The following is a 288,358-nucleotide window of genomic DNA, read 5'->3' as shown; positions in this document are numbered from 1 at the left end:
TTTGGATCTAATAAATATTTCTCACTTTCTCAGTTCCTTTCTTTTTACTGACAAAAAAAAAGAAAAAAATATTTGCCAATGCTTTTCTTGTAAGTGCTGTGATTTTAGAGCATGCTTTTGCACTCAGCTTAGGGTCATTTTGCACATTGACCTGTTTGTAACTAACAGCTCTATGGATGGGAGCACAAGTAGGAAGTCTCCAGTTTTCATCTATGCCAAGAACTGGTCCCAGGGTTTTGTATTCCCAGCTTTACGCTGTTTCAAGGGGCCGTAGTGCAGACTCATGCCAGGCACTTGCTCTTTGAATCCTAACTGCTTTGAGTTCAGTGGGAATAGCATCAGGCCTAAAATGTGAGCATAAAAACTTTCTAAAACCTGTGGTACCTGGGTAGAATTATGCCATACTGTATACACGCAGTGTTTTCCTCTCGTTGTCCAGCAGCACCACATCTAACATAGACCTGTTGGAGCAGGTCCGGAGGAGGGCCACTAAAATGACCCAAGGGCTGAAGCACCTCTCCTATGAGGAAAGGCTGGGAGATTTGGGGTTGTTCAGCCTGGAGAGGAGAAGGCTGTGGGGAGACCTTACTGCGGCCTTTCAGTACTTAAAGGGGGACTATAGGAAAGATGGGGGCAATTGCTTCAGCAAGGCCTGTTGTGACAGGACAGGGGTAATGGTTTTACACTAAAGGCAGGTAGATTTAGACTGAATATAAGGAAGAAATTTTTTTGCAATGAGGGTGGTGAAACACTGGCAAATGTTGCCCAGAGAGGCTGTGGATGCCCCATCCCTAGGAACATTCAAGGTCAGGTTGGATGAGGCTCTGAGCAACCTGACCTAGTTGAAGATGTCCCTGCTCACTGCAGGGGGGTTGGACTAGATGACCTCTAAAGGTCCCTTCCAACCCAAACTGTTCTATGTCTCTATGATTCTATGAAAATACAACCAACAAAACTAATTTCCCTTCAGAAAGGTCTTTGTAAAAGAAGTTGCCTTTTCCTTGGCCAGACTCACGGCTTTCTGGTCATTGATTTCTGCACACTTTGCTTTCCCAAATTGTCCTTCCTCTATTCCTACCTCCCCATCTGAAAATTATTTCTTTGCTACACTCACCTGTGGGCAGAGCATAACGGCTAGATACCGAAGCCATCATTTCTAGATAGGGATGCAGGCAGGGAAGAAAGCCAGTGTGGGAACCAGAAGGAAGCAAAAGTAAGTGCCTTGAGTCCCAGTGCTGCGTCTGCAGGCACCACATTTCATGGAGGATGAAAGGAAGCCTGCACCGTTGCTTATGTATTGATATGGTAAGCGTTCTAGCACCTCTCAGATAACAATTTTATATAGTTTAAATTTTTTATAAAATAATTATAATAAATAATTATAATACAATATAAAATATCTCTATAATTTAAAAGACTATTTTATTTTAGTCCCAGTAGGGAACATGGAGACTTTATTGTCAGTTTTATTGAGCTGGGATTCCTGTGTAGTCCAGCGATTGTTCTGGGGTAGGACTTGAGGATCTTCTCTCTGGTTCCCGGTGCTGATTCTGGCTGATTTCCAGGGATGGATATAAACAGTGTTTCAGCATATGGAAAAGATGGAATCTATGTAAGGGGTAACACATTGTACAAAAAGGCTGCAAGTGATCTAGAAAAATAAATAAAGAATGTCTCCTGGTATCAAACATGGATCTTGCTCTGTGCACATGCTCAAAGCGGCTCTCTTAGAAGCTGCCTTTCATGCTGATGATTGGGATGTAGCATAGCATCAAACAAACCTGCAACAATGCTAGTTAAGATAAGCAGCATTTTACTGTGAAATAAACAGCATTTTACAGTGTGCCTGTCCATCTGGAAATCCCAGCTCACTGCCCACTGTATGAAAGGCTCTGTGTATGGTAGGAGATTAATTCATGTCTGTGTAAGGAGGCTGATGTCTTTTGCATGCCTTGGGTTACTGCTTAGGGACCTGCAAGTGCCAGGAGGTGTGTGGTGTACACAGAGTTCTCATGGGCCAAAGTTCCACCTGCTGCTTCTTCTACGAACACCTCTGCTCTTGTTCTGTGTTTTTGCTGACGTTCTTCCACAACTGACAATTTTGTCAACTCTCAAACAGTGGAATTTTGACATGCTCTTCAGGTGGTCCATGGCCAGAATTGAGTCAGTGGATCTATGGCCCTGGCCTTCACTGCTTCAGACCACGCAGCAACCAACAGTGCTGCAAGCTGTGACCTTCTGTGCCAACTAACCGCAGGAAAAGTGTGAAATAGATGTTTCTCTGATATCCTCTGGCACAGGGGATTCAAATCAGGGGAATCCTGCATTTATTTCAGGTTCTGGTGAGAATGTGGTGTAATCGTTCTCCCCATCCTCTTTTTGCCACAGATTCCTCTCATCTGCCTGGTGTTAATAATGCATGTCCTTTCACTCATATATTTACATTCTTTTGTCCTAACATCTCCCTGCTGTTCTCTACATCTCTGCCAAGTGATGCCAGCTCCTCATGTCCCCCACCGGGGGTGTGCTGGCAGGGTAGGCAGACGCTGGGGCACACTGGTGTGTCTGGGCTGTAAAAGGGCACCAGGAAAGCAGACCAGTAGCGTGGTCTCTGGCTCATATTTAAGTGGTTTAGGTTTAGGTGGCCATTGCTGATGGCTTGACTCCAGGATGGATTTGCAAGAGAAATTTCCAATTTCTTCCCACCCAAACATTAGCTATAACACTACAGGAACACTGTATTTTTTGAGTCGAATGAGTCGAGGCTCAGTCTTATCAGGCATGAAATAAATAACTTTCTGCTTAAGCAATAAATAAGTTAATTTGCTTTCAAAGCAGAGACTTCAATAAATCATACATTGATTTGATAAGAAAATGAGTAACTTCAAGAAAAGAGGGGAGTATCTTTTTCTGAACTGGAATTAGTTCCATTACCACTGAAGGCTGGTCTGCTTAGATAAATTGACTTCTAGTGACTTTAGAATCACAGAGAAAATAGGGGCTGATCAATAGTTTAACAAATAGTTGCAAGGAATACAGCCATTGCTGACCTAGCCACAACCAGACAAAGGCCATTGGGAAAATGTCAGTACACACCAGGATGAAATAGTCCAGGTTAAAGATGAATCATCCAGAATGAATGACAGAAATGGCATTTGTTTTTAAGATTACTTAATAGGAAAGCACTGACTTGCGTTTGGTTTGAATTTTGAGTGGTTTGGCTTACCTTTCACTTATTTTGAGCTGAAAATGTGCCTAATTTAGAGTGTTTATCCTGCAGAATCTGTGACACATTATCCATCATACATCATACATGGCCCACACAGGCATAGTAATTACCACAGCATACAATCCATCATAGCCCATATGCATTTTCCTCTGAAATGTATCCCAGGAATCGCACACATAACATGTGCAAAGAGTTATGAAACACTTAGAGGCACGTGCATCTCATATTATGGTTGTGTTTCCAGCTTTGCTTCTCAGCAGCAGCATAGGTGGCAGTGACATACACTACACTTCCCTTTTTTATATGAATTTATATAGGTTAATATATGTATTAGATAATTTGTAATTTATAAAATATATAGTTTATAAATTCATATAATTACAACCCAAACTAGATAAGACGTATTGTTTGCCCTAGCACACACAGGAGAGGAGCCAGATGGGCAGTCATTCAATAGGACAGTTTTGTTTGTTCATTTGGGCAATTGTTGCATCATTTCTGGGAAGAAAAAGAATTGCATTTTCAGATCTCACACGTGTCGCTTAGCCTTGATTAGGATCCTGAGGGCTCTGTGCTATGGGTTGCCTGTCAATGGCACTGCTTAAATACTTACAAACAAGCATGTGCTTAAGTGCTTTGCTGATGGAGGGCCAGAGCACTTGGCAGCTTGCTAGGCTGAGCCCTCTCCCTCTCCTCTCTGCCAGGCACAGCGCTGGGAGAAAAGGAATTCAGCTATGTCCTTCAGCCGTAATTATTTAAAAAAATGTAAGGGAGAGGAGAGAATGAAACCAAACCAGCCAACAGGTAATGGGAACACCTTGAAGGGTGACTTCTATCACCTTTATCCTCCTCCAGCCATCTTTACGACCTAGCAATTATATTGATTTCAATGGAGTAGGCTGCTCTACAGCATATATTTAGCAGACTGTGGCCATGACTAAAAGCAGTGTATACACTCATAGATTATTCATAGGGTAGGTAAAGAGCTACAGTGACAAACTGACAGAAAGTAACTTAAAGATGAGAAAATCCAAAATCCATCTGAACCCTAAAGATCCAGACTACAGGCCTGACAACCAGGCCAGTGGGCATTCCTTTTTCTTCATACCCTGCCTTAAATCTTGTTTAGATGGAAGAAGAGAATTTGACTATTTGGCCATCAGAAGAAATGTCTAGGCCACACAGCAGCTGTGTTTGGCACAGGTTGGGTTCCCTGCACACCATGCATGTATTTCTGGGGTAATGTCCCAGATAAAGAGACAAGAGAGCTACTATGTGCAGACCTCAAAGGTGTTTAATGCAATGTACAGTGTATAGCAATAGCTTGAAATGACAGGGGCATCAAAAACCCTCTGCAGCTGCTTCTGGCTGCTGTGAACACAGAAAAGGACAATATCAGGACTTCTTTCTTTTTTTAACTTCCTAACAGGGGATCAAGCAACAGATCAAAATTTCACCTGCATTAAAGTGAGGGACTAGACCACAAAAGTCTGATTTCTCTGAGCTGACTATGTGAATGGGTTTTGAAACCGGGCCCATAAAGTGCTGTACTGGTACTGTAAGCAGAGAATGGGGTGCACTGGCATTCCTGGAAACGGGGCACAGTTGCCCCTGAAGGGCTGCTGAGGAAGGTGCTGTTGCTGTCAGCACCGTTGGAGCAGGGGGTGATTCATGGGCTTGCAGCAATCTAATAGAGGGGAATAAATTGCCAGAATCAGCATTTAATAAGTTTATTCAGCATCTTTTGAACCCAGCTGCCTTATTGCTGCTTTTTTTTTTTTTTTTCCACAGACCTGGAAATAATAACCTTTATTTAAGTGCTTATATTCAGCCATATCAGCACTGCACGTTCCAACATTAAGGCTTTGAAAGGGATATTTGATGCAAGATGGTTATTTGCTAAGCCATCAGATTCAAAAGTAGATTTTTGGAAATAGGCATGACCAGAGCTGTTTTTTAAAAAGTGACCCGCAAATGGCTTTGTAAAATGCAGAACCTTTGCCTTTTTACCCTACACTGCCTCATACTCATCAGGAACCACTTTCATTTCTGAGCACTGGCGTCCTCAATTCCTGATATTCAGCAAATAAATTGCTTGGAATTTTCAGGTGTCCCACCTGTGGCTTTGCAAAACCCAAGCAAATTTGGGAAATGATAATATCATAAACTATATCATGATGGTTACAGCTGGGTATCCCTTTTGAATCTTGCATATGCTAACAGTCAAGTACTCCAAAATAAACGGAAATATATTTTGTTGCATTTTGATGCTAAACACAAATAACTGTGTAATGAAAGGCATTGTAAGCAGCATTAAATTAGTACTAAATGTAAATAAAATTCATTCTTAAATTCTTCAGCTTGGATTTTTGGTGACTCATCCAGTGCCTTTCTCTCTGTATCCAGATATTTTTGGAACATGGATGAATTCCAAGTATGAAATCTCAATTTAGACAGGAGAAATGGGATAACAGCAGGTTGAGGAAGCAACCAAAATAGAGACAAATTTTATCAGCTGCCTTGATGAAGACGGTTCCTTCTTTTCTCTCTCAGCATCCCGATTCCCTGCTCTCACGAGCTGAGGGTGTAGCAGTCATGTCTGGGTCAGGCGGATTTTTCTCTTGTGTTGTTGAGTGAAGATTTGCAGCTCTCCCTGTGGTGTAGCCTGTACTACCCTACTCAGCGACCACATCATGCAGCAAGACCAAAGCCCTCTGAAAAGCTGCACTGGGATATCTACATCCCCAAATCTCTGTTCCCTGTGCCTTCGTGTAGTTTCTTGGACAGCTGGCATCCATGGTGCAGACCTGCAAGACTGATGATCCTGTGTCTGCTTCTGTATTTAAAAATATATGGCCATTATTTTCACTCACCAGCGACAAATGGTTTATTAATGCTTCTGGGTTTGCAATCCTTAAGGCAATGGTACCTGAGTGAGGGCCCATTGGTATGGCAGAGAGTTATTCTGTGAAGTGCCTTAGGCCTTCACATTCATCCCCCATCTTTCCTTCCTTGCTTCCTTCCCCACAATCCCCAAATGATCAGAAATAATCTGGATTTCTTGAGCTGCAAAGCTTTTGAAGCTTGCTTTTCTGCAGAGCTTTCCAAACAGCCAAGATGTGATCTGTGGGAGCTCGGTGACACTTGGGAGCCACGCGAGGTTGGGGAGCAGGCAGCGGGAGGGCTGCTTTTGCCATCTGGTTTCACTGGTATCACAGGGGCCTGGGGGCAGCTCATTGCTGCAGGGAAGCATGGTTTTAAAGAAATCATAGGGCACCCGAAATCCGTAGAGCCCTCCTTTACAATCCTCCCAGTGAAATAAGTGCAGAGAGGTCACTCTCACACATTTTCTTCTCAGTCTTTTACTTTCTGTGGGCAGGAGCGAGCTGTTCCATGTTGTTATAATTCATCTTGTGTCCATGAGAGATGCAGCCTGCTTGCTCCGCAGGCGGGAGGCCTGCTGCAGCGGCACAGCGCCCAGCCCTGTTTGTCTCCACTCAGCCCAGTGCCAAAGGATTTTTGGCTTGTTAGTGCCATTTGCCAGGGTCTATAGACTCCCAGGACAGGTTTTGTCCACTGAAATGCCTGGTTCCTCAGCTAAATGCCCTTTATTTAAGATCTCTCTTGGTATCAGTCATTGCTGTCACTGGGCACTGAGGCTCCCTGCAAGCCACAGGAATGGCAACTCTTGCTCGTGCACTGGTATGGGGCTGCTCTCCAGAAGGCAGTCCTACCAAGACATGTTTCAATGCCAAATCAACTTCCACCTGGGAAAAACGTGTGCTTCCCTCAGTCCATGAGACTACATCCTGCAAATAAAATCCCAAACGCATTTGTGCCAGATGTTAGCCACTGGGCCAGAGGCTTGCAAAGCGCTTGTGCCCTCCTACACCTACCCCATTTTCTTTTGCCATCCCGCTCACTTTCTTTCTATAGCCTTAATTTTTCTCATCTACCTGCCTCTTCCCTGCCAAGAGCTGCTAGCCATGGGGGTTTGCGTCTCTGTGATCAGGACAGATGACAGAGATCTGAAGATATAGTCATTCCCAAACAGGAATTTCAGACAATTCCTTGAAAATGCAGGGGCAGCACAGCACAGGGTCCCCCACTGTGGTGAGGGTGGTGGGGGAGAAAACCCCAGAGCCAGTGACCCCTGTTGCTTTTTTTCTCTCTTTTGGTACACACAAAAGCAATGCAGTGTGAAGGGTGAAATCCCTGTATATGGGTGTACTTCTGGCACTGGTTGTTCAGCCACAACCAGCTGCTGAGCAGCAGCTCCTGCATTTGGAGAGGTCCAAAGGGGCAAAAGCCACATCCCTGAGGAAGCAGAAGGTTTTTCTGTGCCAATAGCCTTCACATAACGTTCCTCCCCTTGCTCAGCAACTGCATTTTCCTCTCCAGTCACTCAGCTGTTCACTACCAGGATTTTTTAAAGGTCCCTGAGCTGCACAAGAAAGGAATAAAAGCAAATTTGGGTGGTTAGAAATGGAGGCATCTAATGCAACCCGCAAAAGCATTGTTGGACCAGCAATGCTGATAATGTTTAGGTAAGCAATAGAGGTGGTTATACCAACTACTAGAGATTATATCAATTAGGTCACTTACTGGGTAGAGTGAAAAAAATTGTCTTCTAACTCTGAGTATTTTTGGAGAGAACTGTGGGATAACCAATAAAGAAACCACCGTTAGAAGTCTATCAGTGCCACACACACACAAAAAATTATTATGCTTGATTTTAGCACTGCACATGAACTCAAAACCAGTAGCAAGGAGGTCATTACAAACGTGCTAAAGGATGCTCCTCTGAAAATGAGCTTCACGTCTTTTTCAAGCCAGACCTGAATTCTTCCCTCACTCCCATAGCAGGGCAGCAGCTGGGCTTGGCTTGGGGGTGGATGGTTGGACTTCATGGTCTTAAAGGTCTTTTCCAACTTAAACAATTCTATGATTCTATGACGAGTGGTTCATCTCTAAAATTGTGCTTAGATACTTTCAGATAAACTAATGAAGATTTTTATTTTTTTTTCACCTCGAGAGTGCAACCCAACTTAGAACGTTGTCCGATCTTGACAGACAGCTTGTCTAGGGATGAACTCTGACCTTTTGGACATTTTAAAACAAACATTTGTACACCCTTAGATAATGAACACAAGCAAAGCCATGCTAGAATTTTAACTGTCAAAAGATAGCTGAACATCATTTTTGGAGAGCTATTGCAAAGTAGCTGGGTTTTTTATTTCTTTTGACTCCACTAGGAATTTCAACAAGTCCTTCTGAACAATTTAGTTTAGATGCCAAAGTTACTAAACAATTTGCTCAGAGAATGGTATCTGAAAGTAAATGGTGTTGTTCTTAGCATCTATGAATAGTTCTTTACGAGATATTTTAATGACCAGTAATAGTGTTCTAATATGCAAAAAAGAGGCTAGGCTATACCTGAATTTTATTTGGCTAATGTGTAACATAGACTGTGAACAGCAGAAGGGCAATAAAGAAGTGCTTCTGGGCTTATGGAAGTCTCTGACTCCTGCCTGATGATACAGAGGTTGTCCAAAAGCCACCAGCACTGGGATAAAGCAGATAAACCACTACAAAGCTCAGCACTCAGCATCCTCCCACAGAGCAGAGGGAACCTGGATGGGACCAAAATGCCGCTGCTAATCCTCTCCTCTGCAGGCTGCATGTGCAGAACGGGGCTTTGCCTCCTACCTAGCACCACCTGGGTGGCAAGAGGTGGCACCATAGGGTGGGCAACAAGAAGGGGGTCCTCCAGGATCTGGATGTTGGAAGCCCAGCTCCCGGCTTTAACGCTACCGCAGGTTGGACCCCATTGGCATAGGGCTGTGCTGCTGAATTTGTTTTGGCTGGTTGGTTGGCTTTTGGGTTTGCACCTGTAGAGTGAAAATCAGGATCTTGTCATCATTGTGAATGTCACCTACAGGATTAATTTCTCATAGGGATCTTGAAAGATTGGACTTGCTTGTTCTCCACTCTGTGTGTGTGTGCACATGCACACAGTCCACAGGTGTGCGAATGTGTGTGCATGCATATAAATAAAGCCTAATAATATAATAAAATTAATTCCTTTTGTTGCTATGGGAATACACACTTACTATTGCATTAAGTGTGTGCAGCAGAGGTAGGTGGTAAGGCCGACATCTTTGGGCTTATCTTCTAACATGTTTCCTTTTTTGAAGCAGACTGGGGAAAAATCAGACTGGAGTGCCTGAAGCATGGAGGTGCAAATCAGGAATTGGCAATCTTTTTCCAACTTGCAAACAAACCAATCTTCACACCTAATATTAGCAAGCCCCACCTGGCATGCCAGTGTGCACCAGGGGCTGGTTTCCAAGGAGATGAGCGGCAGGCTGGCAGGGTAGCAGGAGGAGGCAACACAAAGCATCTGCCCTTTCAACACCTCTCTCATTCATCAGGGTAGGAGAAAAAAAATCCATCCCCCAAAACGCACCCAAGGAGCAGAGGCTTGCAGGGCAGCTAAGGATCCCAAAGGCACGCTCAGACACACCGGGTGGGGTTTGCTCTTGGACTATCGGTCCTCTCAAATCAGTGTTCACGCGCTGGACAGCAAATGCGCACATAACCATCCCCCACCAATGGGCACCATTTTGGAGGCACGATTGTGGTGAGAAACCCCCTGCCCTGACCACTACCACCACCCCCATGTCGAGCAGCTGGGAGGTCTTACAGCAGCAACCTCAGCTTCCTCCTGCCCCATTTGCAGCACGGAGGGTGGTATTTACCCATAATTTCACTGGCAGGGCCATACAGCTGTCTCCCTGTGAGGCACAGGTTATAGCCCTCCTGCTGAGATGGGCAGGTCACCTCAGGGACATTTTCTTCCTTTCCATGGTCACAGCACGACTACAAGTCCTCTAACAGGAAGAAACTTTTTTCCTTTCTTTTGATTTCTAGTCCAAATCTGAGCACAGTGCAGCTCACGTCCCCTGCCCCAGACAGGCAGCCTGAGCTGCAGCTGGGGACACTGACCCGCTGTGGGGAATCTGTGGGGACAGCTTTGTTTTGAAGGGTTTTCCCTGCTCTGCCTGTCCCCGCAACAGCACATTGAGAAGGTATTATCCAGTGTGCTCAGAAGAGGCTCAGGGGTTTTAGGGAAGCAAATAAAAAATGTCAAAAGTGTCAAGCATCCTTTTAGAGTGCAAGCTGCGTTTGAACAATTCATTATTACTAAACATACACTCACAGCATCAAATCAAGGCAATAGCTAAAAAAGAAAAGCGTAATTGACTTATTGGACCCATCGCAAAGCCTTCTTTATCACTTGCTTTTCAAAATCATGTTTCATCACATTGGGTTTGCTGCTCTCTTTACAGCCTTACCGACCGTACTGTCACAGAGCCTTGCCTTGTAAGCTTTGAGGGGTAACCATCAGTTTAAATGCAGAAGTAACGCGAAGGAAACAATAATGTGGACAGAAAAGCAGCTCTGCCAGGTTTCTGTTTGGCTTATGCTGACGTAGAGTTGCAGGCAGGGTGTGAGCTGACCAAGACCTTACCATAGCGTTCAAAATGAGGGCATGCAGGAGATGGAGGCATTATATTACTTCCAGGCAATCAGATAATTGGCAAACAACTTGTTATCTGTTCATGAACTTCACAAAATGTAGTTAACCCCCGGGTCAGTCTCAGGCCAACAAGGTGTGACACGCTTCAGCTCTGGCTCCTGTCTTGCTTCATTTTACTTTGCTTTTTCTCATTTCCATAGCACTTTGGATGAAGAGGGACCAGCATTCTGAGCTCTTCTGTGCGCTGCACCCCGTGGTCAGCCTGAGGAGCTCAGTCGTCAGCAGAGGTAAGTGGTGGTGGCCTCCACGTGCTCCACACATCCCTCAGTCCCTTGTAACAGCAGGGGATTGACAAAGGAACAAGAACCCAGTATGTGAACCATATCCCTCCTTACAAGCAGATGTGACGCTGTGCCAGCCCAGAGCTGCTGGTCAAAACCACTTTTTAGGGGTGAAGAGGAAGAAAAGGAAAACCTTTGCTGTGTCACCTGAGAGGACACAGTTGGCCAATATCTTAGATACTTGAGAGGAAGGTGATAAAGCAGCTTGAGGGTGGTTATAATAATAACTAAAAAAAAAAAAAGCCAGCTGTGCAGTAAAGAAAACAGTTCCTTAAGATTCTGTTTTGGAGGAAAAAAAACCTGTTGTATCCTTCACAGGCAGGCAGCTGAAGCCTGGAAACATGAGGTCTGAAGAGCATTTGCCTAATGCAGAAATGTAGACCCCTGCAAGAAAGGCCTGAAGCAACTCAAGAGGTGGAAAGACCCTCCGCCCTGATGCAGACACCTACACTCATCAAATTTAATCCTACCTATGCCTCCACACTCCTCAGACCCTGGCTTATCACGTACCTTTATAATTACTACTAATTTCCATTTTAACAAAGCAATTTCTCATCCTAAACTTCGATGAAAGAGTGGTTATCCATGTCAACTGCCAGCTCTTCCTTTGAGTCACAGCTTTCATAGGCAGGGCTCCACCTTCCAGGTGGCTCACGTGGCCTTCCCAAAAGGCTCACATGACCTTCAGTCATAACTGAAATGCATTTTCTCAGGTTGCAATCCTTCAACCAGAGGATCCCACTCTTCCCAGAGTCTTCTTGCTTCTTGCTTCCTACACCACCATTGACCTTTGTGCTGCCTCTGAACTTTACCGATCATGTTTGGGGTTTTTTTTATTTTTTTGTCTTTTTCTAGTTTGTTAGTACTGGATGATTTAGGAAAAAAATAATAATTACTAGGAGACATCAGTGAAGGTAAGAGCCTTTGAGTCTCTCCTCCCCTACTTTGCACTACTTGCTGCGATCTGACAGCAAACCAGGTTTTAACCCTTACACTGTACGCCTTGTTAACACCACATCATGCAAATATTTAACATTGCAATTTCACACAGTACCAAGTTAAACACCTTGGAGAAATCCAAGTGTATTTTTTTTTGCGTGGAAGTGTTTATCCCATCAAAGGAGGAGTCTAATCCCATTACAGAGGAAAAGAAAAGGTTGTGTAACGTGAGCTGCTTTCTGAGAAGCCGTGCTAACCACATTAGTTAGGTTTACAGGATACAATACTTAGCTGATAGTGTTACCCATGCATCTTCTTTTAACCAGGATGGTTTGTCCCCAAGAAAAAATATTGCGGGGGCGGGCGGTGGGGGGATGGGTGGGGTGAGCTTTTACAACATTTCTGGAACTGTATATGCAAGACCCTGCACAGAATGATTGGTATGATGTCCAGGTGACATCAGCATTTCCACCATTAAACTCAAGTTCCCAGCCATTGCATTACACTTTGGAAAACTGGCCATTATAAAGCCCTAAATATATATCTGAGTGATTAGCGTTGCATTCTGTTTGCACAACTTAAATGTCAACAGAGCCTGACCAGGGGTACCTAGGCAACAGCTAATTTTGAGGTCAGTGATTAACTCTTCTTTGTCAGAACATAATTTACCATCAAATTAGCTCTAGCTGAATATAGGACTTTCTGGATCAAAAAAGGCCTTCTTGCCATTTTTAGACACTGAAAGCCATTATTATTGGTGGCAAGTGACATTTGCTGCATTTTCTCCTGGTTGAAATACTTATGTTCATGAGGGGAGCGGTGTCTTAGGGATGCTGCCCCTCTACTCCGGGATTCCTAAGAAAAGGAACAGAAGGCTCAGCTCAGCCATTGCACTCCGTGCCGCTGTGTTTGTGGCCACAGCAGGGAGCAATTGATTTTTATTTTTTATGGCACATGTGCACACTTCCTTGGTTAGATAAAAAGTGGATGTTACCAATTAGCACATATATTAACAGCTTAGTAAAGTATTGATGCTCTACTTGCATTTTGCTCCTTCCTTCACTCCCCAGAGCACTTTGCTCCCCTTAACTCTTCAAACTCCCTCATTTTTCCATGAACTTCTAGCTAGTTACTCAAACCATAATTTTTGGTTTAGAGCTCTCTGTATTCTAGCACTGTGTTTCAGACCCATTCAGCTATCACATCAGATGCCTGCTATTAAACGGTCATTCTAGCAGTCACCTCAGGAAACAGGCCCCTCTGCAAGGATACAGAGATTAAGCAATCATCCTTCTGCCTGGAAAACCACTAATTTGTGATCTACATCAGTATGAGCATTTGTCTGGGGTGGTCCAGAGCTATGGATATCACACCACTGGGCCCTGCCCCTGCACTTGCCACTGCCGAGCTGAGCACGTGCTCCCCTGGGGGGACAGGAGAAGGGGAGCGGGCTCGGTGACCGCAGGAGGGCAATGGACTTTGCTTGCTGCTAGCACCTGAGCATTGCTCTGCCTGTGGATTACTCCCAGCCTTACCTGCTGACCTGGAAGATGTAACCATCCTGGCCCCTATGGTTTGCCCTGTAAGCACCCTGTGATGTGAATAACTTCAACTTGCCACCTTTACCTTCGGTTTACTGTTATTTAAAGCTGATGCTACCAGGAAAAAAAAAAAGTTATCTGAGAATTTACAATTCTCTTTTACTGACACAGCTAAATAATCATCAATTCGTTTATTGCTGGCAGGGACCCAGGCTGTTGAGCAATAACAGGCTTGTTTTGAAGTTGCTTTAATTTGTTCTCTTAGAAATGTCTTGGTTAAGTGTTGCCAAGCTGACATGTAAGGAAATATGAAACTATATTCACAGAATCACAGAATGGCAGGGGTTGGAAGGGACCTCTGGGGATCATCTCATCCAACCCCCCTGCTTGAGCAGGTACACCTAGAGCAGGGGGCACAGGAACGTGTCCAGGTGGGTTTTGAATGTCTCCAGGGAAGGAGACTCCACAACCTCTCTGGGCAGCCTGTGCCACTGCTCTGGCACCCGCACAGGGAAGAAGTTTTTCCTCATATTCAGGTGTTCCAACATATTCCTGTGTTCCAGCTTGTGCCCATTGCCCCTTGTCCTGTGATTGGGCACCTCTGAAAAGAGTCAGTCCCATCCTCCTGACGCCCACCCTTCAGATATTTATAAGCATTGGTAAGATCTCCCCTCAGTCTTCTCTTGTCCAGGCTGAACAAACCCAGGTCTCTCAGCCTTTCCTCATAAGGGAGATGCTCCTGTCCCCTGATCATCTTGGTAGCTCTCTGCTGGACTCTCTCCATTAGTTCTCTGTCCTTCTTAAACTGTGGAGCCCAGAACAGGACAGAGTACTGCAGACGTGGCCTCACTAGGGCAGAGTAGAGGGGGAGGATAACCTCCCTCAACCTGCTGGCCACACTCCCTTTTAATGCATCCCAGGGTACTGTTGGCCTTCTTGGCCACAAGGGCACGTTGCTGGCTCAGGGTCAGCTTGCTGTCCCCCAGCACTCCCAGGTACTTCTCAGCAGAGCTGCTTTCCAGTAGGTTAACCCCCAACATGGGGTTGTTCATATCTGGAAGACTCGAATAGAATATGTAAAGCACTAACCATTATAATAATCAGGGTGTATGTGTGTGTGTGTGTGTGTGTGTATATATATACCCAGCATGTATGTATATACCCAGCATTCCCACTGTCAGGCAGGGAGCTTGCTTTCTTTCTGTGCTGCGCCCCACTACTGAAGGTACAGCCTTCTTCTCTGCAATAGCTCTTCACCCACTTTCTCACCATTAAAAAACCAAGATCCTATCTTTTCTTCTGTATCTTTTTAGCACGAAATCTTCTCTGATATCTCAGATATCCCTCACTACAAGAAAGGCATTGAGGTGCTGCAGCATATCCAAAGAAGGGCAACGAAGCTGGTGAAGGGTCTGGAGCACAAGTCTTATGAGGAGCAGCTGAGGGAGCTGGGGTTGTTTAGCCTGGAGAAAAGGAGGCTCTTTTTGCTCTCTACAGCTACCTGAAAGGAAGCTGTTGCAAGGTTGGTGTCAGGCTCTCCTCCCAAATAACAAGAGATAGGACAAGATGAAATGGCCTCAAGTTGTGCCAGGGGCATTTGGATTGGATATTAGGAAAAATTCCTTCACCAAAAGGATTGTCAAGCATTGGAACAAGCTTCCCAGGGAAGTTGTGGAGTCACCATCCTTTGTTAAAGGAGAAGATTCACTGAGCTAGAAAGTTACTTCTACAACCTGGAGGTATTTTAAAAAAATAGATTTGGCAGTTAGGGACATGATTTAGTGTTGGACTTAGCAGTGTTAGGTTTACAGTTGGACTTGATCTTAAAGGTCTTTTCCAACATAAATGATTCTATGTGTCTATGATTTCTTATAGTTTAGGGAGCCAAGCCTATCCAATGTTTCTTGGCTATCACCTTGTAATTATGGAGGTTACTTGAGCCCTAGAAGAGATTGCCTATGGAGGTGAGACGAACTCCATCACTGGAGTTTTAAGGGCAATTTTAAGGGATTTGTAGGGGCAAATTGGAATCAGGGTCCTGTCTCAAAGGGGATATTTCTATATTACATACAGTGACTGCTTAATGCCATGTAGTTGACCCAAATTTTTCTTAGCACATGTAGTAAATTCATTCCCATGAGAAATGTGGACCAGGGAATCAGACCTCCCCCTCCATTTCCATAGGACTTGTTCAGTAACTAGGTGAGCGCCTAGAGGGCTGTGTCTGGACAAACATTCTCTCCTATACTTAATAAAAAATTAATAACCTCTGCTCAGGTCTCTAAAAGCAAGGACATGGCTACCAATTTTCAGGAGAGAGTTCTAGTGCAGATCCTTCTCAGTCAGAGGTGCAGCTCTGCTTCCTCAGCGTGTCCCTCTGGCCAGCTCCACGTAAGTCAAGGCTGAGCTTATTCCCTTTCCCATTTGGATCCTTTCCTGAGCTCTACCTCCTCAAGGGATCCTCAGCACTGGGAATCCTGGCTTAGAAATAGACTTTTTTCAGATTTTGTGGGAGGTACATGCCTTATGTTCCCCAAGCCCTTTATAGGGGTTGGCCCGCAGAGCCAGTTTTGTGCTGCAGGCAGGGAAATTGTTCATGGGTGATGATGGGACTGTCTTCTTGCAATTTCTGAGAGAGCAATTTCAGAGAGGAAGCTGGGCACAGTGCTTTTTCCACAATAAAATTTATTTTTAGCTTGTGTCCTAGTGTCTGGAAAAAATTGTTCTCAAACTCGCTATTATCCTGAATGAAAAAGATACACTTTCCTTTGTAGTAAGTAATCAGCAACTTGTAGGATCATGTGAAACAACACAAACATTTTAGTGAAATAAATTTGCAGCTTCTTTTTACAGAGCTTCAGAAAGATATTAGTTACGGAAACTCAGGACTTCCTCACTTAGATGTGCAGAAAAGCCCTTGAACAATTTAAAGGCTAGTTTGAAGCCATCTAAAAACTTGAGCAAAAAGGTTTTGGAAAAGTTTAAAAGAACAAAAACAATAAGGGACCTTGTTCCATTACCCTTGATGACACAGCCAATGATGAATGACTTTTGCTGATGATGATTTCTTTCCATCAACAGAACAAGCAGGGCAAGAAAGGAAAAGCTGCAAAATACATGTATTTAGCTTCAGTGTATTCATCACTAATCTCTAGAAATAAACAGAGTGGACCAGAGGCCATCTTTTTTAATAAAAGTAAGCAATGACCATGCCTTTCCTAACAAACTCTATAGAAACCCATGTGCAGCTCTTCCAGCATCCAAGTCTTGCTGGCAAATGGTGTTTCTTTGGAAGCTCAGCCAGGCCCTCTGCCTTAGCCTGGCTGGCTGATGGAAGTAGGCTGACAGATGCGGACATTGCTAAACATGTGTGTAGATCACTGTCATGGTCACTGGGTCCCTACCAAAAGATTATATGAAAGCTCAAGCACTTGAAAAGAAAAACCAAACTTGCCTGGGTGGTGAGCACTAAGAGGCATCTCACGGGAGAGTCCCTGCCTGACTAAGCCTAAGAGGTCAAAGCTGCATCAAAAACTCATCCTGTCTGAAATGGGTGTGGAAGGAGGACAAGGGCTCATAGCCTGGGACAGTGCCACTGTCAGCCACAGGCAGAGCCAGCAGTTGCCAAAACTGCTGGGTTGGGGCAGGAAGAGGGGAGGCTGAGGGCGGGGGGCAGTCCTGCCCCAAGAAGGAAAGCAGGTAGAGGAGGGCTCTCACTTGGTGAGTTAGCAGACGTAGAAAAGAGTGAAGGGACATATTTTCTATTTCAGTGTTTGCCCTTTGTCCAAGATAGAAGAGTGAATATGTGAACTTTCAGCTTGTGTATATCTCAGAAAAAATAATTCATTTGGGAGACAGGTCAGCTTGGGCACTTGCAGGGCTCCAAAAATAGTCCATCCGGAAGAACTCATAAGGAAGAAGTCCATCCTTTCTCCTTTCTGTCAGTGCTACCTAGATCCAAACCCACCATTTCTAACCCTTAGGTCACTCTGTGACAGTGCCTCCAGATGCAGACTATCTTGTGGAAGACTAAATTTAAGAGATTCATGTTTTGTTTTCCTGGAAAATTCAGTGGGAACCTATGATGCTTCCAGGACACTGTTGGTGTCACAGGTTGACTCCTCTTTTTATTTAGCTTTAAACTGTTGCAGAGCCCTTTGAGAGCTGTAAGTGGAAGGTCAAAGTACTGTTAGCTATGCTTCTGTCTAGTTTTCTGTACATATCCACACTTATATTTTCTTCTCACTAAAAAAGAAATGCATGATAGTTAAAAGCCTGTGGGTTTCAACCTAAGGTTCAGTATGAATTCATCCCTGATAATAAGTATTTTTACACTATTTAAAGTGGATTTTCTCCTGCTTATGTGAAGTTTGTCCCTGTACTTTCTGCTAGTGATTCCAAGACCAAATAAGATCTACTGCCACTTTCCAAAGCACCCACAAATTCCACTGGAGAAACGCCGCTTTGTGAATGCAACAGAGTGACCCAGGATTTTCACCCCAAGCACGTGCTAGAAAAAGCGCGGTAGCTGCGTCCATGTGTTTATGCACTCGCATATAGCACTACTGTGCAAGTAAAATAGATTTTACAGGCATGCAGGCTGTCTTCTGGGCTGTATCTGCATGAGGGACAGGGCAGCCGGGCAGCTGAACACTCATCCCACGGGGACTGATGGCACCATGGGTGCTCCATCAAGAAGCACAGTCAAGGACCGCATGGGAAACACGATGTGTGGCAGAGAAACAGGATTGTGTAGGATGCGACTGAAATTCTAAATGGGGCCTGAACCCCTCTGAGGTCTATGTCATCAGCAGGTTTTGCAATACAGCATGTTTGCAAGTGGACACCTGTCTAAATCTGAAGCGTCAGCCAGGGGGTATCGTTAATGAGGACCTAGTCATTGGTGACACCGGGTGATGAGGCTGACTTCACCAAGTCAGGAAAATGATAAACTTGAAGAGGTGCCTAAATGGATCGCTAAGTGTTTAAAACATCTTTTCACACCAGCTGCATAGAAATCTCTTAAATGTCAGCGCTGGTTAGCTCACCATCTGTGTTATCCCGCTCTCTCTTCCCCTCCTCCCCATTTTATTTTAAGGCTTCTTTATGTTGCCAGAAAAAAAATAAAATTACTCTTCAATATTTTCAGTGTGTTATTGGAAAGATAAATTTTGAAGTGCTTTGGTTTTGGTTCCAACTCATGCTACGTAATGCGTACTTAATAATGCTTAACATTTATTCAGCCTACTTATTAATCATTAAAGAATAGCAGCTATCAAAATAATCCATAGTTAACCAAAACTAAGTAGTCACATATTGAAATTACACCGCAATATTGCTCAGCTTTCAGAACAGATGGAGGAGTCAAGCAGAGAGTTTTTAGATAATTTATTTCAGCAACTTCTTAGTTTTATTGCTGCTTCATTTTCAGAAATTCACTAAGATAATTACTGATTTATATCGTACGCTATGCTTAGGTAGGCACTGCTGAAACATAGCTTTTTATTTTTATATTCTTCAGTAAGATCTGCGGATCCAGTCTCAGCTGGGAAGACAAGATGAAAACATCTTGATGGCAGCGCAGGAAGTCTGGCCAGACTTCTCCCTGCTGCTCCTTGTGGTGCTGTGGTGAATGAATGTGGCTGTCAGGTGCCAGCTTTATCTACTCCTTGAATCCTCTTTTTCCCACAACCACTTAAGAGCAATCCAGGTGGCTCACCTTTTGTTGGAATGGCTGATGCAAGGAGCTGAAATAAGAAGATAAAAGGTCTTTAAATGATAGCTCTGGAAATATAAACAGTTCCCAAGGAGGTGTAATCATTTTAATAAGCGTGGAGTTGGTCACTAACCCTGTCTGTTGATACTCAGCAACGTGGTGGAGATGAGGGAGATGCAGAGAGCTGCTTGCTGAGCACAGTTAGAACCTGACATGGACCGTAAGTGCATCCTCCTCTTGAAAGTGTAAAAGTCTGGAGAAATGCAGGGACTAAAGAGCCAGAAAAACTCAGAAAACAGCTGAAAACAAGAAGCAAAGTCAAGCTGCACAAAGGCACCTCCTTTTCAGAGCCACACTACAATGCTTGAGGAATACTTTCACTGAGTGAAGTACGTGACAACAGGTAAGAGCTTTGGGACTGGACCAGCTCATAGGTTAAAAACTCTTCCTACATCTTACTCTGAGACTCTAATGCTCCCACGAGGTTTCACCACACATGAAAGTACTTCTGCCTCAATAGCATGGGCTCTCAATGTTTCCAGTTAAGGAAAAGGTATCTGAGAACACAGAGGTTTAAAATTACATGTATCTAGAATATAAAAAGCATACACTGCCCTACAGTATACATGCTGTTATAGAAAAGACCTGCCACATACTTGTTTCCCAGAACTAATAGGTTGGTCAAAGATGTGACAAATCACCCACAGCCGAGACCTTCCACACCACATTTCATTACTGAAAAGCAGATAAATTACATGTTCCTCTCTATGCTCTATAGATACCGCAAAAATACTGCAGATTGTACAGCTCCATTGTGGAGCCCAGCTGACTCATGGTTGTAAACCTGACTTGCTAGGTTTGAATGGCACCATTTTTAATCTGTTTGGAATAATTTATTCTGTCACAGCCATTTTAATTAATGTTGAAATAAGCCACATCTGTTTGGGAGCTAGATTGGAGGATTTCCACTGGGCAAGTCCAAAATTTCACTTTACCTTGAATTTTACCTTACCTTCTTCTGCCTTGCTCTGTAGCATCTGTTTCTGCACTGGGATTCTTGTGGTCTCAGTCTTAATCTTAATCCAAGCTAACATTGACCATACCCAACCCGTTCTCTACTTGGCAAAGGGAATGAGATGACACTGCATTATCTGAACTATAGTGGGGGTACGTGACCTGGTGCTTGAGTTGAGTAGACTTGCAAACCTTTCTTAAACCTTCTTGCAACTGGTTTTGTTGCAGTTACAAATGCCGTTGTAATGCCTGGGTAGGCATGGGGGAATATACAGGCAGCGGGACACCACGCAGGATGAAGGGCTGTGGGCAAAAGTTGCAGCAAAGGGAAGTCCAACAAGATAAAAGGGAAAAATCTTTAAAGTTGAGGGTGAAGTACAGGCGCATGTTGCCCAGCGAGGCTGTACAGTCTCCTTCCTTCAAGATATTCAGACTTGATTGACCAAGACCCTGAAGGAAACCTTTGCATGGTTAATGATGCCCCTGCTCTGAGTAGGTGGAGGGACCAGAAAGATGCCCCAGACCTGACCTCCCTGGGTTGCTTCCAGATTAAACTATTCTGAGATCCGTGTTTCAGAAATCCTGGGAAGCAATGGCTTCAGTTGTTTACAGAGATACAAAGTGTCCACAGCTTGTCTTGATAATAATGTTTAGCCTGCAGGAGGATGCGGATGGGGATGGATGTAATGAATGCTGACACTCTAATTCCCTTTGACTATGCCTACCTTTTACCGTGGCATGGCCCGCATGCCTTCTTCATTTGGACTGCCCAAGACAGTAAACACATTTTCTTCTAATGACTTTTTCAAAATTGTATCTAAATGGTTTACATGCTGTTCCCATAACCGAGAGGTGATCTTATTTCCATGTTCTTTTGATCAGCAGTTACAGAACAAACACTCTCTCCCAGACTGGGAGGCAGGGACGGACAACTTTTGGCTTGACCCCTCAGTGCTAGGAAAGCAACATTGCTGCAGATGGAAACTACCTGCTGCCCACATTTGTTTGATACCGGGTTTGGCAGTGATTGGCACAAAGCAGTTATCCTTTGGTTCATCAGTTCACACGCTTTGGAGAGGAAATACAGTGGCTGCTGGTTCATTGCGAGACACAAAGGGTGAGAGAAGGAGGGAGCCAGTAATTTTTATGCCCATGCAATTGGGTCTTCTCTGGTTTGACCTTATCGTTTTGGGGGACCTCAGGAACTAGTGCGGTAAACAGTCTGTTAACCCTAAAGCATATATTATTCGGAGAGGGTAAGTGTGAAGCAGGTGTTTTCGCAGCAACTTATAGCACTGCTTGGAAATATTTACATTTGGTGGTGTACCACGCTCAGAGTTCAGAGACGTTGCAGCAAGCGCTGTACGAACACAAAACTTGACATATTCTCCCCAGAAAGGCACTGGGGATGGCATACAAAGTGGGAAAACCTGATGTGATGTGGGGATGGAAAAGCAGTGGTGGGAGGGGAGGGGAGGGGAGGGGAGGGGAGGGGTGGAGAGGAGAGGAGAGGGAGAGGGGAGGAGAGGGAGAGGGGAGGGAGGGGGGAACAAGAGGAGAGGAGAGGAGAGGAGAGGAGAGGAGAGGAGAGGAGAGGAGAGGAGAGGAGAGGAGAGGAGAGGAGAGGAGAGGAGAGGAGAGGAGAGGAGAGGAGAGGAGAGGAGAGGAGAGGAGAGGAGAGGAGAGGAGAGGAGAGGAGAGGAGAGGAGAGGAGAGGAGAGGAGAGGAGAGGAGAGGAGAGGAGAGGAGAGGAGAGGCGAGGAGAGGACCCACCGCCCACCGCCCCCCACACCCCCCTCCCGGGCTCCCCCGCACCGCCCACCGCACCGCCCACCGCCCGGCCCGGGGGGCGGGGCGGGGGGCGGGGCGCGGGGGGCGGCCGCGCCGGCGGGAAACTTCTCCCGCTTCAGCACCACAGACAGGGCGGGCGCGGCGCCGCCGCCCGGCATGCGCGCCCCTCCGCCCCGCCGCTCCGCCGCCCCCGCTCACCGCCTCTGCCCCCGCACGGCCGCGATGGAAGCAGCGGCGGCCCTGAACGAGAGCGGAGCGGCCGCCCTCCGGTTGCCGACCGGCGCCGGCGGCGGCGGCGGCGGCAACGCTTCGCTGGAGCTGTCGTCGCGGCCCCCCGCGCCCGCCGCCCTCAACCCCTGGGACGTGATGCTCTGTGTCTCCGGCACCGCCATCGCCTGCGAGAACGCCCTGGTGGTGGCCATCATCTGCTACTCGCCCGCCCTGCGCACCCCCATGTTCGTGCTGGTGGGCAGCCTGGCCACCGCCGACCTCCTGGCCGGCCTCGGCCTCATCCTCAACTTCGTTTTCCAGTACGTGATCCGCTCCGAGACGGTCAGCCTGCTGACGGTGGGATTCCTCGTCGCCTCCTTCGCTGCCTCCGTGAGTAGCTTGCTGGCCATCACGGTCGACCGCTACCTCTCGCTCTACAACGCCCTCACCTACTACTCGGAGAGGACGGTGCTCTGCATCCACACCATGCTGGCGGGGGCCTGGGGGGTCTCCCTCTGCCTGGGGCTGCTGCCCGTCCTGGGCTGGAACTGCCTCCACGACCACGCTGCCTGCAGCGTCGTCAGACCCTTGACCAAGAGCAACGTGACGCTGCTGTCCGCCTCTTTCTTCCTCATTTTCCTCATCATGCTCCATCTCTACATCGAGATCTGCAAGATTGTTTGCAGACATGCCCACCAGATAGCTCTCCAGCAGCACTTTCTGACTGCTTCGCACTATGTCGCCACCAAAAAAGGAGTCTCTACCCTTGCTATAATCCTCGGGACTTTTGGGGCCAGCTGGCTGCCTTTTGCCATCTACTGCATAGTGGGGGATCCCGACTACCCTTCCGTGTACACGTACGCCACGCTTCTACCCGCGACCTACAACTCCATGATCAACCCCATCATTTACGCCTACCGAAACCAGGAGATCCAGCGGTCCATGTGGGTGCTCTTCTGCGGCTGCTTTCAGGCTAAAGTGTCCTTTCGCTCCCGGTCCCCCAGCGATGTCTGAGTGACTCTTCTCTCTGCCGTATCACACCGAGTGACAATCTACCCAGTGGACTATTACAGTGCCTGTTCTAAACTTCAAACTACGCTGTGAAGTCGTCGGAAACATGCTTAAGTATTAGCACTTTATACACGTTTGTATCTCTGAGAGTGGTTCGGGGTGTGGAGTTTTGGGTTCCGTGAAAATAAAAAAAAAATGTGGTTGTATATGAATTTGCACATCACATTTGTGAAGTGAAGACATTCCGATACCGCTTAATTATAGCACCTTATTTCTAGCTGCTGACCTGCCAAAACAGTGTTGCCTTTCTGAAGGGCAGAGAGAAAGAAAGTTCTGTTTGTGTTGTATTTGTACGTGTGTGTGTTGGGGGTGTGTGGGGGGTGGTGTATGTTTGTGGGTATCTATACTTTGCTGCACAATATTGATAAATTATAACATTTTGTATACAAATAAAAACATGTGAGATGTAATAGAACTTTGTGTGTTTAGATGCTCCTAGAAATAAGAAAGCTGGCAGATTTGCCAGTTGAGCAAAGTCCCTTTGTTTACTTTTGAAAGCTCCCCGTGTAATTCTGCCTAAAGAGATCATCATTCACTATGGAGATGAAACACTGCACCAAGAAAGGCACCTTCCTGCTTCCTTGTTTGTTTGTTCTCTTCTTTAGTCTGGCAAAGAGAGAGTCACCAGGAGCACAAACTTCTCTTTATTCTCCAGCAACCAAGGAAACAAAAAGCCCGGTCAAATAGGCTGCTAATTGCAGTTATTCACCAGGTTTCCAGTAGCTTTCATCTTCAAGTTCTAAGTTAGCTCTTTATGATAATGCTCCATTAAAAAGTTATCCAACTGTGGGGAAAAAAATCAGACTCTAAGCTGGGCTTTTCTTTTTCCTCTTTTAGTCGAACACTGGAGAGGAAAAAAAGGAAAAAAGAAAAGAAGTCACAGTCTTCTTTCCTAAAAGCCTGTAAAATGCCACAATAAATTGACTTTCCTTATCATCCACAGTTCTGAGGGGAACCTGAATTGTTTCTCCCCCTCCCTTTTTTGGACTGCGTGCCGTAGAAAAATCATTTAAGTGCATCTTTGCTGTCTGCCTGTCTCGGAGCAGTATACAGTTTTCTGATAATCCCACGGCTTAGTGGCTTCAAAGAGCCCATCAGAGTTCAATGTTATTCAGACTTTGGAATCGCTTCTTCACTCAGGTTCAGATTCGCCAGCGACTGATCTGTTTAGAGCAATAACACATGTGGCAGATTTCAGAAGCAGCATTGCTGCTTATTTATTTATAGTTATGCTACAGGTACATCCTGGTTATGTTATAATTTATCACTATTTCAGTTTGTATTTAAGGGCTGAAACGGATTACTTTTGTGTGCAGAGTACCATCTAAAAAGTTTGGACTAATATCTTTCCCAGCTTATGACTGGGCAATGCACCAAGCATTTGCCTGCTGGAGCAGCTGGGACCACAAGGATCTAACAAGCCTCAGCGAGGCTGTGAATCAGTAATGCTGTATTTATGTGGGTGCAAGTATTATGAAAACCAGTATCGTTTCACTGATAACACAAAGATATTTCTTTAAAAACAAACAAACAAAAAACCCCAACAAACTAATCCAGACTCTGCTAGCCCCATTATTTTCATCAGTTCTAACAATCACAAATGTGACATTGTCATCAGTTACTACCCTCAGGCACTCAGTTCATCAGGGCACTGTTGCAGTGATGTTACAAACATGATTTAAACCAGATCTTATGATGGGTCAAATCACTGCTTAGATTAAAAACTCTAAAGTTGCTACTGAGAAAGATTAGTCTCCCCGTCTTTTAAACACTCATCTCATACATTACAACTAAGCCAGTAAATAAAAGAGGGCAAGGCCTGCCCTTTACCCCTGAGGCCAGGTGGCACAGAGAGAGCCTAAGATCTTTTCCCCCTGCAAAGCCAAGGACCAAATTTCTGGCTGGAGCATCCTGGCCCTGCTCTAGGAACCTGCACAGACTCAGCCAAAGGTGCTGCATCACCCACAGTAGTAACTGCTGAGAGAAAAGACCAGCGAATGCCTTGGACTGGTGAAATCTGGCAAAACTTTCCAGTAAAATTGGAAAACTTGCCACCTGCTAGGCGCTAACCTCATAAATCTTTGTCATTCCTGTGTGAACTACAGTAAACTGCAGGGCAGGGTTGCCATCAGTTCCCTTAGTGAGTGTTTCCCGCGGGCAGCGCTCCACGCTGGGATGCAGGTCCTCACACCCCAGCACTGAACCTGCATCCAGGAGTAAGATGCTGAGCAGGACCTGAGCAGGCTCCTGGGAGCCCTGTGCAGACTCTGAAGACTGGTATGCATTCTAAAAGCCCCTAGGAGAAATTTTTTATGTGTACTTTTGGACCCTGAAGTTAGAAAGGCAGACTCTGCTAGAGACCACGCCTAATGCCACCTCCCTCCATTAATGCTGTCAGGAACTGGGCACCAGGGATTTTCACCATAAATTCATTAAGCAGTAACAACCTATATAAAAATTAGATATAGAAAACTTAGATGGATAGAATCTTACTTCAGTAATAAACCACTTAATCCAGGAATGAAAAGGACTTAGGTGAGTTACTTTTCCATTTTTAGCCCGATACGTTATTTGCTTTGGTTCATTTTTTTACTATGTGACCACATTTTCAGTTTAGCACTTTCCCCAGTGATTTACTCTATCTACAAAATAAAGCTGGATCCCTCCTGTTAAAAATTTCCCTGAGCATTCTCCCCACCTTGTAGGAAGCAAATTTGGGTTACCGGGATCTTAGCCATTCTTTTTGTCAGGACAATACAAATGTGGGTCTTTTTTGATAAGCCATGCTCAGACAGCTGTCTCTGACTCATAATTTCTAGGAAAGACTACGGCAAAAGAGGAGAGAATATTTGGATGGTTTTTGGTTAGCCCTGAGAGTGGAATTGATGTCAACCCACTTGCAGTAAAATACGGCCTCTTGTTTTCAAAGCGAGCCCTGATCTGCAGGGATACCTGAGCAGAATAACATAAAGCAGGCTACATAATTTCTCATTTTCCCAAATAACATCCCACTTTAGAAAAAGAAGAGCTGCAATTCCTGATGGACAAAGGCCGGGAATTTTGTATAGCATGATGCCTATATTTTCCTTGCTGAGTTTTTTAATGAAACAACAGTCATTTACTTGAGAAAATGGTGATGCGTTTGCAGTATCTGGACCCACAAACTCCTGTTGTCAGGCAATGGCATTTTTACCTTTGTCGTGAAATGATTTGTGGAAGACAAAAATTCCTGGAGCCCCAATTGCCAGTTGCTGGGCAATGCAGCGCCATGACCCCCACGCAGCCCTGATGGGGAGCCAGCTAGGGGGACAACCATGTCCCATATCTGGTCTTGTATTTCCAAAAGTCTATGGGCAACCTTGCCTGCACAGAGACTGCAGAACTGCGATCGAAATTGCTGTTACCGCTGGTGAGCGTGGATCTTTCCTGTCCCTGCGGGCCCATATGCCCAATGGTTTTTATGTTCTCACATCAGTGGTGCAGCCTGTGAGGGGACAAAACACACACTGAGTTAGGTGCAAGGATCAAGCCCAATGTTTGGTAATGATATACTCTATGTAGCCTTTACTGAAAATGGAAATGAGATTTCCTGCTTTACCACCCTTAAAAATTTTTAGGCTTATTCTGAAGTAGATAAAATAATGTCAGTCTTGGTCTACAGAGCTCCCAGCCTGCTCCCACTAAAACCAGTGATGCTTTATTGTACATCGGCCAAGATAATGACAGTATCTCATTAGAAAAAAATTACCATTTTGACGCAGGAAGTCCTCAGCCTCAGCTCCAATTTTCATTAGAAACTAATGGTTTATTACTAACCTTGAAAGTCTTACGGGACTTGTAGTGCCTTGAAAGGCCAGATCCTGGCAATTTGGCTTGTGTGAAGTACCTCTATCTGTGATTAGCTCCCTCATTTCGGCCAGAGCAATTACAGAAAGAAGAGCACAGCTCTGGTGAGGAAGGCCATGCTGAAAGCCCCCACCCCGGCTTGATTTTCTGTGGGGCTTCTGCTGAAATCAGCGGTGTAACGGTGGAAACGAGACTGACTCTGCAGGCTGCTTTGTATGAGTCACTGTATATTAAAAAGCCAGCTGGATTCAAAATCACAGGTCAAACAAAACCTCTTTATTTAGCTAAGCAAACAAAAGGACAAAACACTTTTAAACCTGAAAAGTGAGTCTGTACATATTTGTATCAATGTAATGATCCACAGGTACTAAGTAACACCCGGCAGAGCACTAGAAGCTCTAATCTCCATTCTGCTGTTCTCATTTTAAAAGGATAAATTTTTTAATGAGGTAAAAATAATTTCTGGTAGTACAGCTGCTCCAAAGGTCTTCAGTTAGCTTTTGTGGTAGTCATTTAAAAAGAAAAAAAAAAGACAAAGGGGGGGAACAAAGAAAAAAAAAAATGTTTTCTTCTTCTTGCTTCTTCATGACGGAGACGTGCGACTCAGAGGGCAAGGAGTGACCGAGCAGGTGTGATTCAGCTCTGCACAGAGGATGAGCACATCTGAAGCTCACCTTAACCCCTGCTGGGTTGCTTGTTTTGGGGACACTGAGTTGTGAGGTGTCTCCCCTTTGCCTGGTCCTCATGGAGTGAATTCCTCCCTGGGACCTGCTGCAGCTAAAAGCTCGTGGAACAGCTCTTGAGCCGCTGCGTTTTGCTCAGGAGTGCCACGCAAAACTCCCCTGGGTGGAACACTGACATGCCTTCTACTGCCTTCTCAATGTTTAAACTCTTTCCTCTGAATACAGAAAGCTCTCCCAGGGAAATCATGCCCCCAGAAGCAGTTTCATTTATCAAGGGCAGTAACTTGGCATGGAAATAATCCAACTGCTGCTGGGGCACCTGGAGAGCCATAAGCACTGACTCAGCATTGACAGTAGATGTGGCAACCAGTTCAGCGGAGGCAGGTCTGCTCATGTCAGCTCTGTCTGCTGCAAAGAAGTGACAGAAGGCAGCAGGAGGTGAAGCAATGGTGTGTTACGGGGTCCAGATGTTACAGCAAAGCCTGATAGTGACGGAGGCTTTCCAGCAGATTCCCATCCTTTTTTTTTATCATTCTACTTTGTTGGCATCATAATACAAGTGGTGGGAGAGTAAAAGCAAGAGAAAAGATGAAAGTGTTAATATCTGCATTAGGGGAAGAGCAGAGTGGTTCAAGGTGTGACACACAACATGGAAACAGCTCCTCCAGCAGGAACCTCGGATAAATCATCTGAATCAGGTGTGCCCTTCCAGCAATGAGTTGGTGCTGCACAGAAGACAAAAGACCAAAAACATTTCTTCAGTGCAGCATTGTCTAAGTTATCATCAATCCTAGAACCCCCGAAGCAGACAACTGCAAGCGCAGGCAGATCCCCTGAGCTGCCCAACCTACTGTACAGCCTTCTGAAGGAATAAAACACAGTTCAGATCCATCTTTCACCCTGCTTTTGAACACAGTTAAACTTCTAGCTGCAAGCCCAGACTTAGCAACCACCTATGAGACAACATGCCTCTTCCATCCCGTGCTGCCCTCAGTGCCCCTGACACAAGGTGCTGGGGCAGAGCATATTTGTACCATTCCTCACACATTCCCCTGTGGCTCGGGCTTTCTCTCCACCCAGGCAAGACCAGAGTCTTGCTCTGGTCTGGTTAAGACAAGTGCTGCGCCCACCATCATCCCCTGCACCTGAGCACAGGCAGCCTTGGTTAGTCCATGCTCCTTGCTGTTTTCCTTAAAAAACCAGTTTTCCTTTGTTTTCAAACAAAGGAGCCCGTGTTTCTATCATGCATGTTTGGGTCCAGAGCAGACACATTTAGCATGCATTAAATGCATGAAAAAGACCAAAACCATTTTAAAAAAGAACAAAATTTATAATGTCCCAATGGTACAGAAACCAAGAGGAGTCCTCAATGTCTTTGCTGCACCCTATACCTGTTTGCTGTTTTTTCCTCATCTTTCTGTGTGCTTTGTGTCACCCACACTGATGGACCCCTGTGCTACTGTGTTACCTGATGTGAGCTTTGGTTCATGCCTCCATGTCTCCAGAAAGCTGCACCTTGTTATGGGTCTTTTGGTTACTGAAGCTTCTCCTGAAGGTGCTGTTTCCTACAGTAGTGTGAGATGATGCGAGCTTGATCTTGATCTCACCCACAGCTGGGCATGGCGTCAGAACCTGGCTGATGAAGAAAATACCCGGGAAAATATCTGCCAAGGTTTGACTTCAGTTTGCTTCCCAGCTTTTGCCCATTGCTAGTGCCCACAGGCATTACGGGGGGTTGTTGAGTGGAACCTGCAAATCTGAATAATGGTTAAGGGAACTTTTTTCCAAGCCAACCTGTATCTCACTACTTTATCACTCTGTTAATAGAAGTCACAGTTCTGTAATCAACAAAAAGAAACAATACTGTGTGAATTGAGCTCTTAAGTTTTTCTACCTCTCCAGCTTTACTCAGAAAGGAAAGAGGATTCCTCATTTTCCTTGGTTAGCATGTAAAATCTGTACGACGGCAGATTTTTGAAGATGTGCCAGCACTTAAAAGTGAGAATTTGATGCTTAGGATCAGAATGAGAAAAAGGATTTAAGCCCCTGTATTCCTAAAGGTGGGCCCCTCAGCAATTGCTTACTGACCGGACCTACAAATACCAAATCAATCAGCTGCTTTACGTTTTTATCCTCCGCACCCTCATAACCGGGCAGCAGCATGTGCACAGCGTGCTTTTGCTTTTTACAGCCCAAGCAGCCTGGAAACTACTTCTTCCCCCTAAACTCATTGGGGATTGAGGAGCTCTGCGTCCTTACACCTGTGTTTCCCCCGTGGCTCCGTTTGGTAAGAAAGCATGGGAACACCATGCAGGGTAAGAACGATACAGGTTTTTTTATCTCTGCACTGGCCAATGTTTCGATGGGCTTAAATTTACTCCAGCAGAGGAAGAGGCTGAGCCCAGGATATTGGCAAAGAGGTGGTTTTTTTTTAATGCAATGGAGGTTTATCAGCACTGTCGGAAGCACTTGTTTCTCTAGCACAGGGTGTTTTGGTTCAATGATGCAGGGACGGCACGGGCGGGCTGGCTGCAACGCTTCAGGCACAGGAGCTGGATGAGGTCAGGAGCAGGTGAATTGGCTCTGGGGAGAAAGAAATTGTGAGCTGGGGGAATATTTTAATGCTTTTTTCCCTGCTACTCACTGTCGAGCTCCTGGCTTAAAACAAAGTTGGGTTTCCTGGGAAGGAGTTTCTCCAAGTGGCCTGCTTGTTGTGTGGTTGCTTCAGTCTGTAGCTTAATTGAAAGGCTGAGATTTTGGGGGGAAGGTTTGCAAAAAGGTTTTAAAAATTCTCTTGAACCTTCTGCCTTTTCTGAGATAAGGTGTATTTTGTATGGATCAGTACTCATTTTCTCACCGACAAGATGATGTCATGCAGATTAATAATAACATTTAAAACCAAGGCAGAAGGAGAGGCTCCGGAAACATTCTCCAAGACATAGATTGTTTAAATAAAGGTTGAGTCTCCTATGAAATGTAATTAGATCTATGACACACTTTGAATGACTGAATTTTATTTAAATCATCACCCTCAGTGGCACGTTATCCTTTGCATCACAGTGAAAGAATGTGATTGTTTACCTGCAGGCAGATATAATTTGTCACCTCTTGTTTTTGCTGCTTTTTATAGAAAGAAGTACATCTAGGTAATATTAAGTTGTTGTCAAAAGAAGTCTATTCTGTTGGTAATTGAATATATCAGCAACTATGGGGACCTTGCTGCTTCCCAATATCACTCTCTGACTTTTGATACTGTGCTAATTTTTCTTAATCAGTAGGAAGTTAGGTTTTCCTAAAGCACCTGTCATTTTTCCAAGCAGTGGTGTAGCTTGTTGTAAATGTCGTTGTGCAGTGGCAAATAAGGAAAATGGAAGACAAATAAGTTAAAGGCTCCAGCCTTCCGTACACTTGTTCTATAAATGGCTCAAAGAAAAAGTTGATTGAAATATGCTGTCAAAATAAACACATCAGAAAGCCTTTTGCAGGGAGAGTTTGGGGATGAAGTGTGATCTGTGCGCCAAGCATAAACCCAAGACTTTGTCGGCTCCCCAGCTTGACACAGCTGAAGATGGACTCCTTCCTCCTGCGGATCTGAGCTGCTCCATGGCAGTCAAAGACCATCACGTGGGAGTCAGGCATTTCCAGACCAATCCATTGTATGAGGCCTCACTCATAACACTGGAATAGTGAGCCCTAAGAGCAATCAGATACTGCCTATTCGGAATGAGACCGGCTAATTGCATTATTTTCATTTGAAATGAAATTGGAAAGATTAGCATGCTTTGCTGTAGCTGCTGTGCTGTCAGACAGCATCGGTTCCACAGGCGTTGTATTTGCAGGAAATAAAGGCTCTGTGAAGCACCACAACTCTTCCAGCTGTATTTAGGTTAATATGCCAGCTGCTAGCTTGTCTGCTGAAACCCAGGGCTACGTTAGCAGCACGCGGCACTTATAGTGCCAGCCAGAACATCTCCAATTTGCTTCTTTCATAAGGCATTTTTACAAGTTAGGAAAGGCTTTGGCTTTGCCACCATCGTCATTAAAATGGGGATCTTTTGCCTAACCATAGCATGTCCGTAGTATTGGTCAGATTGATAAAATCTTCTGAATAATACTCTTCCATCCTGCCATGCTTGGCCTGAAATGAGCACTTGTTACTTTATCTAAGCAGGCAGAAACATGCTGAATGTGTCTGATACTTGACTTGGCGATGTCAATCCAGCTTCTCTATCATGCAGGCAGCAGAACTGGTTTTCTGCCCAATCGGTTGTTTATCCTGTTATCCTCTTTGCCTGCCAAGCTACATGGCTGTGTTTCCACCTCTCCAGTGATTCTCTGGTGCCTCAGCCAGTGCTGAGCAGGGCATGAACCCCCCGGCATCCCCACCCCATTTTATCCCTGCCACAAACCAAGGAGTGTGTCGGTGGCACTCGGTGTTCTGGGTGCTCCCTGCTTCTCATGAGTACAGCATACCACTGGGCAGTTCAAAGCATGGAAGGTGGCTTAGCCTGCTCTGTGGAGCATTTCTACATAGTAACAGGTAAGAGCCGGATACCTGCATGAAAACCTGTGCTTTTTAATCCCCTTTTGCAGGGCAGAAAATTATGATATGAGAAAATGAGGTAGCAGTCGAATTTGCGTGGGAGCTACCAAAGAACATCAAAAAAGTAATTTTGCTCCTGGAATGAGGTGTTTGCGTACAAAACACAGATAAGATGCATGTCTTCTGTTCCCATTTTGGGAACATCCATGTGTGTCTGTTATTCCTATTGCTCTCTCTTCTTTCCCTCACACCTCTTTCACCTTCATTTTTGCCCCAGAGGCTGCTTTTCCTTCTCTTTTCCCTGAAAGCACTGTGACTATACTGGGTTTCCTGCTCTTGGCATGAACTGCCTTCCTTCAAACATGTCCCCATTTTACTCTCTTTTCAGATGGTGCTACTGCTTCTTCCAGAGGGGTTTCCCATGTGAGGAGTCAGGTGGATGTCACCTTGGAGGGGACTGCTCTGAGAGGGACAGTGTTACTTTTGTGCCACTTCTGCTCTTGCTACACCTGGGAAAACCACAAATGAGAGAGAGCTGTGGGCCAGTGTGGCAGAGATGCAAACAAAAATGACTGGGTCTATCAGACCTGCAGCTTGCTTTGTCTCCCAGTGCTCCTCAGAAGCATCTGTCTGTGACTGGTGGGGTTTATTCTCTGCTTTTTGAAAGTCACCTACCACCAGAGGTGAAAAGACACAACAGGGGTGGTATTTTTCAGGATACCCCGTATCTTACACTCCTAAAGGCTTTGGAGCGAGCACCAAAGGCTTAGCCCGCCTCACCATTACGTGCTCATTTGTGACCAGGATAATCCTGAAGGGCATGCCATGCTGTTAGGCTACCTGAAGGACATCTTCAAGACCTGCCTTTGGGGTACGATAGGCAGTGCAATACCCTGTGGCTCATTTTTTCCAGGTGCCAGGGTGGGAGCAGAACAGATTAATGTGGGTGTAGTGGTGGGGTCCCACTCACAGAGCCCAGTCAACAGCAGGTGCATTCAGGGTGGTCTAAAGTCATGCCACAAGCTGCTTTTGCATGTACCAGAGAGGTCAGTCAGACCCTTTGGTAGAGGTAAATGCTCTTCCCCTGCAGCAGTGCTTCTGGTGATGGCTCCCTTTTAATAAAGACATGCAAGCCTGGCCACCTGGCTGTGGGCAGGAGGCAGAAGGGGGGGGGGGCAAACTGCGCAAGATGGGGAGGGCATCCCAGCTCAGGGGAGCTGCAGCAGCCAGCTCTGCCAGAAGCCCCTCCACAGCTCCCCCGGGGAGGTGGCTGTCTTGTCGCTCTCACTCGGGTCACACAAACCCTCAGTCTGGGGCAGGTGGTGGTGCTGTGCCGCTCGGGGTCCTCCCTCCCCGCTCTGTCCTGCTGCCTCTCAGAGAGGCTCCAGTCATGGTCTGTAATTTTCTAACTTTCTTAATCAGAAACTGGGACTGAGAAACCCATGTTTATGTCCTTGAATGTGTCACTTACAGGCAATAAAAATCTCTTTTGAACAACCTAAGACAGCTTTTACATCATATTGCCTTTGCTTCATTCCCAAATGCTTTAATAAGATGTTTATGGCTTTGTCTGTCCTGGTATCACCTCTCTTTGCTTCCACATAGAAGAGAAGTTGCTGTTCCTGCTTCTTAAGATTACTCTCAGGTGACCTCCCTTTAAAAGTTATAACCCTATATAAATCCATGGCAACAATTTCTCGGCTGTTCCAGCACTTTGGGCTATCAATCAGCTGCGATGTGCTTGCTGTGCTGTGGTTAACTGGGTCTGTCCCCCTGGTTCATCCCAAGCAAAGGAGAGAGAACTATTGCTTAGCGCAGTTTCCCATCAAGCTGCGTTTCTCAAAAGCCGCTTGCACGCTTCCTCCATCACACAGATATTGTCTGTCTTTCTGCAAGCTCCTTTATGCTGTGACCCAACAGTGGTGGTTTCTTAACTTTTGAAAATGTTCCTTTGTAGAGGGCTACAGTGGAAACCTTTAGGGTTTATATTACTTTTCTGGTTTTAATCGTTAAGGTCTTAGCTGGAGCTGATGTAGGCAGTGTGACCAGTGAACCTGCAGAGCCTGAGAGCCTTTTAATTGCCTGTTTGTGCCTCTTCTCCTGTTGTTGAGTTGATTGTGTTTCTTTGTCTTTCTACAGATATGACAGCTGCTTTATGCAGCTGTCCTTCATAACTACAGTGGAGGAAGAAAGCCTAATTCTTCTGTGTAACCTCTCAAGACCATTGAGCTAGACTCCTAAGCAAGGGAGGAGAGTTTGGTTTGGCTGCAATTTCTCTGTAAAGCCCCCTGTGAGAGCAATCACTGGGGCTGTGCTGCCAGAGCAGGAGGATGTACTGAGTTGTGTTTCACAGGAGTCTGTCTCAGCCAGTGTGATTCAATTTTTTCATAAATGACTTGGGTGGTGGAGCAGGGACAATACTTACTCATTGTGGAGGTGTCAGGTGGCTGGGAGGGCCTGCAGTTATCTTGGAGGACCGACTTGGTGTTCAGCACAATCTTGCTGAGTCTGATAGTCCAGTAAAAAAATAAAAGGAGATAGTCTATTAGGGGCAAGCACAGCAATTCAGCAGGAAAACCAGCAGTGCAAATCCAGGGCAGGGATTGACCAGCCTTGTAGCAAACCCATGGAGGAATATCATGAGCTGAGCATCGCCTCACCATTTGTGAAGTCTCAGGGGAGCTCCTCTAGTATGTGAAAGCTGCTGTAGAAGTGGAAGGATCTCTTGCATCCAACATCCATGATTTGTAGAACAGCGAATGGTGGGCTTAAAGGACAGCAAGGAAGAGTCAGGCTTGACACTGGAAAATTGCCAGAAATAAAGGAATGCTGGAACAATCTATGTAGGGAGGTTATGGGGACCTCCGTCCCTGGAACTGTCTCACAGCAACTTGCATGCATCCACCAGGAACAACACAGGGAGAGCGAGTCTGTCTCCAGACAGAGTAAGAAGTTAAATAAACTTGTGAGGTCTCTTCCAGCACTATTTTAGTATGTCACTGTTACAGTCACATGTACTTCTTTAATTTGCTGTGTGCAAACACTTGAGTAGCAGGTAGTTGGATACTACAGATGGTACAGTTCCCTACTTTCTGTCTAGGACAGACTTTGTGACTAAATTGTTATGTGTTGCTGGCCTCCTAGGGCTAGCAATTCTTCTCCCAGTTCATACAAGGTCTAGACACCAGAATGGAGCCTGTACAAGCAGAATTGTTTCTGAATAACTGCAGTGGACTTTTTCATGTAGAGTATCAGCATCTTCTTAGGCATTGAACTCTGAGTTTGCGTGTGCATATATATGCACACCTTTTTTAATCAAGTTTTCTTTTGTTGGACTTCCTTGCGTGCAAGTCCATTGCTAGGAGGGAGTGCTACAAATCAGCCCTCCTGGTAGGAGGTGCTTTGATACATTTCCTATAACAATTACACCCAGCTGACCTCCAAGTTGTTATAGAGGAACGACTGAAGTCGCCTGAGGACAGTTGTACCTACAGATACAAGCTGAAGAGCTCTTTTCCTTTGTGATGCCATGCAAAAAGATTAGGGAGTAAATCATCTTTCCTCTTTAGCTAAAGCTGGGTTTGGAAACTGGTGACAAATGAATGACAGTCTAGGAAAAATGTCTCAGGTGAAGTGATTTCCATAGAGATGTTCTTTATTCCATGTTATCTACAACCGACGGAAGGGAAGGGTTATTGAATCACTGTGAGCTCCTAATACCAGACTGCCAGCCCCTGTTCACCGCCACTGATCTGAGTCTTTCCCATCAATACGGTGTGAGCGACTGCTTGCCAGGCAGAGTGAAGGGTGTCCAGCGAGCAGGGGCTGGGGCTACCAAAAATAGCAGGGAGTGGAAGAAGATCTCCTTGAGATGCTCAGGTCTGTTGTACGTGCTCTGTAGCAACTGGCATAGCACTATAAAGACTGCAAATTAAATCATAACAATGTGGATGAACAAACGGGGTCAAATTCTAGCCCATGTCATTAGGACACAGCCATTAATTTTAATTAATGGTAATTGTAATGTAATGGTGTCTGACAGCAGAATTAAGCTAGGTGTGCATGTGCATACGTGCACAAGTCAGTGTCTGCACCCTCAGAGGACAGACCTTATGGCTTTGACAAAAAGGTCAGGGTAGGAGGGGTCTTAAGGGATCACCCAGTTCCCTTTCTGCTCAGGGCATTCAGGGAACCTGTGGAAACTAGCAGAAAATAATGCCATCCCTCTGACAGACTTTGGCCAAGCTTTGCTGAGAAAACTGGAGTAAAGCAAAGAGTCTTCATGAAGGTTGGTCCCCAAAATTGCCCAACAACTCCACCAACTTCTACAGCTGGTAAACACAAAGCAAATAAGGGAATCGATACGTAATAATGTAGCAGGTAACAACCTGATGAGTGAGAAGCTGCGTGTGTTCATACAGGATAGATCACATCAGACAAAATCAATAGCCACCTTTGTTAAAGGTATAGGCTTCGTGACAACAGTAGACATTCATCTAAATTGTAGTAACTTTTGACAAAGAACCTTGTAGAAAACCTGGGGGGAGGCAATCTGTTCAGATGCTCATGCCGCTGTGTTTGAATTAGTCAAACTTTGTTAGTTTAAAAAAAAAAGGCAAGAATTCAGCTTTCTGGACTCTCTGACGGATGCTGACAGGATACATTTTGGATAAGGATCAAGGGCCAGACGCTGTCCAACACCCATAAAGCTGCTTGGTACACTGATCACCCCAAGCAGAAACCCTACTCATTCACTACCCTAAATAATTGTTGACTGAAAGCCTTTATATTGCTTAGAAGGTCTGTGTTACAGAGCAAGGTCACTATGACTGGTGTCACTTGGGTGCATCTTTCCAAGGACATGCGAGCCCCAAGACCATCCCATGGACACACTGTGCAAAGAGATGCAAGAACTGAATGAAGGAAGAAAAGGCAGAAGGCTCCTTGGGCAGTGGAAATGGTATGAGGGATGTCTCAGTGACACTTGTTTCTGGGGCAGGCAGGGCAGCGTGCAGCAGCGAGTGCCTGCGCAGACATGGATATTACCCAAAAAAGATCATTTCTGCCATGGGTGTGTCTGGATACAAGATTCACAGCGCTGGGTTTGCCACAGGACTCCAGGTGCTACGTCCTCATCAACGAGTAGGTTGGCCAAGTCCTTTGTACGTGGTCCTGCTCCATGGCCAGGGTTTGGGTTAGGGTTATGGACTTGACTCATTGGTCTTTCATTTTTGGCAGCACGCTTCTGTAACACAGTCTGCGTTATCTCAGCTGCATGTACCCAGTGCTACTGGTAACCAGCCTTAAAATGGTCATAGAAAAGCACGTAGCAAACGTGTGACCAGCTGCCAAATAAAACATGTCACTCATGTTGATATTTTCCCAGAGCATTTACTTTTCTGTGGACATCAGGTTAAAAAAGGTGATTAGCACAACCACGTGATTGCAATAAGAGTTTACATTGTTTTATACCTGCTCTCTGTGTTGTCTTTGCCTCGAGGAGAAGGGGAGAGGAGGCTCTTACAGCATTTTCTTTCCATACTATTAATAAACGTTCATGTTAGAAAGGTATGTGACACAGGAATATGTGCAGGTATCGACAACAGTAAAACTCTAATCCACAGACAACTAGACAAAAGAAAACTAGTAATTTAGCCAACATCATCAGCTTGATTTATTGTAGCCTGTAAAAGGAAAATTTGCAGTTAAGCAAGCTGCCAGAATCGTAGGCACCAATACTTCAATATCTGGTTGCTGATAAAGGTACGGCCACTGCTGTTTGCATGAAAATGTTTATGAGGGAGACATCAGCTATTTCATTTAAAGGGACTCGGGGGGGCTGTTTGGTTTGCCAGACGTTTATTTCTGAGCAGGCTGACCCGTCTCCTGAAGCCACTCTGCCTCACACTGCAGCTCAGCCCTGCTGCATCTTGCACAGGTTCACTGAAAGGGGCAGAACAGGCACAAACCAGGGAGGAACACCACCCCACGCACATGCGGGTGGTCTTGAGGGGCAGCAAGCTCTGAATTTATACATACCCACTGGTTTCCTTTTGTGAAATAGCCTATTCTGCCGGCTCCACGCAGAGGAGCACCTCTGTAAAATGGTCACTGTGGACAAGCCCAGATGGAGGCTGGGCCTTGTCCTGCAAATGTGAGATGCAGAGAGGTCTCAGCATCGTCCCTGCCATTCCCCCTCTCCTTCCCAGGTGTGGAAAGAGCCACTCTGTGCAAACCACTCCCTCCCAGCCCCAGGGGCGCGTTAGGAGACAGGTACAGCAGCAATGAGTAAAAGCCATGGGATTCCTTGGTGTGTTGACCTATAGGATGCTCTTTGTTTTAACCTGAATGATGCTCTCAGGAAATGTCCCTGTGGCAGCCCACCTGTCCTCAAAGACCTGATTAAATAGATATGTTTTCTTGCAATGTCTCATGCCTACAGACGAAACTGATATTCAAAAATTCCTTTGTAGACTGCAGTTTTCTTGAGTACTGCAAATGTTTTCAGCCCAACTATGCTTTCCTGCTTTCCAGCATTTCCACAGAATAACAAAAGCCATTTCCCAGGTTGCTCCTCCAAAATCTCTGGGAGATGCCAGCATTCAGCTTGTCACATCATCAGCTCCTCTATTTATATGCTTAAACCAGGACCTAGGAGCTCAGCTTTGGCCAACTCCAGGCAGGACTATGTTTTTACATGGCCGTGTTCCGCCTAATGCAGTGGGGACCAGGAAAATTCCCCCACACCCGATACAAACACTTACATGATGGTAATGATCCAGCACACCATAAAACAACTCATGTATTGGTGGGACCACGTAAGTGTGCACGGCACATGTACGCTACACGTAACACCCAGCACCTTGCAAAGATGTGCCCTTGAAGGTGAGCTCTGACAGCCGTCAGCCACCTGGGGAGAAGGCTGGCTCTGCGCCAGGGCAGGCATCTGCCCCAGGAGGCAGCCCTGGGGGCTTCGTGTGGGACCACTCATTTTGCCTGACCTGACAAATTGCCAGGAGCAGACAAACTGTTACAGAGGGCGAGATGGCAGAGTCCAGCACCAGATCTCAGGCATTACCTGGTCATGGTACCCATGAGCACTAGCAGTGGCAAGAAGGAACTCCCCAGACCCGCCCCAGCACAGCGACCTGACTCCTCTGGGCAGCCCCACTCACCCCTGTTCCCTGAGGGATGAACCAGGGCCAGGGCATGAAGGCCCTCCTCCAAACGCTTCAGTTTCTTGGTGCATATGGAGACCAAAACCCACAGGTAACCTCCACAAGCTCTTATCTCTACAAGTGGTATGAGCCACTCTGCCACCTTTGTGCAAACAAAAAGGCCAATGATAAAGCATTTTTCACCAGGAGAACAGCGTGTCAGCAGAGCAGCCGTGGCCAGTGGTGCCAGCACCGGTGGTGTGACCCCAAAATGCATTCAAGGGTCATGCAGGGTGGGGAAAGCACAGGGAAACTCATTGGGAAAAAAATGACTTTCTGAGCCCCAGGGACCAGTACTGCCATGTAGCACCTGAGAGCTGGAAGGGTTCACCTTGCCTTGGCGTTGCCTAGCAGTGTCATTGCAGCAAACACACGTGGGATTTGGATGCGGGACACCACTGAGCCTGTGCGGATGCCGGTGTTAGATCAGTTGTTCCATTGGGGTATTTGGTCCCACACCAGGGGGATGTTTAGCCGTGCCAGTTGCATGCATGAAGTTACCAGGGGCTACAACCAGGACTCTGGGTTTGGGGCTTCAAGTGAGAGGAGCAGCCCTGGATGTTTTGCTCGAGGGTGAATCCATCAGATGATGCACTGAGTGGCGGTACCCACTGCCAGAACTGCGCCAGGGAGGCTGCTCGGGGAGCCTCAGCACCAGCCAGGCTTGCCCCACCAACCCGCTGCTAAAATAAGCCTGCAAAAGCAAACAGAAAATGGGAAGGAAAAATGGATGCTTCCCCTCAGCCCCTTCTCCCAGGTCAGCCCGGGGGAGAGGGTTGGGTTTAGAAGGACATGGGTCTGGGAGGGGTGCAGAGGTACAGGACACCCCAGCAGCAAGGCTCTGGCACCCCACAAACACATCTCTGCAGCAGCAAGTCCAACAGGGGCTTCACCACAAACCTGAGGCTGTGGTCAGGATGCGTAAGTAAAGCCCCGTGCAGCCGCGCCACAACATAACGAACTCACAAACATGCGCCTGGCAATTATGTTACTTGCTGGGTGTAAGTGAAACTTAATGAGATGAAAACCCCATTTTTAAGTATTTATAAAAGATGATACCAACCTCTGAGGAACTAAACTCTCCTTAACACCCCTGTGTTTCCTTGACTGTGCTGTGAGGACCACAGCTTTGTGGCAGGTAAGGGCGTCTGCAGAAACACCATTTCAGTGCAGAAGAGCTGTGTATGATTCATGCCCTGCTCAGCCTTAGGGAACAGCTCACTTACCCTACACCATGTGCCTTCTGCAGTTTCTGGCCACTCTAGCTTATTTAGTAATTAGCACTTGCGTAAACTCCCAGTGCCTTGTCCTGCGCCTGAGGGCTGTGCGGCTGCTCTGCTGGGACCAGCATCTCTCCTACCGATTTACGACCAGTTTACATCAAGGTGTGGCCTCTGGCTCTGCTGCTCTCGTGCATTTAAATGCTGGCACCATCCCACCTGCCTTCCAGTACCTGAATCCTAGAGATTAAGGGTGCTGGGCTATGTCTACTAAAAGGGCCTTGGTCACAGTATTTCACAAAGGCCTTTGGAAATGTCCCAGGAGATTCTTGAAATAAGAGATGAAGCTGTTTTCTATTTTCTTTCAGTGCTGCTTGAGGAGAGTGGCTTTGGCCAGTGCCCACCAATGCTGGACCTTGGCTGTGGATTAGCAGCGTGGCTGCTCGTGCCCCTTCCCACGGCAGAGCTGGGTGTTTTTCCACTCAGGAGCTTTCTGCAAACGGGGGGAAATATTCTCGAACCAGCTATGCCCCACAGGCAGAAATGGCACAGGCACTTTTGAAGGACCTCTCGGGCTCCAAAGCGTCGATGCTCCTTTTGGAAAAGAGATCTCAGGTTATCCAAAGTCATCTGGGTGCTTTTTGTAAAGTGTGGGTCCGGCTGCTGTGCTGAGCCCCCCTGCAGGTCCATTCTCGGGGGTCCCCTGAGCTTTGTGCCACCCATGGTATGGGGCTGCTCACAGAGTGCTAGCAGTGCTACCTTCTCTTTCTGAGATGACCAGAGAAGAAGGATTTCTCATTCATTTTGGGGTTTCTTGCAGGACTTCTTCAGGGCTTGTTCCCCCATCCCTGGGCAAGCAGGAAGCTGGAGGGAGCCCCACCACAGCCCCCACTGGGAGCATCCAGACCCATCCCCTCAAGCAGGCAGGGGTCCTGGTCCTGCAGCAAGCATCCCATGGGTGACATGGGTGACCTGTGAGCCCCCTCCTTCAGCGCCCATCCTCGCTGGGGCTGGGGTGACCAGCAATGCTCAGGTGAGACCCTGGGATGCTGCTCCGGCTGCTGCAGGCAGTTTGCTGCCTTTCGGCTACCTCTTTTAACTCCTTTCCCGTCTCTTTAAAAAGAAAAAAAAAAGAAAAGAAAATAAGAAAGGGGAAAGACAAGAAAAGAAGGGGAGAGCTAAAAATAGGAGTAAGTGGTAAATGGAAAGTATGAGATGCCAAAAGCGGGCCTTGAAAGCAAAAGTAACAAAAATTGCTTCTTTTCTCTTGCAAAGAGGGCTTCGGCTGCCCGAGGGGGCTGCCGGGGGGCGGCTGGGCCCGGCCCGGCCCCGCTGCGGGCTCTGCGCGGCGGGGAAATGCTGCCACCTCCCGATGCGCGCCTGCGGCTGGGCGCAGGGTCCGGCCCGCCGCCGCCCCCCGGCCGCGCGCTGCGGGAGCGCTTGAGGGCTGGGGCTTTGCTTGGTGCGTGTGAAACACCGGCACCCAGGCGGTTTTCAGCACGGCCTGAAGTGGTTTATGGTTAGCCCTGGGGGGCAGCCAGCAAAGCGATAAAGGAAAACGGCACACGCCGTCTCCAGGCACCGATGGCACAGAGATTATACCTCATCTGCATTCTGCTAATTTGTGGTGCTTGATCAAACGTTATCTGATGGGGGGTGTGAGTGAAACAACAGGCGTAGACAGGGAAGAAGCAGCCTTTCCGTAGCAAACAGCCAAGAGGAAAGCGGCTCTCCTTTAATTACATTTGTTTCATTATGATTACATTTTAATTATTATTCTTGCACTGAAGGAAAGCAGAGAAGTGAGGTGGTAAATACGGGGATGAATAGCTCTTAATGGTCAGCGCGAAGTAGCGTATAGCATTCTTCTAAAGGCTTATGACCTGAAAAGGGAGAAGGAGAAGTTCAGAAATCCAAAGGGTGGCCGTCCTGCACAGACAGATAAATTCTGCCGGCGGCTCCACCTGCCTGCCTTCTGCTCTCCCTGTGCAGAACAGAAGGGCTAAAACAACCCTGATGACATCATGGCAGGAATCGGGACCACTTCTAAAGACACTGTCCCACGAGCAGGGCTGCTCATTGCAGTGAATGGGGCACAGCATCAGGGTGTTTCACCTGCTGGGGCACTTGGGAGGAGCTGAGCATCCGATTTTGCATCCAGGAAAGGAGATCTCTACTAGCGAGGGCAATAACGTGGACTGAGGGAACAGCATCATCCCATGGTCAGGCTGGAGAAGCCTTTATGACTGATACCAGCCAAGGGGACAGGGTGCTTTTCTGGAGACTCCCATGGGGATGCTGATGGTGCCAACCCTCATTCCCAGAGCCTGGGTCTGGCCCTGCACCGTGCCATGATGGGGACAGTGCTCACACGGGCTGCAAGTGCTGCTCCGGACCATCGCTGATGGGTTTGGTGGGTGTTGCTCGTCCCTGCTCCTCTGCGCTGCCTTCCCTGGGGGTGCGGGCAGGCAGGGCTGGCACAGAGGGCTGTCGTTTGTGCTGGTAATTACAGCGCTTTCCCACTCTCTTCCTTTCATCTATTAGATAAAGCTCTCCGCAGCTGAAAGATCCCAGCCAGCGCACACAGGAGCGGGTGCAGACAAGCACACCGAGCCCCGCAGAGCACTGAGCCACTGGCCACACTTCTGAGCCTGCTCTGACACAGGGCAATATTTTTGGATTCAAACCACAGCAACCCACTTTTCACTTAAGAGTGTGTAGATATGTATTTTAAGAATAAATGCAGCGAGCAGTTGGCGCACTGCTCAGGCACAACGGGGATGGCCGCACTCCCCAGCCACACAGGGCTCTCCATTGTAGAGAGAGCAGGGTCTGAAATTTCCTTCCAGCGTTTATAAGAATAATATATAGGATCAAAAGGCCTGTTTCATCTCTGGGGATTGTGAATCTGCTGCAAATTTGCTGTAGGAAATAGGAGGAGAAGCGCTGTTTTGGAAAAGCTTGAGTGGCTGAGAAACGGCAGCGATGTACCGCTCTATTTTTGGATAGCTTTCTGTCAAAGACAGCCCGTAGTTTGCTAATCAGCTTCTGATGTTTTATAGCATGGTGCTAGTTAAAAGTGAGGTTTGCAAAAGCCTTTTTGTTGCACCTAATTGGAAGAAGTGTTTTTAGGGACATTTTGAGCACAGATGAATTGTTATATTCCCTCACCTCCACCTGATGAATGGGGGTGGAAGCAGAAAATGGACAGACTGGGCGGGCTGCGGGCTGGAGAGGCAAAGACTCACCTTCACATGTCCTCACTTGTGCTTACGGGTGTTTTGTTGGGGTCAGTCCCCACCATGGCCCCAGAAAAAGCAGCCACAAGCGCAGGTGAGGGCTGCAGTTGTGGGGATGTGAATGAACTGGGTGCTGAAGAGCAGCACAGAAGTGGCTGCAGCCAGCAATGGATGCAAGCGTGTCTCGCTGCCAGCTCCTGCCTGCCACCGTCCCATTTGTGTAGAGCTCTGCTTCCTTTCATGTAATCAACAAATTAGGTTCTGTAATTTACCTTACAAACAAGATGCTCGTACGCTCACTCCCTTTTTTTTTTTTTAACAGGTTTAGCAAGCAAACAGTGGGAGACCAAAGAATTAAAGCCATAAAGTAATCTGCATATAATCAGTAATTGCCATGAATCAAACCCTCCTTCAGTTCAGCTGGTTATTATTTCCCTGATAATGTAATTTTCTGTGCTGACAAAACTAGGAAATGCTCATTTTCACCAGAATGGCAAATAGTTTCCTGCTGTGAATATAATACTGTATCAAGCAGTTTAGTGACCACATAAATCCAGCTAATGAAATTTATCAGGAGTATAAGGACTATTAAAATCGGGGGGGGGAAAAAGCAAAAGTAATCGCTCCCATGTGTGTTGGGAGGCTCTTTTGCCAACAGACTTCTCTTAAACACCTCTTTATACGTGTCACTGACTGTGCCAACACTGGGAGTTCGCGTGGATGACAGCAGGGTGCTCTGGCAGGATTTTTGGTTAGCTTGAAGGGGGGGTGACAGCCACATGCGGCTGCAGCCACGCAAACCCCTTCGGTTTGCCCCTGTGGGACCTGCTCAGGCCTTGTGGCAGAGGGCACTGTGGCCACCGCTGCGGCAGGGCCCTGGCCCCGATGCTCCCAAAAATGCCGCCTGGTTGCAGGGAGCATGGAGTCAGCGTTGCTGTGGCTGTGGGAGCCGGGCTGGCTGTACCACACACTTGCAGGGTCCTCTGGAGACCCTCACACCCAGGATTTTACGAGCCCCAGAGAGATGGCAAATCAGTGGAGGGTTTCAAAAACCGAAGAGGGATCCAAGCCTGGCCTAAAAAACCCCTGGATTTAGGGTTGTAACTTTTCTGCAGGACTTTGGCGATTACTATCAGAGAGATCTACAGAGCATGACCTGCAGGAGCTGCCTGGGAAGCCCAGGTATATTCAGTTTCTTCCAGGGCTGTGCTCTCTCCCTGCAGAGGGAACAAGGGCTGAGTTCCTGCTTTCTATCTCTGATTCATCCAAAGATGAACCATCGGCACAGAAACCCCCTGGCAGGCGCTGGGGCACAGCAGCCATGCAGAGAACAAAGTATACAGAAGCAAAGGAGCTATCTTAGAGTTTTCTTCCAATTAATCACCGCTGAATGACTGCCAGGAATCCCACTGGCCAGCAAATGATGCAGGCTCATGAGCAACACCTGTCCCATTTGGGAGCATCAGTAACTTCTTTGCGCTTTTAAAACCCAGAAGACACATCCCTCTCTGGGGTGCAGTGAGGGAGGGCAGCCCTGGACTGGGCTGTTTGATGGCCCAACCCCCCCTGCATCCCTGCATGTGTTGGCCACGTGTCCTGCTGGCGACACTTACAAACTGGTTTTGGCTTTGCCAAAATGCAGCTGGGAAAAATGCAGCCTATGCCATTTGCTTGGCATGAAGGGGCAGTGCTAAAGCTACACTGGCATGCCAACACCCAGGCTGTGCAAAGCTTTCTCATAAGGTTAGAAGTCTTGGGCAGCTGCTAGAGTTATTTCTGGCTAGTAGTGAAGTGCAAAATCAAACTGTGATAGTACGACCACCAAGTGTGGGCGCTTGCTCCACAGGAGTGACTGGGCAGGCCCCAAGGACTCCTGTTCTGAGATTTAAAAATTATGGTGAAGAAAATGCCTCATGGAGGAGTGGAAGCGGCTAAAATGCAGTATAAAATCGTACTGAAGGGAGATAATTTTTGAAGCTTTTCTTGGAGTGGTACTGCCAGGAAACTGTGTTAAAAATGACACAGATTTTGCAATAACAAACGCTGTCATTAAAGGCATTAAAAAGCAGGGGATGGAAAATGGAAACAACCCATCTGTAGGGGTGTGGGCTCAGCTATCTTCTGTCTGAAAGCAAAGCTATTGAACCATCAGAGAAAGAAACATAAGGAGGGGAATATTCAGCCCTGTTTGGTGAGAGATGCTTGATACCTGCTTCGATCATACTCAGATGTTTCCAAATGCTAAAAGGAAGGTAGTTGGAGCAACTGCCCAGAGCTTGCAAATACTCTAAAAATAAGGATTTTGAAGAAATGGGACAGATGTGATTTTCTTCAGAGGCTGCTGCTTCAGGTGCTGCTGGCAGTCGGGGAATGCAAGCGATGACTAAGGCAGAAGAACCCGTTCTCCAGGCAAAGGGTTAGCGGGGAAAGGGGGCAGAAACACATCTGCTCGCAGCGCGGCAGAGATCAAAGGAAAAACACAGACTTTTTATGTTTTTTTCTGTTGCTCCAATGGGAGCAGGATGGAGTGCGCAGCTCCAGCCTCGCAGGGTCTGCTCTGTACCCCAGCACCCGTTTCCCAGGACTTGTCCATGTATCCTTTTCTAGCAGCAGCTGGGATGGGGTTCCCGTCCCCTGCCTGCTCCTCGGCAGCTGCCTGGTGGTGTGCTGCCAGACCTTCATTAAGCCCTCAGAGCTGACAGCCAAGTCGCTCACGGGAGCGCTCCCTGGATGTGTGCTGTCAAAGTGAGCTGGGCTGCCAGGAACCTGCTTTTCAAGTACTTAAACCTACTCCAGCTCATTATGGTTGGATCGGGTGAGGGAGCACTATCCCAAGCAGCTTAAGGGGCAGATGTGGGGGGGAGGGCACTAACATCTACCAAGGGCTGTTGATGTACCTGAGAAGCAGCTGAGATTCAGTAAGGTCCGTCCCAGCTGCAGCCACAAAGGGTGTGTGAAGTCTCCTACGGGCAGGCTACCACCCCTGAGATTCAGTCAAGTGGGAAAAGCAGTTGGGAGTGGAAAGGAGGGGGAAAAAGCAGCTGAGTGGCCCCCAAAAAGTAGACCGCTATTGCTGCCCCTGGCCTCCAGTTGTGAGTCCTCTCCTAGTGTTTAATGTTGCCACAGGCAAAAGAGAATGAGAGTAAAATTCTTTCTAGCCTGTAGCTGAGGAGACAAAGCAGACACTTGATGGAGCTCGAGTCGAATTTCCGTCAGAGCTTTTGCTGATGCAGACTTCGGCTGCAGAGGCTGTGGCAAGGCTTTGCCTCGGCATCTCCTCTTGGAACTGCTCTAGTTTGCAAATGCTGGGTTTCAGGGCTCAGACTGCTGACGTGGTACTGTACTGCTATGGGTACGCTGCTTCGAGCTAGCAACTTTGCAGAGAGCTCTACGTGGCTGCTGGGGTTTCTGCACCATGCTCCGGAGCTGGTGTTGACCCCCCACTCCCCGTGGTGATCATGGGCTGGGGAGACTGAAGTGTGGCAGCCCACTACGGACCCCCCATTTCTATCTGCATCCTCAGAGCAGGCCGAGGGCTCATGGCCACCAGGTAAAGCAAATGGGGATGCACTTCAGGGGCGGCAGCTGCTTCCAAACTGAGATGGTCCCAGCACCGTAGGGAATGCCCATCGGAATGAAACTGGGGCAGTCGGCACCCGTTTGCACGCTCAGGTCCCACAGCACCTTTTGAAGCCAACGGTGCGTTAGTCTGTGCGTTCATCAGACGGGTGACGATGGTATGTCAGCGTCCACCTGAATGCTGAGGAGCGCACCCGTGCCACACACAGGGAAGGATGATGTTATCGACTGTCTTTTTAAAATGACTCCTGCTCATTTAATCCCAATTTAATAGCAGATTACATAATCCCTTAATGACATCTAACATTCAGTGGTTGCTGTTCACAACGCAACACTAAAAAAAGAACCAGAATTATGTGTCTCTGTCAGTTTTGTTTCTTTAGTACTTGTTCTCTGCCATTTAGCGATTTTTTTTGCTCTCTCCATGATAGCTGCAATATCATTACTAGTTTTTCTTCTGATAAAAACCTCAAGTGACCAGTTTTGCACCTAGTCTTCTGCTCCAGTTCTGTTACCGCGTACCTTTTGTTTCTTCTTTCTACGCTTTTTGTTCTTTTTTCCCCCGCTTTGCAGTAGGAGAGGTAGATCATTTTAACTGTCCCAGATTACACTTCAAGAAAGGCATGAAGCTGAACAAAGGTTTCTCTTCACTTACATTGAACATTACTGACACGTTATTTTTGTGGCAGACTTTGAGCCTTTGATTTTAACCAGCTGCTGTAAATGTACAGAAGTAAACAACAGAATCCATAAACAGTTCAATAGAGGAGACTTGATTTAGTACCTTACAAGACAAAGCAATCAATAATCTATTACGCATCTAATCACCAGCACGAGGAGCCCAGCAGCCCTCTGCACAGCGTTCCACCAAATGAGAAGGGCAGTTGGAGACCACAGGAGTAAGGACATAAATCACGAAGACTGCAAACGCCTCGCTTGGAGTAGATCTATAAATGCAAATATTCAAATTCAACAATCACCTCTTGGTACTAGTGAATCACGCTATTGCTATCTGGAGACTAGTTGCTATGGCAGAAAGCTGTAGCGATGGCAGAAGGCCAAGAATCCTGCCTTTGAAATGTTAACTGAATTTAACTCTTGACTTTTCTCAGAAAAGGTTCATTACTTTGTGTGACTGTGTCATATTAAATAAGTACTCTGTCTGCCCTGGTACCAGTTTGGAAGGGATATTATTAATTACCAGAACAGCAAAGCAGGTCAATAACAACTATTTGTCAATAAGGATTTTTTTTATACTTTCAAGTCCAATATGTGATAGCTGCAGTCATGCAAGGGCCTTTTTTCTTTCTTTTTTTCTTTTCTTTTGCTAACTTGCCTCCTTGTTTTAGGCAAGTCATACCCAGCTCACAGCGCCTGGACGCACTCAGAGCACGCCTACAGCGCAGGCACGACACTGCGATGAGGAGATCCTCTGCTTTGAACAGTTACAGCCTGGGCACAGACACGCTGCTGCTCCGCTTAAGTGACAATGTAGGCTGCTGCCTGTAATATCCACCTGGACAATCCGGAGTTTAGAGTCTTCAGCAAGGAACGGGTATAAACATCAGTTGAAAAGCAATTTTGTGAATGGCAGACCCTCCTTCACATGGATTTAGGCATAAGCTCTTCTTTCAGCTGCCTCAGGTGTAGATCTGGCTCCCTGCTTAAAGGCTGGCTGCAGGTATTTATACTGCACTTTTGCGTGAAGAGATTGATCCTTTTCAGCTGTGTAGATGAGGTCTCTCACATGTAGTTATTGGGCCAGATTTGGCAAATTAGGATTACCGAGATCCAAGGAAACACCTAGATTAAATACTACCAACTACTCATGCGGCAATGCTTCCAACATCTTTTCTTTAACACTTACAAGGAGCTCTTAGGAAGGACACGCAGGCTGAAAGCTAACTGAGAACAGCAGAATAAACCAGATGGTGTTACTGTGAAGACAACTCTCAAAGAGAATAGCATAGAGAGAACAACTGCATCCATGGTTATAAAGATGCAGATTCACAAACTGCAACAATGATTTTTCTCCCACAAACACAACAAAGGCGTTGCTGTTGCAGTGGAAAAAGTCTTGAATATAGTAGGCCAGGTACGAAGTTATAGTGGAGGCTGAGATGGTGACAGTAAAGCTGGAAGGGTTGCTGTACAGTATTCCTACTCCAGTCTGTACCTCTGGTGTTTTGCCCAGTCCCAGGAGTAGGTTAATAACCACACGCCTCTCTAAATTGTTCCATAGACTGAGGAACATTTCATGTTCCACCTTCAGAAATCTTGTTCTGACTTTCCACACTTGTTTTCCTCTGTTACACAATTCCATCTTGCAGGAGCAAGTTCACAAGGCAGAGTGCTCTTGTGCTCTCTCACGCTTCCCTTCTCAATAGGCTGTTGACTGTGTGGTTAGACCTGAAGGATTTATTCCAGAGAAGGGAAACACAAAAGCCCTGCGCAACATGCAGTACGCTGCTAGAGAGCACTTTAAAAATGACTTTGCAGGATCACCCAGGTTCTTTGTCATCCTTCATTCACCATGATTTTGACTGCTGCATCTCCTCATCTCTTCTCAAGATACGCTGATGGCAAAGTTTTTTTTTTTAAAAAAAAACAACCCTAAATCACATAAGCCCCAAGCTCCCAATTTTTAAAATAAGTTTTTAAAACTAACGGATTGTAGTAATATTTCAGCTTCTTTTTTTTTTGTAGATATGCATTTAGGGATCATTTGATGACATCTAGATATTTCTTTCTTGTTTAACATAGGTCCTTAGACCAAGTGCAGAATATTTATTGTAACTTTGTAGACCACAGATTAAATCTTTGCAATCCAAGGACCCCTTAGGCATACCAGCGAAAAGCAGGCTTCACTGAAAAAGCAACAGCCAGGACCGTTTAAAATGAACCATTTATTAAACCAAACTGTTATTTTAACAGTTACATAAGTTACACAGCATGTTTAAGTCAAAAAGATTTCACAAGGAAAAAAAATTTTAACTTTTATTATGCAGGCAAAAATAGTACCACACAATATGTACCTGGGAGGGAAGAAGGGAAGGGGAATCTCTAAACATTCAAATAAGGCCATAATTATTTAAAAACAACAATAAAACAATAATAAAACCCCCCAAAGATCCATTTTCCTTTCAGTGTGTTCAGTGCTGCTAACTGTATGTACTTTTAGTGTACAGATGTAATCGAGGCAGTGATATCTTGATAGCTAGCATAATGCTTTAAAACACCCTCAGAAGTGGAATAAGGCTCATTAGTACATACAGCTGCCCTTGGAATGTCGATCTCAGTTGCCTTCATTAACTTAAAATTCACAAAGTGCACAGTTAAGATATGCCAAAAAATTGAAACTGCTACTCTACCAACAGCTGCCCATGCTTAATACTTAGTGGTCTATTGGAACAAAGTATGTTCTTTCAAAAAAGATGTGTAAGAAAAGCCACTGTAAAACATTTAGTTTCAAAGATGCACTAGGAGCTTTTTGTAAACTGAAAAGTAGAAAAACATGGATTAATTATGTAAAGAAAAGTATACAAAAAACACTAGAAATGACCATCAAACGTTCAAAGAACAAGCACCACAATGGACATTAGCATTCGATTTTGCCGTGTACAGCAATGTAACAATTTTACTCTAACCAATCCACTTCATCAAATTCTGAATCATCTTCTGAATCACTGTACTCCACAGCAATGCGACGAGAAAGTATAGTAGCAACATCGTTCTCAATGCGCTCATGCTTAGCTTCTTGTTCACGTTGTTCTTCAACTTTGCGTAGCTGAATGCCTGGAGAACATCAAATCACAAACGTGTTACTCTCCTCCTTTACCATTATATGAAGTATTTAGCTCATGATTCACAAAACGCTTTGCAAGCGAAAACGAAGGCTGAGGGCACCATCACTCCTCAGACAGAAGTTCTCTGTCAAGTTTTTAAAGAGAGGAATGTCAGAATTGCAACGGCAGACCAGATCATCACTCCTCCTACTATGATATCCTGCTTCTGACTTCCCACTAAAAACACACCCACATTTTTAGTACCACTGTAAGTGATTAAACCGTTTTACTATTTGCATTTCCAAACAATTTTTATACTCCCTTTTCATGGTCTCAGTTAAAAGTTATAGCTGTTTGAGTATCCTAAAGAGACAGAATTTCTTGTAACCCAGTTTTCACGATGTAATGATCTGTTTTGGGATAAAGTACTGCTTAAAGATCATATACATAGGAGAAATAGCACATACCGGTAGTATGAGAAAGTTAAATCCAGTAATTTAAGTTACAAACATGACAGAGATTATGTATTTTGGTTTTATACTCATGACACCACAGACTGACACAGTCTAAATACAACCTACACTTTGTATTTAATACCTTCTGTTGTCAATTGACAGGCAACCGAAGCACAGGTCCTTAGTGGAAATTAACCTGTGGGAACTTCAGCTTTTGTTCCTTGTGCAAGACTTGGTCAAAAGCAATCACCCGAATTATGCCAGCAGGCTCTCCTTCATTAAGTTTTTGCTGGCATTCTCTACTAACGGTCATGCACCACTGTTGCACTCAACTGCTGTTGATACTTTTTTGGAGTCAATGATGTTAACAATTCATGTGCATATAGATGCTTTAAAATTATTTTTAATTAGTATTATAGCCTACCTACTCATATTACAGTACCATACAGATTCTGGTACTGTGTTGTAGGTGCAGGAGAAAAACAGAAGAATGTAGTACTCGAAACATTTGAGAAAGATAAACTATTCAGTACCACACATCAAACGGCAGCGCATTCAGTGCAGCGGGGATTTTTCTGGCTGTAGGCACGTCAGCTGACAGGTACAGCTTGTACATACAGCTCCTCGCCAGATCAACAGGAAAACATTGCCCTGCACCTCCGCCGTTCACTTGCGCTCTGCCAGCGGGGCACCTTGCAACGCGAAGACTGCTTCCCTACTGTGCTGAGACGTGTCAAGATCAGATACTGAACAGCTTGAAGTCTTAAGCAACGATTTCTGAACATCATTTATATGTCGTGGCAATACACTGATACATGATCAAAATTCCAATTAATCTGTTCTGCTTTTACCTAACAGTCTGTTAAAGATAATCTTTCTGTCTTCTACACAATCTGTAGGTTATCAGAAATAGCCACATTATCAGGTAAACAGAAACGAAGAGATAATCTCCACAGATCATCTAGAAACACATGTACTTTTCTTTTTTCAAATCTAACTTCCACAGAGAACCAGTTTTGCCATCCAAACTAAACATCTGATAAGTGCAATTATAAAAATAAAAAAAATTGACTTGGCAACGCATACGCTGTAGAGAACAGAAAGCAGAAACAGATTTAAGATGCATTCCCCTAAACTGACTTCTTACACATGTGAAATATTCCATCTCTCAAAGCTAATGTGTACTTAGCAAGTTTCTGAGACCATTCTTTTTGCCCCTTAAGAGCCAAACATTACCTTTCCGTATTGCTTCCAGCAGAACGCTTCTAGCATCACTGATTACAGGAAGAGTTGAAGGATGGCGTTTGGGTTCTGGAGCAGGAATCACTTGGGATGGTGGAGATGGAGGCATTAGGGGGGCGTGAGGGCCAGGGACGATGGTTGTGGGAGGAGGGTGCAGAACAGGAGGAGGGTGAGAAAGGGCTGCAACTGTGACAGGAGAGGAGGGTCGAATGCCAGGAGGAGGCAAGGGAGGCGGTGGGGGTGGTGGAGGAAGTCCCTGTACTTCAGCTTGAGGAGGAACTGGGTGAACGGGTACAGCTTCACACACTTGGGCGGCTCTAGTGACAGGAGGAGAGGGTTGTGCTAGGGGAGGAGCAATAGGAGGTGGAGCTGGATGTAGGACTCCAGGAGCTATCTGGAGAGGAGCTGGTGGAGGTGGGACGGCTGGGGCCTGCAGAGCAGCTGTGGGGGGGGGTGGCGGGGGTGGGACTGGGGGTGGAGGGGTGGAAGTCATTGCAGCTCTTAAAGATGAAGTTGACAAAGCAGACGGAAGAGGAGGTGGTGGTGGAGGAGGAGGAGTGGGGCTCACAAACACTGGTGTTCTGCCTGTTGCTGGTGACTGAGGACGGTTTTCTACCAAGCCAGTAGCAGAACTGAAACATCCAATAACAGGACAAAGTTATTAGAGCTGAAGAGTGGAAAAAATAGTAATAGGTTAATTTCTGCAACTTAAGAATATTGAACGCTGGGCATTAAAGAGCATCATGTACTATGATGATTTCAAGGTATTCATACCTCATATAGAAGAAAATCTAATTCTCAGTATGGAGTGCGCATCAGCCTTCCAACAGACCTTCACTCAAATTCAGCTATTAACTAAGTTTATGCTCTTCTACAAACCTGCATCTTTATCAAAGGTTTCCTATACCAGTATAATTCTGCCCTCCCCTAAATAAACCCAAATTACTTTTCTGAAGTAAGGGAACTAGTGGTTGATTAACTGCTTTGATTCACAGAACTTTAAAAACAAAACAAACCAAAGCAGTACAAGCAATGAGGATGAGTTACATTTGAAATACATATTTAAGGCTTGATGACAAGGTGAGTGAGGCCAAAGTCATCAATTCTGTGTATAGGGAGGTACACTTATACGCTAGGTACTCATTGCAGTACAATGGATAGGTGAATTGAAGAAAACAAAAGGGAACAGTAAAATTATTTTCCTGAAAGACCACTAGAGGATTTCTTTCATCTGTTGTAGAAAATTAGAGAGTTATGCATTTCTGTGTACAATCTCCTGAACAGTAAAAAGACATTCTTTTCAACAGACTAACATCTTGCTGATGTAACTGTCCTGTATTCCAAGTTGTATGTACCTGACCATAAAGTAAGATTTTGGGTATAAAACAACAGGGGAGTGACAACCAGAGCCTCACTCTAGAAACTCCAAGTACGTATCCAGTTCTGGAAATGCACAGAGAAACAAAATAAAAAGACTTGGGGGAATTAAAAATAAAAAAAAGCAGTTGCAATTTAGCAAATGTGATGAATATATAGTTTTGACAGCTGCCTTACTGTGATATATTCATGTAGGCTGAAACACAGCTCAGTTGTACAAATTTCAGATTTTCAAATTTCCAAAATTCCAGAGCTAAATCCTGAGATTCCAACATCTTTCATAGAAACATTTTTCCATACAGTTATTTGTTTTGCCATTTAACTCAGAAAGCGACTTAGTTGCAATATTAATGGCAAGGTGAGGCCTGTCTCCACATGGCATCCTATGGGGTTTAGATACCGACCTTTCTCTCCAACTCCTGTGTGGCCCTGCAGCTGCAGACATGTAAGGGCTGTGGACTGACATAGCCCCTAGGATGCGTGTACTGCCTGGGCTGCATGGAAATTATGCTGATGACTATTAGTGGGGTGCTGTAAAACTAAAACTCCCCAATAAATCTGCATGTGGCTTGTCCATTTTGTACCTAACGCAAGGAGGCACAGGTTTCACATCTGCTCCATGCATTGGAGGTGGCGGTGGTGGTTCATTTGGTCTGACCAACACTCGCTCCTCGGCTCTGTTCAGAAGTTCAGACATCTGGCTATAGGGTAATGCAGAAAGCGAATATGATCCATCCATATGGTCCACATATGCTTGAGATCTGAAGGAAAATAGTGAAACATGATCCAACGTAACCAACAATCCAAAGTAATATTAGTGCCCTCAGCTACTGTTCTATACTTCAGTTTGATTTCTGAATTCAAGTATCTGTCTTTTCCCACCTAACCGATTCTATGAGTCTGAGATTCTCTGCACCAATGTTGCATATTGTACTTCATGGCTTTTTAATAATTTATCCCACTTTCCATGCCATTGCTTCTAGCAGCTCAAGGGTTTAACGGTTTTGACAGGTATATCAGACAAATTCTACAGTATATGTGTGATCTTAGTGTTTATTAGTCAGATTATTCTGAGTTAAGTAAACATAGCAATACAATCAGAAATACGCATATACCAGAGTTTATTATGAAACCAACATTACGCTCAGTGATCATTTCTGCTCCTCAATCCCTATATATATATGCAACCATATTGTTTTATAACATTCATGAAACATCCATGGATGTTAGAATGGTTGAATTTACAACTGAATAATTGAGCTGCACTTCTGTCAGAGGACCTATATTCCAATATACAGAGAACCCACCACTTCAGACCTAATTCTTTGTAGCTATACAATGGATATAAGGAAGAAGGTAAATATCTATTATTGAGTAGTAGCAGTTAATAAAATGATTCAATTTACTTGTTAATGACAACTTTAGACATACCTCAAGGACCTGATCACTTACGAAATTTTAATTAACTACTCAACTGAAGATCTTAAGAACACTTCTCCATTAAATTCAGAGGATATGTGTTTGCAGAACACTTTCCAACAAGTAAAGCAATACTCTGCATTTCCACATACTGCCACCACTGTGGTAGCTACGCCTATTAAATTATTCAGTCGTGAAATTCTTACTCTATTATTCAAAAGCTGTTGTGTATCTGAACAACATACTCTGCACATGTAGTGCTCCGAAGCACTACAGTATTATTCATAACTGGTACTGTGATAATCGAGGTTTAGTCCAGAGTCCTGGATATAAAAGGAGTCCTGCAACAAATGTGTCTAATATGGAATCTGGTGTACAACACAACCGAAGGGACAGCAGGAAAGCAGATGTTTCTGCCAACCACTTGACACAGCAGTTTACAAAGATAAGCACTATAAAGCTGTTGCCAGAAAAATGCTAATCACCATAACTTGAGTTGTACCCTACTGAATGAAATGCACTGAGACAATTTTTACTTTCTGAATTGAGCTAAGGTTTCGACAAGCTGATTTTTTCAATTTTTCAAACAGCAAACACTATCTCCTAGAGTTGTCATAATTATCCATTGTCACTGTTAAGCTTGTTTGAAGGCCTTACAAAGCTAAACAAAATACTCCCTTATGGTGCTTTTGGCCAGCGAAGGATAGCAGAAAAATATAAGAATTTTTTGGAGGACAATGAATACTTTTAAATTAAAAATTGCACCACCCAGAAAACAGACCCAAAACTCCTAATATTACATGTCAGCCCTCTTTCCTATCAGATGTTTCCTGGCCAGTAAAATGGATGTGGTTTTGCACAAACACAAGAAGTGTAAACACAGCAAGTGTTGCCCATATGAAATGCTACTCTTAGCCACCAGCAAATCCACGCTGTGAAATGAGAACCCAACAGGTTGGATTTTGTAATGGACTATAACCAGAAGTGTCAATCAAATCTTGGATTTGCTCAAGAGTAAAGAGAAGCTCAGCATTCTCATCCGAGCTCCAAGCGGACATTTGTTCACATCACACCCACCATATAGTCTTGGCAGCGTCTGCTTAAGAAAAATCAAGAGACTGGAATAATAGGCATTTTGTAGGTCAAGACTGGAATGTAGCGACACACCTGGGTGCAAGCTTGTGACAGTGACACTACACCTTCTTCAAGCTGCAGACAACAACCTATCTGCAAGGATACAATGAATTTCAAGGATACACGCAACTCTTAAAAATAACAAGATAATATCTACTCCTTTAAGGACACACTAAGTATTTTTAAACTGAGTTTTGACTGGGCTAAATCAGTGATTTCCAGTGCAGTCCAAGAATAGCAGTAGCATCTCATAATTTACCTTTTCTCAAGCATGTTTACTACGTAGTAAGAATATCTGTACTTAATAAAGGATAGAAAAAATGAAAAGAAACCTTGATTCAAAATGTGAAGCTGGACCATTAGCAACTTCAATATGCTTATGTAAGAGGTTAGCATCATCTTCTGCGAGCTCCGGGCCTTGGGCTAACTTCTGCCACTCTCTCCGTCTGTCATGAGGTGCCCTGGGCACTTTTTCTGGTTCATGAGGGCGATCCAGATTTTTCTGCTGTAGGAGAGTTGTGCAAACAAAACTGACAACTAAGACAGTGTTTTTTAATTAGTTGCATTTATACATCAGCCACAAAATAACGGAAAACAATCCCAGTTCAAGTGCATGAAAAATTTACTTTCAGTCTAAACATGATACATAAACAAAAAAAACTTACAAGAGGCAGAAGCTTCAGTCTAGTGGATAATTAGCTGAATAATACAGAGAAAAATAACTGTAAGTAGCTTTTTATTCTAAGTCTGAAATGAAATTATCGATGTGACACTTATATTTACTGTCTCTATGTATGAAATATAGAGAAAAATGGTGAAACAAAAAGTAGCGTTACCTTTGCAAAAGTGTTTGTTTAATTTTAAGAAAATATAAACAAAGTGCTCTATTCCTACTAATTTCTTCCTAGTTTACACATATTTATTAGAATGTCATTCAAGCTTTTTCACCTATAAGATTCTCAGAATTTTGTATTATTAAAAAAAGTGGTCCAGTGCAATTCTTTATTCCTGTTGTATTCCTCCTGTTTTTTCTCCTTTTACAGTCATTGCTAGAAGACTTACAAGTGAAAGCTCTAGGCCTTTTTATAAAAATTATTAATATTTATTTATTAAAGTTGATGGAATTGAATGAATACAAATAGTTTTAGTTGAACGAAGATGGCTCTGTAAAGTTTGGGTTGTTAGTAATTGCATAGCCAAAGTAGTACCATACCTGCAAGTAAACCCTTTCCAGGAAAATACAACCAGAAGCTGTATAAAGCTAACATATATACCTTCTGCTTCCTCTTTTCTTTTCTTTTGTCCTCAGTGTCTTGCAGCATTTTTTCCTTCCACAGATCAAAGAAGTATGAAGGATTGGTATAAAACTTCAACCCCTCTTTTCCATCATCCCTAAAATACAATGATGCAAACAGGGCATACTATTTATTTGACAACACATGAATCCAAACATTAAGGCAAAGAAAAGGCATATTAAGGCATACCTAGTATCTCAGACCCTGAAATATTTTACTGAAGAATATTAAAAACATTAACATTGATCTCTGGTGCCATCATTCTTTACTATCTTTCCTTGTAGTCAAGGTCCTGATATTAGAAAAGTAACTTTTACGCAAGCTTTAGATAAAAAATGAGTATCATAAATCAGAAAACTCCCATTCCAATGACTCAAATCTTGCTCTTAAAATAATGAGCAAATTTGTGTGGCTGCTCGTTTTCAACTACTGATTCAAATTGACTTTGAGACAACAAAAACCATTAATTTCCCTGCAAGACATTTCTTTGTACGTACTTACCTGCTTATTTTCTTCACTTCGCATCCAAGAGCATTACACTGTTTAATAAATACAGATGATAAAAATGGCTTTTCATATCGTTATTACACTGGGTTAAAATTTGAGTAGAGTGAAATAAAGTTTTAGGGCTTATAAGGTCTTCTGCTGCCTGGATTCCTCCAGCAGCCTCACAGTTTTCTAGTGTGGCTCCTTAAATATTCAAGTGCTACTCAACATGAGCAAGGTGCCTGGATGTAGCATCTCTATTACATAAAATAAGCTAGAAATTGGTTTTGATTAATTTAATTTTACTAACCTGTAAGGGGTGAGGATGTTAAGTGGAGGAGGCTGTTCACAAATGTCATAAGTTTCTTGCAAAGGAATAGGCAGAGTTTTGCGGTCAAACAGCTGTTGATCTTGAATTGTGGAACTCCGGAAAGCTTTCCTCATTGTAATGTCCTGCAGTGACACTGAAAGGAGATATTGCCATTTAAAAAAAAACCACACCAAAGATAGTATATTTGGATTAATCTGGATTTTCTTAATGCTGGTTAGAATATAAATATCAAGCATTACTACTAGTATCTTATGTATTTTACAGCAAATATAAATTCATCTACCCTCCTGCCACAGCAAGATATTGTCAGATTATGTGACAAATCTGCTTGTAATGTTCTAGAAAACTATCCTCTATTTAGCTTCACAGGAAATTTTTGCTCACCTGGGTAGATATCAGAACTCTATATCTCCAAAGTAGTTCAACAAGCTGCTTACTGTAGCTATTCTGTAGGTCAGAAGTACCTAATAACATTTACCAACTTGATTTCACAATCCTTTTGGTACTAAAAGATATCTCTCAGTCTTGAGGTATAGATTTTACCTTTGTATTACCAGCAAGCCAAACTTTGCATTCCTTGCATGTAGGCAGCAGTTCCACTGAAGGCCCTCTGAGATGCCAAACCAGCAAATCAGTTAAGCTTATGCTACTGATATCAGTGAGTTTTCATGGGAGATGATACCATGTTCCAACACATGAAACTAATAAAATGTTGTTTTTTAATCAGACTGTTTAATCAAGATGAGACTTCTCTGTCAGGTGAGACACCTTGAGTTTTTAAGCACAGTAGTTAGGTATAATCAAGTATCTTTCATGTAAGATTCAAAGGAAAATAACACTAGGTGAACACAATACATTAAACAGTGATTTGAAACATATTGACTTACTGCTGTTACCATCCCATATATCTTTTTCTTTTTTGCAATCATTAAAATTTAGGAAAAGATTAATGGAAAAGCAACCGCAACTGATGAAGCTTGCGCTTTTAATTCTGAAAACAGTGTACCTGTTCAGTCTCGTATTTCTCTCCCTCCCTGATAAGCAGGCACTACCTCTGTGAAGTCCAGGTGTGTCTCAAGACTAACTTTGCAGCTAGCGTTAAGACTTTCACTAGATAAAACAGCAGCTCTTTTCATTGGTTTGGGGTTTTTTTTTTAAATCACAAACAATACTGCAAAGAGTTTTAAGACATAATAGCAAAGAGTATTTTCAGCACATGCATTTTATCTAGAAATAATTATGTCTGTTTTATAAAAACAGGTTGATAGGAGCGCCCCTTTACCCAAGATGAGAGGACACCCCCGTCCCTTATCACTAGGGCCTTTGGCAACAACTGCTTAAGAGTGCATCTGCTTAAGCTGAAAGCTGCATTTCACTCTGGTTCCTGTAACACACACACACATACACACACACAAGTGTACTCACATGTACAGAGCTGAATTTCTATTGTATAATCACAAAAGGGTAAAAGGCAAGTTTTTTCCAGAGGGCTTACAATTCCTGGAATGTTCTATCTTCTTACCTAACCGTATTGGCAGCATCTTTTGTGAGGCTAAAGATGGGATTTATTTGATTATCAGTTTGGCTTTTGAAGTTTATTACAGTTGGCAAGGTTGTGTGGTCCTGGAGGAGCTTCCTCCTTTTTACCCTTAGGTTCCATTTCATTACAGTGTATTTGATCATTTTAATACCATTAATCAGCTGCTCAGAAGGCTTTTTAAGTGTGTGACTGTGTGAAAAGTATTATAATGTATGAATGTCAGCTAGGAATCCAATTTCTGCAGGTATGCTTGCACTCATAAATAACTATATATATTTTGTACCTGTCATGAAGTACAGGTTGTTATTTGCTGGCAAAAGTTCACAATTAGAAGAACTGGGGTTTACCTCATCTAAAAACCTAATCTTAGATTCTTTTATATTTCAGCTGTTCTTCCTCTGGCTTGTTGGTTTTACAAACCTCACTGAACGTGCTTGTTCAAAGATGCTTGGCGATCCTGCTAGTCTTTAAACTGTCTGTCACTTATTGGAGACTATGCCAACAGAAATAAAAGTTAGTATACTTCTCTTTGAACCTGTGTACATTCTGAAGGCAATGAAGCAAATTAATTTAGTCCATTAAATAGACAGTTCTTTGGTTTAATATTAAAATGCTCACAGAGCATGTGATACCATACTATTGAGATGTATATTGTTCTATAAACTCTTTCTTAGCATTCCTTAATCTCTTCAGTGAGCAAATACAGACGGTCTAATTCATAATCTCAATTTTCTTGTTTAAATCTCCACTCTCTGTAAACAGGAACAAGGGGATAACTGAGGATAATCAATCAGTCCCCCAAAATAAGCACAGATTACTTCCTCTCTAAAACTAAGCTACATAGTAAAGGTCTTGACAGAAAATGTACACTGTGGAATTTCAAACAGCTAACAGCATTTCCTGCACTGATATCCAATGACCAGCATTTGCTGAAAAGCATGCCGTTATTCAAAACAACTGACTATATTAGGACAACATTACTAAGGAAATGAAAGGACATGGCACACAAAATACTGAGAATCACGACACTGATACAACTCACCTACAGACAGGGATCAGGAAAATCCCATGTTGCAAGAACAGCGTAATCCTGGGCTGTGCATGGTTTGGCTTACAAAGCCATTTGTTTACCTTGCCAGCTGGCTAAGAAAGAGAAGCCCTGCATGGCTTGCCACCTCAGGGGGGAGAATGTGTGAAAACCTGGCTCATCATCAGGCTACTTAGCTTTGGCTGATTGACAAACTGGCACAGCAAGAGGACAGGTCAAACAAATTGGACGTACGAATTCAGGTGTGAGAAGAGACGAGACACTGAAGGGGTTGGAAACGCTGCAGGCATTTGACTTGATACTGAGAAATTTAAGCTTCCAGTTGCCTAATTCCTAACTAGCACCAGAACCTTCATATAGCCAGAGATCCTAAATTTCATATGGATACATTTTCCTGAAAGTCTATCTGCTACACCACTTCTGTTTACTGTAATGAACAAACAATGAGGTCTTAATTTTCTTGAATGTTGAGATGTTCACAACTTAAGTTAAACATTCATTCAACAATCTGATCAAATGGCAGTTTACTTTTACTGTGCCTGTTGTTTGGGTTGTATGAAAAGACCTATTACATCAGCCAGTCTAACCTTCTGTACACCACAATATTTTCCACATAATTAAAAATTATCTCTGTCAGAAAGCTAAACTACCAATCTTTTGTACATTTGGTTTTGAAGAAGAGATGCCAGTCCATTTTTATTTGTAATCAACAACAAACTGGGAAAAAAAAGGTATTTAAATTGCACTACAATAAGATACAATAACTGGGGATTTTTTGGGCTGAACTACAAACTAAGTAGAAGAACACATCAGTAATATACATCTATAGTAACATTTTACCTCTTGTTAAAAGTCTCATTAAACTCCAATCGCAAATCTGTAGTAAAAGTTAGGTATGGAGCACATCAGTGTACCGACAGAGTAACTACTTTTACGTTTCAAAGGTATTAAATAATACATTTTTTCCTTACCAGAAGAAAAAAATCACTCCAATGTACAATTTATGAAGTCGTTCTAGGCCAAAAAATACCTTTCTTCTAAAGGTGGTAAATAAATAATAATACATATTTCTTTTAGAAGCTTGCTCTCTCAACACTTTCTGCAGAATTTCATCCTGACAACTTTTAAGACCATGAACTCTTGAGTGCCACAGCTATGACTCCTTGCAGAACTGAACCACCAGTGGAAACATTACACAAATCAACGGACTCAGCTGCCCACAATTCCCTCTCTCTGTTCAAAATCTTACCCAGCGATTTGAAAAGAGCAGGGAAGGAAGAATGACAATAACCAATGAACAACTTAGTCATAAGATTCCAATTAAAGGTAATTATTTGGGGGGGGTGTTGAAAATTCTCTTCAGATAAAGATTTGTGTGATTCAGTTCCTAAAGATGCTGCAATCTTGAAGTCTGATTTCTACTTTATGTATTTTATTTTTTTTTATTTTTACCCACTTCAACAATGCCTAGAATTGCACACATATTAGGTATCTCTGCCATCAGAATATTTCTGACTGGTCACCACAGGTTTAATAGTTGCTAAGCAGAAAGACTACTTCTGCAAAACAGAAACTACTCTCCTTTGGGCTTGTCCCCAACACACAAAATTAAAATTTTCTGAAATATTGATTAAAAAAAATCCAAAACAGCTAAAGCACTCTTGGATAGGGAAAGTACATAGCTTAACTACTAGACGTAAACAAGAGAAGACGTAGATGTTAGAGCAATCATTTTAAGAGGACTCAGAAGCTGCTTTAAATGCAGCATGTAGAACCAGGGAGCCTTGAGCGGCCCATTAGGGAAGATGTGAATCACCCAGGTGCATCGAGCAGTGAACCTGCTGGCGAGTCTCAACAAAACCGCCACATTATTTCTCAAATGGCATTTTGTCCAGATCCCTCCTTTCATATACAAAGTACAAATGATGCAATATCATGGCTTTACGACTGAACTTAAGCCTCGGACACGCTAATTTAAAACTTATTTACTTACTAAATAATCCACAAATTGAATTGAGGGCTAAGAGAATTGGAAGAAAAAGCAGATAGCAGTTGGAGCTCACCCTATCTAACCAGATCTTTGAGAGGGAGACGCACTCAAATCCAACATTCACTTAAGTGGAGATGTGGCAGCAGAATGATCTGCTACAGAATTTAATTTAACAGTCTTTTTCTTTTTTTTTGGCTTTGGTGGTAAAAAATCTTATGAATGAATTGAGAATAGCATTATTCTCCACATTAACATTACATGTGGAGGTCATGACCCAGTTTTCATGTGCTCCCTGTTCTTAACTTTGAGTACATTTATACTCCAAGCCACCAAATTCCTCTTCAGAGGCTAGAGATGGTAAGCTGCCCCTTAAAATGGGATTTACGACCCTTTCTTCCAAGTCTCCCAATGGGCTGAGTATCCAGATTTGAAAGTTGAACAAGTTGCCCATTTTCAGAAGTATGCAGACCACAATTAGCTGTCAAGCTTCTTAGGTTTCTCTCCACCTGATGCCACCTTTTTTGCCTAGAGCAAAACCTCAAATCTCTCCTTAGCATTAATCCAGCAAAACTTCTGAACTACTATCCTTTCTATGACAGGGCAGTATTTCTAGTATGTTTAGAAAAAACCAAATGTATTCATTTGGTTCATCATTCATACCAGATGTATTCAAAGCCAGAAAGCTACTGAAATACAATTTACAACACTGATTCTTTTCCTGGAGTATGCCAGGCTACTCACCCATACCACTTCTGTCATTAAGTTTTTTAAGTTGTTTTCTCACAGTTGTAGCAGATGTGCTGTAGAAATCAAGAATCTGATACTCTGCCTTTGACATTGAAATGCCATCCAGTTTGAGATTTAAATAGAATTAGGCAGCTTATATTAAAGAACCACTAAATTAATACCAAAATATGCACACTCGTTTATGAATTCTCCTTCTGCCATGATATAATTTATTTCTGAGTGATATATAACTATTTCCTAATATTCATTACACTGTACATCAGAGCTGTACCACGTATCAGCATTTCAAAAAAGAACATAAAAGCTAAAATGAATATTCTTTTAAAAACTGTCAGATATCTACAAATATGAAAGTGTTTACTTATAGCAGTACTTCAAAGCTTAATGGCACAAATAAATTCAAAAAACTGTGGTAAATGAACAAAAATCTATTATTACACTTCTAAAATTTGCATATATATGGAGAGAGTTAGTAATGTTATTTATAAAGTACATACTGAAATTAAAAATGGTTGCAAAGAAACTATGCTCTTAGGTTTTATTTTTTGACCTGTAAGGATATCTTACATTGCAGGGCTACTGAAACTACCAACCACAGTTCACCTCCATAGCAAGAAAGTTTTCCCAGTCCTAAAAAGACCCCAGATACCGTAACTCTTGAATACATATAGGCTAGTTTCCCATACAATTGAAATAAAGTTCAGGTCACTGAAGGAAAGCAGAGGATTTCTTTTTGTCTGTATGCAAATTTAGTACATCTTCTGAGGGGAAAAAACCCACAAGCATGTAAAAAGAATAAAGTATGTAAAAAACATTAAAATATGAAATTATTAATTCTGTGAAATCAAGAATTTGAAAACAGTGCAATAATTCAAACCAAACCAAGTTGATAGCAATTCTTCTCTGACAGAAAGATTGTGCACCGGGAGTTAGTTCCTTCAGGATACAATCCTAACCTTGGTTTCATTTGATTTTATTCTTTCACAGAGATATTGTAATAATTCAAAATGAGAACACACACAGACTATTCAAAAAAATCAGAGCTTTTTATGACTATGACTCTATCAGAAACATCTTGTCAAGTATCTGCACCTTGTTCAATGAATCTGACTTGGGTTGGTTTTGTTCATGCCACTTAGCTTTAAATGAATCTTAATTTCTTCCTCTTGTGTAATAGCATGGGCCCAAAGGAACATATTAAATCATCTTCTATTACTGCCTGCTGGCAAAGAACTAGCAAATGAGACTCATTTTACAAGCATAGCCCATTTTACACATGCTGTTAGCTGAACAGAAGTACTGAAATTTGCTTAATTCTTGCATAGAGGGTTAAGAAAGTGAAGAAAGGTAAATCCAAATGTTTTCCCTACACCTTCATATGTTAACATCCTCCAGGTATTTTAGCCCAGATCAGGGCTAAAACAAAACTCTTTGTGATTAACTTCTAAATTTCAAGCCCAAAATATGATACTGAAGGAGAAACAGTTTCCTGATGACTAGTTTTTAAGGAAATATAATATCAAATTTCTTCTCATCTCTTTTGTCCTCCTTCTGGGTAGATGCTTGTGAATAAGGAACACTGGGTATGGCTCAAGGACTGGATATTCTTAGGTTAATAAAAATAGTCATTTAATAGTTCCTGACACTGAGGACTGCATGTGTTCTGCCGAAGTACTAGCAGTCACTGCTATTCTGTGGCATGAGAGACGAATCCAGGGTATCAGATTTGAGTCATACTTAGCCACTCTGGACTTCATCAAGTAGACTCTTTTCAACCCTGTTTTCTTTAGTTGTGGTATCTGTCCCTTTCTTTAGCTATACAGTTTAGCAAATGCTACAGTATACACCGTACTGTGAAAAGTTATTGATCTCGTGCATTTGGGACTACATACTATTTAAAAATATCTCTATTTCAATTTCAATTATATTATTATATATATAATGAATATATTTCAATTCTCTAACATCAAATAGTTATGGATACTTAGTACTGAAATCTACAGCCAAAACTGTCAAAGGCCATTTACACAGGCAACTACAACTTTCCATCTTGCTCTTCTGTGGCATCCTTAGATGCTTTAACTCAATGACTTAAAATGGGTTTCTCTTCTCCTGAAATGTGAATGGTTGCCATACTAGATATGCCGTATCAACATATATCCCACTCTGATTTAAACCAAAAACTAGGCTGTCAAGGGTTAATGCACAAATGACATTAGCACTTTGGAGTATTACAGCTCTTACAAGATTACAATTGCTGACAATTTGTTACTGTACACAGAAAGTATTTTTGTTGTTATCCAATCACAGTAAACATGGCATTTTATTGGAAAAAAGGTGTATGTGTATGATTTATGCTCAGTTGCCAAGAGACCTGGAAAATCCCATTAATGTAAGAAATCCCCATGGCAAGTCATGATTTCATGGAAAATCTGCTACTAGCTGTGAACAGCTGTCTTTCAAAACCTGCTCTAAAATTGCCATGCAAAATACAGAATCAAAACTCCCTTAGCTTAATTTTGCTATTAGTCAAATTTCAATATCAGTAACTAAACACAGTCTGAAGACCACGCTCCTGGTTTGACACTTCATTTTTCCTGAATGACGCAAAACACAGTTATGGATATTCAGTACTGAAACCTACAGCCAAAACTGTCAAAGGTCATTTACACAGGAAACTACAACTTTCCATCTTGCTCTTCTGTGGCATCCTTAGATGCTTTAACTCAATGACTTAAAACGGTCTCCCCATTGTCGGTCTCTCCTGAAATGTGAATGGCTGCAATACTAGATATGCCGTATCAACATATATACCTAGACATTCATAACTCGGACAGCTTTCTATACTTTAAAATTGGATCCCACAAGCTATCTGAAGTTATTTTTCATTATAGGATGTTGCTCTTCTATGTGTTTTAGCCACATAGTCTAGAACACCCAAAAACTGTTTGGGGTTACAAGACCTTTCATAGGTAAAAAAGCTTCATGGCATTTACATATTAGGTGATCAACGTTCCTGTAGTCATCACAAAGCCTATGCATCATTTAAATCCCATACAAGTTCTATCTCATAGGCATGAGCCATACCCTATCCACTTTTGGGAGTACTTTTTTTCTCAGTGCTAACCAATACTTATAGTACTTAAAGCTAATTATGAAGAATCCAAGGGCATATATAGTATCAATAAACGGAGTTATACAACTGTAACTTCATACAGAAAGTAAGATAGTAACAAGTTAAATGCAAAAGCCCTACTTGAAAAAAAAAAAATAAATAAAGGCTTATCTCCAAGCATTCACATAATATATAATATTATTAACACTAATATAATACTACTGAAGTGACACATACTCCTGTAGCAGTTTTTAATGTAAATTCATCAGCAACAGTACTGTTCATTAACCATGAAAATGTTGAACTCAGAAAGCTGCCCAAGGCTATAAAAGAAACCTGTAGCAGAAATAGAAATGGACCTCTTTCTCATGATGCTTTGCTCTGTGTTCTTGTAAATATAATTTCAACTATTATTATTTCCATTTCATGTATCAGTGGTGTCTGGGTGACCAAACCAGAAATCTTCAATGCAGGAGTTAACTTACATTCCTCTTCCTTTGGATCAAGTTGTGTAACACTGACAGATAAGCGATCTACACGTTCTTGTAAGGAGTTGACTCTAAATGAGAAACTGTGTGCTTCATTGAAAAGTTCACCAAATATATCTTCAGCATATTTACCTGAAATAAAAAAAAAAAATTTCAAGCATACCACAAGACAGCCAAATGAGTTTGTCTTGAAAAAGATATCTGTTTTGTTTAAGTAAATCTAAGATGCATGAGTATCATTTGTAACAACCTGTACTTACTGAGGTCATTAAGAAAGTTTCAAAAAAGTAAATAAATGTTAAATATTTGTAATTCATTTATCAGAAATGAAATTATTTATTACATTACAGAACAGATATTTAGTTGGTATAAATTGATTTAACTATGCTGATATACAAGGAACTAGACTGATTAGTTTCTTGGATATGCATAAAAGGATGATTTCCAGCATCTGAAGCTGCTTCTCTAAAAGCAATAACAAGTGAAATTTATCTTCACATTTCTCAAAATGAAGCACAGCTTCCACTTCTACTGTACAGAGGACCTTTCATAAACAGATCAGATATTTACGTTAATTATAACCAGCCTATTCAAAAATACACACTAAAATAATAAATCTGAAGGATCAAATTCTAGTAACTGAACAATTTATACGGAAATAAAAGAAGAATCTCCTTTGTTCATTTCAATGGACATCACACAATTAGGCCAAAAGAGCAGGAGATTCAAGTATCACGAGAAAAGGATCAGTAATGAGTTTCTTTTCTACAGAGTATTCCATATAGCACTTCTAATGCCCCCTCTGGACTCAACTTGAGTAGGGTGCCAATGCCACTGAACAAAACCACCAGACTGCCTAGCCAAATCTGTAGCTACATTTCTGAAATACCACATGATAGCTTTTAAAACTTTCTACCATACTGTGTATATGTAATTTGTAATTTGTGTACTGTTTGTGTGTTTATGTTGGTTTTGGAAGTATAGATCTCACAAATTTCAAACTACCTGGTTTGCACACAAGTTCTGGCAGGTCCAATAGGAAAGGATGGTTATAAAAACTTTGCCTTTGGTGAACAACACATCTGGAAGTATATATAAAAATGAGGACATTTTAAAATGAAGACATCAAAAGGACAAAAATTAAATCCCTACAGGTACTGTGGAAACTACTTAAAGATATTATGTAGTAAGCACAAGGCCAGTGTATACCATGTATTAAGACTTAGGTAATGGCAACAGAAAACCAACACAACTATAAAAAATGAAATATAAAAGGGGGTATCAGAAGAAATGTACAGACGAAGAAAATAGGAAGGGTCATAAATTCTGAGATATTAAACATAAGACCCAAAAACTAGCCTGAGGAACAACTAGGAAACTAATAATAAATATTCCTTCAAAGACGTGAGGATCAAGAAAGCCTGCGATAGAATTTGTAGAGCCAACTGGTAATGAAGGTATAAAGGAGTCTTCAGAGAAAACAAGACCCCTGCGGACAAGCTAATTTAACACTTTCCACTGGTGTTCAGTGAAAGGAACTGGAGAGACCCTGATGCCAGAACTCTTGTTTGTGGGAGACTCAAAGAAACTGGAGGGACAATATAAAAATTACAAAACAAAATCAACAAAATTACTAGTAAAGTATTAGAATCATAGAATCATTTAGATTATAAAAGACCTCTAGGATCATCAAGTCCAACCGTAAACACAGCACTACCAAGTCCACCACTAAACCACATCCCTAAGCACCATAACTACACGTCTTTTAAATACCTCCAGGGATGTTGACTCCACCACTTCCATGGGCAGCCCATCCCAATGCTTGACAACCCTTTTGGTGAAGGGATTTTTTTCTTAGTACCCAATCTAAACCTCCCCTGGCACAACACAAGGCCATCTCCTCTTGTCCAATTGCTTGTTACTTGGGCGAAGAGACCAACACTCACCTCACTACAACCTCCTTTCAGGTAGTTGTACAGAGCGATAAGGTCTCCCCTGAGCCTCCTTTTCTCCAGGCTAAACACCACCAGTTCCCTCAGCCACTCCTCGTAAGACCTGTTCTCCAGACCCATCACCAGCTTTATTGGCCTTCTCTGAACACGCTCCAGCACCTCAATGTCTTGTAGTGAGGGGCTCAAAATGAACACAGTAATCAGGGTGTGGCCTCACCAGTGCCGAGTACAGGGGCACGATCACTGCCCTGCTCCTGCAGGCCACACTTCCTGATACAAGCCAGGATGCTGTTGGCCTTCTTGGCTACGTGGGCACACTGCTGGCTCACGTTCAGCCGGCTGTCAACCAGCACCCACAGGTCCTTCTCCTCCACTGGGCAGCTTTCCAGCCACAATTCCCCAGGTCTGTAGTGTTTCATGGGGCTGTTGTGACCCAAGTGCAGGACCTGACACTTGGCCTTGTTGAACCTCATGCAATTGGCTTCAGCCCATCAACCCGGTCTGTGCAGAACCCTCTGCAGAGCCTTCTTCCCTGACGCAGATCAACGCTCCTGCCCAACTTGGCGTCTTCTGCAAACTTAGTGAGGGGGCACTTGATCCCCTCGTCCAGATCACTGATAAAGATATTAAACAAAACTGCCCCAATACCAAGCCCTGGGGAACACCACTTGTGACTGGCCACCATCTGGATTTAACTCCATTTACCACAGCTCTCTGGGCCCAGCCATGCAGCCAATATTCTACCCAGCGAAGAGTAAGCCCGTCCAAGCCATGAGCAGCCACTTTCAGCAGAAGAATGCTGTGGGAAACGGTGTCAAAGGCTTTACTAAAGTCTAGGCGGACAACATCCACAGCCTTTCCCTCATCCATTAAGTGTGTTACCTTGTCACAGAAAGAGATCAGGGTAGTCAAGCCACACCTGCCTTTCATAAACCCATGCTGTGCTGACTTGGCCTGATCACCTGGTTGTGCTGTACGTGCCATGTGATGGCACCCAAGATGATCTGCTCCATAACCTTCCCCAGCACCAAGGTCAGGCTGACAGGCCTGTAGCTCCCTGGATCCTCTGGCCCTTCTTGTAGATGGATGTCACATTTCCTAATCTCCAGTCACCCAGGACCTCCACGGTTAGCCAGGACTGCTCATAAATGATTGAAAGCGGCCCAGTGAGCACTTCTGCCAGCTCCCTCAGTACCCTTGGGTGGATCCCATCCTGCCCATAGACTTGTGTGTGTCTGAGTGGCGTAGCAGATCACTAACCATTTCCCCTTGGATTGTGGGTGCTTCGTTTGGCTCCCTGTCCCTGTCTTCCAGCTCAGGGGGCTGGGTACCCAGAGAACAACTGGTCTTACTATTAAAGACTGAGGCAAAGAAGGCATTAAATACCTCAGCCGTTTCCTCATCCTCATCCTTTGTTACTATGCTTCCCCCCATCCAGTAAAAGATGGAGATTCTCCTTAGCTCTCCTTTTGTTGCTAATGTATTTATAGAAACATTTTCTATTGTCTCTGACAGCAGTAGCCAGATTAAGTTCTAGCTGAGTTTTGGCCCTTCTAATTTTCTCCCTGCATAACCTCACAACATCCTTGCAGTCCTCTGACTTGCCTGCCCCTTCTCCCAAAGGTCATAAACCCTAATTTTTTTCTGAGTTCCAGCCAAAGCACTCTGTTCAGCCAGGCCAGTGCTCTTCCCCACCGGCTCATCTTTCAGCACGTGGGGTCAGCCTACTCCTGCACCTTTAAGATTTCCTTCTTGAAGGATGTCCAGCCTTCCTTTGCCCTTCAGGGCTGCCTCCCAAGGGACTCTGTCAACCAGTCTCCTAAACAGGCCAAAGTCTGCCCTCTGGAAGCCCATGGTGGTAGTTCTGCTGACCCCCCTCCTTACTTCTACAAGATTTGAAAACTCTATCATTTCACGATCACTATGGCCTCCAACCATCGCAGCACCCACAAGACCTTTGTTTGCAAACAACAGGTCCAGCAGGGCGCCTTCCCTAGTTGGCTCCCTCACGAACTGCATCAGGAAGTTATCTTCCACACACTCCAGGAACCTCCTAGACTGTTTTCTCCCTGATATATTGTGTTTCCAAGAGACGTCTGGTAAGTTGAAGTCCACCATGAGAACAAGAGCTAGTGATTGTGAGACTTTTCCCAGCTACTTACAGAATATTTTGTCTGCTTCTTCATCCTGGTTGGGTGGTCTATAACAGACTTCCACCACATCTGCCTTGTTGGCCTTCCCCCCAATTCTTCCCCATAAACACTCAATCCTATTGTCACCATCATTAAGCTCTAGACAGTCAAAACACTCCCTAACACACAGGGCTACCCCCACCATCTCTCCTCCCTTGCCCACCCCTCCTGAAGAGTTTTTAGTCATCTATTGCAGCACTCAAGTTATGTGTGCTACCCCACCATGTTCCTGTGATGGCAACTATATCATACTTTTCCTGCTGCACAATGGCTTCCAGCTCCTCTTGTTTATTGCCCATGCTGCGTGCACTGGTGTAGATGCCATTCAGTTGGGCTATTGATCCCACCACCTTTTTGGGAGGAGAAGCCCTAATTCGTACGTGACCATTCTCACGCATTTCTGTTAAAGAAGAGGTAGTACAGCTTTTGCAAAGTGAAATGTCTGAAGGGTTTATAAGAACATGGATGGAGAGCTATGATCTAGTTAGATTTCCAAGAGAGTTTTGAAAGTCCTTAATCAAAGCTTTTTAAGAAAACTTAACAAACGGGGCATAAAAAAGAAATGACATGGCACAGATAAATAACTCATTAAAAGGTACAAAATAGAGGATAGAAGTAAATTACTGGTCTTCACAGTTGAGAAACGTGAGTTTTCATAGGTCTCTGTACTGGGACCTAAGCTATTCAAGATATCCATAAATTGCCTGAAAAGAATTAGATTAAATTTTGCCAACAACACTAAGTCATGGAAAAGAAACACACTGAGCATTAGCAATTAAACAGAAATCCCAGCTGGTTCAAGTGGCTTCCACGCTGGAAAGAGTTGGAGGCTGGGAGATTAGTAGGAATATTGTACATGCTTGCCTTGCTCTCATTCTTGGAGCATCTGCTATTAGCCACAGTGAGCAGCAGATCAAAGGTGCAGCCACTCTTGGAATCTTTGTCTTTAAGTACCAGTCCACAGTAAAATAGAAAAGTTAGTGAAGTCTACTTTGCTGGCAGCTCACCTAACATAACACTTTCTAATATATGTCTTGAAACTCTGAAAACTCTGTTCTTTAACCTGTATCTGAAGCAAGAGAAATTACTTTAAAATGTGATCTACTAAGAGCAAGATTACAAAACTTTTAATATACATTAACTACAAATATAACGTACTTCAGATAATATATTTGGATTTATTTTTAATTTTAATTAGAAAACTCACGTAATATTCAGAGACATTTAAATTAAAATTAAAATCAAGTGCAAAATCTCATGTATAGAATTCAGGGCATGTATAAATTTCAGGGCTCTCAAATCGAAGAACTTCTCTTTTACAGGTGTATTTTAAGGCTACAGTTTGTTTTATCTGTATAATTTCATCAGGCTTACAATTCATCTACCTCATTAATGAGCTCCAATGGCAAATAATCTGTCTCAAAAATCTTTTCATTATGTTGCATACAGCCATAAACATATTGCAAGGAATAATTTGTCTATGCTTATGAACGCTAATCCTCAAATGGGAAATACATTAAAAACAACCTGTCCCTTTGAAGTGGTATGCCAACCACAACGTGTCTACCTACTTGCCTGTTGGCATTCTCTTTTATTAGTTTTTAGTATATCTAACTAAATGCTTTTGCAAGCAAAGCAAAATGTTTGCTTTTAGTGAAATGTACAACTTCCATTCAAAAGAATACTATGTGTGAATGTATATACATATACACATTTATAATCCAGTATTTATGTTGCCATCTCTATGTGTATTCCATATGAATATATCTTCAATTTTGAATTTATTATGAATGATACAATCACAGGTGATAACACTGAAAAAAGTGTCACAAAGACTCAAACAGATTAAAAAAATCTTACAAGAAAAAAAATACATGAGTAAACAAACCTGATCTCACTCTATTTAATTTATAGGTAATATGTTAGAAGAGGAAAGAATTAAAAATAATTCCATTATATAGAATTAATATTCCAAAGTATTATTAACACTTCAGAAAATTTACATCATCATGGGACTGCTTGATGAAAAACTCTACTCTTGTTTCATGCAGTACAATAAAGAGAATGACAGATAACTATGACAATTAAAATAATAACACCTTTGGGATCTTGGTCACAACTGGATACATAATACCAGATTAGAAAGACTAGTGATCTTGTTTGCCTATTAAATTAAATGACAATACAGACTTCTGTAAATAAATTATTTTAACATTGGCAAAAAAAAATATTTTACTTTATTTGTGAAACTTGCTTAATTGACCAGAAATATACCAAAATTTGTCATTTTTCAAAAGGCAAGTCATATTCCCTCTAATATTACTAGCTGTTCTTCTCAGTCCATCATACTGGCATTTATTTTAATTAACAGACCACAAGATTTTTTCATTTAAATAGAATGATACATTATGGAACAGGCCGTCCAGAGAGATGGTAGAGTGTCCTGGTTTCAGCTGGGACAGAGTTAAATTTCTTCGCAGTAGCTAGTATGGGACTATGGTTTGGAGTTTTGCTGGAAACAGCGGTGATAATGTGGAGATGTTTTAGTTGTTGCTAAGTAGCACTTACACTGGTCAAGGACTTTTTCAGCTCCCCGTGCTCTGCCAGGTGCACAAAAAGCTGGGAGGGGGCACAGCCAGGACAGCTGACCCCAACTGACCAATGGGATATTCCATACCATATGACATCATGCTCAGTATATAAAGCTGGGGGAAGAAGAAGGAAGGGGGGACATTGGGAGTGATGGTGGTTGTCTTCCCAAGTAACCATTACACGTGTTGGAGCCCTGCTTTCCTGGAGATGGCTGAGCACCTTCTTGCCCATGGGAAGGAGTGAATGAATTCCTTTTTTTGCTTTGCTTCCGCATGCAGCTTTTGCTTTACCTATTAAACTGTCTTTATCTCAAACCATGAGTTACCTCACTTTTACTCTTCCGATTCTCTCCCCCGTCCCACCAGTGGGGAGTGAGCAAGTGGCTGCATGGTGCTTGGTTGCTGACTGGGGCTAAACCACGACATAGAGTCACCATCCCTGGAGTTCTTCAAAAAACGTGTAGACATGGCACTTCAGGGCATGGTTTAGGAGACATGGTAGTGTTGGGCTGACTGTTGGACTTGATTCTAGAGAACCTTAATGATTCTGTGATTCTGTGGTTATTATTTATTTTTAATTAAGGAATGTAATAGTCACCTTATTATTCTTTTAACAACTTTTCTTGTGTCAGAGGGCTCTATTTGCAATTAACCCTTCAGTAAGAAAGGGGTACAGGAATGCAGCTCCCTCTGGTGTCAGTCAGCGTCATTTTTTGTGACAGCCAAATAAAAAGTCTTGGAAGTGATGTGTAGTCCTTCCTCCCCCCAAGAATGTGCGTGTGTTTTGATAGTCTTTTTTGAACAATTATTTTCCTGACATTTAGAACAGACCTATAAGCTGAAAATAGAATACTAGCTAGTAGCTGCCAGCTGAAAATAGAATAAAAATAATACTGCTCACCACCTTCCTCATTCTTTTTTTAATTAAGACCACCAAAACATGTATCATCCACTCCTGTTCCTTACCGTGGCAGTAAGTGTACAATGGCTTATAAAATCTGAAAAAGAGATTGATAAGTTTTACAGTTTTTCTCTTTCACCATTTGTTTCTCTTAATTTGTTCTATCTCCTAATTTTCTCCCATGATTTCTTAAACATTTGCCCAGCATTGGCTTCTGTGCACAAATGAATAATTTCTAACTATCCAATACACTAATATGAAGGTGTACTAAAGTAAAAGAAATGTCATTTTTTTCTTGTTCTGGGGACTGGGTATATATCAGATGAACTGAAGTCACCTACAATCACAGATTAAGCTTTCGAACCTTATTTCAGGCTAATTAAACAAAGCACGGCAAGAAGATTCTTGTAAGTCTTATATATTGTGTTGTACAAATTCCTAGAATGACATTAACATGCGGCAGGATCAGGGCATAAATGAGCAGTCCCCTCAAACTCCAGTCCTTAAATTCACCTGAACTACAGCATTGTCTATGCTGTGTCCATTAGCAAACCTTAAGGTAAGGGCTTTTAAACTAATCATTTTACAACACTAGATCAGTTACCACAGGATTTAGTTACAGGCTCTCAGACAAGGAGTGGGACATGAGTCCCAAAGCAGGACTCGTGGAAGAAGCCACTTCTTTGCTATCCTTTTGCATTTTTAAAGAAAAATTGTTCCAAACCCTTTGACTCCATCTAAACCTGAAACAGCATCCGCAGATCAGTTATGGCATCAGCAGCATGCAGGAACCATGGTGTAAATTTTAAGTAGCTATCTGGATAAATAAATCGAGCACTTAAAGTACTCAATGTCATAAAACAACATCATTTTTGGAAATTCAAAAGGATGACTGGTAAATCTCAGCCCAATGCAAGATGCCTCAAGCAGGACAATCAAAATGAGACGATTGTTTATTGATGCCAAAAGTATTAATCTTAATTAATTTAGCCTTAACTAATCTGTCAGAAATCTGGAGCTCAGGTGGCAGGGGGCGGGCAGGTGGGGTGGTATAACCCCGTCTAATCCAACATACTTATAATTGGAATTAAATTATTAAAATATTTAATATATTAAATATGACATTATATCATTAAATGCAATGTATAATGAAGTGTTACTAATAGATTTAATTATTAAATGTTATCTTTATATTAAAATAGTAAACATGTCAAATATTAAAATAGTGAATATGTCGAAATATTATTTCAGTTTAAAAATGTAGGTGACACAAATTGATAAACTATCAGAAAGACTAAGCTAAGAATTGTCTGTCACCCACCTATATGCTATCATTCCTTGATTTCTATTCAATCCCATTCACTCACTAGACAATATTTTTGCCCGCTACATTTTCTAAAAAATAAAAGCATAGAAGAAAAGCAGCCGTAAAACCTGTCTCATGTCCTGCTGCACAATTCCTTCCCAATATACTTAACACTATGCAAAATTACACTATTCACTTCTGAATAGTTCCTTTCTACAAAATATAGTGTTTATATTAGAAAATATTGTTTCAGGATAAGTAGTTACCACATAAGCCGCTAACAATATATAATGAGGGTCCCTTTATAAAGCCAAACAAGAAAGTTAGAATTCTAAGCCTATTAATACATTTTTCCTCCTCCATTAATTCTGACACATAATTTAACATATCCATTGCTTGTTGATTCAGTTTTGGATCTTCACTACATTAATTTTATTTAATTGAATGTTTTAGCAAAAATCAAGGTATATTTGAGTTTCACTTGAAACCCTAGGCTTGTTTCTCCTCGGGATCATTTCAGTCTTCAGCTCAGTGGCTAGGAGATGGACTAAAAGCTACAAGACTGAACTGTCTCCCAAGCTTAGGACCTCGGTAGATCCTTGAGAACTTTAGTGGCTATGGCTGAGCGAGCTCTGAAAAACAATGTACGAAATATAATTCAGTGATGCTAATTAGGAAACTATGATTATTTAGGTGTAAGGGCAGTCCATGATGACTGGATTTAAGGATTGTAACAGGAATATCAGAGTACTGAAGAGACAACTTGGTTCCTTTAGCCAGCAAAATTGAACCAGGCATTTATCAGACAACCTTACCAGGGTATCAAAAGCATCAAATAAACTCTGTTAAATGCCATCTCCAGAGCAGGCCTGATGCTTGTTGTTGACATCCAAGAAGTCAGCCTTTGAAAATCTCCAGTCACGGAGGTCTGAGATATCATTTCTTATCTCCCTCTAAGGACACCACCAAGTAAGCTGGCTGAGATTATCCATCAGGTATTTAGAAATCTTTGAAAGAGACTGCTGAGAGCTGAACATGATGTTGAAGGCACCAGTCCTAAAGATAATTTCACAGGGAAGTCTTGCTCTTTCTTTCCTTTTTTAATATCACCTGAATTAACAGCTCTATGTAGGCAAGGAATTAATAGCAGGTAGGACTTTTTTCTGCTAACACATAATTGTTTTCAATGAGAAATTACTGACCATTTGCTCATCCCCTCATTATCATTCAACGTGGACACAAAATAGCATCATATTGCCAACATTGCCACTGCTGGGGAGACAACATCAAGAAATTAGACAGAAGTCTTTGAGAGGATGGGGGGGGGGGGGGGTGTGTCTCTGAAAAGCTGAGTAAGCATTTAGCTTTCAAGTCCATCAGCTCCCTTACCCCGTGTGCATAAGAACACTTTCTCTGGTGTTCCCTCGCAATCATAGTAATAACTAAGAAAGAGGGGTGACTAATGAAGAAAATTAACAGAGAATACTGACTATGCTTGTGAGCGCAGTGAGAAGGAGGACTCCCAGGGCACGACCTGCTGCAGGGATTCTGCTGGTTCTGGAATGCTGACTGAAGCTCTAGCTGCAGATCTGCAGAGACCTACCTCTGATCATGCAACGTGCGGGGGCCTCACCATATGCTGAAGATGCTGTCCAGTCAGGATGAAGTGAGAGAGGCTGGTCTTTGAGCTGAAGAGGCCTGGTTCTAAAGATTAGTTGCAGTCCAGGCACCTTGCTGGTAAGTATTTCTGGAGATACATTTCCCACTTACTGAATGTTAACACCTTAAGCCATGCTGAACTGAAGGTTTTCCTGAGGTGAGAAAATGTCTCTCACAAGACAAGCAGTGTTTAAAATCCTCTAGGGTATGGCATGGTAAGCAAAAAATAAGGAAGAACAGTTAAAAGCATTTGAGAGGGGAAAAAAGGGGAGAGAAATAATATGCTCCAAAGTCAGGGTTTCACTCCTGAAAACTAACAAATAGGGGTGAGGAAAAGAAATAACTAACTAGGAGAACATGGTAAAAATAGGGAATAGTACAAAGAAAAGACAGAAAAGGGGAAAGGCTACTGAAGGTTCAATGTTAATTGAAAATTGTTTTCACTAACATATAAGGCACTTCAGCTTAGCAAACAGAGTTATGCAGCATTCTCCTTCTCTGTACAGAGGTAGAAGAAAAAAACGGAAATTACATCTTGTTATGATTCAGTAAAACTTCTGGTCTGAATGCCTGCAGTATAAATATTCATTAAAGGAACATACTCAAAAGCAGAAATGTTCTCCCCAGGTGGAGGTGTCAGAGACCAGGGCCAAGAACAAACTCCATCAGTTAGGTTTCTTATGTGGTACTGAGATTCTGTGTACCAGGAACAGCAGAATAAAAGGAAAAACAAGATTGTTCAATAGCTGTGAACAAAATGAGGAGGTTACAAGAGAACATCTTCTAACAATGGCACAGCTGCACAGTGCTATCAGTTGCGTTTCACGTGTGCTGGAATGCTATAGCCCGACATACACCAACATACACCAGCTCAGGCAGTACTGGAGTACTAATGTGTCTGCAATATTGCTGAAAAAAATAGGTAAGCACTTCTCCAAAGCGGATACAGTCAGGAAGCAAGAAATACAGGGAAGAATGGTTAGGAAACTAAAACGGCTGTTACTGTTGTCCACAGAGTTTCTGTTGCCACAGTGCTAAGAAAAGCTGTCAGAAGACAGATCCTTTTATGAAGTTAGCGAAGACTGGCAATAGACAGGGGGAAAAAAATTACTAGCTGGCTATTTTGTATGTTGCATCAGGACAGACTGATGTGTTTTCATACTCCAGGGAGAAAGGCAGGGACTACCACTCAAAGCAGATGTAAGTATTTTGTCCTTTCATCTCTACATCTTTTAAAGGTCAAAAAATTTCTCAAACTGAACAATTAAAAGCAACACATCAAATAAACTATGAAGGAATTGGGAATTTGTATGGAGACACGTAGCAGCTACTGCTGACATATTGATGTAAAGCTCTTTTCATTTTATATAAAAACACAAGAAAACAGAATTCCTGTCATTTAACAGGTATTGTTTCTGCAGGCATGTCCTACTTACACATAGTATCCAAGATTATAGAAACACAGTCCTGTTCAGGTTGAAAAGATCTCCAGAAGTCATCTAGTCCAACACCCTGCTCAAAGCAGATCCAATTAGATCCAGTTGCTTGACTGAGTTACAAATATCTCCAAGAATGGATATCTAACAACATACATGATGAAACTCTACACTTAGCTTGTCTAAATAATGTTTTTCCAGTATCATTTAAAGTACTGGAGGCTTTAATTCCATCACAGCGCTCTTCGTCCATATCATATCAGAAGAAAGGTTAAGAATGGTTGGTCTTGAGAGTCATAATGGCAGAAGATTAATCCTCTATTTGAGGGCCAGTAACTGAAAACCCTTAGAGGCAGAAATGACTGCATTCTAATCGGGTCAAAGACCCTTCATTTAAATTTGCATAAAATTACTGTCAAAAGCAAAAGCAGCTTTAGTTTAAAGGAAATGAAACCCTACCAGAATGCTCAGTTTCTGCTCTCAGAGTGAAGGCTTGTTTCACCTACAACTTAAAGACTGATTCTCAAGTATACACATTATCCACAGAAAACAAGAAAGGAAGGACTGTAGAGAGGCTGGTTGCCAGGGGACTGCTATGAAACCATGCCTGCTGGCTGTGACTCACAGGCAACTACTAAAATTTATCTGCATGTCAGCAGGCCTCGCTGTACACCAGTAATAACGACATGCCAAGTGAAAACTGGTTATTTGTGTTTAAGCACGTGAGAGAAAATTCCTATGCCACAACTCCCAAATCTTTTTGAATTTATATTGCTACTAGAACAGGCAGAAAAGCTAAAAGAATTCTGGAACAAAATACTTTAACAGGTACTCATACCTTTGTTACATGATCTCCATTTTTGTAGAGCAATCCTTAAGGTTGCTGAGAAGAAAGGATTATTTTGCAAAACATGTTCTATTTGGTTGTAGAAAAAAATGGTTTTTTGCTGAAAACATACACAGTGTAACCCAGAAACTTACTTCAGTTGGTATAAACACTGCCTGTAGAAAACCTACAAACACCACAATTTTATTTGGAGGGAAGATCAAAAGATGGAAGTAATAGGTCCTACTTGTCACTGTTTAACTTACTTATAAAAAATTCTGAATGACCTATTCTGAGCTTGCTGCTGCAGAGTAAACTAGTGTAAAACAAAAGTAAACATTTTCCCTCCTCTTTTACCTTCCTGGTCATTTCCAACATTGCGTGCCTTTCTGACCACTTGTGAGTCACAAGTTCATGACAAAAACTCCTCTTCAGTGAAAACAGCTAACTTAGGGCTTATCCCTATGTATGCATGCTTCACACAGAACCACATTCCTTTTATGGAAAAGGAGTTTACATAATTACAGTTACACTCCCTTGAAAGTGTCTCTCTAACTGTGCTATACCTTAAGCAAACCATATAACAAATGTGGGAGCATTCAATGGATACACTTCAATACTTTTTCTTCTCCATTAATTGAGTTCTTCCTGTTCTGGTATTGCTTCATCCTGACCTCTTCCTGAGCAGAGGTCATACACAATGTCAGGCATACGCTCTGTATACCAAGAAAACACAGCAAATGCAGCCAAATCTCAATATGTAAGCGCTGAGACCACGATGTTGAGTTACAAGTTGGTGTTCTTTAAAATTGAAAAACCGTCATTCAGGGGGTTTTTTAAGGTCAAATGAAACTGCCAAGTGACTATCTAAAATGTAAATTTGGTATGCCACCTACGAAAGGAAATTCCCCTAGATGGACTATATACTCAAATAAGGATTTTTAAAACAAGCAAACTAAAATAAATGTACACAATACTAATAAGAGTGATTTGGAAGGGGAGGCTAGTACATGAGTGACTGGTGTGAATAGGGCTCAGGGCAGAATGAAGCAAGACCACAGATGCTGATCATATACCACATCCTAATCTGATATGCTCTTGGTTCACTGAAAAGAATTTAAATAGTTCTTTTCCTTGCTGTTGCAGCAGATATACTAGTAATGTTCATATTTAGGTGCTATAACCATTACTGTCTCGACTGCATAATTCAGCGTCCTCAGTGTCTTCAACATAATAGCACCCCAACATATTTGAAAGGCTGCCAAAACAGAATCACCATACAGTATAGCATCAAACCAATAACCAAATCAATCTAATTAATAAATTAGGCTATATCACCTATGATCCCTAAGATACTAACAGAGCTGAAAGGCTTTTCACATTGTAGATGGATACACATGTATGTTTTAATATTTCCTGTGTTGGTAGTCTTACTAATGTCCTAGTGGTTAAAAAGCACCTGTGGTGTTGGAAATTCAAAATGCTATCATGCTGGTTCATCTGACAACTTTTTAAAGTTGCTGTAACTTAAAGTAAAAACAACCCAGAAACCAGCCTTTTCAGAAAAACTCCTTCAGAGGGAAAAATTGTTGACAGAAGGGAGAAGAAGGAAGACAAATCTTTAGCTGTTTGAAATACTATGTAATAACTACCTTTCTGGGTTTATTATTTTAAAAGGCAACTACTTTTTTTTCCCGAATGACCACAACATAACTGAGGGTTTAAGTTAAGAGAATTAAGTAACCAGTGATATATTCCTCATTATGTCATATTCCCTACTCAAGAATTGCTCTAAGGTTAGCAATTACTGACTTCATTAACAACCAGATATCTTTTTCTGTCACGTTTCACTGGTAACAGAAATATATAGCTGAACAGTTTTAAGACGTGCTGATGGAAAAATTCGTGGCTTTCTTTCACCGAAGTCCATGCTAGTCACTAGCCACAAAAGGAGTACATTCAAGGCTCAGAGAATTTGAAAAGGTGTTCCTACTTCAACCACAGGAGCTATGACTGTAGAATACCTTAGTTCTAAATACAGCTATTAGGACAAAGTACTTACTTAGGCTACTCAGTTGTCTGATTATATTTGCCAAGGAGATATTGGTGACACATTCCAATTCATTCTTGATACCTCGGGGCAGAGCTGTGTGGCACAGGTGCCTGGGGTCTATGTTTCTTTTTACCAGCGGCATTCTGAAATGTATCAGAGGACCAGCAAACCTGTAAAGAAAGGAGACAAAATGTTATAAGTTTAATTATATTTTAAATTCAGATTATATTTAATTGACTAATCCTAACAAGACAAAAATACCTCCATAGCACTGATGGAATACATTGCTCTGTTAGTACATAAATATTTTCTTCTTTGCCCAGTGAAAGACTATTTCATTCTCTCTCTTTAAACCTATACCTGACTCAGATGCCGATGAAGTGATGATTTTTTACAGTTCATGCTTTTTTCTTTCCCCCGATCCCACTCCCCATGCCCCCTGCCCCTCCCCCCCCACCCCCCAGCCCCAAAAGGCAGGAAAATCTTTGCAGCACAAAAACATTAAAGAATTATTTCCTTCCTGATGGACTACTTTCTTATGCAGGCCAGGGAAAGTCCAACAACAAATTCCTTTATTATAAGGGCGAAGTCAAACTAGTTGTCTACTCCACCTGAAAGATAGATATGATCCATTCATTATATAATGTCATGTTACTAGCAGGAGTCACCCTTCTAGTCTAAACAACACTTCTAAAACATACCTAATCGAGGTAAGAAAAGAGAAGATGTTCCCCTTCCACCTACACTGCTATGGGCAATAAATTCAGCTAAGAACGAATCTTCCAAATACAAAGTCTCCTCGGTAAACTTGTAGCGCAAAGTCTTCCATTACTCAGAAATCCTACCCCTCCAGACATTTCCAAATCCACATGTTAAATTAATCAAGAGTCTTTACTAGTTCTGCAGACAGCATAAAAATCATCTCAGGCTGTGAATCCCAGGCTTGTAATTTTCTGCACCCACGGCACTGATTGGAAGGAGTTTCCCAGGGGCAAAGTTATGCCTCTCATCTTATTAGTGCCACTTATTAAGAGCTGCCTGCTAAAACTTCTCTTGATGAAAAATGGATTCCCTAAAATTCTGTAATTTTGCCATCATCTGTCATGTAAAACTCTGAATGACCAATGCAGAAGTCCCATTTGATATGCAGAGAATGGAATGGATACACTTGGTATTAGTATAACTTAGTCTGCCTTCCATTTGCGGAAGAAATTGCACTTTCTCCAGACAGCAAGGCAGAGAAGTTTTCCATAATGCAACCTGCAGTCCTACTCCCTCAACCGGACAGCCTGCCACAGCTTCATCTGTCCTCTGCTTAGAAGCTTTATCCCAAAATGTTCCCAGGATGCAGCTAGGGCTTTGTGTTGTGCCACAGCATACATCTTCCCTACAGCACATACTTAGGCACTGTTATCTTTTCTTGGTCAAAATGGAGAGATTTTTTTGGATAACGTAACACCATCCACGGTGGTAGAGCTGAAATTTTGCTTACATAGAATGACATAGGGAATTTAAAGAGTCAAAGACAACTGTAATGAAGCATTTTCCTCTTGCAGACTTCTTAGATTTCTCCTTGCCACTTTTCCTGGTAGTATATTCTTTCACTGAAGCCAGGGCTCACAGCTGAGGGACCCAGGCAGGATCCTTAAGTCTACCTGAGAAACACCTTTGTGTTTCCAGGATCTGATTAGACTTCATTCATTGCATCTTAACACCATGTCTACTGCCCTTATTTTCTTGAGAGAGCGATAAAAAATATTTTATGCTTTGGAGGGACAAAGCCCAATGAAAATAATTTTTCTAGTCACTGGCTTATGGAAAAGATTATAGAGTTCTTAAAATTTTGTAATTTAGTTTCTCAATATTAACAGTAAAAATTATGGAAGTGTGCACGGGACAGGGGTAAATTATAAGAACAGATTGTTATTTTTATTTTCTAGGAATATCCCAAATCTTTCTAGTCCCTAAATACGTGGTTATGGTTAAAGTGAGACTTCATACCTGCTAGTACAAGACACAGGTATAGCATGAAACAAGGCAGATTAAATGGGCCCCACCAGCAAGGCTTCTGCTGTCTTAGGAGTGCACAACCCCTCTCCCCCTGGGACAAGACCCTGAAGAAATCCTTAACTACAAGTTCATTATCATGGTTCCCCAACAGAAAATAAAGGAACCGTTCTGTCACTGTAAAAGAAACACAACAAATGATACGTGAGCAATGTTCTACAGAAGCAATTAAATATTAATTCCAGAGTTAAGCCCTTTCTTGATTACCGCTTTAATGATACTGTCACATAAACAGCACAGTAGGCAAGTCTTCCTAACAGAGGTCCAAACAAGTATGTAAAGAAATGTTTTCACAGAAAAAGTAAAACCTACATATAAAAGAAACTGAAATAGTCCTTATTTCTATCCATCTAATACAGATCTTGGTTATAAAGGTAAAAAAAAAAATCTGTAAATATCAAGCATAAAAGCAGTGGAAGGCTAGTGCACTTCCTATCTTATATAATAAAAATGTCAGTAAGTGATGATACTGTTCTCCCTCCATGATTTTATATCATTTGTGAAAAAAATTGACCAATTTATAGCATGTATAGATTGTAAAGCTTCCAATGCTCAAGTGACAGATTCTTTTGAAAACTCTCTGTAATAGTAATAAAGAAAAAGAAAATCTTTAAAGTAATTTCAGCCAATTGCTAGCTAGATTTTACATAACAGCATTTGCGTGTGTACTGCCCTTTACGGGTCTCATTTGTCTCTAGGATAGACCACTTCATGAAATAGGTGAAAAGACGCAGTATTGGCCCAAACATTTTCCCCAACAGGCATGAAAAGATCCTGCACAAGCCAAGATTAAGCCTGAATTCACTCAAAATGTACAAATCTGAACATGAATAAGAGTCCTTTTAAGACAATAGAAATTTTCTTGCATTGACCTCTCTAGAATTTGCAGAAAATCTACTCTTTTACATTTTTTTCTTCTCCAAAACCCATAAATACCATTTTCTAACACCTGAATAACACAGTTGTGGCTGTCCTACCCAACAATACAGTGTAAGAAGAAAAGATAGCAGAGGGAACAGTAAGTATGGTAAAAGGTATAGTTTTAAAACAAGAACAAACTTGGAAAGGAAACGAACAACAAAAGATATAACTGACACCTTCCAAATTATGCATCATGTTTGAAAACTATGCAAAGCCTGAACACAGAATATTTCTCTGTTTCCCACAGAAGCAAGGACAAGGAGGCAACAAAGGAAAATATAACTCAAACATGCTTAAAACAAAGGAAAAGGCATTTCATACAATGTTTAATAAATTGTGGAACTCATTGCCACAGGATGCTGTATACAACAAAAATACCTGCTGGTAATTCATCCACCATGGACCACATATTCTTTGCAGTTTGTTGCAACCACTAGAAGATCTTGATGATTCTTCCCCAATTGTATTTAATGATGCTAGCACAGGGAGCTCTCGCTCATGAAACAGATGTGCAACAGTGAACTGAACTTTACTGTACCCAAAGAATTTCTTCGCTCCTATAAAAGATGTCTTTCCTAATACAGTTCTTATCAAGAAAGCTGAAAATTTTTGTAATCACTATACTTACTATTCAGTTTTAGAGCTGTGAAAGAGGAAAAAACAAAAACAGCATTGTTACAATCTGGTATATCCTTTAAGTTAAAAGCAAAAAAAAATACACACACACGCACACTACTCCCAAATCATACATCACCCAAGCCACTTGGGCAGCAAAGGAAAATCTCACTCCTAGATCATGAAATCCTCTTACCATGTTGCTCCCAAGTAAGCCCTGGAAACTGTTCATAACCCCAACCAGGCAGAAGAGAGAAGCAGCTTGTCAGTGAATAAGAGCATCCCCAGGCTGAAAGGTAGGTTACATGACACCCCTTCAGAGGCTTAGTTCTCCTCCTGTCCCATGGGTCTCAGAGTTCTCTCTCCCCTCAGCCCAAAACTCAGTGGAAGGGAAGGCAATCCTCAAACACGGGTATTTCCTCTTCCCTACTGTCCCATACAAATCTTTGAGGCAATTCTTAAGAAGCCACACTGGTTTACACTCGAGTTAACTGGAAGCGCTTTATTCTATAGTGAGCTCAAACTGAAACTCCTCTTTACAAAGAGATGCCAATCTCTTTCCAGAGCCACTATTGAAAACTCTTCTCCCTCACTTCCTATGCATCCTTTGAAGCACTCTGAATCCACTTGAGAAGCCAACTCTAATCTTCTTTATAAACCCCTCTGCTACTTCAGTGGCACAATGGCTGGCACAACCTCACCCCCCACAAATATGCTGCGAGTACTAGTACAGAATATGAACGTGTGTACATCCTGAGTATCTGACGTTTTTACCAATCTCTCATGCTTTGATACATGATTTTTTAGGAATTAGGTAAAATGTTCCAGTTGCTTTTCAATTAATTCCTGTTACTTAAAGAACTGCAGAACAATCTCACTAATGAAAGCTAATTATAATCTTTTTAGAAGAACAGCTTTAACGAGATTTGACGGCACTTCTTTTCAAAAGGCAAGTTGTTTAGTGTGCTGCACAGCCCTCTTCACCTACTAAGGGCCTCACGGGTGACGCTCTTCTATCTCTGCTGAGTACTTCACAAACACTGCTGGCAGCAGCTGAGCAACCTGCTCTCAGGGCACCTGCCCCCGTGCCCACAGCGCAGACCCCCAGGAGCAGCGCGGCTCCCACAGCTCCGACCAGGATGGTTTCGCCCTGCTGCTCGTGCCAAGGGAAGGCCCTGGGTACCTCCAGTGTAGCAAACAGCTATCATTTTCCCTTCATCATGCTCCTTTAGCAATATCTCAGAAGTGCAAAGTGTGGAGAAATGTTTCATTACCAGAAGCTTGTGAAAAATCTGAAATGTCAGTTGTCACAGTAACGATACAGGTTTTCTAGGAAGCACAGTAAGACAAGTAGGAATGAAAGCACAACATTAAGGTGGGGAAAACTAACTAACTAACCTACCCATCAGTTTAACTGGTAATTAAACTGTACTTCAGTTTTCCTTTCAGAAGACTAATAAAATTTCACAGTCATGTGTCTTTTTAAATGAAAATTTACTTCTGATTAGGTTACACTTTGTCTTTACTAAACTTGACATTATTGTCTTAGAATTAATGAAAGACATTAATCTGTAATTGTTATATAATAAACCAATAACGCAGCACTGAATGTCCTTGCTTTCATAGGGTTAAATTTCATTCCAACCACTTCTGTAGCATATCTTTATGCCTTAATATTACCATATACCTCGTAATTTTCCTTTAACAATGTACAACAGCAATGCCTTACATATGCCTCGTTTAATTGATCATGTTCTAGCTGCTGGCAGAACATACCAGTTTGAAACGCAACAATCGATTTAATACTTCACCCACCCACTCTTAGAAACAGAATATACAATAGTTTTTATATTTCCTTATATAATCATGTACTAACTAACCTACACTAAACAGACTTTGAGATAGAATGAAAGTAGCTAATAAAAATCCTCGAATGTATTAATGAACCTGGTAAAATCAGAATTGTATCAGTTAACAAAACAAGCTCATTCTCTTGTCAAATTTTCTTCTCATTATACTACAACACAGCATGTTATGCTAGTTGCAGAAAATCCAAAGATCAAGATTTTATAATACACACCCCTACTATGAAAAGGTTAAGTGTGTGAAGACTTCATGCAGCTTGTTTCTCGGCAGCTCCCACTGCAAGATCAAGGTACGGGTAAAAGCTTTGAAAAAAACAGACACCAACAGTACAGTGTCCTTCAAGAAAGTAGGCCACTACCACCTACCGCTGAGTCAACAGAACAATTTTAAAACTCTAAAGGCAATTAACATCCTTTAGAAGATACTGACAAGATGACAACTGACATCTTACATTGACAATTCATCAGAAATCTGTTAAAATTACAGTTTTGTAATCCCTTCTGTTATGAACCATGTCACAGAACGAAAGATCATCTTCTTGGAACGCTTCCCTCAAATCTCAGTCTTCTGCAACTTAAGCTCAAAAATTTTTCTAACTGCAGATGACCAGGAAAAGATGACCTTATTGTAACTAAAAAGCAGTGTCAAAGAAAATAAATACTAAATATATTAGTAGAAAGTGATGTCGATATCACTGCTGTTTGAGTGTAAAATTAACAGTTTTCATTTTAATACTTCCTATATAGAATGTCTATTCAAAAAAGTTACACATTTGGTCAGCATAAGGAGTAATGACTATACAGGGTATGTAAAGGAAGCTGGTAAATTCTTTTTTTTATTAATCCACAGAGTCATTAAGAAGTATTTCTTATTTGTAGTCACAAATACAAAAAATACTGTTCTTGAAGTAATACCAGTAACAGTCCCTCAAACATTGTCTTAATAATTCTGTTGCTCAACTGAAGATTAGATTATGCAGGGATGGGCTAATATGTCAATGGGCCACTGAAGTCTATCTCAGTAACACTGAATAAGGAAGTATTTGATTTGCAAGGTAATAATGAACAGAATTCTATCACATAAAATTATAAAATGTATTAAAAATGCATTTGTAATTTTTATTCTGTATTTAATATTGACTGACTTCTCTATGGTTTTCTCTGTAACAATTATTATTTTCTTCTTATAGAACAATCTGTAACCATCTCAGTACATCTGTCATGTCAGATAAGCAGAAAACAGAAAACAGTCACAAAAATGGGAAGGAGTTGAGTTCTACTAAATCTCTAAGGCATAATTACAGACAGTGCTAAAATATTGCTTTTCAACTACTACCATCCAGCCAATTTTCTTCCAGATGTGTATCATAAGACTACAGTCTCTCCCCCATGCATGCATGCACACCTGCACACACACAGGGGCACACTCACCTTCAAAGCACAGGGAGAAAACATTTGAAAGTTATGGCTTTGATTACAGATACGAACCACAGCTACACCTACTTCCTTGCTGAAAGGTCTAAGTTTCACCTTTATCTAGCTGAACAAATGAAAAAAGTGGCTGTAATTTTTTACACTGGAAAAAAACAAGTTCATATTTTCAGCTCTATAGTGGTTGTGACTATCAGGAAGCAGTATAATAAAAATGAAGGCAATTTTGGAAATTTATGGGTGAGAAGAAATGGAAGGATTAATTATTTGTATACTGACTTTTAAGAGCTTTATCTATGATAAATTAGTTCTTTCCCAAAAATCTTAGTTACTGTCATGGAGATAACTCCAGTGATGGCAGCAACAACAGAACTCCCAACATAGATAACACTGCAAAGTAAGACCCCCTAGTAACAGCACAGTAGCACTGCTAATGCAGCAAGTACAACTTCATGAATAGAAACAGCAGCAGTATTTCAGGGGAGAAAGCTGACATATCAGGTAATTCATAACTACAGTGGCTACCTCAAGTTTTAGAGGAGGCAACAGCATATTTTCAGTAAGTGAGACACTGCAGTCTGGGTTGAATCAGTGAGCTACGTGCAACAAAACATAGTGTCATAGCATGCAGCAACCACTTTCTACTGAGTGAGTCTGTCACTCAGGGCTTTCATACCACTTCCAGTTTTGCTGGGGAAGATCTTTCAAGCTTGACTCCAGCTCCAACCCGTTGTATGAGTTTGGGCTTACTCGGGGTCCTTACACACTTGTCTGAAATTCCTCCCACCTGTGTTTTGTTTGCGCTGTCACTGGCCCCTCTTGTACCGGTACACAGATGACAGAGGCTGCCACCATCATTTATACAGTCCTCTCCTCCCCTCAAGCCCTAATGAAAGATTTCACTCTGATCACGCGTACAGAGCAAAAACCTAAGGTATGCTGAATGCAAGCAGAGAATATTCAGCTCAATATAGGTTTCTGTTTTCCCAATACAAGTGCAAAATACAATAGCGTTAAATAAACAGCACGTGGATTTTGCAAATCTTGTCCTTTTTCTTAAGCAGAATTCATATTAATGAGGTGGAATGCAAGCACAAACAATTCAGAGCACAGCAGCTTACAAACTGTGGCTTTTTTAGATGGTTTCTTTCCACAAGGCTAAGCTCAGCTTGCTTTCGCATAACTGAAGGTTTTTCGTTTGTTTTCACCTCTCATTTCCTGGAATATAAACAAGTACCTACTGATTTGTCCATTTGTTAAGCATCGATTCTTTTAACCATGTTGCTTCCTTCATTTTTTTCCCCACTACTGTTTCTATCTTACTATGGTAAGTGACTTTTAAATGTAAACTGTTTATATAAAATTTAACAAATCTACAGGAAAAGCAAAAAAAAAAAAAAAAAAATCCAGCCACAATAAGTGCAGTTATTTGATGTGTCCCGCTAATAACTGTAAAAACATTTCTGCTCATCTTAACAAAGAGACTATTTAAAACAAATTGCTCTTGGGGAAAAAAAAAATCGGGGTCAACACTACCTACCCTGAGCAGTAGGACTGCTGGGGGCAAGAAGGCACTATGGCAGTTGCATTGCTGGCTCAGAAGCAAAATTCAAGGAACAAAGTTAGATGTGACCCTGTTTAGCATGTCTACAGCAGGAAACATTTAGACATACAAACTTCCTTTACATTAAATATTTTAAGCAAAGAAGATAGTGAACTTTTTTTTGGTATAACAACTTACCTCCACAATATATATATATATCTAACATAAAAAACACAGAACACAAAAAGAATAAAATTTCTGGTTCAAAAAAAATCCCTAAGTGTGTTTAAAGAAATCCACAACACTAAAGATTTCCAGATGTTAGATTAGAATTTATTGGTGTTTGGGGTTTTTCCCCACCTTACAATTCTACTTCTTAGTATCTTTAAACTAAAATTTTTGTTACAAGTGAATAGTTCACAGGAAAGATGAGAATCATTGCCCCAAACAGGCACAAACTCTAATGATACCTTACTACAAAAAAAAAAAAGATTAATGAAATTCATATGTGTCCATACATTAATGGAGAAATATTTAAGTTATGTGGAACCACACTGTACTTTATTGTTAGGATACTAAACAAGAAAAAGAAATAGTGACTCCTTGCACTTGTATTTCTATTAAGCTTTTTGAAGAAGTTAATTTAAAAAATATAAAACGTATGCACAATGTATTTGCATTATATCCATGCACACACATACTGCTACGTCTAAATAGAAGTCTTTTAATTACATGTAATATTTGAAAAAAGAGCGCAAAATTTCTTATCAGCATTACTAAATATTATTCAGATTACCCTGTACTCATTAGTTTTCTGCTAGGCAGCTCCTGTCAGGTCATTTGATTAAAAACAATTTTGGAAGTATCCTGGGTTCTAATTTAGGTACAGCCAAGAATGCTCAAATTAATTTTTGATTACAAGTTTTCCTCTGCTCCCCAAAGGCTAAAAATGTATTAATGCAAAACATACTATGTGATTTGAAATGGTTTTTTGAGACCTATGTTTTATCTGATGACATTTTTCTCTCAGCATTAATCTAGTCTTCCTGTTAACAGTTTCTACGTATGGTGTATAACACAAAAGCCCTATGATGGATTGCAACAAAAGCTCTTTATTATAGTCCTGACAGAGACAGATAACTAATCCAGTGTTAATTTAAAATCAAAACCTTAGTACCAGAACTAAGGGTACAGCTTCTGTGGTTTTAACATATCTATCATAACATACTACCTTTGAAAATGTTCTACAATTTTTCTTGAAAATACATATTCTATATATTAACAATTACCTTTGCTACATAGTCTTTTACCAGTTCAGGATAGACCTATTAAATGCACATGATAATTTTATAACTTAGTGTTACAAAATTTACCAAACGCATGTAGAATGAATGCCAATGTACTTCTATTGCACGGATACAACAACCTGCTTTTCAATGGACGGTATTTTGTGGCAGTAAATAATAAATATTTAAAGAAAAGGTACCTGAACTTCCCAGCTGCTAAGAAAAGTAACCCGGTGGGTACTGGGAAGATAAGGTGTTCCACCCTCGCTACAGCACCACACTCCTATGCTCCCCATCAGCGGTGCATCACCAATTTCCAGAACTCCCCACGCCGAGGGAGCCCCTGGGTTGCGGCACTATTGATCGCAGCCAACACCTCCTGTGCTGGGCTGCTTCGAAACAGGCTGGCCCTCACACAAGGGAATTAGAATTCAACACACAGTGCCCTGCCTTAACAACAGAGCTGTCCTTACAAAGGAAACACAGAAGCGCTCACCCCCGGTGACCAAAGCCTGCCCTTTTTCTCCAGACACAAGAGGAGAACCCCCTGAAGGCAGAGTGATTAAGAAATAATTATTCCTTTGGTACCAAGCTACAACTGGTAAATATTAAATTATGACATGCCAAAAATGAAAGCAATGAAAGCTGTGCACGGGTGACGAAAGGAGAGAAGGGGAATACAACAGTCTGGGCCTTTCATCATGTTGACCTTACTGCTGATTCTGAGAAGGAAACTGGATGCTAATGAAATAATAAATGTTGGGAATCTACAGTAGTAATGAGACCAACGTACAGAGGGCTGTGACTAAGAAACCTCATACCATGCAGGAGCTACTTATGCAGTTCCCATGTATTAATCCACCAGTGATACGCACTATACTAACTAGTACTCACTTACTAAACTAAATAGCAGGTGTCAACAATGACTATCAGAAGCTTTTCATGCTCAAAACATTACTAGAGAATTGAAGAAGTGCTGCTAGTGCTGCAGGAGTCAGAGATAAGCCATGCATTTAAAAAATGAAATTTACATTGCCGTTTATGCTATGACACCAAATGCCTAAATGCATTCCATGCTCTGATACCAAACCCATGAACGACAGATTGTTGGGTTTTATTTTCTTTTTCACGGTTCTGAAGTAAGAATTAAGATATACCATCAAGCTGGATGTACAGATGTGTAATAATCATCTTATTATTAGTGTCTGAGCTTCTTTGTAGATTAATTTTTCCCTCCTGTGAACAATAAACTTCCTCAGAAGAGGATTTGTTGCAAAAAATGTGAATGTGCATAAACAACATTTTGCCCTGTCTACTGCCATTTATGCTACTTAACATGTTTGAACAGACATGCTGCAGGAAAAATGGATTAACATTCACAGAGAAGTTGTTTACTTTTGAACAGAAATGTTATTAAATATTCAACAGTCCAGAAACACTGATGATTTATATTGTTGAAAGCTAGAAACTGATCATTTCATCTTTCACTCAGGATGTGAAGTGAAAGTCCCCACTGAAGTGAATAAAAGATTTGCTAAGTAAAGACTGTAGGACTCAGATGTGCCTTTTTCCTACCCAGTGCAGTGCTGTTTGGGACAATAATTTTTCCAGTATTTTTCCCATTCAATTTTCATCATTTTAGGTAGGGGGTTTTCAGTAATTTCTTGGGTAAACTCTTACAACCAACTACATCTCATACACAGGAAAATGTGTCAATTCTCCCTCTTTCCCTCTCAATTTTGTTCCCCTGCAATTTCAGATTACACATATTAGTTCTTATTTCTTGTTATTTTTAACCTTCAGCTACTTATAGATGTCATACCCTCTCTTTGCTAGCAATTCTACCAAGTTATACATTTTTGGTTTTATTTAGGAGGAAAAATTTTGAAGTGTCACTAATTCCAGTAACATTTATTACTCTTAATCAAGTACTATCTAATTTATCAGCATTATTCTAGCAATGTGGTATCCAAAAGTGAAAACAGCATTTGGAAATTCTTTACTATGAAAGTGGTGAGACACTGGAGCAGGTTGCCCAGAGAAGGTAAAGATGACCCATCATTGGAAGTGTCCAAGGTCAGGTTGGACAGGGCTCTGAGCAACCTGACCTAGTGGAAGATGTGCCCCATGGCAGGGGACTTGGAGTAGGTGATCTTTAGAGGTCCCTTTGAAACCAAATAATTCTATGTTTCTATGAATTCTTTCAGTTATACCGTTATTTGGTGCTATCACCTACTCTAAATTTGCACCTGCATAAATTCAATTTTGCAAGTTAGGCTTTTTTTTCCCCCTGATTAAGTTTCTAATTTGGATGTCCTTCGAAGGTTGAGGTCTGAGGTCCAGACTCTCAAACTCTTGGTCCTTTAAGTAGCTATTCTGAAGTTAAATGAGATTCTTTGTAGGACCACATTTAGAAGTTGCAATAGGAAGCTTTTTCTATTAGCCTAATTTATATGACTTTCAAAGAATAAATACTCTTTTACAGAAAAATTGAAGAAACTACTCATGCCAATATTTATTAACAAGAAATGTGACTCTACTTGCCCTTCTGTTATAACACTCTGATGAAAAATAAATAAGGCTGCATCCTTTGGCCTACAAAACAATCGGTATTCATTCAGCAAATTTATGTAGCAAGTAGAGATTACCTGCATGAAAGTTTTTAAACCTGTTATATCTTAATAACTTATTTCTAATATTTCATAACTTCTGCAAGCCATAGTTTAAACACCGTAACATATAAGGAAAAACATATTTTCCAGACAATATTAAACTTCCTCGTAATTTCATAAGCAGCATTTAAAGACCTCATATTTCCATATGTACTTTTTCCCTAAATTTAAATACTAAAATTAATTCTAGCCAGCATTTACTGTCACTGTCCATGTCTGAGTTTGAGAAATATTCTTGCCAGGAAAGGAATAAATATTGCAGAGAAAATGAATTATTGTTTTTTTTGTGAACACTGGAACTGATTAAAGCTAGTTCTCTCAAGGCTTTTGTGTCATGGTTGATCATCAGCTTTAACTAAAGCTGTTCCCACAATTGGGGTATCCGTAAGATGCCTTTCCTCTCTGGTTTCCTGTATCTATTTACATGTAAACTAATACCGTCACCTTTCCATTGCCCATAACATCCATAAAGACATAGATATCCACAATATGTGCAGGAGTTTAGCAACCTTTCATATATCAGTTCCCCTATGAAATTTGGCTCAAATCAGACAGTAGTTTAGAAATTATTGAGATGAAATAGGAATCACAGACAGACAGAATGACTGCATTCACTTCCTTTTCTTGACCCCAGGTTTGGAAACTTGATTTCTAAAATAACTTGGCTTTGTGCCATGCTTCAAACAACAAATTATTTAAAGTTACTAGCTTAAATAACTGGAGGCACAAACACAAAATAAGAACATTTTGAAATGCACACATCCTTGTGCTTTCTGATTTGGGCTTGGAAATACAACATCAATGGAAATGAAAACTACAGTCACTGACTGGAGATGCCAACTTAGTTTCAACCGGAGGCAAACTATTCATATTTGGAAGCTTTGCAAGGAAACTTATCTTCACAGGGTCAAAAGATTGTTTTCAGTTGTGCATTCCTCTTACATCAGACTTCTTAATAAAGAGGCAAAAAAAGAGGTAAAGATACACCTACAAGGCTTACGGCATCAACATTATTAAATAGCTATGATGTAAAAACCTGCAAGTACTTATTTATTGGGGAAAATAAGGAGTTTTCAGTCTCCAGGGAACATCCATGGCCCTCAGGAGGGTTACATGCGACAAACATAATAACTTCTGTGATAAGGGAAGCACTGAGTAAACACAGATCTCTGCTGGCTTCTTTGAGGGAGTCGAGGGACTGCAGACATGAAAAGAAAAGAAGGTGAATCTGTTTATTCTCTACAATACAACAAAAAGATTAGCCCAGCCAGCCAAGAGGAAGGGCAGACTTAGTAAGGGCGTTAATGAAGTTGTCTCCTGCTATCTTACAAGTATTTAGCAAAGGGGAGATAATGATTGAAAGAGACAGAGAAATAGATTATCTTTAGCTTTCTCTACAGGGAGCTCTGAAAAGATAGCTTGGAGTTGCCAGACTTAGAACTAGTGCATATCATTATCAAGTAATAAAGATACCTGTTTGCCTCAGAGGTAGGTAACGTAAGAACCAAGGAATTCAATAATTTCAGCAATTCCTTCCGCTTTTAAGCTATGTTAAGTGTAAATATTCTGAGAATTTAGGACACAGTATTGGAATAAAACTGTAAAAAATTCTAATTATCAAATATTGGTGCTGTCATCAAAATGTTAGTTTCAAGGGTGGAAAAAGGGAGGAAATGGGCATGGTTGGGAAGACAACAACATAGTCACTTTAGCAGTCTCTGAGGACAGCAGTGGAAAATCACTGCACCTAGCTAAACATTCGTGTTTCCACAGAATGCATGGAAATCACAGGTAAAGAGCCATCCAGTTAATTTACTTTTTTTTTTTTCCTACCAAGGATGTATGGAAACCTCCATGTACTTCGGATTAATTCTATCTACCCTCTTTGAAGTACAGGCACCAAAGGAAGGATGGTTCTTCCCTCCTGAACAACCGCCTGCTGTTTGGAGAACTCACTTGAGAAATGGAAAGACTGATTAAATGATGGAAGCCAGATTAAGAGAAATTAATTCATGCCTCCCTTATTGTAGTAATCAAAAGCATTAAGCCACAGAACATTTTTTGTGAAAGCACTTGAAACTGAGCAAGCAAACAAGGAAGCCAAAACTTATCCAGAAATGGGGATATTAGCTGCAAGTGGCAGAACTCAATTTCCAGATCTTAATCCCAGAAAATATAAGTATGCATTTAAAAATATATATATATTGTCATTAGATAAAACGGTCTCCAGAATTATTGATTAGAAAATTAGATATGCACCCTTCTAGTTTAATGTTCTTGTTACTTGAAAGGCATTTTTCCCCTACTGCCTAGCCCCTCCTCCCCTAGAAGGTGGAAGACATAGGCTTAAATTACCTAGCTTGAGCGCTGCACCCATATTTCTCAGTGCTCTAATATGGCATAACCAGCTGAATGCTCTATCAGTCAGGGACAGCAATGACCACTCTCACATGAGATTAAATCAGTCATAGAACTAGTACCCAGCTCACTTTTTCAAGCTTCTCCTGGGAATGACAGAGAATTTAGGAGGCTGCCCAGACATCTAGACAAATTAAGCACCTCTAAGCATGCGTGGGTGACTCCAGTTAAATGTCTCAGCTAGGCAGGGAGGAGCCTAATGTATTTATACACATAGAGTTAACCAGTCTTAGAAAAGAAATAGATTTGACTATCTGAGAGGTATATGTTGTGAGTGGCTAAATTGCAATTTGGGTAGGATATGTCATCCTTAAACCACCAATCTAATCCTATGCAATGCAGAGGACAACGCTTTATAATCCTATTCATGAACAAAACTCATCAAGCTCCACCTTAAATCTAGTTAAATCCTTGCCCCGATATTAAATTTAAGAACAATTCATTCCTTAGGTGGCAGGAGACAATATGCCAATTCCATTTATGGAATTTATACCAATTCCATTTATGATTAATATTAGTTTTTTCCCATCCTAAAAGTGTTCTTCATTGCTCATTTTCCTTAGAAAATTCTGCCTCTCCAGCTGTACTTCTGTCCTTCTGACTTCTGCCCTAAAATATATTATAAAATATAATTGAATAAAATATGTATGTATTATATATTATAAATACATAAATATATATTTATATAAATAAAAATATAGATATATTATAATTAAATTTAAGATATTTAAAACTTTCTGATGGAAGGACAAGTTGCATAGTCAAGGAGGTTCAGAATACCTTGATTATCACACAGAATTTAGTTCAAGTCAAGAAGTGTTTTTCAGATATTGATTCAGGAGGGGTTTTTTAACTTACAGATGAGAAGACTGTCCAGGAGACTGTAACTAGTCGTCAATGAAATACTGGTCAGGAATCCACATAATCCGGAGACATGTCTGAAAAGGAGTAGATGTGGAATTTAGCACAGGATTCAGCATAGGGGCAGGGTGCTGTATGGCCCAGAATACCTAAGGAGCTCATCAGTGTATGGGAAGAGGATGTAGGGAAACACTAGGAAAAACCCATTGTACAGATCACACCTTGAAGAAGGTAAGCACAGGTGAACACCAAGTCCAGAATGGTTCTGCTATTCTCCAGGGGTTTGCATATGGGTTAGTAGACACTTTTTATATTTACTAATATCCTAAAGTGATTTGCAGGGAGCCTTTAACTAATAAAGAGAAAACATCTCCTTTTTATACCACTAAAGGGATACTTCATGCGCAAGAACATAACAGCTTCAACGGCACACAACGATAATGGCCAGATCACTACAGAGTGCAAGGTGTGCTGTGCTGGACACAGGTTATAGAAGTAAGTGTCCTGAAAACCAAGAGATGTGGGCCAATATCTCTATTGAAGAGACAGTATCTTCATGTCTTGCAAGTTATCTTGAATCAGCAAAGACAGGCATCCATTCTTCTCTGATCCAAGATCTCTTTCTCTTTGGCATGAGAAAATAATTGCAGTAAATTCTTTTCTTGAGATGGGAAGAATTAATTCCATCTCCCTCTGGTTAGAAAAGTAGCTTCTTGTTATTTCAGTCTTTTGTTTAAAAAAAAAAAAAGGTAACTGAAAAGAGATGGAGATGGTAAGGCTAAGGGCTGCTAGGGAATCAGACTAGATGTAGGGGTTACTGAACAGAATGATGTTGAGTACTTCCTTTCAAGTTGTAACTGCTTCAGATCTGATCTCAAAAAAAAGGTGTCAGGAAGAAGTTAGAACTAAGCGGAAGCATCTCCTAAGCAAAGATACAAGGTGATGTCTGAGGTGCAATGAACGCCAAGCCACAAAAACTATCTGCTGCAGTGGAATTGCTCTCTCCTCCACTGAGGGTTGCAAAGTCTTAATATGCCTTTGAAACTTAGGAGGTTGAAGAAAACATTCAGAAAAATTCCACTTAGAACCAGAGGAAAGACTCCAAAAAGGATGCCAAGGTAGCCACTGAATTCTTAAAAAGAAAGGTAAAGCAGCACCCAACTAAATACCTTCCATACAAAAAAACTGAATGACAAATGACAATGCCAAAAACTTGACGGCAAAATCAAGTGATGTTTATTGTGGGGAGTAGCTCCAGAGTTATGTCTCTAAAAAGTAGACCTTGTGTTAGAGGAAAATTTATTATGCAGCAGACAATTTTTGTGCTTAGTGTTGATCACGCTTTTGGTGACAGAAAAAGTAGGTGAAAGACAGCAAGCAGACAAAAACAGCGTTTGGGAAGGAATCCCCTGACCTCCCAATTCAAGTATTGCTGAGAACTGATTGACTTTGAGTTATATGTGAAGCCAAAGAATTTTACGAAGGGTGAGTCTTCTCTTACAGCAGTTCTCACCCATGCAAGAACAGAACATTGTCATTTGAGCTCACTCACTGGGTGGAATCACTCCTGTGGTGCTGCAGTCTTATGCCGTAGGATTTCCTTCACACCGTGACATCTGCTTAGGCCAAAGATTTCGAGACGGTTGAAAACAAACGTCATTTGAGGAGCAGACTAGGGATTTGGGTAGCTACAGAAGTTCTTCTAGTGTCCTTGCTTTAGTACCACCAGGGAATGACACATACTCTACAGCTCTGATTTACAGACATCTGAGACAACCAACCTGCAGCATTCTTCAGAGTATGCTACAGAAGCTTTGAAGTCTCAGCAGAAAAGCAACTCTCTCAACTCTGGGTAACTACTGAACTGGAAAAAGTATGAGCAACCAAGAAAGTGGCTCTAGGTATGGCAAGTATATTATGGCATCAAGGTCTGTAAAGCACCAAGATGTAATACTAAGAACTTTAGACTAAGTAACAGGGCTACCAGAAGGATGACCTATACCCACTGAGCAAGAGTAACCCAAAGTTTTCCCCCATTTGCCTTGTATATGAGGGTGTCAATCAAAATTTTTAGAAATGAGGAAACTTCCTGCCATGCCTCTCTGCCTCTCTGCAAGTTAACAAGTCTTAGAGCAGTTTTTTAAGGAATGAGGAAAGCAAAGCCATCCTACCTAGTAGAAAATAGCTGAAGTATTAACAGAAACAGCTTGGTTCAGAACTTGTCCCTGAAATGCACAGTGGTATCACAGTCAGAAGCAGTCTTATTTGTCCTTGATGAAAAGTCTGGCTGAAGTGAGAGGACTTTGAACAGTTAGGTCTAGGATCCAAGCCCAAAACAATGGATTTTCTCAGAAGATTACATTAAGAGCATCTCCTTGAACCCTTCACCTGCATCTGGCTCAAAACATCTGCATTTGCCAAAGACATAGTACAGACATGGAAATGAAATGAAATGTAGCAGCCACTCAATGTCCAAACTTTGAAGCTCACAGGCTTAGCTGAAGATTACTCCGCAACAATAAGAATCCAACTTCTTAAAGGAAATGGGTGAACCCTGAAGAAAACCATACCATGAGTAGAAGGTCCATAACCAAACATACAGGGACCAACAAACAAACAATAAAAATTACACCACAGAAGAGAATGCAATTTTAAAAAAGCAAAAAAGTAAGCAGGATCCCCCAAAAGCCTACAAATTATTCTGGCACTGTAGATAAGCATTTGAAGATCTGACCTGGACAGACAGTTGAAAGGAGTGAAGAGGAGCAGAGCAGTCTCTGCATTGTGTGTACACGGGCTGACACTACCCTCAAGCGTGCTACTGAAGATAAACACATCTCCAGTCTTGAGAACTGCAGCATATCCACAGCCTGTTTTTGAAAGGGAAAGGTAAATGCCTATGCAAATATTACTTCATGTATTTTATCAGAGGTGGGAGAATTCCACTAATCAATGCCAGGAGACTATTAAAAACAAAATGAGAAGTTTTCTTCCTCTTTAAAACACAACTCCTACCTAAACTGTCTCTTAAGAGACATAGGCAGATGAGAGTATAAAGGCATCACTGTGACTAGAATCTCCAGAGAAGTTTCAGAAACATTCACATAAATTGGACACATTCATACACAGCTTAATGGGAATATTAATCAGGCAAATTCAGATAAGTGTCTGTCTCTTTGTCAGTAAAAACTAACAAAATGAAATTAATTAAAATAATACTCCTCTACAGTAAATTGTTGATTTCAATAAGATAGCACAGAATAATTTTATACCACTAAAATTCTTAGCAACTGATTTGAAATAATCTAAAAAGAAGCTGAAGATCTATTTCTTGGGGAAAACAGAAATGTAAGAAATACAAGCTGTAAATAAAATCCTTGCCTTACCCTATGTACCACAATGACAGAGGCAATGAAAAAACAACTGCTTGTCTCTTCTGCAAGATCTTCAATCAAAACCTTTATCAAAAGGCTTTATCAAATAACGAAGAAGGAAAGTAAAAAGCTTGTTCAAAAAAACCCCTACCTTTAGTGCAATCCCAAAGAAAATAATGCTACTGACAGCAACAAGTAAAAGCTAAAGCAGCCACCAAATGCCATTTGCTTTACTTCCAGATCAATACCACAAAAGGAAATAGACATGGTTATGCACTTAATAGAGTAGATAAGTTCCTACTAGTAGTCTGGAGATACTTTGCAACAGTAAGCAGGAGAGAATACTACATTGGTGACAAAACTGATACTGCTGTTTATTCACTAAACACACGCATATTTTTATGTTTATTTAGAGAAACAGTGAAAGGTTCCAAAGATGAGATTTAAAAAAGAAAACTTGGTGTGGCATATATGATTTCTGCACATTTCTCAAAAACCATGCCAACTTCATCTGTGTTTTTATAACCTATAACCTCAGTTTAGTAGTGTTGCCAAAGGGCTAGACTCTCATGTGGGGAAAAACACTACCAGCATTCACACCTGAAACAATGACTGGAAAGATTAACGAAATTACCAACTCTGGCTCACTGCAGTGCACAGGTTGTAGAAATGCTCCTAAATTTTTTGCACCAACACCAGAACTTCTGCTTTGAACTACATGCATGCAAAAAGTGGAACAAACAACAGAGCATCTCAAATTATGGAATACATGCACATGCTAATTTTCCGGGAAAAAAAAAAGCCATATGCAAACAGTTATAAATAAACCTCTTGTCATGTCTATATTTTCTTTTCCAGTTTAAGTCCCTGGCTATAAATGAAGACTGGTACCAGCTTAGATAATTAATATTTAACTCACATGGGAACTCCTACGTGCTTGGAGTTATTCTATTAGTACTGAGATGATCCTTGCCATGTACATGTTTAGATGAACTAACGTTTAACTCACATGGCAACTCCTACATGCTTGGAGTTATCCTATTAGTGTTGAGATGATCCATTCCAATGTACGTGAGTCAGGGGGAGGGAGGGGCACAGTAATCCAAGAATTAAAGCAACAAGAAAGGAGATGTTTCAAAATTTATATCCCAATCATACACTGAACCCACTTTCCTCCAGGGAACTAACTAGACAGAAATTAACTAAAAGGAAAACAACAGGAAAAAGAAAACCCTCCTGTTTTGTTATTAAGCTACATCACGAGTCCAAAGCATCTTCTTCCAATACCCAGTTTATATCAGGCATGACTACAGGGAAAAAATTATGCTATTGTAAGAGGAAAGGAAGAAAAAAATATCAAAAAGCAACCTTGTACAAGACTTTACAGTAACACCATTAAATTATCATTGTGTATTTAGACAACCTTATCCATAAATAAAAAGGCTGAAAGTGATTGTCCAGCACCTGTAGTCATAGTCATTCATACTGAAGACTATAAGTTTACCAAGCCCTAATTATTTCCTACAGAGAAATTATTTACTATTGCTTTAACTCAAAAATATTACTACTTAATGAAGAAAGAGAAGCATCTTGTCACATAAGTAGAAAAATAACCACGTGATGATACAACAGTTAAAGCTGTTCAACTGTTAACTTTGAGACCAAGGAAAAGAAGAGGAGGTTCTTGTTCTTTGTAGACCCAGTCAACACAACAGCACAGTAGCAATTAAATTGAAACAAAAAAGCTTTAGGAACTGGCTTTTCTCAGTACAAAAGTAGATTGCTGCACTTTGAAGGTACTTTGCTAAGAATGTTTCATTTAAGTCTAAAATTTCAATCACTGTAATTTTTTAAAGTGATTTCTAATAGCCAATATTGAATAAGCAGAATGTGGAGAAAATAAGTTTCCACAGTTCTCAGAAGTTTGCATGAGACTGATATATTCATGTCTTCAAGAGGCCCCAGTTTCCTGCCTGCCACTTCCAACTTGCCTAAAGATCACCTGTTCTTCTAAACGTAACTGTAGATGAGAACAACAATTTTAAAAATCCCCTTTCAGCTTCCAGTCAGGATTGCTGAAGTAGTACTGAAAATATGATATTGGGCACCCCTGGACGCAAGGTGAGTGCAAAGACCACGAAGCCTGCTAAGATAGATCCACAGAGTGAGTTCCTTGGCAAGAAAGCACTCTTACCCAGAGACTCCATCCCCACTTCAGGAAGGCCTGGCATCTCCTGCAAGATAAAGACACACCACTGCAGAAAGCACGAGAAGCTCTGCCAGGGCTTCCCAAAGGAGGCTCCCCTTGGGACAGCTGGGAGAATTTCCTGCTGCTTTGAGACACTTTGGAGAGCTCCCAACTTGAAGGTTGGGCTCTTTAACCAGCCATGTTCAACAGAGCATCTCTCCTGTCTCCATTTGCTTCCTAGCCCCTGCAGGCTTTCTGAGGGGGAGGGAGGCAGCAAAGGCACCTTCTGCCAAAGTGCTCTTCTTTTCAGCCTGCCACCCTGCAGAGGTCATTCTGGAATAGCTGTCTCTGTGTTGAACCCATCCAGGTGCTCAGGAGACTGAAGGCTGCAGCAATCCACACTGACCAAATACCAAGAGTGCTCCTGTGGGAGTTTTTTAAAAGGCTTTAAGAATCATAAAGCTGCGTACAAGAGCAGGGAAAGTTCCATGTCCTCTACAGTCCGTTCTTCCATTCTAAGGAAGGATCAATTATATGCAAGTTATTGCTAGCAAATGATTGGTTAACCTGTCCTTAAAAACATCCACAGATGTCTCAGAAAGTCTGGCAAACTCCCCAAGTAAGTTTTTGCAATGTTTCACAAAAATCATAAGTCACCTGCATATTTGAGAGCAAGTATCTTTCATTATACCTGGGAATAAATCTTATTTGTCCCAAACAAAAATACTGGGCAAACACAGGAGAAAAGAAGGGGGGGAGAAAGTTCTCACAGCAAAAATAGCTCATCTAGAATAAGATCTAACCCCCAGAAAAATGTACCTTGGTTTTCTGCCTGTCTCAAAGCTTCAATCACATAAGCTCTGGCAAATTTAACTCAAGCTGTCAGTGGTGTCTGCTGATATACTGAGCCGAGAACAGGTAAAAAGCAGACAAATGTCCCACCTTTGCAAAGGGGCATCAGATATGTGGGACAGACAGCAGAGAGCTGCACCTTAAACCTCCTCAACAAACTCCAACAGAATTTGTTTATCAAGAGCCTCAGTCATCTATGTTGGGAGCATAAATGTCAGCTACTCCAGGACTTGTACTGACTCCAGGTAACTGCCAAAATGATAGCAAATCTACAGTCCTTTATCCCTTTCTTAAGTAAGAAATATAGTTTATACCAAAATATTATGTTTTTATTCAACAGCATAAGAAAAAAAATATACGTAAGTCCAAGCTAAATATGACAGAATTTGAGCAGTTCTGCTGTTAACCCAAGCCAAAGTCATTTCTCAGTTAGATCACTGGATGGCTTGTGGAATGGGTAAACGATCCCCAAGTCCTCTACCTCTCAATTGAAATCCAGGTTAGACTGGGACTGGCTGGCAATAACTACTAAGTGATTCTTTTCAGTGACCTGTGCAGAAACAGACAATTAACCAAGTGCATAATGATAAAACTCCATCGCTCCAACAACTTTATCCACAATTGCCAGTATCAGAACAGCTACACAGGGGTGAAAGTGTGCAGTGAAAACAACGGAATTATGTTTTTAGTCACAGACTAAAACTCAGTTATGCTGAGTCTCTTCTATGTCAGTGCAATAACCTCAGGGCAGCGGGGATGACTATTTATAGAGAACATGTTTACCTTCACCTACTACTATACCTCTTAAACACCTCTTACATGGAAATACTAATCTTAGCCTATAAGAGAACACCTGCCTGAAAAGAAAGGCAACCGGATGAATAAACTGAGCCTGTCTTCCTGTGGTGAGGATTTCTGAACTTTGAACAACACAAGCTCTGTTTTTGAGGCTGCTTCCTACATGCAAGGTTCCAAGGTTAGTACCAGTTTCTAGTTGTGCACCACCCTCAATTACCAGCATTCAGACAACAATCAGATGCTCTCTGATTTATCACTTTAAAGGTGAATGTTTTTAAAACAGCACTGTAGAGAGCTGCATATAATCATCATACTCCATACCAAGATGCATTTTATTCACCTCTGTAAACTGAAATGGGGAGAGAAAGAGACTATCGCCAAGCATAATTATGCGCTGCACAGTATCCTGTAAAGTTGGAATGTGCTTACATCTGACTGAACACGCTAACACAGTCTGGCACTGCTGTCCCAGCAGCAAGGTCCTTGGTTCTCCTCCTGACATTGTAATGAACAACCCTATCACCCAGCAGCTCTCCTGCCATTACTGCAACGGCATCTTAAACTGCGGAGTTCGGACGAGTCTGTAATAACCCCTGAAATGCACACAGAGAGAAGAAAGATTCCTAGTAATTTCCAAATAAAGAACCTCATGAGGGAGGGGAGAAAATAAGCAGAAGTGTATTAGTCTGCTAATCCACCTCGAGGCTCTCTCCCCTAGCGAAGGCCCTGATAGTTCTTGTAATTGTAATGAGGCCAATTCAAAGTAATAAGAAATGGTGGTAGAAATATTCCAAGTATTTTTCAGGGATTAATTAAAAAAATTCAAAGCAGAGAAATCAGTACATCAACAGAAAATATTAAATTTTGCATTTACCAAATTATTTTTAAAATAAACATATGCACTACCTGGGCAGGAAATTTCAATAATTACAAATATTGTACACACACAAAAATGTAATTCTTAACTTCAACTGGTAATACTGCTGGATTCTTCACTTATATTTTCCTGCTGAAGAGAAAAGAATGGCAAATTTCACAGGAAAACTAAGAGCAAGTGTTAAAGCTGTATAATTGTTCTGAGAAATTCAAGCTAAAGTGTTACCAGAAACTACATAAACACTATATTCAGTTTCAATATGTTTTAAACTGTCATCTTTGGCTAGGTGCATACTACATTTGCCACATTTCTGTGTTAAAGAGAGCGTTTCACTTTTTTAGTATTAAAATAGACTCAAGACACTATATAAATTAAGCATGAAGTAACTGCTTGTTCCTATGTGCTATGGAAGACTTCCTCATGCATTAATGGAACATGTATATAAAATAAGACAATTAGAAAGTCTTGAAACAGTTTGTTACATATTTTAGCAGCTTATTTTCTGCATTCATACTTCTATTTTTAATTCCTTCTGGCAATACAGAAATATAAAGAAAACGGAAGGACTTCATTTCACAGCTCTGAAGGGTTGCTGAATTTCAAACAATGAATTTCGGAGGCAAAGAGGGGAGCACAGACAGTACTTACTTACGTTACTCACATTATTTAAACTGCAAGCTTCCTGGAGCTTGTTTACTGAAACAAGGATGGTTAATCCTAAGTATTCAGTAAATTCCACAGATCAGCTGAAAAGTCTTCTGAGGCACAGATTAAAAAACTTTCACCAGGCATTCTTAGTTCATGCATGGTTAACTGCTTCAAAATACCATATACGAAATCTGTGCAGGTAGAGAACACTCTCTGCAAATCCTGCTAGGATAATTCTAAATTGTTCAGGGTGTTAAATTTAGATAAAATTAATCCAAAAAAAGGCCAAATGATTTGCATGGGTTCTCGTAGAACACATAGAACAAAGGGTAATGAAGTGATCATGAAAATTGCAAAGGTTTTCTTTTTGTGCTTATTATTATTTTTACTGTGGGATCATGTTGAGACTCAATTTAGTGCTAGATGCTGAATACAGACATTACTCCTGCCCTGAAGATCTTACTTAGCTTTAGAGGTCAAGTCCCAAATAACTGTGGAATCCTGACCTACTGGTACCAGACTCACCTAATACTAGAGATCAGAAGGAGGAAATGCTGATTGTGTGACTTGGTTGGGTTTTTTTTTTTTCTAATTAAGAGCAAATGCCATTTGATTTGTTTTTTTAACAAAACAAGTTATTCTCCCCTTAAAACGAGTGTGTTATACATTTAACACAAAAATGTTCTGTGAATTATATAATTCTAATGTTACTATTCTGGCTGATCTGTTCAGCTATTTGTTCCATTTTATTATTCTGGGCTTCCAACAAAAGAGCTGGAAAAAGTACACATTTGCATATTTCTACATCACCATCATTTCTGCATTAACAGCATGTACTATGCAGCTCACACTTTCAGTGCACAGCACTTGAAACATTTAATTTTTGTTCTTTTCCGTGACATTTCTTCTTTTCTAACTTTCATTTTATACACAATTACATTTTAAACTACATTTTAAATGCTTAATTTTATCAAATTATTAGCGCCTATGTCTCAATATTTATGGAATGCATGAGTAACACAGCATACATTATTTATACTTTAGCATTACGATAGGAACTGAAAATTCAAAGGAATATTTTAGATCAATTTCTTGTCCTAAATAAAAGCATTAATATACCAGGTATATTGGAAACTTTGTGAAGGGAAGCCTAGGGACACAAAATATACAGGTAATGGTAAACCGTGCTAGGCGTACAACAGAACTATGTATTAAAAAGGGAGTTTAAAGTAAAATCTAAGTAACAAACTACCATTTCAGTGACTAGCAGACAAGCTGCATGAATATAAATTTCAGATGGAAATAAAGTTTTGCTGCATACTGCTACCTGCCCAACCATGATAGTGACACCAACCACAACAGAGGCATCACCTGCTAATAGACATCAGAGGTGTAGCAAAAGCAGAACATTAAATTGCATTAGACATTATGTAGATGGAAAAACACCATTACTATGACATTTTTTAGATCCCACTGATTGTTTAGATCAGAGGTTGTTTCATGGTTAGCATCACAAACCAGGAAATAGAACCCATGACATGCCTACACTGAGGAACGCACAGAGCCAGTCCAAGACATCACAGTGAAAGTGCCACTGAAGCAGTAACTATAATGTACTTAAAACTGGTATCACTGCATGAGCAACAAAAGGCAAGCACAATTGCCACAGTTATGCTAATCTTCAGAAAGTGGAAGTATATCAAGATGAGGATGACTGTTAAACAGGCCAGAAGGGGCTCCTAAAACAACTGAATCCTCACAGGCACAAGTAGGGACTACTGAAGGATATTGTATCATATCGTTATCGGAAGTGCAGTGCCAGACTACACAACTTGCTAAAGCAAATGCTGGTACAGGGTACAGTGTAATCAGCTGACTAAACAACTAAGTCATTAAGTCACTAAGCAGAGGTTCAGTTTAAAATGAAAGTAACTATGGAAGAAGCTACAGTGCAAGCAGACAAACTAACATATTGCCTTAGCGCCATGGTATTCACCCAATGGTTCTAATGAAACACAGGATCAAGTAGTCAAGTGACTACAACTTCTGTGGTACCTAAACACTGGGGCGGACAAATGCAATGCCAGAGTTAGGAAACAAAACATTCTGGGGAATGCGTTTTGGTAAGCCTGAGATTTGATAATGCAAAGTACAATAAAGGACAGAATTAGTGGACATCTCGCTGAATACAATCCATCAGTGAAGAGCCAACGAAGCTTCTGTAGAGGCAAGTCCCACCTTACAAACCTGCTGAAGTTCTCTGCACAGGTTACAACCTAGTGCCCAAGGGTGATCCTGCTCACATAGCCTACTCACTTTTTTAGAAAAGCTTTAAACAAAATTCCTCACTAAAGGCTTTTCAGGAAATTAAGCTGCCAAGACATAAAAGCAAAGGTTGTGGTAGGGAAAAATAACTGATTAAAATAGAGGAACCAGAAGACAAGAGTTCAGACTCAGCTCTCACAATGGAGGAAATTGACTTGCACAGGGGGCTGTACTGGGAACTGTCCTGTTTAACACATGCATAAGTAACATGGCAAGAGAGAAGGAGAAAGGGATGGCAGTACGTCTGTGAGGTGAGAAAACGTACTGATGGCACATACTTATTCAAGGTAGTAAGGATGACTGCCTTAGAGAACAGCAAAAACACCTTATCAGTATGAGTGATCAGGTGATAAAATGGCTGGTGAAATTCAATTTAGATTCATGTAAAACGATACATGTATGGAAAACTAATCCTAGCTTCATATATAAAACAAAAGGCTCTCAGTAGACCAGTAACACTAAGGAGCAGAAGAGTGGGGTTATGCTGGATAATTCCATGAAATCATCAGCTCAGTGCTTGCCCATACTAAAAAAAAAAAACAAATCAGAAATTCAAGAAGCACTATGAAAATGAGGAAATATTAGGAAAGGAAAGAGTATAAACCAGGAAAAGGTCATTCTATATAATTCTATAAACTTATGTTTGTTCCATACTTTAAATATTGCATGAAGCTTTTTGCCTGTTCCTCTCAACAGAGGACACAGTAGAAGTAGAAAGGGTTCTGAGAGGGTAAGAACAACCTACAGTATGAACTGCCCCATACAAGGAATGCTCAATAGATTGGCACCCTTCCGTTTGCAAAAAAAACATGAGTTTGGGAGCTGCAGTGACAGGATCTATAAAATCTTGAGTAGCAACACCTTAGAGACTAAGTATACATGGTTTCTTCCAATAAAACAAACATAAAGGTAGGAGGAGCCAGGTTCACAGCGAATATGGCAGGACTTCAGGCAATGAGTGGCAGCCCCCTGGACTCTGTGCTGGGGACACTGAACGCAAGAAGCTCACATGTTGAGGTCAAGGGAAAATCAGACATGCACTTGTGAGGGAGATTCACTGCAAGTACCTAAACCCCCAAAATTTTACAAAACCTTCAAGATGAAAATGCTCAGAAGCTGAAGGAATATTAGGAAGTATCCTAGGGGCTAATGTTGTTCTTATTCTTCTCTAAGCATCTGCTGGTGGCTACTGTTGAAGTGAGAATTATAGTTTGGTGCAGAATTCATTATTTGGTTAGCTATTTGGGTGCAACATTTTCTGCAAACTACTAACAAACAATTCACATTATAAAGACTGAGATAAGAGGGTACAATTGTATCTAATACCTTACATAAACATAAATACTTAAAAGATAAGCACTCAAATTGCATTCCGCTGTCCTTGAACTCATGTTCATGCAGAAGTTCCTGCATTTAGAAGCCCAAACCCCTCTTGCAATTTACTTGCTGAACCTATGAAAGTTAGGTAAGATTACTAGTACAGTAAATAGTTTCTCTATAATCATTTATTTGAAATAACATTTCCTCTGGATTTTAGGTATTTTCCTTTTTTTACTTCCTTTTTAAAAAACATATATTTATTCTCAGCTTTTATCAAGAGAATGATAATTTCTAAATACTCTCTGTATATTACTGTAGCACATTCATTGGTCATCTCATGGCTGTATTTTTCTCTTTATTTTTTCATTGGATTGCTCCATTAGGTACATCGCTACATAAAATTCCTGTTATATGCTATGAAAGTCCAGTCCACTTGAGACAGGTGCCTTGAATGTTCCTGTCATACAATTTTTCTTTAACCAAGTTAATTTGATACCTACTGCAGGGCTATAAAAGATAAAACTTTAATTGAAAGCTATTTCAGAACCACACAACTCTATATGGTTAAACACTCCTTCCAATTTCCAATCTAAGGTATTCATGCCCCACCTTACAGATGTTTGTTCTTTTGCGAGAACCATCACTGATCTTAAGCAACCCTTCCTTTAGCGTTTACCCTCTGATGTTCTTACGGGGGGTGGGGAGGGGAAGGTCACAACTCCTTTAAACTTTAACACTGTATATCAAATAAATCACTCTTCTAGTCCTTAGCTGCATGTATTACAATAATAATATATCATTCCTGAATACAAAATTTTACATTGGGTCTTTCCAGTGCTTTGTAAAATGGCACTATTTTATTTCTATTTCAGGAATACTTCATCTAATACAGCCTAAGATCAAATGTGCCTTTTACAGAATTCACATCTACTGGTAGGTGTAAAAATGCTTTTTTTGACATTTCCCCTTTCTATTACATTTCACCCTAATCAATTCAGTCTTCAGAATTATTCAGTCTTTCCTCTGTAATATCATCTTTCACTATTTAATGATGCTTTTCACTGTCTTGTCTACAGATTTCATCAACATCTTCCCACTTTCTGTGTACTGATGAAGACTAGTATCTCCAAGAGACTTACAACAGGAGACAAGAAAATAAGAGACAGAAGAACATAGACACAAACACTGGGATTAGTATCACCTATGCCTTTTTAGGTAGGTATTTGACAACAAATTATAAGGAGGGTTTTGATGGACTATAATGAAGTGTTTTTACAGAAACTGAATAGTGAATATCATTAACACGAGCATGACAAGCAGCACAGTTCTGTATGACTATGCATGCAAATTGCACCTGGAAAGTTTTCTTTACATGCAGACTGTCCATTTTGTAATATACTGTGCACTGAAAACCTTTTAAATTTTTTTCATTGCTTGTGTTTCTTTTCTATTAAAGATACCCTCATCAGGAATCAAAGATAAGGCTGCTTTCAGAATGTTTAAAATGAAATTTTTTATACAACTGAAAAATGGAATCTTTTATTCTCTGTATACAGAACTATCAAAAACAACAAATGTGATTTCACTGAATTAACTGTACCAGTTTTAACTGCTCTTGTTGAAGTGTATCCAAGGGTCAGAGCCAAAATAAGACTCAGCACTAAAGGCCAGAGCATAAAAAATCAGGCAGCTGGCTCTAAGGATTGAATTCACAGGCTCCATTAAGCACCTTCTTTGTCTATATACTGTATGTACCGCCTTAGGTATAGAAAAATAGTATTTGCAATATTCAGTACCCTGAGTAGAGAAAATACCTACAACCACCAAAACAAAATGTGCAAGAGAAATGTATTTCTGAAATTTTACCTCTTTTATAGATTTAGATACCTAAGCTACACTTGAAGTAAGCACCTCAAATTACATTAAACATTTCCCACATTTAGTTTTCTCAGCCATATTATCTGTATCCAGACAACTGGATTAATTGATGTTATTGCCCATTTCTCACACAACAGCCCAGGAACTAAAGCACTAAGGGGAAACACTGATCCACTAAGCAGAAATTCCCCATCTATTCAGCTCCATCCCTCTCATTTTCTAGGAGAATGTCTTATGCATGGGGATACAGGCATTGGTACCCTTTACGTTTCTGAAATCTGGCAAAGAAAAAAGAGCTGTCGTTTGGGCTTAACGCCCTACTATCTATGTGCATCAAATGTGCTCAGCTTATTCCTCCTGGTTTGCACTACTGGAAGAATACGGTAATAAAAATGTCCACCCATGGTTTCTAAACAGCCTTTGCTGGGACTTAAACACCTAAGTGTGCTGATGGCTGCACCTCCAAACCTGGGCTCAGCACAGTCTTCGAAGTTTTCACACTGGTGATAGTAATATAGATTTTTCAGTTATTCAGATCACTCTCTTGACTTTAGAAATCTGAATCCCACGCAAACTCAAAGCTCAGAAGGTATTGTAGAAGAGAATAGCTGTGTACATGCCTTTCCTGTCCTTATTCTTTGCCAATGCCATAGATAGAGTATAAGATTTGTTTCCTCCATTTTGGCTTGGCTCTGCACAGCTCTTCATCTCTTAAGCAGCACTTCACACATCTCTGTGTTTCTGGAAAGTCATCCTTTGATTCTGTGAATTTAATTAAGTTAGATATTTTATATGTATTTTTCTTAACATTAGGTTTTTTTTTTCCTAACATTACTGTTACTCTACATTAACAACCTCAAAATTAATGCTTTGCCTGGAAAGATGATATTTTTCTAGTTCAGGAAACATTTCAAGTATAAAAGACATATCTCTTTATCACCTCAAAAACTAGCTGTCATTTGCCATGATAATTAAATATATGTGCAATGCAGTGATGATAGGATATGTCAGTAATTTCTTCAGCACCATGCTTTAATACTCTTTTAACATATGATGAGCATACACATTTTTATATACCTGTGCTCAATCAAGCACAGTCTCTTAAGTTCTAAAGCACCATTTATTTTAAAATATTTTCTAATCCCCCCCTGCCATAGTGGATTATCCCACTGTAAGGCATATTTCAATAAAATCATATGCTTTCAAGGATTCTGACAGTTTCTGTGGCTACTTCTATCTTACGTCAAGGTTGTACATGTATTGTATGTACAGCTGCATATAAAAACATTTCTTCCATCCCTCTTCCTCCACATGAAGGGAAATCTATGGTGCTTACTATCAAAAGGCAAAAGCAACTTTACACCATAAAGAAATTTTTAAAGCTTATGAAAATAAATTACTGCAGGTTAATAAAAGCTGTTGCATTACAACTGTAGGGCGTTTTCCAGTTCTGTAACACTGAATACATATAAGCATACAGGTGCAAGGGTACACACACAACACAACCAAAACCAGCTCTAGGATAGGTTTCCTGTTACAACATGGTAATATGCTTGTGAATTGGAGCCCTTAACATACAAGATAGTTTTGCGAGTTGTCTTGGTCAATTTTTTGCCACCTACTCTTACACAAATTTCTAGAGCATTATGTCTACATTTGAATTATTAAAAGAACAAAACCACAAACCCCAAAACAAGCAAACCACAAATTATTCTTCACTTTACTTCCCAAAGTGCAGCTCTGTTAGTGGTTAGAAGGTTTTCTACAGGGGAGTGCAACACTGTTTACTATTAGGAAGTAAAAATGGCCTCTACCATTCACTTTTGTCACTCCATCTATTAAGACCATTTCTTGGAGATAGTAGTAGATTTGAAAAAAAAACCAACCACCAAGTAAGTGTAAATCATCAAGGCATGGAGAGAATATTTTTTATTTGTGACTTCCACAGGTATACCCTGTGAAAGTAAATCTGGCTTAATCCTCTTGCCTGAAAAAAATCTGAAAGTTCTTTTCAAATGCTTTAAAAAATGCAGCTTCTCTTTAATAAGCATTAGCAGTGAAAGCAGCACTATGGAATGAACCTCTCTTAAATATTCATTGCATATCTACTAGATCAATGAAAAAGGAATAAATATTTGCATCTGATAAGCTGTTTGCAAGGATAAAGTTAACATTTGTTTAGGAAGTGATGTTACCCATTCCACAAGCATCCTGGGAGCCTTTTGTGGAGCAACCTTACGAATAGTTCTGGCAAAGAAATGCCAGCTGACTCTAAGGAAGAAATAAAGGGAAAATTATGAAGTTCTACCGCCCTAGAAGAGAGATCCAAGGGATGCAGTCTGCAAAAGACCTGATAGTTAATTTAGCACTACGAAAGCAGCACTTGGTCAGATCTGTGAACAACTGAGAGCACAGCATGACTGAATGGATAACACAAAAAGTGAATTTATCCTTACTTCAGACAAATTCAGAATCCTAAATTAAACCATTCCAACAACCCTGGGTGACATATGTATTTGGACAGAGTTTTACAGAAATTCTGGACTCAGGCATATACCTCTGATTATCAGCTAATACCAAAAACAGAATACATAGTGAACTAGTGATGATAATGGGTTTTTTCAACACAAACAATGTTTCTCACTCTCAGTTTTGCAGGGTGCTCTTCAACCTGCCTCTAGGGGAAGGAGTCTCTTCAAGAACAGGGAGTCCCTGTTAATGGTACATGTAACTCTTACAGTACCTTCAGTTCTTGAGAGCTGTAGGCAGTCCAACACAGAGCTGAAGTTTTAGATCATGGTTTCCATTGCCCATGATGTACTCATAAAAAAAAAAAAAGGCAAACAAACAAAAAACCCCAAAACAACAACAACAAAAAAAACAACCCCCCAAATAACAGCTTGGGAAACAATATCTTAAAATGTGGATTCTGAAAACCAATATATTAAGGTCAGTCACCCTACATTAATTAGTTGTATACAGATGAACTAACAGCAAAAGATCCATGTTTAATTCTTCTTCTTCCATGTAGATCATAACGTATCTAACTATAAAAGGCCATTTCATCCTTTCCTTGGGTGATGTTAACAAGATAAAACACTATTACAAGCCAATCCTAAATAACTGAGTTGTATATAAGTAATCTTGAAAACAAACAAAGATAAGAATTTGTGAAGAAAAGGAAACACTACTCTTTCTAAACCTGGAAATGAAAAGGCTTGGGAAAAGTAATGCTTCCTTCTCTTTGAAAGGTATTCCCATCAGTAGAAGGCACCAGCATCAATGTCGCACCCCACTTACTCTGTTTTGTTACTGATATGCATGCTTAGATAAAATTTTTCTAAGACATCAGTGTTTACTGGCATAACTTGGAGGGTAGCCTCACAGATTGTTTCATAGCCTCGATGCCAATTCTGCTAAACAAAATTTAAAAAGGCATACACACCAGAACTGTAGTCATAAATATGTACATAGAGTCCTTAATGTTATGAGATGACTGTGATCATGCCAAGCAGCCAGATTAAAAGCATGTAAAATGATTACATCATATTTTTCACAAAGCCAAGGAAATGCAGGGGGTTTTTTAAAATGTTTAAAATATCATAGTTAAATTAGCAGATATAAAATTGCTGTTAAAACTACTACTTTAAAAAACTCAATTAGAGTAATAAGCTTACCACAGGACATACCTTGCAAAGAATAAAAGATGTGAAGGCTGTATGTACCTTTTTTGAAGTTGTTATGTAATGCAATTATTCAGTGTTGCAATACAGACCTCAAACTAGTCTACAGCAAGGTTATCAGCTCAATTCTGTTAAGACAAAGTAATGATGAAAATCATCATGAAATAAAAATGTATAATGTACAATTTTTTAAACCCAGTCTATGAAATAAGACACATTTGCCATGTCACATAAAAATATGGGAGATGTATTCCACAGAATAAAAGCTGAATTGGCATTTTGCTCTTGGCACCTTTGTAGATGATTACTTACCTTTTTCTTCCTGCTCTCCTTTAGCAAAGGAGAGCTGAAGACATCAGACAGCTAACTCGGGTATTATTTAAATATAAAAGAAAAAGAATGCATGAGATCCCAACTGTCATATTAAAATAAAACCTCATGCTCTGCTACAATGTCTGAAAGGAAGCCTCTCAATTAGAAATAAGAGATCACACATTCCCTATCCCAAAGCCTGTGGAAATCTCAATCCTACAAACTGATCAAAAAAGAATGCTTTTGTAGTTCTAGTCAGTCAAAATAATTTGTAGGAATAAGACCAAAAGTCAAACGGATATAAATTTATTAAAGACAGAAGGAATTAAAAAAAAAGAATACTGTGGTCAAGATGGACACAGACCTTATTTTGTACATACAAGGCATTAATAACTAAGGGGTTTGTTCTGGTTAACAAAAAAGGGGGAGGGGGGAAAGGAAATTACATTCAGGGGTCCAGAGTTCCTAGGTAGTGCTCATTGTCTCTATTTAATTTTTACCTTCTATCTGCAGGACAAGTAGTTTGCATTTTTGCTGTATTTTATCACAATTATGACAAGCCTCCAGAGGGAGGTTGGTTGGGGGTTTTCAAAATTTTGTGTGGCGGTAGGTTTTTTGTTTGGGTTTTGGTTGGTGGTTGGTTGGTTTGTTTGTTTGTTTGTTTTAAGAAAAAGCTTATACAAGCTTTTTAATACCACTATCTGTTGTGCAGAACATTTCTATCCATTATTTTAAGAAAAACAGTCATAGGCTCTCAAAATACCCAGCTCAGGATCCTGTTTCTGAGAGTGGCTACTTACAAATGTCTAAGAAAGCCCTCTAAGAACAGTGCAAGTAAAAACATACCTCCATTACACAGCTTAGCAACTTTTCACCACCAGCAATTTAGGTATTCCCTAAATCATAAATTGTATCCACATTAGCAATTCCTAACTGGGTATTTACCCAATAATTTTCCTGAGGCTTAGGACAAATCACACTGTCAGCACACACATCCAAAAGCAATTAATGTCAAAACTTAAGCATTATGTGAAAACCTACTCCCTTGTTTTAAAACATCTGCATCATAATTTCATTACACTGTACAATAACCTACTTGAAAAAGCAGCTTCTCATTTGCAGTCTTCAAGATTTGAATTACTTTTTTCCAAACTGAAAAATCCCAGTCCATTTCATCTTTTCTGTAGAAACTAAGGAAAAGGCTGTTCAGTTGTAATACAATTACCTTAGAAAAATCAAAAGTCAAAGACAGAATCCCATAATTGTGAAGTCTATTAATACTGTGACCATTTTAATGATTACTTGAATGCATAGTGATAGGACCTAGTAAAATCATAGAACAGCCAGAACGTGTAATTACATCACATGTTCAGTCTCAAATCTATTGGGGTTTATTTTTTGTGTTTTTTTCTTCTTTGGTTTGGTTTGGGGTTTTTTTTTCCCTCCTCCAATAAAATACTGTATGGTTGGGAGGATGGGATGTGCTTAATGGACCATCCTCACTTCTTTCACAGAATCACAGAACGGCAGGGGTTGGAAGGGACCTCTGGAGATCATCTCATCCAACCCCCCTGCTTGAGCAGGGACACCCAGAGCAAGGGGCACAGGAACGCGTCCAGGTGGGTTTTGAATGTTTCCAGAGAAAGACTCCACAACCTCTCTGGGCAGCCTGTTCCGGTGCCCTGCCACCCTCACAGTAAAGTAGTAAGTTTTTTCTCATATTCAGGTGGAACTTCCTGTGTTCCAATTTGTGCCCATTGCCCCTTGGCCATTATGCCTCAGTGAGTCTGTACAAAAACCATAATTTTATTAAAGCACCAGAAGCAAGATCAAACAGAAGTATGCCATTTTTTCTGCAAGTGGTCCAGACTGAATCATGGGTATTTCTTACAGGGAGCAATGCCATCTTCTGCGTACTATGCATAGCTCCCAGATGCTCATCTCTCCCTTCTTTTTCCAGTCTTTGAGCACAATAAATTGAAAATCAGAACTGATAGAAAAACAAAACCAACCCACAAATAAAACATGCCTCTGTAAATAAAGACAAAATCCATGTATTTCAAATCATTATGCTTCTCTAAGGTTTTTCAATCAACTAAAAATCCAGACATTCACCTAGAATTAAATAGCTAATTCAGACTGAGCACGATGGTCTTTCATTAATTGTTTCTACTGTTTTGTGAGTATAAAAATCAGAAAGACTACTATAACCTTTGGACTACTCAGGAGTTCCGTTTTTTCATAGCAGGTTACGTCCCCTTAAAAACCTTAAACCTTATCAGTACAGGGACATTTAAAAATTCTTGATTTCCATATTTGTCTGTTTTGAAAAACTGATAAAAAGAACATATCTGCATGTAAATTACATACAACCGTTCACATTTTGTTGTGCTGAAGTATGTAAGTCCTACTCTTCCTCTGCCTTCTAATCCTACTATTGCATATAAATGCAACTGAAGTGCTTTGTGCAACTCAAAACAATAGTTTCCTTGTACATGCAATTTTGCCCACTTCAGGTCTTTAGCTATGCAACTAATTTGCTGATTTTCAAAATAACTCAGACAACACTGATTTAAAAGTTAATTTAGTGTCCTGACTCCTCCGTTACTATACTTAATGAAGATGAAAGTGACAGTACTTTTACTAGAGCATAACCTATGTTTTCAAACACATAGGTAAGTTTCCTTTCTTTATGGCCCCAGATGATGTCAAAACAGTATCTAAGTATTTCATTTGATATTATCAAAAGGGAGAGAAAATATTTACAATCTTTTCAAACAACAGTTAGGGATGTTGGGGTTTGTTTTTTCTTTTCATTTTTAAGGGTTATATAACCCATGGTTAGAATGAGAAGTATTGGAGACACCTTTCATGGGGATTGACAATGATGAGAGAAAAGGGGTGTTATTTACTGGTGGTTGGTTTCTTTTGTTTTGTTAATCCAACAGCTTGTGGTTCATCTGTCTTGAGAATGAAATATTTATCTGAGATAAAACTATTTAATTGTCCTTTGTCCATATCCTTATACTAGAGCAGAAGCATTTCTCTCTTCATCTTATTTCCTCATGTATTCCCCCCCCCCCCCTTTTTCTTTTTTTTTTTCAGTTAAGTAACTGTCTCTCCTCTGCATTTCAATTCTGTTTTGGCAGCTTGGATCTCTGACTGTTCCTTCTTCCAGTCACCAAAAAGCTACACGTTGCTGGGTGAAGAGAATGCATTACCTCACCCAGAGTGCCAAAGGAACAGAAAAGAGGCTTAGATCTGTGATCTGTTGTCAGAGCTTCTGCAGCCAACATTAGGTCTAATACAAAAAGTGGAGAAGAGAACGGGATCAATTTTTAAAGACACCTGTTGCTTTCCTACTAGCAACATTTTCTGTGTATATACATAGATCTTAACTTTCTAAACCACTCAATTTTTTTCCATGCCCTGTATCTGTTTAAACTAGCCTGACAACCTTTACAAACATTGTGTACAATGTAAACTGCCTAAAGTTACATTTACTAAAGTACTTTTATTCCATCTTTATTGTACTGAATATACTTTATGATACCTTTTGTTTGCAGAAATAAAAACATGAGTAACTACTAAATTCTTTGCACAGACTTGGGGGGCAGTAAGTCTTGAATTTACATAACCTGTCAGAATTCTACAAAACTACTGATATTTCAAATATATCTGAACAACTGTTACTCCATTGCATAAAATACAGAAAATGGGCAGATAGAATGATTTACTATATTTAGAGGAATACCTGCTAAGACATACAAACCCTGCTTTCCAAGTTTCCAATCAAGCCACTGAGAATAATTGTCTGAAACTAAAGTACACTTAGCTATAATTAACTGTAAATATAAAAAACATTTCTTATGTCTTTTACTTCAAAACCACATATACTGATATGATACACTTATTACAGAAGAGTAAGTAAATTTAGACCTATGTGTAAGCATTTGCACAACTACGCAACTACATCACTCAGTGAAGTAAGCATAATTTCATTTGCTGCACGGTGTTATGTCCAAAACATCTCTCATAGGATACACACAACCTGAAACTGCCTATGCTGCAACACAGTTTGCAGGTTACCTCATTCCTCCTCTCCTCCCCCACCTCCTGCCCATTTCCTAATGGAGGAGAAGGAGAAAATACAGAACAGTGAGGACAGTCTTCCATTTGATACTGAGCATTAAAAACAATCAAAACAAGCCCACAGGCTGTAACTAGCACAAGTATGAAAAGCCATGAAAATTTACCATTATCTATTGGCTATATGCCAATGTCACCCTAGCTAAAGCAAAAGCTAGCTAGCACCTAACATGAAGGGATTTGATTATTCAATACGGTTCATTTACTGTGGAGAGTCATCAAAATGGATCAGCATAGAGGCAAACTATCCTCACCCCAATGACCACCTCTCCATGTTACTGCAGAGGAAATGAGACAGCAGTGGAACTTAGATACTTTTGTTTCGTAAACTTACACTTGTTTCACAAACAGAAAACAGTACTGATCTAGAAGAAAACATAGTTACTTCAGATGTGTTGACCACAGACCTTTCATAGCTGGTTTGCAAGCACCATGATAAACCTGGGCTTCTTTTTAAACAGAAACATTTTAATTTTTTTTGCTGCCCTGTCTCTGTGTTACAACACCTGCAGGCACAACAGATTAAGTTGTTGTTTGTGCATGTGCAGTGTGGCAGGAACCCTCAGTTGCAGAAATTCCGAACAGCAGGGATAGAAGGTAGGTCACTGCATGCCTAATGACAGCCCCTCAAAACACTGCAGCTTCGGGGGTTAAGCTGCTTGGATCGATTCACCATACTGACCCCATTCACACTGATTTGCAAGAATCCTTACTCACTTTCTAAATCAAGTCTGATAAACACGTGGATCTGAAGTTCGTAGGGAGACACAGAAATCACAGAGACATTTGGTTGGAGGGACCTCCAGAGGTCATCTAGGCAACTTCTTGCTCAAATGAGGATTATTGCCAGCACTAAACCAGGTCAGCCTTGGCTTTGATTCATCGTGGTCTAGAAGCCTGAAAGGATGAAGACTCTACAACCTCTCTAAAGCAACCCATTCCAGTGCTGCACTATCCTCCTAGAATGTTTCCAGAAAGTTTAAAAAAAGTCCACGTTTGAAGTCATAAAACTCAGTTCAGTAGAAAAGCAAGTCAGAAGAAATTTGGCCAATAAGTTACAGAACCAATACAATTCAAAAGGGCCTCTGAAGATCGTCTAGATGAATCCCCTTCTCAAAGCAGGGTCAGCTAGAGCAGTTGCTCCAGGCCTTGTCCAGGCATGTTTTGAGTGCCTCCACAGACAGAAAGTCCTCAATGTCTGGACAACCTGTTCCAGTATCTGACCAGACCGACAGAGAAAAACTTTTTTCTTATGTTTAAATGGAATTCCCTGTGTTTCAGTTTGTGCCCAATACCTCTTGTCATGTCACTGGGCACTGCTGAAAAGAGCCTGGCTCCATCTTCTTTACTGCCTTCTGTCAGGCATTTATACACATTGATGAGATTCCCCTGAGCCTTCTTTTCTCTAGGCTAAACAACCCCAGCTCACTGAGACCCTCCCAGTGTTACAGATCCTCCAATCATTTAATCATTTTTGTGGCCTTTCAGTCCAGTATGTCCTTGTCTCTTCTGTACTGGGGAACCCACAACTGGACTCAGCACTCCACATGTGGTCCTGCTATTGCTGAGTAGAGGGGAATGATCACTTCCCTTGACTCACTTGTGACCCTCTGCTTAAGGCAGCTCCAAGACACTGTTGTCCTCCTTTGCTGCAACAGCACCTTGCTGGCTCGTGTTCAGCCAGCGCCCCCAGCTCCTTTTCTGCCAAGCTTTTTTCTAAGCAGTCTGCCCCAGCAGCTACTGGTGCCTGGGGTTGTTCCTCCTCAGGTGCAGGATTTTGCACTTCTTTTTGCGGAACTTCATGAGGTTCCTGTCAGCTTGTCCAGGTCCCTCTGAACAGCAGCACAAACACCTTGTGTATCAGCAACTCCTCTTCGTTTTATATATTTTGTTAAGACAATCAAACATTTTTTCATGATCTTTTGAAGCAGACATATTGAAGTGTGTTTGAATCATGGTGAAGAAACAAAAATAAAATATTAAGAACTAACTCTGAGGAATTTGGCTGAGCTCTAGGATTATGATTTCTTTCCATCCATTAAATAAAATGCAAACAATAACCATCATTAGAAGTCACAGGTACTTTATCATATGCTTGAGTACAGAACAGAAATAGTTTTATATATTGTAATAAACAAATCACATGATCTCTGGATTTTTTTTTCTAGTGTCTGTTCTTTAATGAATTGTTACAGCCTGCTGGACAGATGTGTAAACATGATCAGGTGGTTTCTCTGTTTACATGTACAGTTGGCACTAGACCAAAAGACAGGAACTAACAGAACTGCATCTATTTCTACATAAATTTTATTGTGAGGTGATCATAATATAGCTTTTGTTCTCTCTACAAATCCACCAATTGTTTCCCTGACCCAGTTAAAGACAGTGACTTTAAAGCCTCTAGCACTACTGACTCCAGATACCTCAATGGTCTTGTTAGGTAGTAAAAGGCAAGGTTCTTAAATTAACATTTCTTCAGTTGCAGGGGGCTGAAAGAGCAGAGAGACTTCTGGGGAACTTCTTGGTTTTGGAGTACGGTTTTTATTTCTCTGCAAGTGCTCACTGTCCCTCCCTATTCTCCTCACTGCTCAGGAAAAAAATACAAAAAAACCCAACAGACACATAAAACACACACATATCTTTATTTTATGTATTTTTAGAAAAAATAGAGTCTTATTTTAATGTAATCTTGGAGCTATTTTCTTTCTGAACATAAAACATTCAAGCACCAAGTGCTGTGTTAAATTAATATACACTTGATTCTTATATTCGTATTTGCAAAGCTCAATACGCCTACAATAATGCATATGCCCAGTAGGAATACGGCAACTGGTTGAATGTTATTAAAGAATGCTTTTTAAAAGTTTCATGTTTTTAATATTTTAACATCAGGCAGTATTATTAAATTCAGTGTCTTCTTTGTAACTATACTACAGCACTTTAGTCAGTACAATATATTCAGAGGCTAGTTTATAACTTTTATTAGTTCTCACTGCAAAAAATTAAAAACTCTTATCTACATTTTCTAACGTAAGATTAAAATAAGATCCTTGAGTCAACAAACATACTTAGACTTTCTCCATTTCTTCTCTTGTGTATATCTACCATAAACCTCACTGATTCTTAGAATCATAGAATGGCTTGGGATGGAAGGAACCTTTAAAGATCATCTAGTCCAACCTCCTGCCATGGGCAGGGACATCTTTTTCCGGACTGGGTTGCTCAAATCCCCATCCAGCCTGACTCTGAACACTTCCAGGGATGAAGCAAGCACAACTTCTCTGGGCAACCTGTTCCAGTGTCTCACTACCCTATCTCACCTTACAATGTTACATATCCTTTCATTTTCACCTGGTACTTACAAGTAGCCTACTCCTTGTTCCAAAAACCTTAAAATGTGACAGGAAATGAAGGAGCCCATCTTGGAGCTGGCTGAAACTGTCTGACATGGGGAAGACTCCTGGTGCCTTCTCACAGAAGCCACCCCTGAAGCCCCACCACTACCAAAACCTTGCCACATAAACCCAGTACAATACAAGAAAATCTGATCAATTAATTCAGATATAGATAGATTCACAGAGGTGATACTTCAACATATACACATGCAAAGTTGTAGATGTTGTCTCACTGGAGAGAATAATGATATCTCAAAGAAAAGAATGACATGAGATGATGAAAGAGATGCTGACAACAAGAGCAAGAAAAAAATCTGAGATGACAGGTTAAAAGATCAGGTGAGAAGAAATAGCAGAAGAAGAAGATTATGTAATAGAGTTCTAATATATGACTCAATGGAATTATATTTTTTATAAATTCCAAGATAAAAATTCGGAGCTGGTAAATTCAAATTATATCAGAAGATTCCTGATGTTATGACAGCTCTCCCTTTTTCCCCTGAATACCTTCAGATTGTTAAGGGCATCATGTGACAAGAAAGCATTTGGCTCCCTCATAAGAATTTTTACTGTTGTATCTAGGCCTCCAGGCCTAAGACAACTACTAAAAGTTGCAAATCCTGTTCTTCCAGCGTGGGCCAAACTCTACCTCTTCACATCTAGGGGGTGGAGAAAGGGCAGATTGTACCACGTTACAGAACTGTTTCCATAAACCAATGTATTTGTTTTAATTTTTCATGTTTCTCCTCTTTCAGGAACTGCCCCTTTCTAGTAAGTACCCTTTTCAGTAGGTGTTCTTTATACAGACACCAATAATAAATTCATTAAAATTTAAAAGAACATATAACAATAAAAAACATTAAATGTCTGCTCTGTAAAAAGGAAGGTCAACCATTACTGCCAATTTTTAAGACTTCCATTTAAAGAATAAAGATGTAAAATAAATAGAAAATTATTAACTTAAAGAGCTCAACTTTTTGTTGAAAAGAACTTTCAACAAAGCAATACATTAAGATGCTGGGCTCTTTTTAGGCTTAATTTCTCTCTTTTCATTTATTTAAAAGTTCAACATCTGTATCCATAACTGTATTTATAATGTCCAAACTGCTACTCATGCTTTCTGAATCAATTGTAACACGTATGCATTAGCTTTTTCACAACTGTAACAGAAATATAGCCACAATGCAGAAAGGACAATTTTTTTCTTCCTTCAATTTTAAGACTGCTCAATTAAAGAACATAAATGCATTCAGAAAGTCATCTCCATTTACACATTGAAAATTTGGATGGAAAAACAGATGAAGAATACACAAGATTTTGTGGACAAAGCATTATATTAGATATACAAGGTTAAAGAACAGATTATGGAACCTCATGAAGTTCAACACGGAGAAGTGCAGAGCACCTCACGTATGAGGAAAGGCCAAGAGAGCTGGGTCCTGTCAGCCTGGAGAAGAGAAGACTCGGGGGCAGTCTTACCAATGCATATGGATACCTGAAGGGAAGCTGCAACAAGGATGGAGCCAGGCTCTTCTCAGTGGTGCCCAGTGCGAGGACCAGAGGCAATGAAACACAGGAGGTTCCCTCTGAACATCAGGAAACACTTTTTTTGCTGTGATGGTGACCAAACACTGGCACAGGTTGCCCAGAGAGGTGGTTGAGTTCCCATCCTTGGGAGATCTTCAAAAGCCATCTCCTGGGCAACCGTCTCTAGGTGGCCCTGTTTGAGCAGGGGGTTTCAACCAGATGACTTCCAGAGTTCCCCCTTTCAATCTCAGCTATTCCGTGTATCATATGATCTATCATATCATAATATGGTGGTCTTCCTAATCTAAATGTATACAGCAGTTTCACCCAGCAGAGTACCAAGAATGCTGGAAAAGTGTTCATGATTGAAGACACTAAATGTGACTGTAGTATTCTTATTTATATCCAATTATTAAATAGAATTATTTTAAAAATGAATCTAAATGATTATATAAGAAAAAACAAATCTGCCAAATTTCGAGAAACTTTTATTGACCTGAAAATGAACATCTTAATTTACTACAATGTTCAGAGACTTCTAATGGCATCATAATGCTAACCTAATGCTCATTGAATGACTACTGTTAAAAGTGCATAGGCCAAGCAAGTGTACTGCATTCTTTGTAATTCCAGAGAAAGCCTTCAGTAAATTTTTTACATTCCTGAAAAGCAATTAAAATTAATTTACCCAGAGAAGTGGCAGGAAGGAGATCTATCTTTGGTAATTTCAAGTAAACTTCAGCTATGCGTTAGGGAGAAAAAAAAAATTACCTCAGCTCACAAAACATACAAAACATGCACTTTTTTTTCTATAAGCACAAAAGCTCTCTGCACAAACTACACAATTTCACGTTTGCTACAAGCACAGCTTTTCAGCTCTGACTAATATCAACCACCACGGTATCTTCTGCTTGCTTAGAATTTATTACTCTGAGAATATAAATGTAGGCAGACAGACAAATTTGCTCTATCTGCATCAGGGTTATAGATGCTATTCAAGTTCATAAATGAAGAAACTTAGCAATAAAGATTAACGATCCAATCCTGCAAAATGACGTAATCCTCAAATGCATTTCAATGCAAATCAAGATAAAACAATTCCTCACAAATTTATATCCCAGCTACCAGCACGAGCACACGAAAACCCTACAAATCCCAAGCGTCTGCCCTGACCAGAAGCTCACAGGCTAGTAAACAAGATTCAATGCTGTTATTGCCAAATCATTTTCAACTCAACAAATCTAGTACATGGTTGGTTAGATCCAAACACTGAGAGAAAACCACAACCACCAGAATACTTTCAGCCTCTCTGGAGCACCACTATTTCCTGAATGACATACTTCAAGATACACATGCAACCTGCCTTCCCAATTCAGCTAACATGAAGTCCAGAGTCTTTACTTAGGACCTTTCAAACACATAGTGGGAAGGGGGCTGCAGATGAACCAAACTGATCGGTAGCTGCAGTCTGCTCCTTACTGACACCTGTCTTTCACTTCCTCCCTGTGAGAGATGCACATTCAGTCCTACAACAGAGTAGAGACTCCAGAAGAACAAGAAGACAGAAACAGACTGCAGCTGCCTAACTCATCATCAACATATTTTTGACGGTCCTCAGGAAAGAATTTGGTTGGGAGTGCACTACATAAACTGTTGTAGTGCCATTTCTGGATGCCACTTTTCCAATAGACACAAGCAGGAATCTATGTTGATGCTTTTGCTGTACTGCACATGTGCAATAAGCACTGGTCCTGTCAGAAATATACAGATCACATGTGTCCTAAAAGTAAGCATATGACAAGAAGGTGCCTGTGAGAAATATCCCCTAAATGACTTTAGCTGAAGCTATATGGCTTATATGGAAGACCAGGAGAAAAGCCTGTCTATGGTGAATTTTGAGAAAAACAGGTCCCGTACAGCTAAAGGAATTTGTCTTACAATTCAAACTAAAAACTGTACTACCTCACAGAAAGGGATCACTTCTGACAATCTCATTGCTAATTTGTAGACTACCTCCCTTAAGGCTTCTATCAATAAGCAAACAGTCTGTTAGATGTCAACTGTTAACTGGTAAAATTATCTTGGAATTTCATCAGTGAAACACCAAGTGATGCTCCCTGCATGCTTTTCAGTCTTCCTTGCCATTGAAACTGTAGACTATAATAACAAAACCTGTTTCTGTCTGGAGAAAAACCAAACCAAACCAAGAAAACCCATAAACGCAACATAGTAAGAGCCCCTTCCCTCAATTACAACTAAACTAGGTTGCCGAATTTCAGCTTTAGTATCCAAGTATCTTCTGAGAAATATAACATTTATGTCAGCACTGTTCCGTAACCTGGAATTTCGCAACTGTCTAAAATTAAATTTTGAAATAAAATTCTGAATGCCAAAAAATGAAAAATAATAATTTTGAGATTAATTAAGCCTTGAAGTACATAAATACCTTTAAACAAATGATGCTGCATAAATTCTTGGAAGACCATATGAACTGCAGAAATATTTCATAGTAAAGAAACTAAACATTCAGGTTGCACTATGTTTGGGTTTTGCTTTACAAAATAACTATGATATAAAAGTTGCTAACATTTTCTATATCTTATTTTGAAAAGTATTTCCTTCTCTATGTTAAGATTCTGCTCATTTAAAAAAAAAAACAAAAACCAGAAAACCAAAACTTCCATAAATATCCAGCATCTCTCTGCAGGAGTTGCTTATGCATCAAAAGCTACCCTCAAAATGATGCTGCCCACACATAATGATTAGTCATTTAAACCAGAATGAGAAACTTGAGAAGAAGGGTGAACACTATCTTTATACCAAAAGAAATTTAAAGAAAAAAGCCCAGAGAGTTAGAGGAGGCAAAAGTAAAAAATCACAGTTGTGGTTATAGCCCGAAAACTTCAGCTTCTATTTCCTTACTGTCAATGAAAGAAAACGAACTGTGGCCTGTGTGCTGGGTAACAAGGAGATGAGCATACATCAAGCTTCCAAACAAAAGCATTTTTCTTTCCAAAAGGTTTCAAAGCTTCTATGAAGAACAACTCATGACAGCAACAGCTTCACGATCAACAAAACACTGACTCAAAATTAGTCCATTTCATGCTTTCAGCTTAGGAATTTCCTCTATTCACACATACATGCACACCTCCCATTACATTGCCCAGCTCTCAGGTACTGCAGAGCTGCTTCCTTCATGCTCCAAGACCTCAAATTCAGATGCTGTTAGCTGGCCTGATAAGCCCTACCAGCACTGCCTGCTGCCTGGGATCACAGAGCACAGGAAAGGCCATTAGGCTGCACTGTACCCAAAAGAAAAAAAAAGTATTTCTCAATCTCTGTCCTCCTGCATGAGCTCTGGTGTTTTTTCTATGGCTATAGCAGCCCTTCACGTAATTTTGCATTAGGCACATATGAACATCCTCTGCTCAGCTCAGTCGGCTCCTCACTCAACCTGGAGCAGTTTGGCTCTGTTTGCATACACCTTAATGCCTACCTGTATATTAAAGTTTCTTTTTTTAAAAAAAAAACAACCACGTTTATTCTACGTGTATTTGTATATGTATCTTACTGTTGAATCAATCTGGAGGTACTTTCATCTTTAAATAGATTTTATGTTCCACATCCTCAACCCCCAAACATCAATTCATAGTAATTCCTTTCTGCACAAGATATTGGAGACAGAAAAAACATGGAAAGAATTGTATGTGCTCAAAGCTTTTGTTTGCTGCTGCTGTGGTAATTACTATCCTTTGCATCCAAGTACACACAGTTAAACTAAATTAAGACCAAATTATTAAAATTTCACACATATCATAGCTTCCCCTATGCACAATGTGAAACTGAATCAGCTGTATCTTCAAAATAGCAAAGACTAGTATATTTTCCATACACTTGAACTTACATGGCGAAAAAACTTGTAAATTAGATTGGCATCCAGGGAATTCCCTAAACATCCAATCTGGGGATATATGTTACATTTTATCATCTATGTACCTAATTAAAGTGCTCAACTGGTGAGATTTCAAAAGGCAGAGTAATTTTTCTTTTTTGCCTCTTTTCTTGCCCCCCCCCCCCCCCCTTGTTTTAATACTCACTTTTGCTTTTCTCCTGATGCACTTTCAGGTTTCATCAAAATGGTTTCAGCTAATGACAACATCAATAACTGGGAAAGGACACTTCCCTCTCCCAAACTCTGAACTTTGGTGTCATATGAAATAACAACAAAAATGGACAAACTGATCTGAAATCCCTTTACTATAGCAATATTTGTTCTGTCTCAGAGATTTCCATAATTTGCTTTGGCTGCTAAGCAACAAATTAAATATGGTTTGGTATATTTAAATGCATTATTCCTCCTACTGCTCTTCTGACTGAAAAAATGCAGTTATAATAATGCTCCTGTCACAGAGCAATAGTGTTGAGGAAAGGTCCTGCACCGTAGCAGGTGTACTAATTGTAAGCAGAAGAATACACATTTATTTGCCTTGCAGTAAAAGCGAGGAAATGCACAGAACACAATGTCCTACAACCTATTTCTAGAGTCACTATTATCTGGATTGTCATGATACCTACAGGGACTACAATTTTGCCCAAATTAGCCAGCTCCTGGCAAATTAATAGGTAAGACAAACAAAAGATGGATAAGTAACTCCACCTGGGGCTCTCTGTTTGAAATCTACTAGCATATTGGGAATTCAGCACTCCATTCTGAGACTTCACACTCATGGATGCTACATTTCCAGCTGCGAAAAACAACTGAACAAAACCAACCTTCAGCATCAATCAAAAATGCCCCCTGCCCAGAAATCAGAAGCATGCTACTACTGTACCAAAGCACACAGAGACCTAAAATTGATTGTGGGTTTTAAGTAGAAGCGCAGAGAAATCACAACAGGCCTCCGTCTTCCAATTTACATGCACTACAAATTCAGACAGTTTTTCAGAATGCTGGAGACCACCCATATCTCTGCACTTTCAATTTAAAAAAATAAAATGAAGTGGAAAATAACCTTTGAGTTTGGAGAAGGAAAGGAACACCCAGCTTCCCTCCATATCCTTAAAGTAACTATGTTAAATATAAATTTAAAGCAAGTAATAGCATTTGGTATGTGGGCAGGAGGCTTGCATTGCCACTACCAGTGTTTGTCGTGCGTCTACTGAATATAAGCACTTCAGGTCTTAATCTTGCAGTCTTAATTGGTAAAACAGTAACAAAACCATCAGAATGACAGGGAAGTTATGTCTGTGCACATCTTAGTATCTACCCTTACATTCATCTCAGTCACATTGGCTTTCTGCGCACTCGCTATTCAAATTATTTGCTATTAACTATACTATTAGTAGATGAACATTAGCCTGTAATAACAACTCTGTGAGGAATATTTTCTTTATTTGTCCTCATCATTATGACGGATGCTTTTAATTTCAGCTTCAATATTAAAAAAAAAAACCTACTAGATTAGGTTGTCAGAAAAACTTTCAAGTTTTTTTCTTCTAAAATTTTAATGAACAGATTAACAAAACAGAATTCCTTCACACACAAATATATCAGACCTCGTTCCTCCACTTCCTGTTCAAATTATACCTTCAAAAGAAATATTTAAATATAGAAGTGATAAGAAAGAGTTGAACGCATAATTTATGTAGAAAGAACCCCAATATTAACTATATTAATCAAAACAAAGTATGTCAATAACTGAATTTGAAAGACAAGTTCTGACAGCAGGTTTTACTGCAGGTACTCATGATGTGACTGTACCATTATTTTTGAAATATCTGTCCATTTTTCCTCCTTTGAAAGCTGCTGGCATATACATCCCCAAAAAGGAGGTATTTCTTAATCTATAAAACAGATGAAACACATGTAGTATATGGATGGACGGCCTACTGCGATGACAGCCTTGAAGACCAACACAGACCAATACCATGTTAAAGTGACCGTATAACCACTGCTAGTCTTACTACTAAGAAATTTCAGGCGAGCCACTACACAACTGTCCAGTAGCAGTAACTTCTCATCCCTACAAAGACGAAAATTAAAATAGAAGTGTTCCTTTTCACTTCAATTTACAAGTTTGGAAATTTGGCCTTTTTCTCTAAGATAAATATCTGAAAAAGCCCTTTTTTGGGGACTGGGCCATCAAGATTTTCAGTTCCATTTTTCACTTTGACTTGTCATTGATTCCTGAGTCGTCTTTAGATTACCACAGATTGTAAGCATAGCTGTACAGAATATCTAGCTCTGATCCCATTTTGACATGGTAAAAAACCCAAAGCAAATCAACCCCCACACCCCCCCTTAAATTCATTGCATAACAGTAAAAAGAGGGACATGGAGAAACTTGAGGAGTCATCTGAAACTGTGAAGTTCAGTAAGGGCAAGGAGGTGAAGTTGCTCCACACAGGCTGACAACTAACTGGCCGAGTGGCAGCCGTGCCGAGAAGGGCCTGAGGGTTACAACGGACCCTAAGCTGGAGCCAAGTCAACAATGCTTTTCATCACAAATAAAGCAAACGGCACACTGGGCTATATTAGGAAGAAAAAAAGTCAGAAACAAGAACAAACAGAACAAGAAAAGTTACCAGCCCCCTCTAACTCACCACTAGTAAGGCAATACCTAGAATACTGGTTTTGGGGTTCCCATTTTAAAAAGACTATTAGGAAACTGGAGGGCATCCCCCCATATGGTAAGGGTCTGAGAACTCACAGCCTCCAAGAAGACCAGGTACACTAGACCATTTCAGCCAAAAGGACTCAGGAAGAATTTAATAAATTCAAATGACAACTACTGGACGGGAGTTACAAAGACAGTGGAGTCAAATTCTTATTGGCAGCAGCAGACAGTTGAAAGCGAATGGCCGTAAATTACCACTCAGAAGGCTCACACTGGACTTCTAGAGAAAATTCCTCCACAGGAGGGTGGTGCAGGCCTAGAACTAGTCATAGAGGAGCCTGTGGAAGCTCCATCTTCACAGGTGTTCAAGACTCACCCAGACAAAGGTACTTGGCCTGGATTAGTGCCGGCCACAGTTCTGAGTTGAGCGGGAAGTCTGGACTACTTAAAGTGAGGTCCCTAGTCATCGCATCTATGGGTTTGTTTTATGAACAGACTTTAAAACTGCTAAGGGATTAAAAGAATAAGTGGAGGCAGATATAGAAAAACAAACCTAATTTTCTTAGTGTTATGATAATTGCCTAAGGCTTGTAGGACTATCTCCCCTTAAAGTAGTTGTATTCAATTAAAAAATGGAACACAAAGGAAGTTTGGCATTACCACTAAAATAAAACATGTCCTTTCACCTGAAGCATATAAACATATAAAGAAATGGTCTGAACTAAACCAGCCCTGATGCTATGTTAAAGGATCATTTTGTGAGAAGAATGTAATGCAAAACAAACTTCACACATTCACACACGCATATTACTTTAACTTTTTAATATAAACTATGTATTTCATTCTTCTGGAAAAATAAACTATTACAGAAGTCTGTCTGACATGGCATCAGATTACTGATAACTAACTCATGCATGCAAACTGCTTATTTGATTTTAGAACAATCTCTTTCTACTGCCTTGCGGAACTGACAGCATAAAAATCTCATTTCAACTGTCACCCTTATTGCCTATTTTATTCCAAACTTCCTCATCCCCAAGTTCATTAATAAAGCTTCCCCATCCATAATGTCACACTTACAATTAAGAAGTTAATTTAAGGGATTCACAGAACAGGGCATCTCCAGCTTGGATTAACATATTTGCCAGAACTATTGTCTTCTGAAAACAAGCCTGAGTATAAGAAGAATAAGGACCATTTACAGCTATGATTTTAGAAGGAATGTTATAACTGGGTAGAATACTCATCATAATTATTTCTGACAAAAGTCCAACTGTCCAAAAGTCCAATTCCAAACCTACATAGATGTCTTATTTCCTTACTCTGCTAGTTTAAAACTAAGCATACTGTGATGAAAATGGAAAAGATGACTTATGTCTTGAAAGAGAAACCTCGTTAATTTCCTCCAGTCACCCAGCTTCCCCAGTCTACTTCTTCAGGCTCTTCATGAGCCTGATTCTGTTGAAAGCAGTTGCAAAGCACCCTTGATTTCACAAGTGCACAAACAGATTTGAAGAGAATTCTTGGAAAAGTTTTGCATAAATCTGCAATGAATACTTAGGTAATAATACGATAACCACTTTTTAAGCAGCATAGACAGCAATCCCTGCAGTTTCTTCCCCTACCTTTCTACCCCCACCATGCAGGAAAAACTGCCTGAGAAAACCAGAAAATTAATCCAAGTGAAACATAATCCAGCAAACAAAACCAAAAAGACCTTGGATGAGTACCCAATCCCACTTACTGCAAGACTTTACAACTGCAGGGTGACATGAATGCAAGAACCATCAGCAGGGGCTGCCTAACGAAATCAGTACCATTAGAATTTCTTGACAATCTACATTCTTACAGGCACATTTCTGAAATTCACTGAGCCTACTGAAAATATTACACCCATATAAAATCCATACCTTTTCAAAACAGACACAGAAGAGACACAGAGACAGGGTTCCTGCCTCAAGTTCAATGTCAACAGTGCAAGAATTTTATACAACATGGTATTAGCCTAAGTTAGTAATGAAGTTTCAGATTGTATAATGTTCTTAAAACCAGGCATTGCTGAGGCCTCGTGCAGATTGTTAGCTTGTTCAGCCAAGCACAACATAAGGCACTGAAGCCTCATAGCCACACTTAAAATAACTGGCTCCACAAAATCTTGTGTTGCTTTGAGCAAAGCATCTGCCAGAAGGCAAGATGAAAACCTGATACTCTAAGATTATAGGATGAGTGACAATGGTGAACAAGGCATTAGTCTGTCTAGATGTTCCTCTGAAAAACAATAAATATGGCCTATAAAAAAGCTCTACTAATACCTACACACCTTTCAGATCTGCATAGGGTTTCTAATCTCAAGGTGCAGTTTAACCTAGTTTTGTATCCCATAGTCCTCCTCCTCCCTCATATTTATGTAAGACTGTAAAGTCAGGTGGTTTTCTTTTCTTAAATGAGCCTGATATAAGATGGATATGCACTTTCACTTTGATCCTCTATATTTTTGTTATCTTTCTCTGGTTACTTTTCTCCCTCCACCTTCTGTTTTCAGTCATATTTTCCACCAATTATATTTGTCGACAGGATTTTGTTTCCCAGAAGGTATCTTCCTTTCCCTTACTGGTGCTCTCTATTTCTTCTCAAATGTACATATCAGCATGTTAGAGCTTTCTTCCAAAGCTCCTTCACCTTTTATATTTTCCTAAATTGTTTATCTACACACCAGATTTATCTTCTTTTCTCCTTTTTCCAGCTCCCAGATTCACTTCCTTCTTCCTCCTCCTAGTACGTCTTATATCCTTTAATCCTTCTCCACCCTCATTAACTTCAACTCTTCCCAGTGTATAGTGTGTGCACACGCATATATATAAAGCTCCCTATCAACATTCAATAAAGAAAACCTTGAGAATATTACTACCTATTTCAAAAGGTTCAGGGCTTTAAATAATTTAAGAGAAAAATGGGCAGTTTTTAAAGTGAATTTTCCTAAAGGAGAAAAATCACACAGAAGCCTCCAGTGCCCATCAAACTCAGCAAGTATTTGGAAAAAAAATAAAATCACAAATTCTTCTTTTTTTTCTATTCCATCTAACTCCTCCTTACAGTGTCCTGCTGCACTGCTTTACCCACCTTATCGTGGGGATTAACTTCTGTGCCTTCACAGATAATGCCATTTATTGATCCCACTCATCCATACATCTTGCAGCTCCATCACACCAGGATGTGATCACACACAACTATGATCTCATCCTATGCTGAAAAGAACTAAAAATCTTCCTGTTTTGCACACATGGAAGACTGACCACAACAGGAGTTTCTTGTTTCAAGAATTGTTTTTAATGTTGACAAACTTGAAAACATTGAAAATGTTTTCAAAACTGTTGTCTTCTTGACGTAAATAGGACAAACTAAGTATGAGAGTGGTCATATTCCCCTTCTCATCATTTGTCAGGTTAAGCTCTTCTCTAAGGAGACACAGAAGTTAAATAGATAAAACACTATTTGAAAATAAAACCAAATGTCAAATAAATGGATTTGAAGCATGATTGAACTGACTAGTCTGTGTTCTTTCAGCCTTTTAGGTGAAAGAGAGGGGGGGTTGTTGTTTTTTAGCTACCAGTTTTCACTTGCCTCTTTCTTTGTTTTTTCCTTCTTTTGTAGTCATCCATTTTCTACCCAAAGACATATCATAGCAGGCCTGGGAAAAGAACTTCAAAGTATCCCCATCCCATCCCCACCCACAGCCCTCCTATGCTAGAAAGCTATATGGTTGGGATAGCACAAGAGGCCCTTAAAGCCAATTTTTTCATCTTATGACAAAACTGCTGTATCCATATTCTATAATTGGAAAGAAACAGAATATGGCAAGGTTTAGGGTCTGACTTTCCACTTTGAAATATTCTAATAACTACCAAGGGAAAAAAACAACTACACTGGCAAGCAAGCAAATATTAGGCTGCATTTAGGTATTCTTTGTAAAAAGCACAAGTTTATTCAAAGACAGGCAAGATTTCATTTGAACATGACAACTGACACATAAGGGTAAAACAAATTGTGAGTGAAGAGCTTATTTTGTACACCATCTTAGTAGATTTCAAGAATATATTTTATTTTGATAAAAATTGTTTCCTGAGATGCTCACATAAATTATGTGTTGTAACGGTGATTTAGCAATATCCAGAAATGAGACTATTATTGCAAACAACAACAACGCTCGAGGTTTCCTTTAATTTGGTGGCAGAATTTTTAAGAGTCAGCTGAGAGCCTGAGCAAATTTGTTTCAGAACATAACTGCTGCACATGGTCCTGGAACTGCTCACTGTTCATGCTAGTAATTTCCTCTACTTTTCCACTTCGTCTTTTTCACCTGTTAAACCTCATTTCTAGTTATTGGTTTCTTCCAGTATTGAGACAATAATAGGATGAAATAAAACATTTTTCTTCCTTAGTAACACTGCTGCCCAGGCTTTGAAGAGAACAGAGAAGCTCTAAGAATTTTGTTTGGCTTTCATTATAGCAACTACAAATGCTATGAGCTGTTACATGATAATTTTTATTTATCACAGTTGTGAACAATCACACAGAAATCCTTTAGAATTTCGCACAGACATCAACTATCAACTAAAGATGACTGGTTTCTCTGAACTTGTGCATGTTTCTTTATTTTAATAAAGTGTTACAATAAAAAAAAAATCTCCTCAGGATTATGACTTTATTTTGTTCTCACTAAATAGAGTTCTGCCTAGAATTACAATGAACGCACAAGCAAAAATTTTCAACAGTACCTGCAAAGTTTTGGTTAGAAAGGCATTTTCCCAAGTCCTAGGTATACACAAATGCATCAAGTTAGTTAAAAACTTCTCTCCTGAGCAAGCTTTACATAGCATGATGTAAAAACATCCCCCCAAACCCCCACATGTGTAAGAGTTGTGAGTAATGTAAAACATTGATTTTTTTAATATGTGACATAAGGAATTCAAAATTCTAACAGTAAATTTTTACCTTCTCTTCATATCCCAAGATCTTTAAATTATACCAGTTATTACAAATAAAACAAAATGTTTATAGTCTTTACAGCCCACAGTTTACTGGTCAAAACATTATTCCTTTGCTATCCTCTTAATCTTACTACAAATTTCTAGTTTTCAGTTTAAAATTCAACTGCTGTTAAACAGTTTTTTGCTTAGGCACATAGTAATGAACTCATGCTTATGAAAGTAAGCACAGAATAAACACATCTTATTAGAACTCCTACTTTTAAAATATTTGAAAAAGTCATAACCGTCACAACTAGAATAAGGACGGAAAGAAAACTATGAATTACAATTTATAACAATTAGAAAAAAAATCCAAGCAATATCTTTAATTTACAACTCATTAAGCTGTTAAAATTATTAAGCCTTCCACATACTCACATTAAAGTGACCCACCAATGTAAGTAAGTAGAGCTTGACACCTGCTGTAAGAGTTTGTAATACATTTACTTGCCTAGCCTTGTGTATGTTATCTGCACATTAAAACAAGTCCTGCATGTGATCATCTTGCGTTATCATGCAGAGAAGACTTACCTCTCCACAGGAAGAGAACAAAGCGTTTTAGTTACCAGTTCACTTAGGAAGAAACAGAAAGGCAACAACTGTGAACAGTAACTTATTCCCAAACTGAGCATGTTGTCTCTTGCTCAAACTATATACTACCTCAGCAAGTAAAAGGAGAAGAGAATGATGAGATGAGGGGGAAAAAATCAGAAGACAAATGAAATGCTTATTTGTAATGTTCATGTGACACAAACACCAGACAAGGACAGTGTAATATAGCAACATCATCTACAAAGATGATGTTTAAATCTACAAAGAAGAGTTTAAATTGTTGTTTCCTTATATTTTTAACTTAAAAGCTCAAAAAGCATACATCAATGTTTTGTCAAATGTCTGCTAAAACATGCTGTCAAGTTATGTCAATTTTTATTGTTTAGAGGAGAGTTACCTTTAGAAGAATCTAGAAGAATTATATTTAGGAGTGAGTTAAACCAGCCTGTTCACATCGCACACTACTTCTTAATACTTCTGACAGTAACTGTCATCTTTCTTTTATGGCCACCTTCAAAAAAAGCCCATTAACAAAACTACACTCTTGAGATCACAGAGTAGAGCTTTCGAAGTTGTTTAATGGCCGAGTGAATACAACTACTATCCCAAGCAGTAGCGTGGATTGCAGAGGTCAGCAAAGGCTGAAGTGAAATGTTCACTTCAATTAATTTCTAATACCTGAAGTTCAGAATGTTCTGACAAAGAGTAGCTTATGGATTCCATGAAATATCCATTATATGCACGTCACAACAGAACATTAAAGTGACTAAAGGTTCTGCTGGTCTTAAAAAGCTGCAGTCACACAACACCTGCAGAGATCTCTTTCTCCATGACAGCAGCTGTCAGTCTGAGGGGCTTTTAATGTTGGACGGAAGCATACTGTAAGGGGTGACCCCTTACAGATATGGCTCTCTCTGGGGCCATTTTGGGTAGGTGTGACAGAGCAAGGATGGCAAATCTCTGAGGTGAGGAGAAAGGCTTTAGCTGGCATTCTCTAAGGGAAGCTCACCACTGCCCTTTAGAAAAGCAACAGCTTTTGGTACCTTCCTTTCTCCACTGAAGGAAGACAGTGAACCTATTGCCTCTCTGCATTCCTCATTCTCAGACGTGTTCTGTGGGTATGTACAGAGGTACAACAGAGCAGGGGTAGACAAACCAAGCTGGTGTTTCCCAAACAGCAGTAAAAAGAAGCTCAGCAGCTTCTAGGAAAAAGGTTTGAAAGCTGTTAGCTTAAGAAAAAGTTCTATTTACATTCTTATTAGCTGCCTCACAGCAGTGGAGGTTTGCAGCACACCACCAGATTCAGGGAGAAGAGATAAAGGATATCAGGCACTGAAAATGGTGGAACAATACTGATAGGTGTTGATTTTTCTGCTCGAAGTTTCTCTGTTGTGTATAGAAATAGATCACTTTCATAAATTCATGCTCCATTGCAATAAAAAAGCTGATAGTAAATCAGCACTTATGAGGTGCCATATTTAGAAGATTGAGAGGAAAATGGTGCGACTTTAGACTTCACACGTCCAGGAAAAAAAATTATCTTCCTAAGACTAGAGTTTGGGTGAGGGAGCGGAGAAGATTATAATCACACATGAAACATGATCCCAAATTCTAACAATTCTTTTTTCCCTACCAATTACTGGTCAGCTTCATTTTTATTGTATGTCCCCAAACAGCATTCAAGATTGCTAGTATGCTGTAAAACAAACTTAAATTACCCAAAATGCATCTAAAAACTTTGCTCAATACTGAAATATCAGGAGTAGGGAAGGTATTAAAACAAACCCCAAAAAACAAACAAACAAACAAAAAACCCAAAGCCCCCAAAACAAAAAAAACCCAAACACACCAAACAAAAAAACACATACCAGTGTTTGTTTTCAGGCATTCATTCTTCTAAGAAATGCACTGAGAAAGAGACACTATGACTCCAGTTCCACAGGTACAAGTTTGTCTGCTTTCATTTAAAAGACACATTTTTTCAGTATTGCATAGACAGCTTTATCCTCACATTTGAAAAACCCAACTTGCTTTTATTTACAAGTTGTGTCAATCAACTTTGCATTACATACCAATTGGTAAAATTTGATCATACTATTAAAGCCTAGATCTAATAAAACATTTACGGTACGTCTACCTAGACAGCTATCCCTTAAGGTGTCTGGAAACGGGCCAGTGCTGCCTCAGCCCCATCCTATGCCCATGGCAGTATGGACTGCCTTTCATAGAAGAACCCTCATGTAAACTTCTAGACTACCCACATATGGTATGATGTGGAGAGGGTATAATCTAAAAATCTATGGATGACAGTAAAGACAGGCAAATTTTATATTCCACCCCTTTTCTAGATTTCATGTCAGATTTAAACCTATAGGCAAGCTTCTTTATTCAGTAACAATGAACACAGCTGTGCACATTCAATCCTTCAAAGAATGAAGCAGATGTCCTTATTTTCTCTCACCAAAAGTGGCCAGGAGAGGGGGTGCCCATCTTTGATATTAGGTCTGTCCCCTACAAAGCAGAAACATCTTCCTTGGCTTTCTGGGAGTTCAAAAGCATATCTCCTACTTCCCATGGGTAGAATACATATATTGAAGAGACACTGTAGACAAACAAAAATTAGAAAACTATTCACCTTCCCTTTACAGTCATTCCATTAACCACAAAACAATTCAAGTCTCACAATAGCAGAAAAGAGCAAGCATTATTTTATGACTCAGCAGTAGGACACACAATGCAATCCTCCAGAGAGCCTTTCTGTATTTCATTTAATAACTTTCTAAAATTCTCTGGTTTTACAATTAAAAAAAAAAAAAATGTTACAAACTCAGAACACAGACAACATCCTTAAAAACCAAACAAAAGAAATGTATGTTCTCGGGAAGTTTGACATTGTTATTTTCACTTTGTTTGTTAGAAAAAAAGTAGGTAGATACTAAACCAGACAAAACACCAAGGACTGATGATTTGCCTGACAATTTTTAGCCATAGTCCAAAGCAGCTAGCAGCTGACACCTTTGTTAAACAGAAAGGTCTACCACCAGTAACATTCAGCTGCAGTTCCCAAGCAATCCACCACTTTCTTCTTGAAAAACAAGATTGCTGTAGTTTTTGTTTTCTATCCCAAAGTCTCATACACTGGACACACTGTATCTCAATTAGCACTAAAACAAGGCCAAACCACTGTTTCTCTCCTTTCATGTTCATGCATGTTACACAGAAGAGAGGAGAATGTACCTAAGTCACAACTAAGCTGACAGGCATTCATTTCATTTCGCAACTTTCCAACAAAGATCCAAGCTGCAGCAGAGGGAATGAAACACACTGTGTATTAAACAGGACAAAAATTCTTATTATTTTCTACTAATACATGACAAATTATAGCTATTTAATGGGATGTATGAATTCTAAATTACTGAGCTTTAGGTTGGTTTTCATACTCAATACGGGCAACTTCCTAATTTTTAATGACAAGTAAAGTATCTTCTTAATATTGCTGGTTGTACTAAAGATTCAGTACATTAATTTCCCCAGTGCTAATCAAACTTACCAAAAATTATTTTCCCCATATAATACATACTATTTGCCTGAGATTTTGGAGCACTAGCTTTTGAATCTTTAGGAAAGCCTGAAAGTGGCATCCCAGCAGAAGCAGAACACTAAAATTATTAAGCATGAGTCCTGTACCACGACCTAATTCTGACTTCATCAAAACACAACTTGTCATATAATTGACGCACAAAAATTGAAGAAGAAATAACAGTGTATGTAGGGGGGCGGGGCTTGTTAAAGGCCATGCTTTTCTACATAGGTTTTCATGTTGATATTCTTCAAAATACACTTCCATAATAAGCTCAATACACAAACAAATGCAGGTTCAAGAAAAATTTAAACTCAAGACTTTTCAAGTCTATGACTCAAGTTTGTACTTTTGACACAGAAAGTTTGGAACACAAGTGATTGCTTTACAGAAGAGTTAAACAATGTAATAGAAGAAGCTAATACACATTCAGATCCATTTACTCCTTGCTTATCTGTGGTAGTATTAACACTAGTTCTGATCATAAGTTTTACAATGCGTAAGCACATCCACTGAAAATATTAAATTTTGGCTCATATTGCCCTTGTACCAGAGATAAACTGGATGCCATTCACCCATCTGCCCAATTCATGAACTAGCCAAGTATATTTAATAGACAAATTTCTCTCCCTAGGGTATCCCTTAATTAAAGAATATATGCTTAAAATCCTAACAGCTGCACAATAACAAACAGTATTAGCAATACTTTTACTTTCTAAATATGTAATAATGACAATATATTTCATTTTCACTATAAACTGTCACTAACTTTGAATAACAAGTGATTTTGAAGCACTCGATTATAATTACATCTATAGAACAAAACTCACCATTTGTAACAAAAGAAAAATTATTAAATATCAGTAATAAACATCATTTTATTCGATTAAATCTAGGAATTAAGTTACAATTCTGTAGTTTTTAAATAGATCTGCACGTCACTTATTAAATCTTATCTCCAAAGCTTGCATAATTCTACCCAAAATTAATACATGCACTGCAATGAGACCACCATGTACCAGTTATAAATTCTCCTTAAGAAAGTTAGAAAAACACCCCACCAATTTGAACAACAGGATTATTATAATTATATTCAAATATTTCATTGTCTGTTCTAGGCATCCTAAAATGTCTGCACTTTTTAAAGGGCTATAATTCTGTGCACTAAACATGCATTTTTCTTCTATAATACTCCAGATATTTCATCATTCCTACAGTCTTACAGAAATAAGGTCCTGACACAATATATATTTTTTCTTTAGTATATCTTTTGAATCAAAGTACTGTTCCCAAGTACAGGTGAATCTGGTTTCTCCAGAAGCCTTTCAACAACAATGTCCAAAGGGTTGCTCGTGTTCCAACATGGAATCAAACCATCTATCATTTTGTCTGCAACTCAAGCAGAGACATAGCTGAGTACTCAAAAAATAAGGCTATCAGATGAGTCTTGGGATCTAAATGGACATTAATATCTTGAAAATTAACATAAACTGCTAACCTGCAAAAATGATGTATAGGCAAGTTGCAAGTGAAAAAAAAACCAACACGTGGAAAGCCTTATGTTGCAAGTCAGACTTCTGAGGAAGGTAGGAAACCAAGAGTAAAAACTCTTACAGTGCATGTTTGAAAGTACTGCAATGCGAGCTTATGAATTCCTGAAAAATGAGGCATAAAACAGGTAGAGAAGAATCTGTCCTTCAAAGTCTTTCTCAGCCTTCTAGAAGGTCACCATCAAGCAGAGTCCTTAGCTCTCTCTAGCTAACATGCTTCTGAACAAAAACTAACCAATAACCAGAAGAGATCAACACGTTTTATGACTGCATCATACAGTTCTTACTGTTTTCTTTTCCAGCTGACTCCATTTTAAAATCGTATCCTTATCTCTTTGCTTAATGAAGTTAATCTTTTTTCTAAAAAGATTCTTTCTTCTAATGATACAGAAGGTTTCAAAGGAAAAATTACTAAACTGTGAGTAAAGAAGCTCATTATAATCAAGGATGGACTAGAATATCTCCAACAAGCATATGGTTTGGGATTCTGAAAAACTGAAACATTTGCTTCTTACCACATAAAAAGGATTGGATGCTACATTCATGCTCAAAAATCAGTTTTGGCAGCCAATGCCCCACATGCAAGCACTGAGCTACAGGAAAGTGCTTACATTTCTGAAAACACTCAGGCACAGAAGACGACCCATTTAGACTGTTTCTGTACACAAATGGCTTTGCTTGTCAGCGTATTCCCAGATAGAATTAAGGGACTATTTTATGTGACTGGACAAGAGTCTGAAGCTTTCAAAGTAACAGGGATTTTTCTCTACCAAGAGATTATTCTACATGAAACCTCTTACCAAGTATCACTTTAGGACAACACTAGTCATTAAGTGGCTGTTTCAGTTGCTGTCAGAAGCTCAGAGTAAGAAAAATTTTAGGCCACTAAAGTATATACATCCATCAAGATGTCCCACCATTGGGCCACACTGATCCACCACAAGAAGGTCATTCCAAATATAACATGCTATGCTGTACTAAACAAATCAACAGACACTCAAAGGGATGGTCCTGGGGTTTCAAGAGCAATGAAGCCCCACTCTGAACTTTCCTGCAGATCAGCCAGATGACTGTACAGGAGGAATACAAACCTATACAGACCTCAAAGACATGTACATTTGTCATTCTGGAATGAAGTACGGTGTTTATCAGCAGAGTAGCCACGGGTATGGATTAGAAGTCCAATTCTCCTCCGAACAGAAATAATAGTATAAACAAAAATCTTTCTTCCTGTTAATAAAACTTTGTATTTCCTACACAAGGAAAGAAAATCTTTCTAATAGAAGCAGAAGGGATAAAAGTCTAGCTAGATAGGCTAGTCACAGACAATCCCCAATATCTGACTTCCATTACTGGAAACATCATAGTTGGTAGAAGGTATATACTTTTTGGACTGAATTTTACAGAACCTTTCCCTGTATCATGGAACTTGCTGAAGGTAGATTTGCTTCAAGTTCATTCCCACGGGAAACAAAAACTGTTAACTCCTTTGCAACCCACATATTTTTTTTAATAGACCACTCATGCTAGCTAGAGTCACAGAATACATTTTTGCCTGGGGATGTAGACAGCATTGTTTCAAGTGAGTGGCCACGTCTGAAGTTTCCAGAGTGCACTAGACTATGGAATTACATCAGTTCATTCTGTATATGATATGCATATGTATTCTGCCATATAATGCCATTTTTCAGCTGCAATGTAGATCTCTGCAACCCCAAACGCTGCTCGTATCATTTTTTATGTATTTTCATAAGAGCACAGAATCACAGAATGGCAGGGGTTGGAAGGGACGTCTGGAGATCATCTTGTCCAACCCCCCTGCTTGGGCAGGGGGCACAGGAATGCGTGCAGGTGGGTTTTGAATGTCTCCAGGGAAGGAGGCTCCACAACCACCCTGCACAGCATGTTCCACTGCTCTGGCACCTTGACAGGAAAGAAGTTTTTGCTCATGTTAGCTGGAACTTCTGTGTTCCATCTTGTGCCCGTTGCTACTTGTCCTGTTATTGGGCACTATTGAAAAGTGTCTAGTCCCATTGTCCTGATACCCTCCCTTTAGACAGTTATAAGCATTGATGAGATCCCCCCTCAGTCTTCTCTTCTCCAGGATGAAGAAATTCAGGTCTCTCAGCCTTTCCTCATAAGGGACATGCTCCAGTCCCCTGATCATATTTGTAGCTCTCCTCTGGACTTGCTCAAGCAGTTCCCTGTCCTTAAACTGGGGGGCCCAAAACTAGACAGAGTACTCCAACTGCGGTCTCACTAGGGCAGAGTAGAGGGTGAGGATAACCTCCCCCAATCTGCTGGCCATGCTCCTTTTAGTGCACCCCAGGATATCATTGGCCTTCTTGGCCACAAGGGCACATTGCTGGCTCATGGCCAGCTTGCTGTCCACCAGCACTCCTGGTCCTTCTCAACAGAAATTCAGATCAGACTGCAATGCCAGAAACTTTCATTCTCACCTCTACAGCAGCCTATGCCACCTATAGCTTCTCCTGAATTATTTCTAAGATATTTTTTTTCTCCTGCTATGAAGATCATATAACAGAACATTTAAGGCTGTCCAAAAAAGGATCAACTAGCAAAGGTTGCTCAGAGTATTAAGATGTAATAAATATCACTGTCTTGTATTACCAGCAGAGACTGACATTTGCCACACCAGGTAGCTGGGAGGCACAGAAGTGAGAGTTCTCTCCCACAAATGACACAATTTTTGTAAAGCCCTTGTTCCTGTGGAGAGGCTTCCAAGGAAAGTGTACTTACGACAAACTCAACCTGTATTTTTGGTTGTGTTCTCAAGACTGGTAAGTTTCACAACTGCACATGGAGCCACATTTGGAAAAGTTTGTCAATCACAGCCTTCTCTTTTAATATGAACAAAAAGGCAGAGCCAGCTGAATGTAAAAGACCTCTCTAAGCATTTCTGCATACACATTCAGTGGCTAGTGGCTGAACAAGATTTAACAAGTTAAGCATTTCTTGTTTTTTTTACTGAAAAGCTGACTCTGCACACCATTTTTACACGAGCTGGTTGAACTACTTAAGTTCACACATATTATCAAGTTATAAACAACTTGTTATTTTCCTTTTTTTTTTTTTATTTACTTGAAGGTCTGTGCCAAAAATCACTGTGGACAGTACTGTTTTGTTTTATTATAATGAGAATCTTTTGTGGAAAACTGCTCTGAGCTACCAGCAATGGCTCTTCAATAGTGACCCTGCTTATCTGGTATAGCTGATCCGGCAGACAATCTATCTGAACCCATGTCACCATCCTGAATGTGCCTGAAGGTAAAAGATTCTGGACCCTCAAACCATGAGGAGTATCATGTTGTATAAATATAGCTGGCAGCTTTGATTTTGGCTACTCCATAGCTGTTACTTTAGACACAGCAACTGGGTGCTGCTGGACGAGCTACCGGAATACATTATTTGGCATAAGTACCACCCATAAAGTACCTCAGTGTCAATCACTCTTCCAATTTTCCAAAATGTATGTGTCTATTATACAGTGCTGATACTAAATAAAAGGGTTAATCTGAAAGAAGATTCCACCCCTGAAAAGGACCCTCATGCTCCTTTGCCATATACCTCCACTCTAAGCTTGCTGGATTGGCCTTTGATGGCTTCTCTTCAAACATCAATTTTCATCCACAGTTTGTGTTCAAACTGGCCATCCCCACGCTACAAGCCATTTCCATATTCAACATATTGATGTAAGAGTTTCTCCCATTATCACCCGATTTGGACTGTTTAATTTTGTGTAAAACTATTCATTACATCAAACAGCCAGAAAATTACCCCAAAGCCCAGAAATTACAAAATTATTTTCAGCTATAGAAGACTGAGAATACCTCACTCCAATGAGTATTAATTTATTTGAGCAGTCATCTCTGATGAGAAAGAACAAAGTTCAAATTATTGGTTTGAAGCAAATAAAGCAAGGAATTTAAGCTGGTTCTGTGTATTCAAGAGAAATAATCTAACACTGAATGACGGATGGACACATATATACATAGAGAGAAATACAGGTACATGGGGGGGAAGCAGAGAAAAATTCTCAGTTCCCCTTTCCTTGCAAAAAAAGTATGGCTTCAATAAACTGTCCTTTACTGAATGCAGCTTTTTTGCCTTTTTTTTTTTTTTTTTTTACATCTGCTATAGGAGAGCGTAAATTCACATCTATTTTATCACTTCCCACTCCTCACTTGTTTGATCTGCATTTCATTTCCTTGGGTAAATGATTATAATCTCTTCAGTCCCTTGAAAAGACTCTGCTATAGCCTTCATATTGAACTCTCTACAACACTGTGATTTATCTTTTTTAAACTATTTGACAGTTAATAACACTTTGAATAGCAAGTAAGAATTAAGGAATTTGTATAGACTGACACTTCCTTCTCTATGCTTTTTACCCCACTTCTGATTACAGATACAAATTGGATAACGATACTTCAGCAAACTGCAAAGTTGTATTCTTGTTCTATTCTGTTAATTTAGGAACTTCTAAGACATAAATGGTATCTTATTTTCTGCCTCCAAAACACGCAGTTTCGCATATACCAACAATCAGTTTTACCTGTCATCCTGCTATCCTTTCACACAGCTTGCTTAGACTTCAGATGACCTTTCCACTACTCCTGAATTTGACTGAACAGTTTTGAATCCTCAGTAAACACCGCTACTTTATAAATCAAATTCTACAGACGACTAACTGAAAATACTGAACAGCTCCTGACTTAAGACAAAACATTAAGCCTCCTATAACTTAACATTTATTTCTGTTATTTCCTCTCAGAGATTTGTGTATCCCATTAAAATATTTTACCTCTCACATTGTGGCTTCTTTGTTTAATAGCCTGGTGTGTGGAACCTTCAATTACACCTTTAAAAAGTATATGTAAATTAGAACTATATTAAAGTTTAATCTGCTATGCTATTACTGCAATCAGAAACCCTAGTAGATTAGTGAGGCACCACTGTCTTTGCAGAAGCAGTACTAACTACATTAGTAATACTAGTTAGTACTACTGAGTCTATCATCAGTCTTTGCGACTGTAAGCGATGAGAATTACATGTGTATGTTTTTTCTTTAAGGGCACCCAACAATTTTGAGACCCATTTCCTATGCAAACAGAGTTTATGAGATCATTTGCAGAGTATTTGTTGGAAGTTCTCCTTCAGTAACTTAAAATCTGTTGACCAATTTCTACCAAACTGGACTCCAGTTCTCCAAATCTATGAAAACAAGAGCCAGATAGAGAACAGACACTCTATTAACACTCCCAGTAAACAAATGCAGTTTACCACAGAGCAGGAAAAAAGGGGAAAAAAAACAGTACAAATGCCCTAGCTATAAGAAATGCTTCAACAGAATTTAACGCCTTTTATTAGATGCCAGAAAAACCCACCTGGCTTTAGAATAGATTCATGTTTTCTAATCAGTTTTAAGTGTCAGGCAGTTATGGCATTCATAATAATCTACTTCTGTATGGAGTCTGCTGCCAGAAGACTAAATCTGTGTTGCAACCATAGCATCTAACTAAAAAGTCAATCAACAGCAAGGAATAAACTCATTTGAAACTATCCATTATTTCTGCTCTTCATTAAGTGTTTTTTTTAAATATAACTACCTTTGTTATTCTGTAGTTCTTTGTGTGTATAAGGTAATTTATTACACCAACACACTAGCATAAGTAAGCTAGCATTCAATTTAGCTTCCCACCCCCCAAAAATATATAAGCTCCCATATTGATAAACATTTTAGAATTGTATACACTTTTGATGTCATTTTCTGCCCTTTAACTGATTTAAAAACATTTTTCAGAGAATTAAGAAACCCAATATTAAAGATGAGAATTTCTAATTATGCTAATTAGTTTAGTTTCCTGGAAGTCTATAATCAATGTTTTTCTGCCTCTGACACATTCTTTGTTCAACTTGTGTTACAAGATGCAGGTCACAGCACTATATAAGCACTTGAGTGGTTTGAAGAGGCTACACAGCTTATGACCTCTAGGGAGGAGGTGGGTCTGCAGAAAAAATTATTTTGTTTGCGAAGTCATTTGAAATAAGTATGACAGTCTAAATTGCTCCGGTCTTATCTGATATCTTTTCTTCTCTGAAACCATGTCTTGTAAACATGAAATATATAGCCTGTAATCTGTGTCAGACAACCTCAAGATCCCTCCCAAAAAACTTAAGAGACCGATTCACAGATGTACTGGAACACAGAACTCCTATTGCAATCTGGCGCCTTGATATCTTTGAGAATCTGGGACATAGTCCAAAAAAACAAAAACTGGAAAAGAGGTATTATCATCCTTGCAGCAGTCAGAGGCTCCAAGGTGGTAAAAAAAGGCAGAGCATGAGTTATAAAAGGTGCCTTCTTCTCCAAACAGTTAAATTAAATAGAATACATTAAGACACATCAGACACATAAGCAGAAGGTTATAAAAAGGCCCAATCCAAATGCAGTGACAGTAACCTGATAAGACTTCCATCAGGATACCTTTTCTCAGCAGCCAAAAGCATAGGAACAAAGGAAAAAAAAACCCTCATTTTCTTTCAAACTCTTAATTTACCACAGACAATAGAGCCTCATATTTTAGTTCAATCCTGTCTGACAAGTATCTGGCTTTTTTTTTCTTTCCTTTCCTCCAAACTGCAGACTTACAGATCTTGGTGGATGAGAAGCAAGTGTATATGCAAGTGGGTTGATAGCAGTTTCAGAGTGTTAAAAAAAATACATAGAAAAACAGAACAAGAGGGACTATATGCATCATCTTCTGTGGGGAAGAAAAACCAACAGAAAACACAGGGTATGAGATAAAGCACATCCATCACGGAAAGCAACAAAACAGAACTATGAAAGAGCAAGTAAAGGGAGAAAAAAGTAGGATAAAACAAATTGAAAGCACAGGGAAACATATTTCATTATCTACTATGGGGAAGAAAAGCCCGACGTGAAGGAAAAAATGTGAAATGTTCAGTTAAAACTTAATATATTCTACCCCAGCTTTTTAAGGAAATTAGTCTCATGCAGGAAGTGTTGGGGGGGGGGGGGGGGGGGTAAGGGGGGGACAGAGCATTCCCCCCCTTGGAAACTGGCTGGCTGAATTCAATCACGTTTGACAGAAGGGTAGAGGTCTCAAAGATAATTGCCTAAGAAAATGCTAAGTTCATGAAATCAAGATGCTATCAGTGTCCTGACCAAGGGAAAGGCTGCAGTATGCATTAAGACCTTATTAGACATTAGATGATCCACAAAAGGATGAGGCTGTAAATGTTTCAAACAGGCAGGGGGGCGGAGGATCCTTTAGAGCTTACAATCATCTGTGAGGTTATTTTTTTTTTAATAAAGGGGGAAAAAAGGGTAAGAAGCCAGGCTTCTACTGCTCAAGGAACTACTCTTTCAAAACACTTCTTCCTCCTTCACCTGAGGGAAAAAAGGAAGACCTGGTATTACTTGGTATAGTATTCACCCACCACCGGGAGTACTAACAAACAGATGCCAAAAGGCCCTTTTTATACACAAAAGTGCTGTACAAAGCTAGACATCTTTATCATCCTTCAGAGAAATCAAAGGAAGAGAGACAAAGTGACTGCTAGGAAAAACAGCAGATGAAAAGCTGGATGGAAAGAGCCAAGTAACCCAAATCACCTTCCACCCACTACTCCAGTCTGCCCTCAGAACCAGCAGCATCCAATGCATAACATAATAAGTGTTCTGGAACCTGATTAAAACAGAACATACTTACAGCATATGATAATCAATGAGAAGAGGTTTTTTGAAAGCTGTTTCACTCTCTTGATTTGTTTTATACCAAAACACCCCTTCTTGAATGCACAAATATTCCGTTAATAGCCACTATGTGTTAATATACTATCTTGACACAAATGATGAGTGATGATAAGCAATTCCTCAGCTTTTCCAATAAAACCAGATTTTAGATAACCATGTATATTACCTGCCTACAGTTTTAAAGCGTAGTAAAGTCAGTATTTCATATTCAAAAATGGCATCTGCATGCTCACTAGAAATTAATCTTTGCTACAATTTAAGCAAAGAGAAACTTCAGATGGTGTTTCCCTAAATGCCTTCTTGTGTGCTTGCTTATACACTAGCCTGATAGTACCTGAAAGGCAACTAATTTAAACCAGTAAGTGGTTTTCATAGGTTCTACAATGAAAACATCTAGAATCCCAGATGACTAAATTTTACTGGCAAGCGATCTAGGATGCTTGGGCACAACGTAGCTGAACATACTTCGGTAAACTACCACAGCTTTGTCAATTAAACATTTCAGATTCAAGGAAACAAAGCAGAATTAGTTTAATAATTTTCCACACAATTCTCCAGGTAAAATATTACAGACTGGTTGCACAAATAGATCTTGAAATCTTTCACTTTTCAGGGAGCACACCTTTCAACTTCAGACAACACCCAGCATCTGCATGCCAAGAGAAAAAAGGAATGCAGTCATATGGAATCAGTTAACAATTACAGCCGATAAACAAATTGACTGCAGTGGAAGATCCACTTTTGATATTAGTAAGCAGTGATTCATGTGAAACGTCATATAGCTTTCCTTACTTAAAGACTCATCATCCATATATTCAAGAGAAAAAAAATCAACTCGTTACCATACGAAAAGCTAGTATATCTCAGCAGTTGGAGATGTAAACAAAAGAAAGGTCTCAGTGTTGAAAATGTGGGACTTTTACCTAAAATCCTGTTTCTAGCATACAAAGAGGCATGCCCATGTCTAATAAAACCAATCTAAATGCAGCATCTTGCTCCGCTCCGTGCTGTGAACACTTCCTATTTGCCCTTACGTTTATGCTATCATTTTTTCAAACAGAATCCAAGTTCTATCTCCTGCTAAGGTATTTGATTAAAACCGAGACCACTGAAAAGGGTGGAAAATCCAACTAGAGCATTTAATCAGATTAAATGCCACTGTGCCACAATTAGATGTCACTGTATGTTCACTTTAATGCTGAAAGCACATGCAGCATGAAAGGAAGTCATGGCAATGTACTGCTCCAGGTGCAAGCACGCGCCATGCATGTACCTGGCATTAAAGCTAGCCCTTCAGCGCTCTGTACTTTTTCTATTTATTCTGTCGGCGGGTGAAGCGGGCGCAGAAGAAGGCGTTTTGCTGGCGGGAGAAGTTGGAACATACGTGCTTCTCCCGCTCCCAGCCGGCCTCACAATGGTAGCAGTGTTTCCGCGGGGAGATCCGCCGTCAGTCGGGTCGGATCGAATCCCCCGGCCTGCGAGGGGCAAACCCGCCGCCCGTCCCCACCGCCGCCCTCCCCGAGCCCCAGTCACCCCGACGCCGCGGCGGCGGCGACCGGCTGGGAGGGAGGGAGGGAGGGAGGGAGGGGAGGGGAGGGGAGAGCGCCTCACACCTCACACCCCACCTCACACCTCAGCCCGCCGCTCGCACCTGGCGGCGGCTGACGTCACCCCCACCGCCCCCGCCCCGCTGACCCCAGCCCCACACGGCCCCACCTTCCCCGCCGGGCGATCCCGCCGCCCCCGCCGGCTACGGGCACACGGGGCGAGCGGTCTGGGCGGTGGAGAGAGAGCAGAGCCGCCGCGCTCCGGCACACGCGCGGCCCCCTCCGCTCCTCCGCCTCACAACACGCCCCCCTCCTGCCCCTGCGAGCGGGGACGGCGGAGAGACGGGGGAGAGGGGCTCGGCGGCCGCGACGTGCTTCCCCCCTCTTTCCTTCCCTCCCTCCGCCGCCGCCACCCCCCGCAAGGGCAGGGACAAAGGGGAGGGGGCCGACACCTGGCGGGGGCCGGTCCCTTTGTGGGGCAGGGACCGACGGGGAGCGGGGGCGCGGCGGGGAAGGGAGGGTGCCCGGTCCCGCCCGCCCGCCCCGGGGCCGCGAGGGAAGGGTGCGGGGGCACTTACTCGCCGGCCCGGCTCCCGTTCTCCGCCTCCCCTCGCCTCGCACCTTCACGCCGCTCGCCTCAGCCCCTCCCTCCGCCTCCGCCTCGCGCTGCCCCCGCAGCCGTTGGGGCGCTGGAACTTCAAACGGCGCCGGCCATTCCGCGCGCGCGCCGCCGCCGCCAGCCGACCGGCGGCTCCGGGCCGGGGGGAGGCGGCGGGGGCGCGTGCGGCGGCGCGGAGCTCCCCCGAAGGCTTCACAATAGAGACAGGACAGCGCGTGTGTGTGCGGGAGGAGGGGCCTCTCGGCGCGCCGAGGCGGGCGGGCGGGCGGGAGGCAGGGCTGTTTACCCGGCGGCCAGACCCGGCCCCCCCGCGCCCGATGCTCGGGCTGGTCCATGCGCCGCCGCCGCCCCCCAACCCCGCGACTTGAGGGAGGGGAGGCGAAGGGAACCCACCCCTCCCCACCCCGCGGGCGGCAGGTGGTACGGTCCGGCCCGCCGGCTCCCTCTCCCGGTCACGGGCGGGGCGGGGCCCGCCATTGTGACGTACACAAAGCCGGCTGCTGACGGCCAATCAGCGGGAGGGGGCAGGGCTCCCCAGGGCACTGTCCGCCCCCGGGCCGGGGCGGTGGGAGCTGGGGGTTGAGCGAGCGCCGGCGGAGCGGCGGGACCGGCACAGCCCGGCTCAGCTGCCACCGCCTCCCTGCTGAAGAGGCGGCGAAAACCCCTTGCGTGCGGGGGGTGGCGGGCGCCCGGGAGCTATCGCGCCCAGCCTCTGTTGCGTGTTTTCCCCTGCCGTTACGTGGGGTGCAGGCGAGAGCGGGGGAGATGGCCCAAGCGCCCGTCACAGGCCGTAACGGGCTGGGCGCGGACAGGCAGCCGCTGTCACCGGCCGGCGCGCGTTCCCCGGGACCGGACAGCGGGAAGTTCCCCCTCCCGCTCGTCCCCCCGGCAAGACCGGCGCAATAAAACTCCTCCCACGGCGACAGGCCGGCAGCGGCCGCCCCGCAGAGCCCGTTGCATGCCGGAGCTTGTAGTCCCGCCCGGGAGTCCTGAAAGGTTAAGCACCAAGAACAGCGAAGGGAGATGATTTCCCCCTTCAAACGCTTGTCCGTCCCGCAGCAGACCGCAGCGGATCCCTCAGAGCGTACTTTCCGTTTTAATGAGCTACCTTTCGGAGCGCAGCCCCACCCCGCTCGTTCTGCGGGGGAAGGCAGGCGGCCAGCCCCGCGGAGCTGCCAGGACCTGCCCGTCCCGTCGTCCCCCGCGCCAAGATGTCGGCGGCTATCGCCGCGCTCGCCTCCTACGGCGGCTCCGACTCGGAGCCCGACTCGGAGCCCGAGGCCGAGGCTGGCTCCCAGGGCGCCGCCGTGCTCGCCACCCGCGACGCCGTGCTGCACCTGCGCCCGCCGCCCGCCGCCCCCCCGGCCCTGCCCGTCGACGCGGCCCCGGAAGTAGCCGTGAAGGTAGAGGCGTCCCTCCGCCACCCTCGGGGCCGTGGCCCGCCGCGCCCGCCGCCGCCGCCGCAGGGGACGGCCCATGGGCAGCGCTGGGCCGCGGAAGTGGGGCGAAACGGGGGCGGGCGGGTGCGGGGCCGGCGCGCGAACGTTGCGACCGACCGGCCTTGCCCTGCCCCCCGGTGCGGTGCGGTGCGGTGCGGTGCGGGGGCCCGGGCTGGGGAGGGAGGGCGTCTGTCGGGCAGCTCGGCCGGTGGGTCTCGCTGCGGCGGCTGAGCTTACTGCAGCGTGCTATCTCCGTCTCAAAGCCGTGCCCTGCTTGGAGTTCCTCAGACACTCTTGCCTTGCGCTCCCCCGTGTTTGTTTTTGTGTGTGGCTTGCCCGGGTGGTGGTGGGGCGAAATCGGTACTTGGCAGGTGGAGCGCAGCTGAATCCTGTTCTGAAGAGCAGCCGGAAAGCTGGTCGGTGCTCTTGTTTTCGTTCCAGTCTTGCTTGGGAAACTTAGTTTTCTAAGTTTGGTATCATATTGGTTCACTTTTGTGATTCCAGAAAGAGGGAGAGGAGGATGTTAGTTTGGTTTTGAGATTTTAAATATAAGCAACTAATTTCTAAGGAAAAGGAGGCATCTCACCGTGATGATTGTCACTGTAGCATTGTGTTGCTTCCAATTGTTTTGAAAAGTTTCCTACTTTGTGACAAAGGGGTGGATGGAGTCTTTCACTTTCGTGTCATTAGTTAATCACATGCTATCGCAACTGATCATATTTGCATGTGCATGTTATATTGTATGTACTGACTAGATGTGCATTCTCATCCCTCAGAGTCTTAGAAATATCTAACTTGAACTGCAGCCTCTGGCAGACTGTCACATACAGGCTTTGAAAGGAATGCTAAGTAACATCCGTAATATCTTCTGAGTGTGAATGATGATAAGTGGCAAGTAGCATTGGCTGTGCTCTTCACCACTCTTAAAGCTGTAGCTGTTTTCCCTTTGCCATGCTAGCACAAAGGTTTATACAGTCCCTTGGTGACTGACATCAAGTACCTGATCTGAATTTTTAAAAAAATAATTCTGGTGGAGTTATTTGTCCTTTGATCCGTTCCCTGATCTGCACAAATGCTGTGCCAGCACAGCAGTGCCAGAGTAGAATCAAGCAGCTGGAGGAGAGTTAGGTGTCAGTAGCATGTTCCATTCAAAGCTGTTTGCCAGGCTGTGCCCTGAAAGGGGTATCCAGCGGTACATCTAGGGCTGTCTCTGCAGCAGGCATTCTGTTAACCAAGATAAAAAGGAAGTGAGGTTTCTGAGTATCAAGATGTTTCATTAAAATGTTGTCTGTCATTTTTATTTGCGATCACAGATGAGATGCATATAACTGAAAAGATCAATGACTTCAAGCTGATGCTTTCTGAATACACAGCATACTGGAGCTTCTTTTAGTACCACAACCTTCTTTGAGGAGTAACAGATCATATCCTTGTAGACTGGTATCAGGCTTTCTATTCAGTTTTTTATGGTTCAAGAAAGAAGTGCTGGTGTCAGACAACACACTCTCAACACCTTCCATGTCTAAAAAATGATAGTGTCCCACCAGTCAGTGGTGGAAGCTTCCCAGTCACCCCCTCAGGAATTTACCCTAATTTTTCAGGATTAGAAAGCCCTTACTGAACAAATATAAAAGACATGATGTTTGAGTGTAGGTCACAAGAATTCTTGAAGTACAGAGTTGGAAAACCAGCAAGCTGAGTGAGGAGGAAAGCAGAGTTACAGTTCATTAGTATCACTTCACGTGCGCAAATGTTGTTTTGACATGAGTAAGAATCAAGTACTCCTAAGTGCATGGATATGTATTACACAAGGGACCAGGAATGGATAAGAAAAGGTGGTGGTAAGAAGGGAGGCTAGAAGGGTTAGTCATAAAACAAATATAAATGACAGCTGTACACAAGTGCATTTTTGGCAGTTGAGAATATAAATCTTAACTGGTTGGTGTTCTGCATCCTAGTTCTAATCATTGTCCCTGTTACTGGTTCAGAAGTTTGGCCTGTTAATTTGCACAGATGTTAGACTTACATGTACTTTAAAGAGGAGTAGGTTCCTCACTCTCTTTGATAGAAAAGCATAATTGTTAGCACACTCAGCTATAGCATTTGGGTGTTTTGTTGTTACTTAAATGTTCATATCAAGTATAGCCAGCCCTGTTACTCCAAGATGTATTTCTTCATTCTACAGAAATCTGCTGAGTTCTTGCCTCAAATTACATCATAGGTATATAAAAACATATTTTTCTGAAAATAGTTTTTCTATATCTGAAAACTGTACTAATGACTTGTAACTTTCTTTTAAAAGTTTGAGGGGACGGCTTCTGTTACACACTCCTCTTAAAGTCCACCTGTTAAAATAGGCCTATTAGAATCGTAGAATCGTTAAGGTTGGAAAGGACCCTTAAGATCATTGAGTCCAACCGCTAACCTAACACTGCCAAGTCCACCACTAAACCATATCCTCAAGCACCACGTCTACCCTTCTTTTAAATACCTCCAGGGATGGAGACTCAACCACCTCCCTGGGCAGCCTGTTCCAATGTTTGACAACCCTTCCGGTGAAGAAGCTTTTTCTAATGTCCAACCTAAACTTCCCCTGGTGCAGCTTGAGGCCATTTCCTCTCGTCCTATCGCTTGTTACTAGGGAGAACAGACCGACCCCCGCCTCGCTACAACCTCCTTTCAGGTAGTTGTAGAGAGCGATGAGGTCTCCCCTCAGCCTACTCTTCTCCAGACTAAACAACCCCAGCTCCCTCAGCCGCTCCTCATAAGACTTGTTCCCTAGACCCTTCACCAACTTCGTTGCCCTTCTCTGGACACGCTCCAGCACCTCAATGTCCTTCTTGTAGTCAGGGGCCCAAAACTGAACACAGTACTCGAGGTGTGGCCTCACCAGTGCCGAGTACAGGGGCACTATCACCTCCCTGCTCCTGCTGGCCACACTATTCCTGATACAAGCCAGGATGCCGTTGGCCTTCTTGGCCACCTGAGCACACTGCTGGCTCATGTTCAGCCAGCTGTGAACCAACACCCCCAGGTCCTTTTCCTCCAGGCATCTTTCCAGCCACTCCTCCCCAAGCCTGTAGCATTGCATGGAGTTGTTGTGAGCCAAGTGCAAGTGTTGGCACTTGGCCTTGTTGAATCTCATACCGTTGGCTCTGGCCCAACAATCCAGCCTGTCCGGGTCCCTCTGTAGGGCCTTCCTGCCCTCCAGCAGATCAACGCTTCCACCCAGCTTGGTGTCATCTGCAATCTTACTGAGGGTGCACTCAGTCCCCTCATTCAGATCATCAGTGAGGATATTGAACAGGACCAGTCCCAGCACTGAGCCCTGGGGAACACCACTCGTGACTGGCCACCAACTGGATTTGACTCCATTCACCACCACTCTCTGGGCTTGGCCATCCAGCCAGTTTTTAACCCAGCACAGAGTGCGCTTGTCCAAACCGAGAGCAGCCAGCTTCTCCAGGAGAATGCTGTGGGAGACAGTGTCAAAGGCCTTACTAAAGTCCAAGTAGGCAATGTCCACAGCCTTCGCGTCATCCACTAAGCGGGTCACCTTATCATAGAAGAAGATCAGGTTAGTGAGGCAGGACCTCCCTTTCATAAACCCATGCTGGCTGAGCCCGATCCCCTGATTGTCCCACATGTGCTGTGTAATGGCATTCAAGATGATCTGCTCCATGACCTTTCCTGGCACCGAGGTCATGCTGACAGGTCTGTAGTTCCCTGGATCATCCTTCCGACTCTTCTTGTAGAGGGGCATCTCATTCAGTAGTTTCAAGTCATCTGGGACCTCCCGGGTTGACCAGGACTGCTGATAAATGATGGAGAGTAGCTTGGCGAGCTCCTCTGCTTGGGTGGATCCCAGCTGGCCCCATGGACTTGTGAACATCGAGGTGAAGGAGCAGGTTGGTGACTGCCACCTCTTCAACAACTGGGACTTCATTCTGCATACTAGCTCCATTTCCCAGCACAGGGGCCTGACAACCCCAAGGATGACCAGTCTGACTGTTAAAGACTGAGGCAAAGAAAGCATTAAGTACCTCAGCCTTCTCCTCATCTTTCGTGGCAAGGTTACCTTCCGCATCCAACAAAGGAGGGAGATACTCCCTGGCCCTCTTTTTGTCACTGAAACATTTATAAAAAACATTTTTTGTTGTCTTTAATGGTGGCGGCCAGTTTAAGTTCCAACTGGGCCTTCACCTTTGTAATTTTTTCCCTGCATAACCTCGCAATATCCTTGTAGTCCTCCTGAGTCACCTGCCCCTTCTTCCAAAGGCAGTAAGTTCTCCTTTTTTCTTGAGTTCCAGCCAAAGCTCCCTGTTCAGCCAAGCTGGTCTTCTCCCCCACCTGCTCAGCTTACAGCTTATGGGGACAGCCTGCTCCTGCACCTTTGAGATTTCCTTCTTTAATAACATCCAGCCTTCCTGGACTCCTTTGCCCTTCAGGACTGCCTCCCAAGGGACTCTGTTAATCAGACTCCTTAACAATCCAAAATCTGCCCTTCTAAAGTTCAGGGTATTGCTGATCTTGTTCTTAAATTACTTATTATAAGTAACATTGAGTTATAGTTATTGGTTACTTCAATCCAGTAACACTTCTACTTTAATTTTAAGTTGGAAAGCTGACTAGATGAAAGTGCGTGTTTCCACTACTATTTTCAGCACCACTGAAGTGCCGATAACGTTACAGTACCTGAGAGAAGACTCCAAGGGAAGAAAGTGTGCACTTCTGGTCCCTTCATCCAGAAAAGGATACCTTATAACTGCAAAAAGTTCAGAGAAGGGCAGCAGGGCTGAAGAAGGGTCCTACTTCTGTATGAGGAATCACTGAGGAGGCCAAAACTGAAGACGACTGAGGTGAAAAGTATGACAGAGACCTACCAGATCATTAAACAGCATGGAGAGGGAGTTAAATACTCACTGCCTTTTCCAGTACAGCAGCTATAAGCTAACTTATAGCTTACTATTAGGAGCAGTGGTCATCGCAAGGGGCAGGACATATAGAATAGTTTTGTGGTGTCCTCGGCACTTGCACCGTCAGAGTGCAGGTTCAGTACTTCTACTCATCCATTCCATCGTGAGTGGACTTTCATTCAGAGGAAAGTCAGGTCCTGTGACTTCTGCAAGGATTTGTGGAATCATTGATTTATTGATAGAGATGCAGCTCTTCTCAGCTTCCTGCTGGTGATTGTGTTTTCTGTTTGAGAAAAATAAAGTCCTGTTCTCATTTTTGTCTCTAAGATATAGTAGGTACCTCCAGTCATGGTAGGAGCATATCTTCATGAAGCATAGCTCATCTGTTCCATCTGACTCTAGTAGCTGCACTGGCTAAGCACGTGCCACCCTGGTGCTTTGCTACTGGTTTTCTATGGATTTTTTTTTGCCTTAATCAGCTTCATGGTTATATTTAAGGCAGTTAAAACCAATAGTAGGTATGACCTTTTTGCCTCTGTGGTGTTTTCTATGAGCCACATATGTGGCTTCCAGAGGAAGGGAGGCTCCCATACAGGAACACCCATGCTTTCGGCTCCTAGTCAGGCCTCACACAGGCAGCGGCACTTGTCTGTTGGTCCAGCCTACTTCAAGGAGAACCAGAGCCCACCTGAAGCAAGGCCTTAGGCCTTTCTGCTCTGTAAGAGCATCTTACTGCAGGATGGGTAGCTCCAGGACAGTTGCATTGACTCTGGTTATTCTGAGATAAGAACCTGTTAAGAATTTGAGGCACCAGTTATGAATTGGTCATAGAGATCTCCTCCCCAGGATAGCAGTGCCCATGATACTGGGCTAGGCTGGCTCTTTGTCTCCTAGGCTCTTAAAGCAATTGATTAGTTGACTACGATTGTGAACTGATTAACTGTGGTTAACACAGTGAGAAGAAACCCAGAATATGTTTAAGTAATGGAAGTCTAATGATCCAGAGCTCCTGTGCTGTTAGGTATCCAGAAACTGGCTAAGTAAGGTGTGTTTGTTAGTGGTGGCTTTTATGTGTGGAGTGAATTAGGCTAATTAAGAACATAAACTGAAAAAGTCAAATACAGATGCTCATTTACTTGGTCCTTAACACCAGTGCATTATGAATGTTTGTTCAGTGCTTTAATAATGCTGGCTTTGATTTGAAAGTAGGTGTCAGCATGTGTTTCAAGTCCTATAATACAGCAGTTTCCGGTTTTTTTTTTTCGCTCTAAACCTCTTATTTTAGGATTCTTTCTAAGTTATATTTTGCTAGACATTGCTAAACCAATTATAATTAGTTTTCTTACAGCTTCTACTGATATGAAAAAATCACCCTAAGATTGCTCACTAAGTGTCTGCCTTCACTGTTGAATTCACTGAAAGAAAATCAGGAAATTGCACATTCTGTGAAGAAATCAGTTTGACAGGAAATGTAGCTATAAGCTTTGTTTTTGGTGAGAGCACGTACTGTTTGATCATCAGTTCAGGGTGAGACTTGGATGGGAGCAGATTTTATGATATTTACCTACAGTATCTCGTTCACTGGTTTTGAGGAGAGGTTACTCAACTGGGTTGCAGTCAGCTAGGCTGTCCTGGCCCAGTGCAGGGGCTGGAGGTTTTGTGTTGTCTTTAACGTGGGAAGGGGTTGGAAGTCTCAGGTCTGTTTCTCTGTTGAATCTAGTTTACCTTAGTACTATGCAGGTGTCCAGAAAAATACTACGTCAAGGGAAGAAACAGACTTCAGTCACATTTCTTAATGTTTTTTAAAACCTAATCCCTACCCATCTATGGAGAAAGAGATACAAAGTCAGCGTGTGATCATTCTGTAGCAGTGATGAATATCAGTGATTTGCGAGGTATTATTTGTTAGGAATGTTTTGGCTTCTTTTATATGGTGGGTTTTCCTGATTTTTTTGACACAAAATGCCTTGTAGAGAATAGATATTTAGAACTTGTCACCTTGCAGGATGCTGGGAATCTAACCTAGTTCAACAAAACCATTTACCACATGCTTTTCTTGCTGGTTTATTTTTATTCTATTGAAGTTAGTGGGATGGATATTTACTGTTAAGAGTGTATGAATGAGTAGAATGACTAAGAGCTGATGAGATCAAAATCTTAATGTTGGGACTTCACTGTAAATGCCATTCATCTCTTGGTAGTAAATCTGAAAATCTTTAGAACGAGATAGTACTCAGTATTTGACAGCCCAAGAGGTTTATGCAAGAATTGGTAAGTGACAAATTGCTTAAGCCTCTGTGGCTCATGGGATAGGGTCTTAATTTACCCCATTTTAATTTAATGGATAATTAAAACTACATAAATCATATGCAAAGCAGCCTGCCCTTTTTTAGCTAGTTAGCTAATTAGTAATGAATTCACCTGGGGAGGATAGAACACTGTAGGTTTATTATCTAAAATGTCCAGAAAAAAAACCACATAGACATCACAACTCATTGCCTGCATGATAGGAAACTTTGAAAACTCTGAACTTTGCTTTATTCTAACAAACTTCATGTTTAGACAAACACTTGAGATTTAAGTGTCAATTTCTGCTTCTGAATGGATAAATGGTTCTCATTAAACTTACAGATAGCCACATATTGGCACAGTGGGGATTACAGAATGTGGCTGAAATCTAAAAATATTGTGGATTAAAAGGTTTGTGAGTTGCCTTAACATAAACAACATTATATTTTTTCTAAGGAACAGAATTAGCACTCAGTGTTGCAGTCCGTGCTGCAGCTTGTTTCTTTTATTTAAGGTTTTGCTTTGATGCCTATTAGAGGGATTTGGTCTGTGTTCAATTCAAAAATGTTTTTGTCTTGCATACATATAAAACTTCTAGCAAGCCTTTTTTTGGATTTTTTTTTAAATTATTGAACTATTTTGCATTCTGTAAGTCAAGTACAGTTTTGGTTTATGGCATTCAGGTAGGGGTTTTCCAGTGAAAAACAGGTCTGTGGTATGTTTAAGGAATCCGTAAGAAGGAAAGCTAATCTAATTTACTGTATTTATAGCATAAAATCCCTTCTGTTTCCTGTGCTCTTTCCTGGCCAGAGGGCCTTTATGGTAGGACTAAAGGAGCAAGCCTTGGTACGAGCTAGACATTCTGTGGTCTCTAGGGAGTTATAATGAAGCACCTGCTTGTCTACACTTCGTGCCAAAAGCTTCTTTCTGTCTCAAGGTAGATTCCTTAGGAAATGCTAATATTCCAGAGTACAACCCTGAGTACCATTCTCTGATGATAGTGTGATGCTGTGTTGTAGGATGAAAAAGGCAAAAGGATAGTATCTAAGTGTCAAAGTATTTTTTACCTTATCAAATCATACCTGAACTGTAAATCAACCTGATACGGCAAGTAAGTAGACAGCACATCTAGTTTAAAAATAAACAGACAAAAAACCCCAACCAACACACCAAGTAGTTCTGTGATAAGATATCATCTGCTTTTTTGCCTTGCATCAAGAGTGATACCCGTGTCTGCCTGGACAGAAACTCATTTGACCTGTCTGCCAAACTTCAGTGGATCTATAGACTGAGTAATTTCAGTGCTAGACTGGCCTTATTTCTGCTAAGTCATATAATCTGAATCTCTTTTAGACTGAATTAGGTTGTTCACTTTTTCTATACAGGTCATATTTTCTTAGACCTTTGATCATTCTTGATTTTCTCTTTTGGACCCCTTTCAGTAGCATGAGTCTTACCTGTGGTGCCCAGTATGGCCACTGTATTTTAGTTGGGCTCTTGTTAGCAGTGCTGAGAAAAGCAGAGGTGACATGTAGAGCTGAAGTTTGTAGCTCCATTGTATTCTGTCTTCCAAGAAAGCATATTCAGTAAAACATAACTTTCTAAAACCCTAGTTCTTCTTTTCCACGTTATATGGGGTGTACCACCTTTAATGATATTGCAGCATGCCATAAAGCCCATATTTATATTAATTCTGAGTTGCAGCAAACACAAGCTGCTTCTCTGCCAGTCCTACAGCTGAACTTTTAGCTCTCTGCAGAGGAGCACTACATCTGTTTAAATTGACAGCATCTTGACACCCCACCTTTTTATGATTCCTATGCCTTTCTGAATGGGAAGTGACATAGAGTAATACTTAGCCAACTGTTAAATTCACAGATGCCCTCTTCTTTCAGCCTAGCTACTCATAGTCTTCCATCCTGCAGAGCCACTTGTGTAACATTGCTCACCTTATGCTTTTAGATAAATTAAGGCACATCGTGTGTGACCAAAGGAAAAACTACAGCACAGCAGAGGGATGTGATTCCTTAGATTACCTTATCTCAGTCATGGCTCTACCAGACTGCTTCTCTTGTGATCCCTTCCCTGTTTGCCATAGCTAGGGAAAATGCCTCTAGAATGCACGCAGGTAAGTTCTGTCAGCTGTTACCAGCGTAAGGGGGCAAGAGTTGTAAGACCTGTATGTTTACTTTTTTCGCTTTTTGGGTTTTAGAAAGATGAGTTCTGCTCAGATGGTCTTCTGGTGATGCGTGCAGTTGTACCCAGTGATCTTCACCATGTGCAGAGGTTGCTGACGAGTTCTTTCCTCTCATTAAAGAGAAAAAAAAAAAGAAAAACCACAAAAATAAACCCCAAATCCCAAGCCAAAATGCCCCAATGCAGATAGCTTACCAATTTGTGAAATGATTGATGGGCTAGGTTAATGTTTTTAGTGTTTCTGCGACCTACCAGAGTCTTGTAATACTGTACAAAATGGCATTCATTGGATGTTGACCAGACATTAATTCGTCTGCTGCGAGTCAAACTCTTGCTGTAGACTAACGTTTCAGAATATGTTGTGTCAGTATATATTTTCATATCAAGATTTTGATTCTTTAAAATACTGAGCAGGTAAAGAGGGGAGTTGAGACATGCTCGAATTATTACATAGTTTAAAGTGAAATGGCATAGTGAAAAGATAACCATTATGTGCTTCCGCAGCATATTAACAGATCATCATTTGATGCCCAAATATATGAAAGCATGAATAAGGCTGGAGGTCTTGAGGAGTGTAGCTCCTGTAATATAACATGTGCTTCAATTTCAAGGCTCGGTGGTTTTCACACAGAAAGACTATGCCTGTGGTGGTCTAGGAGTGAACATATTGTGTGGTTTCCAAGTGACTCAGCGCTGTTCCATCAGCAGCAAAGTAGAACCAGAATTGCTATAATCGTCCAGCAGAGGATCGGCTCTCATGGCACAATCTGTTTCTTTTCTCAATTACTGAGCATCATGTAATAGGACTTATCAGGGAGAAAAGAGGAGGAAAAACAGCAGGACTGAAAAATTGTTGGCATTTTTGCAAAACTGGGTTTTTCTCACTTTTTCAGTTTAAAGAGCAGGAAAAAAACCCCTGTGTCTTAACTTCAAGTAAGCTGATCACTGTTAAATGTCACTGACATTTGATCAGAAAATTTTGCCATATTATCAATGATACTAATTTTTATTTTCTCAAATTATAAGGTTGGTGGATAAGATGCGAAGTCTAGCTGGCAGAGCAAGCTGTATGATGTGACTTGAAAAAATTGGCTATGGAAAATGTCCTCAGGCCATGGAGCTATGAAGGGAAATCTAAGTCTGTAGGTAGTACAGGTTAGGAACGGTTTTGATGTGCTCCTGTTCTAGAAGGGGATGGGGCAGGGGTCTGTTGTTGTTGCTCAATGACTGGATTAGGCCTGCTGTGCTGTTCCCAGGCAAGTTCATAGTGTATGAAAGTCAGGGCTGTGAATGTCCCGGTAGCCGTTGTCATCCAAGCCCAGTGAATTGGAAAGGTCGTGTGATGAGAGAAATGAGGTCAGGCTGAGAATTGGCAGCGCTGAGGGCTCAAGCAAGAGCAGTGCAATGGCTGGACCTGCCTGTTAAAATAATTGATACACAGTGAGAGTAAAACTTTCTAGTTGGACTTAACAATTCTGCTAAGACAGTGGTCTTAGTAGAACAATTGAGGGATTGCTGATGTCATTCTCTTTCTTAAAAAAAAAAAATCACGATACTTTTTATTTCTGAGCAGTTTAAACCAAATATAGTCAGGTTACAAGCCAAAGATCTTTAGGTACTGTTTTGCTTTTCTGTGTTCTAGAAAGCCAGGTTTTAAAACCTAAGTCTTGCATGCCTAAGCAAATTTGTTTGTAATTGACCTGCTGTTGAATTGGGGAGGAAAAAAGCTTCTGGGCACAGCACGTCAGAGAATAGCTAACAATATTAAATAAGTAAAGAACAGGCCGTTTTGCTCTTTCAAGATACTATAATACAAATCAAGATTGAGTTTGTTCGAGGTAATTTTCTATTAATGAAGTGACTGCTAAAATTCAATCCTCTATTGTGTCACTTCCTTCTGTGAGTTGCAGATGCTTTTGGATCCTGTGGTAGAAGAGCACTGATTAAACACTGATGCTAAGATAGCTTTTTCAGTGTAATTACTAGGGATATTATCAATATACTAGCTCATTGTAAATCCCTTTCAAATGCATTTATACTAGAATAAAGATGCAGGAAGCAATACCAGTAATAATACCACAAAATAAAGTTCTCCTTCATTAAAGGAGCCCTTGAAGGGTGTGGGGAGGTAGTGTCAATTTAGGATCAATGTAATTGGGCCTTTGTAGAGCTCTCTGAAACCAGATCTTTTTGAGCACTGCCACCTAATCATCCTTTTTCTTTCCTATCTTATCTGTCTTCTACTTCAGCTGCATGTGCCCTTCAGAGTTTTTCCCTTTGAGTTGCTAGAGAAGTTATTCTTTTGGTTAGCCCCTCTTTCTTGTCCCTTCATCTATCAAGTTAAATTTTTGTCACAACAGGCTTGGAAATGTGTTTATATACTGAGGCTGAATTCTGTTTATACCTTTTGGTAAAAACTTGGAGATAGGGGATCGCTGGATTCTCTGAAACTCATTGCTATACATAGGTTTGTGCGGATGTCTAATATGTTTTCCCATCTCTCAAAAGAGTTACTTGTCACTTCTGCCTTCCACCTTTTGTATAACTCTGGTTTTCACACTTTTATATTCAATTGGTGACAATGTTAATTGGCTCTTCTTTACAAGGTCTGGTATTCAAACATCCTCAAAGATTAAAAAAAAAAAGCAGCTCGCCTCCAATCATGCTACTGTTTTTAAAATGTGTGCATGAAGTCTTTAAAAAAAAAAAAGTAGTAGTACACATACAAAATTCCGCATGTATCTTAGACAAATTTCTCAGTGAGGGCCAGATGTTGGGTTTGCAATCAATATTTTTTAAAAATAGAAACTTCTGCCGAGCTACTCTTCTCCTTTCATTGTGCTCACAGTGTCAACTTGAACTACAGCACTAATTTGGTCTGAAATGGGGCAATGTCATGGTTTTAAAAGTCTGTATGTAAAGAATGCGGTATTAATATGTCTGTTTTATTTCAGGAAGATGTGGAAACAGGAGTCCACCTTGATCCTGCTATCAAGGAAGTTCAGTACAATCCCACTTATGATACCATGTTTGCACCTGAGGTAAGAAAAAATATTGATCTCTAGAGCAGAAATGCCTTTGGCTTTAAGGGCAGATGTTCTATAAATCTCGTATGAAATTCATATAAGACATACCTTCTTTGGATGCTTGCTGTGTTTTGGAATCTAGTTTGGGCAAATTGAAAAAACATTCTACACAGGTGTGTTGGTATTTTTAACACCTGAATTTTAATATTCTGCATAAAGCTGTTCTAAGAAGAATCTTAAAGTGTTTATCAGAATTATAGCTACGGAAATTAAAAATCAAGCTAGGAAAATAGCATTATAAAAATGTTGCGTAAAACATGAACTGCATTAAAGTAGTCTGTCATTATTTTCACTTTTTTGCTACTGATTGTACTTAGAACAAAATGAATGGTAGTGAGTCTTGTGGATGTATGGCTTCTAAGAGGAGGATTTATAATTAAAACCAAGTACTTTCAGTATAGCTATTCACATCAGTGTTAAGTATTTTAGTAACTTGAGCTATGCTAAATTTGTAAAGTGAAAAATCATTTTAGGCTGAACTTGGCCTGCCTGGTGCCACTTCCTATTTTATTGTAACTGACAAGCTATCTGAAAGATAAAAATAGCTGTTCAGGCATTTAACTTTTTTCAGTATTTAACTTCTTTGTACAGTTTGTCTTCTGTTAGACCAGGGGTTAGCATTGTAGGTAGACAACAGCTGCATCAATCTGAAATTTTTACATTACTTATGTTTTATGTTTAAAAAACCTTTTGTGGAACCACATAAATTGGCCTTTTCATAGCAAGCTTGCATTTTGCATCATCCCAACGCCATGAAGTGTGTGAGCAAAAATACTGATTTAAACTTACTACAGTGTTAGTTCATATAAGTGTTTTAGTTAGGGAGGCCTAATGTGGGACAGTCTCAGATGTCTGCAAATATGGCTGACAAGCGTAGGGATTACAATTAAATTTAGTTTGATATTAGTCTCACTGTATTGCATGTGTTTGTATTCACTGTTCTTTTTCCTAACCATGGTATGGTCAGGAAGACTGGCATTTGTCATCTTGCAAGAAGAAAAGCAAGGCAGGGTTTCATAAGTGTATTTCCTGGAATAATACATCAAGTCCCCAGCTGCTTTTTAAATGCACAAATGTATTGTTGGCTGTGTAATTTCTGTATTAAGTACACAGGTTTAGTAGGACCTGCTATCTCTTTCTTGATATTTTCCCCTTACAAGGGACAGTATGCTGTTGCTTTGTCTTCTGAATGCTTGTCCTGATCACGTACTGAATGGCACTGTTTTGTGTCAAGTGGTTGATATTGATTTGTCCTCTGTACCAGTAATACAGGCTAGAAGGTTCAATCATGAAATGAGCTGTTCAGAGCAACTGTGTAAGCGATTACTGTGTAAAATAACTACTAAGATAGTACTTAGACTAAGATGATTATTCAGTAGTCATAAAGAAATATAAAGTTGAAGTGATTTTTGCATTACAGTTTTTTTGAAAGGCAAGTCTTTTTTTCCCCCCGCGGTGTTTTTTCCTGAAAAAGTACACACACACAAATAAGAAATTAGTAATTCTCATATACTTTCTTTTAACCTTGTTGATGTAGTTTGGACCAGAAAACCCATTTAGGACTCAACAAATGGCTGCACCTAGAAATATGCTTTCTGGATATGCAGAACCAGCTCACATCAATGATTTCATGTTTGAACAGCAAAGAAGAACATTTGCAACCTATGGTAAGTCCTTAACAGTGGCATTAATCTCCACCTTTGTTATGCACAAGTTGGACAAGTACGTTGTTCTCTATAGAACAGTTAATAGGACTGCATGTTTTGTAAATTGCTTTTTAACAGACATACTAAAATGGGAAAGGGTTTTTGAGAATCTGTATGGCTGGAGAGCGTATTTATTTGGGAAAGCTCATTTTGTAATTCCCTTTGAAACTGTAATCAAGTGTATGACCTCCTACCAAACCCCTCTTAATTAATCCTGCCATTAGTTGCATCTGTGTGGAAAACACAAATCAAAATTTCACACTTTTAGTAAGACAAATAACTGTAGATCTGTTATGCAAATAGATTCTTTCATGTGATTCTAAGCAAAAGTAGCGCTCTCAAAACCAAAAGGAAGCCTTACTGAGTTGTCAGGTTCTTCAGCGGTTGCCTCTAGATACAAGCTGAATGAACAGGATTTGAAGAAAGTGGGAATACATTACTAAAATATTCTTAGTAAAGATAGACCCAAAGAACTCTATACTGGTGCTCTTTATAGTTGCTGCTTTCTTATCTTGGAAGAACGTTTTCACTTGCACATAGTTGCATTTGAAAAATGAAACATTTGAGTTTTGGCGAGGCTTGAGTTTCAAATAGGCTTTTTATGTATTTTTTTTAATAGGGAGGACATGGAAAGACTATGAATTCTAAGCATTCTTTTGGACACATTTGAAAGACCAAAACTGCCATGTATTTATATATCAGTGGTTAATTTTTCTTCTGTGTTTCATTGTGAGCTTTCATTGCTGTTTTAAACTTGACTGCAAGTGCTTATCTTGCAAATATGAATCTTTGTTTTCAGATGAAGTATCACTTTATATCCTTTAAGTTCAGCCTATTAGGCAAGTTCTGATACTGTGTAAACTTAGTGTCACAACATTCAACTTTTTACACAACAGACTTGAATCTTTCTTTATTTGTATTTACATTCAAAATACTACTCCCTGAAAACTGTCATGCCTCAAAATCACCTCCCTACGCACGAGTCCCCTCCAGTTCATTAGGACTTTATGCACACGTGAATTCTGCAGGTAGGAGCCTATTCAGGATCTGAATAGACAGATTAGATTTTGTTCTGTGAAATTAAATGTTGCATTGTGTGGGTTGTGCCTTTTTGTGTGTGTAAAATAGATATTTGAAAAAAAGGGTCTGTAGTCATATAGTTTTTGGGATTTTTGTTTGTGAAGTTTAGTTTGGGGGAAGATGGAACTAGTAAGTCTACTCAAAGCTCCTGCTACTGGTTTATATCATCAGTGTACAGCAACTGCCTTGAAAGCTGTATTGCAAGAGAGTAGAAGAATATGTTTTTAAGACTGATAACATTGGCAACTGTGCAACTCTCATATTCAGCTTTCTAGAAATGTTCGATAGATAATGATCTGGGTACGGTGAAAATGGAGCTATGAAAAGACTGAGATAGGCAATTTAAACTGCAAGAACACAAGCACTGAGAAGCTGAAGTTCAAGCTGGAAAATGCAATAAATGAACAAGATAGCCTGGCTCACTAGAAGGTCTGTTAAAAACAGCACTCCTTTAAGTTGTCAAAAAGTTGTCTATTAAAAAATTCAATATTCTCTTTTCCATTTGGAAGGAGGTAATAAACATCTTCTCAGAAAAGACCAAGTATAAAAACGCAAGCATAATTGCTAGGTGTAAATCTAAGTCACAATGTTTTTAATGACTAAGTTATAATATATTGGAAGAACAGAGAGTAAAACTCTAAATTAAAAGCTGCAGATCTTGACACCTCTGGCCTCTGTTAGGCTGTTTAGCACCATTGTGCTAAGGCAGGAGGTGTCAAAAATCTGCAATGGCTAGCATGTAGGGTAAGCAGTGACTATAAATGAAGGACAAGTGTGGTGCAGGACAGAGAGGGTGGTAAATGAGATCATGTATCCAAAACAGCTCAACTGCTGCAGAGTCTTCCCCCCCCCCCCCCCCCAAAAAAAAAAAAGGCAGCTGTAAATATCATCTTGAAAGTTAATACATATTCAGTGAGAAGCCTATACATTAATCATAAACAAAACCCAAGTATTTTTTGGCAAACAATCTTTGTCATGTACTTCTCTTGCAGTAATTATTTACTGTTGAAAGTACTTTTTCCTTGTGATGCTTGGGTAGCTCAGAACATTCATGCTGTCACTGACAGAGGGTCCTTCCAGCCCTTTATCCTCTTAGGTAGGTGGGCAGCAATGGGTACCTAGTGAGGAGCAGAAGAAAGAAGCAAATGAATTGTGATACACCTGAATACGTCTTTTCAATATGCATTTTCTCAACCAAGGGAATTGTCCCTATATTAATTAATTTTCAGTTAATTTGTTGGTTTTGTCTGGGTTTTGTTTTTAATAAATTTGTCCAGCTGCTTCTTGATCCCATATAATTTTTCTGTGTACATAGTAACCTATTGCAGGAAGTTCTTGAGCTTACCGTGTGAGGAGATACCTCTGTTTTGAACTTGTGAAACTTAACAGCCTTCTATTTTGAATTGATGTCCCCTAGTCTTTTGTGCTGGAAGACACGATGAGCAGTCATTTCTTATTCACCATTTCTGTGTCATTCCTTATTTTATAGATCTTGGCCATACTTCAGTTCAGTCTGCTTTTTTCCCCACCTGAAAAGATCTGGTCAACCTTCTTGTTCCTCTGTTGCAGCCTATCCATGCCTACAGTTCTGCTTGTTTCTCTTCCATGTCTCTGCTAGTTCCACTATATCATTCCCAAGATGAACAGCAAAGCTGTACACAACGTTTAACATGTAATCTCACCATGAATTTGTTCTGTAGCTTAATAAAGTGAGAGGCTTTTTCCCTCCAGTTTCTAAAAATTATTAACATTGCGTTTTTCTCTATGACCTTGAGTAACTTTGTAAAAGCTACTTATGCCCTTTTCCCAGATCGTTTATCAATATGTTGAACAACATGGGCCTGAGCGTGAATCTGCCAGCAACTTTCCTGTGCTGTGGAAACTGACCAGCGTTTAAATAACTTCTAATCAATTGCCTGTGTAAAGACCTGTGGGTTTTTTACAGTGTCTTTGAGGCACCATATAGTCTCAGTTTCATAAAGGTATCCATAATCAACCGAGCTTTGCTGAGTCACATGATTGTCACCTCAGAAATATTCTGGAGGTTTTGTCATTGTAATTTACCTGTACAGAAAGCTGTGTTGCCTGCTATAATGCTCATCCAAGTGCCTACTCGTTGTTTTCTTTACTGTAGTTTCTACTGCTTGAAGCTCCTAACGATACAGATGTCTGTCTGGTTGACCTGTAGTTCTCCAGATCTCTGAAGCATCTTTTGAAAGTCGGCATCATATTTGATAGGTTCCATTTCTATCATATTGAGGCAATATTAGGCAAGAGTTTTTCCACTGTCGTTCGGCTTTAGATCTCTTGGATGACTACCATCTGGTCCCTGGTGTTTTGTAACATTTATTTGACTCTTTAATCCCCTGACATTTGACTTTCAGGTAGATATTTTGTCACACTTCCCATCAAGAAAGATGCTGGCACAGGAGCCTACCCAAGCTGCTCCACAATGAACATGTGTTTAAAAAAACCTCACTGATGCTCTCTTTTCATTCCTTGATCATCTGTTGGCCTACGTGCTGTCTCATATGCTTTCTGCCCCTGCAGATTTTGACAAAGGACAAGTGTTAGTTTTTATACATTATGTGATTTGGTCCTCGTTTTCTTGGGGGGCAGGCTGCCTTACTGTAGTGTTTGTTTTGTCTCCTAGAGTTTGGTTCTTTGTATTTTCCACATTTGGATGCAACTTCGGCTCTTTGAAGAATAGCTCCTTATTTCTAATAGTTTCTCTTTACATACTGTTCAGCTGTGCTCACTTCCTTCTGGTTTCTTTAAAGTCTTCTTTTAATAGCTGGCAGGCATTAGTTCTTTTTCTCTTACATGGTGTCTTTGAAGTGTCCCTGCATTTGGAAAAGGCTTTTACCCTTTGGTGCTCACTTTCTGTTCCTTTTCAAAATCTTCTTTACCTAATATAGCCCTCTTGTTTTGAGATTGAGAACATTATAGTAAAAGTTTTTTATGGCTTTCTTTGCTTCCTCAACAATGTTTACTTTTACTGCATTATGGTCATTGTTAAAATGTGTATCCTTAGAAAAAATGTCTTAAAATAATCTTGCACTGCTCAATTGGCTTTTTTTTCATGTGAGTCTCTAACATGACTGCTTCATGGTACAAGTACATTGTGTAAAAACGCTGTTTTCATCACGTCTTGGTGTAAGATTTGCACAGTCTGCTACAAGGAGGTGACTATAGTATGTCATTATTACTGTACTGCTTTCCTTAGCACCTGTTTGATCTCTGTTACCATTCCATGGTTATTGCATCTTCTGGCTGAAAAGTCAGTAAGGGAGTCCTGGCAACTGTACTCACCACTACTTAAACCTGGAATTTCAATCCACAGGATCCTTTAATGCTTGTTAACACCATTAACTTGTTAATCTGATTTGTCTTTAAGCTTTCTGTAGCAAATAGCATGGCTTTCCCCACTGGTATGGCTATCTTATATCTGTATTCTTCCTATCTAGTAAAGAGTGTATTCTATCCAATTATGTTAGTATTGTCCTACCAATTTCATTAGTTTACTAATTTAAAACAAGATATTCCAATTTCATTGTATATTATTTTTAGCCTCTGCCATTTTGTATGCATGCTTGGGTTTTCTATTTCCCTGCCTTCAGTTTAAATAGGATTCTGTGCTTATTACTATCCCTGTTATCTGAGGTTTCAGATTTCTGTGCTACCTTTTGCTTAAGGATACAGCTTTTTTAAGACTGTATGTCATTCCAAATTCTTTATTTACTTTAACTATTGACTATCCCCAAATCATAGAATCATAGAACCATAGAATCGCTAAGGTTGGAAAGGATCCTTAAGATCATTGAGTCCAACCGCTAACCTAACACTGCCAAGTCCACCACTAAACCATATCCTCAAGCACCACGTCTACCCTTCTTTTAAATACCTCCAGGGATGGAGACTCAACCACCTCCCTGGGCAGCCTGTTCCAATGTTTGACAACCCTTCCAGTGAAGAAGCTGTTTCTAATGTCCAACCTAAACTTCCCCTGGTGCAGCTTGAGGCCATTTCCTCTCGTCCTATCGCTTGTTACTAGGGAGAACAGACCGACCCCCGCCTCGCTACAACCTCCTTTCAGGTAGTTGTAGAGAGCGATGAGGTCTCCCCTCAGCCTACTCTTCTCCAGACTAAACAACCCCAGCTCCCTCAGCCGCTCCTCATAAGACTTGTTCTCTAGACCCTTCACCAACTTCGTTGCCCTTCTCTGGACACGCTCCAGCACCTCAATGTCCTTCTTGTAGTCAGGGGCCCAAAACTGAACACAGTACTCGAGGTGTGGCCTCACCAGTGCCGAGTACAGGGGCACTATCACCTCCCTGCTCCTGCTGGCCACACTATTCCTGATACAAGCCAGGATGCCGTTGGCCTTCTTGGCCACCTGAGCACACTGCTGGCTCATGTTCAGTCAGCTGTGAACCAACACCCCCAGGTCCTTTTCCTCCAGGCATCTTTCCAGCCACTCCTCCCCAAGCCTGTAGCATTGCATGGAGTTGTTGTGAGCCAAGTGCAAGTGTTGGCACTTGGCCTTGTTGAATCTCATACCATTGGCTCTGGCCCAACGATCCAGCCTGTCCGGGTCCCTCTGTAGGGCCTTCCTGCCCTCCAGCAGATCAACGCTTCCACCCAGCTTGGTGTCATCTGCAATCTTACTGAGGGTGCACTCAGTCCCCTCATTCAGATCATCAGTGAGGATATTGAACAGGACCAGTCCCAGCACTGAGCCCTGGGGAACACCACTCGTGACTGGCCACCAACTGGATTTGACTCCATTCACCACCACTCTCTGGGCTTGGCCATCCAGCCAGTTTTTAACCCAGCACAGAGTGCGCTTGTCCAAGCCGTGAGCAGCCAGCTTCTCCAGGAGAATGCTGTGGGAGACAGTGTCAAAGGCCTTACTAAAGTCCAAGTAGGCAATGTCCACAGCCTTCGCGTCATCCACTAAGCGGGTCACCTTATCATAGAAGGAGATCAGGTTAGTGAGGCAGGACCTCCCTTTCATAAACCCATGCTGGCTGAGCCCGATCCCCTGATTGTCCCACATGTGCTGTGTAATGGCATTCAAGATGATCTGCTCCATGACCTTTCCTGGCGCCGAGGTCATCAAAAAGCTCTACTCAGTACCAACAGCCTTTTAAATCTAGATGATACCTACCCATCTCAGTAAGGATCCCTTCACTCCAGGAGTTCTGAGAGGTGAAGTTGATACAGGCACTGGAGATGTTTTCCACAATAGGGTTAAGATCTGCAGCTCTTCTTTGCAGGAAACAACCTCATGAGAACAAGCTGCCCTTCTAGAATGTATTTTATACAAATTCAAAAATACCATAGCTTAATTGAGTCACTTTTGTACTGTCCCTTAGTCCATGGAAAACTGAGGATGAGCATGCCAAATGCAAACCTCTGATCTCTGACAGATAACCAGACCTCAGCTTCTTTATCAAGAATGTCTCTGTGATACCAGCATGCTGAAGTAGTCTGATATCTGCTGCTGTCTTTACTCTTTATGATACAAATCATTGTGGTTCAGACATATAATACACAAAAGGAAAAGCCAAATCTTAGACTGCTCTAGCCATGATCCTTGTGCCGCCCTCCCCGCCCCCCCCCCCCCCCCCCCCCGCACTGGATTCTTAAGCTTTCATTTTGTTCCTGACCCCCAATAGGTTGTGAACCTTTGTTATTGTGAAGGCAAACCTGCTTCTCATGTCCTTCAGGCTCCCCAGAAAGGAGTCAGTGGATATGCAGGTCCTATATCTACAGACAACAGCTTGAAACCAGTGATCTAGTCAGATCTCTTTAGTCAGAATTGCTTTGAGGTCAAGTCTATTTTTGTGCTATTTTGCATGGTTTTAAAATCTACATAAATATTGTAGTTGTAGGGTTTTTTAATGAGCGTAATAGTTGAGATTTTATTGATACCACTCTGAACCTCCTGTGCTGCAAATTTAAACTATTTCTCATATTCCCTTCAGCAGCCCTATCTAGCCGTGGGACATTGTTGTCTCTAATGTTTGACATATTGAAACTACCTTTGGGTTCATCAGTTTTTTGCCTTCTGTCCTTCGTCTCTCTTCAGACTGACAATTATGCTCCTTCGGTCTTTTCTAGGCCCTCCCCCCACCCCCAATGTTTTATCATTCTTGTTACTCTCAATATTTATCTAAATTTTTCTTTAAAATACATCGCTTAAGACTGAACACACCAATCTAGATTAGGCCTTCCCAGTGCTGTTCCATGTTTTAGATAGTTTTAACTTTGCAGCAAATCTCGGATTTCTTTTTTCTTTTTTTTTTTCTCCTCATTAGTATCAGATCGAGTTGCTAAGTGTATCAATGCCACTACCCTTGTTGCAGTCCTTGGAGCATGGCTGAAAAGATTAGGAAGTCCTAAAATACAAGCACTTGTTTATTCTTCTCTATCTGTATCCTCAGCAGAAGCAGTCTCTTTTCTTGAAAATTCCCTTTTGAGCACTGGTTAATAAAAAAAAAAGGCAATATACTTTCCTTAATTATGTGGGCACATATAAATTTTCCATGTGAAGTAGATTTACAGATTATTTTTTACATGCTGCACACAAACTGTTCATGAATATGGTAGAAAAATAATTTTGTAGCTATTTCAGCATCAGTACTCATCCTAGAAGTGGACTGCTTCATTCACGCAGCATTTAGTATTTTAAAATCTCCTTCTCCTTTTTAATAAGAAACAGTCTTCTGTCCATAAACCTCAACGTTCTTATGAGTATTCAGTAACTTGGTTATAACAGGATTACTTAATCAGTAAGAGCTTAAAATGACTCTGACTTGAAAATAACACTTCTGATTTTTTTTATCTACTCTGTTACATGCAACACCTACAGTCACCATTATCCCTTACAATTGTAGGCACTTTATTCTCTGATTACTTTGATTCTGCAGAGAGGCCAGTGCAGTCAGAATGGGTTAGTCCAGCTGTATTTTTCCGCATACCGGAGCTACCTTGGGTCTCTGTATGCTGCATTGCACAGTATGGTGTAAACATACTTTAATTAGCTGTCTTTCTGGAATGCACATCAAAGTCTGATTATTTAACTAACCATTTTCAGGTGCACTGAAATTATGGATGTAGGTGGAGTTGTACCTTTCCTTGCTAAAATGTTGCATTAAATATCTACCTCCTAAAAAAAACCGAAGGAGACGTAGAAGTCAGGGCACATTATATGGCATACCAGCTGAGTAGGATAAAAGCAAGCTGTCTTTTGCAGCTGTGTTTAGCAGTCCCAGCCGGAAAGAAAAGATTCTCTTTCACATATCCATTAGAAAGTAGAAATTGTTCAGAGCTTTTCTGTGAGAATGATGCTGGACCAAATTCAACCCAGCTATAAGAAGCCTCTGCTTCCACGGGAAGCTGTGCTTGGCCCAGGGGCCCTATTCATTAGAATACTGTCCCTCTTTTACAAGCACCAAGCAAATAGAGTCCCAGAGACTTTGTCAATACAGTTGGAGGACAAGTAAACCACTGTATTGATTTTGATGTAAATCCAAAGTAATATCTCTCTGCTGTTAACAGAAACCTTATAGCATGGAAAAGAACTCACTGAAATAGTGGCTTAATAAAAGCAGGCAGTTAAATTAGCAAAAGTCTAACTGCAGTGTCTGCTCAGTTTGGTTATCCATGGAAGTAAATCCTAATAATAGGCTAGAACAATTTTTGTTGTTGTTGTTTGGTTTAGGTATAGTGGGACTTCATATTTCATAAGAGGGCACTGGTATATATTTCTGTCCTTACATTGCACTCGTGGAGCATCTGGGCATATGTTGTTCCACAATTGGGTCTTACCAGGTTTGAAGCCCAAGAGTTGGTGTGCAGGTGGATTGCTCCATTTGTATGGGAACACTTGCTGTGTTCTTGGAATGGTTGTTCTACTAATGTCAAGATTTTTTTTTTTTTTCCTGGCATCTAAAAGGAAATGAGCTGGACCATCTTCTAGGACAGTAGGCTTTCTGAGAAATAGCTGGGTACATGATCTATTGGGATGATGTTGATAGGTTCTCAACTTGTATGCACCCATGTGCTTTTATGGGCCATTGGCCTCTGGGGTGGACTGGATAATCTCCCACTGCTCATGATTGTCTCTGTGAATCAACAAAAATACAAGAATTAGATTGTATGCTCTAGGTTTTCTTTGATTTTGCATGTGTGATTAGTTTTATCAATGGTTTTATATCTTCATTGCTTTATTTATTTTTTTATTTTATTTTATTTTCCTTCCTGATACGGAGAAATTCTCCTTGGGTCTTCAAGGGACATTTTGTCACTTGAATAATATTTAATAAAAATTGGTGATATGTCCACCAGGGTGCAGTCTTTCCCAAAAAAAAAAAAGCCATGGTGGTCAGTAATTGTTCAGTGCACCTGTTCCTTGGAAACTAGATGAATTTATTTGTCTGTCTTATTCTTGTAAGATCATGGTATCCACTTCAGGAGAAACAGAAAAAAACTGTAAGATACACATATTAAAATGAGAACCTCAGTATCAAAAATTGTAAATATCCTGAATATCTATGAAATGCCAGGACATTTCATAAATTATTTATTAGAGTAAATGCAGCAGGTTTGGGGTTTGTTTTTTTAAATGAGACTCAAAAGCTATAATCAGGAAATGAAGATGTAGATACGTAATTCTTTTAAAAATTAAAGGCCATTGCTGCTGCTTCTGATACCATCTACGTTAGTTAAAGCAACTGCTTTCAAGTTGAAGGAACAAGCTTTCCCAACTCTGGCAGGAGGAGCATGAAGTAATTTCTGCTGGAGGAGACAGAATATGCACAAAGTCCTAGAAAAACTTCATTTGCTTTCATTTTTCCCCATCTCTGTCCTCTTCCTTCCAGCTGCTGTCATTCCCAGGACTGCCAGAGATGAGTAGCACTCTAACTGACCCAGCGGAGGTAGTGGGCAGGGGGCTGCTGGGCCACAGTCTGCTGCTGAAGCCAGAAGGCTGTCTGTGCACAGCAGATTGGGCTGGTTTCAGTGTGACTTGCTGGCTTTGCAAGCCAAGGAACAGTGCCCTGAACTAAAGCAGCATCTGTTTAAAATGATGTGTCACTAACATAAGATTTTAAGCTAGTCTTTTCCTTATGCCACGTTACAACAAGAAGAGGTTGCTATGGCATTTCAAAATCTAATTTTTGCATTTCAGCAAACTCATGTGAATTCAGTGCTGACCTCGCTTGGAGCAGAGTGTTAGGCCAGGGGCCCCCTGAGGTCCCTTCCCACCAGAAAGATTCTGTGACTTTGCTTCCTATGACTACTCTCCTTTTGTGTCCTATGTTAACTGTTGCCTATTTATTTGCTTCTCTACCCTGTGCAAAATTAAGCGTTCTGGCAGCAGTGCATACTCATGGTAATAATTCATAGTAATCTTAAGTCAAGTGAAAACTGTGTAGGATTTCAAAGTATCCACCCTTCCTCATCTCTAGCTTCTCGAGAGCCAAGGGGAAAAAAAAAGTCACGGAGTGGGGGTGAGGGGGAGTAATAAAAGTTGTACAAAACTAAAAGGCTTGAAATAACAGTATTTCATTCCTCCTCTTGTTCTAGGTTATGCATTAGATCCCTCTATAGATAGCCCTGAAGTTGCTACCAAATATATTGGTTCTGTAGAGGAAGCTGAAAAAAATCAAGGTAAATAATTCTGAATCTCATATAAATTACTTGCAACTGATGACTTTCTGTTTCTTCTTCACTAAGAAATGCAATAGGTATTGTCAAAGGAAGGAATTATGAAAGACTTACCCATGTCCAAAGACACAAAAAATGAAGATGTTTTGCAATTGTAATTTGAGAGGGAAGAGATACTGAGGGGCTTTGTTTTCCTGAAGTAGCAAATATTTCAGGCTATCATTATGTCAAATTTCAAATTAGGATTTGTAATTGGAACCTAGCATGTGCCATTACATGAGCAGAATTGATCTGTGTATCTGAAACAGAGGGGTTTGGTCCTCTTAAATTCTGTCTTGGCTAGAATTATCATATGTCTGCGTTAGGATACTTTTACGTTGGGCTAATCACCTTAACTGTGCTACTCAGTAGCAAACTGATCACTATGTACGCAACCTCTAGCATTCTGTTGGGAATTGCATGTTATCTCTGCTTAGCAGAGTTAAGCTATTTGGGTTATTTGGAAAAGAAAAACCTTTGGAAGGTTGCTAAATGGTAAAGGCATAGCATGCCACTGGGAGGATTGGCTACCAGAGGCATGGGTTTGTAATTAATGCTTTGAGTGTTAAATATCTTGTATCAAAGTGACATATTTGCATTGGAAAATTGTACCTTTGTAAACTTTACAGTAATGCTTTCCATTGCGTGTCATTTTCCAGCATCTTATTCATCTGTGTATACAAAGGCTCTTTATTTCTGTGTCCTCTTCCATGGAATATATCAAAGGTTATTTCACTCTTTCCTTCCAAAGTAAGATAAAGAAAATAGACTTATTTTGGTATAGCAGCTATAGACATGTGACAGAAATGGCTAAGATTAAATAATTTCAAAAACAAAAAAATAACCTTTTCATTATGGAATTTTAGTAATTTATTTTAAGAAAACTGTCATTAATGTACAATTCCTTCATATGAGCATTACTTCAGTTTTTATGTTCCCTGTTTCCCCTTGCTTCTACAAAACTCTTTTTGGCTCCTTTGTACTAGGTGAGTAATACTCATGTTGTGGGAGAACAATGTTTGAAAATTGAATGTAATTGTATATACAACCTGTTGAAAAACTCCTAAGCCATTACTTCAACATCTTTGAAATTTTTTTGCTATCATACCTATATTGTTTAATGTTTTGACAAATGGAATTCTGAGGGCACAGCATTTGTGAAAAGCTAGCACTACGTCAAAGACCAAGATAGTGGTTGGAGGTAGATGACTGTTGTCAGTGGGGGGACAGACTTTTTAATAGGGCTTGTAGCAATAGTACAAGGGGTAATGGTTTTAAACTAAAAAAGGGTAGATTCAAAATAGATAGAAGGAAGCAATTTGTTACAATGAGGGTGGTGAAAGATTGGAACAGGTTTGCCAGAGAGGTTGTGGGTGCCCCATGCCTGGAAACATTCGAGGTCAGGCTGGATGGGGCTCTGAGCAACCTCACCTAGTTGAAGATGTCCCTGCTCACTGCAGGGGGGTCAGACTGGATGACCTCTAAAGGTCCCTTCCAACCCAAACTATTCTATGAGACTTTTTACTAAATTAAAATACCCGGTGTGGTTGGAGTGTTGGGAGACTTGTTTTATTTTGGTTTGGAGTTTTGGGGTTTTTTTTAAGAAATTGAGAGATGTGAGGGAGATCAGAAGCCAATTGTTAGGACTCTACTCTTTCAAACACTGCACTGATTAAAGTATGAAAATTGATGTATTCATACAGTCTGGAGACTTATTGTTAAAAATGCATGGGTACATGCATGGTTAAATACTGTAACAAACCATAACACACAGTTTAATTGGTTCCTCTGTTACTGTACATAGTTAGCAGTGCCCATAGTTAACAATGTTAGCAATGCTTTGGCCAGTTTTGTTCGAATGCTTTTTGCATTTTGCTGTGTGTATTGGAAGGAGTGGTGGTGGTTTCTTTTCCTTTAAACTGACTACGATGTAATCTATGATGGTGTATTCTGTGTAAGCAGCTAGGCAGTGCATTGTTTCTTTCTGCAGGTTTAACAGTATTTGAAACGGGACAAAGGAAAATTGAAAAAAGGAAGAAATTCAAGGAGAATGATGCATCTAATATTGATGGTTTTCTGGGACCATGGGCAAAGTATATTGATGAAAAAGAAGTAGCCAAACCATCAGAAGTAAGTACTACTTTAACACAACGGATACATACCATTATTACATTGCAGTAGTTTTAACAGAGATCCAGCTGCACTAGTAGTTTTTCCAAGCAGAAGATCCCTGCTATGCTTTAGAGTTACAGAAACATTTCAGGTGATGTATCCAAATAAGGTGTTCCAAATATTTTGCATTCAGTTATTTGCAAGACTGTTTGGACATAAAATTAATGGTATCTGTGTATAGTGTGTAGAGTCTGATAAAAATATGTTTACAAACAGAAGGAGCTTGAAAAGAAAAAGTAAAACTTGTTTAAAACAGAAAAGAAAAACACAAACAGAAAAACAATTACCTCCCTGCCCCAAAAACCACTCTCCAACCAACAAACATCCTTCTTGTTCAGTCAGTGATGCTTAGCTGTAGTCTATGAATATAAAGATAGTATTTAATTCTTTTTAGTGTTACATAGCTTCTTAAATTATTCTGGTTTTGATAAAGGTATTATCTTTACTGATGCTTAGAAATATTTCTAATCTCATTTAGCAAATAAATGTGTTCTTAAAAGTCAGTAAACAGTAGCACAGCTCTGGGTTTTGTTACATGATTCTGAATGCTGAATTTTTAAAAGTCAAGATCTTGTTTTATTTTTCCAGGAAGAACAAAAGGAGTTGGATGAAATAACAGCTAAGAGGCAGAAGAGAGGAAAACTGGAAGATGATAAACCTGGAGAGGAGAAGACTATATTACATGGTAATGGCATCTTCCTCTGTTCTCATTTTCTTGCTCACTGTGTTTTCTTGCCTGCTGTGTTAATTAGTAAGGATGGCAGACAGCCTCAGCAGTTTTGCTGAGGCACCTTGATGTTTTTGTATTGGAGATAATAGCACTCACATGCATAAGCATAAAGGACAGGGAAAGAGATAAACTTGGACTAATTCCACTTCATACTGTGAAGAGCAGCGTGGAAATGTCATCTTTCAGGGTACTGATTTTACTTATTTATTTTTTAATTGTACTGGACGCACATATGCCTTTCTTATTTTCCAGAACAAACATTTTAAAGTTATGAGTTTGGCTTAGTTTCAGCTTCAGAATTACTGCAGTTTTATGTGTCAGTACTTTCATCAGCAGGTAGTGCTTTGAGTTATGGCTTACATACAATTTAGAAAATCACTTGGACTTTATACTTCCTCAGTTCTTAATGTAAATGTTCTTGCTGTCATACTATGAATAATTGTGTATCAAATAATTACCCTATGGAAGCCTATAGCATGTGGTACCTTCAAATAAAATTATTTGGTAGGTAAGTGAGTAAAATTAAGTGAATTTTGGAAACTCTTATTTCAACTCTGCATGCAAAACAGTCCTGCTTTATATTGCTTGGCACAGATAGTTAGGTAAACCAAGTCTCTCTTTGTTTACCACTTTCTACAGCCAGACTCACACGCACAAGCTGGAGCATCCTTTCTTATATGCATTAAAGAAGAGCGGCTAGGAGAGATGCCTTGCTGACATTACTACTTCATTCTGTTCATATGTAGTAGATCATGACAATATTTATTGAATAGTGATGAGCATAACAAACCTGAAATTTTAGCCATTGAACCTCCTATAGAATAATTACTTTGTATCCAGCTTTTCGTGGTCTCTACCTGAAGTTTCGCATTGAAAGACCATACAAGATGACTTTAATCTTCTCAAACACAAACATTACAGAAATATGCCATTTTGTAGACATGTGTAAACATCAATACTGTGCAGCTTGTCACTTGTGCAACCAAAACTGCCATAACAATATCCCAGACACTGAGAAATTAATTTAATCAGTGCACAGCTTCATGTCATGGCTATCCAACATGTGTCTATGCTGAAATACCCATGTCCAAGCACAACGCATCCCTGCATGTCTGACTGTCCAGTCACTTCCTAAATCTAGTTAAAGACCAGCTGCTGGCTACTGCTGACCACTGTTGGTTCACACTGGCCAAATGGATCTTTTTTTCTCTGGTTTGTAATTCTGTTGATGTGACTGACACAGAACAGAGCTGGCTGGAATGTGGATTGAAAGCAAATGCCAGGGTTAGAGTTGCACATTATAATCAGTGTAGAATTAGTATAAGCAAACCCTTGTTGGCCGGAGGAACTTTCTTGCTCTTTGAAGTTGTGTAGGGGGGAGATTGTCTTAATGTTCAGATTATCAGTTTCCAAGCAGACTTTGCTGAAATGACTTAATTTGAGCTTGACTGATGTCAAATAAGATTCCACATCTGTGTCCTATGAAGTGAGTTTTAATCCGACACACACACACACTTCACAGCAGAGCAGCTGTCTTGAGAAAAACCTGAATTGTGTCTGGCTGTTGAGCCTTTCAAAGATTATAACCTCTCAAAATATAGGCTCTTGGATTCTCAGAATTCTGTGTTTACCTTTTCAGTTAAGGAAATGTATGACTATCAGGGGAGATCTTATCTTCATGTCCCTCAAGATGTTGGAGTTAATCTCCGTTCTACAGTGCCACCTGAGAAGTGCTATCTTCCAAAGAAACAAATCCACGTGTGGTCTGGACATACAAAGGTAGGAAGTCATGTTTGTGAGCGTGCATCATAAAAACCCACTTCACTTTGTGTCTGAAGCTAGTAACTTTATAAAACTAAAGTATCAGTAGAAGAAAGGAGTATTTTTGTCTTTACCACATTTTGCATGTAATTGTTGCGTTACATGCTCGCACAAGGTGTTTGCCTGCTCAAATGCACCTGTTTACCTGCATATACTTTTTCATGAATGTAGTGACTTCCTGATCTCCTTTAAAGGGATGAATATTATTGAGTGGCTTCTGTGGGATTTGAAGCTATTTCCTAAACTACCATGTGAATAAGAGTAAGGCTAATTCTAGAGATCCCTGAAAATGCTTTTTTTTTTTTTTACTAGCAAAAGTAATTAAGGGCTATTTCATATCAAACTTATGAAAAGTTACATAGGTTTTGTGATTACGATGCATCAGCATTACAGGATTCCCAAATACAGCTATTACCTTTTGAGACATCTGCCTTCGTAAGAGTTTTCTTTGATGATGCTACTTAATATTTACAGTTTCTTCTTGTGCCAGCACCTGTAACTATATACATAATTTTGGTATTAAAAAAGTGTTTCACTGATAAGATTGTGAAGCCTGTACTCCATTTGCTGCTTCTTTTGTCTCTAATTTTCAGTATTGCTTCAGGGAATATGCTGTGCTGCAATGGACAGCACCTTAATGATATCTGAAAGATGGAAGAAAGGAGGACACAGAGGACATTTTTAGCTTTTACCCTTTTTTAGCTGAGTCACAGCTCTGAATTGTTCTTCAATTATTGCTGCATCAAAGAGCTTGTAGCTGTAACTATCAATGCTTTCCAGAAAAACATCTCCTCCCAAAGCTCCAGTCACTCCTCTGCCTATTACCCTATTAGAACAGACTGATGCATAAAATAGCTTTTTCCTTCAAACGAGAGATGAACAATGATATCAATGAGAGAAGCAAAAGAAAGATGGGCTGACAAATCTAGAAAAGCTGGGGGCTATAAGTAGACAATAATAGGGAGGATGAAGCACCCAACTAACCAGGGGTGGGACGAACTGGATGCAATATGAATAGAGTAATTGACATGAAATGAAAGAAGGGGTATCAAACCAAGAGTACTTGGTGGTTCTTTGGACTTCCTCTGCAAGGAGTACCTGAAATACAGATAGATGGGAAGATGCTGTGCCCAGGGAATCCAAGTTCATTTGGTCGAAGTCACTGGTAGTACAAGTAAGAAATGGAGCTGGCCAGAAATTTTTTTTGTGCAAAACTTCACCTACTGCACCTGAAAATGCTTGTTATACGGAAACAGTCACTCAAACCCACAATTTGTATTTCTTTGCTGTGTTTACCACAGTAATGATGTGAGTGTTGAAGGAGGGTGTATATACAGCTGCTGAGGTGAATCAATTAGTTGCCAGTAACAGTTGTTCAAAATGCATTGCTGTTTCTAAAATGGAATGTTAGTAGGTTATTTCATTTTAAGATTATGAAGATAAGCTTTAGCTTTTTCCTTAGAAAAGAGGGCAAATCAACTGAGGAAATCTAGATGCTCCACTTACTCTTTAATTATGTCCTTATTTACAGGGTGTCAGTGCAGTTAGATTGTTTCCTCTCTCTGGGCATATACTGTTATCTTGCTCTATGGATTGCAAAATTAAGGTGAGTTATTCTTCTGTTTTCATGTGTATATTTTATATCATCATTGAATACAGACAATGAATTTTAGAATACCTAAACATTTGGTAGTTCCACCAAATACCTTTTGGCTGTGTTGTTTTATTTTGCTCACTTGATTTTTAAATTACAAATTAGTTGGAATGAAGATAGACATAATACACAAGACTGTGGGTGTTAGAACAGTGTTAATCATTTAGTAATAGCATTTAGAAAGTCACAAGTTCCTCCGGTTATTGCCTTTATTATTATAATAATTGGTTTTCTGTGAAGCCTAGTTTTACAACTAGCAATAGGTTTCTGATGAAGAGATTTTACAACTAGCAATATGTTTCTGCTGAAGAGTTTTACTGAAGCGTTTGTGGTCTTGAACTAATTTCATTTGAGATTAGTTTGAGATTGTCCAGCAAACATCATATTAGAAAGGTGTTAGTTTTGCTTTTTTTTTTTCTTTTATTAGCAAATCCTCAGGGCTTTAAAGTTGGACTATGGTTTGGGGTTTTTAGTTATTTTTAAGGGGGTTTTGCTAACAAAAAGGTGACAGAGCCTGCTTGTGAATTCCTGGGTACGTAGTTGTGATTAATCAGTAGATGTCATATGTTTGTAATTAATTGCTTAAAAGATGTTGCCATGTATGTTTGCACTTAATTTCAGCATCGTTACTGTTTAACAATTGACATATTTTCTCCCCATCCCTTTTCTGTTTCCAAGCTATGGGAAGTATATGGTGATCGAAGATGTCTACGAACGTTTATTGGTAATAGTCTCTCTTTTATTTTTTTTTAACTGATGTATATTGAAGACACCTTCATGGAAGGATATGATTTAGGTTAGCTTAGTAATTTATCATAGAGAGGATTTGTGGGCATCCAAGGCAAATAGTATTCAGTATGATCTTGGCCATAAGAATTGAAAAAGGTGCAAGTTTTTAGTGAACCTTTGTTGTTATTCCAAACAATTTAATGTTGATGTATAACCTTACGACCCTTGAAACAAAACATTAGTGTACTGCCGCAATCAATAATTTATGCAAGTCTCCTTTCCAAAGGCAAACTTGTGACATTAAATTGCCCTGCCTTCATGTTGAAAACAGCAGCCCTCTGTATTTATGCTCTGAGGGCATCTCATGGTCTGATGATCCATCCCACCTTAAATACGTGGTCTCTTCTGTGCTGAGTTTCTAGTGCAGAAGCATGGGAATTTGGGGGGGGGGGGGGGTTCAGGTGTTGTCTTTGTTCATGTAACAGGTGCTTTTTAAAGCAGATAGCTGAGGGAGACAGAAATACAATCTTCTTAGCAGCCTTGAATGCAGAACAAAGGCAGCTGATTTTCCTTTTGAAATGGGAACATTTCTAGAACGCTGAGTGAAATATGTTGAGTAACAACAAAGAAGTCTTTTTTTCACCTAATATTTCTGGTGACAGCAGTGTGGCAAAGATGACGGCTTAGAAAAGGTTCTCTCTCAATAGGCTGCTCTTTCTGAACAGTTTGACTGTTTTTGTCAAAAGATCCTTATTATCAACCAGATTCTCTTGCTATTTTGCTATATTTAAGTTACTGTGCCAGCATTTTAACTAAAGAGGTCTCCTACCAATCTGATGCAGTGATCAGCTGAAAGTATTGAGGCTTGAGGGGTAGCAAAGTTAACACTAGATGAAAGCATTCTTAATTTTCTGATCTCATATTCCCCATATTTTGTAACTGGTTTCTAATTTTAAATGTTTCTCCTTCAAATGTATCTCCTGTAGTGTTTGTGTCTCATTTTCATTAGATGTTGACTTTTATTATAGTGTTTTAACCTTCTCTTGCAGCTCTTAACTGTGACCAGAACAATCTTTGAAGCCAACAGTACTTAAAGTTCTGCTTGTATATCAATTTATGAAAGATGCACAGTAGGCAGATGCAATGCTATTGTTTCTCTCTCCAGTGCTTTAGAGGTGTGGGGATTTGGGGGTTTTATTCTCGTTGTTCTTTAGGAGCTGATTTTTCATTCACACTTGAATCATTCTTTACTAGTGCTCATGAAGAGCTTCAATAAGTGATTTCCTTGTTCTCTTTGCATTGTTAAAGACTGGAATATTTAACTTGAATAATCTTTTAAAATAAAACATTCTAAGCATGAATGGATGAAAGTTTATTATTGCATTTTTTCTATCTTGTAGGACATAGTAAAGCTGTTCGAGACATCTGTTTTAATAATGCTGGCACTCAGTTTCTTAGTGCTGCATATGACCGCTATCTTAAACTCTGGGACACTGAAACAGGTAGGCTTGTATTTGTAGAAGCTGGGTTTTGGCACTACATCTAATTAATAGTAAATATCAAGATATGTTATCAGTCAGCCAGGTTGTTTCAACTATTCTTAACATCCTCCTGTCGTTCAGTGTTTAGGCTTTCATTACAGGATAAATAGTCTTTTTTTCCTAAATGTTTTGTTGTTATCTGTAATGGTGCAATTGACACTGCCTATATACCTTCTTGCTTGAGAAGTTTGATAGTTATTTGAAATGCTAGAAAAATTTTCAGCAAAAAGACAACATTTTACCAAATCAGTTAATTGCACATTTATGTTTACAGGCATAAAAAAATAAGCAATGAAATCATACTTTAGACCTAAATATGCTTAATTTAGAAGAATGACTTCACTGGATCTTTCAGTTAACCTGAACTTGAAGAGCATTCCAAATAAAAAAGGTGGTGGAAATTGAGCTGCTGGTATAGGGGGGTGGAGGGTAGGTCTGATGCTTTCACAGAACTGCATGGGAGACACTCTATAACATTCTGCTCCAAATAGTTTATTAAGCTAAAAAAGATACAGGATACGTTTTGTCAATATTCTTTTAAACTTTTGTCTGTTCCTAAGACAGGAAATTTCCTTGTTTGAAAAACACACTAGTTTTCTTGGTTAGCAGTGCCACTAGTCTCATACAGGTGACAGCCAGAGAAGTGTAAGTCAAATTCTCCAGACCTATTAATACACCTGAAAAATGTATTGAGCTTTCAGGTTAAAACAGGGTCCTGTAAGTTAAGCATGTAATCAGGGTATTTATGGCTGAGGCTATGAGAAGAGGCCAGTGGCTTGTTTTGCAGTTGAATCGCTGTTATCCTTTCCTAGCCTTAGGATTGAGGAATTGTTGCCTGAGTTAAAGTCTCTTCTCAAGAAGATCTCTGATCTGAAGGAGGTGATGCTATGGAAAGGTAGTGGTCAGCTTGTGATATCCTGACCAGTCCTGATGTCTTTGATATGTCCTGATGATATACAGGGCACTGAGCAGTTATATTGTTTGGAAAGCTGTAGTAAATGTACAGAACAGTTTGTGTGTGTACATGTTTATACAGGTGAGTGCATACAAATGTGAAAGAAAGTATAATCAAAGAGCAGGGTAAATTCTACCCTCTAATCCCATCAAGGGCTTTAAAACAAGTGTTTCTTATCAATATCTGCAAAGAACTAATCAGCCCATAGAACTTCCACTGATGCACTGTGAATGGCTTATCTGTTGCAGGGCAATGCATTTCAAGATTCACAAACAGGAAGGTTCCTTATTGTGTCAAGTTCAATCCTGACGAAGATAAACAAAATCTCTTTGTTGCAGGAATGTCCGATAAGAAAATTGTGCAGGTATGTCTGCTTAATATCTCTTCTTCTAAAAATCGAGATATTTAATAAAAAACAAGGTCTTATTCTGACTTTTTTTATTTGTAGTGGGATATTCGAAGTGGTGAGATTGTGCAGGAGTATGATAGGCATTTGGGAGCTGTCAACACCATTGTGTTTGTGGATGAAAATAGAAGGTTTGTGAGTACATCTGATGACAAGAGTTTAAGAGTCTGGGAATGGTAAGTTTAAAAATTTGAATTTTAACTTGAAGTATATTATGAGCAAACTGAGAAAAGAGTTTATTTTTAAAAGTATACGTAGCACATAGGACGCTGTAGTGTAGTGAGTTCTAGCTAGCTGAGGAAGAGCTGAATTTAAATTCCTAACAATTGTTATGTAATTATATATGCAGTAGCTAAAACATTTCACAAGAAAGTAGAATCAGAACAATCTCAGCTATTATTGCTGCTAATTTCTGAAAAGTGTTGAACTTGTGCAAACTTCAGCTCTGCAAACTCCTGCATATACTGCCACTCAGTCTAGTATGGGTCATAGTACTTAAACATTTTTGTTCACTGAAAGGAAATATCCCTTCCAAAATCTTAGTATAATACTTTCAGTGTCTTTGAAATCATGCTTAATGTCTAAGAGTGAACTACTCTCCCTAGCTTACTGCCCTACTATACTGCAATATCTGAAACTGTTTTTAAAGCTTACAAAACCTAAATCTCTATATGCAAAGTAAAATGTCTTAAGTAGCCTCTGTTTTATTGGTGCAGATTTTATATGGGCATTGGGCCGTATTTATTTTTAGCATTAATTATTAATAATTTATCTTAATATTGTATCTTTTAGAATAATTTCTCTAGAGATTTTAATCTTCAAAAGCAGTTGCTTGCTGTCGCGTTGCTAAATACTAACCAACCCATCCTGCCTTAATGCTCAAGACACTTCACAGATTTCCTTCTCCCCCAGAGAAAGCATAAAACAGCCCTGTCAGCCTGAAGCACACTGCACTCTATTAGTGATCTCTGTTCTCTCTCCTTTCCCCAAGGGTGTATGAGCCCTTACATTAACCTTTTAAAGAATTGTCTGCTCTGTTACGTTAGTATGTGTTGGTTTTGAAAAGCTTTGAACTTGGATGTGCATAGTATTATATAATATTTGGCCCAATTATAAAATAGCTAGATTAGTGTAGCTAAAACATCTCTGGTTTTCTGGTAGTCTGGACTTTTTGGCAATCACTGATACCAACAGTATGAATACAATAGATGACAGAAAAGTGAAAGTCTGTCTAAGAAAAACTCATAAAAACATTTTAAATGGCTTCCAATTTTTAACATATCTGGGCAGAAACCAAATCTTTCCTATCTGAAATGTTTTCCACAAGGTTCTAGGTACTAAGATTTTCAGCTTAGGATGTTTAAGATTTCTCTAGGATTTCAAATTTCTTTTTGAAATAATCTTTAGGTATCCATTTCATTTTGCTGTTCACACATGCAAAGCTGTTGCACAATATGGACACTAGTTCGACAGCTCTGTGACTAATCAGTTCCTCAGTTCCTTCCTAGCCTTTCTGGGTTGTTTTTTTTTGTTGTTGTTGGTTTTTTTTAAACCTAGACAAGAGGCTCCAATCTGTGGTATTTGAACGTTACCCAAGCAGCCAGCAAAACCCTCAGCATGTCTGTGATCGGCTGCTATCACTGCCAGTAGCAGCAGTGGTAATGACCAAAGTCTGGGAACCCAGGCTTAGGCTAGACATGTAATGCTGTCACCATATGTCACTCCAGGAGAGCCTCTGTTCAGTATTTCATAATTAGATCCGTGTATTTACTGAGCTCCTTAAAGAAAAATCTTTACAATATTGTATCTGCTAAGGAGTGTCTTCTCTCTGGCGAGTGGGAGGAGGATCTCACTTGCGCAAATGTGTTATTTCCTTGAGACTGGATTGCCCTTGTTTTGTGAGCTTTGTGTTGATGGCTGAAATAAATAACAAAGTGGGCGGATTTAGTCACTCTGTAGGGAAGAACACGAAAGGCAAAAAGGTTCTGGCATGGGAACATCACAACCTGATTGTTCCAGTAGCAGAATTTTTTTTTTCCTTCTGAAGAAAAATGTACTGAGCTTGCTGAACGCTGAAGAAAGAGCTCTCTTGTTCAGTTAATAGGGAACTCAACTGTAGGCAATATTCTATACTACATTTGTCGGGGATTATTTCTGGTTTTATAAAAAGCAACTGTAGTGCTGTTTTCCTAGGCATGACTCGAAAACCTTTCTTCACAACCTGCCATGATATATGTTAATCAGTCTGTAGGCCTTTTTCTATAATTTCAGGATACAGATTTTTACAATGTATTAAAACTAAGTTAATGTATTCAGTACAGAAGCTTTTGGAGCTTGAAAAGTTCCATGGCAAGTTATTCTGTTCTCCACCTCAAATCCTTTTTTCGTAAGTTCATAACGAAAATTATTTGGAACTTAGGGTGATTTGGTTACTGCACCTTTTGGCATGTTTCTTCATGTGTTCTTCAGCACAATATTTCCTCAGTATCCTACAGAAACAAAGCAGAAGTAATTATGACCTGAGCCATAAAAGCCAGTAATTAAAGCCGGTCTAATTGCTTAGTTTCAATTGTCTAGAAGAATTTTGTAGTATGTTTTGTAAACACTTTGACTTGGCCAGAGCTGGTAATGGGATGCCATGTTAGGCTTCATCACAGTGAGGAAGTTCTCCCTCGAGAATTTAAATCTCCTTTCCCCAGGAGTTCATCCCATGCATAGATTTCACGGTGCTGTACACTGAATCGCAGTTGGTTGGTTGCTCAAAGTTCAGACTGCAAGTAGAGGACAGGCTCTCCCTGATTAAATGGGTTTTTTAGGAGTCTTAATGGGAGTACTCTAAAATTTTGGTCTGCTTTTGCATTTCATGTGAATGTATCATTACAGCAGTGATATTAAAGTTGACATGGGTATCATGTTCTTTCTTCTAGAAATTCAAAATGTTATTTTGTCTTTGCTTCATATGTGCCTGATCCTACTTGAATAAACAGTGAAATGATTTGGGCAATTGACCTTGGAGGCTTTATTTCCTTTTACTTTCAAGTCAGCTAGCAAAGCAAGAACTGCATATTGGTAGCTTAGTTATTATCCTGACAGGGTTAGGAGGCTTGTCATCTCTGTAAAGCCGTACCCCTCAGCAGGCTTTTTCTCTCCATCGTTCCTGGTAGAGATGTATGGTAGTCTCCCAAGAGAGCTCTTCATGATGTGCATATCCCAAAATTGGACTGGGTTAGGTTTGGGGTTTTTTCTTCTTTCTTTAAAAGGATTTTTATCTCCCCTGCCTGGGGCAGAAGCTGTATTAGAACCCCAGAGTATCACGTTTCTAAATCTTGGTTAGCAGATACTACTTTTGATATTTAAAATTTTTCAGCCTCCAAAATGCTATGAAGTGGGGAAAGGACTTCAAGATCTTTAAATTTAAAAATTTGAACAAACAATATCACAGGAGTCCTGAGGTCAGGCGACCATGACAGCATTTTTCTTGGTAATTTTTTGTAAAGATTTTCTTAAGGGAGCAGGCTGATATTACTTATTTAGCAATCTGACTGGAAGCAAATGTGAAACATAAATGTATCTCTTTATTCTGCCTAATAGTTTAATGCAGCATATCCTGCAGCTCCTAAGTGTGTCTGAGAGGTTTCAACGTAAAGCAGAGCTGTCTTGAATAAATTCCAGTAGATGAATGAGCCTGCCTTCATTTGTAAAGGGAGAGAAGGCAGGACAACCTGTGCTGCATTTAGATTTCTCACTGCAGTACAACTCAGCATTGGAAGTGCATCTTTTGTGATGAGAATTGTTTTAATGGGGCTTCCAATGGGATTGCTTTTACCTGGCATTGAGGCTTCCGGATGACCAGTGGGCTGAGGAAGTGCTGGATGTTGGGGGATGACTGGGGTCTGGCCTTACTGCAGTGATGACCTATTGCAGGTCCTGTTGCAGGTTGCGTTTGAAGCTGCTGGGGCAGGATGCCACCTGGGGGGCTGTGCTTCCTGTGCTGTCGTGTTGGTCAGCCCCAGAGATTATGTGGACTTTTTGTTATTCCTTTAGAGATCTACTGTCCAACGGTGGTCTTAGGTCTGCCCATTTGGAAACCAGTTATCCCTGCGTGTGCTCTTATCCACAGAGTGTATTAAGTACGTTGCCCTTCTTATGCGGAGGGGCAAATGATTTTAACATTGAACTCACAGGAGCGTTTGTGTTGCTTCCTGACAACAGAGCAGCTTCTCACTCTGCTGCCCATGTGCATGTTGCTTAACACAAGATGATGGGAAATAACTTACTCCACAATAAAATAGAATTGTAATTACCTTGCCAATGTGAGCTGTATCGCCATCCAGCAAGGCTTGGTCAGCGAGTACAAGGCAGCCACCCACGCTTTCTGCTCCGATAGTGCCCCATCAGCTCTTCTCCTGGGTGAATTAGACAAAGAAGTCATAATCATCTGCTTTGTATTAATTAATGTTGCTACAGAACATTTTGCATGTGTTTTCTGCTGAATACATTAATCAAATCTATTCTCTGCTGGATATTTCTTTTGCTTAATGAGAAAGACATGTATGCCTTCCCTCTTTACCAGCCTTCTAGTGTAGGGTATGAGGAATACTGTGAATATACACAGTCCATTAGTAATTCAATTTATACAGTCAAAACCAAATGACGGTTCTGCAGAGTAAGGATTAGACTGTACTGGTGATTTCCTTAAGTCCACATGCCTTTGTACAGGGCAGTGTGTGGTGTTAACATACACTGACCACAGTCCTGTATGGAATCGAGACCAAGGAGTTCACAGTTCAGTTCAGCTGTAAACATTTGGAATTGGTTGGCATCCCATTTGGGGAGATCAGGAGGACAAGGACATTGTCAGAGAGATGAGAGACAGACACTCCTGTTTTCTTTTCCATTAAAAAAAAAGAAAAAAAGAAACGGTGGAAATATTCTAGTTAAAACAAAATTCAAGTCAGTAAGGCATTCCAGTAAGACACAAGCATATATCAGTCTATTCCTGGTACATATATAAGACTTTTGTAAGAGCTGCAGCTAAACTGGAGAAAATAGAGTAACCTGGTGTTACACTTTTACTCTTAACAATTGGAATTATGATATTATGATTCTGCTTTAGACTCTGGGTCATTTGGGGTAAACTTACTTTACCAGAGGTTATCATGTAGACAGCTCTACAGCTGGAGCTGTCTAGGTGGGCATTCATAATATTTTTGAGCTTTTGCACATTCTTCCTTTGGACACCGCCATACACTCCCCGTGACTCAGTGGCTGAGTAAATGAGCTGACTGGGGGCAGCCCTTTGGAAAATCTCCATGTCTTCATAAAACACATACTTCTTCCTTTTGCAGGGACATTCCTGTAGACTTCAAGTACATAGCTGAGCCAAGTATGCATTCAATGCCAGCCGTGACTTTGTCCCCAAATGGTAGGTTAACGCTTTACTGCCTTCTTGGGCCTAGTTTATGTAAGCATGTCTCGCCGTTTATATCTCTGTAACATTGCCATGTGCCACCGCACACTACACCCCCACCCCACCCCCCGCCAAGTCAGTGTGTGCATTTATTCCAAGATTGGATTGGATCTGGTTTTGATTTAAAAGTCTTAAGAAGAACAAGTATGTCAAAATTGGGGGTTATATCAGGAGGACTGTATCAATTTAAATTTAGACCTTCATCCAGACAGGGCAGAAGGACGACTTCTTTTCATAGATCTACAATGTGCTCTTTGCTGTATTTAAAATATTAAGAGAAACAATGGTGGGAACTGACGATGGCTGCAAAGTACTAAGCAAGTTCAGCAGTCCTTGTGGTGCCACCGTTAAAGCAGAAACTGATGTTGTACATGATCCTGTTAATGTTTTTCCTTTCTGTTCTGAATATAGCCCAAATAATTCTTGCATAAGAGAAATCCCAAAGTATCTCAGTGTTTCTATATGTTAATGTTTTACTGGTGTTTATGTTCTTCAGTTAGAATCAAGTTGAAGGAAGATAAAGGTTTAGTGCTTCTGGTAATCAGTGAAAATCCTTCTAACAGGACAAAATCTCTGTTATCTGTTTTGGCCAAAATTAAACGGCTTTAGTGTCAACATTGAAGTGTTGCCAGATTTACAGTTAACAGTCCCATTATGCCGAGTAGAGGCTGATCATCTTGTTGGGCAGCTAACGCTTTCAGCCAGCTATCAGCATCAAATTGTATTTGCTTTGCAGTGTAAATATTTTATTCTTACAGAAGTGTATTTCTAATATAAAAAGGAAGATTGTAGAGAAAAAGGTAGCTTCATTTAAAAATGTTAGCTTCCCAAGCTGGCCTGTTTCAGCCCGTTTCTGAAATTGCACAATTTGCTGTATTCTGACCCAGTTTTTCAGTTCATCTCATTCTTCCACATTGAAATACTGGGTTTCTCATTCTTTTTCCAGTTCTGGCTGGCCAGCATTTGAGTATTTGAATTCTGAGATGAGATAGTAAATGATGTTAGGGATGAAGTAATCATCTTTTCAGCTCAAGACATCACCTGTCACATTAACTAACATTATCTTGATCTACAGTAGTCCAGTATCACACAAAACAAGTTCCTTCAGAATACAGATAGAGCCAGACATCATGCATCATTTTGGAGTTAAACGAGTCCTTTAACGAAAAGTAAATTGAAGATTTTACAGATGTGAAGCTTTTCTGCTTAGGGGTACTGATTTATGAATCTCATCAATTAAAATCTTCCTCTTGAGCAATGCAGGAAACAGACCTTTTAAAAAGTAGAAGAGAAGGTTAACATGCTTGGGGTACACACTTGATTTGTTTCTTTGGGAGGCTGAAGAAAATCCTCCAATTCCAAGCCAGTAGCTGGAAGCATGGTCAGATTTACAGTCAAGTCAGTGCATTTTATGTTATCATTGTTTGCATAAAACATTGGAAAGGCAGCGACCAAATGCAGAGTTCAGGACAGAAGTGTCTGTTCTGTGGAGTTCTGTAGCACATCATCACTGGATTCTCAGGCAGGAGTTAATGCACTGTGAAGACGCAAAATGAGATAGAGTTAAGATTAACAAAGCCTGGGTTTTTTTCTTTCACTAAAATATCTTTATTAAATTGTACTCCATTAGGACAGAGATACTAAATATTTGCAAAAATTCATAAAGATTTTCAGACTCCTGAGTCTGCCTTAGACCTGTTTTTTCCCGTAAAGAAAACGAAAGGCGACCATCTTAAAGTACCCACAAAACAGGTAATCAAATATATTGCAGCTAGATGGGGGTTTTCACCTCATCTGGATTAACTGATTACGTGCACCAGCAAGCTTACTCAGTAGCTTAAGAATTTATCAGTAAGTCAGTGGGGTTATTGCAGCTCATTGTTATAACAGCCAGAGCTTTTCTGGAGTCCTGAGTGCATTTTGTAGGAATAGGTGTCCTGAAGCCTGTCAAACATAAGGTTTTGCCTCTTGACGGTTGTACCAGACAGAAGCAATATCAGCTACCTAGAACCCTGATAGATAATGAAAATCTGGGTCAGGACAGTGCAAGAAAAGTTACAAAAATCTGTTAAAACTTTCCAGTTAAGTCTGTTTCTTCAGATGCAGTGCTCTGATGCCACCTTTTTTATTGCATTTGTAGGGAAGTGGTTGGCTTGCCAGTCGATGGATAACCAAATTCTGATTTTTGGAGCTCAGAACAGATTCAGATTAAACAAAAAGAAAATTTTCAAAGGTCACATGGTAGCGGGCTACGCTTGTCAAGTGGATTTTTCACCTGACATGAGGTAAGTTTATGTGGGAATGAACTTCATCTTAAAACTTGCTGGCACAGACATTGCATTTCTTTTTGAACCCTCTGCAGCACTCATTGCTGCACAGCCATCTTATTAACTCAGCCCCAGACAGAGTTCTCTAGCCAAGCAGCAGAATGGAAGGTTTGCTCTTGTCACTCGACAGGACAAAGTTATACTCAGCAGCTGCTCTGAGCAACATTTAGAAGACAGTCCATGTAGTCCAGATTCCCTATTCTGCAAAGATGATATACACGGCTGTTAAACCATCTAGAGACTCCCTTTGTTTTCCCTAGCTCTGGTGCAGCACAGGAGGCTTCCACTTCTGACTTGCATCTGGCTCTTGCGCGTGGTCCACAGCACAGGGTTTATTGCCACACTGTGTACTTGTCTGGAATCCCGGGGATTCGGACTTGCCCAGTTTGCAGGCCTGGTGTGGGTATCCTCATTTACTATTCAGAGAACCATCCTTTTCATCCTATTTGCTTAGTAATACGCCGATACATTTACTACTTTATGTACATAAGATATGCATTACTGTAAAAACTGGAGAATAACATCAGCAAAACTGGAGGAAAAAGTGGAGAGAAGTGTCTATAAATTTTAGAAAAAACTTCTGGCACTTTCTCTTTTGCTGATGCATTCTCTTCAGTTCCAGGAACACAGTGTATGGTATAATCCCATTGCTTAGCACATTTACCGCGCAGCTGATGAATCACCTTCTTGCAGGACTTGTGCGCTTTAGAGCACAGCATGAATGCTAATTCTTTGGTAGGTATGTTTGCAGACTGTCAGACAGGTGAAGCTCTTTTCCATTGCTCAGTGTAGAAGTATTGTAATAGAAGCAGTCTTCACACATGATACAGCTTTTATTTTAATCCTGTTCATATAGCTATGTGATATCTGGAGATGCAGATGGAAAACTTAACATCTGGGACTGGAAGACCACAAAACTCTACAGCAGATTAAAAGCACATGATAAAGTCTGTATCGGTGCAGTGTGGCATCCACACGAAACATCTAAAGTCATTACATGCGGCTGGGATGGTCTTATTAAACTATGGGACTAAAGAGGAAGCCACGAAGATCCAAAGGTGTAAGTCCTGCATACATCTGAGATTAGAATGAATTCTGCTGTAAGGATGGGTAGACATTTGTAATACTGCAGTTCTCAGCTAGCTGTACATACGCACTAACAAACGGGAAATCTTCAGAAGACACAACTGAAAGGATGTAGTTCTAAATATGACCTCTGGGTATGAGAGGCTGAGGTCGTCTGAAGCATGCAGAATCAAGTGTTAGTTCGTCACGTCACTGTTTGTGCAAAACACTCTTGTAAAATAAAACAATTTTAAGAAAAACTATTTTTGTGGTTCTGGCTGTCGGAGGTGTGGGGAGTTAAAGGAGAAAACCAGCAATTGTGTAACTCTCTTCCTAAGAAGAAATCTTTGATATCTACTGCGGTAGAGCTGGAAAGGATGCGTTTGTATACCTGGTTTGGGGTGGTATTTGGTTGTTCCCAAAATACTTCTACTTTTATAGAACAAAAAGCCACTTGTGAAGATCTGTTAATTCACAGCAGAAGTGAAGAGCTAATCAGAAGCTAGCAGTCATCAGATCAACTGAATCAACTGAAGGCTGTATTAATAAACTCTGGGTTTCTGTCTTTATTTAACAATAGCATCACGCTGATCAGTGAGTTTCATCTTTGCAAGTACTCCTCAATTTCAATACTTTGCTTGTAACGGCTGTGTTAAGTGTTGTTTTTTTCTCTTCCCATATGATGATGTTAAGTTCCAGTAAGCATGACACATTATTAAAAAAAAGTTAATGTCTCTTATTCAGTTTGGAATACATTGTATTATAAGCCCCATAAACTTTTTGACAATTTAATGTATATACACGTCTCTTTTTTCTCTTTAAAGAACTTATTTTTAATAAATCTTTTTATAAGAAACCTGCTTAGCTTCATTAATTCTTCTGCCGAGCAGTGTCCATTTAAAATATTTCTTACCATTTGCTATTTTAATTTTGCAGTTGTACCAGTGTTCAGATAAACCCGTTCTCTTGCACTGTTCATACAAAACTAGTGCACGCTGAAACCAAGAAAAAAAAAACCTTTCAACTCCCTCTCCACTCTCTTTTTGGAGCACCTAAGGGAAATAAAAATGTGTAAGGAATTTATCCCATTGATCAGTCTTTAATTACAGTTTTGAGTTACACTATATTGCTTACTATAAATCCAATCACTCCTCATCAATTATAAAAAATAGCAAAGGAATAATTGCCTTAATTGACAGCCGGATAGGAGCTGAGGCACTTCTGTAGATGAGATGCAAAGAATCTCAATTTGTGTCGACAGAAGGAAATGGGCTGGTTGTTTTGTGGGGTTTTTGTTGGTTTGGGCTTTTTTTGTTTGATTAACAGGACAGTTCTGCTCTTCCGAAGAGTGCTTGCTGAAGACAGGCCTCTGGGAGTGAACATGGAGGTTAACACAGTTTTAGACCAACTCTGTAAAGCTGAGCTTGAGAGTCTTTCCACTGTCCATTCTTGCTGTCAGGTGACTGCACTGAGGTTAAATGTTTGTGTTTACTTTCCCATCTCGGTAGCCTTGGCGTACCTGAAAAACTCCACACCCTCTTTTCACAAACAGCGTACTGGTGGTGACTGGCTGTTGCCATGCAAGTACTGGGGCAGGAAACGGTGGAGCCTGGAGTGGAGAGGAGAGAGCCCGTGGTCCAGTGTGTCCTGAGGACGGTCCCCTCTGCAGGGAGAGAAGAGGCTGTTGCTGTTTCTCAGCTCGTCAGGGTGCGGGTGGGAGTGAGCTGCCGCCATGTCGCAGCGGGTGAATTTCCGACATGGTTCTTTTCACAGGGAAGACTTGACTTCTGAGCAGGGAGTTGAGCTCTGGTGTGCGCTCTGCCCCGGGTGCCGCTTCAGGAGAAAGTGGGCTGAAATGATTTAGAACAGTTTTTTTCCCTCAAATACATTTCCTAAATGGATATGTGGCAGAGTGCCCTGACTGTTAACAGCTTATAAGTACAGGGAACTAGGGAGGAGAGGAGGAATAGAGCAGATACAGTCCTGTGAGAAGTATTTGTATATGAGCTTCCATATCAGAAACATCTTTCCCAAATGCTTAAAAGCCTTTAAATCATAATACACTGAATGTTTGGCTCTCTAATTGGTACTGCATTTTTCCATGTGTCACCTACCAGGTAGAACTTTATATATATCTATATAGATCTACACACACAAGTGTATATACTAACTACAAAAATAAGTGTATAAACTTTAGTAGTAATATACTGAGTGTTGCCTTTGGGGAACAAAAATAAGTGTTGACTCAATAAATTATGCTGGAGTTGATGAACTGGGATTAAGCGTTTGCAACAAGCCCAGAGTCAAAATTCCCCTAGAAACTTTCAGATAAAATCCTTTGCCCCTCACAGCTGGTCACTGTGTTAATCTTTTGTGGCATTTATCACATCTGCATTGAAGCCTGCAGGGGAAATTTTTATGAGGATAATTCCCTCTCGTCGGCTTGAGAGTTGCAAACTCCAAAGCTCACATTGTCAGCTAGTTTGCTGTGCACGAGGATAGACTGTGTGTTTGTTGTGCGAGTCTAGACTTGTCTTTCCAGAAGCCACCTGGGAAAAGATTTTTTGCTCAGCTAATTAACTCGAATCATGTCCTTCTCTTATCTTCCCAATTTCATGTTTCACCAGAAATTAGTCTGCTACAAGTGTTGGTCAGAACAAGTCTAGACTGAGACCCCTAGGCTGAACTTGGTGTGTGAGCAGACGGAGCCAGGGAAAAGGCAGCACTGGGAGAAAAGGGAAGGGCATGTTTCAAGTTCCCCCAATTTATTCTCCTCTAACATTAGTCAGAGAATGCAACAAAGTGATTCAAGTCAAAAGGAGCTTCTTGGGAGGGCTGGAGGCAAGCGTGTCACGCTGCCGGGAAGGAATACGTGCAAGCTGGAGTTCCAGGTTGCTGTCACAGCATCATAATTTTGTTCCCCTTGATCATGCATCTGTAATTTTCAGAAATGACATGCCAATATGTTACCACTTTTATTAATACCAATTACTTTTACAGTGGTGCTTGTTCAGATAAGTGAACTATCTCCATCATTCTTGGAGTTCTGCCTGGGAAACTTGATAGTTCCTTTGGCCTTGTGCCATCTTTTTCTTGGACTTTTTTCATATGCGGGAGGGGAAAATATCCCACATCCTCATGCAACGCGGTGGTAAGAAGGCTGTCGTTCTTGCAGCAGATGGTCTTGGCATCTGTCTTGCACAGAGTATATAACTGTCCCCAGTAAGATGGAGCTGCTCGGTCTTTGCCCTCATTACGAGGAACAAATATCTAAGTCACTGTACATCCAGAAATGTCCAAGATTGTCTCATAAAAAGCCAGTTTTTAGCAACAGGCAGACGTTCAATATATCATTCAGCACCACGGTCTTTAAAGGCTGATTTAAACAGTGAGCTTTGCGGATCTGGCAGCCCAGTAACACAATGTACCTTCTACCAGCTGGCCATTACAAAATCCTGCTCCCATTTGCTGGGAAGACTCCATATGACAAGCAGCCTGCATGAGGGAGAACATGTGGAGAGCGGAGGAGGGAGGGGAGTTTTGCTTGGAAGACTTTAAACAGCCGAACCTATACACCAGAAAAATCAGTTTCCAGGGAGGTTGTTCCTCTGGAGACTACTTAAGACTTGCTACCGTAGGTTGACTTCGCTAGCATACGCTCAAAAGTTAAGTCTCATATCTTGCAGAAAAATATGTCTTTTCTGTCAGGCTTGCTGATTAAAAAAACCCCAGATACACCACAGCTGTCTTGCAGCGCTCGGAGAAAACTGCTTGTGGCAGGGTTATGTTTACAGGAGCTGCTTGCAGAATTTAAGGCTTTTACAAACAAGTTGCAATGACTTTCAGTGGGGCATGGACCGCTAAACTCACCAGGTACTCTGGAAGTTTGACCTCAGACCTGTTTGTTATCTTGTGGTATGATAGAACATTTAAAATGTGTTAAATGCTGAAGCACTGAGCATTTCGGAGGCTCCTTTTAGCCTGCTGGGGCTTCATGCCACTGGGAGGCTGCTAAAATGAAACATTATTGCAGATGGGTTGGGTTTGTCCTTCAGAAGAAGAGGTTCTCCTTAGGCCTTGGGTATTTTTGGTTAGTCTGAAAGATGTCAAGCCTGACTGAGCCTCCTTCTCTGATTTGGGAAAGGAAGACACGAAAAGAAAGCCTCTAGGGAGTCATTTCAGTAATAGGAACTTTATGGAGCTTCAAGACCACAGGCAGTTACCTGGACATGGTTCTGGGAGCTGCAAATCTTTCCAGTTCTCCCAGCATAATTACCCCACAGCTGGTGTCTTGCTCTAACTCACCAGCTAAACACCTCAATTGCGGCATAAGTGGTTTTTCAGTGGAGTTTAAACTCTTGCAAAGCAACATTGAAAAAGAAAAAAATGCAAAAATGGCCTGTGCTAGAAGACCTGTAACGCTCTAACTTCATACCTTAGCTTGCACCAGGTTAATTTCCCCAGGCAGCTGTGACTTTGGTCGCCCAGGCTAGTTGGTTTTATTTTGCATCCGCATCCATGTACAACCTTGCTCCTTCAGATCCTCCATATATACTCTGTAAAATGTGATCCCTTCCAATATTCCTTGCCCAGGAGATGAGGAGGGCAATCGGCCTCCGAATGAAGTCAGTTGTCAGGCCAGACATCTACGGGGGAGAGAAGTAAGCCCCATTCCCCAGAGTTTTCAAAACCTTGTTGAGTTTGGTCAGAACAGCTTCTCTGCAGCAAGCTCCTCTCTTTCCCTCCCATGGTGCTGATCTCTTAGGATAACCTTGGGGCGGGGGGCGGGGGCAAGTCAGGTTTTCTTTCTTTTTGTCGTAATTCCTCCAATATTAAAAAGGTGGCATAACATTATGGAATAATATGTGTTCAGATGCTGAATTCTCCTATGTCTTGGAGCAGTTTTCCTTAACTTCGCAAAGAAGAAGACAAATTAAGAAGGTGATTGAAGGCCTCTCCTGCCTGGCAAGTCAGTTTGGGAGGTCAGCATGGGGTTTGATGAATTCCCAGCCCCTGCATCGTGGCTGCTCCTGCCTGGTGTCAGCAGAGAGGTGCAGATACTGCCAGGATCCTGCTGCTGCTGCGTTAGAGGTCTGCCAGCAGTCAGGTGCCTGTCCTCACCTCCCTGTGAGGGATGTGGTGCCCAGGGTGGTGGCTCCACTCTAGATATCTGAAGGTGGATGCACAGGTGGGATTCACATCGTTTGGTTTTGAGTCAGAAATGGAATTTCAAATATAGTGGGGGACGTACAGACTGAGGCACAGGAGCATTTTAATTACTTACAGAAGTTTTTGTACACCACTGAACTTTCTTTCAGGAAATTGCTGAAAAATAAGCACATACAGGGTGATAATCCACCAGAAAGTGAAGGGACGTTGCATTGGTATTCACTGAGTCATTGTTTCTAGGCAGTGCAAAGCAGGCTCCCGTTTTTCTCCTTGTGTGAGGCCCTGCCCAACAGGATAAGGGATGTAGCACGGGGCTGTCTCTGCAAAGGTCTCTTTCTGAACCAGCTGAAACACTTTACAACAGGCAGGTCAAACTACACCATGGCCAGGGACTTCTATTTAAGGGAAGTGAGCCATTCGTTATCACTGGTGGTTCCCTTCAAGTGCTGGGCTTGCTCTGCAGATGCTGCCCCTGAAAGCCAGCAGAGGGAGGCAAGTGTGAATGTGTCTCTGAATGTAGGTCAGCTCTGAACTTCCACCGGCACTAAACCAGGTCTCTACTGACTGCAATTAAATGTCACATTGTGTTAACAAGCAGAAAGGAATCAAGAGTCGTTTCCTACTGAATAACCCTGAGGATTTTTTCAAGGGCAAAGGAGCGGCTAATGAAGCTCATGAAATCAAAGTTTTTGAATGAACCAGATGGTCTCAGCTGTTGAATAATTCACCAGAGAGAACAAGTGCTATTTCTTCAGGTGTGCTACTGGATAATATGTCTTCTTGGCATCTGCCAAGAAAGGCCAGACATATGTTCCCTTTGTTTTCTTTGATCTTTCGCAGTTGAGAGGCACCCGTGAAGAACAACCCTTCACAAGTCACCGATGGGCTCAGAGCCTGGGGCCAGACATGCATGCAATAAACATCAGGTTTTGGAGTGGGGTAGGAGATCAGACCTTTCTTTGGTCAAATTTTGGAACTTCCAAGGAAGCCAGCGTGGCATTCAGAAACGGACTGGTTGCCCTGGAGGAGCGTTAGTGTCCTAACACATCCCCTTCTGTGCTGCCGTGGGCTCTCTATGGAAAGTCCATGTTGCAGTATTAACTGTGAGAGTCTGGGGCATTCAAATCTGTCACTGCTCTTCATCTTTACCAGGTCACAGGCAGCACCTGTAAATTCTGATTCACAAATGTGAGTGATTTATAAATCACTGTGGGAGCCTCTGAAAGAGAACCACTGCCACTACACACAGGTCATCTCTGCAAAGATCCACTTTAGCCCCAGCTGTAACATCTCCTGGTGGGGGTGGCAAACTAATGCCATAACAACTCCACTTTGGGAACAAGACCTGGTCATTATGTCTACGTAAGCTGGGGTTGGCACTGTTGCGGCCACCATGAATGACCGGAGGTGTGGGCGGTAAGGAGGCTCCTGGGCTGGGTTTCACCCAGTGCCAGGCTGAAGGCAATGGGCTGGCTGCTCTGGAGAGCTGATGCGGATGCCTGCAGGGAGTGCGGGGAGATGCCCAATGCACCTGGGGACCGAGGGCCAGAAGCCTCGGGGGAGAGCGGAGCTGGCCCAATACCCATAAGAGTGACACTGAGCAGATCCAGGGTGGCAGAAGGTGCCAGGAGCACGTGGTCGATGGCTTAGTATAGATACACAGCTTAGGAAAGGGGACAGGCCACTCTTCTGCAATGAACTCTGGTGCAAGCGCATTGCTGAGCAGGTTGCTGGAAGGTCAGTCCACAGACGCACATTTGCCAGCTGCCACCTGATGACATGGGATGATTTGGCCCCTGTGTGCCCTCCCTGCCCTGATTTGGTCTGGGCACCTTGCTGTGCTGCTCCTGGCAGTAGGAGTTTGAAGGATGAGTCTCACTTTCTTCCTCAGATGCTGTCAAGGGCAGGGCCCCGCAGCAGGTCTCTGGTGAGTCATCTCTCAGACCAACCAGAAGGAAAAAGAAAAGCTTTACTGCATTGTCTGCAGGAGATGCTGGACGCTGTCAGACGCTCACTCAGGAATATTTTAGCAATGCCAGGACAGGTCAGCAGCCCTTTCTTCCTGCATGGCATGGCCATGTAGTTACCAGTCTCCAGGCTGTGGCTATAATGGGAGAATGCCCTGGCCACACTGGTTTTAATGGTGCACTTGAAGAAGGGAGCAGCTACTGCAGTTTCTGTGCAGGGCTGATCTGGAAAGAGATGTGGATACAATGCTGGCACATGGTTACTGTGGGGCTCGCTGCAGGGAGATCCTCTCAGCAAGTTCCTTACCTGCTTCACAGCCTCTCCAACAGCTCCTCCCGGGCTGCTCCTGGGCACTGCAATGCTCCCTGCAAGGAGCCATCCCACAGGAGCAAGGCAGGCTCGGCCACGAGTGCCAGATGTGTGCGGATGTCCCCTGAGTAGCTGGTGTGGTTGAGAGCCAGCACGTAGCAGTAAATCCGGGCCAGGTGGATGGCTGGTGGCTCTTCAGCGCTGAAGCAGCAAGAGCTTGTGGTCACCAGCAGTCCTGGATCCCTGCCCTTCTCTCAGCACTGTCCGTAACAGGCTGGTGATACCGCCTGAGCAGGGTGTATGGCTGGGACCCTGCAGCAGGCAGGGGCCAGTCGTGCCTGGGCATGGCAGTGGGTGGACACACACTTGCCCACCCGGCGTCCCTCAGTGCCAGCCTGGCTGCTGCGGCAGGGTCAGCCAGCGCTGGCTTGTGCCCCTGCGCGCCTACCTGGCAGTCGTTAGGAGATGGGAACTGACTTCATTTGAGTCTCTCCTTTAGGTAAAAGCGATCAATAAAAGAGAAGGGGTAACGGCACGAAAGCAAGACCTCAGAAAGGAAGGCTGTAGCTCTGCTTTAAGAGATGCTAAGTAGAAAGGCACCGAGATTGCATAAAATAAGAGCTGTTCATTTTTCTCCCATAATATCACATAACTGCCTCCAGAATGATAAATGGCTTTTATCTATCCTGTATCTGAGATAAGGTTTCCTTAAAAATTACCATAGTTATTGGAAACCTTTTCTTGCAGAAGATGCATTTGCTACAGCCTGAATTATTCCTGGCAATCCCGAGCAAGATATTAGCTGAGGGTTTACTAAACTCTATAACTTAAGCAAAGAGGAACCAGGATTGACCTCCACTCCTTTTCTATAATTTACATATACATCACCATTTTTTCTTCAGGGCAATAAATGATGGAAGATCTACATCCCCTTGGAATTTAAACATCAGAAAGCAATCCTGCAATTTGTTTTTTAACCGCTATCTGTTGGTTTCTTAAACAAACGATAATAAGCCACTAGGCTACTTACTGTAAGACTAATCAGGAAGAAAAACCTGTGCAGTGCTAGAGCCCATATTTTTATGCTTTTTTAATAAATGAGTACTCACAACTGGGCTTTTGCCACCCCCTTATTTGAAAAACGGGAGCTGAGCCATTCTGCGGTGCAGTAGGCGGGATCATTCCAACAAGCTGGATACTGGTTTAGGAAATCCTGGCACCGTCTGCATTTTCAAGAATCTCCTCATGGCCCTGCATCATCAAACCACCTCGGTATTTAACGTAGGAAGGTTTGCAGCAAGCATGGCTGTCACAGAGAACGCATTTCCCACCCATTTTCAGAGGTCGCGGTTCCCTTGCGTTGTGTATTACCTGGCTCAGGGACGGCAATATGTGGCTCGGCCCTGTGCAAAGTGCCTTGCCTAACATCTTGGACATGGGGAATCCAACACAGCAGCACTATGTCATCTTGATTTTGAGCGCCGCAGAGCTGAGGATGTGGTGGGCCCCACAGCACCCCGCTCTGGGTGACTGCAAATCCTCTTGCCCCCCAGCCCAGGCGGGAGGTGCAGGAGCAGCAACAGAAGCTGTGTTTATACCAGGAAATCAAACGGTGCCAGGAGGTATTCCCCAGCCTCGGGGCAAACTGGCAAGGATAGCCTAGCCTGACCGCGCTCATTTACTAAGCTCTTTCAGCTTCCCAAACAAGGTGGCTGCATCCAAGCCGTCCTTGGCTTGGGCTAAACTCCCTAGCTGTGCCTAGGAATTGTCTCAGAGAGTCCTAGATAGCCTGAGCCAAAATTGTACCAGGGATCTCATTAACCAGATAGCCATTTCCAGCGCCTGTGCGCGCTGCCTGCCACTGCTTAATTTACCAACACAGGCACACCTGGGATCATCACCTGGTCAGCAGTCCTGGTCCTGCTGCACCGTCCACTTTCTTCCCCAAATGGGGTGTTTGATGTGCAGAAACCCATGTGAAGTCCTCTTAAACTGTAACTAAAGAAGTAGATGGGTTTGTTTTTAAAAGGAAAATAAAATGGTGAAGCAGACCCCATACAACGCAAGGCACTGTCAGCGTGACTGAGAGGCAGTAGATTGAAAAACTAGCATGCGCTTGTTAAAAAAGAAAGGGTTTGACATTTAGCCACAAGTTAAAATTTCAGATGTGATTTGGAAGACTGATACAAACCTGAACGCACAAGGGCACAGAGCTGGCTTCCTCAAGAGATTAAATCCTGCCCCCGTTTCCACCAGCCCCTCACCACCCTAGTCCCTCACCACTGAAGCAGGCAGACCTTTTTTTTTCTGCCTCTTCCACAGCAGCCGAGGTCTGTGGCCTCTGTGGCCAACATGGATGTTCAAAGTTGGATTCACTGCCGCGGTTTCAAGCCCCACGAGGGGCCTTGCACGTCCTGGTAGGGAGGTGGGCGCCAGGGTCAGGGCAGGTGACTCCTTGCAGCCCCAGAGCAAGGGCAGTGGGAGGAAGACTGTCACCCCAGCAGGGTCACCCACCTGCCGGCCTCTTCTGGAAGAATGGGAGCTGACCTGAAGGGCTGAAGCAGTTTCTGCTGGGGAGAGCAGTCCCTGCCCACCCTGGGGCAGCAGGAGCCCTCAGAGAGGTAGGAGAGGAGAAAAGCAGATGCTTCCTTGGGGAAGAAGCCTCTGGAAGGTGAGGGGAATGGCTTGATCCACTGGTGAGGCAAAGCAGTGCCTCTCGGAGAAAGCTGACTCGCCTGGCTGGAAGGAAGACCTCCTACTCTTTTTTTTTCCCCTCTGACTGGTTGCTGAGATCCTGTGGGCATGTTGGGTCCGGTGCAGGGCCCTGCTCTGGGAAGGAGGGGGTGAGGGAGCTGAGGCAGCAGAGAGGGTGAAAAAGGAAAGGAGGGTGTGAAAGGAGAGAGGGGAATGCCAGGATTACAAGAGAAGGAACAACATGGGGGCAGAAAGAGACTGGTTAGAAACACAACACTGGGCTGAAGCACACTAAAGGGAGGAACACTGAGCCCTGCAGAAGTCAGAAACCAAATGCAGTTACAAAAGCCATACATGAAAGACATGGAAGTGGTGACATCTTGTATTTTAATGCAAAGTTTAATGTCAAAATTCTTTGAAAGAGAAGAAAAAAACCCAATCTGCTATATATTTTTCAGGTCCTTAGGTCCTCAGGGAACGGCCAAGGCTGGCTGCTGGGAGTGCACTGCAGACACGCCAGCCAGCAGAGCCCCAGCAGACCACGGCACCTGCCTCTGCCACAACATCTGCCAGCATCAGTGCAGACCTGGGGTCTGGCCTGCTCATGCTGGGGAGAGGCAGCCGGGCCAGGGAGGTGCTGAGGCGGTAGCAGGTGTCCAGGCGCAGTGCTGGAGAAGACACACAGCAAAACATTCAACTAAAACCCCAAACAAATGAACAAAAAAGACCAGGTTTCACTTTCAGCTCTTTTAAATAAGTATCTCACTAGATAAAAAAAAACATTTGCTACAGCCATTGCAAGAGTCATTTAAACAAAGCCATTCTTTGAGCAGAGGAACTAGGGAAGCTCTGTCTTCTGTGGCTGAAGCCTCTGGAGGGTGAGGAGGAGGAGTGCTGGCAGCAGCTTTTCCTACAGCTGAGTCCCTCTGTCCCACCGTCACCTGTGTGATAAGCACTGAACTCAATAGAGCCAAAGTCAGAGCACGCAGAAGCTGTTGAATGAAACAGGTTAAGAACTTCATTTGGTGGTGATTTCTGCCTCTGACAAATTTAGCTGAAACTTGCCAGTGGGTTGAAGAACATACTGTTCTTGCCTAAAATTTGTTCCATAGGAAATAAGGCAAAAGTAAAGAAGGTGTAAATCAAAGACAATCGCTTTACAGAGAAGTAACACTTGACCCTTTTGAGAAAGGCACCTCCTCACGAGCACTCTGCTGCCCAGGGGCCGGTGCAGCTCAGCGAGCAGAACATCCTGGGGCAGCCCCAGAGGGATGCCCTCTGTGCTGGCACACTCAGGCACGGGGCAGCCTGGGAAGCTGCGCTGTTAGCCACCCCAGACAAACCTTTACAGAAACCTCTGTTCTCTGAGACAGTGTACCTGCTGGCAAATACATTGCTACACAGATCTGCACCAAGTATCTTCTAGTGCGGTTCTTTTGACAACATATAAAAATAAAAGCCAGTCCATTTTGTTAGCAATCACTGTGTGCATATTTAGCAACTTTAGCCAGTGACGCCAAAGTCCTCTTCAATAACGCTACGGGGCCAGATGGCTCACAGTCACACATCATAAATTCCTTTCTGCTATCTCCACCTTGTATTTACCCAGCTCAGTGTGTAACAGCTACTGGCATTGAAGGCTTCCTTTTTCAGAAACATTTGTGGTTTTGATAAGTCTTTGTAGGTATGGAAAAGCCTGAAGTCCTTCAGCTCCAGTTCTCGGAGCAGACTGTACCAGTACCGGACCACGGTGCTGTCATTGCCACTGACCTCAAACCCAGGCCAGTGGATGTGCACCTCAAAAACCAGCTGTCCTATCTGCTCCACAACATCCTCCAGGATCAGGTTTTCCAAAATTTTCCACTCAGCGCTTTCCACATCTGCTTTGAGGACATCAATCTGCAACAAAAACATGAAAATGAGAGGCTTTGCAATTATTGTAACACCTGAGGCCAGGCTTGTCCATTTTATAATATATGTAATTGCTTTTATGTACAGTTCCTGTAGTGTTTTAAGAAAAAAAAATTAAAATCTCAGAACATCCTAGGGCTAATATGGACAGTAGGTGAAGTTTCGTGCTTGTCTGTTCACAGCCCCTCTCCTGCCTCTGACTCCTGGACTGAAAAGCTTTGTACCCCAAGGTGTCCAATGCAGCTGATCCTACAATCAAAGCATGTTATTGTTCCTTCATAAATCTTGTGGTGGCATCAAAGCTACAGAAAAAAGAAACCCACCTCACTAAACAAAGACACTAAGGCATTACTGTTCCTTATTTCTCCATCACAAAATCCTGTAAGAGAACAAAACAGACTAACAGTGATTACTTGCACCACAGTAGAGCAGGGTCCTTACGTGCCAGCTGCTATATGCCCCACACAAGCGCAAGAGAAGGCCAAAGTGAAATGAATACTATGAGCAGCTCAGGCCACGAGCTAGCCACAGCCAAGCTGCTCTCTGAAGCTTTTGCAGGCATCACTATAGACACTGAGTGAGGAGGACCAGTTCAAAGAAAAATTATGCAAAGACTCTGCAGGGTTTTAAGGGCAGCTCCTCCAAAGAAAAAGGGATAGCAGGAAAGAAGCCATGAAGTTGCTTGAAGGGAAAAATACAACTAACAAACAAGCACCTGTTTTAATTTTAGACCATTATTTAATTTTCTTACCAGATATTCAGCAAACCAACTTCTCGCAGCCCAACACAACTGCTGATTTTACTTGGTTATTAGCTGGAGGAAGGGAGTTGTATACTTTAATTAAAAAAGAGCATTTCATCAAAATTTCACACCTAATAGAAAACGATGACTGCAGTAGTGCTCACTAGCTGCAGAGCTCAAGGGCCCATGTTTCCCAGAGCCGAACAGGGGAAACTCCCCACACATGAAAGTGGGGTTTGCCTGTGCTGGTTCCACCTGAGTTGCTGCTGCTGCCTGTCTGCTCATGCTCAAGATGCATTTGAAGTGAAAACTGAAGACTTTAAATAGAGTCAAGAATAGTACAAAAAAAACCACCAACCAACCAAACAAAAAATAAACAAAAAAAAACCCAAACCAAAACCCCAGGCTCTCTCAGCAGCCTACCCTAATCCTTGAGGCAGTGTCAGAAAAGGCACCTGTGCAGGTACAGGAGAGAAATTTGGGCAGGTGATGTAAAAGCATCGCCAAGGCAACTGCTTCCCTAAGCTGCACCATTCCAGGACGCCTTGCTGGTTTCAGGCCATGCCCTGTCCATGCAGGCTGGGGCCCTGGCTTGTGGACCCCTCTGCCCAGGGGCACAGGGGAGGGGTTGTGCTGGGAGCACCTTGCCTGTACACAGAACTCTGCTTTGCAGGGGCCGTAGCCAGAAACCACAGGGCCATGGCAAGGTTTGGGTGAGGTGAGCTGCCACGACCGTGTGGGGATCTTGCATGGCTGCTTCTTCAACTGTGCCTTGGATAAGGGAGTTGTTGTTGGTTCCTCAGCTTCACCCACAAATGTGCATAAAGACCCTTCACCAATCTAAAGCCTAGAGAGCAGGGACAGGGCTGTAAATAACTTGGGCGTCCACTTTCATAGGTAGGTGCAGTTGAGAGGAGGAAGGATGCCTCATACAGCTGTCTTGCCACACTCTTCCTCATCCCTAACCTGAGGTTAGGGATCAAAACCACAATGTCAAAAGACACTGGACATGAAGTTTTAAGAGTTAATTAATTAATTTCAAATGTTAACCCCATATGTCAAAAATAAATGACAGTAACTGTGTGGGCTTCCTACAGAGGGGCTCTTGCTTCATGGCAAAGGTCTGTTCAGCCTACCTGGACCTGTAGGACCAGCACTGATCACACCTGGATGCCCAAAGCTCTGCAGTCTGTGGCCCCTGGTTGCCTGAGGGTCAGACAGAGGCAGGTAGGGCTGGTAGCAGAGGGAAGAAACATTAAGACAAAAAGCACAGAGGTTGAAGAGGCTGGGACCAGGGACTGATGGAGAAGTTACCTTCAGACTGGAAGTTTGGGTGAAAGACGTTTGGAAAAAGGAGTATGATGGAGAGCTTGGGCAGAGATTTAAGAGGCAGGGCTGAAGGTAGCGGTGGAGGAAATTGTAGTAATGAGGTACACACAGAGCACAGCACCAGCAATAGAGAGTGTTCTCCTTCCTCGGCTTTGAGAAGGGTCTTTGAAAGAGGGCAGAAACCAATGGAAGGTGAAGGGCTCGGTGCTTCCTAACTGCAATTGTATTACCCAGAGAAGGGAGACAAGAGGAGCAACAGGTCCTGGGCTGTTCTTGCTCCGAATGGGATAAAGGCTAGGGGAGTAATGGTTACTTGCACCTGTCTTACTATGACCTGGGCTGGATAATGCTGCTACCAGTGAGAAAACAGAGGTCATTAGAGGCAAACATGGTGAAGCATCAGAAGGGGACCAGCCTGGAGGGTAGAACTGAGATCTGAGGACCCTGTGCAAGGCAGCTTGGCGACATCCTCATTTCCAATGGGGTGGCCACATCTACCTTCCCTTGTTCTCTGACTGGAGGTCTGATCTGCTGAGGTACAAAGTGCTCACAACCACATCAGCCCTCCTCAGGGACTGTGCTCCAGCACTATGGACGGGCATGGGATGGCAAGAACCAGTAGATGTTAAAACGTTTGCTGTTTCTGGTCTCCATCTGCAAAACGAGGGTATTAACCACTGAACTCCCACTGCAGGGTGCAAGGGTTGTGTCTGTGAAGGACTGCGAGACTTTTATGGGAGAAGCTGTAAAACACCACATTTTCAGAGCAGGACTTGGAGAGTGGCACTTGAATGAGGTCCACAGTCACAAACCAAATAATGACAAGCCAAGCCACTGCCTGTCTGCTCATTAAGGCAGCATTGTGCCTCCTCCGCACAGAGGGAGGCAGGGAGCCAGTGGAAAATGACCAAGGGATTATGGAATTAAAGTCCGTATTGTGGCACGTCCGCACGGGGGGTAGAGAGGAAGGTTGCACGGACAACCTTAGCTCTGGTATTTCCTAACTTGACTCTGCAACAAAGAGCCTGTCAGCCTGTCCATACGTGGGTCAGTGAAACAGTTTAGCATAGCGCTCCTTTGGGTTCATGGGGAGGCTGAATGCAAATGCTGCTACTCATGACATTTCAGCTGAGAACTACTTCATGGCTGAGCTCACTTGTTTCCCTTTATACATTTAAATAGGTTACTTATTTTTCAGACAGTGACTTGCAGCTCTACCTGTAATGCAATTTTGTAGGTAGTTTTGATTCCGCATGGGTGCATTTGCCATAGGACTGTGCTGCTGCACTTCAGAAATCACAGATTTTTATCTTTGGGAGACTTTTATAACCTCGAAAGGAGACACATTATTCAAAAGCCTTTTTTTTCTTTTTTTGCAGGGGGAGGGGGGGATGGGGAGGATGGGAATGTTTCTAAGTGTTTGCTTTTGTTTTCCCATGATTTTGCTTTATGGCAACAGTAGGACATCTTTTTCCCATAGTAATGTCTCCAGTCATCATCTAGGCTGGTTTGTTTTTCTCTCACAACACTAACTGCTGCTCTGGCTGCTCAGCAGGTACTCCGCACACTCTGCGCTGTATTTGCAAAAATTATCTGAAAAGTGGCTGCTAACCAACGTTTTGGTAGGATAAAATGAGTTACTGCAATAACTGCTTAAACACATGCTGAAATGACCAGGAAAGAAACACAACACTAGTGGGGGTGTGCTGCATACAGAAACCAGAGGCTCTTTGTTACCTGTAGTGCCCCGTGCTGCTCAGAGACCCAGAGGGAGGAAGGTACCTGTCTCTACCCACCAACTGTTGTGACAGCCTTCCAGGCAAGGGATCCATCTCAGCCCAGAGTCTCCATTTTATGCAACAGATAGGGTAAAATATGAACAGCAAAACAGCTTTCTGTTAGAGTATCCGAGGGAATAACAACTGTCCTGCTAACCCTGAACGCAAGTTTTGTGATGATTAAACCACTCAGGAGATATTTACCCTCAGTGATAAGCTGCACACTACCGGTAAGAAATGCACAACCACCTTCCAAATGCCTTGATTCAAAGTGCCAGTGAACGGATTAGTGGACAAATCTATAAATTCAGAGCTCTGAATCACCTGGGAGCCCAGCTGGAGTGTGCTGCTGAGTAAACCCTGGAGGACAAAGATCTACAGTGCCTGAAGGTAAAGGATGGATGCTGATTGCCCATTGGTTTCGAGCGCTCACAGACCAAGGCTAGCTCTTCTTATCTTCCACAAACCCTCTTATCTTTCACAAACTAACTAGGTTATCACAGAGAAGTAAAAAAACTGCAATTTTAAAAATATTTTCTCAGTGTTTAGCTCCTTTGAAAAAGCACTGCAGCATTGTACCAGTTATACGTGGAGACAAAAAAAGGCCTTTCCTCATGTGCAACCAAGCATATAAACCAGCTGAAAAAGAATGTGGTTTAGTTAGTGCAGGTTAACACATACTGTATGAAGGTTCATTTCTTATTTTTAGGGTAATGACTTGTTACAACAATTGCATAATTTCCTAAAGCAGAGATCAGAGCTGTTTGCCTTGAACTACCAGGGTTAACGGGGATTTCAGGCTCTGCACTGCCCCGTGGGCACCATTTAAAGCTCCCCGTGGAGAAGAGTCAATTGAGAGTGAGTAGCTGGAGGAAGCAATTTAGCTTATTACTTCCAGCACAAACTCAGCATGTGGAAGCTGCAGCCAGGAGAGGCAAAAACAGCGAACACGGTACAGGTCAGGTAAGGAGGATCCCTGCATTTCTGTGGGAACGGCTCTGTAGGAACAGCTCTTACTCTTCTAGTAAGCTGGAAGGAGGGAGAGGAGAGCTGGTTACAGCTTTCAAGCAGAGGAGCAGAGCTCAGAACCAGCCTGTCCTCCTGAACCACAGTGCTGCGCTCAGGATTTCAGGCTGTGAGAAATAACCCTCTGCTCTGGCTCCCTGATACTGGGTTACTATTTTGCCATCAGCTGTACAGCAAGACGAACTCTGCTTGCTTACGCATCAGTTTTTCCCCTCTCCACCCAAGTACAATTTTCTATTTTCAACAGACAAAACTCTAGGAAAAGCCGTTTAATTCAGATTTGGTAGCACATGACTTTGCAGGTAACAAACAGGTTTCTTGAGTGTGCTTTTTTAAAATGTAGCTTCCCTCTTTTCCCATGTGCAACCTTTCAGCATGATACTTCCCTTACTTTCTTTCCTTTCAAAATGCATCCAGCCCCTCCTCACCAGCAGGCGATGGCTTGGATGTTGAGTCCCTTTCATCCCCTTTTGTTCTGAGCTGAGGCTGTAATTGATGGCAGACAGGATGCCACATAGCCTAACAGCAAATCACACTCCCAGCAGCTAGTGACTGCCTCTCCCTATGCTCCCTGCGATCAGTGGGAAGAGGAACCATCCTGGGTCTCTCTGAGCCACCTGGTGAGGAGATTGGGACTGCTGTGGCCACGGTCTGAGAAACATGGATACCAAAATCAGGGGAAAAGTCAATCACTACTGGTCAGTGATGTACAGCTCCAAATACCAGCAATTCTCCTCCAAATTACCTCTCTTCCCTCCTGCTCACATTTACACCTCCCTCTGTGATGGTCTGTACGGCCAGCTTCAAAATTACTCTGGGACAAATGTGTCATTTGAGATTATTTTCTCCCAACGTGACAGATCAGGCACATCTTCAAGTATCTGCTTAAGGCATCAAAGCCACAAAGCCAGATTGGTGCGGCTGGGTGCTTACATGGTCTTTTGTCTTTTTTTACAGTAAAGGGCAACTGCCAGTTGAAGTCACTCATCCAATACACACATCACAGAAACAGAAAACCAGCAGTGGGTGCAGACAAGCTTCATTCCTCTGCTCTCACTGCTGATCCTCTGCAGCCTTGCAAGGGACAGAGAAGCCTTTTTTCTCCCAGTTTCGGTGATGTGCTTCCATGAAAGCGTTACACAGCAGGGGCAGGATATTAAGTCATTTTATATTTACCACTTAAACTGGAGAAAATGTTTCAAAATCATATTAAGAAAACATTAACTTTCTCTGACGGCCAACTGTCAGTATAGCAACAGCTTGCCAGAAGCAGTAATAGCCCCAGAGAGACAAACATACCCATCCAGAAAGCCCACCCTGGTGCATGCAGGAGGCATCAATCTCAGCTGAGTGCTCAGGAACACTACGGCACTTCACCCATACTGCCCCATGCTCCCAGCGAGGACCCACATGGACAAACCACGTGACTCCCTCCCACAGCTGCAGAGCCCAGGCGTGGGGGCGACCTGCCACTTCTATTCCTCACTTCTTCCCTTGGTCTCTGATGCTGAGACATTTCCCTCACACTCTACATCTGGAAGCAATTTCTCTCTGAAGACTCATTACAGAAAGAGCGACATCTGCCCCCCACCCCTGCCCCTCCAGTCCAGCCCAGTTAAGCAATGCCACTTGCTTAACTGCAGAGGCAGAGAAGATGAGGCCTTTTAGGTGACAGGAGGTATTCTTCAATGCCACCTTACCAGAGGACAAAATCTCTGGAGAAACAACCACCACCTGACTTAGGAGATCAGCACGGCCTGAAAGCCTTTCTCCCTGGCCACATTAGGCCAGGAGGCTGCAGGGTTTCACCTGTGGCCTTCTTGTCATCATGAACATCTTTCTTCGCTGTAGGATTAGTTCTTGGCATCTTCCCATCTTAACTCATGCTGGGCACTGGACCAGCCAGAGATGGCAGCTCACTCATTAATTACCTTCTGGTCATAAAATAATACATGTCCCAAAGCCTGAATTGACTTCCAGACAGGTTTGATGGGTTCAGCTAGCATTAGACTATAATGACCTAAAACCTAGAGGTATTGTGCTTAACATCTTGTGTAGCTTGCTACCCAACCAAGACCAAGGTTCCTGTACAGTGACCCTGAGAACAAGATCTACAAGCCCTCAGCGAGCAACAGGCCGGCACTACACATAGGCAATGCTGAGGGAGAGGACCTTCCCCATACAAAAATCCTGGGCATCAAAGATCTTGGTTCCCCATCTCTTTAAACTGACACCAGTCTCCGGAGCAGGCAATGGGAATCTCACCACTAGCAGAGAACTCAAAGTTATGCTTCCTAAGAGGAAACCAGGTGAAGAGCCACCATGAGGACATGAGCCCCCAAACAGTGACCTCCTCATCTGCTCAGAGTGGCAGCAGCTCATAAGCATGCATACCTGCTCAGAAATACTGTGCCCCAGCTCCCATTTGCACTGTATTACCTCTTTCAGTTTGAATGGCTCTTCTGTTGTACAGAAAAAGATAAAAACAGCATCCCCTCGCCATGTCCGTCAATCTGATGGCTAGATAACCCAAGTGGGAAAAATCCCACAAGGGAGCTGCAGAAACTCTGATCTTAAATTATTTATTAGTCTGATCATCAGCAAGAGCTCTGCTCACCAAAGCCCGTGCTGCAAACAGGCATTTTAAATATTGCATTTATTCCACGAGTGGCCAACAGCCCAGGCTGGAAGCGCAGCTGCTCCGCACGCAGCCCTGGCCGAGCGCATGAGTTGCTTTGCAAAGAGCGCATTCAGCCATCTAATCTCACAGGAGATGTCCTGCTGCCTGCTCCCCCCGCAAAGTGGGGGAAAATCCTTTCATTTCTGTTCTTTTGATCTTCTCTGCCAGACGCTGCTGGATGCCTGTGGGAACGGATGTTTACTCAAAAGAATAAAAGCCGTACGTGGGACCCTCAAGTCTCTTCATTAAAGGGGAACAAACATTTGCAGTCTGTTTGTGTTGCCCCAGCACCAAGAAAGGACAGTGGGACCCACTCCGTACTTACATTAAGCTACATTATCCTGGTCTCGCTAAAGGTGAAAGCCAGCAGCAATACAACAAAAGCATCATGAGGGGACGAAGGAGCAGTGGGCGCAGGAGGTTTGCATTAGAGGGCAAATTGTTAAGCCACAATTGATCCCAGAGCCCTGAGGAGCAAGACCTGTGAGCGTGAGCACATGTGCATGGGACAGGGGGCTTAGGCTACTGTAAAATGGTTGTACACAGTAAACAGCATTTTGGCTGCAAGACCTGCTATTGTTTATCAATACAGTGCCCATGGGAATATTCAATATGTAAGTAATTGAAGAAAGGGCTAAGAGTCCCATCTTCAAAAAATGTTCACCACACCTTAAAGAACACCTCTTGCAGGATAAGAATATGCAGCCTTGGTATAACAGAGTAGCTCCAATTAAATCTGGTGGAGGACCTGGTTCCCACCTGCAATAGGCAGTGCAATAACGTCCTTTAAGACTACACCCCTTCATGGGAATCTATTTGTTTCACTCCATTTCTGGTCCAAGGTGCCAACCTGCCTCTCTTCTGCTTCAACTCTGTCTACCCTGCTGATTGCTTGCAGGAAGAAAACTGTGCGTTCACTGCATGTTCCTGAAAACGTGAATAAGGAACACCCTGAACTGCTTGCACAACTACAAGATTCCCTTTGGGATGGGCAGCGAGGTGGGGAAAGAAGAGCTGCTGTGACTTTGACCTCTGAATTTCAAATTTTTGAGAATGGAGGGATACCTTAAACTGCTGTCAGATCAAAAATGAGACCAGAAAGGATCTAGACACTAAGGTGAAAGCATTCAAACAAGAGATAGCTAGTTCCAATGACATGAATTTGTAAACAGTGACAGGAGGAGGGATGAGCTACTAGGGACAAACATGGGGGAAAATTACATTTTTTTCAGAGAGCTCCTAAGCACTCTGGACAGGGCATTTATCTAAAGAGCTTGTTAATGTCAATTACTCCCTGGAAACTGTGAGAAAGATGGGTAGTGGAGAAAGACCAGGTTGCTTATGGAGAGGACGTTGCTCTCAATTCTCGTAAAAACAGTGTCATGTCATGGACCACCACACTGAGCAGACAGATATTCAGCACCTTGGCCAAATTAAAACTGTGCAGATTCAAATTACTGTGCTAAAGCCAGTGTTAATGGCTTAAGCAGGAGCTGGGGAGCACAAATACAGGCCTGAGCTCAGCAGGTGCCCTGCATCTGGTACCACCTTGTGAAGCAGGGCAGGTTCCCCAGGCCAACTCCCGTTTCAGTGGGAGGAGGGAACCAGGAGTGACTGGCTTCTTACAGCAGCAGCATACCAATGACGACTCCACCGTGCCTGGAGCGAGTGCCGTGACTCTCCTGAATGCAACTGTTTGACACTGAAATAGTGGTTATGCTGCTGCTGCTGTCGAAAAGAAGGTAGAATGGCATATTAGTGCATCAAACTGTGCTGAGAATTAAACGCAGCTTGTGCAGCCCTCTAGTAAAGCAGATTTTTAATACCTGACTTTTTTTCTGAAGGGTCTTAACCACAACGAAGGCAACAAAAAAATTAAATAAAACCTTAAAAAAAAAAATCCTCCTTTTCTAATTTTCAGCAGATAATAATATGCTCTGAAAGTGCCTTTTTTTTTTTTTTTTGGAAGATTACCTGCATAAGTTCTGTTTCAACAGTGAAATGTTTTCATTACAATTCAGGCATTGCACTAGCCCTTTTCCTAGGGGAAGAAAAGGCTATGGATCACACCACATTCAGCCAACGGTATCATTAAAAAGATCTACACTCCATGCCTGACAAATGCATACTAAACAGCACCTTCAGATCGCTCCCTAGAAACACCACTATTCTTAACAGTATCTTGAGAACTGCTCCTGGTGGAAGGAATTTAAATGAGGTGAAAGGAGATGTAAGGGACCAGGAGAAAACCCCGTAATGGAATGTGTATGAGGCATTCCTTGCATACGACACAGCGAGTGGGAGAGGTGGTGAGCAGTAAATCACTGTCCAAAGATCTTTGCTTCCAGAAACATGAGGTCGTCAAGCCCATTTCTCCTTGAAGCCAAGCTCTTCAATCTAGTTACATTTAAAATACTTTATGCAGCAGCAGCCTCAGCTGACTAAGCAAATACAGAGCAATTACCAACTTGATTTCATTGTCACTAAAATTAAAAGATATATACAATCCAGGAAAGAAACACTGTCTGTCAGGAGCTTGTAGGTTACTCAGGGGCAACCACTGCAAGGGCAAAAAAGGCAGCATTTCGAACTGCAGTGGGAAACATCTGCACCAGTTTGCCCCTTTTCAACAAATGGAGTAAAATTTGCCAACTCACTGATGCACCCCCAAACAAAAGGTTCACACAGAGCAACGGTTAGTGGTTAAACTGCAGCTCTGCTATAACTTCAAGGAAATCAGTCGTGCTACACAGAGAATGAATTTGACCCAGTATGTACAAACATAACCTCAGAGGGACTGAATGTATGTGTTACGGGCAATACATCTCACAAGAACTCATAAATCAAATTACAGAGCTAAAGGCAGATCCTTATTGCAGAATAACATGTTCTCCAGCACTCTGAGCTTTTGCTTTAATGGGATGACTTAAAAAAAAATTACTTCACGTTTTCTGGCTAGTTTGCCCAACGTTATCATCTCTGGTACTCTCCTTTTCATCACAACCAGCATGGAAATCAGGCATGTGAGGCAGGTTTGCTGAACTTTGAAGTCCTTATCTCAGGACTTGTCAGACAGATGCTGAGCACAGACAGCAACTCAGCAGAAACAGAAAGATGCTGCGCACAGAGCTGAGTTTGTGGGCAAGTCGCTCAAGATGGGATGCACCTCATCCAGCCTTGGACATCTAAACACAAACCAGTTGCCCAGTCTCCCTTTACAGACCACAGAGAAGAACTGTAAGTTCTGACGGGCAATTTGAGATGTACAGGTCACACTATCCAGCCTGTTTTGAACACCTACCCTTGAATGACATGAACCACACCTTAACCTTTTGCCTCGAGTTTATGAGGACCTCAACAGCTATCTCAAATATAGAAATATAAGTTAATGGAGGTGAGCTCCATGCTCCTTCATCCCCTGGCAGGTCATCTATGTAGACTATAAGCTCTTACAGCTATGGTATTACATCTGCCTGGTGCAAAAGGGTCCAGTGCTAACATGGGACTTCACTGTGCAGAGATACTCCTACTACAAATTGGCCAGGACCAGCCGCTTACACTTAAAAAAAAAAAAAAAAAAAAAAAAGAGTGCTCTGGGACAAAACTCTTTCCATTGTGCCATGCAGATATTGATATAACAAGAGACAGTCTGATTTGCCCACATAAACACAAATGAGATGACAAGTGGTAGCACTGCAGACATTTCTAGGGGAGGGAGGGGAATAAGGCAGTCACAGACTGAGCCTTACCAGAGACCTCATTGGGACTTCTGTATAGTACTGATTGCTGATGCTCCAGGTGCAGACGGGACAGCGAAACACTAATATGATGTTATAGGAAATACAAGATCTCTCATGTCGGAGGAGCTGGAGACCAGGAGAGGCTGGTATGATAACGCTACCAAAGCAAAGGCTGTTCTTCACGAATATATCTGGATGGTAAATAACAGCTCCAGGAAAAGGGCCACTTAAGCCTAAAGACCATTGATTGCACAAGAAAACTTGGATGTGAAAATAATGAGGCTAAAAATCAGTTTCTTTCCTTGTAGAATTGAGATTCTGGAAAAGCCCCAAATAAGCATAATAAAGCAAAGAAAGAATTAAGCCTTTTCAAGACAGAACTCCAAACATTAACTTAATGATTTGTATGATGCAGCAATTCAAGAGATCTGGTCTCATTTGGGCTTTCTGACGCTAAGCCAAACGTAGCAGAGTGCAGATCTGAACTTGTGCCTCCCCCTCCAGCAAGGTGAAGGGGGCTGTTACCTGGCTGCAGCAGAATGGTGACAAGGACTCATCTCCCTGCAAGAGCTCCAGGTCTTCTGAGCTCCCGGCTTCTTATCCTGAGCTCAGGCTTCCACATCAGGACATAGACCAGTCTGCAGGCACTCATCAGCCAGTACTGAGGACCTCTGTGAGTTAAGATGGCAGCTGAGTCTATAAACACCAGCAGCATCCACACGTTGAACCTGGGTACAGCAGCCCCTCAGCAAACATAACTCCCACTAACCCCCAGGCTCCCTGTGCAATACCTAAGTCTACCCTTACAAGGGATAATTCAAAGTTAAATGATTTTGTCTAGGCAGCGTCAAGAATTCAAAAGACTACTCTGGCCCCTGCAGTCCTGCATTGTGCATAGTAAATAGTAATGGCATGGATTTGGTTGCTCCAAACCTTGAACATGAACTTTTCCCAACCTGGAGAGTTAACTTTTTGGTTTGTTATTCAAATCTCCATGCACAACTAAGTTGTTATACCGTTTTCCCAGGGCTTTTATTTTATATTTATTTGTGTACCACCACCAGAGTTCATTTTAAATGAAAATGGTAAATCAATTTTCTTTAATCTTTGCTCTTCCACGCCAGTCTTCACAAAGCTGAAAGTGCAGCACAAAATAGACTCTCCAGTATCTGCTTTAGGAGAGGAGCAAGTGATAAATTACTTGCCTAGAAGGAGATGAGGTTATTAATCAAAACGGCTTCAGGGGGTAGTGTTTTTGAAGTTGCGTTGAGTATTAAGCAACAGGTGAAAGGGAGGAGGTTTTTCTTTTTGAAACCCTAAATCTAAGCCTGTTCAATAAAATGAAGCAGACACTTGTTAGTCAGGTTGTCACAGAAAAAACTCTTCATGAAGAGCCAGTGTAAATTAAAGCCTTCAAATCAAAATCAGGACATAATGATTGCTTTGCATTTCTTTTCATAACAATGACACCGTTCGGTCTCTTACACAATTTGTTCAAGATGACTTGAATGGGAGGAGTTGAACCCAACTCTACTTTCCCCTGAAAGTTACACCTATGAGCACTTCCCGATTAAATGAAGGTTTTACTTTGCATTCTCAGATGCTCCTTTCCAGCTTATTTTGTTTTTAAAAAGACCATCTCATCCACTGCTGAGCTATACTGCCAAGGAATGCAAATTCACAGCATTTACTGATGGCATCACACAAGATTTGTCCTACAGAGCTCCAGAAAGAGAAAAACTACTACTTAAGTAAGAGTTTGTGTCTGTAAAAATATACAATTTACTCATGCATGCCCATTCAGGACAGAACAAACTCTTGCTTGCTTCTGCTGCTCAAGGCCTTTCTGTCAAAGGTTTTAAATTTTGCTTTATAGAATAACCTTTGGAATACAGAATACATGTAGTAGCTTGGTTTGAATTTCTGGTTAAGAGTTAGAACTTTTTGTAGAGGGAGTAATGTTGGAGTGGTGGGAGGGAGTTTCATTTCAATATGGTCTTCCCCTTATAGTTTTATTGCATACTAAAATCTGGGCTACATGGAACATAGCAACCTTCTGAGGAGGATGCTGATACCATGGACAATGCTAATCTAGGCTGGGAATAGGTGAATGGTTTATTTAGACAGCTGAATTAGCCCCCTTGTAACTGAAATTCAGATGGATGATCCCCTTGCAAGACCATGGAACCAGTTGTGACTAGTCTAGAAAAGCACTGGGATATATATGTGACACTGTCTCCCACAGTAGCCTTTTATCCAAGTCAGGACATTACAGTCTGGGTGAACAGACAATCACATAATTAAGAAATCAGTTGGATGGTTGGGCTCAAGAGGGCAGAGGTTAACAGGTTGTACTCTACTGGGAGGTCAGTTACAAGAAGAGTTCCACAGCATCTATACCAGGATTCCTCCTGTTTAACATCTTTATCAGTCACCTGATAAAGCAGAGGTACCCTGCATCAGTTACCTGATATAAAGGAGGTGTTAGATGATGCTCTTGCCATGTTTGTGGATGATACCAAATTGGTGGGACCGGTCCATACACACACTCAAGGGCAGAGCTGCCATCCAGAGGGACCCAGTCAGGCTGGAGGGATGGGCTGACAGAAACCTGATGAAATTCAACAGGGACAAATGCCAAGTCCTGCACCTGGGGAGGAAGGACCCCCTGCAATGATACAAGCTGGGGACTGCCTGCCTGGCTGGGGAGCAGCTCTGCAGAAAGGTCCTGGGGGCCATGGTGCAAAGGCGGCCAACAGCATCCCAGGATGCATTAGCAGGAGCATGGCCTGTAGACCAAGGGATGTGATTATCTCCCTGTACTCAGCACTTGTAAGAGTGTACCTACAACCAGTTTTGATCCCCACAACACAAGACAGACAATGACAAACTGAAGTGAGTTCAGCTGGGGGCCACCAAGGTGGTTGGGGACTGGAACACCTGCCCTGCAAGGAGAGGCAGGGGAATGGGGCCTGTTCAACCTAGGCAGGAGATGGCTTTGTGCAGGGGACTAACATCAGCTGTGGAGCCTATGAAGAGGTCATGCAGACAGTGGAGACAGGCTCTTCAGCAGTGCATAGAAGCAGGACAAGAGACAACAGGCATAAACTGAAATTGGGTGCTTTCAGACTGGATATAAGGAGAAACTTTTTCATGATGATAACAGTCAAGCAGGAGAACAGCTGGCTCACAGAATCTGTGCAGTCTCCATTTTGGAGAAAACCCATTGGTTTTCAAAACCAGAGTGGATAAAGCCTTGAACAACCTTGTCTGACTTCACAGCTGGCCTTGCTTTGAGCAGGGGATTGAACTACAGGCTTCTCAAAATCCCTTCTGACTTGAATTACCCAGCAACTCTGTGTGAAGGAAGTTCCCCATCCAGCTATCCCTAACCCATTGGGAACACCAGCACTGTAGAATCCTCACCCCAGTAGGTAGTTAGAGAATAGGAAAGTGAAAGCTTTCACAAAGTTGAACTCCACTGCAATAAGAAAGAAAATCTTGTACATTCATCAGTGGCTTTCTCCCTTTTTTCCACTGCTCGGCAGCAGTGCATAGAGTGTGCATATTCAGCAAAAAGCCTGGGAGTGGGGCAGGGGGGAAGGAAGATAAGCAAGATCAATTTTTACATCTTTATCCTTTCCTGTGGCTGATAAAACACTGCTGCTCTTAGAGGAGACACCAGTAGATTTTCAGTTTATATTTTCATACCAGAAAACAGGACTCTCATTACATCCTTTGGAGATTATTCCAGGGCTTAAAAGATTTCACACTCTAACAGTTCCCCAAAATACTCTGACTATATGTTTCCTTTGTCAGTCTCATCCTAATACAGTACTAAATAAGTCTTCTACCTCCAGGCTATTTACACTCCCCAGAGACCTGAGGACTGTTACGCCACATAGCAAATTAGAAAGATCAAGTTCTTTTAATCCTTCCTCAAATCCACTCTAAAACGAAAAACCTGTTTGTGTTTCTTGCCATAATATCAGGATGGGTTTCCCCTTTCTGTGGGTGAGGTCCCAGTACTGACTGCAGAATAGCAGGTGTGCTCTCATCCGAGCCAGAGTGTAAACAAGCCCATCCAACTTCTTTGATTCCCTTGCACACAAAACCTCCAAACTGCATGTCTTCTTTCCAAGGCTACATCAGCCTTGTGTGCCCTCTCTTCATCAGCCCAATCCAAAGTCTCCGACTTCATCAGTGGAAATAGTCTCAATCACTTGGAGGGTCTTTGATCAGGTCCCAAATCTTAAAGAATAAAAGCAAGGAAAAAGCCAGACATTAACTTCGGATACAGCTGCCTGGAATTCCTGCCTTGAAGTGGGAACAGAAATACTTTGAGGGTAGGCAGAAGGATTTTTAAAATTAAAAAGAATGGAACGAAAAGTGTGTTTTAACTTTCTAATTGAAAAAAAAGTGCTTTGGAAAAATATTCTGTGAAACTGTTTTGTATTAACTTATTTATTCAATCAAGGGAACATTCCACTTACATTCACTGGAAGAATGAAAACCTGAGCGTCATGGTATTTACTTTGATGTCCTCTTCACAAATTGGAGCTTATCCATGTCTTTATGCAATACACAACTTCTCAGGCTGCCTTCCAAATTAAAGGAAAACTAAACAGAACAATGTGAGGAGAGTCAGTCCATTCAGGTGTTTCACAAATAGGAAGTAACAGAAGATTGCAGATTGTGTAACAGCTTTATCCTCATTGCCAGTCAGCTCCTGACTTCACCAATGCCATAGTTTTGCACAGGCAAGCTACCCGAATGCTAATAGAACAAGAGGCTGTATACACTGTTCATGATGCACCAATACACTTAACCAAATCCTATGCTATGTGTACACAGCTAGAGGAAAGCCTGACTGCATGTGTTACATGTTCATTATGTTCCTTGGCTGCCCGCCAGCCAGCTGCTTTCATGTCAGATAACTTCTGCCCAGAAAGTTATATACTCAGAATTCATAGCTATACCCTTCCCATTCACAGAAGGTCTTACAATCACTCTGTATTACCACGATAACCTGAGAACTGACTGTTCTCAGCAGGTCTGGTATATCACAAGACTCACACACCACTTCTGGAACAGGTCATTAATCATTTGCTCTGAGACTTAATTCTTCTAAAATCAAACCAATCAATGCAAGGCACACATCAAAGGAAAGCCATCTCTCTTTCCCCCAGATGTTTTACTAATGCACAGCCTAGTATAGTTACAGTATGACAAAAAAGTAGGAAAAAGCTTCTTTTTTCTGCTCTTATCTTCAAAATGGTCCAATCAGTAGAGCTGAACTGAAAGAAAATACTAAGAAAACCAAGAAGTGAACTGAAAAGGACATCTTGCATTTTGTAACAAACTGAACAAACATTACACTACTTGCTTTGTAAATCTTACAGAAAAGCTCCTCCTTAGCTCAGGCTGCCTACTTCTTAAAAAACAAAGACAAACAGAACTAGCTGCAGGCAATGAAGAATATTAGCATTTCAATTCATGCTTGTATATCCTCTGAGGGAAAACTCTCTTAAAAGCAACCTAAAGAACTTCCTCAAATGTATTCTGGCAAGTTATTTGAGACTTGAAGATTTCTGATGTCTTCACAGCTCCTTAAAAACAAACTGGGAAACGTTAGGAAAAAAAAAAAAACCACCACCAAAGATTGCTGCCAATTTCAGAACAGGATGTTTTTGTTGTTGATGACTGTAATTAGGACCAGTGACCTTGAAAATGTAAACAACCCATCCACTACCTCTTCTAAATATTGTTGCAAATATTTTCTTCTCTTTATAAACTTGGCTGTATGAGTAGTTTAGCACTCATACTCAGGCGAAGACCAGAAATTCCACAGGACTGAAAATACACCCAATGTCACCAGCTAGTTGAAGGAAAAAGGAGGAGGAAAGTATTTAGTATACGGCTAGTTATCAGCACACAGAAAAAGCAAGACAGAAAAGGCAGACCTACAAGAAATGCATTACAAGTACTGCTGAAGACAGACCCATTGTCAGGACATTACCTTGGAAAGTGCCTGAACTCCTGAGACAGCAAGGAGGAAGTTCTGCAGCTTTCCCAACACCTAGTCCTGCAGTCAGAAACCTGACCTCCAAGTCCTTACCTTCTGGTGTCCAAATTCATTCAATATGGTGCCCAGCTTCTTCGTGTTGCTGTGTAGTTTATGAGCAGCAATGGCCGGATTGGGATCCCTCCAGTCAATAGACAGGCGATGATACCAGAGGTGCCGACCCTCCTGAATGTGTGCTGACTTGATGCTGGGGTCAAAGCGATGCACCTCACATCCACTGTTGGCCATGCTGATCTCAAACTGGTTGTCATCATTGCCTAGCCTACGAAACAAAAAAACACTTATTAATGCTGCAAAAAGAACTATTAGTGAGTAGGACATACTGAGGATTCACAGTAAAATCCAACCTATTGGTTTCTGAAGCAAAGCGGAAGAGCTGCTGTGCTCCTTCTTGGGATACATCCACAGCACTGAGCACAATCTAACCCTAATTCTGATGAGATACCCAGAAATAAAGCTAAGGGTCTACAACAACACCTGATGAACATTTGAAGTACTTAGATAAAGGAAATTGAAAGGAACGTGTTTTTTCCCTATGTCACATTCATAATTGTCCTTAGGAAACTTTTAATGCATTTTTTCATTTATAGAATGAAACTACTGGAGTGGATTGGATGAACTAACCTCACCAGAAAATTCAAGCTCAGTGCAATATACTGCATATGATTAGAATGAAGGGCTCCTTTCAAGGCAAGAACTAAACCACTTTCAGCCAGGCTGATAACCTTCCCAAAGAGCTTTTTCTTAATTCAGAAGTTGACATCGTTTATAAGAAAGTAGATTAAATGCTAGAACCTTTGTGCTGTCATAATTCCTCTGTTTGTATTTTGTATTTATATATATTTATAAAAAATTTTATATGTAATATTTATATATTCCAATTTGCTTTTTCTTGACAAGATTACAATACTTTCCTTAGTCCCCACTGCACAAACTTCCAATAACCAAGCCATATGCAGAAAAGCACATATATTCAAAGTTTATAAAATACTGTTTTGTAAAAATTGGGCATATTTCCCACTGTGTCTATAATCTGGTGTTACAAAGGTGAACCACAATGGCCACCAAAACGGACAAGACACAAAAACCAAATGCCTCTCCTTCTCTGTGCACAGGAAGATACAGATTTTAAAAAGCAAATTTAAAAATAACCTCTTCACAACAGTAGCAGAGCTGTGCTTCTTCCAAATGTTGTTGAAATCATGCACTAGACCTTAATCAAAATTATGCTGTTGGATATACACACATGTAGTGCTGGGAAGAGAACCAAGATTTTTAAATCAGCGCTTCAACCAGTCGTACTAATTGCGAATATCCACTGTGTACTAACAGCATGGCATCTACCTATCATACATAAACCATTAAAGGGCAGTACTCTTAGATGTACTGTCAGAGCACCTGCTTCTCATACTGGCTGACATACTGGTAAACTAAAATGAATCCAACTCGGGAAACAATGTCTGGAAGAGCGTATGTTTTGGAAGTTACTAACACAGTATGACACTTGCTGCAGTACTGGCTAAGCACAGTGTAACTATGCCCTATTAGAAGGTCTTCTCCTCAATCACCTTTCCCTTCGGGCATCCTGGGAAAGTAGGAGAAGCCAGGGTTTGCAAACACAGCCCAGCATGCTTTTAAGAACAACTCTGTTTCACAGGATTCCAGCCCATACAGCCATGTAGGAGGAAAAGAGAGGAGTTTTCTTTTAATACATTCAACACACATTAGGAAAAAAGTTCAGAAGTTAACCAAGTGAATCGACATATTTGTTTGCATGTAGCTTTCTACAGAAGGGTCACTGATGAACAAAGACCAGTGTAATCCCTTAGGAATGAGAAGCTGGCTAAAAATTAACAACATGCAAATTGCTGGGGACAGTTACAGCTTTAGAATGATGAGCCTACCAGAGACGGATGAACACATGCGTCCATGACACACTTCTAACAATACCAGCTGGTACAATGCACAGGGCCAGATGCTTTTGATGTAGACAAACCTCAGGCTGCCTCCAAACAGATTGCTACTCATTTGGACTGCAAAGGGAGGTTCAGTGGTGCAAAACAGAAAAAATTAAAAATAGATGAGGGTGAAGAAGGTGCTGATACATCTTCTGGCACTCTAGCTAACAGCTCAAATTTATGTCTGAAGAGAGATCTAACCAATCACAAATATTTAGGAGAGAAAATAAGGTCATCTCCAAAAGAACTGGTTTGAAAAATTCCTGGCTCACATGTGATCACGCTAAAGAGTAACACAGCATGAAAAAGGTAAACAAATGAGGGCTCCTAAGAAAGATTTTGCATTTCTTAAAAAGGGACCATGATTTTAAAAGAAAGGTGTGGAGGTCACTGAAGACTAGAGAGGCCCTTCCCCGCCATCAGGCGAGAGCAGCTGCTGCCTCCAGCAACAGCAAATAAAAAAAAAATGCTAAAAAGACAGACTTATTTTTACAGTATAAGTAAAGACAGCTTGGTTACAGAGTCAGCAGTCCCTTGCAGCAGGGGTAGAGGTGGGCTTTTCGAGGAGCAGAACAGCACCCCACAGACAGGCCCTGCGTGCAAGTCGAAAGGAAGGGCTTGCTGGCACTGCTCCCCGCTGGCAGCAGGGCAGGGATGCTGACCCAGGACAGAGCGCAGCACAGCAGGGAGCAGTGTCCCTTGGCTGTCCCCTGCTCCCAGGGTTCGCAGAGGGCCACAGTACACAGAGCCTCACACTCAGAATAAACACTGGGCTGCAGCTTGCACGGAACAAACCAACACACTGGCCCCCACGTCGTCCTGAAGCGCAGCAAGCGTGCAGGTGGCACAAAAGCTGCTTTGTCTCCTCCAGCACAGCTCTAGTGGACACCTGTAGCTGATCCAGCCTGATAACTGCAGGTACTCCAGCTCCCACAGGGACCACAGGACAGAGCTGTAAAAACATGCATGTCAAGGCCCAGCTTTTCTTTTCTGTGTTCCCCCTCCTCCCCTTCTTCTCAGAGGAAGATAACCGAGCTCTACAGCTTGAGAAAAGAGAAGCATCCCCTGCCTGGATCCTGAAGCCCCTTTAAGATCCACCTGAAAGGGCTTTTATACAGTATTGCAGCAAGACACTCTAAACTTCAACTGGTAAGTTTCTGTAATCCTATTCATTTATATTATCCCAGCTTGAGTGCCTGCCTGTGGAGTCTGTAACAGACTTAGCTTAATCTAAGCAGATTTAGCGCTAATAACTAGAGCTCACTAATGCATATTGCAATTATGTATCATACTGGGAAATTCTGTCCCCCAAGCAAAAACACTGCTGCCTCCCAGTAGTGGAAGCAACTAATACTAATCTAAAAAGATCTCCAGATGTTTAAGACACTGCTCGCTCCCATTCAGAAATAACCTCTTCTGTAGCATTCAAGAAGGCAAAGCCTAAGCAGCATGTTTTCTTCCATTTTTAATGATATATGGATTTAATTCAGGATTCCCAGTAACACTCGCACTGAACTTTCACATTTGTCCTCCATCCATCCTCTCCACAGAGAATGTTCTTCACTGCAAGCAGCTGTTCCCCCTTTGCTCTTTATGAACTCTATGAGATAACAAAAATGTTTAGAGAGGATTTTTGTCTTAGAACAAAATTACTTTTCTGCCTGTCATAAGCTAAAAGGAAGTGAGTCTGATAGAAGAATTATGCAGTAACAAGCTCCAAGGGCTACAAAAGCCAACTGGAGGATTGAAGACTGCTCCTCCTTAACCTCAAATATTTCCCTTTTATTTTTCAGCTGTTTCATGTGATGGTTGGGTATTTACTACACATGTGTATCTGATGATTGATGGGAGAGCCAACATCAACTTCAACCTTTGCTAAGCCCTACTGTTCCATCAGTACAGAAAATCTGGCATTTGGGCTTCCTGTACCACACCCAGAACAGCACCAACATCTAAAGCAGTGGTATACATGCACTAGCTCAGATTTGTTCAAAACCATTAGCAAGTTATCTTCGTGCTGGTCAGCTTCGTGCCAAATCTGCATTTCCTAGAACAGATGAAATCAACTCTGCATTTGTTTCTACTGGCCAATTCAACAAAAATACCATTCTAAACCCACACTTTGTCCATAGCAAAAGGGAGGAGGAACATTATTAATATAGAGCTCGAGTCTAATATTAATGATCATGTAAACTGAAGGGCAAGATTAATTCCACTGAACTTAGAGTACTTTGCCAAGACATCTAAAGTCAGCAGCCACATTATTGCAGACTTCCTCTATAATCAAAGGAAAGCTATACCTACTTCCAGAATGTTATTTAGCTTAGCTGATTTTCTGCCTGAATGTGCCTGCCTCTCCCTACTGACTACTAGAAGCTGCCTCAGGCAATGAGCCAGTACTGCAGTCAAGCAGGTAAAGATTGGACCTGAGCACATGGGATAACACAGCATCTCTCCTAACTTGCATAGGAACATAAAAAACTGAAAAAAATAAAAGCACATTGTCCTGGTTTCAGCTGGGATAGAGTTAATTTTCTTCATAGTAGCTAGTATGGGGCTCTGGTTTGGATTGTGCTGAAAACTGTTGATAATGCAGAGATGTTTTAGTGGTTGCTAAGTAGTGCTTACACTAGTTAAGGACTTTTTCACCCTCCCATGCTCTGCTGGGAACTTCTTAGTTGGGAGGGGACACAGCTGGGATAGCTGACCCCAGCTGACCAAAGGGATATCCCACACCATACGGTGTCATGCTCAGCATATAGAGCTGGGGGAAGAAGGAGGAAGGGGGGGGGGATGTTCACGGTGATGGCATTTTGTCTTCCCAAGTAACCATTACACATGATGGAGCCCTGCATTCCTGGAGATGGCTGAACACCTGCCTGCAGATGGGCAGTAGTGAATGAATTCCTTGTTTTGCTTTGCTTCTGTGCGTGGCTTTTGCTTTACCTATTAAACTGTCTTTATCTCAACCCAGGAGTTTTCTCACTTTTACTCTTCTGATTCTCTGCCCCTCATCTCACCAGGGGGTAGTGAGCAAGCAGCTGTGCGGTGCTTGATTGCTGGCTGGGGTTAAACCACAACCCTCATAAACCTATATTTTGCACTAAAACCAGGCAGGTATAATTTGAAATAAATTGCAAGTAACATTCAGAAAATCGGAAGCAACAGTAGTCAAGAGGAGTTTGCTCTCCATATGTGTGATCTGTCTCTAAGGGGCATGTTATTGTTCTGCCACAGAGCAGTGCAGCTGAACAAAACCTGAGAGCTCCTCACCTTCTGAGGACTTTGGTCTTTACAGCTCAATATAAGCTCAATCCAAATATAAGCCCACCCAAATTAATAGAAAACATTCCCTTTTGGCTGCAGTACGCTCTGCATCCACTTCATGTTAATCGCTGGTGTTAACTCCCATGCGCTAATCACTGAGAAATGCCACCCAGATGCAGTTCCTTGCTATCCACCCACAGCAGCAAAATCACAGAAATAAACTATGCTTGTTCAATGAGGATGAAGTCTTTCAACACACCTCTAACCTAAAGCTGGCTCCCAGGACAGCAAAGACTGTTTTTTCAGGCTGCAGCCATGTGGCGATCTCTGTGAAACGAGCTCCAGATCACAGCAATCATTCTCCTAATGCACCTATGTGCTGATGAGTAATGCAAAAGGCCAGTGGCCTGACAAACTCTGAAGACTGATCTCCCTTGTCCTCCTGGGAAGCAGAGTGTTTTACTAGCAGGGAAGCAGGTTGCACTTGTGGTTTTACTCTCTGTGAAACCACTTGTTCTGTGAAGAGTGAAAACTTCAATCTCAAGTGCTATAAACATCATAAACACTACAAACATTTTAAAATAAAGCCACAACTGCCTTTATTATCATCACTTTGGCACATGTCACCCCTGAAGTGTTTAGCAAACACACTCTCATGTGGAAACGTACTATTTGTCCCAGGAGTAGTTAATGAAGTTTTATAAGTAATGCTGCTGAAGTACCTGGCAATTACGCAAGTCATTTCTGCTCAGGGAAGATGCTGTAGGCTTCTCAGTTTACCTCATTAATTCCCATCTTCCTCTATGTGAACTACCACTCACTACTCACCATTAAACAATTTGTTTTCATACTGATATTAGAAAAGCAAAAGGAAAACAAAGACCCTCATGGTTAAAGGTTTTTCCCTAAAAACAGAGTTTACAGAAGCACATCAACATGTAGCAAATACACCTGAACAAAGTCTGTATCTTAAAAGACAACCTTGCTGCAGCCTGTGTTGCTTTTATAGGGCTTTTCGAAGCTAGGTGTCATGAAACAATTTGCTGTCTTTTAAAGAGAGCGCTTACCCAAGGGAATAGAGACGGCATTGCTTGCTTCTAATTCGATGAATGAGGCTGAACCTCTCATCAAGACAGATCGACCAGGGCTTCTTTGCAGTTTCAGAGTACCCTCTCAGGCTGTTCAGGTTCGTGTGTTCACATGAAATCTGTTGAAATCAAAGGATGTTTCATTTTAAGACATGACTTTTAATTTGTTTTTAATTTGCCTTCTGGGGAAAGAGTGGAAAGAAGAAAAATGTTAATTGGTTTCAATTAAATCTGACTGTCGATCTGATACACAGCTATGGAGATGTGATGATTTTTTTCCCTTGTTTGTCTGTTCTGCTTGGTGAAATTTAAGGCTTACATAATCCCGCAGAGAGCAATGCAGTTTGAAAAGCAAATAATTAAGCATTAGTACTATAGCCAAGAATCAATTTTCCTGAGAACAAGTTATTTCAGCATTAAAATGGGTTTGGGTTTTTTTCTTTTTTTGGTTTGTTTCGGTTTGGGGAGTTTTGGGGGGTTTTTTTGTTTGTTTGGTTGTGTTGGTTTTGTTTTGTTTTGTTTTTCAAACCTTGGAGTGATGCTCTGCCACACCATTCAGCACTATCCTTTTCCTCCAGACCAATTCTGGAAAAGGCAGGCATGGAGAAGGGGGGTGCTGCAGCCTTTCCAGCATTTGGGATCCAGGGCACAGCAGGCGATGGAAACCAATGCAATTTGTACGATTGTCACCGTAGCAGTGGTAAGGAGGTAACAGCAGGAGTAAGCACCAAAGCTGTGGCTACTTCTGCCCGAGAGAGGCTGTGCCATGCTGCACCACCATCAGCTTACAGCTGGTTGCTGAAAGGCTTTTCAAACCATGTGCAGCCCAGCCACCAAATTCAGGGGTTGCAGGGCACAGGCTGCTAACATGCAGAAAGGAAAGCAAAGACTGAGAAGAGCCCAGGAACTCAGCTGAGCCATCATGACAAAAAGTTGTTCTTTGGACCCAGTATCAACCCTGGGTGCAGGGATGGAAGCTGGCACTGCCAGAAAGGCAACAATAAAAAAAGGTGGAAAGGACAGTAGTAGAGGCAAAACCAGGTTAAGTATCAGTCTTGATCTGACTGTTCTTATCTTGCTCCTTCCCTCCTCTGCAGCAGACTGCCCAGGCTCAGCTCTTGGCTGTAGCCAAACTAAAAAGCACAGGTCTGGCCCTACCTAGAACCACAGAAATGGAACAATTTTACACAGGGACAAGAGTAAAAACTGGAACCCAGCCTTTGCTGTGGTAGGCACTCTCCACCATGTGCCTTATAGCAAGCAAATAAAACTCTCATTCTTTAAGAAGCTTAAGCTCTGAAGTATCATTACCTGGAGCATTGCATCTGAAGAGCTGCATGCTGTATCACCACCTCCCTGCTCCTTCTCAGCTCATAATTCCCATGAAAAATTATAAAAGCTAATATAGCATCTCTTCATGCTGTTTTCAGGATTCACTAAGTTTTAAGCAATGATTTGCACTGCACCCCATTACCTATTTCTCTTCAGTCACGTAACAGCGAAGGAATAAATGGCATTGCAATAACAAGCACTAATTTTAAGACACAGAAGAATAATGTGTTCTCTACAGAAAACTAAGATTCTGCAATGCTGCCACTTCCTTCACTCATGGCATTATGAGCAATTACAACACTCAGAATTTGGAGCAATTTTAATAGGTCTTGCTACTTAACAGCTCTTGCTATCAAAAATACAAAACCCTGAACTCTGCCTTTAGCACCATCACCAGTCTGTTGCAAGACTTACAGACCCTGATGCACTGAGCTCACGTCCTGTTTTGGGCTTCTGTTCACTACGATCACACAAACAACAGCACATGTAAAATGGTTTTTCTGATCATTAGATACCAGCATTGGAAAAGCATTTTCTGGCCACACCTTGACCCTGCTGACATGGCATCTTCCTCCTCCAGTAGTTTGAGCCATTTGACACTAATGGCAGCAAGGTGAACTCAGGCACAGTAATTAGTAGACACTTGCTCAGCAAACAAGGAAAATCAGATCCCACCCTCATCTACGTAAGCAGGATCCCATTTCCAGAAGTTCTGGTACCATGGTGTTATCCTGTCAGTTATTAATCCTGTAACATCTGTCAGGTCAGGAACAAGGATTTCTCTCCTTTTTTTGTTTTCACTTATGCTTGTCCCCCCCACAGGGTCTGTTACTCTGGGAATAAAACTTCTTGATTAGTGTGTCAGAAACAATAAACTCTCTGCTAATTGATGTCCTTGTAGTCTTTGACCCAACCAGTGGAGTTTAGCAGCATCTGCCACTGTTTATTAAGTCACCAAGATAAAGGATGTTTTCAGCTTAATATGCCTGCCACAGCCTAAACTTCCACACAACAAAACAAGCAGCTCTACACACATCTCCTGCTGTCTCCACATGCATCATCTTGCCTCCTGCCCTCTCAGTGCTGCCGTGAGTGCAGGCAGAGAAGTCATTTTCATGAGCGTTTAGCCAGGGGTACCCACAAGCTGAAGGATAAGTGAACACCCTGCTACCCTCCCAGTTACCATACCATCAGCACAGCAGCATATTTTTAGATGTGTTTCAAATGAATCTCATCTCAGCCTTGAAAGCATTGCATTACCAAAGAATTTCATATGTGAATGACATTTCAGTAACTTTAGCACCTGAGGCTTTTTGCTGTTCTCCAGTGTAGGAGATGGTGCAATTAAATCTGTATTTAGGGGTCAATTGCTGATAGATCTGGGTACCAAAAGCAGCTGCCCTCTCAGAACTGAGGGCATCCAGCACCTTTTCCATTTTTTATTACGGCAAATGCATGCATAAATGCTGTTGTGTAAAAGTGATGCCTCCATTAAGACATGACAGCCCAAGTTCCATATATGCTGAGCCCTGGAAGTATTTCTCAATGCAATCTGGACTTGGAAATGTCACCTTTGAAAAAGCATATAAAAACACTAATTTTCCAGGTCATCATTTTTGTCCTCAAAATATCAGGATTCTGCTAGTACCATTGGAACAACTTGTCCAAGTTAGGGACTGATGCCTTGTTCTCATTTTACTGGGAACCTCCTCAAGTGCATCCTTTTTAGCTAAAGTGGGTCTGGTTATCCCATTATTATTGAGAGGTGGAGTGGTTGAATACACAGTTCTCTCACTCCAAACTGCTCTGTATTTTTCTGTGTCTGAAACAGAGTGAGAAAGAGAGAGAGTGTGAAAGGAACCATGTCTGGAATTTCAGTCCTATCGTACTCCTGTCAGGACATGAATCCATCTGGAAATAAAAACAAAGGAAATAACGCATTCTTTCTACCCTGTGCTTTGACCTTTACATTCATGTTGACCATCACTGCTAGGCTAACCAACCTTAGAAACAGAGCAGTTTCGAAACTAGTTTGGTGTGAGAGGAAACAGCCTGTGCTAGGCCAACTGTTTTCTAAATGCAGACTGAAATAAAAGACCTACCTGAGAAGTGCTAATGTACTTCAGGAATCTCAAGGCCTCGTAGTTCAGGGAAGGAGTTGGACTTGCCCATGGTTGAAGTTCAATGTGCCATCTTACAGTCTACAAAGCAAACAGAAAAACACCTTAAAAGGAATGGGATTCATTTCTTGGTACAAGCATAAAATGCAAGGGCTAATAAATTAAGATTTCACTTCAAACAAAGAGCTTCCTATGGGCTTGTCTGCACATGAAAGTCATTTCAGAATGAAGTAGGGTTTGAACTACAGTGAAAGAACATTTAACTATGGTTTATCATTATCAGCTTTGAAAGCAGATGTAGGTAATTTAGAAGCAAAGGGCACTTCATCCAGGACATGTGTCAACAGTTATTCTAGGTCACCTAAGTAAGCCCTGGCTTGCAGAAACACATGAAGAAAATCAAGATCTGAATAACAAAATCCTCTAGTAAAACATCTGAAAACAGTGAAATGATTATTTGCAACATATCTCCACCTGAATGTCCACTGAAACAAGAACTTGGATTGCAAGCACTAATCATCAAAGGAAACCTCTTCAAACAATGTCTTTCCTTTTTAAAAATCTAGATTTAATAGAAAAGCAAGCTTCTTGCAGTCTTTGAGAAAAAAGACCTCTTCCTCTCCCATAACTGCCTGACAAGATACACCTGAATTCTTTGTTTTCCTGAAAAAAAAAAATATGTGTGGCTGTCAGTAGCCCTACCACTCCTCATTTTCATAGCCCCAGGTAAGTAGCTTTAGTGGGTGCTTTCTGCACTCCCTGTGAGGCCTCTCAGCTCTGAACCCCGGGGATCCTGTCAGCTTTTCCAGCAACACTTCCCACACAGAGCGGGACAGGAAAAGGTCTTTCAGACACGTGCTTGCAGAGCAATGGGGCTCTGCTCTCCCATCTGCGCCACCTTCTCCAAATTCTGCCAGTTTTTGTAACACTGGGAAGTTTAGACGTGTTATCTCTTGCTCTCAAGAAGATAAAAATATAAGCACAGTGTTAAGTTGTACTGAATTAAGATTGATTCCTCATGGCTTTTTATCTTCAGGCGCCACAACTCACTTCTATGGCTAGGCAGGTAGTATCAAGCTTCTCTTTAATCATCCCCAATTAACTGAGCTTCCATAATGAACAGGATCGTTTTTCCCCCGCCTCCATAGGTTCATGTTGACATTCAATAAAATAACAAAACAAACAGAAGCCCCATTCAGTATTCCCATGGGACCTTATTTCAAACGAAGCCTTGGAAAGCATATAGGATTAGCAATTAACCAGAGAGGATGGGGGCAGATCAGAGACAAGGTGCTGAGCCCCACCAGAGAGGACAGCCCCACCATCGGGCTGGTCTGCAGCACCAGAAGAGCCAGTGCAGTGACAGCAGGGATCCTCTGATGCCAGAAGGGAACACAGGAAGGAAAAAGACACAGCAATGCTAGAAATGAAAGATGATTAAAGGGGACCACCAGACCAGATGGAGTACGCCTTGAGCTGGTATCATGAATTGGTATTTTTGCAGCCTAAGTAAACATAGTCTGGAGTGAATGAGAGCCAGGAGATCTGTATAAAGTTCATTGTTCCTTTAGGGTTTGCTCTTTGGGTTTTTGTTTTGGTTTTTTCCTTTTTTACTGTAAAGAGATGCTGAAAAGGACATTTGAGATTCCCCCACCCACCCAGAAGCAGACATAAGTGGCATTTCCCACCCTGCAACTTGCTGCCCACAGCAGACTTAGGGTCCTATACCCTGCACAGCAGAAGGCTGGAAGCAAGCTAGCAAGCAAGCTCTGCAACAGGACATACCCCTAACCTGCTGACGGCAGAAAGCAGCCTGCAAACAGCTAAGAGCAGGAGGATAGGTGCACGCCAGGGAGGGAAATGCATGTAATCTTTCAGAATGAGTCACAATTCACATGGCTGAATAACGTTTGCATTGACAGGAATGCTGCAGTTTCAACACACTTGAAAGCTGAAATGAAAATGAAGACTGACAATCATTTTCAGGCAAAAAACCCCCCAGACACCTGAACATCCACGCTGTTATTCTGAAATCTATTTGCGTGAGAACTAGCTCATTAAGTAGGGGAATTGCAGAGTGGCCATTGTGGCACCATTCAGCAAGAATTCCCTCTGCAGAGAGCTGACAGGGAAGAGAAAGGAAAAAAAAGATCCCTATAATTAACCACGTGAATGAGGTGGTTCTTCAGCAGAGTGCTATATCAAAGAGCTACTGTGGCTTTCTCTCAGGTTCTTAAAATCTTAAAGATGACAAACTGCCTTTCCACTGTCTCCAAAATGTATCAATAAACACATGACTATGAAGATAAAAAGCCCAGTGACTTAATAACGCAGTTTCACTTAAAAAAAAAAAAAAAAGATCAACCTTTTATATAGTTCTTTAAATTTATAAGTGCTACACAAATACTACTTTTGTGACTGAGATCAGACCTCATCTCCTGTTTGACAGCAATGCTACAGGAAAGCTGGAGAGGTACTTTTTACAAGGCCCTGTAATGACAGGACAAGGGGTAATGGCTTTAAACTGAAAGAGGGTAGAGGTAGATTAGATATAAGGAAGAAATTCTGCACTCTCAGGGTGATGAGGCACTGGAACAGGTTGCTCAGAGAAGCTGTGGATACCCCAATCCCTGGAAGTGTTCAAGGCCAAGTCAGATGGGGCTTTGAGCAACCTTGTCTAGTGGAAGATGTCCCTGCCCATGGTAGGGGGGTTGGAACTAGATGATCTTTAAGGTCCCTTCCAACCCAAACCATTCTATGTTTCCTTCAGACCAATCAGAGTCATCCGCAGTGACTTTCCTCTGGAGACCATTTCTTTCTAGATATTTCTCCCTCATCAGCCATCTATGACAGTCATCCATCCAATAATCCCTTAATAATCTGTAGTATACACAGGGTATAATTTATCCTAAAAATCTTAAATCATAATATTAAGTTTAAATCAACATGTGTAAAGGGATCACAAACCAGCAGGTGTAAAATCGTAGGTTTGCAAAATTCCTGGCTTTCCTAGCATAAACTTGAATACCTAAATCATTAAATTCTTTCCAGATCAATCCTAGTTTCAGTGCAGTAATTCAAACAGCCCAACCCCTCCCCTCCCTTCTGCTTACATTTGAAAGGGAATTAGTAACTTTTCCATACTTCTATCTTTTTTAACTCTGTAACTGGGTTTTTTCCCTCCTTTCAATCTCCTTCCTTTTCAGCAGTCTATTAAAATACAGACACATATTAGCCATGTTTATAAACAAAAAATTGGGAATCCCATTGCCCCGCCAAGCAGTCTGTTGCTTCCAACGAAGAAACAAAAGACTTGTCAATACATACACAGATTTCTTAATCAAGGGAAAAATATAAAATCCTCTGATGAAATTGTGCAACAATAATTTTTTACATTCGAGGCAGGATCAAATGTGAGTGGAAAGCACTTGTGGCGATAAACTCTATCCATAAACATAAGTATTTGCTAGCCATAGAAATAAATTACATACACATCTTCACCTCCAACCATTCTGGCTGTACTGTGTATCACTACGCTCACCCCTTGTAGAAGGGTACAGTGGAACAGAGCTTGCTCATGGGTGAAGTTTTGCAGGGGCTTTATTGGCTTAAAATGCAATGGGTGGGATTCAAACTGCAAAATTGCAGACATCTACAAGGCAAACACGTATTTACTGGATTGCATTCCTGAAGGCTCACCCTTGTGAGAGTAGATTGTCCCTAGATATGATTTACAGGGCTTGAATGTCATTTTATTTGGGCTCCTTCTAGAGCACCTGTGGCCTTAATCATATTGTTTTGTAGTGGTCTTGTCATTTTGTTTCTTCCCCCAGTTCAAATGTACCTTAAATAGTGAAAGCAGTGCGTTGTAGCCCACCCAAGTACTGGCTTTACGGGACGTGCCAGCATGCCTCACAAGGGGCACACAAGTGCAAAGCCTGCTGAGACGGGTGGGAGGGCTGCTGAGTGTGGAGGCAGCCAAACCTGGCACACTGCTCCTCTCGCTGATGACATGGAGTGGCTCCAGCAACGAAGGATCTCTCATGAACGCCCACATTTAGTTTCAGAAGCAATTAGCTGGTCAACTCCACGGGAGAGCCAGGGGGGAAGAAACATTCCTGCAGTGCGGACAACCAGGGACCAAGCTCCCACAGTGGGCTGGGGAGCTAAGTTATTTGGCAGGACAAATGAGGCAGACAGGCTCTTTAAGGAAATGATTCATCCCACTATAGAGTAGACATCTAAAATAAGTAAGATGAGTCATGCACTAGAAACATCCATTTCTCTCCATGACCTGCAAAGGAAGCCTGGAGGATAGGCTCAGAAACATCTACACTGTAGACATTCAACATCACAGAGGAGGAACCCCAGACCAGACTACCATGCATGCCACGCTGCAGAAAAACTTGTATTTTAGAGGGCTGAGCCTACTCTTTAGTTGTGAGCCTCGAGCAACAATAACTGCACTCTATTCTTCAGCAAGGTTGAGTAACTCCAAATGTTTTATGTTTGGAGCAGCAATACATGGCACAAGTAAAATAAACTCCACCTCAAAGTGGAGGTGTCAATAGGAAAGAACAAGTACGCCTCAGCCTTGGCAAAGATCTCCTTGAGAAAGGCCAATTCATATGGTCCCCTTTAGCTAAATGTAATCAGCATCATACAGAAGGCTCACAAGAGGTACACTCATAACAACATGCTATGCTACACTGTTAATTTAGAAGTAGCAGGGACACACACAGGCTCAGTATGCTGTAATTTAAAGCACAGGCTTACAAAGAGACTATGACTCATATATAAAGCTCCAAGTGAATTACTTTCTAATGTGGCTGGTTTTATAGCTATCCCATCCCTACATGTCTGAACTGTTTGTTTCCATTTTTTTCTTTTATATTACTATTATTTTATATTTTTTCTTTGTAGTTTGGCTTTCTTAAACACATTAGGTTTTTGCTTAAGAAACCATATTGCAGAAATCACTATATACATTCCTGCTCTGCATGTGCATGCCTGTATTAAGAGAAAAGCACTGGGTTCCCTGTGAGGCATCAGGCACTGGGAGTATCACAGAGAAACATAGCTGACACCTAGTCTTGCAGCTACCTAAACTGAAAATTTCCAGTCCGACAGTGAAACTTTCACATGTGGCACAAAATCCATAATGAACTTTAAAAAAAATATTAATACAGGATGTCTTTCTGTTTCCCCATTTTTTTTACTTTTCCAAGTTTATCTAAACCAGAGGCATCTCTGACAACACCACAGGCAAGCACAGAGCCTTCTTTGTACCCAGCCACCACAAGATTGCTCCATCCTCTGCATGCATTGGGTTGGCGCAGTGGAACAAGCAGGCCATATAGGGAGTCCCTCCCATAGAGCATAGAGTCATAGAATCATTTAGCTTGGAAAAGACCTTGAAGATCATCAAGTCCAACTGTCAACCCCACACCACCATGCCTCCTAAACCATGTCCCCAAGTGCCACGTCTACATGTTTTTTGAACACCTCCAGGGATGGTGGCTCCACCACCTCCCTGGGCAGCCTGTTCCAATGCCTGACCACTCTTTCAGTAAAAAAAATTTTTCCTAATATCCAAGATAAACTTCCCCTGATGCAGCTTGAGGCCACTTCCTCTCGTCCTATCACTAGTAACTTGGGAGAAGAAACCAACACCCACCTCACCACAACTTCATTTCAGGTAGTTGTAGAGAGCGATGAGGTCTCCCCTCAGCCTACTCTTCTCCAGGTTAAACACCACCAGTTCCATCAGCCACTCCTCGTAAGACTTGCTCTCTAGGCCCTTCACCAGCTTCGTTGCCCTTCTCTGGACACGCTCCAGCACCTCAATGTCTTTCTTACACTGAAGGGCTCAAAACTGAACACAGTATTTGAGGTGCGGCCTCACCAGTGCCAAGTACAGGGGCACTATCACTTCCCTATTCCTGCTGGGCACACTGTTCCTGATGCAAGCCAGGTTGATGTTGGCCTTCTTGGCTACCTGGGCACACTGCTGGCTCATGTTCAACTGGCTGTCAACCAGCACCCCAGGTCCTTCTCCTCCCCCAGGCAGCTTTCCAGCCACTCTTCCCCAAGCCTGTAACATTGCATATAAACTCCAGCACTATAAAACTCTAGTGTTCTACAGAATCACAGAACGGTTTGGGCTGAAAGGGACCTTTAAAGATCACCTAGTCCAATCCCTTGCCATGGGGAACATCTTCCACTAGATCAGGTTGCTCAAAGTGAATAGTGCTGGTCCCAGTACAGACCCTTGAGGGACACGACTCGTTACTGGTTTCCACTTAGACATTGAGCCATTGACTATAACTCTTTGGATGCAGCCATCCACCCAATTCCTCATCCATCTAACAGTCTATCCACCAAACACATCTCTCTCCAATTCAGAGGTAAGAATGTTGTGGGGAATAATATGAATGGCCTTATAGAAGTCCAGATAGATGACACCCATAGCTTTTCCCTTGCCCACTGATGGAGTCACTCTGTCGTACAGGGCCACTAGATTAGCCAGGCATAACTTGCCCTTGGTGAAGCCACGTTGGCTGTCCCTAACCACCTCCCAGTCTTCAGTTGGTTTTGACATATCTTTCAGGAGGAGCTGCTCCATAATCTTAACCAAAGATCTGATGGTGGAACATTAGGCTGTGGAACAAAAGCTTTGTGCCAAGATGAGCAAGCAACATAACGTACAGTCAGGCTCTTCCATGCAGTAAGGCTACTTACCAGACTAAACCCTGCTTATGGAAACCAGTCCTGGGATAAGAGTGTTTTCTGCATTAATAAGTGGGTGCCTTCAATTTAAATGAGTTTGACATGACTTATGTATGAAGAATTTTAATAACTAGAGATGTTTCTATGTCTGGACATGTGTGTTTTATTTTATTGAAGAGGGAACTTCTAGGATGCACTTAACTCTCCCCTAGCTCCCTGCTCTCTGTGTATCACCTCCTCCAAGCCTCTGCAGTGCAGCACACATTTGTCCATCTGTGAGCAGAATGCAATTGCTGCGAGAACCAACTTACGCAGCTCTGAGCATCACCCAGAGGGCTTTGCTTGAGAGCAGTTTATCAGCAGTTGCTTCCCAAGGCTGCAGTTTGCACCATAAGTAAAGCTCTTATGCTTAGCAGGGTAAAGGAAAAAAGCAATACATCTTGAATGCAAAGTTTTACACTGAAATGAAGAAAACAATTTTCTGACTTCAATTCTCATTAGAAAAGCTTTGAGCACTGCATGGTAATTGAAATCAAGAGTCTTTACCATTGTAGAGCAAATCAGTCTGAACATGCATACATAACAACCCCTGGAAAGGCAGCAATCAGCATGAGTTTCACCTCTGCTCTCCTTTTGTTAATATTCATGTTTTATTTTCTGCTCCTTTTGCTTCTGATTTCCCATCTGATGGTATGAAATGGAGCCACATGCATACAAATTACAGCGCTTGCAGGGGAACTGCTGGTTTAACCTGAAGGCAAGCCACACCGGCAACCTCAGTGCAAAACACCAACAACTTTGCTGCCTTGGGAGGTTCAGCATTTCACACGCAAAGCCCACCGTGCTCAAACTCTCTCCAACCTTACTTTTAGTTTTGTATCTTTTCCCCCAAACAAGTGCCTCATAAGAAAAGCATACACAGAAAAAAAGGATGCTTGGCACTGACTTTAAGTGACAGAATTTGTATCACTAAGAAATGGCTTTGGAAAATAAAGACTGCCTTCCAAAACTAACATGACACAGCCAGATCTGTACAGGAATTTAGGTGACTAATGCTCCATTGAATTAAAATCGAAACCCCGACTTCCATAGGAAAGGGGCATTGGGAAACAGCCTACCAGGTTTAAATTAGTCATTGTGGACACACACCCCCACCCCCCATAAATTCACCAGTACACCTGGGCTTCAGCAGCTAATGTACATCATCCTGGGTGCAGGTTTGTGACTTACAGGAAGCATCTGTTTCAGAACACTTGCCAAAATATTAATCTGTAGGTACTTAAAAATTTGGAAAGCATTGCATCTGATTTATTACTAACATAGCATAACTACCACCCCTCGCTACCTCTGAGGAATAAATCCACTGCAACCAAAGGAGCTGGGAGCTGCAGAGGTAGGAAAGGGCAGTGTTGCACCGGGGAACGAACCCCTCCCCAGACCTTCAAAGATCACTAAAGAATGACAGCTCTGCCGTTGGAAATGCCAGCAACATCAGGGAGAAATATACATTTATTAAAAGAGAGTTTGATTTTACTCTGCTAAGAGAGACACGACTTCAAAAACAGGCAAGAGGGATTTCTTTGCTATGGTAATAAAATAAAATAAATAAATCAGGCAGCAGCATTCCAGCGCTATTCAGAGGCTGGCAGCGTGATAATTTATACGTGATGGAGATAAAACCAGGAGCCAGAACAGATTGAAATTCATGGAAGCAAATTCTCAAAACTGCTTAAGCAGTGTAATACTCAATCAGCTGAATTATTTCCAGTGCCTGCATGCCTTTGCCAACACTTAAGGCTAACAGCAAAAAACAGATACAGCAACTACTGGTCACTGCTTGTCAAATTCAGACTTTAGCTAAGCAAAGGCAAGACCATGGTTTCAACCTGTATTCAAAACTGCTTTAAACAAAGTGCTTTGGTTGAGAAAATATGGGAGATGTCATAATACACACAATAGGGGGGGAAGCTATTTTCCTCTAGATTGATTTCATTGCATTATTCAAACCACAGCGTACAACAAAGAGAATTCATCAGTAAATACTCAGATAGCCAGATAAGCCGAGTTTATTTTGTGCATATTCCAGCACTCTGTGATTTACAGATAGGGATGCCTCTGGCAGCCTATCCACTGACTTCAGCAGCCTCTGCCTGAGGCTAATAACCGGGGAAAAAGAAGGTGCTTTAAAGTAAAACTTCATGCTTCCACACAAATAAGAGCATTTCACACTTGTGCAGCTTTCTCCCTCATCCAAGTGGAGTGCACATGTCTAAACAGAAATGGCCCACCGCACCCTCCCACCTAAAGTGAGATCTGAAGCGTCAGCAAACCCCTTCCCCTGCCCCTCCTGGGCAAGGGCCAGGAGGACATTCTGTGTCCAGGGAACAGGAGAGGCCAGTATTGGTCACTAGGCATCTATACCATCATAAAGCAAGTAAACATTAATTCTTATCCATGGGTAAACCAAAAGGCTGAGTGACTTCTACAGGTATTTAAATTTCATAGCATAAAACCTAAGGTAAGCTAGAAAATATTCACAACAGGTACCTAGGGGCTTCTGTCCCTCCAACCCACCATCAGTTCACTTGATCATACTGGTTTTACTGCACAGCAAAAGACTTAAAAAGCCAAATTTCACTTTTTTCTTCTTCAACTCCTTATTTCTTACAAGCACTAGTTAATAAAACAAGGTAATGGAGCTCCAAAGAATTAAATGTATACTAGCTTTAAATGTCTACAAACATACCCTCTTTCTTATTTCTAAAATGGTTATGGATTACTGCCCTCAGTCTAGAGCTATGTAAAACTCTTCCAAGCAAAATAAAACAGTGTGTTGGGCAATTAGTTCCCCATGTCTAGAAAGGAAACGAGCTGGCTTACAAATTGTTAGGATTTTGAGTACAAGATGATACATTTATTTTCCAATTTATAAAGAAGAAAATCAAGCTTATTTCAAAGCACATGATTTCGAAGTATATTTTGTTCAAGACAAGTACAGACTCAAGTATAAGCCCATGGAGGATGGGCTTGGGCAAATATGCACCATCCTCTTCAGTTAAGGACATTTTCCAATGTTTTATCATTAATTCTGAGCATTTTACAGAATACAGCACTGACCAGCTACTTGGTTTGATCCTGAGCTCCTGATGTACCCATAATTCCCACAGATTTCATAATGAATAATAACTGTAAGATCAAACCATTAATCAAGACATCTAAGAAGAAACATATCAGCTCAGCAGCAGCCAGCTGACACATAATTGGTTCTTGGTTTATTTTCTCAAAAGAGCGAGGGAAAAGAAACAAGATGCCTTTGCTTTGCTCTATTTGAGATGAAACAAAGGTCACTCCTTTGAAAGTTTCAGTGCCGCAGATCAACCATGAGGAAAGCCCAAGAAGAGACACAACATCAGTATTAACAAATTTTATTGTTCCTTTGGGTTTTTTTCAGGCAGCTCCTACCCTGAAGCATTCATCTCTGGGATATATCTCAACCCTCCACTGGTGCCGTCAACTCTGCAGGGAGCAGGAAGGATTTCAAACTGATTCTTAGAATTTTTAGACTTCTTAGTGGCAAGTATTATTTAACATTACATGCTATATCAACACACATTACCATCTCTTCCCCCTAGCATTTCAAACACTGTCTCTTTGTAAAATATGAAAGAGGGCGCTAAATAAAGGGCACTTGACTTTGACGCTCCCAGTTAATTATCTGACTATACTAACAGCTAGGAGAGGAACGAGGAAGAGGGGTGGGGATGGATGGGGCAAAGCAGGGGGCGTTAAAGCAGCAACAGCAACTCTACGATGTTAATATTCGCAGGTTCTAACATCATTTTCAACTGTATGGATTTCCCAACCAAGTCCAGCCCCTGGCACTTCACCAATATTTGCTTCTTTGCTTACTTTTTGTCTAGGTTCATTTTCCCCAGCAGACCCTCCTGTCACAAACACACAAAAAAAATTTGAAAATAGCGACTTATACCCTCATCAAAACCTGTAGCAAGGATGCAGAGCATTCACTATTTTATCAGTATCCCCAAGAGACAAGCTGCATAACTGGCTCTTTGCAGGCCTGCCCTTGCTAAGTTCTCAAGGCTCACAAAGTTTGTCTTCCACGCCCCAAGAAGGGCAGAGGGCTCAATTCCTTCAGTCTGCAGGAGGCACAAGGTCAGTCCTGGAAACAACCCAGAATTTTGTCACTTCCAGAAAAACCTACAGCAATGTACCTGAAGCTGCACCTGAAATCTATCAAAGTGGAACCCGAAGTAAACTTCAGTGGGTCACTTGTTAAATGAGCTCTTGGTTAGCTCTTCCTGCAACAAGCATGTAAATCCAGAGGTTTTCCCTCTAAAGTCTGAAGCAGTTGGTTTGACCTGAAAGTCCTAAGAGACTTCAGAAACCAACAGCTCACTGAAAAGTCCTCCTGGTCCTATAATCCCAGAGACAAGAGAAGCACCCATCACACGATGGGGAGAGGTGGCAGCAGGAGGGACATTCCTCACAAGAATCCCCCAGATGGGATTTGCAAAGCCAGAATGGTTCTGTGTTACCAACTTTCAAAGAACACTGCAAAGCCATTTTGTTCCTGTCTGCAGAGCATATGGAGAAGACTCCAGTGAGAAGCAAGATTTTTGTGTATGTGGCAACAGCTGCTGAAACTATTACATTTGATTATCATTACACAAAGACATAAGGAAAGGTTTATTTATCATATTTATACATGTGTCAAGGAGGACATGAACTGTAGGGCTAGTTTTTAAATGTTGCAAAAATGAAAAAGTAAAATAACCACACCAAGATGTTCCCCTAGAGCCAGACCCAGGACTTGTGCTCTTCAAGGAGTCAGCAGTCACCCAAGGACACCCCATCTACCCATTCCCCTAGCAGTTCAATCATGAGCAACTCACAGGCAGCGCCTTTCTTGACGGCACCTGAGCCTGATAGCACATTTAAAAGCAAGACTACTGAATACAGGACAGATCAGGCAGGGAAAAACACAAGCAGTTGAAGATCCAAACTCTTCCTCTTAGTACTGCATAAACAGCTGGGACTGCTTCCACCATCTCCTGCTTAAAGTGACCGAGTTGTTGCCATAAAAGTGAGTTCAAAATCATCGCTTTCACCTATCAGTTCCCCAAGACATCAGTCCATTTGTGCACATGGTTTCTACTACCCTTAGAGATTTGCTAACTCAAAATGGGACAGCGTGTCACTCTGCCACTTTTGTATACAGTAACACTAACATAAACAACATTGAGGTAAGTAATGTACCTTACGGATTCCAGGATAAACATGCTATACCACAAATCAAAAGAAAATGAAATCAAATCTCTTCCCCACCCCTTTTACTTGTTCCACTGAACTGAATGACATTTGATCTTAGACTTCCACAGCGCAGAAGGGCTCTGGACAACATTTCATCATACACAAAAGTATCTTGGTGTGCATCTGCTAGCTATGAAAACACTCGAGTTGATTTAAGTGACTTGCATCCACCACACACAGCTCTGGAGTGCTGAATGGCCGTCCAAGACAAACACAGCTCAAAGTTAATATTAGAACAAGCGATAAGAGGGAGCTGCTGCGGATGCCATCAAAGATTAGCAGTGGTTCACAGGGACTTACTCACCTATGCGTTAAGTCTTTTATCTAAGCTGTGCTATGAGTAACAGCCATCACTGCCAGGCTGCAGGAGGAGGACAGCGTAGTCTACCACAACCCAGTCAAAATTCTGGTGTGAGAACCAGAGGTCCCTCACTAACTCTGTCTAAACCTCCAAATTCTACACCTGTTTTGCAAGAGACATGATGCACTTGTCACACTGTCTGCATGTGTCTGCAAGGCAGCTGTTAAACAGTTTTGTTCTTCACTGCTGGATTTCAGTACCACATCCCTTGTCATGGGCCCCTGGAGTTTTGCTCTGGGTTCACACCAAAGATCCACCAGCTGCACCTCAGTCTGACCTGTGCCCACGGTTCAGTAAAAGTGGCACGAGAGAATTGTCTGGCATGCAAGCACCTACCGTGCAGCCTTCAAGCAGATACACACCTCTGTTAACTGCCTGGCTGGATGGGTAAATGTTGATGTGAATTAACTGAACAAAGTGGGATGAAAACCTTACTAGTGACGAAGTTAAATATTTGTCTCATAAGAAGGCAGCTAAAGGTCAGAGATATAAAGGAAAAATCCAAAGGCTTTCTGGGAGAATTTTACTTGTCCCAAATGCCTCTCTGGCCTCTCCAAAGAAGGAAGTTTTAGAAAAAAAATGAAGCAAGCTTGGCTGCCTTGAGAACTGATTAAGCAAGAAGAGCTGATTGTTCAAAACTGTCCTTACTTCTATTATTTCTTATATAAAACATGAAATGTGACAGAAGAATTTCTGGTACTAACTGTGTTCATTGACTTCAAGGCTGTCAAATTTGTAGCTTTCAGGGACTCTTGCTCTTCTCCCATGACAAGACTGTGACTTGCTGTACAACTGATTTTCATACCAGTGCTCACCTCCTCCCACCTTCTGCTCGACAGCTGCTTTCATGCAGAAGACATCCTTCCTCCTCCGAGCACACACAGAGCATGTGAAGGGGAGCCCTGCTTGTTTGCTGCTGATAACCAGCAGTACACCAAGAGACAACATAATCCATTACCCCAAACACAGTGAACCGTGGAGGGGTGAAGAAAGAGGTTACAGCAGAGGATGTGTTTACTGAATTGCTGCCCTTTAGTGGGACATAGAGCCATGACCAGAGCTGCTCAGCCACTCTCTGAGCATCACCACGTGGGGAAGGATGGCAGCATCAGTCGCTTTCCCATGCAGCAGTCCCGTTCAACAGTTTGAGCTGAAGACAGCAAACGGGACTGGATCGGTATGGGTTTTTCTGCACCTGCTACCACAGTCATAAAGGATTCAAGTTTTGTACAATGCCCGTGGACCATCCAGCCTGGTTCAAGAAAAAGGTAGCACAACTCTAACAGCCTTCATGGAGCAAGGCATCTGCAGAAGAAACCACCACCTCAGTCCCTGGGTTACATCCTCAAACAGGAAAGCTTGCATACCCTGAAAAACATTTTGTCTGTGGCACAGCTATCTAGAAAAAATTACTCCCCTATCTTTATATGCTGAAAGCAAGCCTTGAGTAGGTATTTGAAAGAAATCTATATTATTGGATATAATTAAGTCTCATAAAGCTGTAATGACTTTCTGAAGGATAATATTTCCCAGCTGCTTCTCAAAAATTCATGAAGAACTTACTTTAGGTAATAAAAAGTGTGTAAGAATCAAGGTTATTCTGAGTGATCATCTACCTCACAAACTCACAAGTGTCATCACTGTTAGAAAAAACATTACCATCTCCTCCTTACGGTCTACCATAAACACATTTCACCTGCAGTTAAAATACACTGAAAGCCCAGTATTGCCCTTGCTTGGCTACTTGGAGAAGGATTCCCATGCTTGGGTACCTTTGGTGCCTCAGCTGCCACCATTTACTGGCAAAGCTGGCTGATGCTCCCCAGATTTGGTTGTCCGCTGTTGAAAACTTCTATGAATAGAAGTTTATTCTTTTCTTCCAAAGACAATAACCTCTCTCAGTCTGTGCTATTAGCCTGAATATTTGAACAAAACCCAACCAAGGCTCTCGCAGCTGTTCCCCAGGTACTAATGGCCTGAAGGCATAAACTCCTGCGTTGTGCTCATCTTACAAGCTAAGCAATTTCGGATCAGTTTATCTTTGGTAAGAGACCTCCAAGTGCTGGAGGGAAAAAAGTTGTCAAGTAGCGTTCCTTCCTCTGGGTCCACTAAATCATCACAGGACAATTACAGTGGGGTCTGGTCTCTCAAGTGAGGTACTGAGCCAGGGCAAAGATTGCTTATAGTCTTCAAAGATCCCATTACCTCTTTTTATTACCTTGTCCTTAGATCACTGTTCAGGCTAAATTCCAGTTTGGCTAATCACATAGTACCTGCCAGACTGCTTCTGTAATTGCAGAGCAGGTAAATGAATACAGAGGGACCTCAGGAGGTTGTTGACTGACTCTACCTCCCTGCTCTGAAGCACAAGTAAGGATACCTGACCTTCCCCGTGTGGATACTCAAAGTTCATATTTTTCTACAGAGTCTTTCCACTGCTTACTCAACCACAGAGTTGAAAGATTTTCCTAATATCTCACCTGAAAATTAAGCCAGTTACTTTTTGTCCTTCTTGCAGTGGACCTAGGGAACAATAGGTCATTATGCCCTTAAAAAAATTTATTTTTTTTTAGTTTGAAGAGCCTTGGCACATTCCTCTCAAAAGCTACTGTTCCCTAATTCAAAACAAGTACCAGTTCTGCCAAGCTGTCCCTGCAGGCCTGCCCTCCTGCACCTTTTAACACCTTTTCCCTCCCATTGAGACTCTCTCCAGTTTGCTTACTTGTTATTAAAGGAGGTGCCCAGAAGTAGGCACACTCAAAGGACTAACCGATATCCAGCTCTTCAGCACTGCACTCCTCTGCAACAGAACCACAGCTGCAACTCACATTCACTGAAGCTAGGATGCTATTTATTGCTCAACGCAGCATTTACAGAACAGTGCTGCATGCTGTGAAGCTTGTCCTGTCTGGTACACAGGTGAGGTGACTGAAACAAGCTCTGGATTTAAATTCACCAGGAGATCCAAAAGGCTGCCTTGACCCATGCTCCTGCCCCAGCAGCTCCCTTGTTTTGGCTCAGCCTGGACAAATCTGCTCCTTTAAACACAGCCTGATGTGACTTGCTTCACAGCTTCCAAAGCCCTGTCACGTTAAACTTTGCTGTAATGTTAAAACATTGCTCCAGGCATACATAATGAATAAACTGTTATAAAAGTTAAGTCTCAATCCAAAACAGACCAGCTATTACACAACGGGATATGGAAAGACAGACAGATGCTTTTGACTTAAGAATAACCAAGTTTTCTCCAACAATTTTGGCTCCCGCTCATCAAGAGGCAGAGTAACTTCCTATTCAAGTAGCACCCAAAGTTTACCAGATTTTTAAAGATGTGAAGTCAGCTTGAAAGCACTATACATACAAAAAGGAAATGAAAATGTCTGATATTTTTTTCCACCAGAGGTGTAGAAGAATTAAAAAGGACTCTTTGCATAAGCCCTACAGATCACTGACATAAATGTACATAGCATTGTCATTTTTAAAATAAAAATCAAATTTAAGTAAAATCTTAGCAATAACGTAATGCTAAACTGCAAGAGATTATTTTGAACCTGCCATATTATTAACTGCCAAACAGTTATTCCACATAACTTTGAACATATCACTCCAAAATAATTTGCAGCTTTCAATTACATCAAAGATAAGACTGTTATCAGCCATTGCTGCAGAGAAGCAGTAACCTCTTGGAAATAGTTCCTAGTCAAAGAAAAACAAAACCTCCAATTCAACAAGCAACAGCAAAAGACAATTAGTCTGTATTTACAAAGAAACAAAACACAAATGTATACAAGTGTAAATAACACCTATAAAAATACAATCTCACAAGATTTTTCTGTTTTAGGCAATGATACTTCATGTTTCAAAATATGTCATAATTCCAGACAAAATACAACTGGGCCCAGCAGCAAAATCTAACTCTTAGGTTTTAACCACTAAAGGCAAGCATTTTTATATCCCTAGATAGGGGATAAAAGAGCATGCAGAATAATGCCAGGTTAACTTCACCAGTGTACCGCACTCCCCACCTTTGGACAGCCACAACAGGTGAAGTGTTTTCCAGCTGATATTATAATTTTCAAACTAAATTTAGTAATTTGCTTGTCTCCTGGCAGGCATGCTTTCAGAAGAGACACCTGTAACTGCAGCCTAAAGCATTTCTCCAGGCCTGCCTTCCAGGAGTCCCCCACTGCACAGCCCAGCTACACCCATGCAGAAAGCAAGACCCTGAACCTCGGTTTTTAGGAGAGACATAGTCACAGGGCTTGCTGCGTCCGCAAGCGGAACTGCAGGAACTCAAAACACCTGTCCAGACTAACATCAGTCTTTTTTCTTTCATGCATAACGATATAAAGCTTCCCCCCCGAAATAAATCTGCCCTGAAGGCAAAGGACTCCAGCTTTTCTTAACCAGACTCTTGGAAAGGGTTCCTTCCCCATTTCAGAGGACAAGAGCCAACATAACCTTGTTATTGCAACCCTTGTGATAAGAATTTGCTGTTATTTCAAATTCCAGATACAACAAAATCATTTTTTTACCATCACACCCCGCAATAACATTCTCAAACTCACCTGATGTGTCTGCAGTGCTATGTGGGTACAGACCTCGCTAACAGCTATTGCAAGAGCAGGTACACGTGGCAGAATTTGTGTGTTTCCATGTAGCTGGAGTTTTTATCTGCTGCATGTTACCAGACCAGTGCTTAACACAATGACAGCTTAGAATCACAGTTTATAAACATAGTTGGGCATTTTATTAGCAGCAACACAGTTGTAAGCACTCCCACCGAAATACAAATGGGATTGCAAACTTCCATTTGCTTTGCATTTGCAGCACAACATGTAACTCTTCCCATTCTTCAGATGACCGTCATGTGTTCTCAATGCCTAATTTTGTTTGTTATTTGCCAGCAAGAGCGGCAGCATCTGCTCTTTGGTAGGCTCCACCGGGAGCAAAACAACTGGGAGCAACACAGCTCCCAAAGGCACCAGAACAGGCAGCTCTGGCAGCTCCCAGAGCTGTCACATTGCTAAATTACTTTATTCCCTGCTGCTTTCAGTCAGCATTTTTTATGCATGCATCTTAAGGCACAAACGGACACTTGTAACCTTGGTGGTCAAACCCTCCCATCTGCCGCACAGTCACTCTCTCCACTGACGGAGATTTACCAGCGGTCAAGAAAAGCGCACAACAGCACAGGCAGTTTCCTGCAGACAGCGGGGACATTATGGGCAAGTTTCCGTCTCTCCCATCCTGTCTGGGTCTTTTTTTCCCCCTTTTGGTGCTGTTGGTTGTCTGACTGCAGTTGTGCTTGGGAAATGAAAAACACAACTCTGCTGCAGGAAACTTTAAAGTGATTCAAATAATTTCCTTGTGTGTTTTTTGCAATTTTGGTATTTTTTATATGGCCACAAAGTAGGATATTCAACTTGATCTATGGAAACACTCTGTTCATCAGTCTTCTGCATTAATTCAGTGATTTAAGCATGAGCAGAGTTATAACCAAGTGGCACTAGGGAAAAACAGAGCAAGGTTTGGCCTCGCTGGTTTTTCATTACTGCCATCCTGCTGCTCACATATCGCAGCATACTCCATGGCTCACATATTGCAACATACTCCAACACCACCACCACAATCAGCAGTAGGGGGAAAAAAAAACCCCAGCCCTGAAAGCCTCTGCAGGCTTCAGAAATGGACTGACAATGGTTTACAGACAGACAGAAGACATGAAAACATATAAAACCCAGAGCAAAAAGCCACTCCGATCCGGAGCAGCACAGATCATCTGCACCAGGAGCCTGTCCCTCTCCCCAGGCAGCAAGCATTCACACACGCCAGCACACCATGCTGTCAGCAGTTGCACACTGCCGCCTCTCTCCAGAGCTGCTGGTGGAAGCAACAGACCACCAGTTTAATCAGCCTCTTCTTATAAGAGCCCCCATCTTGCCTTAAAGCAGCCTGAAGTGAAATACAATGTTTCCTGAAAAAAAAAATTAAATCACTCATTTTTTTATTGTAGCTATCATGCATGATCACCGCTTATACAAGAAACATGGCAGTACTCAGACCACTTCTAATTTCATTTTCCCATCACTTTTTCCCCCTACATTTTTATTTAACAACTCTATTTCAAAACTAGTAATTCCCAGAATTTCAGTCCCACTATCCGCAAAGCCTTGTCTTCACTTTAGGTAGATTTTTCTTAGCCTGAAGCAACATGTTCAAGTCAAATAGCTGAACAAGGCAGACACTTAACGGCTTCAAACTTAACCTGACAACTCCACCCTGTATATTTACTAGTATTTTTCGCTTGACTTAATTAGTGGGATTCAAATGAGACCTCAGCAGCAACGTGCCCAACACCACGAACCACAGCAGTGATGTTCCACACACTTCACCTGGAAACGCACCAAAACGTACTGTGGGCTTTCCAGAGCCTCGAGCTCACCAACACCGCAAGGTGCTGCCAGTTCCCCGGCATGTAAAGCAGCCTCTCCTGATGCTACTTCTCCACTAGGATTCCCTCAAAAATTGTGAAATAAATTAGGATATTCTTTACTTTGCCTCCTGTTTTTTGAGGCCATGCTTAGCACGTTTTCAAGAAACTATCTGAATCCACATGATTACAATTTTTGTTTGCCCTGTGAATGGTGAAATTCTTCCATAATTACAATCACTTAAATGTTGGGCTTTAGGAGAATACCAAGTAATATGGCACTGGCACCAAAAATCACAAAAACTGGCACAGCAAGATCTAGATGCCTCAAGACAGTATCAATACCACAGCACAGTCATTATGCTGAAGAAATATGTGACAATGTTGTCCTCACTATTGCCGCAGTGGTGAAGGAACTAAGAGATTATCTCATTTCTCTTTATAAACCTTTTGGGAAACCAGGGACAAAAATAGCAGTGTTATTTTTCCATCTCAGCTCCCCACGGAAGATGAGGTGAATCTAAAATTGAAACTATACAGAAGTTTACTGCCCGTCTTCTCTTTAAGTGAAAAATAAATTACTGGGTGTGCACAGGCAAAGAAAAGAAAGCAGATTTGCAAATGAGACCCTGTAATCACAGGACATCTGCTTAGATGGTGGTCTGGATGTTAGCAAATGGTCTCTTCATCAAGAAGGTCCAAGCAAAAGCAGATAAAGCTTCAGTTTAAGAACAGTAAAAGGTTCAGCCATTCCACAGAAAACCGTGGTTTTATTCTTGCCAAGGCAAACATCAGAAATAGTTATTTACTTTTACCATTTGCACCTCTTCACGGTCATTCCAGCTTCTTTAAGTATCTGCACATCTCTGTACAGACCATTACCACTGCACCCCAACAGCGGGGCCTCAAAATAGGTGACAAACTACTCTGTCCTGCAAAGAAAACTCAACAGAATAAACAGTTGAATCTAAAAGCGGTTTCCGAGAGACCGGCACCTGCCAAAACCAAAGACGGCAGGGAGCTTGTTGAAGGTGGCAGCATCCCGATACTGGTCGCGCGTGGGTCTAACTGGGGGAAGAGGTTAGCACTGGCACTCTCCACTCTTGCTGAGCTCCAGATGCTAATGGTGGTCCTCATGTCTCTGAAAGGCTTCACAGTCATTACCACATCTAAACCTAATTACAGGTCCATTTACCAACTCATTAACTAACTCATTAATTCTCACGCAGAATGTCTCAGAAGCATTTCTCCCTGGCCTTCAGCGAATGAAATGGCACTGGGACGCCAAGCATGCCAATGGCCAAGGACTCTCCCCAGGCGTGCTGGGGTGTTTCAACTTGCTGAGCAAGGCCGGTGTCTCCGGGCCGAGGTTACCTTTCCAGCCGGAGCTCGGAGCTCGTCCAGCCCCCCCACCAGCACACCCCACCTGTACTGCGGCTGAGCAGCATCGCCCAAAAGACCTCTTGACCACGAGATGTCTTACTGTGAAGGCACCATCGCACCCCCTCACCTCACCACACCAACGCCCTCCAGTCACCTAAGGCACCGGCCCACCTCGGCAACGGGAGGAGGCCACGCTTGCGGGGCAGGGCTCCTGCGGCCCGATGTCCCCCAGCGGCCCCGAGCGGGTCGGCGCGGCGCGGGGGCCGCAGGAGCCCGGTCACCCTCACCTCCGCCTCAGGGGGAGAGGGCACGCCGTGGCGCCGCGCCTGTCGCGACGCACCGGCGCTCCTGTCGCGGCACGGCGGGCGCTTTCCACCACACCCACACACCCCCCCAGCCCGCCCTACCTTCCTGCGGCGGCCACCCGGGGGCTGCAGGGGGCAGCAGCCGGGCGCGGCGCTCCCCCGCCGGCCGCTCCGCACGTAGGTGACCCGCCGCCTCCCCGCCGCCACCGCGCCGAGCTGCTGCTCCGTGCCGCGGGCCGGGGGGAGCGCCCGCCCCGCCGCCGGCGGCGCCCGGGGCTTCTCCTCCGGGCACCAGGATCGCCTCATGCCCAGCTGGAGGCAGAGGAAGAGCGCGGCCGAGAGCAGGCAGAGGCGAAAGGCCGGGCCCCGCCAGAGCGGTCGCTCCTTGGGCATGGCGGCGGGGGCTCGCCCTGCCCGCCGCTGCCGCCCCCCCGCCCCGCCGCAGGGCTCATGCCGCCGGCGGGCCGGGCCCCGCGGCCGCCGCCGAAAGTTGGGAGACCCCGCCCCGGGCGGGGCCGGCCGGGGAGGGGCCGGGGTGCCCCTGTCCCTGCCCCTGTCCCTGCCCCTGCCCCTGCCCCGGCCCCGGCCCCGGCCCCGGCCCGGCGGGGCTGCGGGGCGCCGAGGGTGTCTGTCTGCGGCCGGCCCGGGGGGCCTGGGTCAGCGCCCGGGCCGGAGCGTGTCACACAGTCACAGAATGGCAGGAGTTGGAAGGGACCTCAGGAGATCATCTCGTCCAACCCCCCTGCTTGAGCAGGCACACCTAGAGCAGGGGGCACAGGAACGCGTCCAGGCGGGTTTTGAATGTCTGTAGGGAAAGAGACTCCGCAACCTCCCTGCACAGCTCCAGTGCCCTGCCACCCTCACAGGAAAGAAGTTTTTCCTCATGTTCTGTTGGAACTTCCTGTGTACCAGCTTGCGACCATTGCCCCTTGTCCTGTCATTGGGCACCTCTGAAAAGAGTCAGTCCCATCCTCTTGACACCCACCCTTCAGATATTTATAAGTATTGGTGAAATCCCCCTTCAGTCTTCTCTTCTCCAGGTTGAACAAATCCAGGTCTCTCAGCCTTTCTTCATAAGAGAGATGCTCCAGTACGCTGATCATCTTGGTAGCTTTCTTCTGGACTCTCTCCAGTAGTTCCCTGTCTTTCTCAAACTGTGGAGCCCAGAACTGGACACAGTACTGCAGACGTGGCCTCACTAGGGGGAAGTAGAGGGGGAGGATAACCTCTCTTGACCTGCTGGCCACACTCCTTTTAATGCATCCCAGGATACCATTGGCCTTCTTGGCCACAAAGGCACATTGCTGGCTCAGGGTCAGCTTGCTGTCCCCCAGCACTCCCAGGTCCTTCTCCACAGAGCCACTTTCCAGTAGTTCAGCCCCCAGCCTGTACTGGTGCATGGGGTTGTTCCTCCCCAGGTGCGCGACCTTGTACTTGCAAGTGTCCTGGCTGTGTAGTGTCCCACGTGTGCCTGCCACTTGTGTGCCCACCCAGCCCCACACTGAGTGGGAAAAGTGAGAGTGTGGAAGCAAATTAGCTTGGCAATATACATGTTTTAGTTGACATTATGAACTGTAATGTCACAAGGTAGAGGAATCTTACCAGAGACTTGGGAGTTGTTCATGCTTAAGTAAAACATATTAAAGGACAGCCTAGCCCACCCGTGGAAATAAGGACTTTGCTTCCTGAAAGTTTAGAGCTGTCCATGAAGGATAAAGGATACCCCTGGACAGCCAAGATAACACCAGCATCCCAGCCCCTCTGAAGCAACTCTAGCAAGGCTGACCCCAGGGGCATCTAGATCAATAGGCGAGCCGCAAGAATGCTGCAAAAATAGAGGTGCTTTGCAAAGTTTTACTATGATTAATTATTAGTAGTGTGGGTCTTAGTGATTAGTCAAATTGTATTAGACATGAACGTTTGAAAGGTATGAGAACCCTGTGTAAAATCACAGTTGGGGGGCCCTGATTTGGCTGGGACGCCTCATGCACATGAATAACTCTTCTAAGTCTATACATTGCATCCTAGCCTCTCTCCTCGGTCCGCACGGGCCAGCTGTGAATTTTCATGACACATCTTGGCTTCACCCATGAAGGAAAGGCTCTGGGAGAGCTGAGCAGGGCCAAGAGGCAGCGCAGGGCACAGGCATCCCACTCACCACTGCGGGAGCACATGGGGCCTTTTGTCTCACAATGGGGACATGCTACACAGAAATATAAAGTGCACAGGCCAGCTTTGGTCTTAAGTCATAACACTAAACCATTGCTGAGTGATGAGCAGGTAGGTGGTCGTGGTTGGTGGGATTTTTCTGAAGCAGGAACTGCAGGTGGGGAGATGTGTCGGTGGCTGGAGGCAAGCTCTGCGGGAATGGGGAGGAAAGCAATAGCAGCCAGTTTGCAGCACATGCAGCTCAATGAGTAATAAATATGTTCCCAGGTGAGATGTGCAGGACACGGATGCACAGCTACTCCCAGTTTCTTTGCTGACTAGGGGAGAGAGGTTGTGTAGTACGGTGCATGTACACGCAGTACGGTGCTTCCAGAGCCTCTGCTTTTCTGCTGGCAAGGGAGAGGCTTTCTGCACTGAGCCGCTTCTTCCTCCTTCCTGCTGTCCCCTCCCCAGCAGCAGCCTGCTCCGCTCCTCTCTGACCTCTCCTGTCTGTTCACAGCCTGGGGCAGAGCCGGAGCTGGCTGCTGCTGGGAGAAGCAGGTCACAGAGGAACACTGTGAGAAGCAGAGCCTGCCAGCAGCTGAGCAACCAGGCCCGCTGGCAGCAGAAGAGAGGAGCTGCACGCAGGAAGATAAGGGAGGAAGCAGTGATCTGTCTGCAGAATTGGGATTTTGAGCGTAGCTCCAAGCACAGATGCACTGGCAGGCCAGGTGCATGCTCCCTGCCATTTAAACATTGCTGTCCTCTTTTTTTAGGTAAACTGTTCTTCTAAATTAGGTTAAAGTAATTTCATTGTTGTTTTAAACCACCCTAAATGCAGGCTTCTCATGGAAGGGGGTAAGTGGCAGTCCTGCCTGCCATTCCTGTAGCAGCAGGGGAGCTCCTTTGTTCTAAGCTAAGCCAAACCAAGGCAATGACCCAGATGAAAACTAACTCAAGAAAATTCTGTCTGGAGCAGTTTCCTAACAGACCTGGACACCCTTTTCAGAACCACCCTGTCTTTTGGTCAGCCTACAGCCAAGGCAGGACAGCCTCTGCATGGTTTATGTCTCCGGTGAAGTACAGTTGTGCACTTCTGTCCCTGCCCCTGCTCAAGGGTCCCTGTCCCTCCTTGGGCAGGCTCTGGTGCTTGCCACAGGGAAGCAAGTTGGCTCTGGCAGCTGACCTGTCAACCACATGCTTTTCCTCTGTTTCCACCCTACTTAGATGGCTCATGGGCAGATCAGACAAGCCCTGGTGCTAGTGCAAGGGAAGAACACATTTATGAGGGCAGAGGGAGACCGTGACTGCAACAACCACAACTAACATCAGCTTAAGAGACGGGCACCTGGCTCCATCTGTGGGCATCACCTGGAGTCCATCAGCACGGTGTCACTTGGGCAGGCACGGGGCTGCATGTGCATCACTTTGCTCCTCCATGTGAAATGGCGTTGTTCATCTGGAGGACAGAAATAACGCCACTGCTCAGGGAAGAGAGGTTTAGACATACATCAAGTACACTAGATACAGGGATAAATGTGACAAGACACAAGACTTGCAATACCGCTAGCCAAAATCATTATATCATAAAATTCTTAGCACCAAAGTTGTTTTAAACTCTCAGCATCTGGTCAACAAATAATGGCCTGTGGAGGTCCTATTAAAATAAAAGTTTGTGTTGGTATGGTTATGGAGAAAATCTTAAAGGCAGGAGCATAAAGAGTAAGACTCAAAAAGTATAAAGCGCCCAAATACATTTTAAAACTCTCTCTTGAAGTTTAATACTTGAGAAATCAAAGCTTTTCTAAAAGCTCGGACAGTGCATATTCAAATAAAAAAAAAAAAGTCTAACTGAGCAGAATAAAAACCACAACCTCTTTCTTGGTTTTAGCATCGCAGGTTCATTTGTTATTCTTCTCTCATTATATAGCTTCAGCAGAAAGCTCAAATACTTGAATCCAGCCATTCTTCGTGTCATTGCTGAGCTGTAACTGTAAGTGCTGACCTTGTATGAGACATTCCCTTTCGTAGAAAGCCAATCAGCCCCAATTTGCGAGCATGCTAAGAGTGATCCTAATAAAGAAGAGTTCATGAATTTAACTCAATGTTTTCATTTTGCTTTTATATTTTAACAAATGATTGACTTTCTCATGCTTCTTCCCCATCTCTTTTGAATGTAAGTCTGCTTGTTTAAAACACAACAGAGGGTTTCTAAATCTAAAGAAAAAGGGAACAGCGGTAGAGAAGGATCTCAGAAAATCTCAGGAACAATGAGAAATCTTATCCGGATTAGCATGAAAATCAATTGGAATTAAGATAGTACCTTAAACATTTTGTCCTGCTTTCAGCTGGGATAGAGTTAATTTTCTTCCTAGTAGCTGGCATAGTGCTGTTTTGGATTTAGGATGAGAATAATGTTGAGAACACACTGATGTTTTAGTTGTTGCCAAGTAGTGCTTATACTAAGTCAAGGACTTTTCAGCTTCTCATGCCTTTCCAGTGAGAAGCTGGGAGGGGACACAGCCAGGACAGCTGACCCAAACTGGGTCACTCATACCATATGATGGCATGATCGGTATATTAACTGGGGGGAGTTGGCTGTGGGGCAGTGATTGCTGCTCAGGGACAGGCTGGGTGTTGGTTGGGGGGTGGTTGCATCATTTGTTTTTGCTGGGATTTGTTTCTCTCTCTTTTTTGTTGTTTTCCTTTTTACTACCCTTGTTGTTGTTGTTGTTAATGTATTTTATATAAATTATTAAACTGTTCTTATCTCAACTGAGTTTCCTTACTTTCACACTTCCAATTCTCTCCCCCATCCCACCGGGATAAGGGAGGGTGAGCAAGCACCTGTGTGGTGCTTAGTTGCTGGCTGGGTTAAACTATGACACATTCTCACGTCTCCAGCATCTTCTCCATTTAAACAAGTGAATTATAAACTAATTTCTTCCCCCAGGAATTTGCTGCAAAGACACTGGTATGTGAGCAATGCCTGTTAATAAGAAAAGCAAATCAAAATTGCAGTGTAATGCATGCAGCTCCAGTTTAACTCGAGGATGGACCTTTTTGAGGAGATTGCTGGAAAAAACAGCTTCTGCAAAGTTTCACAGCTTCTGCTAAACATGCTCGCTCTTTGAATCAGGTAGCAAATAACCTCCCCTCCCTGTTCTCCTCAAACCAGTTAATTAGACAGTGTTAGAGGAAAATATATCTTGTTGGATCCAATCGAGCACAAAGTACTGCCATGTAACGCAAGAGTAACCGAAACAGCAACTCTGAGCATCCAAATTCTACTGACAGCTGCGAACTTTATGCCCCAATAACCAAAATCAGGCATTGGTCCTACTGTATCTACTTTTTGTGTAGGTGCCACAGATTTCTACATTTCCCTTCATTTTTCCAGGAAAGGTCTTTAAAAATGTAAATTCCTCCTGCATTTACAGATTTGTCTATGGTGAGAGCACAGTGCTAAACCTCTGGAAGAAAAAAGTTTAACATCCATCGAAGTTCATCGCTTTGGTGCTGTCTGCTGCCTGTAAATTACATCCTGCCTGGGATGTTGTTGGTAGCAAAATCTCTCTTTTGAAACAGCTCTTTAATGCTGATCTCTCTTATGGCCATTTTCAGTTCAAACATCTTGCCTACCACCATCCAACTTCTGCCTGCACCCACTGTCAAGGCTTCTGTTTATCTTCTGGTTAGTCAAAATGTCTGCCCAGATCTCCGTGCAAAATTAAACTGCAGGCAGGAAAAATGCCACTGGGAATTCCCTGGATTCTCCAAGGGCTATTAATGGAAGCCAAAGATTCCTCCTATAAAATGAGTAAATGAATAAAAATGCTGTTTTCACCTCTGCTTAACAACCCCACTGGATTTGGTATAAGCCACTTGAGAAGGAAGACTTTTTTCCCCTCTTCTCCCTCCTATGCTCCTGGCTAATGCTTTAATAGCCGGAGTGACGTTGGTCCGTGCACATCAAAACAAAGAGGTTTTGTGTAGAAGCTTCCACAAGGTCATTTGAGAAGTGGCTCCATAAAGAGAAGCATGGTGTGTCATTCCCCACAAAAGGTGCGTGTGCCGCTGATCCTGAGCCTACGGGAGTCAGAGCTTTGGTCCAGGTCTGTTTTATTGCCTTGCACATTTACGGGCCAAGGTTCTGCCATAGCCCTGAGGAATGTGGGTTGAAATGTTTATAGCTCCCAGGGTGACTTCTCAGTGACGGCTTCAGTGCAAGCCCGGTCTCACCTCAGTTCCCTAAAACTGCAGCTGGAAATCCTGGAAGTAATTCTCTACGCAACAAGTGACAGGCCTCCCTGGAGCCTGCACGCAGCCAGCAGCTCCGCGAGGGAGGCACAGCCCTTACTCCTTCCCATGCCTTAAATCCCACTGAAAACTCAGAGAAAGAATCTCTTTCTGTTATCTCTTAGATGTTAGCTACGGAGAAGTAAATTGGTTGCATTGGTCTATTACTCACTTGCCGCTGCTGAGAAATATGTGTCTGAACAGCTGTCAAGGCTAAAAGCTCAGCTGTGTGGATCATTAAAACTACTTCTCCACTCGCCATTGGTAGGTTTGAAGATAACAGCTAAAAAAAGTGTTCAGGCAGTCTCCCATTAGCGCTCCTCAAGCTCGTGGGCAATTTAGGCAGCTTAACACAAGATCAATCTTGCTGTTTGGCAGCTCAATGTGAGGCATGGGCAGAAGCTCTCTTTTCCCTCCAGCTACAGAGAGATTCCAGCACCACAGCCTAGCCATGTGCTCTGTATTTGATGAAAGAGATAGTCGATAATTAATGTCCTGAAGAGGGGATTATAGATCAAGATTTACCTCTGAGTCATGCTCTTGTGCATTTGCACCCGTACATACCTGTACCTGTGCGCACACATTCACTGCAGGAATGAGAAGAGGGATGAGACGGCCCTTTAGCAGAAGACGCTCTGCAGCTCTCTGCTATCTTTGGGCCTTGCCTTTATTTATTTAACCCTAATCTTTGTGGTATCTACAAATGCAATTATTGCCTCTAGCAACAGTGGTTTTATGGTCTGCCTTTTACAAAGTTGTCTAATCGTTCTGAACAAGTAAAGTTCTGCCTCCTTGTTTAAAGTAAGGGCTGGCTATTTTATTGAACAGATGCTGGTATAAAAACTGAAAACATGGATCAGAAGTTTTTTAAAAGAGATGTTCCAGTTTACGGGAATTAAGCAGTGATAGCTTATATGCAGCTCAGGTACTATTGCACAAAAATTTTTGCAATAATAGTTTGTTGTCTGTATTTCCCCTGTACCTATATTGTAGTCCCAGACAGATGTCCAGCTTTGCTTAAAAATTACCCTGAGTTTTTATTACAAAATCCTATTTTCTGTATGTTTTAAAGATTACCGTGCTGTTACTCTGGACTCAGCTTTCTCCCTTTTTTTTGGATGCAATCAATTTTACTGGCATTTTTATACTTCTAAGCTTGAAGATTAATATCTTTCATTAAAAAATGTAATTTGGCAAAGGGATTAATCTATAATGCTCAGAATGCTATGAAACACCACAGCTGGAGTAGTAATGATGGCTTTAAGAAGTTACATAAGCCTTTTTATTACATGTTTTTAATGGGTTTACATAGTACAGTACAAATGCCAAAGTATTTTTACAGGGGATGGCAACAGCACTGGAGTCATCAAGCAGATGTCACAATTGGATCACTGAGAGAGACTTTCATCTGCAAGTGCTCAGGGGAAAAGGTCTCTCCAAAGGGAGAAGAGATGCAAGCCAGAATGCCAGAGCTGCTAGGGAGAAGAACAGCAGCAACATGTTCCAGATAGCAGTTTCACAACCAAAATAAGACCCAGAATTAATGCGCTGTGCACTTTTTCTACAGTCTGTCTTGCAATGTTGTTTGATGTACTGGCATGTGTCTGTACAGTTTGTGCCTCATTAAAGGCAATAGGATAAAATAGAAGCTGGGAGTGTCTGGCAGCATCCTTGACGGACCTGATGGGTGAAAAGTAGCTTTCATAGGATAGGAGGTGTGCAAAAATGTCCTGGACCAGTATGCAAGCCAATTTAATAATATGCATCCACTTTTAGTAAAGGTCTCACCCACATGTCTGTAAAACATCCCATTTTTGCAGGACACGGAATTCAGGATCACTGTCTTTACCTGTAACAAAGAGGTTGCTTTCCTGAACCAGTATGACGCGGTCAGCCAATCCTCTCCTCCAGCTGGTTGCATTTTAAATGTATTAAACAAAATCCTAAAGAGGAGGAAAGAAATGGCTTTGCCCAAAGCAAAAAACATTCCACAGCTCCCCTGCAGCTGAGCAGCCTGGCCAGGACCAGACGGTGAGGATAAAACTCAGTGCTCTTTCCGCAGTCTCCTTTCAAGGCAATTTGCCCTCAGTGCCATGTTGAGCAGCATCAGTGACATAGAGATATTCATATCGATGCGAAGTGGAATAACCTCCTTAGCTGAGAGTTTGTATATAGGTTAGGCGTTACCACAGGGATCATCATTTTGGCACGTGTCTTCCCACAGCATGCCTGCCTCCATCCTCAGCTGTGGACGTGGAAAGCAGAGGCAAGCCAGATGCTTCAAAGATGCACTGGGAAGGATGAAGGGGGTGGGTGAAGATGCAGGCATCTCTCCAGGCATCACTCCAGGTGATGAACGCTCGGCCAGGCTAATGCATGTGGCTGTGCTCCAGTTCCTGTCTCGCTTACAGGCTCCTGGTTAGGGGGAGATCCCTTTGCCAGAATGCATTGAATTTCTTCAGGAACAAGGTCATTTCTCTGTACTCTGTCAGGAGGTAAAGTACATGCTTCCCAAAGCATAAAGGATCTTTTCAGAGCCTGCGTGATGCCTGCTGCTGTCCTGGTGGCAAGGCTGGCAAAGCCAGTGGCTACAAAGAAAAGCCTGCCCTGCTGTCTCTCCGCAGTCTGGGCAGTGTAGCGGGGATGGCATAGAGCAGGGAGGACTGTCTCAGAGGCCACTTACCTCCCACACACAACAAAGGAGAAGCAACTGCTCTGAGTCATAGCTGGGTCAATGCCTGAAGCCAGGCGAGTGGAGGAACTGCTGCAGCCCAGGGCACCGGCACAGGCAGGGAGAGGCTCCAGCCCTCGGACCTGCAGAGCAGCAGCTGGAAGAGGCAAATTTTCCCACTTCTCTCTCCTCCCTCAGGCTTAATGCGAAGGAAAGATGATCACTGATGTACAGCGACGGGAGCCTTTAGGAATTAAGGGTATTTTGCTCAATCTTTGTGCTGAAGACAAACACTGTGAAGACAAGCAGCAGCAAGATTGCTCTCAGCAACCCAGACAAGAACATTTTAGTGCATAATTATGGATGAGATGTAAAAGGACAAAAAGAGGGAAAACATCTGTTCGCATAGAGTTTATCGCTGTTCACTTAAGAGGTCCATTAAATGCCAGAAAAAGCTATTTATCCTTCTGTTTCAGGCAGTTATCCTGCTGCAGATCTCTGTGGCAATTCACCCTGTGATTATTCCTGGGGTGCTGACACTGTGCAGATACCCTCACTGCATGGGAAAAAAGGCACGGACCTTGCCCACCCAGGCTTACTGAGGGATTTTCAGAAGCAGAGTAGCCAGCACTTCTCAAGGTCTTTAACTTGCAGTTTACCTCTTTGGAGAAGCAGGCTGTTTCTTGGAGTCTTTGCCTGGACTTCAGGTGCCTTAGCCCCTTTCTTTCAAAAATGGAAAGGAGCTTTTTTGTTCAAAGCACACGTAAAAGTGGGTTTGCTCTTGTAGCCACTGTCTCAGCGATATGGGATGTGGGAATCCCAAGTCCAGTTCCTTGAATGCTCCAAGGAGACCAGCTGTCCCACGGACCAGGACACCACTCAGCTCACCAGGCTGCAAGGCATGCGGAGGCTTCACCTCCTTGACACCCAACCCTGCACTAGTTTGTAGAGGAGGAAAGCAAGCACGAGGCTCCCTCCATGACTCTAGTGCATTCCCTGAGGGAAAGGTTGTTTTCCAGACCTTCACTTTAGCCAAAATGCCGACTGGAGGTGCACATGCAGGTGCTTCAGAAACCCCGACAACTGGCTTAGTTGCTTGATCCTCTGGTGAGACAGAAAATAAAGAAGCCTCCCCTCCTCTTGTTGGTAAGGAAAGGCTAATTTAAGGCTTGGATATCAGCTGGTCAACTGAGCCTTTGCAGAATTTGAATAAAAAGGTAGGAGGTGTTAGTGACAGGACCACAGCACATGATGTACATGATGCACATGGTACATGCCTCTTACAATGTGAGAAATATATTGCCCCCGTGGTAAGTAATGGGCATGAATAGGAATGGAGGAAAGCAATGTGGGACAATGCTCTCCTGGTGCTGACTGCTGCCAGTGGTGTGAGGCAGTCTCAAAGGAGGAATAAAAAAGGAAAAACTTTCCCTTTAAGCTTCTTTTACATTTGGAAAAATTATTTCTATGAAGTTGTTCACTTTCATTAAAGTTTCTGCTTTCTTTTCTCCCTAGCCCCTCTCTTCCTTCATAAGGCTGACTTTTGACTCATGTCTGCTTCTCCTTCTCCAAAAGATGTAACTTTGACTTCTTCAATGAGAAAAAAAGACATGTGGGGGGAAATTCCAAAAAATAAACAGACCATTTTGTATCAGCCTTAGACCAGCGATAGTTTCTAACGCCTGTGCACCCAGACTGGTGTGTGGGCTCACCAGGAGCCAGGCCAGGCAGCAGGCACATGGACCAGGCTGCAGCCCTGCAGGGACAACTCCCCCCGCCATGGATGTCTAGCCCAGGCACAGCTCAAGGGGCTGGGGGACCCTAAGTCCCCGGAACATGAGGAACCAAGGACACTTAGCTACCCAAGACAGTGGTTTCCCCTCCATCCAGCCGTTTGGTGGGGGAAAAGCTCTGGGACATGCTGCTATAGCATATATAACCTTTGGCTAGGATTATAATCCCTTAGTTTTATTAACAACAGCTTCTGATATGCTGCTACCTTCACATTTCTGTTTCCTCAATGTACTTTTATTAAGCTCTCCCCATGACATTTTACGGCCCTAACTGATTCACGTTTTTTTCTTAATCCCTGTTGCAGCACCCAAATCCTCCAAGCCCTATAGGTATGTGGGAGCCCGACAGGCACCCACATTTCCACTGAGTTCAGCATCACTGCATTTGCTCTATGAGATGTAGTGTGTGGGTTCCTTTCAGCAACTGCTTTATCCAACATCTCCCTCTGGTGGAAGAATATGGAATAAAGCAGCATAAAAATAAAGCATCGTACAGCATACACAATTATTTGATAGCTACGAAAACAATACAAATCTCGGTCCCAGCCATGATGTTCTCCCTAATTACTACATTTATTCCTAATGAATTTTAATCTATCACACTGACGTTTATCTCAAATAGTATTCGACTGGAAAAGAATTGCAATGAATTATGAATGCCAATTTTCCTGTATTTTTCAGAAATTCGGCAAATTTGTTTTAAATATAGGCAAAAGCCTATAGCAAGACAATATGTCTTTGTGGCACTGTTTCTGCAGAGAAAAGCAACAAAATTCCCTGTTGCCGAAAACTATTATTTTGTGCTCAAGCTCTAAAAACCATCATACAGCCCATGTGCTGTCTGCAGTTGCAAGGATTGATAGAAATGTCTCAAAATATAATTGTTCCCTTTCTATGCCATAATTATGCCTTTGAAGTTCCCTGTGAGTGTGACAGATCGGTTGCCATCTGCCAGGAGTGCCTATACAATGTAGATCAGAAGGTGCAGGTAATGAGGAAATACCCAAGTATGGTCCACTTAACTTTTGTCTGGACACACATGGGCTTAAAGAACAGCACAAAGATAAAATGCTTTGCACAGGTGACAGCTATGTCTTTCTTTAAGGGCTGCTTTCATCAGCACGGAAAGCCATGGATATTTAATGAACTTCCAGTTAACCCTCTCCCTCTTGTGAATGTTTCCCTGATACTTACTCTGCATTTCCAGATGAAGACTATGGAGCCAACGCAACAGCACAGTCAGCTTTAGAATCAAAATGGAGTTTTGCAAACTCCTCTGCTGCAAGCTCAGCTTCAGCTGGAGCTGGAGAGTTAACACAGGCCACATCTTTGCTGCCTAAAAGCCAAGTGGTCAGTGTCAGGAAGAGGGCTTGCAGGCATCGAAACGTTGTGACTCCCCTTTATGGGTCGGTGTATAGTTGGCACAGGGCAGCATCACTATGTATCTATGGATATATTTTAGAATATTTAAATTTTCCATGCTTAGAGAGAAGAATGAGGGAGGGATGTGCAATTACTCACAAAATATTTGGACATATTCTTGGCGATTGAAAGTTTCTGGAACAAAAAGCTGAGGCTCCTGAGTAGGATGCTTAGCCCTTGTATGGCCTGACCTTAGTGGGGAAGACAGACTCTGGGAGAAAGAGTAAGACTTAAAAAGGAATTTCAAGCTAGAGACTGGGTGGGAAGCAAGCAGGCAGGGAGGAGCAGGTGTTCATGATGGCATCTCCTTAAAGGTGCCATTCTGATATCATTATAACTACAAGTGAGCAGGAAATGGCAAGGCACAATCCAGACAAATAAAGCCCGTTTCAACAGGGCACAGGAGCTGGAGCAATCAGGCTAAATGTGTGCTTGTTTCTATTTGCTATAAGTCTAAAAATAAGACATGGGACTAAAATGCTTGATTTTTACATAAGGGTATTGAAATATCAGAGACATTCCAGAAGAAAGATCATTACTGGTTCATTATAATAGCATGGTTAAAATTACATGGGAAAGAACCGAATTAGTTCCCATCCAAATGAGGAAATGGGAAAGGACATGAACTCTGTCAAATTAAAAACAGGAGCAGCAAGGCAGACTAAAAAAGATTCTGAGGAAATAACTTGTTAAAGACAAAAAGCTTCCTCTACCCCAGCTGGAGCAAGGAGCCTGCTGGAGGCTCTGCAGGTGACGGGGGTATGCAGGCAGCAGGCAATCAGGGTGGCAAAGGAGTTTCAGAGAAAACAAGCCCTAGCACAACAGCTAAAGAGATTACTTGTGTCTGCATTTGGTCCAGAAAAGCTTAGTGGAATTCCCACGGCAGAGCCATTTGTTAAGGGGATAATGCAGAGAAGCTGCGTCAGATTGAAGGGCCATTAGATGAGATTTTAGAACAAATAGATACAAGGGATAGTAACAAATTTATGAGAAGCAGATGTTACTCACTTGTGGGTTTTTAAGGAGCGCTAATGGGAAATTGTTGCACTATTAGGGCTGGTGTATAACCTTTTACTTAAAACAGCCAAAGAAAAAAAGAGGATGGCACGTGACACTTTGCTTTTAAGTGCTGTGAGGGATCTAGAGAAATGCAAACCACTAAATCTGACACCCGTAGCAGGCAAACAGTAAAAGCCATAGTAATGGAATAGTTGCAAGAACAGATATGGCCAAAGAGGGAAGAATCCCCAGAGCTTTGCAATGAGGAACTATGAAGCTGTGCTTCACCACCCTCTTATGGCTTCAGAAGAAACAGTGAGGCTGCAGGCTAGAGTGATCCACTCAGCATGATCTGCTCAGCTTCTGGAAAGCCTTTAGTAACGTCTATTACCAAGGGCTCATAAAGAAGCTAATCTGGCATGGGAGGACCCTCTCATGAGTCATCAGCTGCATGTAGGATAGAGACACAAGGTAACAATAAATCATCTGTTTTTCACAGTGGAGAGAAGTCACCAATGACATCTTAGAGGGGTCCGTGGTAGGGCCAGTGCTAATCCACATACCCATCAGTTAGGCAGTAAATTGTGAAGTGGCTTGGTCTGCTGGTGGTACCAGGTTATTCAAGGGGGTAAAATGCAAACTGCCTGCAAGGAGCTGCAAAAACCATCTCATGAGCCTGGGCAAAGTAATGGCATGTGAAATTCAGTGTGGATAACAGCAGAGGAAAAACACATGGCTGAGTTGGGAGGAAGACCCCTCACCACCCAGCCTCAGCAATGGCCTCTGAACGGGCTAGTACCATTCAGACAGGTATCTTGGAATTAGGTAGTTCTATTCAGATGTTGGTTAAAAGTTTGTTAGTGACTGTAAAGCAATTTAATACAAGAAATTATTAGGAAGGGTCGAGAGGTGTAATCAATTAAATACAAGATTCATCCCCTGTCATAAGCACTCTGTGCCGTTCTGGTCCCTCCATCTCGAAAAAGGTATGTTAAACCCAGAAAAGGCATAAAGAACAACAAGGAAGACCAAAGATATGGGATGACTTGATGTGGGTAGCAGCTACATACACCAAGATTCTTCGAGGTGGGAAAGAAGAGTCCAAGAAGGAGTATGGTGCAGCTTTATAAATTCAAGAGGGTCATGGAGAATAACTAGTCACCACTTCTCATAAGATCCAAGAAGGGGACATCAAATGATGTTTCCAGGTTGAAGACAAAGATGAAAGCCAGGACCTCTGCTCCTGGACAAAGAAGTGTCTCCCTTTACAGACCTGTTGTCACAAGATGTTGGGGACTACAAAAACACCATACATGGTTTCAGAAGCAAGTTGACAAATGTGTGGAAGATAAGTCATCTGGGGGCCATGAAATACTAAGCTGCCCCTCAGCTGAGGAAGCCTCTGGGCCAGGAATGGCTTAGAAATGGCCCTCTCCACTGCTGGCAGTGGCCAGAGCTAGGACACCAGACTGATGGGCCTTGCAACTGAACCTAGTTTGACATTTTTATCAACCAGAAAACTTTTAGAAGTAAATTAGAAGAAACCCCACCACCCTGCACAGCAGAAGTGCACAACCAGAGCTCTGGTTTCTCATGGGGCTATGAATAACCCATTAGCATTAGCAGCGTTTCTTGCTGCAGGGTAAACTATACTGATTGTTACTTTTTGAGCTTAAAATCCATATTAAGAAAAAATAACCCATTCTCATGTTCTTTTTCCATGTATTTTTATGTTCTGTGTTAGCTGAGGGCAAAGCTGCAGTTTGACAAGCCCTACGCCAACACTGCTGCCAAAAGCAGCAGCTCTGTATCACCGGAAAGGACAAATGATTGGGGGGGAATGCAGAATTAGCCTTCAGAGCTGAGGAGAAGGGGGCAAGGCTGCTGAAGGCAGGGCTGAGTTGGGCTGATCCTAGGTATTTATTGGCCTACAATTTAATTTGGTGATGCTTCTTCTGACAGCTGTCCCTTGTGAAGGATAACTGTCCTCATCCCCCCCTGAGAACAGCAGGAGTTGGCAGATGTGTCTGAATGTGGCCTTTCTTGGTCCTATCAGGCCATCCCAAATTAAAGAAAACCCCTTGTTTATGAAAGAAAATACTACAGAAATGATCTTTGCTCCATTATTAGAACTTTATTTATCAGTTCATTTTAATCATGAATTCTTGAAGGGTTTTGATTTGTTTTGTAACTGTAAGGACAAAAAACCGAGACAAAAGTGGATGCTAATGTTCTTTAATGAGCCACTTAAGATCTAATGAGCAGTTTAATCACTAAGAGTCAGACCTGTACTTTGATAGTAAGCTCCAGTTTTGGGGAGTGACTATCCTCAGCTACATCAAAGGGCTTGACTTGCTGAGGGGAGTGTAAAGCCCAGCTCAGTCTCTGCCATGGAGTGAGGGTCTGGGCTGTGGTGGCTCAGCTTCCTTATGGCAGAGGAGCTCACTCATGTCCAGCTACAGAGAAATTTGTCTTCAGAGTGTTTATCTAGTCTCAAATGGCTCTTCTCCCTTTTATGAAACTGAAGCTGGTGTTAAGATCCTTGTTGGTTTGCCACTGTATCAGCTGTTGCAAGGAGAGAAGCCAGTGCTGATGCAAAGTAGAAGAGCGATGCTTGCACTCTCAAGCTCACCCTGAAAAATACTCTTCTGGAGAACATGGGCCATGTCAGTGCTGCTATTGAGGGGAAAAAATTATCTGTGTCTGAGAGCAAAATCTGGGGGCTCAGAGAAAAAAAAAAAAGAGATTTGCAAGCAAGTGTGAGAAAAGATGCATAAAACTGTAGCTCATATAGGGTAACCTCCTCTTGCAGAAGCTTTGTGTTAAGTTCCCTGAGGTGTAATACGAGAAATGCAGTGATCAGTATCACAGGCCTGCTCTTAAAATCACACTTGCCTGGTCACTGTGCATGACAGTGACCTGACATCACTTTCTGTAAGAGCTGACCTGGAACACTGTAATGCAGCACTGTGTGGGGTTTTATTTTCCTTGTAAATTGTATGGAAAATGGTGAAGTTTGTTAGCAAGATGTCAGGAGCAAGGGCAATCCTAGATTAGATTTGGTATAGGAGGAGAGAACTAGTTTTTACTGAATCTGAACCTAGTGCATGCAATACCTTTTAGACGCAGATGAAGAAATGCTAAATTGATGTTATTTATATTATACTGCAGCAAGCTGATCCCTGTCATGTGAAGAATATTTACATATCTTGCATTCTCCTTAACATGAGGCTAGGAGAAATGCCCAGCGCAGAAACAATGCCAGATGGAGAAGAAGGACAGCTGGACTAATACTTGGATCAACACATCATGCCTTTCCAGGATGGTTCCCTCTAACCAGTAATGGAATAAAAGTCCAAAGCTGCTACTAGGAGGTGCAACACTAGCCTGTTGTAAATGGAAAAGGAGCCTCTGGGCTTCAAAGCTTGGCCCTAGATGAAGAGCCTTGCAGGGAAGCAATGCACTCTCCCACCAAGTGAGCAGCCTCTTTGGCTGTGCCCCTGTGCACTGAAAAGCCACCTGCCCCGTGCCCATAGTTGTGGACCACCAGGAGCTTAAGTCCTCCTTGGTTCAAGACCTCTCTCTGCAATCTCACAGACTGCCTGGATGGCCTCAGGCCCACCTTCACCTTGATATCCTGAGCTCCCCACAGTGAGGGCTCAAGGGAGCAGCATCTGTCAAAGATGTCTTTGGTAGTGCCAGGGTCAGGGGCGAGACTCCAGCTCTCCTTTTCCCTGGTTCCCCCTAGGGTTACCCTGTGTATCCCCGGATAGATGTAAGTTAAGCCATCCCCATCCCGGATGAAGTTTTTCACCCAAGGAGCATGAACCTTGAGTACTTGTCCCCTGATGGGGAAGAGCTTCTTGTCCCCGACCAGCCGGTGGGCTCCAATGCCCGCGCAGTTGACAACGATGTTATATTCACTGTGCAGCTCCCACAAGTCTGCAACTTTTCTGGTGTACATCTGGACGCCAGTTGCTTTCAACCTGCAGAAAGACTCCAGAAGTGAGGCAGAAAAGAAACCCTTGAACCCTCATGTAATTATTATGCACATTAAGTAATTGAGATAGATGGCCTTTGACATACCGATCGAAACCATAGATGGGACCAAAAATAAGCAAAGAACATGCCATGGCGTTTCTGTTGCGATTTGTCTGATTAGGTCTGATCAAAGCTATTTTTTAGCTTGTTTGGGCTGGAAAAGATAGAGCAAGTTGATCAATATTAGAGAAGGGTCTGGCATAAGACCCTAGGCCATAAGACCCTAGTCACGTCCTCATGGTCTCACTGATTCATTTCTATAACAGTACCAAGCTTTGACAGCTCAAGCAAGCTGGAAAATGTCATTTATTTGCAACTTACTTCTGCTAGTGACAGCACTATCGTACTACGTCCCTTTTAATGTGCCTATTAAACACCATCACATTGATTCCCAACTCACCTCCTTGATACCAGGAGCCACTTAGACATCTAGTGCCATATGTGAACACCTGGGGTACCCAAGATGTCCCTGCAGGCTGGGCAGAGGTGGCATGGGAACCCCAGGAGACCCATACCCTTCTAAAGCAGCAGCCAAGGGTCACCCAGGACAGCTCAGAGCTCTATACATCCGTCTGCTCTTCAGCAAAATTCACCCCTTCTTGAGGTTCATCTTTGTGTTCAGTTTCAAGCCAAATTTCACCCCGAACATGCCTGAAGCTTTAAGACCTTCCCCATGGGAAAATATTGGCTTGAGATGGAGTCACTCTATGCTGTCAGCTGGATCCAGTTCCTGGGGGTCCTGAGTGGGGGCTTTAGCATGAGCAAGTGAGGAGAGGTCTGTGGTGACAATGTACTAAGTGGGAAATCCTGCCCTTCACAATATTCTGGCAGCTGGCAAAGTGATCAGCCCCACTATAAAGGCAGTGGTTCCCCACAAAGTGGTGAGTGAGCCGAGGATCCAGGGCACAGCTGGTGCTCTGGGGACTGGGGTTTGGAAGCAGCATGACATTGAGGCCAGCTGGGAAGAAGAGGGGAAGTCTCGTGCAGCAGCTCTGGCTGGGCAAATTGCTGGGAGGGCTCATCAGTGTTGTTATTGGGACTCTGCCATGATGGCATAAAAATACACCAGTAAAAAAACCTGCTGAAAGCTCCTGAATTCAGGCAAGCAAGCAGGAAAAAATTCCTGAAGTCCATTTTTGGACCAGCAAGGTAGGCACAAAACCAATTTTCCTTATGGATTGCCAAGAGAATGGTCTATAAATACTGCTCAGGTCACTAGGGGTTTGAGAATTAGTTACATGTTTAATATGTTCTCATTTCTCATCACCAGAGAGAAGAGAAAGAAAAGGAGCTTGATCATCTCACTCAACTACATCCTTTGAGAAATGAGAAGGCTATAACAGGAATAAGGAGAGACAAGAATCACGTGGCAGATATTAAATGGGTTGAACAATTTAGTTGTGCTTCAGCAGAAATTTCCGATTCAGTTAAGCAATGAAACATGACAGAGCATGTACACTGAGGAGGCGGCACAGACCTCACGTGGCACTGGTGCCACTGGAGTACTCCCAGCCTGGCTGGCTGCTAGAAGAAATGTTTTTTCACATTTTGCAGTGAGATGAAATGCATCCAAGCAACTGGCTGAGCTGGCAATTTGTACTATGGTGTCGGTACATGTCTCTTTATGTAACCTCAAATCAGCTGGCAGTCTCTCAAGTTGAGACAGCTCACTTCAGGGGTACTTAAATAGATTAAATGCACATCCCAGGTGTCAGAACCTTTTTAGATCCTGACTCTCCTATGGTTCTCCAAAAACCATGTATATTGGGGAAACTTGGAAATTTGAAAATGGGCAAATTGTCTAACTTCCATGGCAATCCAGGCCTGAACTCTGAAGTCACAACTCCTTGGAGTGAGTGCATCACCCACCTTATGCAGGCAAACATTTCCAAAAGGTTTGTTACAAGATGATGCTATTTGACCTTTTATCACCTGCCTGGATTAAGAAATTACTCCAATTGTTGACCAAATTTGAGATTAATTGGTCCAGCTACTTCTTAAGTGCAAAGTCTTCACAGATTAGACATCTTCCCAGACATGCCTATTCTCCCGGGGGCTGGATGTATCTTGAAGAACAGAAGGATTTGTTTGGGAAGTTTGACAAATGAGGACTACCCACACGTTTTCTTAGGACACGGCATGTTCCCGATGCACCTTCAAGGTCTGGCTGGCCAAACGTGGCCCCTGTGGCTATGTTGGTGCTATGCCCAGAGGCACTCCCACTCTAAGCCTCACTGTACAGCCACAGTGGTAGAAGGTGGACATTGCATAAATGGGGACTTTCACATTTTGGAAAAAATGGGTATTTATTTCTTCTGCTTCTCCCCACGGAAGAGCTTGCTGCATTTTCCCCAGTGAGAAACAGCCCTTTTCCAGTTTTGTTCAAACCTAAGGCTCTCAAGGAGTCCCCAGCTTGCCCCCAGTCCCTCTGCCTGGGTTTGTCTCTGCATGCCCAGCCTGCAGCAAAATCAACCTTTTCTCCAGCCACAGCAGGTAGGGTGGACAGTCACATTTCAGCGTCGTAAAGGCCTGACCAAATCGGTACTGCGGAAACTTTTGGAGTTCTGCTTCAGACATCGGTCGAAACCCCAGGACGACATCTGACCAGAAAGGTAACTCTTCCTTGGGAGCGTTTTTAAAGACCTGCCACCTAAAAGGACATAGAGAAAAAGCTGCAAAACTTAGTCACTATTTTTCTATCATGATATGCGTCATGGCAATCTTAGCACAAACCCAGGAACCCAGGAATCTGTTCCTGCTCATCAGTACAGCTCTGCAAGGTTAACAGCAACAGCGAAGCATTGCTGTCTGCCACTGCAATACCCACCATGGCAGACAGGCAGAGGGGCTGCCACCGCCGAGCTTGCAGGTGACACACTGGGGCAACTAAATTGGAGAGAGTTCTTCCAGCTGTACTGTATGAACTTCCAGCTGTAGAAGTACAAAGTCCCCTCACACAGTGTCCCTACCTTTGCCGTGGCCACTCTGACTGGATCTTCATGTAGGGCCACTTGCACACATGGTCACGTTTTTTGGGCACCCATAAAAGCTACAGAGTGCGTAGCCTCACCACTCCCAAGAGGTGAATTTCTGTGTAGATAATGGGCGACATAAACCACCCCCAACACGCACACACATGCCAGTTGCATCCCTATACCTAGTGGCTGAAACTGGAAGATCCTGCAGTCCCATCCCTATGAAGATTACCCCTGCTGCAAGCAACTGGTGGATAACAGTATGGAAAACATCAGTTATTAAAAGACATTTGGTGCTGGCCAGTTTTAAGTGGTTTCTCCCTCTATGAATGAATTTTGCTTGAAAATACATAGTATCTGAGCAGCTGCAATGCATATTCTTGGGAATATGGTCATAAGAGCTACTCCATGAAGGGAATATGCCTGAACTCCAGCAAGGAAAACCTCTCCCTCTGCTCCAGCACATGGCATACGCATACGAAAGGCTGCCCTGGGGGGCTGTTCTTACCCGGAGACCAGGTGAATGCCAGCCTCTGATGCCTCAGCTGAGTTGCTGATGGCAAAAAGGAAAGTGAAGGTCTCTTTGAACCACTGCTTCTGCATGTGGATTGGTGTGCCTGCATGTAAACACAACCAAACATGTGGAGAGGGAAGATGCAAAGAGAAGTGTACAAGCCAGTGCCAAGGAGACAGAACAGATGGGGAATGCAGAACATGGCACTTTTCTTCCTGAACCTCTGTGCATCACTGCACACCCGGGCACGCAGCTGCATGTGGTGCCATGGGCAACACCACGCTGGGTTGCACGCACCTGGGTAGGTGTGAGGGATCAGCATCCCGGCTGCGACGTCACTCGTTGTGTTGGGGCTGAACTGGTCTGAAAGGACCGTCACGGAGCAGCTGGGGCAAGTCTCTGTGATGCACAGTGCTGTGGACAGGCCGATAACTCCCGCACCAACCACTGCAACCTTGGGTGCTGCCATGTCTGCGGTGCAGAGCCAGAGGAGAGAGACACCTACATGCATTTGAAAATAACATATCCCATGTCACCAATATATCTGCTGGACACCCTCGTTGGGCTATGAAATACCCACACAAGATGTAACGTAAGCCCCCTGGGGCAGCTAATCAAAGGCTAACTGCTGCACACAGAGAACCAAGACTGGGGTGAGAATTAAAAAAGTCCTTGTAGCCTTTGGTATATGCTTTGATAAGTGTTTCAACAGCCACTACCCCATCCTCAGCACAGAAGCGAAGGGCAAGAGATCAATCTGTTCATACAGCACTGGCGTTCATGCTGTAGCAATCTGGAGCAAAGATTTTTTTCAATAAAACCTAAAAGAGTGAGGCACCCGTCAGGTTTTTTATCACGTTGCGGGCAAAAGTGCCTTTGGAGCTCCGGTGAAATTGGCTTTTAGGCACCATGAGCAAAAAGGCTGTTTGAAGACCAGCATCTCTAGCAATGAAGTCTGTCACTGCCTGGGCAGCAGAATTGAATCACACAGGAGGCAAATTGGTTACACAGAGCAAAGGGTCCAGTCCATTGCAGAAGATGTTTATCTTAACATGCACCTTAGTTCCCCTGCTGTGCAGGGGTCCCCCTCTGACCCTCACGACTGGGTTACCTGCTTAGCTCTGTCCTAGGAAACAAGAATTTTAGCTATTAAACACAATGCATAGCTTCATAGGGTACAGCCTCACTGTTTACACTCACACATCCAAAAATTGTTTACGTCATGATGCCTTGGCAGGAGAAGTATAGGAAGACAAACTACCTGTACCCTGGGGGATTTTGTGTCCCTAGTGACCTGAGGTCTCCAACCTATCTGTGGCTCCTGTACCCACCAGCATGGCCCACTACCTTGGACAGATTCATGGGCATCCGAGGGTGCCATGCTCTCCCAGCAGCACACGGTGGTCCCCAGGAGCTAGCCAGCTTCACTGCCCCAAAAGCCTGTATATTTCCCTCATTCTGCCTCATTTAATAACCTGCTTTATGTCCTGGAGCATCTCCATTTCACTCGTCAGCATCTTCAACTGCTGGTTGCTAATCCAGGAGGTGCAGCATCTTTGGCCTTGTCCTGGCCAAATTTAGGAGCTTGGCACCTGCCCTGGTGAGTGGCACGTCTCCTGCTTGATTATCACCCAGCTGCTCATCCCAGCGAGGTGCCAGCCTGTGTGCCTGGCCACGGTCAGCTAACAGGTTTCACACTGGCAGAGGCATGACACGCAACTGAACCATGCCTCTCGGAGCACCGTGCAAAGTCCCTGAAGCTAGGATCTAAATGGGCCTGAAAGAAACTGAACAACCTCAGAGGTGATAAATCCTTCAGTGGCTTTGAAACAGGTGAGTTGGGGTGCACCTGCTGGCTCGGGCTCTTGTCTGGGGGTTACTGCCGAAGGCTGAGCGGGGGTGTAGGGCGAGAATCAACTCTGCCTGTGGCTCTTACATTTTCCTGGAGTATCTACCAATATTCACTCTTGATTTAGTCTTGCTCCCTTACGGTCTTGCTTTCTCCTACAGGACTCATTCTTCCTTGACTGGTGAAATCCAGTCTCACTAATTTCTTTCCAAGAACCTTTTCTGGAAACCAGTGCCTGCAGTTGTAAGGATGGGCTGATTTCCCACCTTCCTGTGGCTTTTGGCATCTTTGATGTAAGTTTAGGCAAGACAGACTGTGTGGGATTATGATAGGTCAGGTTTATTTATGAGATCCTTGCTTTTAACTCTTCACACAGCTTCTCATTTACCCCTGGGGTTTTACTACTTAAAATTTGATATCCCTACTATGTAGGAAGGGAGAGAGGACCAGACACTGTTGCATATCATTGCATTCCTTCTGCCTTGCAGCCAAGGGTTGTTACAACGCCTCTTATTCCTCTCAGTGCGATACTTAAGTTTCTTCCTGTTAATTATTACATCTTTTTCACAAGCTGACTATAAAAGTGCTTGCACAGCAGGGAAAGAGGACCCAGTACAGGGGTAAAGATGAACCCTGAACCAGAACTGCTGGCCTGCCTCACTGCCACCCACAAACCCAATCTGAATCAATGCTGATTTGAACGAGAGCTGCAGTCTTTGGCTCTGCCATCACCCCAGGCTGCCTCAGCCACCTGCACTGGGAACGCCTGTGGAGGGTCAGAGCATGGACAGCATATGCTTCCCTACCATAGTCTCCAGGGTATTTTGTACTGGTAATTGTTATTAAAAAAGAAAACACAGAAAAGAAAACTAACAAAGAGTAACAAGGAATTAGGGGAGCGGAGCTTTAATAATGCTGAAATTACTTTTGTTATGAAAATTGATTCTGAGAAAGGTCTCTAAACACATTTTTATTAACAAACCTGGCAGCTGTGGACATTGCATGTGTCTGTCAGTGCAGCCAGCAAGCCTCCCAGCAGTCCCCAGATGACCACAGTCCTGCTGGAACGTATGTGCCGGGTACATTATGCATCTGCCAGAGGTGTGCTCTCAGTTGCCCCTCACCGCTCTTTTGCTGGAGCCCTTGGACCATGATGGAGATTGAATTTCGTGACTGACCTCCCTGCCACTGGGGAAGAAAGAGGAGCTGCGGCTCAGTGGAGGTTCAGGTTTCAAAAGTCTTCCCAATTCGGATGGGATTTTTGCAGACAAGCCAGTCTGATATCAACTGATCCCAGTGTTGCAAAAGCCAGTGAGGGTGGAAAGGGGATGCTGGCAGTGCTGGAGCCTGCAGGAATGGCTCGGGAGACCATGATGGGCACCCATCGACCGTGGAGCTTTTCTAGCACTTACTGCTGCAATTGAGGAGCACATCAAGCTTTAATGTGCTAATCTGCCAAAAATTAACTGGGTGCAAAGCAGAGGCTACACTCAGCTTGTATGAGCAAGCACAGCTTGGGCTTTGCAGATCCACTGACCCTGCTATGAGTGCAAGTCTCACCTGTGGCTCTGCGCTGGAGCGCAGCCTGCCTCAGCTGGGAGCCTGCGCCTTGCTGGGAGGGCACAGGAGGAGAAACTATTCTTAGCTGACGTGGCAGGCCAGTGGGGGTGAGCCTGCCTCTGCTGGGAGCCCTGTACCTTGCTGGGAGGGCATAGGAGGAGAAACTATTCTTAGCTGATGTGGCAGGCCAGCTTAGTGCCAGCGGGGGAATGCTTCTGTCTCCTCAGACTGGCTTGTGCTGAGGCTTTTGCAAAAATCAGCATTTAAAAGGCAAATCAGTTGCAGTAACTGTTGGGGAGGAGGCAAAGGGTGTCAGGTACCATTTAGCTCTCTGTCCTTTCTTAGTGTCAGAAGAATGGGACAGAAGCCAGACAGAGCCACCTGAAGCTGTAATATCCCAGCAAAGAGGACACGGGCTGCCTGACGTGGGCTTCATGCCCCTGCCATGCTCCTGCTCCTCCCAGACCGGAACAAATTATTTTTAAAGATACTGAGATATTTTGTGATGTGACATGATTTAATCTCCCAGCTCCCACAGCCGAGGAGACAATGTCAGCCTCATGTGATGCAGAGGGCTCTAAACGCAAGTTTAATTAGATCCATTCCTTATTCTTCCTTGCCTCGCATAGTTGTGTATCACCACTAACCCTCAGTCTTAACATCATCCTGGCAGTGGATAAAGTGATCAGTACAGATAAGTACACTGGTCCCCAGCACACACATGCACAGGAACACACTCCCCCCACTGCCATCTGCAGCCATAGCCTCTTGGCCTGTGGTCCCTCCAAGGCTACCCCTCAGGCTGCGATGGACCTGGGGAAACTGGCATCCCTCAGCTGGAAAAGCTGCATGAACACTATTGCTTCAGCATCTTCGTGTTACAGGCACGGCCCCTCGCCCTACCCTTTTCCCCTTATGGCCCAACTCCATGAGCACGCTTCCCTGGCAGGCTGGCCACTCTTAGCTTGTGTTGCAACCCGGCTGACCTACCAAACTAAGCATATTTACATGCCCAAATGAACAGTTCAAAAAGTCCAGCTGAACTGTTGACCAGAAAATGGATCAGCAGGAAGTAACTAAAGAAAACCAAAACCTGTTACATTTGAAATCCTGTGGGTTTTTTTTGTAAAACTAACTTTCACCATATCTAAGTGCTGAGTATTTTTTTTTTTTATTGCCTGAAGCCTGCAGTAACAGGGAGCAAAGGCTTTTCTGGACTCCTGGAGGGACTCCCCTACCACCGGGGCGGCTTCACCCACTGTCCCCATCCATGCCTGACATGGAGTGCTTTCTCCTTTCATTTTTTTTGCAGACCACTCTTCTGTTTATTTGCTTCCCGAGTTCACAAGTTCCCTTGGTGTTGCTTCCCTTCACCTGACCCCAGAGCGGGGTTTTGCTAGGATTTTTGCTATAGGCAGTTACAGACACTGATGAAGCTTGATCTGTTCCTGGGGGTCTGCTGAGGAGGGAGCCCTGATTTTCACCTTTTGACTCTGGCCTGATCCCTTTTCAGTCATTTGGGCTGCTCTGTGAGACGTACATTCAGGGCCTGCCACAGGAGGAAGGCGAGGATGCTCTCTTCACCAAACAAGGGATGCTGGAGGCTCCTGGGACCCCCCCAGCCTCTCTGCTGGACGCACATACAGCATTACTGCCTGAAAGCAGGTGTCCCTAAACCACCATCAGAGACCTGAGGCTACCAGGGAGGCCTCAGCTCCTTGTTCAGATAGATGTTTGCATATGCATGCACAGGAAATACCTCCTAAAGGCAGGCAAGTTATACCTGTGCTGTAATGTACCAACAATGTTAACCTTCACCAGCAGCACCTACATGCTGAGTGATGCTCTTGCTTTTCTCCAAAACTGGAGATGTCCGCGTTGCCTGTTTCCCGCAGAGCATGGGTAGTTGAGCCTGTTCCCTCTCTGTGTGGGGCGAGGGGGAAAGCAGGGAGAAGCTGAGGTTTAGCACGCCCCCAACAGCAGGGATCTCACACCACCGGCCAAACCCTGCGGCTCACTGCTCAAGCCAGGACCAGCTGTGGCACCCATCACGATTTTACTGCGCGGACACCTCTCTGTGTGGTCTTGCCCTTCCCTGCCTGAGCTTAAGGACCTGGTTTGTGGCCCGTGGAAAGCCCCTGGGGCAGTGCTAGGTCCCCACGGAGCCCCTGTGGGTGCCTTCCCCAGCCCTCAGCAGCAAAAGGGCTCCATCTTCTAACACTTCCCTCTTTGACTAGAAGTACGGTCTGAAAAAAAAAACAAGCAGGGAGAGAAGGCAATACCTGGTGAGGAGGAGGAGGCCCCCGGTCCTGCCTGGAAGAGTCGCCCTCCCAGGAAGCAGAGGAGGAGAGGATGGAGCGTGTTGCCTGGGGGGCGGGGGCGCAGGGGCTGTGGGCAGCTCCCCTTCCCCAAGGCTGCTCCCAGAGTGCCTGGCTCAGTGTCCCTCTGCTAATGAAGAAGCTGTTTGTGCTTGGGCAAAGGCCGCCTCCAGTGCTGGCACGTCTCCCAGGACAGCCTGGCAGCCGGGCATCGGCGCTGCTGGAGCCGTGCCCTTCACCGCCTGATGATAACTTTTTTCCTTGAAGATTTCCCTGGTGTGCTCGAGAGAAGGCTTATGGGGCCCCACTGTCCTGAGCAGAATGTGTTGTCTTTTTTCTTCTCTTACAAGCAATTAGTTATGTTCTGAATGTTTCTGAAGCTGCCTTAAGGTTGCCATAGTGCTTGAGCAATCGTGCTAGCAGTCAGGATGGCAGTAACACAGCACGTCTGTGAGCCTCGTCATTTCAGTCATCACAGGTCAATGAAGAACCAGTCCCTGCTAAACCACAAATGCCTGACAAGCACAGCCAGGCAGGGCTGTCTGATTTAACCTTTTTCAGCAGAAACACACCAGTTTGTCAAAACCAGACCTGTCTGCAGGATCCCTAGGATGAAACTGTATACCAGGGATTCTTGGCTCCAGGGCATTTGCCATTGGCAGGCCATTTTGGCTAATATTTGACTGCTTGAGCATTTGTCCCTGAAGAGGCTCAGCAGGACAGTGTTTGCAGACTGTTCCCCTCCAGTCCTGTCGAACAACATTTGCCATGGATCTTGCAAATAGGTGCCTTTCCTTTGTAGCTGTTTAAATACAGACCAGGCAGCAGCCACCCAAAGGGCATCTGGACATACAGCAACAGCGTGCACAGCACGCAAACAGCTGTTCTTGCCTTCCCATCTAGCTGTGTTCTTAAACGTAAAACTAAAGCCATGATATATTACACATATGTAATCACTGACCTTTTTAGATGCATAATTTTTAGGGTTTTCTTCCTTTAACAGTGAAGGAACGAGGAACAATTCTGGCAAAATTATAGTATTGCTTGATTTTTCTGAGTGGTTTGAATAAGACAGGGAAAGAGGCAGAGGAACGGAGAAGATTTGCTTGTCTAGAAATGAAATTGTTGGTGGGCTCAGTGTATTGATTGTAAAATGTATGCTATTTTAAGTCATTGCAGGATATCTGTAATAGCTTTGGAGAGGAGCCTTTCAGATACGGAAATCTCCTTCAAACATAAACGGAGGTTGCAGTGCCAGCTAAGATTAAAATTACCTGCTATTTCTCCTCTGGAGAGTCTACTTCTCATTGCTTATAACTTTGCCAAATTTCAATTATTTGGATCGAACTTTTGTGTGTCAGATGTTTATGCAAGGCTGAATGTTTCAGGGAAGTCCAGGTGTGTCCTTTCCTGAGAATGAGACTCAGGAAATGCATGCTGGTGTGGGATACCAACACTTACAGTAATTTCATTGAGAAACTCTTACTCTTCCATGGGCTAAAGTATTTTGGAAGGGTGAACACACTATGCTTTGCCATATTTTAGGATGAAGAAAGAGCTTGCGTTGTCACCTGTCTAATCTAGATGTGTGATGTCCCGCCACAAATGCTTGTTCATCCATGCAGGCAGCTATAAGGGAAAGAAATTTCAACTCCTTAGTGCCACCATTGTTTTTCTTACCTCTGCTCCTCCCTAAAATGAACAGCACAAAATAGACCCTCTTTGGTCTAACCCTCAGAGCCCTGATTAACTGAAGATCTTCCATTCTGTATTGAGGCCTTCAAGATACAAGTTTTTTGCTACAGATGTTGATGCTCTCTTGTGAAAGATGGCAAAGAAGCACAAGGACAGACAAGAAGTTCTGCATAACAGCTCAACTGCTAAAGACGCCCTGGATGCTTGTATATATATATATATATATATATATTATTCTGTGTATTGTGCAAAATATGTCATTTTGAACTAAGAAAAAATTGGCTAAATAGTATTCCAAGTGCAACATTCACCTATTTGTATTTTGGCATCACTCCTGACAAACTCTGTGATAGTGGCTATTGTATCCTCTGACTGAGTGCAAGTCATGATGTGGTCACTCAAGAAGAGAGCACCAGGCTTCTGGTGTAAAACAAACACAGCCCTGATGGTACTCGGAGCTGCTTCTGAACAATGACTGGCAGTGGCATCCCAGCGCACCACCAGCCCAGCTCGAGCAGTGCTTAAGTGTTTCCCTTTACCTCAGCTTTTCCTTTGCTTTGTGTACTCTCTTGAACAGAGCAGTAACGATAAGTAGAAATGAACTCTGTGAACACGGCAGTGCTGACCTGTTTCTGATCTTTTGAATGGCATGGATCACTTCTCTGCCACTTCTTTAACCAGTTCAAAGATCAAGCCAAGCATCAATGTCCATGGCAAGTTACCACTTCAGCAAAGAGGTTAAGCTGCTCCTCATTTTGCTGTTTTCCCATGTTATTTACTTACTCCTGGGGGAATTCTCTCAATTTGAGAAAGATACTGGCAGTACTGACATTCCTGTTGAAAAGCTTTGTGAAAATATTTACTGAGAGGTTGAACATTTATCCCTGGTTCTTTTGCTATGTTTCTGACCACCTCAATCAAAACCTCTTTTCATTCTCATCACTGGCAATGAGACTGTTGAGAGAATCTTCACAAGGATCACCCCTTGGTGCTGTTTTTTTTTCTATGTAAGTCAGTTCATCTCCACACGGAAGGTTATGAGGCAACGTTAATAACTGGATGCCTGTGAGCACTCCATGGCTGGATTCTGCTCACCTGCAGCAAACACCCGAGCAGTATCCAAGTCTGTGTGTTAGACAGGAATGCAGAGAGACAAGAGTTGGTTTGTCACTAAATGAGATATTCCCCATTACTTCTGATAATTCATGAACATAGGATAGTAATTTCTTTGAAAGAGCTGTTTTTGTGTACAAACTGCTCTGCAATCATTTTTGTATATCAGTCATATTAAAAAAAGGATAATTCCCCATTTGAGATATATACTTTTTAGGTTTGATTTTTCTGAGCTTGATTGAACTCAGTGCTTTTGAAATCAGTATATCAGGGATGGTTCAAATCTCTCAAATTTAGCAAATAAATATTTGAGCCGTTCGCTATAGTTACTTTCAGGGAGGAACCTGAATCACCTGGCAAGGACATAAAAGCCATTAAAACACAAATGATGAAGCCAAGTGATGGGTGTAACTTGATCAGAAAACACAACATTAATAAAATATGATGGAAAATTGAGTAATGTGCACTAATTTGAGATTTAAGGGAAGAAGAAAATAAATAGGTTCCTGAGAAGGCCGAAGAGGACAAATCATACAGAA

At 42.2% G+C, this 288,358-nt stretch overlaps 5 protein-coding genes and 2 long non-coding RNA genes across 17 annotated transcripts; 4 read left to right on the top strand and 3 right to left on the bottom strand.

The window, feature by feature from the left end:
- Positions 1 to 22,054: 22,054 nt before the first annotated feature.
- GPR6 (G protein-coupled receptor 6) lies at positions 22,055 to 23,771 on the top strand. The gene has a single exon (XM_009506820.2). It carries the CDS (start codon positions 22,271 to 22,273, stop codon positions 23,336 to 23,338), a length of 1,068 nt encoding a protein of 355 aa, XP_009505115.2. The 5' UTR covers positions 22,055 to 22,270; the 3' UTR covers positions 23,339 to 23,771.
- Positions 23,772 to 50,609: 26,838 nt separating this feature from the next.
- On the bottom strand, positions 50,610 to 153,769 carry WASF1 (WASP family member 1). Of its 5 annotated transcripts, none has more exons than XM_064447473.1 (10): positions 153,348 to 153,769; positions 98,767 to 98,846; positions 83,100 to 83,260; positions 68,172 to 68,306; positions 59,226 to 59,379; positions 58,409 to 58,526; positions 57,467 to 57,636; positions 55,166 to 55,342; positions 53,199 to 53,836; positions 50,610 to 51,517 (listed from the first exon to the last, which is right to left on the bottom strand). In XM_064447473.1, the coding sequence occupies exons 3-10, from the start codon at positions 83,230 to 83,232 to the stop codon at positions 51,360 to 51,362; spliced, it is 1,683 nt and encodes a 560-aa protein (XP_064303543.1). In that variant the 5' UTR covers positions 83,233 to 83,260; positions 98,767 to 98,846; positions 153,348 to 153,769; the 3' UTR covers positions 50,610 to 51,359. The 5 variants fall into 5 exon arrangements, with proteins under 5 accessions (XP_064303543.1, XP_064303538.1, XP_064303540.1 ...); XM_064447468.1 differs by having other exon boundaries at positions 57,467 to 57,639; positions 153,348 to 153,766; XM_064447470.1 differs by having other exon boundaries at positions 57,467 to 57,639; positions 153,391 to 153,766.
- Positions 153,770 to 154,559: 790 nt separating this feature from the next.
- CDC40 (cell division cycle 40) lies at positions 154,560 to 199,544 on the top strand. Its single transcript, XM_064447467.1, has 15 exons — positions 154,560 to 154,791; positions 167,183 to 167,269; positions 168,852 to 168,981; positions 179,695 to 179,778; positions 181,805 to 181,944; positions 182,575 to 182,671; positions 184,356 to 184,495; positions 186,069 to 186,143; positions 186,870 to 186,915; positions 188,321 to 188,422; positions 189,665 to 189,780; positions 189,865 to 189,998; positions 195,171 to 195,247; positions 197,433 to 197,577; positions 198,476 to 199,544. Exons 1-15 carry the CDS (start codon positions 154,600 to 154,602, stop codon positions 198,651 to 198,653), a joined length of 1,743 nt encoding a protein of 580 aa, XP_064303537.1. The 5' UTR covers positions 154,560 to 154,599; the 3' UTR covers positions 198,654 to 199,544.
- Positions 196,785 to 258,937, bottom strand: METTL24 (methyltransferase like 24). 3 transcript variants are annotated; one of them, XM_064447476.1, is made up of 6 exons: positions 258,525 to 258,937; positions 237,863 to 237,961; positions 234,408 to 234,547; positions 228,149 to 228,377; positions 210,595 to 210,723; positions 196,785 to 196,829 (listed from the first exon to the last, which is right to left on the bottom strand). In XM_064447476.1, the coding sequence occupies exons 1-6, from the start codon at positions 258,813 to 258,815 to the stop codon at positions 196,800 to 196,802; spliced, it is 918 nt and encodes a 305-aa protein (XP_064303546.1). In that variant the 5' UTR covers positions 258,816 to 258,937; the 3' UTR covers positions 196,785 to 196,799. The 3 variants fall into 3 exon arrangements, with proteins under 3 accessions (XP_064303546.1, XP_064303544.1, XP_064303545.1); XM_064447474.1 differs by lacking the exon at positions 196,785 to 196,829 and adding an exon at positions 209,189 to 209,765 and having other exon boundaries at positions 258,525 to 258,936; XM_064447475.1 differs by lacking the exon at positions 196,785 to 196,829 and having other exon boundaries at positions 209,672 to 210,723.
- On the top strand, positions 215,379 to 218,857 carry LOC135312615 (uncharacterized). Its single transcript, XR_010372236.1, has 2 exons — positions 215,379 to 215,547; positions 218,459 to 218,857. It is a non-coding gene; the product is annotated as an uncharacterized LOC135312615 (long non-coding RNA).
- On the top strand, positions 230,723 to 254,864 carry LOC135312614 (uncharacterized). Of its 4 annotated transcripts, none has more exons than XR_010372235.1 (5): positions 230,723 to 230,991; positions 231,094 to 231,222; positions 244,787 to 245,003; positions 248,065 to 248,182; positions 254,414 to 254,864. It is a non-coding gene; the product is annotated as an uncharacterized LOC135312614 (long non-coding RNA). The 4 variants fall into 4 exon arrangements; XR_010372232.1 differs by having other exon boundaries at positions 230,727 to 230,991; positions 244,822 to 245,003; positions 254,414 to 254,860; XR_010372234.1 differs by lacking the exon at positions 254,414 to 254,864 and adding an exon at positions 251,141 to 251,894 and having other exon boundaries at positions 230,727 to 230,991; positions 244,822 to 245,003.
- A 14,931-nt stretch (positions 258,938 to 273,868) lies between the features above and the next one.
- On the bottom strand, positions 273,869 to 285,240 carry DDO (D-aspartate oxidase). 2 transcript variants are annotated; one of them, XM_064447466.1, is made up of 5 exons: positions 284,976 to 285,240; positions 279,582 to 279,755; positions 279,279 to 279,387; positions 278,269 to 278,445; positions 273,869 to 275,740 (listed from the first exon to the last, which is right to left on the bottom strand). In XM_064447466.1, the coding sequence occupies exons 2-5, from the start codon at positions 279,751 to 279,753 to the stop codon at positions 275,173 to 275,175; spliced, it is 1,026 nt and encodes a 341-aa protein (XP_064303536.1). In that variant the 5' UTR covers positions 279,754 to 279,755; positions 284,976 to 285,240; the 3' UTR covers positions 273,869 to 275,172. The 2 variants fall into 2 exon arrangements, with proteins under 2 accessions (XP_064303536.1, XP_009507304.2); XM_009509009.2 differs by having other exon boundaries at positions 279,582 to 279,785; positions 284,976 to 285,238.
- Between the last annotated feature and the right edge of the window lie 3,118 nt (positions 285,241 to 288,358).

The sequence above is a fragment of the Phalacrocorax carbo genome, chromosome 3 (assembly GCF_963921805.1).
Source record: "Phalacrocorax carbo chromosome 3, bPhaCar2.1, whole genome shotgun sequence".
NCBI classification, from domain to species: domain Eukaryota; kingdom Metazoa; phylum Chordata; class Aves; order Suliformes; family Phalacrocoracidae; genus Phalacrocorax; species Phalacrocorax carbo.
This window is presented reverse-complemented; position numbering and strand designations above follow the sequence as displayed.

Coding starts and splice junctions, on each gene's coding strand:
- GPR6 (XM_009506820.2), top strand. CDS start 22,271: ATGCGCGCCCCTCCGCCCCGCCGCTCCGCCGCCCCCGCTCACCGCCTC.
- WASF1 (XM_064447471.1), bottom strand. CDS start 83,232: ATGCCGCTGGTAAAAAGAAACATAGACCCCAGGCACCTGTGCCACACA. Junction 59,380..68,171: donor TGATCCAAAGGAAGAGGAAT/GTAAGTTAACTC, acceptor ATCTCCTTTCAG/TGTCACTGCAGGACATTACA. Junction 51,518..53,198: donor GCTGGAAGCAATACGGAAAG/GTAATGTTTGGC, acceptor GATGTTCTCCAG/GCATTCAGCTACGCAAAGTT.
- CDC40 (XM_064447467.1), top strand. CDS start 154,600: ATGTCGGCGGCTATCGCCGCGCTCGCCTCCTACGGCGGCTCCGACTCG. Junction 182,672..184,355: donor GGAGAAGACTATATTACATG/GTAATGGCATCT, acceptor TTACCTTTTCAG/TTAAGGAAATGTATGACTAT. Junction 186,916..188,320: donor ATGTCTACGAACGTTTATTG/GTAATAGTCTCT, acceptor TCTATCTTGTAG/GACATAGTAAAGCTGTTCGA.
- METTL24 (XM_064447474.1), bottom strand. CDS start 258,815: ATGCCCAAGGAGCGACCGCTCTGGCGGGGCCCGGCCTTTCGCCTCTGC. Junction 210,724..228,148: donor ATGAATTTGGACACCAGAAG/GTAAGGACTTGG, acceptor TTTTTGTTGCAG/ATTGATGTCCTCAAAGCAGA. Junction 209,766..210,594: donor TCCACTGGCCTGGGTTTGAG/GTCAGTGGCAAT, acceptor CTTATCACACAG/GTGACGGTGGGACAGAGGGA.
- DDO (XM_064447466.1), bottom strand. CDS start 279,753: ATGGCAGCACCCAAGGTTGCAGTGGTTGGTGCGGGAGTTATCGGCCTG. Junction 278,446..279,278: donor GGCATTCACCTGGTCTCCGG/GTAAGAACAGCC, acceptor ATGTCCTTTTAG/GTGGCAGGTCTTTAAAAACG. Junction 275,741..278,268: donor CTGCTGTGGCTGGAGAAAAG/GTTGATTTTGCT, acceptor GTCTTTCTGCAG/GTTGAAAGCAACTGGCGTCC.